Genomic DNA, 288,358 nt, shown 5'->3' on the forward strand with positions numbered 1-288,358 from the left:
TTGGCAATAGTACCATCTTTGTTCATCTCTGCAGAGCACACACTGCAGGCTTCATGTCCACCACTTACATACTGTGAGATTCTGTCTGCAGCTGCTCAACATTCAGTTTTCATCAACCCGGGTGTCAAACACTAATGAGGTCATTGCAATATAGCATCTGTAGGAACAAGTGCCCTCTATTTGTCATTCACTCCCATTCATATCAGATGAATGAGCAGCTTCAGGCAGCGCAGCGTACGAGTGCAGGAAACTCCGAACTAAAAGAATGAGCCCCAAAGAAAATCTGATCTGCACACGCTTGAAATATAAGCTTGTTATGCTCCTTATGGCTGATGAGTTGTGCCAAAATGTACCCAGGATCCTCGGAGGGTTTTCTGCTCTCTAACCAAAACAATGTCGTGCAGTTAATGTGTAAAGTGTGAGTGGTTTGTCTCTCGACAGGAAGTGTAAAGAGGTCAATATATCCTCTTTAGGACGCCCGGTGGGACGCACATGAAGGTTCCTAAAAGAGAACAAACTCACATAAACAGAGGCTTTTATTTTGTAGTATTTATTTATTGTTCAATAAAAATAGATTTTAAAAAAGTGACGTGATGTCTCCTTCATGACTCCGCCTGACATGATCTGCCAACAGCTCCTTGTAAACACGGGGCTCTGCTTTACTGGAAAGGGAATTCAAACCCCTTTTTCCCCCCTCCTCAGACTGACCTTTGACCCCTGTAGCCCCACATTCACTTTCTTTCACATTAAGGGCAAATACAGTACATTCATCCCATAGTCTTTTTTTTTTTTCTGTCTATGTACAAGGTCGGTTTCTGGTTGTGTGACTTGTTTTTGCAGTTGGTCCTCGTAAAAACCGCTTTTAACAACGCGAATAAAGAAGACGTCTAAGCGCTAACACAAGAGTTCAAGCCATTAGTGAAACCAACTACAGCTCATAACATCAGGTCGTCTTAAGACAGCTTTGTACACTAGTTACAAGTAAACACATCTTTGAAAGTCTGTAAACACTTTGGGAGACGCCATCTTTCTCTCCCCCTGTGACAGGTTCAACAACGTCCTGTGAACCTGGAATGCTACAAAGACTGAGGCCAGGTCCACCGGCTTCACCCGCCACACGCTCTTATTGTGGACCGTTCTGGTGCTACATTTGGAAATGCTGCAGGATGTTGTAATGGTAGGATGTTGCTGAGCCTTCTCTGAAAGAAGTAGTTATTATAAAAGAGTTGATATAAAAAATAAATAAATAAATGAAAAACCATGAGCTGTCAGTTTCAGCCTGTTTTCATTCCCAGGTTGTCAAATACGGCAGCATGGTCAGTGGCCAAAAGCATCAAAATATGAAGCTGTAGCATCATTTCTGGACACTGTTCTGAGCTTATTGTTTCAATGAGGTGTTGCAGTCAGGGGATGTAATACGAAGATGGCAAAGGCTGCTTGGGGAGCGATGGAGGGGTCAAACACACATGGGTATTACATCCAGGAGACTGGGCTTGGTTTCACCTGTATAACGAATAGTTGAGGAAGTGACATTTTTTCAGCAAGCTTTATTTTGAAAATGTGACCAGATGTTGCAGACCGGGCTGCACGGTGATGCAGTGGTTTGTGCTGTTGCCTCACAGCTATAAGATTCCTAGTTTGAGTCCCAGTGCGGACAAAGGGCGCAGTTCTGTGTGGAGTTTGCATGTTCTCCCCGTGCATGTGTGGGTTCCCTCCGGGTACTCCGGCTTCCTCCCACAGTCCAAAGACATGCTCGTTAGGTTCACTGGCGACTCCAAAATTACCCGTAGGTGTGAGTGTGAGTGTGAAAGGTTGTCTGTCTCTGTGTGTCAGCCCTGTGATCAACTGGCGATCAGTCCAGAGTGCACCCCGCCTCTCGCCCAATGACAGCTGGGATAGGCTCCAGTCTGCGGCCCTGAACAGGGATAAGCGGTATAGATGATGGATGAATGTTGCAGATTAATTATCCGTAACTTAACTCTTTTATTTTGAAAGTCTTATGCATATTCATTATTGCAAACTTGACCACAGGGCCCTGCACGAGCCACACGGACGCTCGAGTTGTACCTAGATGATCATATTCTGATGTTTTGGGTCACAGACAAAGCTGCTGTATACGACCAGTGGGAAGTGAGAACATGTTCGCAGGCTGCTCTGTTTAAAATCCTTTGAGGTTTCACAGACTGCACTGTGAAAAGAGAAACCAAAACTTGGCACTCGGCACAGGCAAAATTGGGTAATAAAGAGGCCCGATTTATTGTCTCATGAGAATAAATGTGGTTCTTCCCAAAAGAAGAATACCTGCTTCAGTGTTGTAGTAACTGAGTACGGGTCTGAAGTGTTAAACTTCTTCCACAACTTAGCAAGAACCGATCAAACCAAACCGGTCTTTTCATTTCTGACTGATTCTGAAGAACTGTTGGAGACAGTCTGGAATAACTGGTATTTTTCTTTGCTAACAAACACCAGGCCTCTTAACAGCTTGAGTCATCCCTTTCACACTCGAACCCCTCTGGGAGACCCTGCTCTAGACTGACGGGCTCCGTTTTCTGATGCATCTGGGAAAACCACTGAAGCAAACACAACAAAACACTGGACTGGTTAGCTTGTAGCACGGCATGAATACAGTACTGCAGATGTACTCAGCACACTCGTGGAAGGGTTGCATGCTTTTCATCTATTTGGAAAAGAAAAAGAAAAAAGTATTGCTTTTTTTTTCTGTTGTGAGAATCCAAATTAGCTGGGTTTTTTTTGATCATATCTCTTAGCTACACTACGACTGAGTCTACATACAGAGGATCTGTTGTTGCGAAAGGGACAGAAAGAGCACCAGAGAGACGGTGCCAGCTCCGAAAGATGCACCCTCACACCTCCTCCTCTCTCTCTCACTCGCTATCAAGCTCTCTCTCCCTTGCTTGGCTGCTTTGCTACCACACAGTGCAGTGGACAGGAGCGTTTGAGTGACACGCTGACGGGCCAAGCCGTCGGGCCGATTGCGTCCCCAAGCGGTGACGCCAGCCCCCCCTTGGTACTTCTCCCTTACTTCCTGCCCTCTGGGCCGGGGTCCAGAGCCCACATCCTGGGAACACGGGGCCGGGCGGCTACAGCGCACAGCTCTTTGGGAACGACACAATAAGAGAGTTCAGAGGAAAAGCTGCGTCCACGTGTGGCTGGGGAGTTGAGGATGCTGCCCATGTCGTTTTGGCAACTTACGAGGAGTAAATAAATCTTGCTCAGCATCACAATACTTTACCCGATGATTTCTGACAGCATGAACTCTTTTCTCTTTGTTCCATTTTGTTATTGTTCATTTGGTGTCCATATGAGGGTCTCTGATGTTCGTAAAAAACGTCCTGTGTGTGGGAGAACGCATTTCATGGAAACAGAAGCCTTTCAGATAACAAGAACACAGCAGAAGATATGTTATAGCTGCAGTCGTGGACGGTGACACCACAGTGAGAAAGAGAACGTTTAGGAGCCTGTTTGTACAAATATAAAAGTTCCTTAATTTAAGAAGAGAATCTGCACATGGCATGAACTCTCTAACGTCTTTGTCTCTCTGCTGGAAGAATCACACTGTGGTGGCCCGGCTGTGTTTGAGCGCTAGTGGCGAGTACTCCTTAATGCGGACGCACAGTTTGCCCCTCAGCCACGGGTTCTGGAGCTCAAGAGGACAGAAATCGTCCTGAAGCCACTTTTCTCTATTGTCCACCACCAGCACCAGGCCGAAGTGCTTCAACTGTTCAGGAGTGTAGTACACACACTGCTCCTCTTCACCTCCACTGCTACCGAGCATGCGCCGCGACACCACGTTCATCTCCTGCACCACCAGCTGAACCATCTCCTGCGCTGACGTTCCCGGAGTCACGCAAAGCTGAAACACAGGAGGAGACATTCAGATGTTTCCAAACACAGCAAGAGTTAAAAGTGGAATTACTTCAACGTGTTAAAGCTATAAGTCTTATACCTTCACACTGGTCTCCTTTGGCAGGCCCGTGCGGTACTGTGGGTACACTCGGAGCGTCGCGTGACAGCCTTTCCTGAGCGCAGCAGGCGATGGTGAGGAAAGTCTTTGCGTGCCGCTGTCCTCTGATAACGTACGCGCTGGTGGAAGTTGGGGTAGGCAGCGCTCAGCGGAGCAACAGCGATCCACCGACGAGGGCCGGTGCCACCTTCGCTGCGGCGACTTGGAGGGCGAGGGGCATGTAGCGTGGTGGCAATAAGGCTGGTGATGGTTGGAGGCGGAGGAGGGGAACTCCAGGCTGCTGGTTCTCACACAGAAGGCCTGTCTCTTCTCCGTGATGTGCAGCAGCTCGATCTGCCGGCTGGGAAGGATGAAGTCGCTGTCAAACAGCTCCGGAGCTCCCCTTCGCCTTTCCCCTCCACACCGGACTCCTCCCCCTCCGCCGCAGCGCTCACTTTCCCTCCCGTGCTGCGGCTCTGAGGCCTGCAGCACATCTGGAGTGGAATCCCTCAGCACTCCCCCTCCGCGTCCACCCCCGCCGAGGCACAAGCCTCCTCCTGAGCTGCTGCCGTCACTACGCAGGAAACCACGGGGCTCGAGCGGCGCGGAGGATGAGAGGGGCGAAGGGGGCAACAGGTCCAGCTCTCTGGGACTCTGGGCGCGGCTCGAGTCGTAGTCACTGTCGGTGGTGAGGAAGACTTCAGAGGAGCCCTCCTCGTCTGAGAGTCCTGCGAAATCTGCAGGATGTGAGACAGAAAGCACTCGTTGATGTGTGTTTGAAGAAGTAAACAGTTTGTAATCAGGGTCTGCAGCAATAAGTGATTCTGACCTGAGTGCTTGCGGCAGGCCTCGGGTGAAGGCATTGGGGAGGGCATGAAGTCTGCCTGAGAGGAGGTGGAGGGAGGCTTATCAGGCAGCACTTCCTTGGAGAAGTCAATTATCCAGCTGATGGAGATGCCTCCCGTTGGCTGCTTGTAGCGTGCGTACTGCAAGGCGTCCATGATCCACCTCGCATCACGCCACACCTCCTCCATTTGCTGTCATCACACAATCAATCTCAGTTACTTGTATATGTTTCCTTAGAGTGATATGAGCCCTTCTCCTGCACGAATATGAGTTAACTGAATGCTAGCTTACCTGTATGTGTTCCTGGACCTGTTGGTGTTTCTTCTTGGCAGCGTTGAGCTCCGCCTCAGAGAAGGCCTCCCTCAGCGCCTGCTGGGACATTAAGGACTCCAGCTCCAGCAGAGCCGACACTCTGCAGTACTGGCCGATGAAACTGGGGCAGTAGGCGTTAAAGTGGACTGTGGGGGGAAAGGGAATCCAACAAGAAGAAAGAAATGTAAAACCCTGCACCAGCAAACACCAGAAACACCATTTGGTGCCACACGCGATGTACTGACCCAGTTCAAAGATCTGCAGGGGCAGGGTGAGGAAGCCGGAGCGAGGGGAGTACGGGTTGTTCTGACCGGGAGCTGTGCAAACTTCATCTGAAGGCGGCAGAAGCAGCAGGAACGACACTTTCTCCCCAAACTCCACCACTTCCTGGCTGTAGAGGCGGAAGTCCTGCACCTAGACACGCAGAGACAGAAGACCTCAGCTGGTCGATCCACAGAAACCGACAGACCTCAAAGCATTTACGGAACGAGGATACCATGACCCTCAAAATATTTTTCTTGCATTTTGATACGCATGCCAATCGAGATCAAACGCCTCCTTTTTCATCTTCTTAAATGTATTTATTAAAGCTTTAATCTGATTGATAGAATTACAAGTCTCTGGTTGCGCTCAAACCACAAACAGTCACAGTTACAGGCTTCAGATCACAGACAGCAGGGCCACCATGAAGTCAGAGTTCACCCGTTGAAGTAAGTAGAAGCAAAGACTCCAGCAGTGGAAGGAGAGGTCTGGTAGAAGACAACTGAATGGTTTCTCTGTAATTAAGGGTTATCCTATATCAATAATACACTGCTGGGTTCTTTTGTGGAGAAGGTCAAGAGTGAAGTATCCAAGCCATAATTGTTTTTTCTAACATCCACCCCCCTCTGGAAACAACAGATTTAAGGGTTCAGGTCGACACACTCAGTAGCAGTCTGTGGAGTTTTGTACAGAACAAGTCGAAACACTGGGTGGTAACTGTTAAAGCCAACGCACAATGGCTGCCATTGTGCTGGAATTCAAACCATGTCCTTTACAAATATCATGTAGAATTAGTGGTCTAACCAGAACTGGCTGACGATCCAATGGAACCATTTTCATTGCTTTGAGCTCTTGCTACTGCCTGCCTCAACAACTTGGCTCCGTATCTGTTGAGGACTTTCTACTGGTTCCAGTTCGCCCGTCAAAATCACCCATACAACACAACGCGGGAGCCAGACTCTGACCTGATTGCCGGGGACGTTGATGTGCGCCATCAGGTCCTTGATGGCGCTGCGCAGGTCCTGAAGGAGGCGGTGTGGAGCGCTCTGTTCTTCGTGATCCATTTCCAAGGACTCGTCGAGGGAGCTGAGAGCCTGCAGCCACTGCCACTCCTCTCTGAGGCGACACACATGTAGGACACACGACCAACATCAATCACAGGTGCACATTCTGGCGTCTGAATGCTTGATGTGTGTTATCCCAACCTGGAAACGTTGCAGTTGTCCCGAATTTTGGTGTGACAGAGGACGTTGGGGAGCTTCTGAGGCACCAGCGCTCTTATTTGCTCAACGGATGTACAAAGCTTCAGGTAGCCCAGATATAAGCCGGGAGACAACATCTTCCTGCTCCGCCTGTGATACGCCAGCTTCTCCTGGGAACAGCAGGTAGACAGAGGTTAAGGTAACAGGGCTGACGCTTCTTTAAATGAATATAATAATGCTTTGTTGTTGTTTTTCCTTCAGAGGCTTCAGCCTGAATTTGTTCCTACATGTTCTAAGTGGAAGTCAGTGCTGAAAACCAGCCCATAAGCACATTTTTCTGTATTTCATCACACAATTTGTTCAAAACTGGCCACAAAACAAATATTTCAGTGAAATGTGGTTTTGCCAAAGGGAGTCTCCACCATTGTTTTGGAACCGCGCGGCCGAGCCAAGTTACACTAGAGACAAAACAGCATCGCAACAATGGGATCAAGTTCACCGGGGCTGTATAGACAAAATCAACTTGTGGTTCGGAGCCAGATTGTGGTCGTTCTGAACAAAACAGCCACAGAGCATTAGTTACAAAACACACAACAACAACAATTAGCAAGATAACCATCATCACGCCCACCATGCTGGAGCTCAAACAAAGCTTTCACATTTCCACAGCCTGAGCGAGCAGCTTTTAGAAGTTAAGTGACGTTAATTAACATTCGTGTTCGGTTGGAATGGCGCCAAGATTTCAGCTAAAATCTGTCTTTTTTAATGAATTTGATGGAAAGTCAATCCAGTATGTGTCCTAAGAGAGGGGCGAATGGAAGAGGAGAGTCATGATGATTAATGCTGCTCTAAAAACAGAGTGTCTGCACGAGCTCATAATTGGAAGCACATTTCAATTTAGAGTCCTTTTGTTTCAGCCACACAGTCTCGTGTTTACTGCTGTTCTGTTAACGAGAGTCAAAGCAGTAAATAAATGTTTTCCAGGGATTTTTGGGGCATTATGTTGTTGACAAAGGTCCTTACTCTACACTCGTTCATCTTGCTACAATGCAAAGAATGAGCCTGATAAAAACAACAACCACTGCTGACAAAGCCTTTCTCATTTTGGAAGCGGCCTGAAGCGAAAAATAACCAACGTCCAATCACCGCCCGACTCACGTGGAGCGTGATGAGGAGCATGTCCAGGGCGGTGGGCTCCTCGGGGGACGAGATGGACTTGCGCTGGAGCTGGAGTTTGCAAAGCTGCGTCCAGCGAACTCCATCCAGGTTGGGGCAGGTGTTCATGTCTTTCAGGAGCACCAGCAGGGCGTTACCGTGCTTGTCTTTGATTGGCTCAAAATACACCTGACCGAGATCCTGCGTCCCCAGCATCCCCTGAGGAAAGACATCACATAATTATTACCCTACTGTTATGTGTATATCCCTCTGTTTAGCACAGAAGGACAAAAACTAGGTTATAAAACCATGGTCCTAAAAGTCTAATCTCTTGAAGTCTACACACCTGTAGCTGGGCGACAGCTTGCAGCATCTTGAGGCGAGTCTGCAGCGTGCAGGAACAGGACGACTGGGAGGGACTGAGACACTGCTGCAGCCAGGGGATCTCCTCCCATAGATACGACACCTGACACATAGATTGGACACACTCATGAAAAACTGTTTTCAATGCATCTGACAGCAAAACATTAGTTTATTGTCTATTGTTCTGTTTTTAATGAAATAATTGTTCTTAATTTTTTCAACTGCATCATTTGTATGTGGATTGTATAATGGGTTTGAGGTGGGTTCTTATCTATCTTTTCCCTCTCGTCTACCTTAGTAAACCAGAGGAAGTCCTGCATGAGGGAGCTGGCGTACGAGTCTTCAACCTCCACGATAGGAATCTGGTCCTCCGGCGTCACCAGCACATTGTCATCTCTGTAGAATATGGACGTCAGATAGAGACCTCTGGAAGGTAACAGAGGAGAAGCACGTGTTACAGGTGAATCACTACAGCCCTGACTCGCTTTATATAACAATGACTCATCGCACAAAACGTCAGGCTTTATGCAGCAAAAGTTTTGATGTCTGACGGCAAGATAGATGGAAATACTTGATGAACGTATGATTATAACCATGTTTGGATTTTGATGGATCTTTATTAAAGCTTACATTGGTTTCCACATCACTATTTGTGTGTTGTAAAATATAAAATATTGAAAATAAAATTTAAATGTATGGTGGAAGACAAGGGTAATCGAGCTGCAACGGCCCAAGCTGTTTCTATGGGAAGAAACAGGTTGCAAATTCAGAAACGGCGCCAATTCAAAAACACACAAACCCGGAAAACACATGCAAAAGAAAAGAGCGTCAAATCCAGTCATCACCCTGTAGGAGTGCTCGATGTAACAGGTTTATTATTGACGGGGGAGAGAGGGGTACGAGACAGTGTTAGCTGTTAGCTACCTGGCATTAGCAGTGCTGCTAGCGGTAGGCAACTTTTAGATGACTCTGCCCCGTGTCGGCCTCTGAGCATAGTGAGGTGTTAACTCCTTTTAACTAGCACAGGGGCTTTGGGAGTTCGGAGGAGTTTGAGGAGTGAACACTAACACACCCCTGTGCTCAGAGCACACTGGGCAGAGCTAGCTGCACACGGCTTAGATCCGTAGCTAATGGAAGCAACACTTATCTCTTGCTATTAGCTGTTACACCGAGCGCCCCCTACAGGCCCGGAGCACTTTAGTTGTGTTGACTGGATTTGCAGCATTTTTCCTTTGCGTGTGTTTTCTGGGTTCGTGTGTTTCTGACTTTGCGCCGTTTCTGTATTTGCAGCGTGTTTGATGTTAATGCATTTGTTTCTGCTTTTTGCAGCACCAAATTTTCATTTGCAGCGCGTTTCCGTCGTTGCATTTGTTTTAGACTTTTGCATGTGTTTTTGAAATTGGCATCATTTCTGAATTTGCAGCCTGTTTCTTATTATGGAAACCGTTCGGGCAGTTGCAGCGCAATTGCCCTCGTCGGCCACCATGGAAATGACTATAACAATAAAAATGGGAGGATAAGACCCAAAAGCTAGTTGCTGCCATACAAACCATGACAGTCAGTTTAATCAATTATGGATATTATGACCAACAAATCATTAAAATTACACTTAAATTAAAAGCCTAAAACATGAAGGTTAAAAAAGTGTTCTCACATTTTATGGAGGAAAGCCGGTGAGAAAAAATTTACCTTTTCAAGCTTTTAACAAATTTGCTGTTTGGTTGGAAGAGGTGTCGCAGGCTTTTGGACACCGAGTGCTTCCTCCCTTGTGTTGGAGCTTTGCACTGTTCTGTGTGGACAAAACAGAGACAAAGACAGACGTGTTAATTCAACATTACACCTTTAATATTCTGATGTTCTTCATGCTTAATATCACAACACTTGTAAGAACCTGCCGCACGACTCTGATTGGTCTGATTTTCCTGCTCACACCAATGAAAACCTCGGTCCTGACACGCTCTCGACACATCTCCTGCACTGACAGGCTGTTACCTAATTGACAACCAACCTGACATGTCCAACAACACGGGCCCAGTGGAATGTTTTTGGACATTTCATGCGTTCCAGTGGCGCGGCACCATTTGACAGTCATGCTGGCTGCCAGCAGCAGACTATGGGCCTTCAGGGAACCACTAGCTCTTATATCCCACAGGGACTCTAACTGTGTGTGTATGTATGTGTGTGTGTGTTTACCTGCATATACTATAACTGCTGGAGCATGGCATGTCTTGAGCTACAGCCATGTGAGTGGAGCCAAGGAGCTGTAGTAATTTGTGTGTATGTGTGTGTGTATGTGTCTTAACCCTTTGCCACTCACTGACAGGGAGGTCAGTTAAGTCTGTGGGGACATGTTTATTTTTAGTGGGCCCGGAGGGGGTTGGAGGCGAGAGAGGGAGGTGTGTGTGTGTGTATGTGTGGGCGCCTGTTGGTGAGATAACGCACCTCCCTGCTCATTAGAAAGTCCCAAAACCCCGCACAGATTCCCTCCCAGGTGATCGTACTCCAGCCCCCAGGCCACTTAAAGTCAATAAATCCCCCCATTCAGAGCCCGAAAAGCTAATTTTCTCTTCAGGTGGACGAGTCGAGGTGGAGTAAGAAGAAAAAACAGCGCCCCTCGACCCCTCTCACCTCCCTAAATTTCTCTTTACTCGCGCGTCTGTTCAGCTCCAGTCGTCCTGGCCTCAGTCCCTGTTTGACACTGAGTAAGACAGACAAGTAGGGCCGACTGCGAGGGTGCCCGTGTTAGTCAAGGCCTCTTTCACAGTTTAATTAATAGTGTTTGGACAAGAGGGAGAATGTGGCGGGGGCTGTAAGCCCGGCTGCATACATGGACATGAGGGAGAGAGTCAGATCTGAAAAGGAGAGCATGAATATTTGTGTCTGTTCGTGTACGTGTGTGCCTGTCTATCTTTGCGTGTGTATATGTAAGGACAGTAGACAGGACGACTGGCGGGCTGCGGGGGGTGTAAAGGCGGGGGGAGGCTGCAGTAGTCAGTGTTAATTTATGCCCTCTCCCGACTCCAGCCCGGGACTCGTCTCTTACAGGAATAACAAACATGACCCCGGGACACGCCACCTCGGCTACCGTTCCTGAACTCTCAAGCTCAATCAGTCGCCGTCTGAAGCACCGGGAGCCACTCAATACTGACTATTATATTGCGTCTCGCCCTATTGCAAATACAGCCCGGCCACAGTGGACAATAGTAAGTGGGCGAGTGTGTTTGGGCTGGTGGGTGTGCGAGAAAAAGAGAGACAACCTGCTCAATGCTAAATGCAGTTAGCTGTCATGTAAAAGAGTCAGCGTGGACAGGTTCTGACACTTATGGGAGCAGCTTACAGCCGCCAGTGTTTGGGGATATAAACAGGCCGAGTGTGAGTGAGCTTGATCTGCATTTTGTCACAGAGAGAGAGAGAGGTATTCAGCAGAGGAAGGGCTGAGTCATGGAAAGACCGTACAGGAGTAGGGGGGCTGTTGAGACAGAGGAGGGGGGGTATTATTTTTGAGGTGGCATGCCGTCTTTGGGTGTACGGCCCCCGAAGTACTTGTCGTGCTTGAGATTGTAAAGTGTCTGTCAAGGTGAGATGAAAAACAGCATTTGGAGAGACGTGTTACACCTGCGAGCCGAAGCGTCCATCGCTCATGTCGGTGTTTGTTTACGGCGGGAATGTTTCTGAAACATGAACTACGAGACGGAGGCTAAAAACTCTGATGTGTTTGTTTAAAATGTGACGGGCGTAGTGAGAGAGACAGACGCTCGGCTTTATGTCAGAAGCTCAGGGTGCATTTCACTTCAACTTTGACACTTGATTTCATCTGATACCTGCACTAAAACTGATCTTTAGGTGAGGGTTCAGCATATTTGTGGTCACATAGTTTCAGGTTGTTACTCTACCTAAGAATTTATTGCATGTAATTCCATAGTTACACCAAATGCCACTCTAACACATCTTGCATGATATAACATATTCTCATACTTTCAATGGGTACATCTAGTTGCTATCACTGCCAGGGTTTAGGGTTTGGGTTTCACCAGAGGTCAACCATACGAACCGTTAAACCTCTTATATTGTTCAGACTTTAGGTAAACAACCCCACCAAGTCGATAAAAAGGTGTTGGTACCGTGGCAGACACAGTGGCGGTGAGCTTCTTTTATCTGTCCCAGTAGCTGGTCCAGCGCCTCCTTCTGTCCTCTCTGACGTGGAGCTCGGCCATCGATATCTCTCCAACCTGCAGGCAGAGGTAAGAAGGACATGACTGAAAATAATGACAATACAGTGTTCTGAAATAAAGTCTGTAAGATAACTAAATATGTTGCTCTTATGACCTTGTTGTTAGACCAATTTCAGACCATGAAGGCAGTGTTGGTCCTTTGGTTGAGCGGTCAGTCTGTACCTAATACAGATGGTAATATTTTAACGACCAGTTACATTGTCATGTAACTTTGTACATTTGTGGCACTCATGTCCTGAAATTTTCTCATGTACAACACTGAGAATGACATTTCAATAAACGTTTTGTGTAGCGCAGTCATGTAAGGCAGTTGAGTTTTTCCAACACTTGGATGCAGAGGTTATGATGTCATGGATAATGTATAGCTGTTTTTTTAGACTAATGTATAGTCTATAGCTGTTTTTTACTCACATTAAAATGAGCTAACAGAGCTGTTATTACTTGCATTAAGATCAGCTAACCGAGCTGTTATTACTCACTTTGAAATGAGCTAACCGAGCTGGTTTTACTCATTAAAATTAGCTAACCGAGCTGTTATTACTCACCGAGCTGCTATTACTCACATTAAAATGAGCTAACCGAGCTGGTTTTACTCACTTTGAAATGAGCTAACCAGACTGGTTGTACTCATTAAAATTAGCTAACCGAGCTGGTTTTACTCATTAAAATTAGCTAACCGAGCTGGTTTTACTCATTAAAATTAGCTAACCGAGCTGTTATTACTCACTTTGAAATGAGCTAACCAGACTGGTTTTACTCATTAAAATTAGCTAACCGAGCTGTTATTACTCACTTTGAAATGAGCTAACCAGACTGGTTTTACTCATTAAAATTAGCTAACCGAGCTGTTATTACTCACCGAGCTGCTATTACTCACATTAAAATGAGCTAACCGAGCTGGTTTTACTCACTTTGAAATGAGCTAACCAGACTGGTTGTACTCATTAAAATTAGCTAACCGAGCTGTTATCACTCACATTAAATGGAAACATTTTCATTGACGTAAGACAAGTTGATCTGGAACGCAGTAATCAGCGCAGCACCTGATTGAGGTTTTCGTCACTGTCAGAGTCTGTTGACATTTTCTTTTGCATCCATCGTCTTTAAACATCGTCGTATCCAGTACTGTGTTGTGTTTAATGTTTACTTCATGTGCCGTCTTCAGTTTTGTAGATCTTGCTGTTGTATCCTTCAGTTTTTAGGTCTTTTAACCTTTATTGCTTTCACTCTGCTGTTTTGTCTCTTTTTTTGTCCCCTCTGTAAACATACAGACGTCAAATTTACCGGACTTCTTTCGGCGGATTGATATGATTACAGTCAGTCCTCGGGATTGTGTGATTAGAGCCGCGTCCCTAGCAACGATCTGTTCTTCATAGCAACGGTCTGTTATTGAGAGATAGCTCGGAATGCCGTAATTAGCCAATCAGAATCAAGTATTTAACACAGCTGTGTAAGATACACTTTAAGAGTAAAATGTTAGCATGCATACTGTATGTAAAAGTAAGATAGTGAACATTGTAGAAATTATACCAGCTAAACAACATAACAGCATGTTAGCATTAACACAAAGCACTAAGTACAGTCTCACAGACCTGCTAGCATGGCTGTAGACTCTTGGTCTTGTCACTTAAACAGTCTGATTTCCACTATATTATCTACAGTAGCCAGGATTTACTCGTCATAACTGCAGACTTAAAGATATTTCAAATTAAAGTTTGACGAGATCACATGAAGCATTGCTCGCTTTATTTTTGGGCCTGATTCAGGTATTGTGATGTAGCCCTCTCAGACAATATTCCCAAAAGCTGTTTAACAATACTGGAAGGCAGAGAGTCGTCCTTCTTTATTTTTTCCATGTTTCAGACCAACAGTCTAAATTTGACCATAAATCAGTCCAGTTGTTTATTCTTTTCTAGGAATAAAGACACACCAGCCAATGCTGACTGCTGACAGTCCTATTCTTGTGCTTTGGAGTGTAAGAGTTTTATAAGGACAGGTTGCTACTGGGGGAAAAACAGATTGTGTTCACAGTGGAAAATTTGAATACATCAACATTAAATGGTTTATTTTGAAGTTGGTGAACCTGGATCAATGGACTAAGGAGCAAAATCTTTGTTTACATGTGAATCAAACTCGAATTGTTTGGACTTTTATGGAAAACTATTTCATTTGAAGCTCCGCAGCAGGCTCCCAGAGACTTTCACAATACAGGTTAATACTGTTCTTTGAACTGTACACTGACTTTAACTGTGGTGAAAATAGCTGTTATTAACATCATACTTGGCTGATATGACTTTCACTATTGTAAGACCAGATGACTATACAGTGCTATTGTTCATCTTATTCTGCTTGGGACCCCACTTTGGCTGGCCCTGTCTCTGAGGCTGCCAGTAGAAGGAGTGTGTGTGTGTGTGTGTGTGTGTGTGTGTGTGTGTGTGTGTGTGTGTGTGTGTGTGTGTGTGTGTGTGTGAGATGGCCTGTTTCTCAAACAGGTCGAGTGTGTGTACTATAGAAAAGAGCACCCACCCCAGTGTGAGAAAGCTGTGGTTGGCTGACAGACAGACCTACTGAGCACCAGGGTTATGGCTGCACAGAGTTACACACATGTGTACAGTCATACAACCATTATGTGTCAACACCAGTGACAGGAAGTCACACACCGAACATCCCACTACACCTCCAAAAGACACACATCATAATCTTTGACTTCGTCTATCACCTTTGTGTCTGTTTGTCTACCTATTTTCCCCACTGTGCTTCCTCCAGTCTTACACACACACACACACACACAAACACACACACACACTCTATTACAGACCCTCCAAAACCTTCTTATAATGCACTATATTAGAAATACACACTCTCTTCCTCCTTTTCGATGACCAGCTCTGCAGAAAACGATCCTTCCGCACCTTCTGCCTGCTATGTTATTAATCTAGCATCCTTACTCGCTCACTGGAGGATGTGTCAGCGATAACTCGCACCCCCCCTTACCAGCATCAACCACCACCCAACCCCCCATCAACCCCACCTCCACCCAAACTCCCTCCCCTGGAGCCCCCCGGAGGGTGCGTGGGGCTGAAACACGGTGAGCTCTATTCCCGGAAAGGTGCCTGTCCCGACAGGACAAGCGGGCCCTTTAATGGGCGTCCACGGCCCGGTATAAGGCCCCCACTGTTGGGCCCGCGCCGCGTGCTACAGCACAGACATGCAAATATTTCCAGTGGTAGGCCCAAATGGAAAACACAAACACGCAACATCGAAATTAGCTCGGAGAGAGGGCGGGAGGGAGGTGGACAGTAGAAAAAAAGAGAGGGAAAGCCCAGTCTAGCAAAGTGAAGACGCACACACACACACACACACACTGAAAAACACGGTGTGTGGACGAGGACAAACATGTTCATGTGTTCCCCAGATGTGCCCGAAGTGTGCCAACATGCACACAGTAACTATGTTCACTCTCATACTGTAGGTGTGTGCCGGCTGTACAGACTACACATCCTGAAAACAAACAGCCATCATGATAGATAGATAGATAGATAGATAGATAGAAAGGGAGTAAGAGGGTCAGAGCTGCTGCGGTGACTCAACACCTCAGCTGTTGTTGCACATGACTTCACGGTTAACTTCTTGGCTGAACCCGGGCACCTTCTTCTGCCAGCCAGCCCCAAACACCATCCTGAGGCTATGGTTACACACACTGACGTCTGCAGAGGGGGTCCCAAAACCCACCCAGCCTGCTGGCCCAGCTGTCACCCACCCTAATGATGTCAAAGCAACGTCAGAATGACGTTGGGGATACGAAAACCGATTGCGCTGATGTAGACGATGAGCTCCTTAATGTGTGGGAAAGCTGTTGTGTCATTCATGCAGCACAAACACGGCACACATCCTGCAGCTCGGTCCTGTGTGAAAACTGTTCTGCAGTGGTGTTAATGTAGCGAGGCCTGCCAAAGAGCTTCAGGGTTGTTCTTTGAGCTGCTGTTAACTGGATGTGTTGGGTTTTGTTTTATCTAAAATGTAGTCACACACATGAACAAACATCTATGCATACCCATCAAGCGCCAACCTACAGGGCTGAGAATAAAGCCAATGTGGAAGTGTCTGAAACGGCAGTTCCTCTAGTGGCCACTTGAGGCTGGTTTCAAAAGTGAGTCAACCCCCATTAGGCCTCATAATTAAAATGTCCAACTTCCCAGCAGAATGAATCATGTTTCCAGCCCGGCATATAAAACGAATTTGCTCACTATTGCGTATTTCTCTATTTATGATAAATGTGCGGGGGAGGACCTTTCAAGTGACAAGTAGATGCTGTTAGCTCTCTGCTAGGTTTCAGCTAAGCTACACTGAACTTAAACTCCTGGCTGTTTTGTGTTGGTGTTTTTTTTCATGCAAATATTTCAAATATTTGCTGTGTGGTTTTTTTCTACTAAAATGCAGTCAAAGAAGCATGTGCTCCGGCTTCTTCTGTGATGTTCTTCTGCAGGTATCAGTGTCTATGCTAACCGTGCCTGGCTTGTTAGCTTGTTTAGTGTTTGTCACACACACATATCTGTTTGTGGTGGCTGGTGCTTCAGTGTTAGGTTTGTTGTTGGGCTTTCTGTACAGAGGAGACGTCAAGCCTTAATGATGACAAACCTGGTTCTTTTAAATAACTTGGTACATTTTGTTAACCCTTTGAGAGCCATCGGCAAGTGCGCTAATGTCCACAAGCTCTCTTAGCTTCTTTAGTCTGTTCAATAAACAATTCCGGTTAGCCATCACCAGAAATAGAATCGCATTCTGTAGGAAACAAGATGGCTACCTAGCTCTTTAAAGATTTAGCTACCAGCACAGACTGTTAAGCTTTGATAACGTGCTGTTTGACAACCCCTCCATCCTCTCGTCCATATATGGTCGCTTCTGGCTGCAGAAAACTAACATAGCAATGGACAAATTGCTTAACTCAAGGCTTTAAAAAGACAGTAGACAAACCAAATGTTGACGTCCTGGTGGCTACGTTCATTATTTATACTGGTTATGGTGCACACGATGAAGACTTACTGGAAGGGGCGGCGCAGGCAGGGGTGGTAACTAGTGGCGGCCCCCAGCCCTTCATGTTGTAGGCCGACACCTGGACGTAGTAATAGGTCCCCTGTAAGGACAATATGCAAGACAGTTAGGACAGAGGTTCAAATTTCATTAAACATATGGCTGAAACCAATCAAACAGTACCTAAACTAACTGTTTTTCATAGGTGTAAGAACATATACATGTTAGTGTGTGGGTCAGGGGCATTTGTTTGTCTCTTGCTAGGTCAAATGTGTGTGCGTGCGTGTGTGTGTGTCTTTGTGGAAAGTGAAGTGTCTATTTGGATGACTTGTCTGTCTCTGTGCCCAGTGTGCAGACAGCAGGCCTCTGTCTCTCCTTTCTCAGCCAGATCAATCAAAGCAGCCGCCGACACTTCCTGACCTCGCCTTGACCCCTGTCATGTGACAGGAGTGAGCTTCGGCTGGCAGCAGGGGTCTCAGAGGGGGTGAGGGGTTTCTCCCACACAATAACAAACAACTAGTGGAGCGTCCATTTGTCTACGCTTAAAAACGCCAAACATAAATCAGGTGGCAGGCTACCAAGCTGCTCTTCTTATCATTAAAGAGGCTGTTTTGCAACTGTTGCAACAACAAATTCACTTTTCTGATTGTGTTTGTTGAGGGGACAAAAGTCGTTTGGGATTGATGGTGACTGAGACTTGTGTGTGGGGTTTGATGTATATAAAAAAGTCACTTGGGAAATGCCTTCAAATGTCGCCTAAGTAAACGCCTTAAGGACGCATGTAAATAATATCAGGGGGCTTCATGTGGGAGAATAGCTTCTAAATGTTTTATCGGTCAGCACCAACAGCTGGAGAAGCTACGGCTTAGTGGTCTTTGTGTTGCTTTGTTACACATAAACTAACACATAATGCACGAGTTTCTCCTTTTATCTGGTGGTTCTTAGACTGCAGAGAAAATAGGACTGCTTTTTATGTGCAGGGGAGAAAATACACATGGATATATATATATATATCTCCAAGAAACCTTCATAAAAGAGTTAAATTTATTATCAGCATCACAATAAAGAGTTTTATTTCTGTAATTTTAGATTCTTGCTGATTCGTAGTGGTTGAAAAATCATCTTGAAAAATTGACTCAACAGTTCAGAGAATAAATAATATGTTCGAGACGAGGGGTGGGACAAAATATCGATACGGCAATATATCGTCGTCGTGACTCACTCGGTACAATTACCGATATCGATATTTTAATTTACAAATATACGGCGCTCGAAACAGATTTCCCTACCATTTTGACTCACCGCATCACTACTTCATTACTCTTCCCAGTGGCGCTAATGACATGAATCAGGGTAACGTGAACGGAAATGAATTGGCAGCAGCAGGATAGAAGTAGAAGACGAAGACAGTGGGGTAACATTGGACAGCAGTGAAAATGAGTCCTAATTTGTTCTATAGTTCTGTATATTCAATTTACAGACTGAAAACACCTTAATTGTTTCATCTCACGCCCTTTTTACACTGCGGTTCCGCCTCAGCGCCATAACGAAGCCCCGCCGTCATGCAGCCTTTGCCATTTTACATTGGACCAAGCAACGCCGGCGTAAAGCCGCCCCAGTGTGTGTTGTTACAAAGCGTTTCAGCATTGCAGAAGCGAAACGTGTCTCGAGGTGTAAACAAACAGCGTGTGCTTCAAATACACACACACGGCGCTGTTCCGCCCTGCCAGCTCTGCTGTTTACACAGACACTTTTTAGCCTCTGTTACTACCTCCGAGGTGGAATGAAGATGAGACGTAACAGAGGCGCAATAATCCCTCCTTGAACTGGCAGTGTAAAGGGGCTTCAGTTTGTGTTAAATTCTGACCCCAAATTGCAGTGAATAAATACATTAATCCTGCACTTTACCTTTTAGGGGCATTTTGTCTTCTCAGTTTATCAGATATCGTGATGTATCATTATATGATTGTCTTAATATCAATTATTGCAGAATCGCTGAATGGTGATATTATGGTTATAGTTATGGACCATGTATAGCGTATCGTATCACGAAAGTGTAATTTTGCATTACACTTGCATTTTATATTTTCACTAATATTTGAGATGTTTTTTGTATTTATTTTATTTGTACAGTATTTTAGGAGCGACCTGGCTATCTGGTTCCTTTGGGATTAATAAATTTCTGTCTTATCTTATCTTATCTTATCTTGTCTCATCTTATGGCTGAACTTACAGAGGTGAGTCCTGTGATGTGTCCCTGCAGCAGATTTGTGTCCTCCACCAAAATCTCACCCTGCAAAGGACTGAGAGAAGGCGCACTGCTCCAGCTCACTGCAAACACACACAAAAAAAACCACGTTTAACTTCATTTTAATAAACACCTTAAAAAAAAGACAATAGAAAAATGTGACCCCGACAGACTTGTTGTTTCACAGCTTCTAATATTGTGATACTGAGCGCTATGTTCTAAATGAAGCCGTGAAATGAGCACGCACGCTGACCTTTGTACTTGGTAACCACAGCAGAGTTGACACATTGAGGTTCCTGGAAGTCCACCCTTAGACTGGTGCTGCTGCTGACCGACAGGCGAACTACACTGGGAGCGTCTGGAGGGTCTGTGCAGGCAGGCAGACGGGCAGAAACATGGCGAGTGGGTAAATAACCAAAGAGACAGACGAGTAAACACAAGCTGACTAATATCCTGCGCTGCACATTATAAACATTATAATACAGTGAGCTGGTTTACAGTTATGACCTCATTTGGGGTTACTGGTTTTTAGAAGTGGGAAAAGTTTGTGAAGTCATGAATGCTTGTAAAATTATAGCAATTTACAGTAAGTGATGGAACTGTAATCTATAATCTTCACGGATTAATGTCAAATCAATCATTTCTGAGAGGTCGTAAGGATGTCATCGATTACTACATAAACAGTTGACATGTGGTGAATAATTTCCAACCATGTTCACACAACTATGCTCCCAACTTTACAGGAGTTTGTGGAGTTACAAAGAAGGGAACAGACGTTGGTGCTTCAAAGTGCAGAACGGTGGAAAGAGGCACTGTGTGTCTGCTAACGGGGGTGGCTGTCTACCCCGCCGCTAAGCGTGTCAAGAAATGCCTATAAAAAATGTAAGCAGGATTACAGGCGTAATGTTTGCACACACACACACATGAGTGTTAAGCTAGGCTTCCCGGTGTGGAAGCGATTAACTCAGCCCAGACAGAAAGCCAGCGGAGAAAAGGGACAACTGAACGTCTACTGCTCAGCACACACAGTCATCAAAGTCATCCTGAAGCCTTACTGGCGTGCTCGAAGCCCGTCTGCATGCGCCTGAAGAGCCGCAGCCTCCACTCCCAGGCCTTCAGCTGCCTCTCCCGGTCCGATCCCTCCCGCTCCGCGGGGCCCTCGCTCCGGACCTGGGCCTGATGCTCGGACACGCGCTGCTCGGCTTCCTGCACCAGGGTGGCTAAATGCACCGCTCGGCCCTCCAGACTCACGACTAAAAACATAACGGAGAGATAGAGGGAGAAAGAGAAAGCATCCAGGTATTAAAAAAGGTTTCATTACACATAAGCACATGTTGAAGGAACTTCCATGACATCCATAAAGAAATGCTTTTATATTCACACATTAAAAAACATGCCGGAAACATAAATTTGAGAGGGCTGATTATTAAAGTTATCTCCCTAATTGACCTCAATTCAACCTCAGTCCTATCATGCTGTTAGGGGAGCTAATGCCATTATGGTAGGAAAAAATGCAGTTTCGCTCTGAGCCTTTGGAGGACGCTATCTGCTTCTCCAAGGCCAGGGGGCTTGCTAAACTACACTTCCTCAATCTAGGACGCCCGTCTCCGATGTCATGTCTCGTTGAAAATCGTCAGGTTTGAAATGTAGACTGCAGAGCTGAAGATTTTTTAGACAATCCACCGGTATGTTCTCATCGTGTTTCGGATTCTGAACCGCTCTGAGCCATTGCCTGCAGCCAAACGGTAGTATTTCACTCCAGCGTCTCTCGGGAGGGGCGCAATGCATGCTGGGTGTTGAAGGAATGTAGAATGGGCGAAACCACAAGCTGTTTGTACAACTTTCTCCACAGCTATGGCGCCAATTTCAAATATTATTCCTTCTACCGATTACAGAGAACACCAGCTTTTTCCAGGGGCGAACTGCTCCTTTAATAGAAAATCTTCCTGCACAAGAGTTATAGTTTGATTGGAATGATTACATCTAGTAGAAGTCTCCCCTTGTGGTTGTTTTAAATAAGAAACAAAGTGTCCACATCAAAACAAATAGTCGTAAATATTGTATTGGTCTTACTTTTTACTCGTGCTGATTTTGCAAGAAACCCCTCTGCCTCCCTTGTAACGTTGCAAATTGCTTCTGCAGGCCTCTCTTTTTAATGCCTTTGTTTGCCAAAATGCTGCGGCAGATTCCTCCATAAACTTCATTTAACTAAGCAATTCCCCTTTTTTTAGGGATGACATCAGCGAGAAAATGACACAGAAAATGTGGCAATGAAAGTGAGAGCGGCGAAAAGAGGGAGGAGTGTTCCTTATATGCGGTTTCCAAAGGGACACAGGACGGTGGGAACATGCATCGGCATCGCTTTAAACGGCCATTGTAAAAGTATTTTTCTGCAAAACTGGTGGAAAAATCTGTATAACGGATCTATTTCTGTCATATACCACAGCCTCACACAGACAGGAGGAATGTTTTTTCAGAAAGGGGGGGTGTGAATAATGATGTTTGCTTTAACTAAACACATCGCTATAGCAGAAGAGATGTAACACCCAATGAAAGTATTCAATTTAGTGGCTTGCAAATTCACCACGTCTCGATCACGCTACAGAAGCTATAGAGCAGGTAATGTAAAGCTGTTAAGGTCACACAGGACAGTAAGCGAGCTGTTCTTCTTCTTTGGTGGCTGCTCATCCTCGGAGCGTTTGGGGCTGCTGTGTGTCTGTGTTTAGTCTGTGTGGTCTGTGTTTGTTCATTGTAGATTCCACTGTTGAGCGTTAGATTCCACTGTTGACAGTAAGTTTAAAGCCGCGTGTCAAAATGTCCATCTGGGTGTTTAATTCTGCGGCTCGCTCCGTGTCTCCTCGGCGGCTGTGGGCTTCTCTTTGAATCCCGGTGTCTCTTCTGGGTGTCAGTTTTGTTGTTCCCTTCGAGCGCTCGTGTGAGGACTTAAAAAGGCTGTTTATCGCTTTCGAAAAAGGTTGAGTTTAAAGCTGAAAGTTAGAGCTTAAGTTATCACTGAGGGTCTTAAACTATTAAACTGATGGAAATAGCAGTTGAGTACACATTTCGGTCTACATTCTCAGTCCACCCAGGCCTAGAAACTCGTCCAGACGCTGTCACCAGTATGTACGTGTGCCTTGATTTGTCCTTATTTCACATCAAGGCTGGCATCCTCTACAGCACACTTAAGTGGCTTCGTCCTATAAGAGCGACTGAGGGATTTATAATGTGTGTGGAGTTGCTCTAGAGGATTTGTTTGATTGCTTTTGTCTGCCCTTGTCTCTCCGGTAACCACACACAATGCAGGCAGGCAATATCAATAAGCAACGGGGATCGATTCCTCTTAAAGCTCAAGCAGCGTCTTTGATGTCAATTCTCCTCATACACAGGCTTTACTTTCTTTATGCGCTGTTGTTCTCTCTCTGTTTTTTTGCACACGCACTCGTACAACTCGCACCCTCTCGTGAATTATCTGAGATCTGAAAACAAATCAAAGAGAAACTTCAGTAAACATCACTTTCCATTCAAGTGTTTTCAATTTAACGATACCTTTATAAGACGTCTGGCTCAGCGCTGGAGAAGTGTGTGCGTGTGTGTGTGTAGTACAAACACAAACAGCCGAGGAGCCGTACTGGCGAGTTCTAATCATTAACAGAGGAAGGGAGCGGAGGCTCAGCAGATCACAGACGGTGAAAAGTGCTTACAAAGATGACTAATATTGCATCATTATTACCACCCCTACTTTGGCTTTAATATGTTTTCACTGCGTGGAGAAGTGTGAGAGTTTGTCAGTGGCGTGTGAATGAATGCGTTAGTGGTGTGCATAATAAATGACTGTGTTATGAGTTATGTATCTGTGACGCTGCTTTGGGAAACACCTGTGGGGTTTTGTTGATGTGAGAGCAGTGTTAATTTTGGCAGCTATTTTAAATTTAGTCTTTAGACGAAAATGCTTTGTAGTTTTAGCCACATTTGACCCTTTATAGTTTTAGTCTAGTTTTAGTCGACGACAACTTAAAACATTTTAGTCCAGTGAAATAAAAAGTCGTCACATTTTAGTCATGACATTTAGTTAAAGCGTTTTCTCTCTTGAGTCTCCTTCAAGTTTTTACCTGTTTGCTTCAGGTAAAATTAACACTTTTATTTCAGCAGATCATCCATACAGTAAAAGAACGATGAGGGCACAGCATCTTAAGATTACTTGTCGCCATCGCTTCTCATTTAAACAGCAGCAAACAGCCGAAGGTTGCTCCTTTTTGTGCGGAAGAAGCGTCAAATGATGGGTTAAAGCTCCTGTGAGGAACTTTCCGTTTGTGTCGATTTTGGCGCCCCCGTGGACAAAGCCGTACCTCTTATCTCTTTGTCCTGTTCATGCTTAAGTGGTGTTTTTTCACAAAAAATCCTATCCTGCTGTCTTTAAGTCATATGTATCACTCACTTAAATTTTTGCCCTGGAAAATGTAAACAAAGGCAGCGTGCAGTTAATCGCTTTGTCTGACATCTACCCCCCGCCAGCAGCTTGAGGCATAAAAAATAACTATATAGAAATATTCAGTCTTGACGCTGATGGTCTGGTTTGATTTTGTTGGTCATATCGAGTGATCAGTCTGTTTCATAACCAGGGAAAAGGTCCTCACAGGAGCTCAGAGGAAGATCCTAACCACCTTTGTGATACCTGTTATCTCATGGATCTCACAGATTTTAAATGTCAGACTGTCCACCACTAACATTTTAATCCCGTCTCGCGTCGTCTACAAAAAACATACGTGTCGTCAGAGTTTTGATCATCAGCAATCTATTTTTAGCTCGTCAATGTCTCTTCTTCGTCATGGAAAAAAAGATTGTTGACGTCATAATTGTCGCTAAAGATATTAACACTGTGTGAGAACAACTTCGGCTTCCACTATGACACTTGTTGATTCTCATAGAGTGCCAAACTGCCTTTGTTTAGCAGCCTGGGTTAAAACCTTTTAAGGATATTAATTTTTGTGCTTAACAAGAGACATAACAAGTGAACTGAGTGCTAATAAAATGATGATCTTCTAACAATAAGACAATGAACTGACAAAACTGCATTAACAGTGTAAAAGAAAACCTCTCTTATTGGAAGAACTAAAGCTGTTTTTTAATCCCATTTTCCTTTTTACATATATCTTTTAATGATTAAAGGGCTGAGGTCATTTAAGGGCCTGATTTGGGCCCCGGGCTGCCTTTTGAATAGGTTTGGGCTTAAGCATCAGAAAAATCAACTTGCTTCCTGTACAAAGCCAAGGCAGCATTTGTTATGGTGTGATTCACCTGTGGGCAAGCCAAAGTTCTCCTAACAAAAGTTAAGAGCTGTCAAACTTTATAAGGAAAAGTATGATAGAATACAATAGACTCATTATAGAAGAGAAACGCTGCTCTTATAAGTACAGAGACATTGTGGTGACCCCAGAAGAGATTTTGGATCATTTCAATGGCAAAAAGGGGAATAGAGATCCTCGACTCACATTTACCTGATGATTATCTCTCTGTAACAAGAGGCTTAATTGGATGAACTCTATTTAAGTTATGTTTTGGGATTCCATTGTGGTAAAAGGTCACTGGGAATGAACTCAATCCAGCAAGTGCAATAAAATGAAGAAACTCACAAAAGGCTCCCAATTTTTTGTGAGCAATATTCTCCGCTTGGTTATAAAATCAAAATACGCAGTAATTGTGCTAAAAGGAGTTTCACCGTTAGCAGGCATTTGATTTGTTACATTCACGTTCAAATGATCCCTTTGATTCCCAAGAACCCACCACATTCACATGGCGGCCATTTTCCTCTGAAATAAGGTTCAGGGTGTGACGCTCAAATGTTCCTGTACAATAATGTTGTACTGCTGTGCTCCAGATTTGCACAACATGAAACTAAAATCCAGAAGGACATCCGGCGATATTCCAAGACAAATGCTAACATTAGCATTTAACCACTTCCTAGCTAACATTACAGATAGATAGGGTTACAGAATACAATTGGAAAGGTGTAAACGCCTGGCTAACAGCAACGTTAACTAGCTAAAAGTAAGATTAGGTAGGAAATAGTTAAATGCTAAAGCTGCTAATGCTAAAGCTAGCTAATGGAACGTCACAACAGCAGTTGAAATGGCGGAGGGTAGCAGCATTTGAGCAGAAGGGGGCGCTATAGCTAAAGAAGCGGCGGTTTGCTTTTGGTGGGCTGTTGTTTACTTCCGCTTTCCAAAACCAGAAACTTGCGCCTGGCGTAGAGACGGAAAATAAATGTATACTTTATCCTATACTACATACCACCGCCTTATCGCAGTATGTAAATAGCAAATCCAACAGTTTCACTGTGACTGGGGAGATACAACAGTTAGTTGTGTTTTTTTACTCACAGTGGGGGCTCTCCTTGGCACCCGCTCTCAGTAGCAGCTTGGCCATGGGCACGTTGTTGGTCATGATGGCGATATCGAGGGGCAGGAGGCCCTCACTGTTCGGGGTGTTGAGGTCCAGCTCCTCCAGACTGTACTGGGACAGAAGCAGCTGAACCAGGTCCAACTCCTGGTGCTCCACGGCCTCAAACAACGCTTCATTACTCTGGAACTTTGATACAAAAAAGCTTTCATGAAGTTAAAAAAGATCAGTGTTGGTATATTTTCTGTCTGCTCAACAATAGTACGACGGGTGGGTGTGTGATGTTACTATCTGAGGTCTTACTATCCCTGTCTATATGCTTTCCCAGACTATTTTTAGATGTTCCTCAGCTTATTATTTTTTCCTTCTCTGACTTACTATGGTGGTTTTGCGCAGCCTCTCCTTGTCTCCCCCCCGTCCTGACACCACGCTGTCCTCCAGGGCAGGGGGGTTGGTGCCCACACGGAACTTTCCAGACAAGTTGCGGTAAAGGCGGCGGGCCGCGCTTGGCGAGGATAAGCTGGCCGCCTTGCGGGCTGGGACAGGCTGGTGGGCCTGGTCCCCCCTCATGGGCTGCGTCATCTTGGAAGAGTCGGCCCTGGAGGAGAGACGGGTGGGTAAAAGACAGAAGGGATAACGTAGGTGAGTGAAAATATGATGTCTCAAATCCATTAGAAGAGATAACCACTGCCCTCACAGACAAAGCTTAAGTGCAACGAGGGCAATGGAAAAGCGTTTTAAAAAGCCTGTTCCAGTTACTGTTGAATGCTAAGCATCCTTATTATATATTTGAACGATTCAAAATTGTGTCACTTAAAAGTCAAGAGGCTTTTTGATGTATAATGGATGAGGGATAAAAGAAACAGAACCTGAAAGGTCTGAAGGCCAGCTGTGGGTCACTGACATCTTTACCAATAACGTGTGATTAAATCCCATTTTTGCCTGGATTTAAATACTGTTGAACGCAGGTTTTGTGGCTCTGAAAAAACTGTGCCAAGCTTAACGTGGCATTACTTGGTTATCAAAGGAATAATACCTTTACATAGTCTGTCCAAAATGATCTTAAACCCCTTGGTAGAGAGCCTGAACATCACGCTGAATCTATGATCTATGGCATGGTGATAAATTACCATGTTGGCGTTATCAACTCTCTTTCATCCTGTACTGGCTGCTGGCCTGTTTGCCAGTGCTGCTCTCTTTAACGTCATCTCTTTCTTCTAAGCTTTAAAAGATTGGCATCCATTGCTTCTGGCGTCTTGGCATCGCTGGTATGACGACTATGCTGCCCCCTCTCCATTCTGCCATGGGAACTACATAGATGACAGGGTCTTTCTAGGGCGAGCCTGGTCCGTGGCGTTCACACACACTCTAAAGTGCTGAAGGAGATGTCAGCAGGACTCTACAGGCGATGCTGACAGACTCCTTAACGGGTCCCATCAAACAGAGGCGGAGAGATAAATGAATTCCTCAAGGACGCCCTTTCAACAGCTCCCTCGCCTTGTGTTCCTCTCTTAACCTCTTTTGAACGTGTCTGTTGAACTTTCTTATCATCTTATCCCCATTCTGTTTTTCTGCTGTGTTCATTTTTCTTACTCTTGGCATTTCTATTTCCCCTTATCACTATAATGCCCCTGATCCCCCCCACCCCCATGTTATCTCCTTTCCCTTCCCTCTCTTCCTAACGCCTTGACTCAACCCTGAGTCCCCTTTTTATTGCAGTTTGGCTAGAATCAAATATTCTTTATGACATATATGAAGTAATTCTACCAGCAAAGCCCAATGGAAGCCTCCATTATCACTTTATTTTGCAAGCAAAAAAGGGAACAAGGAGCCATAAACGTTTCAATTAAAGTCTTTGCAGTAACTAAAGGGTCACAATTTGAATCCCTGTAGGGGTCATCTTGTCTCAAATGGTGTGTCCTTTTTAAGTCCTTGGGAAATACACCCTCACTATCAGTCACTCTGGAAAACATCATCAGTTAAATACCGCAAATGTAAATGTTGTTCTTAAGAAGCAATGCTTTGAACGGGGGCAGGCAGAGGTTGTGTAAAGTAAATAAAGGTTGTGTTACGTTGGGCCATCATGCCATGTGCCAAGAAGTATCACACAGGCCAAGAACAGATTTGTCAAGGTGAGAACATCTGTAGGAAAAATGTTATTTATACTCACGCTCCGCTACGGACGTGTGAGCCCACACGAGCATGCACATACACACACATACCCTCACAAACCCTCCCCGACACATGCAGTTTGTACAACAGCTGACAGCGGCCCACATTGTAGACTTTAAAGCAGCTCCAAGCCCCCGCAACAAGCCCTTTTTCACAGTGCCGATACACCTAAAATACCCCCGATCCCCGTCCCTTCCCGCTCTGTCCCATCCATCTCCACTCCATCCCGTAATAGAGGCCTTATTTTAGACATCCTCGTGTTCCCGGCCGGGCCTAACCTATTCCAGGGTTCCAGATAAAGCGCGGCAGGTATTTGGAATAATTTTTCCATGGGCCTGGCCCGGAAGATAAAACAAGAGATATATTTGTAATGCGTGTGCCGGTATCCCATTTCAAAGAGAAAGCCCATTGGAATCCAGCCCCGGGCTTATTGTTATTTGCCTGAGATGGAACAGACAACTTTTTTCTGTCGGCAGGACGGTGCCCCATCACTCTCTGACGACATTACGGAGTGTGTAGCGTGGTGTGGGGTGTTTGTGTGTGCGTCTTTACTTTCAAAGAGATGCTACACGTGAGACTGGGATGTCATTTCCCAATGACATGCCCCCTATCCTTGTTTGACGAAAGGCAATCTTGGCAGAAAACCCCAGAAAAAAACGTTTTAAAATCATACCAAAAGAAAATGTAACACTGTGTATTAGAACGGTTCTGTTAACACAGCTTTTCAGCAACCTGTTTATCCAAACTGTTAGCGGGTGACTATTACCATAACAGTGCGCTTTTCACACCTCATTCTATCTGTGGCCACAATCTGATTTTGTGCTATTCATGGTGTGAGTAGTTTTCCATACAACAGTAAGACACAGTAGAAGGAGTCAGTTGCTTTGATGAGGAGTTTGAGCTCTGCAGCCCGTCACCTGCAGCTCCTCATCTAACAGCTCGTTCCTGTTCCATTACTCCATGCAATATTTAACCATGATCTGCTGTCAGTAAATTCTGTCAAGGATATCTTGCAGATGCACATTTGTTGAACAATCAGAGCTAGTGCTAACAACTGAGAAAAAATACAAGAGGTTTCCGACGTTTGCTTCACAATAAAAACCACCCGTGTTTCTTGCTAGTTGAATGCGTTCAATGTGAACTAGCATCAGCAGTTAATGTTCAGTTTGCATCAGCAGTAATACAGCTCTGATACAGTAACAAGGACAGTGAACAATAGAAAGTCAGGCTGGTGTCAGGTAGATACAATAACAAATGGCACTATTACGTAGAGAGGGGATAGAAACCGGGGAAGACAGGCAGGGCAGTGCATCTCGAGTTTGGAGGCTGCACTTTCAATAGGAAGTTGAGTGATATCCAGTCTTCGATTTTCTGGAAGTAGTCAAACAGCTGTTGTGAAGACAAAAGGCTGTGGCATTTTACCGTCATTGCAAATCAGTAAAATTAGATTTTGTTTTTTCTAAAAGGGGACTCAGTGGGAGAATGTAAATTAAGAAAAGAAGAGGCTCCAGAATAGTGCCCTGAGGAACCCCACAGATGTAGGGCACCGATGAGAAAAAAAAGCACTCTAACATCAAATCTTCTTTTTTTCAGGTATGACTTCAATCAATCAATTTAGTTCAATTTAGTTCTGTTCCTTAAATCCCAACCCATTGTTCATGCCTGGCAATAAGTGACTTGTGATCAACCATATCGTATGTGGCACTACGGTCTAAAATAGCACAGCACTGTGAGCTGGGATTCCTTTAACTGAAAAACTGGTTATCTGATATTTTCACATCACAGATGACTGAGAATTTCAGTAATGGTCTTGGATATCTCTCCTGTATACAGAGGTAATTATAGAATGCTAATATATTTATTAACCAAAGGTAGCATGAAAAAAGGGTCTGATTTAATGACAATCTTGAGGATTATAATGACAAACATATCCAAACTTTTTGGAAGACACATTAAAACTCTTCATTTCACTATAACAATCAGTCAAACATTTGAACTAAATGAGAAATGACGCAAGAAGTTGGTTTGAGAAGTTTTAGGAATGACACAAACCAGACATGTCTCCCATATCATCAACACCTTAACCATCTTGAAGGCATTGCGTTTGGAACAAGACAACCACTGCAACAATAAATGACCAGAGATCAAAGCACAAAACACATCACACGCACAGTCTATGTCCCACAATTTACTACGCTTTTACCAGGTTTGGGAAACAGGAAGCAATTGTTCAGGGAAACCAAAGTCTCTACCAAAAGCCAGACTCCATGTTTGGCCCCCAATCAATCCCACATCAAATACACTCAGCCTGCTAGAGTAAGACTGCATCAGCCTGACAAACAATCAACACCCCCAAGCTGCAAACACACATTCACATGGCATCCTCTTTATTACTGTAGGTTATATCAGCCTGTTTACATAAACAGTTTATTCCTCCAGACAGTGAGTCACATGTAAACAAGGACTACATATAAAATAGGCAGACAGAGTCTAGACGATAACTTTGTGTTTGAGTAAAAGTCGAAATGGAAAGGTGTGATTTAAGAAAATGTTAAAGGAAATTGTTTGTTACTGCATCACAGAATTTCTGAGATTTTTGTGCAAGCTTAAAGGCAGCCACAAATATGCACATAACAGCTCATAAGAGTACACATAGCAGCTCATAACAGGGGTGTGCTGAGGGAAATCTCAGAAACACTTCAAAGTAAATCAGCAAACTGACAGCAGAGTGGAAAAAGTTGCTAAGTCTGATGACTCCCAGTTGATGTTGCAACATAAAATAACACGGTCAGAGCTGTAAGAAAGGATGAATCCAGCCAATCTACTGTCATCTGTATAAAGAAATCACACACACAGTCATGGAAACACGCATATCTGACTCAACTGTCAATTAAATTAGATTCCAAAATTTCAGTCTGAATATTTTGGTTAGCTTACAATTAAATTATCTACAGTTACTAAACACCGGTACCATTCAGGTGGTTCTATTTTATCTGGATGGGATTCATGTTTTCCTCTTCCTCACCATCTCAAGTTGATTTTCTTTGATTGGGACTCATTTTCTTTAGGATGTCCTGGAACTGGTCAAACAGTTCTTGTAAAGACTAATGGCTGTGGCATTTGTTGCGTGAGATATAGCTGGGTATCATCCGCAAAGCAATGGAATGAGATGCGCTTTTTCCTTAATTAGGAGAACCTAGTGGGAGCATGTACAAAAAAGAAGAGAAGAGGCCCCAGAATGGATCCCTGAGGAACTCCACAGACGTACAATGCAGATTCTATTTTCCAGGTATGACTTGATCCAATTTAGTGTTCTTTGCTGTCACATTGTGTTGTCGCTCATCTGTTTTTCTTTTTCCTCTCTTGTCTCGCTCTCACACACACAACACCGCTGCTTGTCATTTGCAGTTTTATTATTAAGCCCAACTGACCATTGTAGTAGAAGTTGAGACAAATGTGAACCTGCATGTGAGCATAAAAACATCTTGGCTGAAGCGTATTGCTTCTATAAATACAGATAACATTAATCTAAGCTATAAACAATGGAAAATTTCTTTACAACACGCACGCTCGAATAGGTACAACGCTGCATGGTTTGTTGCCTAGTGGGGACCTACAGGCATGTGTTTATGTGTGTGTGCATGTGAGTGTGTAGGTGCCAGCAAAAGATGTGGATGAAGGAAGGATACATTTTACAATAACGCTGCCAAAATCAGTACATTCTTTCTTGACTCCTACGTCCTGATGTTTTCCATCTTTTCCTTTCTTCTCCTTTCCTACCTTTCTGCTTCATCCTAGGCCACCCCATCCCAACGTGTCACAAGAACTGCTGACAGGACCCCCCCTCTTTACAAACTCCTCACCAGGGGCTAGTTTACTACCATGAGAACACATACATCTCTGCTGCACGTTAGCGTGTGTCTAATCGTGTTTATTACACGCAGGCACAGACGACCGTTCGTATTAGCTGACATGTATTGCACTGGTCGTCTGCTCAGGTCAAGTCCCATAAAATAAACAAAGAAGTGGAGGTGGCTAGATGGATAGAGAAAAAGGCAAAGAGCGGCACCAGAAGGACAGTGCTCGCTAAAAACAGGGTGGTGGGGGTCAGAGAGGCAGACAGTGAGAGAGGAGAAAGTTGCACACACACACACACACACACACACACACACACAGACAGAGTACGTTGGCTGCTCTAAATGTGGCTTGTAGAAGGAAATTCTGAAATCTGAGTCTTGGCACCAGACAGGCTGGAAGCAGGCAGGCTGCTGGACGCACAGAGAGAGAGAGAGAGAGAGGGAGAGAGAGAGGGATGGGGGCAGTATTACTAGAATTCATATAGCAGTCCCCTCTGTTTGGCTCTTATCAGCTTATAGGCATAGCAACACAACAAATGCAGAAACACACTCACGCTCACATATTAAAACATACGCCTGCATACTGTGTACAGATTTCGGAAGATTTTATAGCCAAGAGGACACTCTTCAGGGTCTTATTTTAAGGATGAGATTTTATTGGAGGATGTATCAGGTGTGTGCATGAGTGTGTAAACGTTTCAGCGCTTCACATTTGCTAAAAACATCCCCTTTTCACTGTTTCCCTGAGGGGTCCAGACAGAGGGATGCGGATGGATGATCCTACCAGATGTGCGCTGGAAACTTGCCTTGGAAGCAATGTACCTGATCAGCAAGATTGTTGACATGGACTGTGGTGTTCAAATGATGTTCTTTTGATAACGCGCAGCCTCGTAAGTGCTGAGAAAACACTACAGAGTCTGTTGCACCACAGGCAGCAGACAGTACAGCTGATACCAGACGGGATAAAGCCAGATTTACAGCATTTACGAGATGTTTTTCAACTGTTGAGTCACCCAGTTTTGGTAATTTGCTGTCCACTGGAGAATCAGCTTCCTCTTTTTAAGCTGGGTGAGAAAGTGCCCTGCATATTGTCGTAGTCTAAAGTGATATTATTTGTCTTTGTTGGTTTAAAGTGACTCAGGCTTTCCTGACCGTTCTCGTTTTCATATAAAGATCCCACAACACTTCTTGATTGTAATACGTCTGTGCTTAACATCTTTGGTACCCGGGTTCCTTCACATCTGCTGTTAGTCACACTTAGTCAAAAAGTAAGTGAAGTGGAAAACCCTGTAGGCATTCTGCTTTTACTTTTAACTCACACGTGACTCACTTTGAAGTGCGAGCTGTAAGCGTAATTGGGGAGTCAGAACAAACCGCGGACACCAGGTACATCCAATGCCATACTGCATGTTCCCACCGCTCTTTATCTCTCTCCTATTTTCATAGCCTTTTTTCCGTCTCTCCTTTTATCTTGTCCTCTTCTCACTCTCTCTCCATCTCCCTTGGGAGAACGGCAGAGAAAGAGTGGGCGGTCCGCTGTATGTTTAACCTTTGAAGTGTTCCCGCTGGGCCGAGCAAGGCCTGCCACCTGTTGGCTCTGTGTGTGTGCATGTGCTGTGTGTGTGCACGCAGAGGTAAATCTCTCTAATTTTGATGAGCAGAGACAACAGCGGAGTCACCATGGGGATGTGGCGGCGGGCAGCGGCCGACGTTCTCATGAGGGGGGGGTTTAAGGTGGGATCACACTGACACAAACATACACACAACCCCTCCTCTGTCAGAGGCTTGGTGACACCATGTCTCCCACGGCGATCGTGGGCCCAGCCTGGGTGGCTCCAGGCCTTCTGTGTGTCTCTCAGTGTGTATGTGTGTGTGTGTGTGTGTGACACCAAAGGGGTCCCTGCCTGGGCCGCCATATGCCACCCACCCAGCCAGGGAGAGGAGAGGGGCGGGGGCGACCCCTGGCCACTGAAGCCACCAGTTGGCCCATTCTCTCAGTCACACGCCGGCCGGGCGCCATGTTTAAAGTCCCACGGCTGTTTATCGGGGATGGAGATGGAGGGAGGTGGCGGGGTGGGGGGTTGATCTCCTGACTGTGATAAATCCTTTGTAAAAAGGATAACGTGAATGCCCTAACATAAACATGTACTCTCCTGATAGGATGAATAGAGAGTGGACAGGGTGATAGTAGATTATCAATGAACTTAATGTATTTGACATATGAGAAATACAGGAAAAGCAGCAGTTAATGCCCATGTCCTTTGGGTTTGGGCCCCATTGAGTAATTTGTATTTCCTATGGAGGGAGACACACCATAAGGCACATGGGAAAGTTCTCTGACAGAGTTTAGATACTCGATCTAGATGGATGAAACATGGAATGAGATCCCCGACGAGCTCGCTGCACCCAAATCTGGACACTCGCTGATTCACACAGGAAGAGGTCAGGTGGAGGCGGGTATGTCAACCAGATGCTGTGATGAGTGACAGATGACAGCAGCACAGAAAGACGCAGTTTGACGGAACTTTTTATTCGAGTCATGTTAGCCATGATTCCTCATTTAAGAAGGGAGGTCGGTCAGTTTGATGGAGACAGACAAAGATTTCCAGAAGTGGCTCAGTGGTGGAGTCGGTCGTCTCTCAATTGGAAGGTTAGGGGGTTCGATCCCTGACTGCTACAGTCACATGTCGAACTGTCTTTGGGCAAGACACTGAACCCCAAATTGCTCCAGAAGGCGTAGCCGTCGGGTATGAATGTGCATGGATACTGATTGGAGATTTGAAGCCTTTGCCACCAGTGTGTGAATGAGTGGATGAATGTGACATGTAGTGTCAAAGTGCTTTGAGTGGTCGGAGTACTTGAAAAGGGCTATATAAGGACAGCCCATTTACCATATATGGGCAGAGAGAGTGGGGATAACCTGCAGGAAAGGGCCAAAGGTGCGGCTGCGTTGAGGACTGAGCCTTTAGACATGGGGCGCACCCTAACCTAACCTAAGCTAACCCTAACCCTACATTGTGAACGATGTTTTGAGAAGAAAGAAGTTCACATTCTGCTGCGATAGTTGTTTGTTTCGGGGTCCACAGGGACGCCACTCAGGAGTCCTTCTAAGTGAAATATGTTGGTATGATGAGGGTTAACTCTTGTATTGAGGGGGAAGCATTGTTGACTGATCGAGTTTGAAGTGGGAAAAGAAAATCAAAAATAAGAAAAGAGAAAGAATTCCTCCTCACTGGCCCTCACAGCTCCTCTGCTCCTCTGTGCGCCGCCGTGGTTGCGGAGGTCTATTCTACCTGGGCTTCCTATCTCAATCTGCTAACCATTTTCCGAGACTACTTTCAAACCACAAGCCTCCTGGGTCCCCAGCTGATTTTCTTTCTGCCTCTGACCCTGAACGCAACCCTCTCACACACACACACACACACACAAACACTCACACTCATAGAAAGTGGGCAGAGGGGTGCCTTGGTTGTCTTTTATCAGCTTATAAGCAACACATGGAGCCACGCTAACCCTCTGATCCTCTGGCTGTCTCTGCACACGAACACAAGGAAACACACACAGACGCACAACATTCACTGAATTTTTTTCTCCCAAACTCTTTATTTCCTTACTTTTCCCTCTCGTCTCTCTTTCCAACTCCGGAGTCCAGTTTTCAGAGCTCTTCATCACTCACTCTCGCTGTCTCTCTTCATCATATTTTCAATCCGTCTTTTCATCCACTTCAGTCTCAATCATTCTCACTCTCTCCTCCTCCTCCTCCTTCTCCTCCCACCTCCTCTTTTTACCTATTTAAGTCTTCTTTGACATCCCACTTTTTTCCCCCTCCACCTCCTCTACTCCCTCTCCTACTTCTCCCTTTCAGTCTGCCTCCCCCCCGTCTCTCTGTGTCTGTGTGCTGAGTTGAGGTTTGGAGTGGAAACCAGAGTATCAAGTCGGAGACACACAGGACAAGAGGGAGCCAGCCTCATAAATCTCCCTTAGTGCAGCCCGCAGCATCCAGAGTCAGGAACACAGTGTGTGAGTGTGTGCTAATATTTGTGTGTTTGTGTGCATGGTCATTTTGCAAAAACAATACATGTGCATGTGTGCATTTGTGAGCTTAATCAACCTAATTTATGTGATTGCATGTATTTGTGAACGGGCGCGCATGTAGGTGGGTATATTTGTGTCTGTGTTTACATGTGTGTGTATATGTGCGTAAGAAGGAATAACCCAGGGTCTATCCAAATACAGAGAGGTAAGCAGAAACTCTGCTCCCTCATGTGAACTGGAAACTATAGCCGCTCATCAGGCCAGCAACCCTGCCTTAACAAATTAATACTGCAGGCCAAGAAGCAGTCAAAGTGCAAACCTAACAGGACACCCGAAAAAGAGAATACAAAGTTTTCTAATAGTTTCATCAAACATCAAAGACTTTTATTGTTTCAGAGAATCTCACTCAAGGTCCAATAGCTGTTGTGAAGCTTTCAATCATTAAAGTAGACAATTTTTAGACCAAATTCAAGACGTGGATGTAGCGACCAATATGTCATCAATTGGTTTATAAACCCCCAATCAAAGCATCAAATCTGTTGGGTTTTTTTAAAGGAAATGACCATATTTGGACAATAGGGAGGGCCTGTGTCCTCTATCTGCCTTTTTTTTTGCGCTGGCAGCATCCACGGCCTCAATTTCAGAGCGCTTTTCATCGGCACCTACTGTTGCTAGGTTACGAAAGTTGTTTGGGGGCACTTCCGCTTCTCTTAGTAGTGACAGTTAAGTCTGTTTTAAATTGCTCTGCTTGCTTAAATATTTGCTTTTATTTAACGAAATTTTACAAAGAAAATATAAAAACAATGGAAAGGAATGGATGTCGTTAGTCCCGCCCCCTCTTGATATTAATTAGTCGGTGAGGGAGACATGACATTGACGAGCGCGGCAGTGTTCCAAAAGTTGAACTATTTTCAACTGAGAGCGGTGTGAGCGCAGCCACAAAAAACAGGTGATGGCGAGAGCGCTTTTGCGCTTAGGACGCTAAGCGCTGAAAACGCTGGACTGCATTGGTTTTCGATAGGCGCTTCCTGTGCAAAAAACGCTGTCAGTGGACACAGGCCCTGACAAGTTTGCAAGGTAGAAACTTGAAAAATCACATTGTTAAAGTAAACCCTGCTTTAGTATTGATTTAAATTTTGACCATAATTTCCTAAATGAAGTTCGTTCTGTTTTAAAGAACACTTGAACATAGCGCTTGAGACCATAAACCCAGAACCAAAATGTTTACGCGGGTAATAAATCAGCTGAGAAGTAGGGTCACTTTCCAGTCAAACAATTGGACTTTTTTATGGCCACCAGCGCGGTCGCCCCCTTCTGGCCATCAGACAGAATTTAGGTTTAATGCTCTTCCACATTGGCTTCACTTTGGAAAGTCCATTTTTATATGCAGTCTATGATTTAGAGCCCATTTATTTTCTTAAATATAAACTGCAAGTATTGCATATACTTTATAATCTTGAACTATGTCATGTGTTCTTCACTTTGGCTCCTGGCCTTCTGTGTGTCAAAGGCTTTCAGTCTGTAATACATTCTAAGACTGATGTAATTTTAAATCAGCTACAAAGCAAAAGTAAAATGTCAGACATGTCAGTACAAGCAGGAATCAGGCCCATTCCTCTGTGATCTTTCACCGTACGTTCGGATCAGAATTTCTAAAGAGAGAAATTATTGCGATCTATAACCTCCTCGTTTGTCCGTCTCGTTTGAACTGACAGTTCTCAGGCGCAGACGAAAGGAAAACTCTGAGGAGAGGATGAAAAAGAAAAGAGCCGGGAATATTAAATCAAATTAGAACCAAATGAGGCGAGTGGCAAACTGTCCAAAACCACTTTACACCCGGGCCCCTTGAGCATTGCCCTCCTTTTTCCACCCAGACTTTGGTGATTTCTTTATGTTCTTTTTTATGCTCTTTGAGCATGGTTCATACGGATTAGCACTTAGTAACCCCTACTCCCCCCTTACACACCCAACTCAACACAATGCTAACTATTACAATGTGTGTTTGCTCATGAGCATGAATATCAAGGACGAAATCAGAGGTGCAGAGTTTCTACCTTTCCGTTTGTGTATTTGGGTGTGTGTTAGCATATCGATTAGGGAAAGAAATGTCTGGTTTCTTTCCTGACATCTGAGTTAAGACGTCATCCAAAGAGTGCTGTCAAAACCACACGCATTACAATCAAACATTCCTTCAATTTCCAACTGGTTTAAGGTGCCGAATGCTGTATCACACGTTGATGTTATGAAGCAGTTGTGTATAGAGTTTCCTCTCCAGGCGTACTGCGGGGGAACTGTTCTGGGAAATAAAAACTGCTTGGCCGACATGCATGGCTGCCTCTCCATTGCACTCGGGGGTTTTCGGCGAATGACTGGAACCACCTCTCTGTCACCATGAGAGGATATGGAAATAAAGACATATTTACTGGCCCTCAGCTGGAGCAGAATCAGTGTCCCTTTATAGCTCTGGGTATTGACTCTCTGACTCTACTGGATGTCTCCACGTCACGCATAGGAAACAAGGAGGCAAATATTAGCACCGGGGGACACAAGCATACGTTAGGCTGAGAGTATTAGTTTGGATATTGAAGTGATGTTCTCATAATGTGAATAGCTCCCTGTGTGAAGTACAGTATCAGCAGCAGGCAGCGGTAATATCAAATCGGTTCTCAAACGGCTTTTAAGGAAGCAGAAGTCAGAATTGATTATATTCTGAATTTCCTCTGTAGAAATCTCACATTTTTACCCAATGACGTCACATATGTACATTGTAATATTAACACTAATTTCCTGGCCCAAAACGTGTCTTAGCAAGCAACATATTCCCTCTTATTTCCCCTTTAACACTCCCTCCACATCCTTCTCCTTTTTCTCCACTCATACCCCAGAGGCCATTTACTTTGATTACTAATAACAATAACACTGCCATTATCTTTTATTATCGCATTCTCCCCAGGCCCCTGCCAGCTCTCGCAGACTTTGATAAAGCTGCAAAACGCCTCCTGTTTCACGCTTGTATACGGGCTGCCTCGGCTCAGAATTCCCTTAATGGTCCCAGTTTGTTTGGGTATCTGACTGGAATCGACATAAACGGCAGTGGTCCACTAAATAGATAGTAAAGTGTTAAGTCATCTGAGACTGCTTTATTGCCGAGCGCTGCTGGGAGGTTTCCAGCTATATTGGTGAATAACCCTACATTTCCACATTTCACTTTCATTACAGGCGAGTGCATTCCTGTGAGTGCTTTCTTCAACTGCCTTTCAGCCTCTGTGTCAAGGCACAGAAGACTCACTAAGAATCGGATCGAAAACATTGGGAAAAACAAATAGGAAATAACGCATTAGTTATTCTCAATCGGTACTCCGTGTTACATGATTGTTTTTATTATGGCCTTGTTTTAAAAAATTGCAACTTAGCAATGAAAATTTGACCTGAACGTTGGGTTGGGCCTCAGTGAAACTAGGTGGGCCAAACAACGGGACATCTTGCTTAGAGAGACGACAGGAAGTGCTTTAAATGTCCAACAATTCCAAAAATGCAACTGACTCACGGGATGTTTCAATAGATGCTACAAGCACGCGAGTTTTCCTTCGGACCGCCTTGATGACTGTGCATTCCAGAGGAGCTGTGCCGGTCTTGTCGGAAGCCCGACCGACCTTGTTTCACCTCCCAGTAGCATGACTCAGCCCCCCAACCTCCAATCTCTCCTCCTGGGGTCCCTTGTTTATTATGTCACAAAAGGCCAGTCACACTCCTGTAACGGTGGCTCGCCCCGGGAGAAAGTCAGAATCCAGCTGTAGCCGAGCCCCCCCTCCTTCTCCCTCTCGTAAATGAGCATGTCCAATCTACCCACTGTGTTTCATTAAAACCAGACTACATCAACCAGGGCCTGAACTTTAAAGGCCAGGTCCCCCTCTTCAGCAACATGGGAGGAAAACACGGAGCTGTTAAAGTAAAGGACCTCACACTGCACATTGCGCTCCAAACGCTCATACACTTAACACCGCATTTCTTCTGGCGGACCACACAACGCAACATCAGTCCAAGACCACACAGTAGGTCTCGTAAGGCCGACAAAAGACCTTGTAAGACCTCACACTGGGCGTTAGCGTGATTCGATGGGACCTCGGAGAGACCAACACCTGTAGCTCCACAAACCGCAAAGTAAGTCTACTGAACAGCTACTGTAGTCCCGGCGCAGCAATTACAAACCTGGAAACTGTTTAGACCCGTGACTGTTTGGACATTTTTTACTTGACCAAATTAAGTGAGAAGGAAGTGTAAGATCCGCTTTAATCCAGGTCTATTTTCCCACAAGTCAGAGGAGTATAAAGGAAGAGCCAAGACTGCATAGCAGGAAGCTCAAGGGGGGATGCCAGATGGACGGACGGCAGGATGGATGGGTAGATAAACGAGCAGGGGCCAAGCAACAAGAGAGGAGACTGGGAAGGAGTCCCATGGGTGGGGACCGGGAAGCCAGCCCTCGTGATGGAAAGCTTTCAAACTCCTTTCATCAGCTGCCTGAGGACTGGAGCTTTACAAGAGCAAGATGAGCCGGCGCCACTGGAGCTGCTTGGCGCTCTTCAACGAAACCCAGACGCAGAGACAGAGCGGGAGCCTATCACCACTACGCCCACTCTCTGCCCACGCCCCAAACACCAGCCCCCAATCCTCTTCAACCTCAGTCTTGACTGTGTACACTGACACATCATACCAATGCCGGGTTGCAGTTTTTTCCCTCGTGTTAGGCGTTCCTATTTGGACTTCAGTTGCGATAATCAAAATAATCTCTAAATGATGCTTCTGATACAAGTTTATTAGGTCTCTTTGGACCTATAATCTTCACAGTTTGAGAACATTAATGCCTTAAAGATCGGTCTCAGGTTTAAGTATTGCATCTGCTTCCCGCCATTTTTCAAGAGGAAATAGAGAAGGCAAAGTGTACTCTCTATACCTTTGATTTTTCGGGATCATGTGATGTGATTGAGAGGATTATGAGATGTTCTTTTGTCTTACCAGTCCACGCTTAGAGATCGTCTCCTGTAGGATGAGGGTCTGTCTGAGGAGGCCTTCTCTGCCTTGGCCACACGCTCTTTGAGGGATAGACGATGGGTGAATTTGGAGATCCCCGACTCAGACCTTGGGTACGGAACAAGAACAAATGGGTCAGAATACAGCGGGCTGCTTGTCCCTTGTAATACATTATAGATTCTTGAACAGGAGTACAGGAGACTGTCTTGGTGGTCCACTGCATCCAGCGGCTCTTCATTTAGACAATGGCATACACAAAGAGACTGATATTTGTACTTTGTGTTGTTACGATACTGATACCAATACCGATACTGGTATCGATATCAGCGTCTGATACTGCCTTAAATTTGGTATTAGGTATTGGTGAGTGTGCCAGTCTATGTACCGATTGGATATAACTATTTCAACCCCCCCAAAATTCAACTTGTTTCAGGTAAATTATCATGTGACGATAACAAACAAAAGTGCTGTGCAAGCGAAGAAAGTTATGTGAGTCAAAGAGAGCCAAATGTAAGCCATCAGAGTACTTGATACCCTAACCCTAACCCTACTTGATATCAGCCAATACTCAAGTCTAGGTATCGATATTGTGAAGGAAACATGGTATGGGAACATCTCTATTTGTACTGTGGGTAAGTCATTTACATGAAAGTTTAATTTTCTATGCCAAAGACTAAGAATGTTTATCCAAGGTTGAACATTAATATCTCTCTCTTTCACCTCAAACTAAACTGAGTTTTGCAGAAACACTCAGTGGATATGTAAACCAAGAAGTTGATAAACTGTGTAACAATGCTGCTGCTCCCAGAGGAAACATTAAGTTTCAGGGAAAGCCGCATACTTCCTGCCTAATTTACTCCAAATCTTTTTCACAGAAAAAAAAAAGTGAAGTCACACACATTTTTAATCTCCTCTGCCAGGCTGCCAAAGTCCCAGTTCAACTTTTCCTTCAAAATTAAAAACAGGAAATGTAATATTTCTTCCTTCCTAGCCCGGGACACATTTGATGAGACTCAGCAATGCAATATTGCAGTGGTAACAGTGGGGACTAATCAAAATGTAATAATAAGCTCTATCAAAGAGCCAGGCGCACAGAGGAGCAGAGAGGAGTGTGTGATGTAGGGTTTCTCACAACTTATTAAGCAGAGGTTTTGAACGCAGCCAAAGTGAGAGTGTAACTTTCGGGTTAGTCGCAGCATTTAGACGAAAAATACAAAATGCATAATTTAAGTAATTTCCTTTGGTCCTGCATGAGCACTTTTTTTTAAATGACAGAACATTACATAAAATGATGCCCAAGCATTGTGTGGCAGTAATCTCACACACATGCTGTTTCCATTTCATTATGAAATGATAAAACGTTCCTAATAATGACTCATACACTTGCACACATACATAGAACTCCTCTCAACCTGAGCCAAAAAGCGTTTTAGTCTCCATGGTGAGCTCTGTTGGAGACAAACTGCAGGGATGGTTGGATGGAGGGGAGCAGGGACGACTGGGGTGCACCCTGCCACTCAAAAACAAAGCTTGTTTTTGCCATTACTGTCGTCAGTTTATGTGAGAGGCTGAAGAAATAACAGCTCACATAAGGCTTCGATAAAACGGGACTGATGAAATCGTACACAATAGTTCATGCTGTTAACTTTGATTACTGAACAGTGACATGGATGAATGACAGTGTGGTGATGCGTTCAGTTGCACCTAATTCAATTGCCAGAATGTCACATGCTCATATTTTGGCATTGGGATGAATTAGAAATCCATATGTTCTTGACAAAGAGGACAGAAGGTCTGAGAGTGTCCTGTCAAGTCGAATGCCTCCATGACTTGACGGGACACAGATCTGAGACAGTGATTACCCTAAAGAGATGGAATCGGACTTTTATTGCATCATGGACATTTCAGCGTTCCCATAAGTGGGGACGAAAGTATGCCTTGGAAATTGAACTGAAACCCTTTTTGGATGTTACAAATCCATGCCAGCTGAGCTTTCTGCTACCTAACTCAGAACATCCTGTCCTCTTTTTAAACTGATTTCAAAATAAATGTCTCGTAAAAAGATTGCCAACTATTTTTTATTTCATACCAGAATCCAGATTCTTGACAGGCACCATAAATCAACATTCATTCACTCGAAAGCGACAAACGAAGAGTACACTTACATATAACATGAACTACAATCAAAACCTACAGTATAAACAGGCTTTCTAAAGAATATTTCCAAGAAAACACTTTCTATCTGTCTAAAATTGGGCCTCAATTTGTTGTAGTAGAAACAGAACCCTGAAAATATTCTCAGTCTCTCCAGCAGTTCCTCGTCCGACCATCTGTTTCACTAGAAAGACGTCGTCATAAGCCGAGTTCTCATTCAAATGACCTCATGCTAGGGCTTATCTAGTAGAAAAACCCCCAGCCCGACCGCCTCCGTTCCCACTCCTACACCCTCAACTACTGTTTCCTGACCCTCCGCCAGCTTCTCCAAAGAGTCGGTTGACCTCGAGGACAATGAGGCATATTTTCCTGTATGAATCACACAAATGGGGTGTGGGATTTTAGTCAGATGGCAAAGCAACCCCTAATTGATGGTATTAAGTCGGGCTGGGCTTCTTCTTCTTCAAGGGCTTTTAATTGAATTAGTAGCACTGCCTTGTGCATGCCAGCTACTGCCAATGCTGATGTGTCTTTACATAAAACGCAGAGTTCACTGGTTTGATTCATAAATAGACTGCTGGAGCGATTGGTCGGGATCATCATTGGCTGTTGTAATTGCCGTGGTTTAAATAGATTTAATATGTTGGCCAATAGTTACATTAAGAGTTCCCGTAAAACTTCAAACAAACTTCTGGATCAAACGCATGACACGACACGACCGTAGGATAACGACTTCAATGCCATGAAAACACACAGGATCATGACTTCAAAGACACGGGGGCCAGTGGACATAGAAGAGGACTCAGGGAATCCCTTTGAGGGGTTTAGAGGAAAAATGGACATGCGGAGCAGGTGGGTCTCTGTGGAGGGGATCTGCTGGCAACTGGCTGCCTCTTGGCTTCCAGAGAGCCCCAAGCCTGGCTCCGCCCCCTGCAGCTGTCCCCGATAACATCACCACAGCAGGCACACTGCGATGATGCAATCCCCTTAGAGGCCTACTCAGGATATCCCGGTCGATTATCCTCTCATCAGAATTATATTTTGTCTTTCATTTTTCCTGGTGTTGATTACTGTTTAAGAAAATTTGTCAAAGCATTGATTGTTTTTCCTGATCAAACTAAGTCCTGCAGAGGATGTGTCAAATCCCTGAAATATTAACCGATCTTGATGCCATGGGATCCTTTGTATGGACAACAAATGTACATTTTAACTGACTCCATACCGCCACCAGGAGAGCGCACACATACGAGCCAACCAGTGGCATTTAGACGTACTGTAGAGACACCTGTGCATGTCATACTCCTGTCACTTCCCATCTCACACCTCAGCACCTTTTGCTCTCAATGAACACGGACAAAGGCAATTAAATCCTTTCAGACCAGGCAGAATTGATTCAGATCACCTGTTGAGCAATGTTGCACACTATGTGCACACAGCGCTGTCACCTCACAGCTAGAAGGTTCCAAAGAAGGCCTAAGAGAGCTTCCTGTGCATGCTTGGGTTCCCTCCAGGTACTCCGGCTTCCTCCAACTATCCAAAGACGTGCTCGTTCGGTACATTGGTGACTCTAGAATGTGAGTGTGAAAGGTTGTCTGTCTCTGTTAACAGCCCTGTGATTGACTGGTGATCAGTCCGGGGTGTAACCCCGCCTCTTGCCCAATGACAGCTGGGATTGGCTCCAGCCCCACCGCTACCCTGAACAGGATAAGCGGTATAGATAATGGATGGATAGATGGTCGCATTCTTCACAAATAAGACACTGAACTAAGATGGTTTACATAGTAAACATTACCTGAAAACATCAGTATGTTAGCTTGTCATTGTGAGCAAGGTGCTGCTCAGCATGCTAACGCTAGCTTTTAGCTAATAACCCTGTTGTTCCTGTTGAAGTCTCAGAAAGCTGCTATACTGGCTGTGATTTTTTAAACATGACCTACAACTATTTAAATCTTGATGTGAGCAATAGAAACAAAACATTTACAACGTTTATATTGGTAAAAGAAAAAAACTACAAAAACACCTCGCTGCAGTGTGACTTAGATTATGATCTTGCCAACGTTATTAACTTTCCCCAGTCCAGCAGCACAGGAGGGCTTTTGTCGACACTGAATGGCTTGTCTGGTGAGATGGAGAAACTTCTGACCTACGTGCTTCAAGCACACACGTTCGCACTGTCACTGCTAAGGATCGCTTTCCTGCAAACAACTCACCTCATGTCACTTTGCCTCTCTGTTCTGTAGCCATGGCAGCAATTAACTGTTCGGAGGTATTCATGTGCAGAGCAAACTCGGCGAAAGAACTGATTGTTCTCGCTCACAGTACATGAAGCTATCGGCTGTGAACTTTGACCCCGCTCACAGCCTCAGTAACCCACTGCTATTCGAGAGCAGAGTTAAGACTGCGTGGAATTCGAGCAAAACCACTACGGCTCAAAGATGTTGAGATACAGGAAGCGGCTGATATACACAGTATGTTTTGTTCTATAGGTGTTAATACTACATTGTAAATATTCATCAACTAGCCCCATTCTCCAGAATGTTAATTATTTTATTTATGGTTAGGGTTAAGTTCTTTCAAAGTGGTTTCTTTGTAAAAAGAGAAATAATACAACAGGCCTGCTCTGCAAAGGTTTTCAGATCATACAGAGGGTTTAGTGTGAGATGTGTTTATAAAGGGGATACCACTGAAACCATTAGAACGCTATGCACAACACAATCTATGTGGTCTGTCTGAGGCTGGGCTGCCCTTAACCACAGATCATACTCCAGATTACTAAGACAGAGACACTGTAGTGAATCATGAGCAGGACAGACAAATACCTGACCCTGTTTCAGCAATTATGGCTAATGGCTGCCGCCCTAAAACAACTATTTTGGATTGGAGGGAAAACAAAACTGTATGATTTCTTTCATCTCCGTCTCCGTCTCCTGCTACGGCTTCTCGTCCCTGCCAGTGAACTCTAATGCGCCACAAAGAATGTGGGCAGCAAAAACAGATACAAATGAAATGGATGCAGGCGCACATACAAAAACACAGTTTAATTCAGGAACATACCCCTCAATGTGTTTCATTAGGCAAACAAAAAGGCTTTCAGCGGTCCAATCATAAAAGAGCGCAGCCAAGCTATGAACATTGCTAATTAAAATGTGCTCAAAGAAAGCCTTGTTTTCCACTCGCCATCTCCATCCAAACCCATGTCTGCGTGTACGTCTCCCTACATGGCCGAGGCCGCTTTTATTTCACTTGGACTGAGGTCTCACCAATAAAACGTACTGATATTTCTTCAAGCTAACGAGCTTTTCCTTCATTTGTGATGCGATTACATGAACTTGAATTGCCCGAAGTGTCATTTTTAATCGTTTGGGTAAATAAATGAGAAGCAATATCACAGCCGTCTGTTGCATAATACCTGATTTAGTCTGGAACAAATGTAGCTGGATTACTTCAAAAACAAGTCAACACTGAACAAATGTAGTGATAAGAAGGATAACTTTCATAGTACCCATGGGTCCAAAGCAGAGAGGAGCTAGCTCATTGCCTTGAAAAATAAATGCCTCATCTTGAAGTGCTAATGAGCTAACCATAAGGCTTTGCCAAAGAAAGGACTCTGTTATCACCCTACGCACATCTCCTCATATGCTACCCATCCACCCACTACAGTAAACAGAGATATTTCCATCTTGGCTCCATCCCTTCATTTGTTACATTTCTGAGTCACACTCATCGTTTCGTCTTCAAACGTCTCCACTTCTATTCCTCTCTTACTCCTGTTTTCCACAGGATCGGCACATATAGCTCAAAATTCGTCAGGGAGACAAAAATGAAGTAGGAATTCGACGCCTTTTTTTACTTCATTTGGCTCCCTGTCGTGTTGGGTTTGATACCGTTCCCTCTGTGTCCCCCTGTGCGTTTGATGTGTGGCATAAGGCTGACTCAACACAGTGAGATATACCAATGATGGATCTGCAGTCAAATGAATCTTGAACGGAGCTGACAAGCGCATTGAAGCCAGCAAAGTATTAGAGACTGTAGCTGGAGTACCACACCGCTAAGAGGGAGGGGGCAAAGCAAGCCGTACCACAGGCAATTTTCTCTTTCCACTCACTTTCGGTCGGTTGGGATGAGATAATAATGTGATTCAGAGGAAACCGATCTGGGGTAATTTAATAGATATCATATTGGAAAGATGTGGTGACACCCAATTGAACATACAGCAGCAATATATTTCCAGCAGACACCACTCGCCAAGAGTATTGACTATTCACACAGTGGCTATTTTCCTCTCAGGTCACGCACAGGGTGGGAATGCTGTAATAATGTCTAACTGCTGCGTTCAAGGTTGTAAGTCCTATAAGTGTAGGGTATATGACAAATTGTTATTTCACCACTTCTTGATTGATCAGCAACTGGAAAGACATGAGATGGTAAAAATCCAAATGGATAAAACAACATATTTGATAAGCTACAATCAGGCAACAGCTAACGTTAGCATTCAGCTACTAACTAGCTTATACTACCGTGAGCTAGGAGCAGTTTTATAGTGTTATACACAATAGGAAAGGTGTGAGGTCCTAGCTAAGGTTATGTTAGCTAACATAATTTTACCCTGGAAATGGTTGATTGATAAGTCTTACAGCTTATATTGCTGTAAGCTTGAAAGAGGCAGAAAGCTAATGTAACAGTTTTATAGTTTTGCACACGATCGAAAAGGTGTCCAAGCTAACATAATATTAGCTAAAATAATATTAGCTTGGGAATGGTTGAATGATAAAAGTCTTACAGCTTATATCCCTGTAAGCTAGAAAGTGGTTGAAAGCTAATATAACAGATTTATAGTGTTACACACCATAGGAAAGGTTTAAAGTCCTAGCTAAGGTAATGATAGCTAACATAATGTTAGCTTGGAAATGGTTGAATGATAATAGTCTTACAACTTTAATCCTGTTAGCTAGAAAGTGGCTGAAAGCTAATATAACACTTTTCTGGTGTTAAACACAACAGGAAAGGTTAAAAGTCCAAGCTAACATTATGTTAGCTAACAAAATGTTAGCTTGGAAATAGTTAAATGATAAAAGACAAACAGCTTATATTCCTGTGGGCTAGAAAGTGGCTGAAAGCTTATATGACTAATACGCGAAGTCCTAGCTAGAAAATGGTTGAATGCTACTGTTAGCGGAAGCAGTAAAATGACAATGATTGTCAGATACCCAACATTTATCCAACTTACAACCGGAAATAAACAGAACAATATTAAACCACATGTGAACCCAATGAGCTTAATGTCAGAGGAAAATGGCCGCTGTGTGAATACTGTATGTTGAATGACGGCTCATAGACTTTGTCAGTTACCCCCAATCCAAGGTGAGACTGTGTGATTTATTAGTGGGCCACAATCCAGGAAAGACATACAGTAACATAATAATGTTGAAGTGTCTGGGGAGCTTGACTTATCTGATCAAACCTGACAGCCTTATCGCTGCTGCCAAAAATCTTCATAAACCTGGTAACAGTCACCAGTTGCCATACACAACACATAACATCACATGACATTGAAACCCACTAATAATTCCACACAGAATCTCATAATTCTCAGCAGAATCTCCACATAAAACTCCAGCTGGTCTCCGCTAGGACACAGAAAAGCTGATAAAACCTTGTGGAGCCTGGATCTTAACCCCCTGTATTGGTACTCTGAGTATTGCAGCAATGCTGTCAGCCTGTAAGGGTTCACGGCTCAGAGCTGAAGCGCTAACAGTGAATAAAAGAGCGCGCTTCTACTCCAGTCTGTGAACATCTCGTTGTAATTTTCAGAAAACATTCAATCATTTCAGAGAATGAGTCTGAACAGCTTATTGTAGTCCGCGGTTGTGGATCTGTGTGCCAGGCCTCACAGAGGTGGACACCCCTCTGTTATTGTGTTTATGGCCTTGAAGCGGCTTGAAGTGTCGACACACACACAATCACGCGCAGGGCACCCCACTTTCCCCCATCAACCCACAATTGAGCACGGCGTCTAGATTCCAATCAGGGTTGAGCCAGCAGACTGAGGGGATTATTTATGCTGGAAAGCAGAGGGGAACCTTGAGGAGGGAGAGAGAGGCGAGTGTGTGTTTGCTGCGTTTTTATACTTGTGAGGACCAAAAGTCTAAATTGAGGGAAGACGGTTGAGCAGAATCTTCCAAAGTCAACATTTACCAATTACAATTTTGAGCTAATTACAATTAAAGCTTGGGTTTATGGTTTAGGTTACTAGGATTAGGTTTCGGTTTGGGAAAGGGTCATGGCAGTTAGCGGAGAAAGTTAGAGAAGGGCGTACAGTCAGGGAGACGCACCACACACACATTTACATTCACATACACTTAAGCTAAACAAGCTAAACAAGCAGCCACCCTGGCTTTTCAGTTAGTCCTCTCGACCTGAGCTCGACTCTAGTTAAGCTTTGCATTAAGGATAAGAGTCTAACTTCATGTTATAGAAATATATACCACAGATTTGTGAAATACTTGATTCTGATTGGACAGTTACAGTCTGTTTTTTCTAAATATCTCAGCTGCTATAGATGCTACGTACGCAGTTCTAATCAGAGATTCTGGAGGACTACATCCAGTCCTATTAACAGGCATAAAAAGGAGTCTGGTATACTTAACATCAGCCCTGCCCCCGTGGCAAAAAGAAAGGAAAGAGGAAACAAAGAAAGCAGAGCGGGAGAAGGAAGAGAGGTTACAGGACACAGAAAAGTCAGCAGACTCTGATTGTTGTAGTCATCATCCCGTTCACCTTCACCAATTGAAGTCATTACAGTTAAACTTGCTAATTATTAAAAGCCTACAAAGTAAACTGTTGATACGGCCGCAGTTCCAACTAGAGAATCCAACTGCATATTTTCTTAGCCAAAGAAACAGAAGAAAAAAGAATAAAACAATTTCCAAATCAATATTTTGGGTCACATTATGAATCTCCTTAGAAAGTGACCATGTAATAGGCAGGATAAAGTACAGTGAGCAGGTCATTATAGCACCTTTAGTGTAGGACAAGACCCGTACGCTTCAAGTAAGGGCTCACACTATCACAACCAAACTGCTTTAAATCATCCCTTACTAAAACGTTTAAGGGAGTAAAAATGTGTCTTTGTGTCAGCAGCATTGACCTTTGACCTAACTATTTCAAACTTTCTACTCTTCGAAGAAATGATGATATTTTAGTGAGTCCTCTGGTGGCTATGAGGCAGAGGTTTATCCCACCCGCCTCAAGTCTTACAAAATCATAGGCCGTGTCCTACAAAGCAGGAGGCTCTTGTTTTGGGCATATGAACATATTTAAGGCTAAGTGAATGACAATGTTGTGGAATCGTTTTGGGGAGAAAAAACACCAAAATTTAATTGAAAATGTCAAAGAGTGACCTTAAAGTGACCACCGCGGTTGAAATGCTGACTCGGCTTGTTTGCTCCGAACGCTGCTTAGTCCTGAAATCACATTTTTGTACAAATTTTTAAGCCAACAAACTGTGAGCATCCAAAGTGTTGAGATGTTTTTGGGAAAAGTGTTCAAATGTTGATGTGTGGTTTGAGACTGGAGGGAGAGGTTTGGTGGAGGGTTCAAGTTGTTGTGCAACATAACAGCAAGACATTTTCCCCGAGAATTCCCTCAGCTAATGTGGTCGTGAGGACGGAGTGTTTGCATGTTATGATGTTGCATGTTTGTGTGTGTTTGTGTGCATGCTTTTGTGTTTCAACCCAGAATGGAAAATGCTATGCACTGCTGCTTTTCAAGTACTCCAAATTAATCTTTCCTTCTCCTTTTATATATCTTTTACACACACACACACACACACACACACACACACACACACACACACACACAGTTATGGCCAGGATACCAAAACAATGGGTGTCTCTGCCCGCTCAGTTCTTTGGCCTGGCAGCGTGCTCTTGGGAAGTTCTCAAACAACCCAACATCAGTGCAGCCAAGCCACATCAAACAAGCACACACACACACGCGCACACACACACACACACACACACACACGGAGGGCTCAGTGCTACGTTCACAAAACTGCAGTCTCTATATTTGTGATATTAACACAAACGTTTAACATCTAATACACTCCTGCGCGCACACAAACACACAAATAGTCGCACACTCAGCTCGTCGGCCCGCTGAGTTAGCTCCCTCTCCCACCACCATTACCACTATTGTAAATACTCCTCAATATGTATTTACACTGGGATTTCAGAACCCTGGAAAAAAAATGAGGCGAAGAGAAAAAAAAAAGTCTGGAAAAATGAAGGAATGTGTTTCACGTCGGTCAGACAGCGGGAACCCTCAGTCATTATTGTCTTTCTGCTAGAATTTGACTTGGATTGTGTCTCTGGGGGAGGAGAGAGAGTAATGCGGTGGGTCTTCTCTCTTTGTCACTTTCCCCTCTTTTCTTTCCAACTGATGCGAAAAAGAAGGGTCAGAAAAGCATGAGGGAAAGGTAACTCGATAAATTCAATGCAAGACTAGGATAATGCGAAGAATTTAAATTTGATTTCTTCACATAAACCATTTATTCTCCCGTCGCATTAGTTAGCACAGATGTGATGGCCAACAAGGGTGAACACGCTACAACGTCCCAAAAAGGGACCATTACAAGAAAAGGGCTGGAGAAGTGCAAACATCCAAAATGAAAACATGCTGCAAATAAAAAAAAAGTGCTGCAAAAAGCCAAAACAAATGCATTGACAACAAATGCTCATCCCGCCATCAAAAAGGAAGTGCTCCAGGCCTGTAGGGGGAGCACTAAGTTGAGCAACTTCTGTTAACTTAACTTTTGTTGACACTGGATATAAAGCCGCCTAAGGAGATACATCCACCTTCCAACACAGGAGCAGTTAGAGAAGTGTGTTGCTTGGCAACAGTCACCGCTTTGTGAGCGTTCACGATTATAAGACCAAGAGCAGCTACGACCATTGTCAGCGAGGCTTGCACTGTGTGAATCTAAATCAAGAAGTCGGTTGTAGCTAGGTCAGGGGTGTAAGAATAAAGACTTACTTTTTTTACGCCCAAGTGCCCTCAGCTCTTTTTTTGCAGCAGGTTTTTTAATTTGCAGAAAGTTTCCGTATTTGTATCTGCTTTGGACTTTTGGAATTGGCTTTGAATCTGATTTTGCAGCATGTTTCTCCAAATGACGATATTTGGGGCCGCTGAAGCATGTTTGCCCTTGCTGGCCACCGTCCAAAGACCATTGTTTTCATGATGCTTAATGGCCTGTTTATCTCGGTTTGAGGAGAAATGCACCTGATTAGCCTCTGAGTTCAAGATATATGTTATACTGTAGCTTCTACTCCCAGACATTACACTCTATATATATGATCAGCTCGTTTCAGGACTTTGTGTACTGAACACTGAATTAAATATTCATAAAACATGTGATGTCATCAGCATTGTGCCGCGATTTAAATACTGCAGGGCTTTGGCTTGTGTGTCGCCTGTAACCACGGCAACAAGCAGCCACTGCTGGGAAGTCCAACTGTGGGGAGCATGGCAGGGAAACAACAGCTGGGTCTGGGCGCACAGTGTGTTTACGGGGCAAAGGAATTGGGATTCTCTGACGATTATCCCAATAACAAAGCGATCATGAAATATCAGGGTGATCAAGTACTTTGCATTTTATTACCTCAAGTTGTTGGGAAGTTGTTTCTATTTCTGCAGGTCCTCTTAAGGAAACACTTTTATATCACACAGAAGCCAGAAGAGACGATCTCTACAACTCTCTGAACCACAATGGTTTTATTATCAGCACAAAGCTAAATCCGGCACACTGCTCGAGAACAAATATCCCTTCTAACTCACCTTAAGTTATTCCACCTCACACACACGCATATACACACACCTACGTCAGCCCCATATGAGAACAATTACACGGCCTGCTTGCTCCCGTGAATAAACTAGTCTAATCAAGTTCTGTCTTCCCTGACATCCGTACCTAAATCCCTGAGCATGAAGAAGTTAAGCATCCCCCTGCCTCTGAGACAACCCCTGTGCCCCATCCTTCCATTATTCCCTGTTTCCTAAACTGTCTGCACCCAGCATGAGTATCAAGAGGAGGTAAGAAGTTGTCTTACAAACAGTACATGCTTCACAGTTATAAAAGATAAGTGCATAAAGCGTAATATAGTCTTAAGTGTGTATAAAACAAATGCAAACTACAGACATGAAGTCTAACCTGTGATTTTTCTTAACATGTATAACGCATCCATTTAATTCTTGTGTCAAAAAGCATAAAAAATGATTGATCAGTTGTTTTGGACCTATTTTTATGCTCATGCATCCTTTGTCCTGCTCTGTGCAGGAGCCCTCCGTGCATCTGAGTTTTGTGGGCATAAACAATATAAGAAGGTGCAATGTGAGACCTTTTAGAACAACCTGGTAATAAGCCTTGCAGAGGCAGTCTGAAACACTCGCACATGATCCAGTTAAAGCTAAGGCACCTAAAAAGAGAGTTACGGTGGTAACACCCTGTGTGCACTGCCTGTTGGCACCAGCGTCCGATCGCACTTGAAGCTGTTTGTTGGCACTTGCTGACTTTGTTCCCTCTTGTCTTGCTTGTTGCTTGTGTTGTATTAACTCTCAGATGTACGTCGCTTTGGACAAAGCGTCTGCTAAATGAAATTGTAACATTGTAACAAAATAATAAATAAATAAGGCAGGAGCGATCCAATCCATCTGGGGGAAACATTAGTCTGAGTCTAGCAATACTCCAGCTATAGCGAAGAAAAAGAACAACTTAAAGATGCTGTGAGGAGTTTTTTGGGTGTTTGTCAAACAGACAAATTAATGCTGATGCATCTATATGACCTACAAAAGCAAACAAGACCATCAGCGACAAGATTGATTATTTCTTTATAGATATTTTTAATGCCTGAAACTGCTGCCGCAGGGTAGGTGTCAGATGAGGAGGTGGGTGAAACAGCCTTTGTTTACTTTTTCCTTTGCAAAGATTCTCAATGAGTGATATGTTTAAATTTTGTTTTTCAACCAGAAAACACTAGTTACACATGTGCAGGTCTTTGTCCACAGGGGGCGCCAAAATCGACACAAACTGATCGTTCCTTACAGGAGCTTTAAATCACTGCCACACTGATTTAGCACAAGAGAATTAATGCATAAAAAGATACCCATCCTTTAACTTGGGACAGAAATATGTGGATATTGTATCAGCAGTGAGATGCAGAAAATGACTGACCATGCATCTTATTCAAGCAATAATATCAAATCATTTTGTTGACATTTTTAGGTTAAATGTTATCAGCATGGCAGTGATAAAACACAGCAATAAAGCTACTAATGTCCTACAGGAGACAGGAAGTGACACACGCCGCCATTTGCCCCTTAATGATCAGGTTAATGATCATTTAGAGATGACAAACATGTTTATGTGTGAGCATACTGTTTACTATTTAACCTTCTATATATGTTCATTTACGCTTCTTGTTGGCATATATAAAAGCTACTTCGTCTGGGGAAGACTCTTTCAACTTGACATCCATGAAGATGATTCTAGAATACAGCTGCTTGTCTCCTGGCAACAGATGTCTCTACTCTGGCGCGCAGAGTGCTCAACACAGATATAAAGCTGTTTATACCAACACTGTGCCAGCACACCTGACACATTAGGCACATCACACAGAAAATAGTATTCATCACATCTGTTCATTTTTGGGGGGGAGTTAAAGAGCCAAGTGAAATGCAGCTGAGTGTCACACACAGATTTTACACACATACTGTACACACTCTGATATTTTTAGATGGCAAAGACATGTTGCTCTGAGTTCATACAAGCACACATACAAACACGCCATTCTGCTCGTACAATGATAATCAATCAATGACTTCACCAGAACCTGACTGTCCAAGAAAGCTCGAATGAACTCAAAACAAAAGTTCATTGAAATAATTAGCTCGTTGAAAAACACCTACTGAGTAAACTGGCTAATAAGTCCAAATTAAGGCCTCCTGAAATGTCTTTGACTGTAATAAACCGGAAAAAACAACACCTGCATGTTCATTTCAAGTATCCACACAGAGAAACTGTGTGAGCGCTGACCACACTGTCTGCTGTGCTGCAAAGAAGAAACAGACAGGAGAGCGATGTGTAGTGAGGATAAGTATAGGTGACAGTGGCTTATGTTGCTGGGCAACTAAAGAACAGAGGTAATTTAGTTTGATTTAAGTTCCCGCCTCTCTATTAGCACTTTGTTGATTGACAGTTATCTGCATTACGCATCAGATGTTTAGTGAGCTATTATTGTTTTAATGCAGTGATTTCAGATGCAATTCTGTGTTTTCTCAATTTCCAATTTCATTTGTGTCGTGATTTTTCCGAACTGATTTAAAGTTTCTTAATGCGACGCATTCAGGGCCTGTGTCCACTAATGGCGTTTTGGTGCCGACAGAGTCTTTTTTCTATAAAAAACCAGTGCAGTTCAGCGTTTTCAGCGCAAAAACGCCCTCAGAGTCAGCTGTTTTTGGTCGCTGCACTCTCAATTATAAATAGCTCAACTTTTGGAACACTGCTGAGCTCATCAATGTTACTTCTCCCTCATTGACCAATCAAACTCAAGAAGGGGCTGGACTTACACTTTGAACATGGTCAACAACAATGGCAGAGGAGAAACCAACCCTCAACTTCCACAGGACCCGTCTCCGGCGAGTTCCGTGTGCGCCGCGACCTCCGTAGTTGATCGCGCCCATTCAAGTCAATGCTACAGCATGCGCTGCGGGTATCTTTAGTGGAGCAGAGCAGAGAGGAGCTTCTGGGACGCGCCGGAGACAGGTCTATTTTCAGTAGAAGAACGGTTGTTTGTGTTGTGTTTAACATTAATGTTATCGCCTGATTTCGCAATTCTCACGCAATTTTGTGATCTCGTGAATCCAGCTGTCTGACGGACCAGAACCGCGGCGCACACGGAACGTGCCGTTTTTGTGGTTTTTTTTAGATTCTTTTTTTGTTTTTTGCCTTTATTTACAGGACAGCTGAAGATAGATAGGAAATGTTGGGAGTAGAGAATGGGGGATGACATGCACCAAATGATCGGCAGAACGGGAGTCGAACCTGCGATCAGTGCGACGAGGACTAGAGCCTCTGTACATGGGGTGCCCGCTTTTAAGGTGTAGAGCTGCTGCTAATGCCAGGACACGATTCGTTTCTATAGTTTTTACGTATTCTTTGTAAAATGTCCTCGAATAAAAGCAAATATTAAGCGCACAGAGCAATTTAAAACAGACTCAACGATCACTACCTAGGGAAGACAACTTTCGTAACCTAGCAACAGTGAGCGCAGGGGAGACACGCTCTGAAATTGAGGTCATGGGCTTTGCCTGCACAAAAAACGCTGTTAATGGGCCCTTAATGTTATGGAACAGATTATAGGTCAGGCTTTACCCTTACTTTAACACATAATCATACAGGAATTAACAAACATGATGAATCAGATCAGTCTTTCGATCTTAGGCGACCTTAAAAACCTTCTTCTTTAACTCAAATGACACAATAGGCGTAATAAGTTATTATAATGCTGCCGTTATCCAATTAAAGATTTTTGAGGTAACATGTAACCAATATGACAGAAGATTAGTATAAAAAAACATATAATTAGTTGTTAAGACAGCCACCATGAAACATAAATATGGAGGACTTAATGTTACTTAAAGCAGCATGGAGTTATCTTTTACGGTGTTACATAAAGTCCCCTGTTTTTTCAAACATGTCAACGTCTCTTTGTTGGCATGTTTACACTTTTACTGGAAAGAAATTAGAGGCAGAATAAATATGGAAAAAAGAGTCTGATTGGGAGCATGTACAGGTCAGTGAAGGGTGGGACTTACTTCTTGTTCTGATTCTCCTTCCTGTCAGCTGAGCCCAGACTCTGCAAACAAGAGCAGAGAGAAAGAGACGTCACTATCACCATCAGAGGCGGACATATTTGTGCTTTTTCCACCTTTAAGTACTTCGCTCAACGTGCTGCATAACCATGGGGGGAGTCTGAGGGTTTATACGTGTTCAGACAGCATACACAGCAACCTGTGACAAAAGCATACTGCGCTCAATCAAAGCATCGGGAAGTGAATTAACCTAAAAACAATGATACAGCCACAGAGAGGGAGAGATACCCCTCTTTCCCCTTAATTAGGTTTGCTTTATTACAGTCGAGGTGACCTACAATTAATGTTGTATCACCCTCCCACTAATCCAGACTTTTACTTACCTTTAAGGCAACACAATCAAATGATCAATGGCGGCCTGTGAGAGCCAATTACACGGTTGACGGCCTTTTTCTACAGTGGAAATAATTAGCTCCCTGGCTACGATTACAAACACTTACCCTGTGGATCTACTTTACGCAAACCTGCTGTTTTTGCGTAAGCATGTTTCAGGGGGAAAAGAAGAGTGTGAGAGGATGATAAAGTCACCTGAGTTCACAGATCCCCCAAGTACAAAAATAATGCTCCGTGCTGCACAACAGGGGATGTCTGAAAACCTCCCTCAGGCAGAGTCAACTTATTAGACACACACTTCTACACACACACACACACTGCTGTCCACGTCTCAGAGAGATGTAGCCTATAGCTGTCAGTGGTAATGTGTGCTGAGACTGAGAAGCGCACACACTCCGCATATAACTGTCCTTATGCTAGAGACACTTTTGGATTAAAATTCTGCTGTTCTTTTGCATTTGAACGCATCGCAAGGAGGTTGATTCACCACATTTAATCAGCAGCACCGTGGGACACATTAGATCATCTGTACTCCTTAATAATCAGATTTTGGACGTAATCTCCTGGTTACTCAGTGTAGCCTGTTGCTCTAACCGGTACACCAAATTCAGGGTGAGTACTTGTGCAGAGGTGGTGACTGGTTGACTCATTTCCTCGAACAATAAGATTTTAAAAATAGGTGATGTTTAAACTTAAACAGCACTGGTGAATAATAGTTTAGAGGTGTAAAGGGGTTTAAATTTAAAAACACTACACACCACAGGAAGCTGACGTTTTGCGTGTGTGCGTGTGGGCTTTTAAGTGAGCAGTTCAATGACATTTTGACCAGGAAGTGACTCTGCCGTTCTGAGTGTGTGTGTGTGTGTGCTTTTATGTGCGCAGAGCAATGACATTTTGACTTTTGTACGAGGCTGCGCACGAGCTCCATCCTCCTGGTGGGGACAGGAGAGGCCACGCAGAGCGACTGACCTTTCACCTCCAAGCTCCCCCACAGCTGCCTCAGGTAGCGCCACTCTGGCAGGGGGAGGAGTGCAAGGTGGGTGTTGAGGTATTATTATAGAGCCAGCTGAATTAATGACTGCATCAGAGCATGTATAACCAGAATAAAGGCTTAATTCTTCAATAATACAGTATTACAATAGTTGCATTGCAGTTCATCACTTTTAACATTTTTTCCCTTCAATTTTATTTTGAAAATAATTTTTGTTGGTAATTTTCAGTGCCTCCCTTCAATGTCACAAAATAAAACAGCACAAGTTCTGAGAAATAACACCCTATGTCCCGCTTGTATAATATATGCAGCTTCATAATTTATTATTTGTTTTGGTATTTAATGTTTTTCCTTTTCATATTATGTAATTGCAGCATCTCAGCCTCCTGGAAGCTGACGATTTATTTTGAAAAACCTGAAATGGCAATTGAAACAACAACTTTAATAACACACTAATATTATAAATAATACACCCAATTAGACAGTGTGTCACCCACAAGCATAGTATGTAAAGTCACCAAAGGCAGACTATATTCAAATTCTGTTTCCAGGTGAATTTAATCGTCAATAAATCAGCCTGGATCAGCAAATTCATGCCGTTGAAATGATAACATCCGTCTCTCACACACTCGCTTAATAATGCTAATGCAACCGCCGTCTGCATCCTCTCACCTCTGTCCACCTGTAGCATCAGACAGAACCTCTAACCATGATATACGTACATGGTACCCATCAGGACTAAGAGTGTACATGCAGCCGCTCACACAAAACCATCACCTCTCCTTGCATGAGTTCTGTGTCAGCACAGTCCTTAAATGCCCTGAGCCCAAAAAAACACACACACACAGATACAGCGAGCAGGAGACACCACACCTGACAGCTATTTTTAACACCTCAGTCAGTTATCCAGAAGATAATTAGGCACGTTTGGGAGACAATTAGCTGCTTTTACACATCAAATGTATAATTTTAATTTATTAAACAGAATTCAAATAGAATGAAAAAAGAGACTGACTATATGGGAACAACTATATGTAATTTATGATAAATAAGTCCAATATTTCCCCACAGGCTTAAGTTTGCATCTGTGTGAGTGTATGTGCGTATGGAAGCAGGTGTATAAGCGTGTATCTTCACAGCAGGTATAAAAAAAAGCTGTGCATTCCCTCACAGCTGTGAAACAACATTTATATTACACGCTTGTAAAAATGCCACAAAAGCATAATCTGCTTAACATTGGTTTCCTTGAACTCTGAATCACGAGCAAACAGAGACACACGTGGTAATACAAGCAAAAACACCTTCATAACTGCAGAATACCTTCACTTTGCATCCTCTGATTCCATCACACACACACATACCTGTCGAGTCAAACCAAGTGAACTCAGCCGGGGAAACGTTACTCCACTCTCCCTGTCTTCTTGTTCTCTCCTGTTTCAAACCAAAAGTCCTCCCTGTGTTGTTCCAGTGGCGGCTCTGATTGCCGTTCACCTGTCCAACTTCAACTCTTTTGCTCCGCTTCCCTCCCTGCCTCTCTGTATTTTCTTCTGATTCGGTCTAAAGCCGTTGGTCACACGAAAGGTTTGTGAAGCATTCTCCGATGGGGGCTGCAACCGCCACTGACTTGTTGTACTTTAATTGTGGTTGCTAGGCGATAAGCTTCTCCAATTCTGCACACAGTGAGCAGGGGAGGACGGGAGAGGAGGGGGGGGAGAAAGTGAGAGAATAGTTGGAAGAGGAGGGGGGGGTAGGAGGAAATGCTCATTATAGACACAGTAGCCTGAGGAGAATGATCGGCGGGGAGGAAGGGGAAGGTTTACAGGAGGGGAAGAAGTTGTGCAGATGAGAGACGTGGATGGATGAGAAGGAGGAGGAGGGAGCCTCACGAAGCAGGTGCACTCCCTTGTTTTATTCCTGGACCACCTTGTGCAACCTGGAGCACGAAAGCCGGTGTAACGTCACACTTGGAGGATTTAAATGGAAAAGCATTCAGAGTATTTATGTTAATTCATTTACTCAGCCTTGTAGCATTTTCTGCGTGTGCATCAATTACTTCTTTTTGAATATCCTTTGTTTTGTTTTGGCATTCAGCTCATTAACCGCATGAAAACTGAGAGTACAGCTTGTTTGCTAATTATGTTTTGGGGGGACTACACAGATCTAGAGTCAGCTGTAAATAAACAATTAGCTAATTATCTATTTGAGCCCTTTGCTACAACTCGCTGGGGCTAATTGTTGTCTCTGATGTGCACAGGTGTCTACAGCTGATGGACAACTCCAATTAGCATTTTTGGGTGTGCATAAAGTATTTTTTTCTTTTTACCATAACATTTACTTCAATTAAAATCCAACACAAGCAGCAGTGACAACACAAGCAGTGAAGCAGCACAATCTGTGACTCTTTGATTAGGCGAGAATAGCCGCTAGTCATCGATATACAGGAGTTATAGATGAAAATGGACAGTTGAACAACATCCTAATATGTCGTTGTTTGAATATATATTGATGCTTCTCTTCAAAACTTTATACAACACAGTAAATCTGATCACTAAGAAGAGACTCCAAGAGTTCGATCAAACCTGTGATTCTTTGATTAGGCAATAATAGCAGCTAGTCGTCGGCATACAGGAGTTATGGAAAAAATGGACAGTTGAACAACATCGTAAATTGTCATTGCTTGACTATATATTGATGTTTCTCTCAAAAAGTGTATACAACACGATAAATCTGATCACTAAAGAAAGACTGCAAGAGTTCAATCAAACCTGTGATTATTTGATTAAGTTAGAATAGCAGCTAGTCGTCGGCATACAGGAGTTATAGATAGAAATGGACAGTTGAACAACATCCAAAAATGTCATTGTTTTTATATATATTGATGCTTCTCTCAAAAACTATCCTTCACAGTAAACCTGACCACCAAAGAGTGGCTGCAAGAGCTCTATCAAAGGTCAGACATACTGTGATTCTTTGATTTGGCGAGAATAGCAGCTAGTCATCTGCATACAGGAGTTATGGAAGAAACTGGATAGTTGACCATAATTCTTATGTCATTGTTTGATTATACAATAGTTAGTTCCGACCAACTAATCTGATTGGATAAGAGGCATTCCATGAGTGCTGATATAGAGAACAGGGACTTTTCACTCTGTGTATCACTCCGCCTCAGCCAGGTGTTCTTAATACTTTTAATTAACCTTACGGCAGACAATGTATATCTAGATTGATCAAGCTGGTACCTCAGAATCACACAGCAGACTCTTATTTCACTGGTTGATGATAAATTAAAACAAATAGATAAATGTACATGATAAAAAACAGCTGCTCTGTGGTAACACAGAGTGCAGGAGAATGTTTGGGTTGCTTGGCAACAAAAGTCCAGTTTCAATTAAGTTGTGGAACTAGTTGAGCTGGTGGAGCAAAAAATAATCTGTTGTTGATTATTACTTTTTACTACTATTTGTATAACTGTTGTATACAAGCTATATCACACTCGAGGTTGTGATGTTGTACTGAATATCATCACGACTGTAATATGGTCCCAGATAATTATATTAATCACTCCCTTTCTTGTGATATGGCTTAAATATATAGTGCTTGATGCGTCTCTCAAAAACTGACCATTAGAAAGTGACTGCAAGAGTTTTAGCAAAAATCTGACTCTTAGATTAGATTCTTTGATAAGGCCAAAACGGCAGCTAGTCATCTGCATACAGGAGCTAATGATAAAAATCGACATTTAAAAAAGATTCTAATATGTCATTGTTTGAATATATCGTGATGCAACAGTAAATCTGACCACTAAAGCTGCTGCAAGAGCTCTTACAAATCAATTATCAGACATTTTTCCTAATTTTCCACGACGAAAAAAGATTGCCCCAATGAGGCATGCTGGGCACCATTTCTGAGTCAACCTACAGACTATGACTACCCCTATTACTCTGCAAATCGGTCAATCCCACACAAAGCTGACTAACTCAGGACTTCAATGTCCTCAAAGACAAGCCCTTTACGTAAGATGTGCCGATGAGACTCTGATATGGCTCTGAATCCCATAAATTATCAGTCATCATCTCATGTTTGATAATTTGAGTTCTGGCTTTTTTCCTTTAACATAAATTAGCTTTCGTCTCTGCTAGGTCATTCCATCTGAAAGAGGGATTTACATTGTAGCCTTTGGTAATACAGTGAAGCACACAAACATTGAACGTAGTTTGAAGCTACAACATTTAGGTTTACAGGTCAGTAGAGGAGTGTCTGGTGTCAGGCTATGACCTTGTGTTGCATTGTCTTTGCAAGCCTCAGGACACACAACAAAGAGGCCTTGAACCAGAGGTTGAGTATCCGTTTAAAGGACTATTAGACCAATGAACATGCTTCCTATTACAGTAGTGGCCCAGCCGCTAAGCCTTTTAGTGCTGGTAAGTCAATACAAATTACTGTAGTAATGAAATCTACATTGTGCTTAGTGGCTGGTGACCTTCAGTGCGACTGTGGGTACCTGCTGTGAAGGACTCTTTGTGTATATCTTCATGTATAAATGACACAGTATGTGTGCATATGGTGTTGGCATGATGTATTGTGACTCACTGTGTGTTTTCAGTCTCTGGCTGTGGGTGCAAATCTCTGCCACCACATTGTCCAGTGAGGACAGCGTGGTATAGGCAACATGACTCATAGCTGCTGGAAATGTCAAACATGCCGCCATTGCTCTGAAAGGATACACAGGAAACACTGTCATACTTTCTGTTTTTAACCTCCCCTGCCTACTTGTGTCCATCGATCCTTCCATCCATCCATCCTCAGCAACAATAAAATCCAGCTGCCAATTTCTGGAGCCGAGACTAGACGAGATGCGAGCGCCCAGCATGCACCACTGTGGGGCCGCAGCAGGTTGTCCCAACACCTGTCAGTCAGGAGAAGCTTTTCTAATTATAGCTCTTACACAATTACGCACACATACCAATTCATCCAACACACACACACCGCTCGTTCTCATACATGCATATAGCCACACACACGCACTTTAAGCAACCACCTTGAAGGGCTCTCAATGGGTACCGGGTGGCCTTTCAGTTTATCCTTCCTCTACAGGCTCCTGGGAAGAGAGTGTGACAGCAGGCTTCAGGAAACATATAACGCACTGCCAAGCCTCCCAATAACAACACTGTTATAGCACTACTGCTAAAAATATTGACAGCAACACATTAAAATGCAATGAGTGTATATATACAATCATGAAACTACTGGTAGACTTTAACTGGGAGTGTTCAGAGTTAATATAATATACCAAATATTGATACGGCAATATATCCTGACTCGTGCGATACAATTATCAATAGACTGGCGCCAATGCCATGAATGAGGGCAATGTAAACGGAAATTAACTGCGTGAAGAAGAAGAAAATCACTGTATCGTGATATTATCGTTGTCGTGGGCAATGTATCGTATATCGCATATCTCGTATTATGTATCGCTTATTGTGCATCGTATCGTAAAGTACCCTGCGATTCCCACCCCTCCTCTGAAATATGCAGAAAATTACTGCAATATACAAACGTTCCATTGAGTTGGTGGACAAATGTATTTGCTGTCCATGGAGGAGATGATCAATAAAAGCAATACAATTGTGCAAATTTGTCTCCAAGTATAAGTAAAGGAATAATCATTATTATGAAAACCCAACTATGGCGCTTAAATGCAAAAAAATAAGAAAAATGTTTCCAACTTGCAATAATTTGACAAAACAGCGAGTTTTCAGACATTAACAGCTCTCTGTTGTCCTTTTTGCAAGTTGATACAGCTTTAGGTCAGTGGATTTTTAATGCTAAGTCCATTGTGTGTTGGATGTTTGGGCTGAGGGCAACATTTCGCACGCACTCGTGTCAAATCACAACCCAATTATAAACAACAGCTCATAGCCAACTGAGGGCATCTGGACATGCAGGGAGAAAAACAAAACAAAAAGGAGTGAAATGGGAGAAAGATGGGAATAATGGTTAAATAAGATCAGATAAATTAACATTATGCTCTTGGTTTCAAAGACTTCTTGGTAAAGTTAAGAAAAGATTTGGAAACTTACAAACTCTGTGTGGTGATTTCTAAAACTTCTGGCCCAACAGTGACCAAGTTAATAAAATAATTTAATAACTTACCATGCATATTTTTTTACGGGATACAAAAAATAATAACTATAGAACAAAAGCAAATGCAAAGGAGACGTGTCATTTCTTCACTCTTTCTGTCTTTCCTTCTTGTGCTAATCCATTTTCCACTGTGGAGTGAGACAGAATTAATAGGGCTCTTAAAAACTGAGACACTTCTGAGGCAAAAACAAAAGAGGGAAAGAAAACAGATGACAAAAGAGAGCTGAAAGACAGATACATGACATCAACGGGAAAACAAATGGACACAAAGACTGGACCACTAATAGGAAGGCAGATAAAAAGGCCGACAGCTGGCTAGACAGGTACACGTTCACACACGTGCAGGTGTATGCAAAGAGGGAAAACCACAAGATAGCTATCGCTAGTACTTCCTGCTTTCACTGACCAATCAAAACATGTCAACAGTGCCGGGTGACGAGAGAGTGACAGGGCGGGTCTTCTCTCGCTCCGTCTCCACTTTTTACAATGTCATTATTTGTACACGACTCCCCCTCCCAAGTCTTGTGGTCGGGGGACCAAAGGGACCAAAACATGGCTCATAAATCAACACAGCAGAGCGAGAGGGACTATGGATATTTACCCATAAATCACTGTGGCGGAGCCACCTACAATCAGACTAATAGGGCTGGAAGACGTGCTGTCATCCAAGCCATGATGTCAGCGAGCCTGAGCCTGTGGGTGTTGATGTTGGTGGTGGGTCTCTGGTCCTGTGAGTGTGTGTGTGTGTGTGTGTGTGTGTGTGTGTGTGTGTGTGTAGGGGGTTGTCTGGGTATGCGGTGGTAGGTCTACGGCTCTGCTCTTCTGTGGTGAGCAGTGGTGTGTGCGTCTGTTTATATGGGTTTGTGTGGCCAATGTGTGCGCATATTTGTCCGTCAGTTTATACTTTCATCATGTCTCTGCATTTACCGGTATGTACGTTTGTCTTAACATACTCACACAACACACACACACGCTGAAGTGCAGACACACACACTGGTCTTGTGGTTAGTGCTGGCTTACAATGGGTGTGGGATTCCATAGAGAAAATCTAAACAAGTCGAGCGGTTAGCACGGGTCTGCCACGTTTCCACACAATGGCGCTCATTGACATAAATAACCGGGGACTTTGTGAAATGGGACACCCATTAACTTCTCCTCCACAGATAATTGCCCATTAGATCTTGGAAGAGCGCTGGATCGAGAAATAATTCAACTCTGACACTAAATGCAACTTGTAATAATAAAAGAGTCACATTGTGAAAGGGGGGCCTGGAATCCGTTAAGATGGGTTGGCTTTTGGTGCTATCACACAGCCAAGCACTTGGATTATCAACAAAGAAAACTGTGGCATGTTGAAGGAGCTCTGCAGTCTGGGCCTTTGCTTAAGCTGTGCTTTGAACATGGAAAAGATGATGACAACAGGGGAAAAAGAGGACGACGAAGAAGAGAACTGCGAATTAGAAAATAAGACAAGAAAGACTTAGCGTTCCAGGAGTGGAAAAATATAGTAGTAAAAGAAAAAAACTGGTTAAGTAACATGAAAAACAAAACTTTGTTTCACGATGTCAAACTACAGTTTGAAAAGCACAATTATGACTAATAACCGCCTGCGACGCACAGTGTTGATGTCACTCATGACGTACGCAATCACTTATAGACACAACAACCTTCACCTCTGATGAATCAGAACACATGGCCTTCTTGTCCACCCCTCAGATTGACAGCAAATTGATGCACACGTGTCAGCACTTTGCTTCCACTTCCTGTCACACGCTCACTCCGTGCGCATGTTACTATTTGTGTGTGTGTGTGTCTGAACGGAAGAATTGATCCGGAGTAACATGACTCATTCATGAAGTCCAAGCCCTCCCGCCTACATTCTTCAGAGTGTGCCGCAAACAGAACCATAAACAGTCGGTGACAGCAGCACGCGGTGAGTCAAGTTTGATATGACGCCGGTGGTTATCAGCATATGATTGTACGGAAGAAACCGGGGATAAGAAGGCGATGACACATCAGTGAGGAGGCTGCTTTTACCTGTTTGAGTAAAAATGTACGTCACACACACTGATTATTCACAAGGTTGTGACATTACACGACAGAAAAGGTAAAATTCCAGGTTTGCTGCCGTCTGCTCTCTTCAGCATCCTCCCCCATCCTACCGGTTCCTTGCACACATGTTGTTTGTTGCTTAAAGATAGGCGGACTGACACATACACACACATATATTCACGCCGCCCACACATGCCAGTGGCCACGGCTCTATTTATTTGCCCTCATTAGTTTTAAACGGCCCATCCAGACGTTACCATGGCCTCTGCTTTTAATCATTGGAGCGAGCTCAGCTCAGCGCTCGCTTCGTCCTCTTTGATGTCCCTCAGTCAGACCGCCTGCCAACCAGCGAGCCCATGCCTCTCCTCCCTTTCGCTTTCTGCCGCTGCAAACATCTGCTCGTTCTGCTGCACTTTGCGAAGCTCTCTGCAGATGAGTCACGCATCCATCAAAATACAGTAATAATTATTCTGATGTCTTTTTAATTAGGGGGAGTTAAGTGCACTGATTGAATAAGTAGTGTAGCAGTGCTTTTGATGAAATGCTTCACTAATGGGCAGGTGTAATGATTCAATTTGAATGTTGTCTTTTTTAATTAGGTGTCTGACAGTGCAATAGTAAAAAAGATGTACTGTATGAGTTACAGAGAATTAATAGAAGGCTCAAATCATTTAGCAACTCCAGCCTCTCATCTGAGACGGCAGGGTTATCACTTGTTACATAAGCTGCCTCTTAATAATTGAACTTGACTCTGTATCAGTACTGTCGAAAATTGCACTAGAAATTTCCATTGTTGTTGTCGTATCACCAGGGCTGTGACGGTAATCTCAGGACCGCAATACCGTGGTGATGTGACGGCAACCACGGGATGACAGTCAGACCTGAATGCTGTCCGAGAAAGACGGTCAGAAGGCCAGTGTGCGTAGCGGCGGGAGGAAGAAGGTAAGCGATCAGGACTAATACGTGCGTGTGGAACCGCAGCGTGCGAGCACGGCAGCTCAGAGTCTCCGACCGTCAGTTGATCAGGATGAAGGATAAAGAAATCGGTGGGCGGTGGCGGGCTGGGTTGGCACTTAACCGCCAAACCGCAAGGGGGCAACAGTGTATATTTTAGAGGTCAAAGCCTACAAAAGAAAAGACAACACTATCAAAGATATCATTGTCACAGTCATGGATACAGAGACAAAAAAACCCTAAAAAGTGCAGCAACATTTATTTCCTGTCGAGACATCCAGGGGCTGAGGCATCGGCTAAAACGATGTCGGCTACATCTGATAGGACCTTTGTTTAGCGCTTCTCTTATTGTAGGTATACATGCTAACATCAGTAAGTCAATAAAGCTCCATAGAAGACATTATGGAGAAATACTGTATGCTGCACATTAAAAGTGAAGTCAATGGTTTACTGCAGGATTTTTCTTAGTGCACAGAAGTACCTAACACATGTAGGAGTGATTTGCCTGCAAAAATATGACACTGCTTTGGAATGTGTGTTGCCAGTTTGAGAGTCATTGCAAGCGCATTAGATTAAGGCTGTGACATTTCTGAATTTAGCCCCCAAATATACAATATACTGTAAAACTGTCACTTGAGAGACTTTGAGAAAACACGTTGGTTATCGGCTTTCTTTCAACTTTATTACCACCTATAAAGCCAACACAAGCAGCAAAGTCCTCCCCAACCCTCCTGCCACCTACTGTGGTGTAACTTTGTTTACACTTCATCCTGATCAGCTATCGGTCGGAGCTGCCGTGCTCGCGTGGCTGTAAGTACTGATCATTTACTTTACTACGCATAACAGCCTCTTTACCGTGTTTCTCTGACATATTTTTAGCTTTACTTTCTCTTTCACCCAGTTTTCTCCATGCTGCCATGGCGACCTGTAAATGTGATGTCACTGCTTATATTGGACCTTTAATTTTTTATCAAGTTTTCAAATTTTAATTCAGTTTCAGTTAATTTATTGAACCTAGAATTTAAGTAGGCAAGCCACAGGTCTTTAATATGTAAGCGACGGTAACTGGGTCCACCCTGTGGTTGGCGTCACATTACCGCGGTATTGCGGTCATGTGGTTACCATGACAGCCCTACGTTAGATTTAGATAAGAAAAAACAATTCACACAATTTTTGGCTGACATGGGTCTGTATGTGACTGACTGAGTGACTGAGTGAGTGATGGTACTTTCAGAGCCAAATAAAGTAAAAATAAATAATAACAACGGCCCGGGAAACACTTCAAAATAAAAGCATTGTGTACAAACGAGGGGAGTCAGAATTCCAGATCGGGCTTTTACTTTGAAAAAGCATGACCTGCTTTACGCTCCATGCCCGTGACTTTTACTCCAGGAAGAGATGTTAATGTTGCTGTCAGAGATCAATAGGACTCATCACAATTCATATTCACCTCGTATTTTGACCGAGAATAGTCAATCAGAATAGGCACGCCTCCTACTCTCTACATATTCGGCCCGAGTCGCTTGAGATACGCGCATCACGCCAGCATTGCAGACTCATCTGTTTCCATGCATTTAAAATGAAAATGACCACAGCCGTCACACACACGCCACGCTTCCACTGTTGCCCACAAAAGTGCACATTGACCTGACGCGGTCAGCCACATACTAGGTTTTGACCTAGTCTTGTTTATATTGCAATACAGATAGAACTTGATCCACACAATAAATTTGGGTCTGTACAATGTCCTCATAAGTAAAGCAATGCCACCAGTGTAATGAGTGTGTGTGTGTTCTACATGAGAGCAGGGGGCGGACTAATAAGAAATGTTAAGAAAAACAAGCCTTTGATATGAATGACATCATCACAGGCTGACCTGAATTTCTGACTGGGGGCCTAAACACACACTGTTAGCATGGCTAGCACTTCATTGTGGTGTTTCACTGGACTCGTGCCTCTATTCATTCAGTGGTAATAAAGAGAAACAACTGGTGACTAATGGGAAATTACAGTCAAACGGTCTGAAAATAGGTAACAATTCATTTCAATTTAGCTCTATGTCATCACCACATTGACTTTATTCCCCAGGCTCACAGAGAAAGAGAAAATATTATTCCTAAAGCACTTTAAATATGTTTGACCTGTCGCTTTGAATCAGGTGTTGAGAAATATTAGGTAGGGTTAAATCAGCAGGTACACTTGTATATTCAAAGTGATACTACTGGGTGGCACCACTGAGTGTGTGTTCCCTCCTCATCCCAAATGATTTATTTCATTTTAATACAGCATGTTTGCTTTGGAGCTTGATATGTATTTGGTCATGAGACATTAATAGAGTAGAAAACATGTTGAAAAATGAGCCTGCTGACGTGCGTGTTTGAGTACTGTATGTGATTGACTGTGTGTGTGTGTGTGTGTGTTTGTGTGTGTGTGTGTGCTGCAAGAGTCTGGAGGCCCATGCTGTCACTCAGCCCAGCTCGCAGGGTGGTCCAAACACTGAGCCCTCTTTACTCGCTCACACACACACACACACACACACACACACACACACACACACACACACACAAGCACATGCACACAAACAAACAAACACTCACTGGTGTACATGTAATGACATACGTAACAAAGTATACATAAATATATGGCCGTATATATGACCGTAATGAAGCAATCAAATAACCTCAGCGCTTCCCCTCTTCCTGTCCCAAACCGTACACCTAAATATACCGCCACAGACGCCATCGCACAGCAACAAAACGGAGAGACGAGAGGAGAGGAGCAGCGCTACACAGCAACTCTTTCATGCCTCATACTCGGTGTAGTTTCACTGGAAGGATGCTGAGTTTGACAGCATAGTGGATGAGCCAGTGACAGTGTCAGTTAAGCTAATTAACGGTACTGAGAGGTAGAAAGGGGGAGTTTTCTATTTTTTTAACCACACTACCTACTGCAGCTGCCCTTGAAGTACATAGTCTGGATGCAGCATGGTAGGTATGCTGCATGCCATAACCAATTAACCAATTAACTGGTTTAAGGTATACCATCACATGACCAGAGAGACAGCTCCCTAAAAGTGAAGCCAAAACATCTCTATCGCCCCCTGCTGACTGGCTGCAGTATAGGTCATAAAGCCCGCCTCCTCCATGTTAGCAGATTGTTGTTTTGGTTAGCCTGCCCATTTCTACCGCGCAACTCTGGCTCCAGATGATATCACCATCAGAAGATGGTAGCGCCCATCTTGGGGGGTATTTTGGCTTCAATTTTCGTCCATCTTTACAGTCATTGCCTCTGATCATAACAAACAACAGTGTGGTATTGTATTTGTACTTGGTATCGGCCGACACTCAAGTCGGAAAGGAAAGGAAAGGAAAAAATGGTATCGGAACTACTCTACAATTTATACATATTATTTAGTTATAACTGCGCTTTTCAATTGATTTTCTTGCCAACACATCCTTTGCAATTTGTATAGTAACTGTCTGTGCTCTTTCAATGGCTTAGTCAATGTGATTTATCGTTTGATGTGAAGAGGACTCTGGTTCAGAATAGCCAAAAAGGTATTCTGGCTCTCATACCTCTAAATGCGACCAGATGTAGTAGAGCATGGTATTTCTGACATACATGTATGTGGACAGTCTAAATCTTATTCTTGTACGGGTGTTACAATAAAGCATATGGCTATTTAGAATCTCCACCTCTTGCCTCCTGATAAAGCTACTTAACATTTAGAAAACCGCCAAGTTCCTGTCATTGGAAGAAATCCATCTTGGAACCCAACTTACAAAAAGCCACTTAACACTCCTGCCAAGGCTGTTTTTATTTTTCACTAAATTGGACCAGAGTAACATTGATTTTGGCCTGCTAATGCTAAGCTGGGCAAGCAGCGAAGCTAGTCCCTGCAGCCAGATATTCATCAAATGATTATTCAGCAATTTCACTGTTGCGGAAGACTGAAGAAATTTGAATATCTACAATGACAGCATTTCTTGTGTAAATAGCACTCAGCCATGTCAGCATAAAATCTGAATATTGACCTCAGTTGGCTCAACCAATCCCCACTACAAAGCAGTGTGATTAATAACAGAATCAAAGCACTCAAATTAAAGGAATCTGAAGTGATTGAGTTAGGAAAAGGGTTTGATTAGAGCATGTTAGTATAATTGCAGCAAAGGAACAGGAAATACAAGTTCTAGGGAAGGGAAGTCACACGAAGTTGACCTTTCTGTAAGCTATTGCGACTTAAAAAAACATCTAAGATGTCTCATCAGAGTATATGCTTTGTAGCATCAAAGAAATACTTAAAAAGTTCAAACAAAATAGTTCCTTTCAAGAGTACCACAACATGGCTTAATTTTCTGTTCCTTTAAAAGACAACAAGCCCCAAAGTGATTTATTTGAGCTATTAGCGCTGATGTATCTGGATTAGCTCCACTTTCGTCTTCCAGGTAAGGAGGAAATGAGTCGTTAATATTTGTGCAACGCTACAGTTCTCCTGCAGCATCACTGCTCACACAGCAGGAAGCAGAAGGCTCCCTCCCCTTCCCCGCTATTAGACATTCACTGAACAAATACTGCAAATGAGCCTCGCTTCCCCTACAGAATGGTAATAAGCCATAATTGTCTGTAATCTGAATACATTAGTCCTAAGAGGGTCCTGTTGCTTTTGTGTACTATCATGGCAGAGCAGGAGGACTCAAATATGGGGTGTATGACTCTTTGCAAGTCTTCAAGGCTTTGATTCACACTTGGTTTGTGAATTACATATCATATGTTGCAATACACAAAACAATTAAACCATACAAACAACCTCAATGTATATTTATGATGCTTGATTAGATTCTCATGGGCATAGCCGGGTTCCTGTCACATATGAGATACATGTTTTGACCAAAGTAAAGCCAATACAATTGAGTGCATTTTAAAACCTCAAAATACATGAACATCAAATGAAAGAAACAGGCTGCAAATAAGATAACTGCTTGCTGGAAATGGGATATTCCAACAAAGACAGATTTAATCTCTTCCTTCTATTTAAATGTAATCTGCCACTCTTACACAATCTTGACCTTGTACATTTGTAATATTTCACACTAAATTTCCAGGGCCTTTATTAGTGCAGCCACTGGCATTGAAGTCACCCAAAGTGACAACTGATAGATGATACATAGATATTAACCTGGACAACTTCTTTATTTACTTTGTTGCATGTTTTGCTGAGTTGTTTTCTTGGCCACTATGTAAGTCTGTAAATTGGCATGTCTTCTTTCTGTCACTTTTTTTCTTGTGTTTTATTTTCTCATTGGGCCCATTTCTTTCTCTCTGGCTCTCTAGAGTTGGAGGCGCCATTGTGTGCTTGCGGCTTGTTTACGAGGAACACTGATTCACCCAGTGAGGTTTGGCTTGATTGCACAGGGAGGGGGAGAAATATGAATGAATTCACAACACCCCATCCCTCCACTTCCACCCCCTATTCCCAAAGTCTCCCATCATCTTTCTTCCTCTCTTCATGATCCTCAGCCACCTCCAGTCACACTTTTCCACTGGTGTGTGTGTTAGTAAGAGTATTTTTGTAAAGCCAAAGGGGCGGCCAACACTGGCCAGAGTCTCATTTTTGTGGCCGGGCCAGTGTGTATCCCGACGGCTTGCAGGCGTCTCAGGGGCCGGCTCCTCCTTCCAGCTCCATTTGCTCACCCTAGGGCCCCTCCAGAGAGTCTACGCAACCAGCCACTGCTTAGTCATTTTGAGATCCTCCAGGACAGAAACCAGCGCTTAGTTTCAAGCATTTATTAAAAATGACAGGCTGCGTTTGCAAGACCCATCAGGGAGAGGAGGACAAGGAGGAGGAAGGGGGAAAAAAGGCATGCATCCAAAACTGGAAAGAACATTGAGAGTGGGTTTCATGGCTGGGTTGGCGATGGGAAGTTTTGGACTTACTTGTAACAGTATCTATCCAAAAATGTCAAAGTTAAGAGTGCTTGCCTTCCTGGATGCTGATGGCCATGTTCTGTATCTCTTGTGTGCAAAGCATGTGGTTGCCATAGAGACCTGCAATATTGCTTATTCTGGTAGATTGGTTTATTATTAAAAGAGTAAACTAGCTGGAACTTGTAGACATGTTGAACCAAGGACAGAAATCTATATTTATCCCTATGGGGCACACAGAACTAATATCTATGTATCATCAGGAACGGCAGACAGGAGTTTGATCCTTAAGCATTCCTAATGAGTTCTTGGATTGAATTGAAGAGTCATTTTGAGAGTCGTTTTCAGCTTTTGGCTTACCTCAATAGTTCACGTGGCAAACAAATAAACCAACATATGGTTTTCAGAAAGTTCAGGAGTTCAAAGGAAGGGGGTGGTATTTGATTTCTCGCTGACCCAAGAGGAAAAAGTTCGGGGTTGACGAGCGAGAGCAAGACGGAGAGAGTGACAAGGCATAGAGACAGCAGCATCCTCTGCCTCACACCTGATCTTTCCCACGGTATTTGGTTTGTTTACAAGCAGGAGTCAGTGACAGGTTCATTCCCTGTATCCGGGGCTCCAACCAGCGCCAGGTAGGAGGCTTCCTGAGGTTCAAAATCTGACACAGGCCAGCATGACCAACAAGCTGGGATTTCCATTTCATAACATACCCCTACCCAACACCGAACTGACGCCAAAGCTTCCTCCTTCCTCTTGCTGTCTCATTCTCCAGCCCCCCTCCTTCCTTTCCCCCTTTGCTATGTCTTCATCTCTCCAGGGGGCTACAGTAGCCGTGAAACAGCGTGACACACACAGGAGGTCTCTTGATCTCTCTCTTCCGTCTAAGTGTTTCTCCAGTTTGTGCTGTTTTGGCGTCAGCGTCCGGATGCTGATACCCAAGACGGCAAACCTAACCCCTGCTGACTCCACACTGCCTCGCACTCCCCAGAAACAACCCCCACCTCACAGTTAGCCTCTAATCCCATCAACCCTATCCCTCCCAGTCCTGGAGTCCCCCCACCCCTTCCCCTTCAAGACCCTTTTTTGCAACCTGTAGGCCTCTAATTTACAGTGTTTGTGCGTACTGAGATATCCGTGAAGGGCTGGCTATTCTGGGCATGTGGAACATGGCATCAATGCCGGATTGCATCCATGTGGTTTCCCCTATCTGCACCCCACTAACATACCACACTCGCCAATCCATTGAAGAAGTATTTATGTAGGCTGGATCATGCCTCTTGTCAGGCAGTAGTCACAGAGTCTGGAGAACTTATTGCTTTGTCACAGAAGCTTAAGCAGCACGGATTGCCAAAAAGAATGACCCACGGTTTATGTTTTGGAGAAGGAAGAATGCATACCTCCAAATATGCAAAGATTACAAGCACGTGAGACTGCACAAGTAACTCAGACTGTGTCGATGTCTTCCTAATTTGCAAAAAACAAACAGAGAGATGGACGAGCAACAGTCAGAGAAAGTAAAGATTCTGTGTTCACGATAACATGCCTTTCCATCCCAGGCATTTGAAAGAAGAAATACCACAGTCTCTGCAGCACTACAGCTCTTGTAAATAATCCGAGTCTGGGCGCCACCTCAGAATCCCCAGCCTGGTCCCCGGCCTAGTGGGTGCCTTTTCAGTTCAGGAGGAGGGGTTTGGGGGGAGAGTGAGGCAAGGAAAGGTAGGGGAGAAGAGGGGAGGAGGGGAAGGGGTATCCAAGCCTGCTCTTGCATCATCACTTTTGCACTACTTACCGCATAAAAGGCAGGTCAAAGACAAATAGTACTTCTCTGTGTTTATCTTCTCTTGATATTCCAACTACCTTTATAATGTTGCTGATTTCCCATGCAGCTGTTTTGACTATGGCTGTATTAATTCATGTTTACTGTATGTTATGTTTGACACAGAAACTCCACACTAAAAGAATTGCAAGACACTGACTGTATTGGCTTGGAGATTTTCCCATTCAGTTGGATTTAAGCACTTTCATTTATTCATGTCTGGTCCATGACTTCCAAAACAAGGAATGTAATGGGCGAGACAAGGGTCTAGCAGACTATGACTATGGAAAGAAGTTCTGGTTTAAACAGGCCTAGCGCAATGGAAAGTGAGAGAACAGAGAGATAGATACACACTGAACTGTATAGTACAGAAGGAAATGACTGCTCTTAGACCACGTTTTTCAAGTGTACCAAACACTTGAACTCAGTGACACAGACCTTGTTGTCCTGCGATAAGTGCAGTGGATGTGACACTGACACACAAATCCACACCTACATGTCGCCTTTGAATGCAACTTCAGGAATGAGACGGTATGGCAACTGTGCAGAAGTGCTCTCTGTTCCACAGGGCTTGCAGCAGCAATCAGAAAGGCCAGACAAATGCAGAACATAATACAGGGGGGCTAAACGAGCTTCTGGCTGCAAAGGCCAGGAAGGCTCAACTCGACCTGCCCCTTGGCCCAAACATGAACACCGCTTCCAGGCATCCAGATTTCCACCACATAAACAGAGGGAAACATTTCTATCAATGTGCAATATATCTCCCACAAATTGATCAGAGTGTGCAGGACATACCATGTGCATTCAACAGATTGTACCTTGTCTTTATGGCAACAATGCAAAGATGTCAGCTCTTACAGTTTTGTAAGCTGTTGGCAGGGATGACGGTGCATTTAAACATTACGGGAAAGCAAAAAAGACTTGGACAAAGCCAGAAGCTTATCTATTTCTGTCTTTCATTAACCAGGTTTGGAAGTCAAATATGAAAGAGGTATACAACACATACTACAAGCCTTAAATTGTCTGGTGTCTTGTCCATTATCTCTTGAAGTTCTATTACTTGATAAATTATTCGAGTTTAGCCTATAGTGTTTAGGTTTCTGGTTGGTAGTGACGAAGGAAGACTTGCAGAGATGTTACCTTAGGGACTGACTCTTTGGAAATTGGAATTGGCAAAAATTGTATGCTGAGATGGAGGCAGAGCATGTGTGCATTAAAAGTCTCAAAATGCTGAAATTTTAACACATCACAAAAGATGAATTGTGAGTTTCTCTCCGTTTAAATCCATATAGGCCTGACATATAAGCCACAGGGCAAACCAGAGCAGGTTTCTGCACCTTCTTAGCTGGAAATGAGCATGGCTTAATTGTTCCAGGCAACTGGCCGCAGTACCCCAGGCCTCTAACGTCCAGGTCTCTTGCTTGGCTCGTGGGCAGGGTGGCAGGTGAAAGCCCCAGATGGTTGGCACTGCCACTGTTCCCTGCACACCATCCAGCTTCTCAAATTCCATATTGGGCAAGAGGTAGACACAACAACAATTATCCATTCATACCGGCATGATGCTGGCACTTCTTTGGCAGCGCAGACATGAATGGAAAGAGAAAAGGGAACAGATTCAGTTCCTTCTTCTGGCAGCTACCAAGGACAAGTAGGTTGATTTGATGAATGCAATCACCTAACATCATCCCAACTCACGTATCCAGGAAGTTCTGGTAATTGTAGTGAGCAGAATAGTAAAATGAAGTGAAATAACCATTATTCAACAGCCCAGTTTTAAGATTGTGGAGCTATGCAGTTATGTCTGCAAACTTATCTTGTCCTTCAGACAAATTATTAAATAAGACTCTTGCCTTTCAACAAGATGAGGCAAACTAAAGCAATTTCAGAGATGTCTGACAGTCTATTTGTCTCAGAGTGGAAATAAAATACTTGAAGCCCTCCTTGTTACATCCTGCTTGAAACTGCAAGTTGTTTTGCTTGCATGAGAGTAGAGATTGAATATCGTTCTGTGTGCAATATTCAAGTGTTTGCTTTTAATTAGTGTGGCATTGCAATACAGCCATCAGTAGCTGTGGCAAACTGTGGCAGGTCACAGCAGTTTGTCAGCCTCTAGTGGTTACCTGCAAAACTGGCAACTTCAACAACTTCAACTACAACAGAAACCACTTACAGCATTGGACCATGCATTAACCACAGTAGCATTTCTACAGCTGGAGGTACTGCGCTACTACACAATTGACATATGGTTTAATGTACACAAGGACTGTACCAGAAATGGGTAGTCTATGCAAACAAGGGAACAGAAATGGTAAGAATAGATATTCTGTATCCTTTACACTTTTTATTATCCTAGTTATTTCACCTTAATCTTAACTTATTTTAGTGCATTATACATGTAAATAATTCCTAATGTATGACCAAAAGAGCAACAATAACACTATATTAGCTTGTGACCAGGACAGGGAGCCTTTGAGTTCAGTGACATTCCTTACTGACGGCTTCTTCTGTAAGTGAAAATGTGTTATCGATTAACACAATGCCCACTGAGGTACATGAAATTCGAGTCATGCATCGTGCATGATGAAAGGCTGAAATGTTGAGATGCTGTTGCCTTTCATATTGTTTCATACATCAACTTCCATTCATCAAGCCATTCATCTTTCACACTCATCCCTCCTTCTGTTTCATACTTCTGTGTCACCGTCCCCAGTGGGTCCGTGTCTCGAAGTTCCATCTGTCAGCACCATCCAGAGGGGGTGTGACAGAGCGGATGAGGCCCAGGGGAGAGACATCAAACGTGGGATGCTGGCCTTGGTTCTGCCCCCCCCCCCCCCCCCCTCACCCACCCCATCTCTATTTGAGTTGCTGGCCCCTCCATCTGTCTGTGCATGATTTGGAACTGGCTGTCACAGTAGAGAAAGAAAAGGCCCTCCACCAATGACAAATGACAATCTCAGAATAAACACACATGTGAGGGAGGGGCGGGTGAAGAAAAAGAGCTGAATCACTCTTTCATCATCCATCAGCCTCTGGTGGTCTTCTCATTAACCTCTGGACTCTGCCTTTCACTCTCTTCTGGTGCCTGTCACTTATTCTGTCTCTTAGTACCGGTATCACAGATACAGTTTAAGTGTCAGTATCAGCCTCTGACACAGCCTACAATGAGTGTGGGGTATCAGCGAGTCGATACCGATCTGATACCATAACTTCATAACAGATCAACAGATTTCTCAATCACACTGGTATTGATGAGTTACTTGGTATTGGCCAATAATCACGTCTAGGTATGGACCACGGAAAAATGGTATCTAGCAGTTCTCTAGCAAGATTCAGAACTGCCATATAGACATTGGTGAGGCTAAGGCTTGTTAGCTGCAACTAAAACTATTACATGCATGTATGTTAAAGCTGGAAGCATGTTGGCTATACCACCAGTGGTACAAACTGTGAGTGCATACCAAAAGTACGCCGACTCATTCTCTACTCTAGCTCTCAGCACCGGCTAAAACCTGCAGCCAACATGCCGAGCCCCCCTGATCCCGGTGCCGGCTCAACCAAACACACACATGACAGATGCCTCCTCTGCTGCAGCGCAGGCATTCAGAGCATCTCCTCCGCCACCAAAGGCATATTCCTTTTATAACCAGCAGGGATTAGGGCCCATTGCAGGAAGCTAGCATGTGCGCCGGCCTTAGGCGGCTTGCAGATAAAAAAGCATCTCAAATTGAATCAATAACCACCAGCCGCCAACTAATCCTGGCTAGCCCCCATAAACACAGCTACAGCGGTCGCCACAAGCCCCAGCCAATGCCCTAAAGCTCGACCCCTTCATCTTTTTATAACTGCACCCCAGGGCCATGCAGGGGTGCTCAGGTGAGGGCTTTCAGGCGGGGTAGGGTGAGCTGTGTACTCAAAGCAAAATGGGATGAAGGGGTACACTCGTTCGCCCAGGTAATCCATGAGCAGACAGGCCAGCTTTGGGCCGCACGGCGACTGGCAGCCGGAGAAAAGTGGACAGCTGATGCGGGTCAAGCCCAGCCGCAGCACGCCAGACGGGATAAAGAGATATAAGCCCCCCCTCCACTCACACACTCTCCCTCGTGCTCAGCGCTCCCCCAACCATAGACCCATGTCATCCCAAAGCTCTTTCATCTTCTAACCCAGCGGGTGCTAAAGCAAACTTTCCACTTTGGCTCTCCAGGGGCTGGGCATTGCTCTCTATGCTTGGTGCCTCAAAGAAGGGTGCCACACCCCTTGACTGATTGGTGGATTCAGAGAGCAGTGACAGCTTAGCAGCACCAACAGGAGGCTGGAAGATCCAACCTACATGATGTCTGTATAAAACTCGCTGGGACATAAGATCCATCCAATTCCAAATAGTTTTACGGTAGAGTTTGGATTTTACCATAAATAAACGTACTAAGAGATGGCTGAGCTTTAGAAATACAATAAACACACCACCATTCCCTCCCTGGTGTGTGTTGAAGACAGAACTTGTACAAAAATGTCACAGTTATTAATGTGTTTTGACAGTGATATCAAGTTGCCTACACGTCCTTGACGACTGTGCAAGCTCACACAAATTCCTCCCAGCCCTCTTCTGTCTCTCTTCTAAATTAATTTCATTTTCAATCTCTAAATTTCGGGGTTGGGACTGAAGATGCAAGCTGAGATGAGGATCAAGCAGCGGAGTGGTTGGATTTCCAAGCTGTCAGGAAAACTGAGCAAATCCTATCCCCAGGCCACTGGCTCCACACAGGAATGCGGGGCGTCCACTTTAATTGTACTTCTCTCCCGATCCCCATCTCGCAAAATCAAATTTCCCCTTTTCCCACTTGTGGATTCCCTGAAGACCTTGGTGTAACATCTTTAAATGCAACTCAAGGCCACATATAAAAGTCACTGTGAGTGGAAGAGGGGGCTTCGAGGGTTAGATAACCAAACGCTTCAAAGTCAAAAGGACTATAAGAGACAGCCGGACAGTAAATCAGGGAGACACTTCAAAGCATGTTATGCAGACAGCCGTGCAGATAGACGCATTGCAGAGAAAGACAAGACACTCAAACTCAAAGAAAAGGATCACAGGGCAATTTAAGATGGCAGGCAAAACAAACAAGCATCACCGTGCCAGGACAAAGCAGTCTAACAATAAGCTACATAAACAAACTATCTAAGTAGACAAAATATGACGGATAGTCTCGCAACACACACAGCTGTTGTTAGCAGGCAGCCACGCAGGCTGACAGAAAGGCAGAAAGACAAATAGAGTGAGAGATCCCCGTGTGAAAGACAAAGGAGGGTACAGTAGTGGGTAGCAGCAGCCAAGGGAGACTTCATTAGCGAGGTCAGTGCCCCGGGGTACTTAGTGTAACACTGGAGGCCTATGCAGCCAACCCCCCGACCCTATGCCGAGGTGGATATTGCATCTTTGCGATAACATCTCCCTACATAGGAGGGGGCCCCAGCATCACAGCATAAAGACCCCTGTTTTCGGCAAGTTTGAAATAAGGCTTTGTTCCCCCCAAGGCCTCGGTCCCCTCCCCCCCACCACCTCCTCCTCCGACTCTTTCCTCTTGGGTGGGCCAGAGACTTTCCAAAAAACTGAGCAACGTGTGTCTGGGGAAAGACCCCCTCCTTCTGCGCATATACACGCACGCAAAAACACACTCACACATGCACGTATTCAGGCACGTGCACACTTGCGCACACATATCTTCCACCACCCTCAACCCCTGATCCCGACGGTGGCGTCCCCTGGCTTTCAGCCACGTCTGTGTGCAGCGGTCGGTAAGAGAGGTGGAGATCCAGGGCTGCAGCTCCAGGAGGGGCCTTGGTGGGCTCATCTCACCCCAGGGAGAGTGGGGGGCCACAGAGAGGTGTGTGTGTGTGTGTGTATGTGTGCCTGAGGGGGCCTAGTCCTGGTCAAAGGTGCCTGGCTGCCTGGGCACTCCAGGGAGCTCCAGAGACAGGCAACCTTTACATGGAGCCTCCCTCGGTACAGACGCTCCACAGTCAGTTACATACGGTTTACTGTAAAGCCCTCAGCACTCATCAATAGCCACACTCACACTCCTACTCACAGACAATAATAGTAACATTCATGAATCAGCACATTAATTTCGCCAACAAACATGCTGCATATAAACTCACAAAGCACCAAGGGCTTGGAACATAACCGTCGCGGTGAAAATCAGAAAAAAACTACCTATGCTAATTTTCTTATCCATTCCCGACATGTGAGGGTTTTGTCAAGGTCTTACAGCAGGATGGACAGTATAAATATCCCTGTTGTGATGCTTAGATGGGTTGCCAGGTAGGAAAGACATGCGCATCCCCATTTATACCCACATCAGCTGGTGGATTTATAGGACCCTTAAAACGGATCAATCATTTTCCACTCCCAGGTCTCTACACCTCTCATCCCCTCTCTCCACACTTTCCCTTTTGATTCTACACTCACAATGCAGAGTGGGGTTATGTGTGTGCATCGCGCGTACATTGCCTATGTGTATTTGTGCACCTGTGTTGCACGAGCTCGGCGTATACCTTTAATGTATCTTTTTGCGTGCACATACATGTAACACTGATTGCGTGTACATGCGTGCATACGGCTCCATGCGCTTAGCGACTCAGTCAACTACCAGCGCTGGGTGCTTTTCATGTTCATTATCACTTGTTTTATAGTGGAATATTTAAGTCGGGGGGCCTTGGAACGGCTGCGGCTATAGTTAGAGAACAAAGGAGAGCGCTGGGGGTGTCGGGAGGGTGTGGCATGCCGGAGCGCGGCGCGGAGCTTTTCAGTAAGTGTTGCGCCCCACACTTCATGGAAAGCCGGGGGGGCTGGCCAGGCCAGCCGTGCAGGCAGACGGAGCTAAATTCAACTCATTCCTGTATTAATGGGAGCTTATGTGCCATTCCACCTCACTGAAGAGGGCATTAGCCTGAGCCAGACAGCCAGGATACACCTCAAAATATCTCCTCTCTCTGGTCTTCTCTGTCTCTCTTGCATTATGTATTTTTTTCTTACATGTGGATTTGGCAGTACAAGACTTTGTGTCTGAACGCTGTCTAAAATCATGAACTATATTTACAATTCATGTGCACCATGTTAGCCCTGCTTATCTATCTTGGTCCCTCGGATAAATGGAGGAACACTTTCAGGGCTTCTGTAAGAAAACCATGCAGAATTGACAGACTGCTGCCACTGGGTTGTCATCAGACAGGCTTGACCCCAATGACCTCTGTGTAAGAAATGTTACCGTTACCGTTGCCTTCATATGATCTATCTCGGTTATTGTTTCTGAGAACCTTGTAGATTACTTATTGATACATGTCAGGGTACTGTCCTTAAGATGACACTGGTAATCAGTTAAGGAAAACCTTGCTTGTGTTTCCAGTGAGAGATTTAGAGTTCAAGTGAGATTACGGGTACTTCCAGCAGATGAAGGTAGGAGGGTGCTAGTTGGGGTAACCGTTTAGAGACAACAAGAAGGAAAAAGGGCTGTGAAGATATAAAGTTGAAGAAGCAAAAATGAAAAAAAGGTAAATGGGATCAAAGGAGAATAGTGTTTTTCCTTTGACCACTGTTTGATAGGACCACCCATCCTCATACTGTGAATGCTATTATGCTGCACCATCCACACAAAGAAAAGTAAAGTGATAGCATGTGCGAAGAGACACGTTCCAGTTTTGATCAGTTGATTGATGGAGCGACAATGCTGATTGGACACTCCACAAATGTGCAGTCAATATAAAATACATTCTTTATATTACAACAACAGTAAAGTAATCTATATATAATATTCAACAGTTAGTCAGAAGTATTTTGTTCCGTTTGATGTGGTTTGTTTCGTCTGCTACATTCTTGGGATTTGTGTGTGTCCTAAAGACCCGGCACAGGTCGGTGTGTCTGCATGTGTGTGTGCTAAAGAGTTACAAGCACGCACACGGAAGCGTGTTCATTGTATAACGGGGAATTTTGTGCTCTGTGCGACGGAACGAGCTGAGCATGTTATTAGCTGGCAGGGATAATTGGACTCTATGTAGGTGGCATGACCCAGCTGTCTGCAGCAGGAAGGCCCAGAGCTGAGCGCGACCTCAACCGCTGACCTTACAAATGCAATACAGTGACCTTTGACCCTGCTCACATTAAAGAGACAGTGTTGTCTTTCTGCAGTCAGCAAGCAAATTAGAGCACACAGGGCCAAAGAATCTTCAGCTTTTCTTTTTGTTCAGATTGCTGTTGCATCCTGTGGTATTGTCAATAAATTGCAACAAGAAATATCACCGGGGTGCTTTTGACTTGTGGCAGGGAGCCGTGAGGTGCATTTTGAAATCCTCCTCCCTCTCAAACCTCACATAGACCTTTTCTTATACTGGAATTTGATACAGTTGTTTTTCTGTTTCAGTAATGTACAATGACCATGATAGCCAAAGTGGCCTTTCAAAATAAAATATGAGTGGTGGATGGTGAAAGAGAGTCACACTTCGGTTATTAGGGTAAATAACTACCAGAAAAAAACACAGTACACAGCCTGAGTATTCAACAAGTGACCATGAACAATGCCTAGCCCACAACTGAACTGTAGCTCTAAACAACCATCCACATACATAACAGAAACCAAGATAAACTCTTCAGACTTCTCTGTGGCCTTACTTGGCTTTATCTGTGTGATGTAGCATTACTTCTTACTTTTGAGGAAGCGTATTAAGCCCATCATTATTATTACTAAATGTACTGTTATGAGTGTTTAACGGGTTATGAAACATAAATATAAATACCTTTATATGACCTAAATAAGCTAATTGGATTGTCCAGGAGAATATTCAGTCCCTCCAGGAAGTTGCAAAGTTGGGTTCCCGCAAATTCACGCAAATTCATCCAATTAGCACAACATTTTCTCAACATTGCAATTCTGGCCAATTGCTGCAACATTTTGTCAACATTGCAATTTTGGCCAATTGCTGCAACATTTTGTCAACATTGCAGTTTTGACATTGCCGCAACTTTTCCGCTAATTTGACCAATCTCCCCATTTCACCCCAACAATGAAGTCAGGTACCAAACTCACTCTTTGGTGTTCATGGCTACTGACTTTAGTGTCATTCAGTTTTTACAAATTATATTTTATTATCCTGATACTGAAATCGACAGGAAGTGATGTCAGAAGACAAACAGCTCACTCAGCAAATAGATGGCATTTTTTAAGGACATAGTTTCACGTTGAGTGGTTAATTATACAGTTAAAATGAGGTAGGAGGAGTCGCTTTTCTTTAGATATAACTGGACATGCATGGACAGGACAGGATGAGATAATTCAAAGAATGTCTTTTGATGTTAAAGAGGTGCTCTTTATGTCAGGTGAGTCTGGATTCCTCTACTGTAAAATAAACTGCTGAAACAACTGCTAAAGTGGTTCCATAATCCCCTTAATGTGTACACAATTAATAAAACAGAATAGAAAAACAACATAACACGTATTAATGAAACTTTTTTAACCTGCAGCCACGCATCTTTACAAACATATTATGAGTATGACAGAGTTTTTTGATGGAACCATGAATGCCTGTTAGAGATTATACTAAGTGTGGTGTGAACTTAAGTGTGACTCCACTGCAAGTCATGGACACACAGTCCTTACACACAAAGACAGACGGATACACTTTCAATGATCATGTTTTTTTATGGTACAATCTTTCAGGAGATCCCAACATGTCCCTCTTGTGTCCCTCTTTGTATCCGTCACCAAGGGGGGCAGCTCGGCCTCTCATGGGGGACATTAGAGGAGAGACATCTGTCAAGACGGAGGCAGCGCTCCCTCAGGCTGCTACTGAGCGACAAGCGTGTCCCCTCGCCCGCTCTCCTGTATCACAATACTGGTGCTGAGTGACTGGAAAGCCCTAATGGATGCAGGTATCTGCTGTTAGTCTGATCTTCTACTAAAGCCCTTGGCGGAGCAAAAGATAATAAGAAAACCGAGGGGAGGGAGAGAATGTGTGTGTTTAATGTGTACTGTATGTAGGAACTTCTTTGATGGGGAAGTGTGTCTGATTTAGTAGCTCATGCATCGGTGTGAAGAAAATATAATGAGGACATGTGTGGGTGTGTGTTTAGAGAAATGAGAAAGTGTGCGCACACATAAGTAAATACAGGTGTGTGTGTGTGTGTGTGTGTGTGTGTGTGTGTGTGTGTTATGAAGCCAGTGTCCAGCCTTTACGTATATGTGTGTGTTAGGTCATTAGTGCAGCTTAAAAGGCTCGGCATCTACTCTAGAATCGGCAATAAAGCGGAGGAATTCAACAACGAGCAAAGTCATCATGGGGAAAAGAGTTTTCCATCATCTAGTGTTTCTCAACCTTTGAGCATGCAAACCCCCAAAAACAATCTCGTTTCAGGCAAATACAAGCAGCATACGATGGTTTTTATTTTCCTTTTTCAAGAATAGTTTACTTGATAATTTGTTGAAAAAAAAAACTAAAGAAAAACTTTTAAAAGTTGCATCTCTGAGAATCTTCATGAAAGTCTGTTCCACAGGACTAAAAGGCCGTCCTTGTCCTGTGACTGCCCTAAGTCCTCTCCATCTTTGCCTAAAGCCACTAATACGATATTCTTTGAGACAAAATAAACCTTTAAACATTTGAGCTAAAAATAGCTTTCTTAATAGAGTTGTTTCTCTATCTGAATTAATACACGTATGTATATACTTGACACTGATATCAATACCGATACTGATATTGATACTGTTATCGATATTGATACTGATACCGATAATATTATCGCTATTGATATCAATACAGACGCTGAGATCGATACTGATATTGATAGTTATCAATACTGATACTGATATCGATACTGTTATCGATATTGATACAGGTATCAATACTGTTATTGATACTGATATCCATACCGATACTGATATCAATACTTTTATCGATACTTATATCCATATCGATACTGATATTGATACTGTTATCTATATTGATTCTGATATCAATACTGTTATCGATACTGATATCCAAATCGATACTGATATCAATACTTTTATCGATATTGATACTGTTATCTATATTGATACTGATATCAATACTGTTATCGATACTGATATCCATATCGATACTGATATTGATACTGTTATCGATATTGATACTGATATCGATATTGATACTGATATCGATACTGATATCAATACTGTTATCGATATTGATACTGATATCCATACCGTTACTGATATTGATACTGTTATCGATATAGCCTAACTGCCTATACTCCCTAAAATCAGGTATCAGCGAGTATGCTAGTGCAACAATCAGATACCATAACTATCCCCCCCAAAAAAACCCAATTTCAGATAAATTGTCATGTGACCATAACAAACAGATGAGTGCTAGCAGAGCAATTTTCCACCAAATTAAGTATAATTTTTAAATCACACTCCGGGGGGGTTAAAGGTATCAGCCAATATTGGCCATTATGTCTAGGTATCGGAATTTGGAAGGAGAAAAACAAGAATATCTTTATTTGTTTTTTCATTGGGGGGGTGCGTTGGTTTATCACCAAGTCAATCATCCGGAGATGTAAAGGGCTTAGTTATGAGTGATTTTTAAATTGTCTATTGTCTATTGTGTCGAGAATGTGAGTAGTCTACCAGAGTTACAATGTCGAGACATCCTCACAGAGAACACACTGCCTCCACTTTTAAATAACACTTTTATCTGAAGTTTGACAGCACCTCAAAATTGTTATATTGTGTCTTATTCTCTGGGTTTCACATGGACCACCCTCGCTCATCCCACCCCATCTTTCATTTGAAGCCTCAAATCTGTCTTTCCTCTTCACTTCATCCTCTCCATATCCTCCCTCCTCTCTGTGCTCTTCTCCTCCTCGCCTGGCATTTTCCCCTCCACCTCTCCCTGCTCTCTTCCACTCACCTCCTCCAGAACCTGTTGTCTTTTTCTTGTTTACTCCACTCATCCACATGCCCTCATGACCTGCATGTTGTCTGCAGGCTGAATGAGCTATTGCCTGGCAATCACAAAGAGTATTACGAAAGAAAAACAAAAGGAGGAAGGAAAATACAAGACAGTTGACATGAATGTTTTCTGAAAGTTATTTATAATAAATACACTAAGGGCTACCTTTAAGGCCTGGTGTGGTAGTTACCAGCAGGTTAGCCCTTGGCCTCAGATATTGGACCATGCTTTGTGTATTCTTGCGTGCATTGTCTGTTGCTCTTGACGTAGCATAATCAAAGCTTAAGAAGTGGGCTTTGTACTCCTCTGTCCACCAAAAGACAGACAACACTGTGCTTGTCAGGCCTGGTTTGACCAGATGACCTTCAATAAAAACAGCTGTCTCTGCTCGACTACATCTCCATCCTTCCCTTATCCACAGAGGTTGACTCTAAGACAGGCTGAGTCTAGAGAGAGAGAAAGACATGAAAGAGGAGATGAGATAATAAAACAATAAATAGGAAGTGAAAAAAGACACAAAGGTGGCTGTGAAGTAAAAAAAAAGGTACAAGAAAAGGAGATGACACGGCAGCGAGAGAGAAACTAATGGTGGAAACAGAAAGAAGTCTAGGCACACAGAGAACTGACAGATTGCACACAGAGGCAGAGCTGATGGCTCGGCCCTATTGTTTCAGGATAATTTCATGGGATCAAACCAAAGCACGGCCCCAGACACAGACGAGCTGCAGCAATCTGTTGGGAAATCTCCCGTCTAATTGGCCCCACAGAAAAGGCCACCACCAGCACATTACAACTCGCTTTTGATTGCTCTACCTCCACATATGTTCAAGCAGCGAGACCCGCCAATCAGTCAACGCAATGACAACCTGCTATGGCTTAAAATAAAAAGGGTTAACAGTATGTACGAAAATGTGATGCTGGAACAATGTGTGTCAGTTCTAAACAAAAACAAGCAACATGCAGGGCTTTTGTGTCAATCAGTCAGCCAGACTGAACGACGGAGGCACTCCCAAACACGGGGAAGAGGAGTGACAGGGACTGACTGTGTGTGTGTGTGTGTGTGTGTGTGAGTGGGACAATAAGAGAGAGTGAGGCTTTTATAATGAAAGAGTGCAGCAGCTGGAGGAGACGACACAACTCCATACGATGTGTTTACGAGCATCCATCCTTATTGTCCAACTCCAGTGACTGTCACACATACACGCACGGAATCACGCACACACATTGCTCTGTCAGTGTCCCGTGTGATGAGGTCATGGCTGGAGTATCTCTCCTATGGCGACGGCGAAGAACAATGTGGCTTACCCAATGATTATGGAGATGAGAGGCGGAAAGCAACAGGTCAGGTATCTGTACTGTACATTCAAAAATATGTCTTTTAATAAACTTTGCTTCTGATTTGGCTTCTACAGGTACAAATGTTAAATAAAAGGAGGAAGAAAAGGAGATGAGAAGGAGAGCAGAAGGTCAAGTGTTTAAGGTGAGAGACTGAAAATGTAAATGAGAGACAAACCACACAGCGTGGCTGTAACTTTAGACTGTTGATGTTTACAGTGTTATATTAATGCTATTAGACAATACAACTCTGCCTATAGATAGCTTAAGTTGGCTAGCTTGGAAGCTAATTATCTTATCTGGGCAAGTCCAACTGTCTTCTGCATTATCGATGTGCTCCCTTGACGAGCAAGGCCCGCTTCACAAATCTTGCAGGTGACCCTTGTCCTCGCAAAGTTGAGGGTGAAAAGCACCCAGTCTAAGGTTGCCGCCATTTTTCTGTCTCGTTTAGCTGATGCTTCCAGGTTGCTGTTCTGCATGCGCAACATGCAGCTGAGATAGTAAGGATGTGAGACGGCTTACTCCTCAGCAACTCGGCTCCAGAAAACATTGTTATGTCCGTGCACATCGTGAAAAACACGTGCAATGACGTGATAGTCATCGACAGTAAAATTTGACAGCAACTCATTTTGTGATTGACTTTTGTTGACAATGTCGACCTAACGTTGCACCCCTATTTAACAGACAGAAACCTCAAGTAGAACCAGACTCATTGGTGGACAGCCATCTGCTGCGACCGGATGGGCCATAAATGTAGGATAGAGAGAGACAGACACACACACACTTTCTATCCTAACATTTTAAAAACAGGTTGTTACTTTATTGCATTTGAGGATCATTTTGTGCCGCCTGTCCAACATCAGGACCAATTTCAACCCAGAGCTGACGGGACGATTACACATACAAAAAAAGTGCTTTTTGGAGGATGATATACCTGTATTTGTACACAGGTCTCTTCTGCATACATACATTCTCACAAGTCAAAATCCTGCATTGCCTCATTCTGCCAAGAATCCTTCAGATGTGTTACCGCAGCACCAGAGCCGTGCTGTCCCAACAGGCAGCAGAGAGAGGGAGGGGAAAACAGCAAAACCTCACACAGGAGGGAAAGTCGGTGGCTAAATGACAAGCGCCGACATAATCTTCTTGCACGGAGCGAGCCTGCCCGGGCCCGATAGTGGCGACAGTCCCGTTCGGGGGTGACTCATTGTTTCCGAGGCCTCTCACATGTGTCGCATTAGGAGGAGACGACAGACAAAACAGAGCTCCCCCCCCTCGTCTCCTCCTCCGTAGCCTCCTCTCCTCCCTCTCCTGCTGTCAGTTTGCTCTCTGGGTTTGCATGTGTCTATTATCTCGTCTTTCATCAGCCCTACCTCACTCTCATTGATTTCTCACATCCTTGCTTTCTTATATGCCATCACCAATATGTTCTCTCCATATCTCGCTTCAGTGTGTTGTTTCTATTATGGCAGAAAACTGATATTTGGTTTCTGTTTACACTTGTTTAGAAAATAATGGGTTCAGGTAGCGCTGTTAACAGACCACTGAAATGTTCCCAGTCTGACACACATTTCAATTAGCCTCATTTAAAGTTACGACCTGTACCTAACTCACAATTTTGACAGTCCAGATTTTGACAGTCAGATTTGGCTGTTCAATGTGAAGCTGCTGCTATGCGTTTTTACTGCTAGCTACATTCAGGCTACACTGAGACTACTCAGTGGCTCAACTTGATGTTAAAACACTAAAACCAACTTCTTAGTTAATGTTTCGAGTCACGTCACTGTCTTTTTTTTCTTTGTCTTTTAACAAGTTGATGGGTTTTATCTAAGCCAGTAAGCTAAAGCTAGCGACAGCTCCGCTCGCAGACAAGCTAGCAGCCAAGCTAGCAGCCAAGCTAGCAGCCAAGCTAGCCCCTACAAAGAAAGCCTGAGGGACACTAGTTTCTAACTTAAAACTGCTTTATTCAGCTTTTTTTACTGGTTTTAATTAATTTGGCTCTGGGTAAGAACCTTGTGAACGATGAATAATCCTAAACCATCTGAGGGCCGTCAAGCAAGCTAGCCACTGCGCAGTTTATTGATCTCCGTGTCTCCGACTAAGGAGTGTGGAAGAAACAGTGTTTTTACTAGTTTTAACCACAGGGTTAGTACATTTTGGAGAGGAGGACACCTCTTGGCATAATTCTGCTCCAGGTTAAAAAAAAAAGGGAACAATGAACACCTTAGGGTCATTGTGAGAGCTAGCTTGTTACGTATGTAGCCTGGTAGCTGCTGTTCCTGCATTGCTCTGTGTTGAATGACGCAGCAAAAAAAAAAGATTCCAAAATACAAGCCAACTTGGTTTCCTCTCAACGTATACATCAAATAGTCGACTTTAGGCGGGCGGGCTTATTCTTGTTATCTCTGTTCCATGCCAAGACTAAGTACAGAGTTTACAGCCTTGTCATTTGAATCACTAATATTTGTTCGCGATCAAACCCATTAATTTCCTGGTTCTTCCCTGCTGACATCAATTCTGCAAAATTACACGTTGAAAAATGAAGAAAGGAGAAAAAATGATTTAATCAGATTTTGGTGGGACGGGGAAAAGTCCTGTCTGAGCTCAGACAGCCAATAACAAGAAGCTTTCCAACAAGTCTGCCTCAGTGTGTGTGTGTGTGTGTGTGTGTGTGTGTGTAATGATGCATACACGTGTCCCTAGTGACAGGCACTCTTAGTGACTTACAGTACGTGTATGCATGTGTGTGTGTGTGTGTGTGTGTGTGTTATGAGAGTGCACGGGAGATGCCTGGAGAAGGAGGGGGGTAAGTCCTTCTAAATATGCATCTTAATGGCCGCTCTGTTCCCACCATTCACAGCGAGTGATGGAGAGAGCGAGGGGCGAGCGAGGAGAAGTGGTGCTGCATGTTTTCAAGACAGAGAGACAGCGGGGCTGAAAAGAGCGAATGGTGCGAGCAAACGTCAACAAGAGAAAAGCTATGTAAGGAGCCGCCATACCTGACTCCTTCAACCGTGGCCCCATTCCACAGCGACACACACACACACATTTACACACAGACGCACACACAGGCCTGAGCAGCAGCAGCATTGAGGAGCAGAGTGGAGAGCTAGCCTCCTCAGGCAGTAGCTGTTTGTCGCTAAATGAAGGCCGGCATTCTTTGGTTTCCCAGGGAGCTGGGTGCCTGCCAGTCCCCCGGCCACTGAGTGCCATTTTATTAAGAACAAAATGGAGCCCCTATGAAAGGAGCCCAGCACTGAGCCTGCACAGGTCTCACTGAGCCGAGCCTCGGCATAAACAAACAGCACCTTAAAGAGACAGGCGGGCAGAAAATGAGGGACGGCAGGGCCCCTCATGAGCCCTCTGAGAGACACACACTGCTCGGGGGATGGCAGTGTGTGTTACTGATGAGGCAGAATCACCTGACTGCGGTGCAGCGCTGAGGGCTGCGATGATAAACAAAGTAGTCCCCCTTCACAAGCTTTGACATTGTCCTGAATCAGTGGATCCCCAATAGTTAGATAAACGAGATACTGATACAAACAGGTCAGACCAGACTTTAGTAAATGCAGCAACTGCAAGCTTCCTGTATCTGTGCTCAATAATCAACATAACACTGAAAGAGCCTGCTTATACACCACCCAAAGCCCCCTCCCTCCACTACCGTACCTTTAAATGACAACCACTTTATTTGACTTATAGCAGATTTTAACTCTACTCTCATCTATTAGAGATAGGTGGTAATAAATACACATGTGCCGGGTGCAATTCCCCCTGTAACCAGTAGGGGTCAGTAACACAGAGTATCTGCTGAGCCTCTGTAAGAGTGACAAAGACATTGTATGTGTGTGTGTGTGTGTGTGTGTGTGTGTGTGCGAGAGAGAGAGAGAGAGAGAGAGAGTGTGTTTTTTCGTGTACAAGTAAACAAGACACAGGTTTTACATAGGGATATGTCTGCCAGTATAAGCTATTTAACCAGTATTGTCCTCATGACTAAGGGTCTGCTACGTTTCTGTGTATGTGTAGCTGATGTCCAGATAAAACATTGTGGTCCTCATAACTGGTTTTTGCCATGTTTGTGTGCGTATGGGTAATGTCCCGATAAACCAGTGTGGTCCTCATAACCAAGGGTCATGACATGTTCGTGTGTGTGCGTATGGGTAATGTCCCGATAAACCATAAGTCACAGTGGTGTCAGGAAACGCCTCCTCCCGCCCCGTCCCCATCGTCCTTCAGAATGTCAGGTGTTAATATCTCCCGACTCTTTCACTTGAATTTAATTCTGAGCAGACAGCATTGTTCTCGGCATCATAAGGAACAGTTTTATGTTTCTTATGCCTCTGTTTGAACTGGTATGGGAAAAATGACCTCATTAAGTTCTGCTCATAATGGCATCATGATAACATTTGTGCAAATGATATTAAACACTAAATATAGCCAGAATACATTATAAAATATAGTCTTTATTTAGGATGCCATAATCGTCATAAACGTTTTTAGGCAACAACCTCAACAGAGGTTTATGATAAAATGAACATTAATAACAGGAAAACTTTATAATGGTATGTAGGGGCGCTGGCTTAGCTCAGTTGGTAGAGCAGGCACCCCATGTTCAGAAGCTGCAGTCCTCGACACATTGATCGCAGGTTTGACTCCCAGTCTGCCGATCGATTTGGTGCATGTCATCCCCCACTCTCTACTCCCCACATTTCCTGTCTCTCTTTAGCTGTCCTATCCAATAAAGGCAAAAAATAATCTTTAAAATATATATTATTTCCAACCAACCAAGAAATGTAGAATCTGAAAGAAGGAAAGTTGATTTTAGGGCAAGTGTTCTGGTTTCCGTTTTTAGTACGCTTGTAGTCCGAGTAGTATTGTCCCAATCACGTATCAGCAGGCTGCTGCCTATGTTGGAAAAACAACAATCTGTTCTAGATCTAAAACTCAACTCGAGAGAAATTCCCTTGACTCGGTGACACAAAAGCCATTCAGCGTACAGATTTCCCGACTTTCTTGAATGCATCAGAAATAATCGGTCCGACCTCCGTTCAACAAACGAGCATTTTAAAAGTAGCTTTCTTCTCCTCTTGAGGACAGACCTGTCAAAGCTTCATTTTGATTTTTTACTAATCTGCATTATGATGTTGAAATTTTAGCAAAGTTAAGACCCGTTAATTAAAGTAATTCACAAGAAAAACGTAAACAATGAAACACACCAAAAAGGAAGTCTTGACTGGAAGTCGTTTATCGCTAACCGCTGGCTACACCCGGCATGTTCACCATTGTCCCCAGAGGTTATATCCTCGTCAGACTGTAGCAGATGGGATCCGAGATTGTCTTGCAAAGCATGAGTAACATGTTTGTCTTATTGTTTTCACTGCATGACAAAACATGTGGGTTGAAATAATACATTGAGACTTGCTGTAGTTCAAGGCAATGGACTGATACTTTGTTTACTGTGTGTATGGTTTCTGCCAAAATGGAACAAGCATTACAAATTGTACAATCATCTGTTTATTTATGTGAGAAGCCTGTAATTAAGACGGCTAAATATTTCTCTAATTTATTTCTCATTATTATCTTCTCATTTATTACAGTGCAGCATTTAAAGTGTGTTTTGGAAAATACACACTGTCAGAAAACATTAGTACAAAATGAGCGTTGTGATGACAGAAACGTGCATTTGCCCCACAAATGTTTCAAACAGTTCAAAATTGACTTATTTGTATTTTTCATACATTTTTACTGCTACAAATGACTCACAATTATCTGCACGCATGTTATAATTTCCAAGGAAACATGTGTTCCCAAGGACCCGCATATCAGTGCTCCAAACACCCGCCACAAACACACACACACGCACAAAGTATGATGGGACCCGCGCCAACATCTGTGTTTGATATTATTTAACTAACCGCTTATTGTGGGAGCCCACCAGCACCACGGATGGCGTCTACACTGTGTGTGTGTTAGTCTACAGTGAGAGCGCTCCGGCGTCCATTCAGACACTCTGGCAAGCCGCTGTTGTGTTGTTACATCCTTCAGGGGTTGAGCTGTGTGTGCGTGTGTGTGTGTGTGTGCGTCTGCATTTCTGAGAATGTGACTGCATACCAGCGCGCAATGTGTGTTTCCACAGACATGTGAGAACAGTGTGAGTGTGTGCGGTGGTGATCCCACCCCCCCCTCCGTAGTGAAAGCCGCAGCCTCAAACCACATCAGAGAGCGTGTGGGAGACAGAATGACAAGGCCAGGAACCAGCCAGCGTCTGCAGCCTGCAGCCACACACAGACACAGACGCACGCTCGCACACAGTCAGACTTACACACATTCATCACACTTACCCATCTACTTATTGACACACGCTGTCTCTCTCTCTTTCCCTCACACACACACACACACACGTTTAACACCAACCGTCTTCACACCACAAGTCGTATCCAGCGGTCACCGCTGAGGCCAAGGATGCCGTCGCAGCAGGAGGAGATGTTTGTGTTTGCATATTTTCTCACAGACACACATTGACTCAGAAGGTGAAAAAATATGCTTTTTTCTACGGTGGATTTGTTTTTAGCAATTTGATGTGCGGCAACTGTCACTCACTGCCGTTTAGGGTGAATGAAAATGAAAATATTTGAATTGTTTATTTACGTTCACCTCACTGGGCACAGAAATAAACGGCGTCCAAGCGATAAATAGGCGACAAAAGCCTTACACAATTACACACGTGCAGGCTCACTTTGCACACATTCAGTTTTAATTAATGCCCAGCGAAAATATGCACGGTTCATATTAAATCACACATGAGTAACATGCTTGCCTTCCTGCAGACGGAAGGCCATTCATGCAATTTCTCACGCTGACACACGCACACACGAAAACAAATCCGCAGCGTAAGTGTGGATCATCCGTGGGTCAGTGGAAGCTAGAAGCCGTGTTTTTCCTTGCGGTGGACACACATCAATTTCAAGGAAATTGCTCGCCCCATTATTGGAAAGTGTTACCGGAATGTCAATTAAGGGGGAAGTTTTTAACCTCGCACCACACAAATAAACAGTGCACCCCGCTCCCCCCTTATTAAAGGCGGTGTCAGCGCAGACAGAGAGTCTGGAGGGGGCAGAGAGAGGAGGGATGGAGGGACGGAGGGAGGCCCGGGGAGAGGGAGAAGAGGAGACAGGAGATTTTTGGTGCTCTCAAAGAAAATGCTTTTGGCCCCTTTCTTTTGTGCCCGAGGCCCTAGAAGCCCTGAGAACCACTCACAAGCCGGGGCTCTGGCCGCGACTCAGGCGCACTTAAGGTTAACCTCAACAGGCAGGGATCTGTTTGACAGCTGGCTGGATCCCGTAGGTGCGACTGCAGAGGACCAATTAAGGGGCAGGTCAGCGGAGGGGAGGGAAGGGGAGGAAGAGGGGGGCTGCGGAGCTAGAGGTGGAGGATGGAGAGACGAGGAGAGTAGAGGTGAGATCAATGTGTGTTTGGTGATGGCTCACTTCAAAGGTAAAGCGAATAAGAAGGAAGAAAAAATGGCCGACCTTTAATAGCAATGTCAGTCTCTCAACAGCAAGAGAGGCAGAGATAATACGCGGATACAGAAAGGGCAAGGTAGTGAGAGCCGGAGAAACAGACAGATCTAACAGACGGGGGGATTCGAGTGTGAAGGTTACATGTTGTAACCTTGTTTCTCTGAAAACAGACAAATGAGCGCTTTAGGCTTGACTGATCCCTCTTCACCTCTACCTCACTACCACACCTGACCGTCAGCGACTTCTTCAAAAGCTCAACAGAGTTCATGTGAAATCCAGAAATATTCAGACAGTAACAGAAAATTCAAACTTCGATTATGTTATTTCTGCTGATACCTTACTGAACAGAACCTCCATAAGTGGGTGGAGTTCGCTGAAGTGGCTCCGGGGGTCTAAGTCTGCGAGCTCACAGGCATGTCAAATGCCTTCACATATCCAGTGTGTGAGCCTCTGTTTGGAAAAGGGCTCCATCACCATAACAGACAAACAGCTGCTGAGAGGCTGCGTGATGCATATAGCCCGCTACGGCACACGTACGACACACACTCTGCTGTTTGACTGGTCACTATGGAGGGAAAAGGTATGGAGGACAAGGTGAACATCAGATTGAGGATTAGGGTTTTTTTTTTTTTACTTAAATTGTTTAATTTGTTTATTCTTAGAATCTTGGCTTTAATCATTGAAGGCTGAAGAAAAAAAATACAATTTTTAATAACAAAAATGAAAAAAATTGTAGATAAAAATAAAAAGATTGGAAAAAGAAAAAAGTTTGGAGTAAAAAAAAAAAAGTCAAAATTCTGAGTTTAAAGTCAGAAGTATAGTCAATCACACATGGCCCTAATGCTCTACCATAAGAATCACATGGTGTCTTGGGTTTTAATTAATAACACAATCAAGGCAGTAGAATTTTGGATTCAATTTTTTTGGGAGGGCTCTTTTATGCCAAGGGCCTGTGTCCACAGCTCAGCGTTTCAGCGCTCAGCGTCCTCCTCTACACCAGCTGTTTTTTTCTTGCTGCGCTCACGGCGCCCTCAGTTGAAAATAGCTCAACTTTTGGAACACCGCCTCACTCGTCAATGTCACTTCTCCCTCACCAACCAATCAAAATCAAGAAGGGGCGGGACTTCAGATATCAACTTTGCCAACAACAATGGAGGAGGAGAAGCTAGTCCTTTTGTTTTTTCAAGGGTAAAATTTCCAGGTGTGGAGCTGCTGCTAACTCCAGGAGACGAAAACTTTCCATTGTTTCAGTTTCCTCCCTTGAATAAAAGCAAATATTTAGAGCGATTTAAAACAGACTTAACGGTCACTACAAAGGGAAACGCAAGTGGCACCAGACAACTTTCCTAACCTAGCAACAGTAAGCGCCATTGAGAAGCGCTCTGAAATTGAGGTCGTTGGAGCTGCCAGAGCAAAAAAACGCCCTTAGTGGACACAGGCCCTTATTGACAAAGAAAGGACAGTGGATAGTGTCGGAAACAGGGGAAGAGAGAGCAGGGGGTGACGGCAGAGGGCTGAGGGTCGGGGTTGAACCCGGGGCCGCTGCACCTGTTAGCATTGGGTGCGCGCTTTAACCACTGAGCTAAACTGGCGCCCCACAGCTTATTGACATTTTAAAGGGAAAATATCTTTTATGGTTTTAAATAAGGCTTTAAGGACCAAGGAAAGCTCCGACTGCCACATCTCACTCTGCATGAGGCATTTAGGGAAAGAATGATCAAACACCAGGAAGTGGTGCGGCGTGAGAGATCCCCTCATCCCGTGCATCAAGGCCATCATCAACTGACGACAACTGGGAGTCAGAAAAAGTAGGCCCATGCTGGATGTCCAAGTAGGTTTGTGTAGACTTCAGTGCATTTCTCGGCAGAGGTTAGTGGAGGTAAGAGAGCGAAGGCAGGGTCAACAGAACAGGAGCATTCAAATGTAGTAAGCACAGCGTGTTATTCTTCTGCCCCAAATATGTCCTGTGGTGAAGAAGTCTGATTTGAAGTCGAGACAGTTGTCAAGTAGAGGAAAGGAGAGAGATTATTATGCATCATTAGTGAAATACTGACTCCACAGTAATCCTCTGCAAGAGCTCCCATGTCAACAAAACTCCGGCCTCAAATACAGAAGGAGGCAAGGAGAGGAAGAAGAAAGGGGAAAGGAGAGAGATGGAGGGCAAGAAAGAGAGGCAGAAGAGAGGAGCGTTTCACCGTTTTCCAGCATCAATCAAAGTGGCTGCAGAAAACATTCCCATGCCAGTCTTGGTCTACTTTTTGGGTGAGTGTGTGTGCGTGCATGTGTGTCAAAAAGAGGTCGAGCTGAACACCCAAACAAAAAGTGTTTAGTCACTTTTCACAGGCGGACAAGGTGATCGCAAAGAGAGGCCGAGGATGCCTGAAAGCGGTGATGAATTACGTGCGATGATGTGAGTTGCGCGTACGGTCACTCGAGTGTTGACAAAGGAGCCGACCGTAACCATAAATGTGTCTTTTCCAAGCCATAACCATTAGAGCTGGGCCGAACTGTCTCTCTGAATGCAACTCACTTTCACCGCCGCCTCTGGTGTCCCTAAATTAGCTTTAGCCACCGACGCTGCTAATGAAAAACGAGGTGTTGAAATCAGTTTACATTAAGGGATACTTCATAAAAATCCCATTTCAGTGTGGTTGTCTTTGTTTGTTTATCCACATTAATCATTTTTACAGCCTTTGCATCACTCATCCATCTTATATCTGTGTAACAGGGGGATGGAAGCAGGGAGAAATGGAGGATAAGAGCGCACAACGCTTATGAACACGACTCAAAGTAAAGGAATGCTGAGCAAACAAAAACACCACTGTCGTATGTTCACAAAGTGTGCGTTCCAATAAAAGTCTCCACAGATAATGAGCGCTGCTCAGCCGGTCGGCAGCCAACCTTCGGCTCCGATGGCAGTTATGACTGTCCGCTGTGGTGTCTGTGCGTTAGTCATCGCAGGATGAATGAGTCACCAGAGAGAAACCTCAAGCACCACCCAGGTAACTGTTCACTCACACACATTCGCACACACTGACACAGCACTCAGACGAGCGAGGTGAGGGAGTGTGAAGGGGGGCTTGTATTGTGTGGCGTTATGCTGCCACCATGTGGTCAGCGGGAGAATGCACAGAGGTTGCAAAACAAAAAGCCAACTTTATCAAGGAGTTTGGTGTTAAATAACATAAATAAAATGAGTGACAGGTGTGTGTAGGGAACATAATCAGGACCCAGGTGACAGATCGTGGGCTGGTAAGAAAGCTGCTGTGCACATGATCATTAAAGCACTTACATAACCTACGTACGTCCCCACAGGTGCCCAGACTAATTCTAATTTTGGTTAATTGGACCTCCTTTCAGGACTGGAGGTGTACGCCTTCTGTTTCCTGTGTCTTACACATGAGGACAATGTCTAATTTTAATATAGTTTCCATAAATGTTAAAGATGAGATGTATTTATTATATTCCCTTATTTTTCTCAGGTAATAAGGGTCATTTGCTCACATTGAATTAAAGGTAATCTGTTGGTGGCTCTTGCATGCTTTAACTACATCCAGAAGGCATTTTTAAGTAACTTCATCAGGCTTGTAGTTAAAGTTAAAGCAGCACAGGGTTATAGTCATTTAGCAGCATTGCGCGGGCCTATTTTCTTGACGTCTCTAGCGGCGTAACTACCATTGATGCAGGTAATGCAACTGCGTAAGGGCCCGCGGCAGAGGATGTTACAATGTTACAATTTCATTTAGCAAACGCTTTGTCCAAAGCGACGTACATCTGAGAGTTACTACGACACAAGCAACGATCAAGACAGGAGGGAACGAAGTCAGTAAGTGCCAACAAACAGCTTCAAATGTGACCGGACACTGGTGCCGACAGGCAGTGCACACAGTGTGTTTTTTTGTTTTTTTCATCAGCAGCATCAAAAAGGTCAATATAGTCATCATCATCATCATGAATATCGTAATTAACATCAACTACATCCTCAATGTCATCATCATCAACAGCATCAATATCATTAAGTGTAGAGGTGTTCATGAAAGAGCTGGAGCTTTAGCTTCTTCTTTAAGGTGAAAGGGACTCTGCGGAACGAATGGAGTTTGGTAGCTCGTTCCAACACCGGGGGACTACTGAGGAGAAGAGTCTATAGTGACTTAGGGCCCTGTTGTGATGGGAGTACCAGGTGCCTTTCATTGGCAGAGCATAGTGGGCAGGACGGAGTGTAGACCTGGATGAGATGTTCAGGTAGGCAGGAGCTTTTTGTTGCTGTTTAATAAGCGAGCAACAGGGCCCAGAGGAGGGCCCAGAATCGGATGAACGGGACGTTGTTTTCACGTTATGTTACAAGTAATGGCGATATTGTGAGATTGAGTAAGCTGCCCCTGAGCAGCGCACAGGGCCACTGATGGCTAATCTCTGCATTAATCATGCTTTATTGACGTGTCATTCACTTGTCAAAACAAACTCGAGGACAGCACCGCTGAGCTTTCAGGCGTTGTCCAAGGTGCTGAAGTTGTAAACGTGCAGAAACAGGTAACCGAAACAGTCACTAACATTCATGGTGTATGTTAATTCTTTCAGCTGTATTCAAACTAAATTTTATGTGAGAATGAGGCGGCTTTTGTTACTGAGCAATCTGTACTTAAAGGCGGGGGAGAGGCACAGGGGAGGCACATCGCAAACTGCCAATCAGGCAGAACATTGTGATGCATTGTGACTGACAGGGCCTGTTTTTAGCCTCGCATTAGGGCCCGGAGCTGACACAGTACGCCGACGTCTCTAAACTTCAATCTGAGCTGATGAGGAAAAAACATGTAATGGTTAACAGGGACTTCAAAATGTCTTTAAAGATGTATTGATTTTTTAAACAACAGTTAGTTCAAACCAAGTAATCTGATTGGATAAGAGGCATTCTATTAGTGCTGATAGAGTACATCACAGGGACTTTTCACTCTATGTATCACTCCGCCTCAGCCAGGTGTCCTGAATACTGTTAATTAACATTACAGCAGACCGTGTGTGTCTACATTGGTCAAGCTGGTTTCTCTGAATCACACAGCAGACTCTTATTTCACTGGTTGATGATAAATTGAAACAAACATAAATGTACATGATAGAAACAGCTGATCTGTGGTAACCTGTAGACACATAGTGCAGCAGAATGTTTGGGTTGCTTGGCAACAACAGTCCAGTTTCAGGTAAGTTGTGGAACTAGTTGAGTTGGTGGAGCAAAAAGTAATCTGTTGTTGATTGTTACTTTTTAGTACTATAGGCCGCTTGTGTAACTGTTGTTGTTGTACGACCGAATCACAGCCATGATGATATTCAGTACAACATCACCCTCTCGTGTGATATTGCTTAATACCAGCTAGATGAGACAAACACATGCTATGCTAGACAAAGTGCAACCATAGGTGAAATTAAGAAGAAAGAAGGTGTTCAGATGTAAAAGTTTTGCTACAAGGAGCAGATGTGATGGAGAGAAAGGGCCTACGTTTTCTGTTACTGTATCAGTACAGAGCACATTGTTTTCAATCCTCCATGCTGTCCTTACAGTGTTGATTTTTCATTCTGGCAATTTGGGATTTTAGTTAAGCTTTTTTGTGTTATTTTAATTCTTCATTGCATCATTGCAGTGGATAACAGTAAGCTGAAAGTAAATGAGAAAATCCCCAGTTAAGCAGAGCTCATCTGTTGATCCTGGAGAGCTGAGTGGACTGTAGATTTATGACAAAATCAGCCTTTAAACATCTAGAAATCAGGATGCAGACACTGTTAAATACCAGCAAAATTCCTGTAATACATGGAGCATGTGAGGCTAATTTTGGTTTGTAAAATCGTAGCCTTAAGCATGTTAATATTACATGTTTTTAATCGAGGGACTGTCTTTTAAAGCTGCTATTGGTGTTCATATTAGCACCTTGGCAAGTCAGCAGGGATGGAAACATACCAAAGTATCTTGGCGCAGATCACCAAGCTTATTTGGAGCGATCACTTTTGAATGCCAAAACAGTCGACTTCCTTCTGAATGGGGCAGAAAAATGAGAGCGGAAAAAAAAAAGTGGAAAAGACATAACAATAGACTGTAAGGATGAGATCACAGGAAGGAAAAGTGCTGGCAAAGGCCTTCAGGCGTCCTGTTCTGACTGAGGTCTCTGGACGTGAGGCGAAGTGGAGCTCTCAAAATGCAGCCTGAGCGTCGTTTGACACCCGTCGTCCCCCGGCCTCTAAGTAGGTTTGTCCTGTGTTATTTGTGTATGAGAGACGTACACTGAATCAAAACAGATGGATTTTCATGATAATACTACATCAGACCCCCCCTTCCCTCGCTGATGTTATTATATAACAGGCACTTTATGCTTTAATGACTGTAATCAGAGAATTAAGTGGCTGTGCACACTGAGGCTCTCCACTACACCTCCCTGTTACACAACTGCACCGTGTCACCAACACTAATACGGGCTACTCTCTGTAAGGCCATGTTTACACAAGGCATTAAGATGCGTCTTCCATCATCCAATTACACGTCCGCCGCTCTAAATACATGTAGCAATGCATCCAACATGCATTAAGGGTCTGAACAGTGAGACCACATTCAGAGGTGGTCTGGGCTTTATATGGCAATTTCCTTTTAGCCATGTTAGCAACTTTTCCAAGGACACATTGAAACCAGACATGACGCTGTCCTTCCGGCTTCATTTAATACTCAGATATTCCAGTACCGGTACGTGTATCAGTATCAGAACAGCTGTACTTCTCCGCTGTGGGTGTACTTTATTTCCCCAGACAGGATGTTTTTCGTCGTACGTGAAGAGGGCGAGGCAGTTCCTTGACACAAGTAGTTTATTATAGTTTGTAATAATGCAGCTCAGTGAGGATACAGACGCTTCATATAGGAGTATAAGTGTATACAATGCAGAGACTCCATCTGCACTGTGGTTCACTTCACCGGCAACAAATCTGTCCAAATTCACTCACTTCCTCTCTCTTGCTCATCCACATGAGTGCTCTCTCCCTCTCTCTCTCTCTCCTCTGCTGTGAGTCTGCTTCCCACTTTTTTTTTTGCTTCACACACAATAATGAAAATATGTTTATTTGGGTGTAAAGCGAGGAAGATGGATGAGACGTACTCAGAGCTGCGCACTTTTGATCTGATCAACCAAGACGCATTTTAATGCCAGGTGTAAACAGGGCCTAAGAATTCTTAATGTCGTTAAGTGCTCGTACTTCACAAAAATCTACCACTTAACATTGTCAATACAAAAAAGGCACTTCATCTTTTGTTCAAGCACAAGCAGAGCTCCTGTAGACACTCCTTCATTTAACTGCTCTTATGTTAGTATTGAATCAAACTTCCAGTAATCTGAAAGGTTTGCTACATCAGCCAATCCTGCAGAGTATAAACACCCCAGTCTGCAGGTTTATTCAGCTCCAAGCCAGTTTCAAATCATTGTAATGGTCAGAATGGTCCCACTCCGCCCGGCACTCCCATATAAAACTCCTCACATCCACTCCCCTCTGACAAACCCACAAATGCTGACTGTGAGATATCAGCCCAGAGGTAACCAATATAAATGGGTGGCTGGGGTTGATCGAGGAATATGTTGCACTATGGAGAAGCAATTTTCTCGGTGGTTGGTGGACCAGGCCACATCGAAAAAGTAAACAATGGACTTACATGCTGTGGACGGTGGGAAAATTGGTGTCAATGGACCATCTTCACCTGGTTTCTTACAATCATCTAATCAATATCATCGCTTCCAGATTGATAAGTATGTAAAGACAATACACATTTAAAATACAGAGTGAAATCTGGTGAAGATAAAAAAAAACATAATGGATAACCCATTAGCTAACATTAGCTTCCAGCCACCTACTACATAATATTACTGTTAGCTAGGAAATAGCTCAAAGCTAACATTACTGTTGCTACTTTTACATGATGCATTAGAAAAGGTTTAAATTCCTAGCTAACATAATGTTAGCTTCGAACAAAGAATTGTGCTTACTAGCATATGTACTAGCTTATGTAATTTAAGCTAACATTAGCTGTTGTCTAAAGGCAGCTAGTGGGTTATAAGACGTGTCTTTTTCTTTTAAATATGGGCCCAATTCCCGCCGTAGGTTCAATGTCAATTGTCGGTTTAGTTGCTTATTTATTGAGAAGTGGTGAAATTATAACAATTCTCTGTTGCCCTATATTAGCACAACTTCCTGGAGTACATTAATACAACATTATGAGAGCATTTGAGCTGAGCATGTTTTCAGAGGAAGATGGCTGCTGTGTGAACCTGATGAATGAACTTTCTTGTCCTGCGAGTAAAGACTCTTTAAAGATTACTGCTGCCCTCTGGTGGATAAAAATCAAATAGTGCAGCTTTAACTCTAATTTAAATGCAAATTTACTTCAATCGTATCCCTTTCATTCACTGGGATAAGATTCCAACGTTTAACTTAGCACTGAAACTGGCAATAATAATTAAATGCTTCATGCTTGTCTGGCTAAATTTAACATAAGAAGAAAGAGCAATCTGCTTCATATCCACGAGGTTTACAGGGCATCTGACGATGCATCAGATGGCGACTAAGCCAATGATAATAAATGGAAACCCCTACAAAGCCAAAAACAACAATTTGCATCCAAAGGGGGTTTAGTCTGTCGCACCAAACTGGTTGAAACAGATGGTTAACATCTAAACTGCTGACAAGCACGGAGCCCAATTCAATCTGCAAAGACTCGTCTTTCTCGCTCTCAAATTCCTGACACAACTGAGGAAGATGTTTCTTTCCAAGAACACGACGGATTCTGCTTTCTTGGATTATAGAATCATTGACGATGCTATGAGAGCAGATAGCCAGGCTGGGTAGATACTTTTTTAAAATCATAATTGCCTTCCAGGAGCCTTAGAGCTGCTGATGGAAATTTTTGAATAGCTCCCCGCAGTCGCTACCTCAAGTGAATGCTTCCTGTTGGCGAGGAGAATGTGCTGATTTGCAGACAGATCATGTAGCGAGATAGACTCCAGGACAGACAGTACTGAATCAAATCTAAGCTCTCTGTTAATGCCTACCAATATCTGTATTTACACACGATGTTCTCTGGCCATCTTTCCTGTGTGTGATTTTATGAATGATTATGCATGAGCACACTGTGTGCCTGTTTCCCGACAGCAGATTCCAAACACTTAACCACAGGGAAGAGTCACATATCTCTTTAACCAATCCAGCCTTCTTATCAGAGCGATACGCTGAATATCATCCGCTTCATCGGACAGCCGAGGTACCACAGAGTTCCCCGCGAGCCCCGTATAAAGAGGTCTGCATGTGTGTGAGCACTTCTCTATGTACATGATCAGTTAGAGATTGGTCTTGCGGCGTGTCTTGTGGATTTCTAAGGAATAAGGAAATTGTGACAAACAACTATTAGCATCTCAGCTTTATGGATAAATTGGAGCACAATTGACTCCTCTTGTCATCGGGCAAACAGAGAGAGTAAGTGTGAAGTGCTGCAAATAGGCACGGATAACGCATTATGTAGCTACAGCCGCTCAATCAGCAGCAACGATACGGCCGGTACTTTGATTAGTCAGCCACTCAGCTCGCTGCTGCGACGCTTTGAGTGAATTTGCACAATCTGACATGTTTTAAGAGAATGAAAGTCACACACACACATTTACAGATGTTAACATTTTCACTTAGCGTCCCACAGCGACAGATACATAACAAGTATATCCGATCAACTGCATTATGATGAAAGATTAAATTATGATGAAAACAATGAAGTTTGAATGTTATGAAGCACATTTATATCCTCAACTTAAAAACTAAACTCGATATTGAATGTCTGAAGGTACATCCTAGACTTTATTTCCTAAATGGATACTTCCCTCAGGTATAATTTGTTCTCATAACAAGATGCTTCCAGCAGATTAAGGGCCTGTGTCCACTAACGGTGTTTTTTGCACTGACAGCACCTGTTTTCTAAACAAAACCAATGCAGTTCAGTGTTTTCAGCGCCCAGTGTCCTCAGTGCAAAAACTTTTGGAACACTGCCGCACTCGTCAATGTCACTTCTCACTCATTGACCAATCATAATCAAGAAGGATATTCCGATATCAGCTTTGTCAACAACACTGGTGCAGGTGAAGCTTATCCTTTTGTTTTTTGAGGGTACAATTTCAAGGCGTATAGCTGCTGCTAATGCCAGGAGACGATTCTATGTTTCTATGTTTTCGATTTTGTCAAAGATCTCAGTTTCGTTCTCTTTGGCGGCACCTATGGCAAAAAACGGTAATTGCGGGAGCACACTTCCCAGATATCCAGACAGTGTTACATGTGTGACGTCCTCGGTTGGCTCCAGTTGAAACTCTTGATTTTCCTCGCTCACAGTCGCTTTCCTTTTCAGACTGTTTGCCTTCATCTGAGCGTCAAATTTGTTTCTTTTTCTTTGGATTTTCACTTATTTTTGAAGTTGTATCTGTAGTCATCAATCGTTTCTTTGTTTGTTCAGCCCCAGTAGATTACTGTTTACTCGCAACACTTGCAGAGACTGGAAAAGCAGCCGCTTAGCTCCGCCTACCCTCTCTGGCAGACCAACCACTGCTGGGTGATGGACAACGCGTCAGTAACTGGGCGCACTAACTTGTGATTTTTTCCTCGAATTTCGCACCAGACACCCAGTCTGTAATACTGCAAATGTAAAGGCTTTCATCAGTGGGCCACAGGCTCAATCACCATTGTGTTACCTCATTCGGCGATAGATAGTGACTTAGCAGACATTTATTTAAATGAAAATCTTCAAGATCATAACTTTAAACAAAAGCAGATATTAAGCATACGGAGCAATTTAAAAGAGACTTAACGGTTACTACCGAGGGAAGCAGAAGTGCCACCAGACTACTTTCGTAACCTAGCAACAGTAAGTGCCAGTGAGAAGCGCTCTGAAATTGAGGTCGTGGGTGCTGCCAGCGCAAAAAACTTCACTAGTGGACACAGGCCCTAAAGGTGACCTCAGATGAGCTCCCAGATGTCAAACTAATACCATGGCACAGGAAGTTGGACTCAATTTCAAGCAACCAACTTAATCCATCCATCCATTACCTATACCACTTATCCTTCAGGGTATCCCAGCTGTCATTGGGCGAAAGGAGGGGTACACCTTGGAATGATGACCAGTCAATCACAGGGCTGACACACAGAGACAGACGACCTTTCACGCTCACACTGACACCTACAGGCGATTTTAGAGTCACCAATGAACCTAACGAGCATGTCTTTGGACTGTGGGAGGAAGCCGGAGTACCCGGAGGGAACCCACACACGCACGGGGAGAACATGCAAACTCCACACAGAAAGGTCCCGTACGTCCGATCCAGAGTGAGGCACAAAAACAACCACTATCCAAAGCTACAGAGATTGATATCCATGAAGGGTGAAGAAGAATACATTTCATCAATGTCCAGCCGGATAGAAAAGTTACACTTGCTACAAACTATATAAATGTTTCATAGCAAGGTTATGTTTTAAGCTATGAATGCTTGACGATTCAAGGACGGACAGATGAAGTGCCGTTAGTGTGCAACTGAGTTAAACACTTGAGCCAACATTCTCGAGAGGAGCACTTGAAAGTTAAAGTATAGAGTGTCTGTGTCAGCTCGGTACAGATTAAAACAGCTCTTGAAAAGTCAAACGCTGCTTTTCTTTCAAAGGATACGTGAATGATTGCTATTTAAACCTGAGATATGAGAGAAACAAGTTAATTCTGCTGTATGAGGCCGAATTAAAGAGGTGTGACCTTGAAAACAGAAGATATGCAGCAGAGTATGCAGCAGAGTGTCTGAGAGTGATGGCTGTGCAGGAGATGAAGTGATGCCGTTATGGCAGATAATTTACTTTCACCTTAATGCACAGTTTGGCAGCTTTACAAACACGGAGTTACATTAAACCCCAATATCCTTCCTTTCCCCTTGTACTCTCCAACACATCTCTCTTTCCTTCAGCAAACTTCCACGCACTGAATGATGAAGCATGCAAACTCACAAACTACGACACATGCACACACTCTCTCTAACTCTGCGCTGCTGATATTGAGCTATTGTTGCTCTGCCGTTTGGCTGTCAGCCTCCAGAGTTAAACTCCTGCATGTCTTAACACTGCAGCACAACTGCTCTTTATATGCGCCGCCGGGCTAAGCTGCAGTTGTTGTTGTCGCTGTAATTGAAGCGAGCGGTGCTCCCGAAGAGCGTATAAAGTGACGAGCAACAATGAGCCACTCTAAATGTATTCTCCTCACATCCATAACCAACATGCCAACGCTGCTGTTTTTATACAGAGAGAGGAGGAAGGAAAGAGAGCGGCTGAGTGAGGCAGAAGAGACGCCAAGATTTAGATACTCCTTCTCTTCCTTATAGATGCTTTAAAGAGGAAGAAACTCATATAATAATACCTTATATAACCTCCCTCGCTGATGATCTGTTTATACTGTTTCTATCAGGCGGTCCAAATTGCAGTCCCCGTGGAGCTGCAGAATAAGAGGGATGCTGAATAAAAGCACCCACTGAATGTGTTAAATCGGTTGGATATGGTGCTATATTCCAATATCCAAGTATAAAACTAATGCAATAATAAGTAGAGCTGTTCCCGGAAATGCCTCCATTACAGACTCAAATGATGTATCAGGTATTTGCGGGTACGCCCATCTATGCACCAATCCTAAACCACTATTTATACACCATGAGAAAAGCAACAAAGAACCAATTTAAGGTAAAATATCATTAGACAATAGCAAACAACAACAGTTGATAATGTCAGCGATTTTGGCAACGGCAATGTGTGCAAGGTAGGCTTTAGCATACAGGGCTATAACACAACTTCTGATATCATGTGCAACACTTTTCAATTTCAGGATGTTATGTTCATTATCATTTGCTATATCACCTCCAGTATCAGGGCCATATCTATGTTTATATTTAGAGGGCACAATCAGTACCATTAGTACCATGTGCAAAATTACTTTAAAGGGGGGTATTATGCTAATTTCAAGCTTCATATTTCACTCTGTGATATCTGTGGAGTAGCTTAGCATAGTTTACAGTTAAAAAAACACTGGTGCTATGTGCAGGCCCTCATACAGCCTCTGCTTGAAACGACTCAGTCAGCTCCGTCCCTTTAAGAAACCTAGCCCCCTACAATGATGTCTTCTGATTGGCCTGCTGAGGCTGCACTTTGTGACATCACAAAGTGTAGAAAAAACCGTGGGAAACCTGGCATTCACAGCAGCCTGCAGACTGACTCCAACATACTTTTACCTACAGATTTGAAAGTTCACCCACATTGTAACATTGTGTGTCTTAAAATGTGAAACAGCACAATACCCCCATTTAACTTTTACTATCCTGAGCAATATAACTTTTTCACAATTATGTACAATAACGTTCTATATCATATAAAATTATAATCTTGTGCACTTTTTACTACTTTACAACTGTCAACAGTACTTTCAATTTAACTGCCACCATTACTTTCTGCTTACTTTTGTACCTATTGTAACATTGTTCTTCTATTGGGCAGGTTTCTTTTGCATTAACCCATACACTTAATTGTATGTTTCAGATTTCACTCATATTTAAGTTGTTTTTTTAATTATTCTAATTATGAACTGTATTTAAGGAGCAATCTGGCACTAGAATCTCCTTAAGGAAAAATAAAGTTCTATCTTATCTTATCTTATTACTTAAATCCACGTATCAGAAAGGTATCAGCATTTATGATACTGCCTGTAATCGTGTGTAAAGTTATTACAAAGGTAGACAGCTTGACTTCTCACCCCAAAACAGCCACGGCAGGTCATCATATCCAGTGCTGTCCCCATCGCACCAGCAGATACACCTGACTGTTCAAACCAAGATGCTGAACAGTGAGATGAAAGTTTGTGTAAGCAGCTTCTGTCCCTTCTTTTTAGCTCACTGACAGATCTCCAGGTCTGACTTGTGCTTGGAAAAGTCCTTTCCTGCTCTGACTAAATATTCCATTTCAGATCCAGACAATTCTTTCAGCTCCAGCCACAACATCCAGCAGTACACTAAAGTAAAGTGTCTCCCACCAGAAGGTCCCCCTGACCTCTGCTGGTGTCCTGTTGCACCTGAGACACCGGAGAATCAATTACAAAGCTACGGCTGGTAATGAGCTCTCCAGTTACCTGATCCAGTGACCGGGGGACAATATAGAGGTCGTTAATGTTTAATGCACATTCACCAAGCCTGCTGGCATCACTGCCCCCAAACAATCCAACAGAACAGACACTTAACCTGTTAAAATTAAAGTAAATATACAGAAATTACACAACGTCTTGATGACAGGGCCCAAATGTTTAAGAAGATGGAAAATAGCCACTTGTGCTTGATTGCGGACGCCGACAACTTGATTGACAAGATTTTAATTGCTGAAACTTTATAATTGAAGTGGTAATAATCCGGTGTAATTACACCCTTTGTTTCAGTGATATTTTTGATGCCACTTTGATGCAGCACTAATTTCTTTCTCCCTTTACTTGTCTCTATTCTCTCTCTCACCTGCACATACCGCAGGTACACACACAGCTTTACAAAGGGGCTTCACTAATTAGGAAGAAGAGATTAAGAGCGACAAAGGAGATCTAAAGTGTAACTGGACTATCTTTAGCATACTTAATTAAGGCAAGGACGCACCATTGTTTGTTTCCTAGAGTCTGTTTGGTTTCATTATCTTCCATGTATTATGGTCTTCAAATAAATGTGACCATGTGCAGTGCAAAAGTTAACCTCCAGATCAACCAGAAGGTTTCATTTGTGTGAAAATACAGAATGTAGCCACAGGAAAAACATTAGTTTTTAACCCAGACTGGTACTTACAAACTTTCTCTTCAGCTTCCCCTTATTGGCGCGGCTCGGCTTCCCCTCCGCCACAGTCCCAGGGCTGTAGTCCGAGCCCATGTCCAGGTGGTCATCTGCCGAGACGCTCTTGCGGAGGTAGGCTGCTCGCGCTCTGAAGTGGGAAAAAGGCGACTGGGAGCGGGGACGGGCCTCTGTGCATCCTCCGTTCTCGGGCTCGTCTTCGCCCTCCATGTCATCCTCCAATCGCCAGAGCTCGCCTGGAGGAGAGACGACAAGAGGAACAGAAAGATGAAATGATGAGATCTGGGAAGCGTTAGGAAGGAAATAAGGGAAGAAGAAGGATGAATGGTTGGGCACAGAAGATGACAAATGAGAGAGACAGATTTGACGCATAATAAATATTTGCTCCAACACAATTATTGCAAACTCGCGCCATAAATATTTCCTGAATGTAATCAAGCTGCCTTTAAAGGTGAAATGTTTTACACCCAAACATTACTCTCAGTCTGACTCCTTGACAGCTTGATTATGATTCCATACGCCGATGGAAATCATGTATAATGCAAAGGAAGGAACACATTTGCGGCAGCAAAGTGCTCTGACATGACGGCTGAGCTTTCACAGCAGAGACGGATGTGTGCCGTCAGACGTAGCTCAGCTGCTCTAATCACAGCAGACGTCCATCGCTCTGCATTTGATGTTCCTCAAGACGACAGACGTCCTGTCAGCGTCTTACGGCCGACTGAGAGTGCTTAGAAAACACACACTGGTCTGTCAATTACCCGCAGCCCATGCATGCCGGGTAAGCTACAGCAACTCTGTCTATCAAGATGAAGGACAGAAGTTATTTACATGAAATGAGGTCAAGTTAAAGGCCCAGTAAGTACTTTTTGGAGCATAAATATTGAATCATGCTTACATACATGCTAATTCAAATACATGCAGTCTTTATAGGGCTTGAGTTACTGTTGAAAATGCTAATTTGGTGTATTTCCATGCGCTAGTACATCCAAGTATGACCTGTTTTTGTGGTGTCAAATTAGCTGAGAGAAATTTAAATGCATAAAAAGTGAAGTTAAAAATGTATTCTTTAAAGGAGATCAAAACCATGAACATAAACCCAAAAAGAAATAGAATTACCAAAATCTTCACACATCTGACAAGAGACTGCAGGCTCAGTAGCTTTGTTAGCATTATAACCTGAAGAACAGTAATGTTTTTAGCTAGCTGCTAGCTAGAGCTTTCTAGCTCCATTTAACAAATAAAGCACTGCCCAGTGTGTCTCCACAACATTAATGCTAAGTTAACACAAAATGTATAAAATTAACCTTATGTTAGATGCTAACCATATTACAAAGGATGAGTGTGCTAGTTTCCTGCATATACTTTATCATAGGAGGTTGATAGTGTTAGCATATAGCCTGTTTCTGGTAATGAATGTGCACAAGACAGTATAATTTTATGTTCAGTTCTTTACAGCTGTCAGAAAGGAGCTTACTTAATCTTCACTTCTTTCCTTCTGACAAGGGACCGCAGGCGTGGTAGCATTCTTAGCATGGTAACTCTAATGTTTTTAGCTAGCTGCTGGCTAGAGCTTACTGGCCTTAGTGTTTCTCCACAGCTTCAGTGCTAAGTTAATACTAAATTCATAGAATTAATTTAATGTTAGATGCTAATCATAATACAAGGGATGAGTGTGCTAGCTTCCTGCATAATTTATCGTAGGAGGTTTGCTAACGTTATATAGCCTGTTTCTGGTAACGAATGGACACTAGACTAATCCTGAGTGACTCCATGACAGGTATAACTTCATGGTCAGGGGACTTCACAGTTGTTAGAAAGGAGCTTACTAAATCTTCACACCTTTCATTCTGAGTAAGGACTGCAGGCTCAGTAGCATTAACCTAGAGTACTGTAAAGTAATGTTTCAGCTAGCTCCTAGCTAGAGTTTACTTGCGTTTGCTAACTTAAAGAGCATTGCCAAGTGTTTTTCCACAAACAGCTTCATTGCTTAATTAACACGAAATTCCTAAAATTAACTTTATGTTAGATGCATTCCATAATATATGGGATGAGTGTGCTAGCTTCCTGCGTTATTCTATTGTAGTTGTAGGTTTGCTAGTGTTAGCATCTAGCCTGTTTCTGGTAATGTGCACTAGACTATCCTCAGTGATTTGCCAACATTATAACTTGAAGGTCAAGACATTTAACAGTCTCACTCACCAAGTTTCTGAAGTCACTGTTCAGTGTTTTGTCTGTCCTACTTCAAGCTAAATGTAATTTATGCCTTAGCTAGAATTGCCTTGTTCTGAAATCCTTCATTAAAAGATTTCAGCAGCGTGTCCTTTGGCAGTAACAGCTTTCGTGTTAGCTTATGAATGGTCTACAGAGTGTGAAATATTACAGTTTCAGTTCCACTGTCTGAGCAGTCGCCAAAAACGCATCTGGCTTTCAAATCTGTGCCAGAAAACGCTGCATCAAAACAACAGGGGAGCAGATCCCAAAGTGAGCTCTGACTCGTACCTGTCGGTCTCACGGGATGCTGTTGCTGAAATCTGTGAATGAAGTTTACCTGTAAACAAATTGAATATTCAAAAAAAAAGCTGCTCTGCTTTAATGGAGACGCAAATAGAAGAGAGGAAGAGGGGTACCATCATCATGGTCGATGACAGTGGTTGCTAGGCAACAAGGGGGCCACGTTGGGCTGAAGTCTCTCGCAGCCTGATATTTGCATCAGAGCCTCAGCAGGGGAAGCAGGCGGAGAGACAGACAATCTGAGTCAGAGAGGTGACGTGGGGACAGGAAGTGGAAGCGCTCGGGTTAAATGAACCGGTCGCAGACAATGTCATTAAGTCCCGGACAATTAAAAGTAGAACAGCAAAGATAAATTGGATTAGAGCTTTGAGGCTCTGGTTGGCTCGATGCTCTTTAACAGAGTGGGATGATTGAGGTCGTAACAATCTCAGAGTCCTAACAAGAAGGGTGATGGGACAGGGAAATACATCATTCATTAATAAAACCGAGAACTTTTTCCTTCATAATTTAGTGTCATGTTTCATCACGTTGTGTATTTAAGGTCATCTTTTACTGTTTCATTCACCATTATCGTTCTTATTTTTGTATATTTACTACCCGCCTTTGCTTGATTGTCCTCCCCGCCCTGATTGTTTTCACCTGTGCCTTGATTAGTCCCACCTGTGTCTGATTAACACTCGCCTCCCCAGTGTATTTAGCCTTCCTATGTTTCTGTGCTAGTTCATTTTTTCGGCAAACCGTCAACCCTTGCTCCTTGTGAGGATGTTTCCCTCTGTGGCTCGACCTGTTTCGCTGGACCTTGTAACCTTTAGTTGGATGTTTATTTCTCACCTGCTCCCGATGGACTCCAACCGTAAACCTTTAGTTTTTCCTTTTTGTTACAATAAAATCTTCTGAAGTCTGGGTCCTCTCTCTCTGTGTTGAAAACCTTGATATAGACTTTATTTCTGGTAAAATTGACAGGGTTTTAGGTGTCAGATCTACAGAGAATTAAAATGTAATTGGGACAAAAATCAGGGCAGAAGCGGTTAGAGACAGTGGCAGGGCAGGGGGCCGGAGCTGGGGCTGAGGTTCGAGGAGCCAGCAGGTAAATGTCTACAGAATGCAGTGTGGAGACACAGTGATACCTCTTTCGCACCAAAATTAGCGCGTTGACGCAGGTTTTTTAGACCTGGGAAGACCCGCCTATAAATGCTGGTTGTCTCTTTTCCCATTGCCAGCGAAGTATACTCCTGCCGGTCTCTTTTCTGCTGCATCACCCTCTGACGTCAGAAACGTCTTTTGCCTTTCCCACTAAGCAAAAAAGCCAGGTGTTAGCGGGTGTTAGTGGGTTTTTTGACCAGTGGGAAAGGGGCTTTGGAGTCTGTGAGCCACAGGGATCCACAGGTAAGTAACAGGAAAACTAACACAGTGGTGTCATTGCAGGGGAACGCCAGACAGCCAAGGGCAGAGGCAGACAGAAACCAGGAACGCTGAGCCAGAACTCATGGTCAGGGACGGAAGGCTGAAGCTGGCAGGTCGGAGGCAAACAGAGTGCTGGGGTGTCTTGCATGAGGTGGCAAAGAACAATCGGGCAATGAGCGCGTGAGCAGGAGAGGCTTCTATACTGGCTTGATTACTGATGAAGAGCAGCTGAGCACACAGGTGAGCAGAGTTGGCTGATGAGGCGGCTGGCAGAGTGGAGCAGAGGAGGGGCGAGTGGGAAATTACTCTTTTGTAAGTTTTACATGTGTGTGTATAAATGTGTGCATGTACACGAAAAAGCTAAAAAGATGATGACTCTGGGAGTTATGTAACTAATAATGACTACATTAACATTTTTTACGTTGTAATTTGAGGCCAGCACGAAGAGAAGCTCCTGAGTGATTATGTTGTGTCATTATTCTGTGAAAACTTTGCGCTTCTTTGAGTGTTTTTCCAAGTTTGTACCTCCTGTGTTGCCATCTGTCTCTCTTTATGAATCCAGTGGGACTTTGGTTGACATCAAGCGTCAGACGTCGCCTCATTCTATTAAGTTCCTCTCCTCTCATGTTTGCATGAGTTTCTTCTCTCTCAGACAGAGAGGAAGGAGTGTGGTTTCAGGAAGCGGCGGGCTGACTGTGTTTGTGAAGCCCGTCTTGGATTAAACATCACAAATAAGAGTGATAATGACACAGCATTTTCCCTCATCCCGACCTTTCAAATGTGCCAATTCTCATCAATCCCGGTGCTGGTGGGGAGCTTTGATCGAGTTGAGTCGAGTGACGTCAATCAGCGGTGACGGCCCGCCGCTGACTGTGCTTGCGTCTGTCAGCGCATGTGAATAAGAAGGAACGAGGCACGTCCTGCTCTGACTCTACAGCTGTCGGCTTGCTGGCGTATTTGGAGTCCGTCCATGTCTCGGGTACGGTGTTAAATGGTTGGAGAGGAGATTACTTTACAAATGACCCACTTTGGAAAATTGCGGGAGCTGCTGGAAGCAGTAACGACTGATGTTTAATCATCCGCTGAGAAATTATGAATGTATTAAAACTTACTGAATGTAGGTCACTTCTGAAGCTGCTAAAACCTCAGTTTCACATCCTTAACTTCTCAGATTGTTTTTAGTTTTACCTGGTAACTCTATGTTCATTAATTCATTGTATTTGTTTTGTTCTCTTTTCATAGAAATGCTGCTTCTTCATCAAATAAAACCTGCCTCCTGTAGGGTTTCCTCTCACAAAAGATTTCATCACTTAGAAATGTTTTTATCCTCTAAAAACAGGGCGTTTCATCCATCCATAAGATGAAAGCTATCCCTGTCAGCAGCTTACAGGATCAGGATTCACCGTGACAGTTTCTCCCTCTCAGGTGAAGGAACGCTGTTTGATATATAAACAAAGACAGACGGAAAAAAACAGAGAGCGGAAACAGCGAGCTGCTGTGCGCGCTCCGTCAGGGGAAGCAAATATCCAAGAGACAAAGCATCTGTTGAAGTATGAAAGAGAAAATAAATTGTTTGACACATCCAAGGCTTTTGTGGCATCATTCTTTTTTCATATCTACTCCGACACAGCACTTTGATCAATAGTTCAAGAGGCACACAAATTATGAATAAGGTGTTTTAAACGGATTTAAGCAAGCAATTTGAGTGTGTTGCTAGCTGAGATAGTACCATTAGCCAGAGCTACCCTAAAGCCCCTTTCACACTGTTCAAAAAACCCGCTAACACCCGGCTTTTTTGCTTAGTGGGAAAGGCCCCCTTTCCGGCGAGATGCTATGACGTGCATTGAACTTCTGGCCGCTGTCGCGTAAATACAGAAGAACAACATACAACGGCGAATTTGTCCTTTGTTTCGTGCAAGATGCAGCAACACCTGCAAGACAGCAAGAGAGCCTTTTCTGATCCGAGGGGAAGTTTGTTCTTCGCCCGTTTCCAGGGCGTATGTGACGTCAGACGGTGGCACAGCAGAATAGAGAGTATACTCCACTGACAATGGGAAAAGAGACAATTGGCATCTATACGTGGGTCTTCCCGGGTCTGAAAAACCTGCATCGATGCTCTCATTTTGGTGGGAAAGGGGTATAAATCCGTCTTACGTTCAAAATAAGCGTTTTCCCCATTCAACAGGACACAGAGGTCGACCTACTGCTGATCTTAACTATGATTGTTTCTAGGTAAGGATTCTTAATTAAGTTCTTAACCGGAGCTGAATTGTTCACAAAGGTCTCCATCCCTCTAAAATATCAGACCTGGTACTAAACATTGATAAAAACACTGGGACAGAGACAAGTGTGTCAAAAAGTCTCGAGCTAAAGGGTCCTCCCATTTCATACAAGTCAAACAGAAAAAGTAATTTCAGGATGAAAAGGAATGTTCTGAGCGCCATAATTGTGTACCAACGTGCATTTGAGAGAATTTGCTCAGGCTTTGTCAGAGTTATTATGTGAACAAATGAACAGATAAACAAACAAAGGAGATGGAGAAATAACACAGATGCACTCCATTCTGCAAGGTCGCCTGCTGTTTTTGCAAACACACACAATCCCCAAGCAAACAGAAACCGTTCTGCAGCCGTCAGCTTCCATTTTATCTTTACCTGCAGGCGGCAGGGTGCAGGCCTTCGGGTGGCTGCTGGCAGCCGGCGGGTTCTTTCTGCGAGGAGGACTCCCGCCAATCAGATCAGAGTGATGGACCCTGGAGACTGTGGGGGACTGGGGGATGCTGGGGAGAGTACGGGACTTAGCCAGTAGGGGTCTCTGCAGCTTCCTTTCCAGTGACCTGATTGGATAGAGGAAATCGACAGTTATATTTTATTGTAGCAAAATAAAAGCCTGGTCTGGATCTAGAGCCTGACCGATATATCTGTCGACCGATATTATCGGGCCGATAACAACCTGTCGTGGATATGTGTTTTCAGATATATACTCACATAAAAATGTATCTTACAGAACATAAAATGCATAAAAATACTTGGGTTGGGTTAGAAAATTGTGCAGTCAGTATCCGACCCCATAGTTCCCTATATTCTCAGCTGGAGTTGTTCCAATACCGATATCAGTATCGGCCTCCAATACAGTCTTAAGTGCACAACTGGATATCGGCCAGTTGGCTGTAACGTAATGTAATGTTCGCTAAAGCTAGCAAGCAGTGTTTTTCCACCAATGATATGTGTTTCTTTAATTGTGCTGGTATCGGAGGGGAATTCTGTATTGGCTGATACTCACATCTAGATATTGGAATCGGTATCAGGAATGAAAAATGTTCAAAACGTGTAAAATAATGTTAAATATAGTGAAGTTATTTGTTTAACAGAGCGGCGAACAATCGATTCAGAAAAGGTCATTTTTCATTCCAGGTCAAAAAATCGCTATATCAGTCGCCATATCGGTAATCAGTGAAATATCGGTATTGCTATTGGCCTTAAAATTCCAATATTGGTCCAACCAATTTGCAACAGAACAAAATTCAAAGTTAGCTCAAGAACACTTTTAGAACCTCATCAACGATAGACGATAATGTAAAAAATTTACCTTATATTTGTCTTTGAAATGTGTACTGTTTTCATGCATGCTTGGTTTAAAACACACACACTAAGTAGTTTCTAAAGTAGATTTTAAGAATAAGCCTTTTAATGTTAGTAATAAAACTATTGTTTCTATTGTTTTCAGACGGATTTAAACAACTGTTCTTAAAGATATCACTGTGCTGTACAACACAGCAGCTCAGCAGCAAACACCCACCCATACACACTTAGAGACACACACCGGTATGCCCACACACACATACGCCCAGTGTACCGTTAATGAGCAACAAGAGAGCAGCTGTCTGATCAATAGTGAAATTGCTTCCACCTCAGCATAATCAAGCTGAAGGCCATTTGGAACACAACCAATAGAAATTGCTTCTTTGATAGCCGTTGATACCACGCACTCTCCAGTGGGGACAACAATCAATGGCCGCAATCGCAGGAATCGGCTTAGGAGCAAATTGGTAACAAGCAACAACACAATCAAACAATCTGCAGATATCAATGCTGAGATGTGTGTTGTGGTAAAGAGCTTTTTAAAGTCTGTTTAGAGGCAGCTGTTTTATGATAATATGCTTTCAAAGAAGACAGTTTTGACACCCCTTGAAGAAAGAGATTGCTTGTGTTAAATGATATTACAACAGATGTGACGAATATTATATAAAACAATCCCTAAAATGTGTGCGCCTCATGTATAATAAAACAGGAAAAGACCTCGCTAACACTGAGTCACTGCAGCAAATCCCCCTCCTCCGCCAGCTCTGATCAGCTTGATGTGATCTAATTCGATGAAACGTGGCCAACATTTCTTAAATCAGAGTCGGGCCCAGCAGAGGTGGAATCTGTCTGACCCCGAGACTCTCGCGTGACAAGTTTGGGAACAGAACACGTGAACCCGGGCTAAAGATCAGCGGAGGACATGCAAGCAGAGTTATGGGGATATTTTCAACGAGGCTGAGTTTATTTTAGAAAACAAACGTAGTGGAGTGATACCAAGAGACTTATATAATCACATGTTTAAGTGTGCATTATTTTCTTTTTTATGTATTTTAACTATACGTTTTACTTCTATGGTAAAGAACTAGCTCTGGCTCTGATAAAACATAAAAAACATATGCCTATAGTACCTCAAAGGAAGGATACACTGATCAGCCATAACATTATGACCACTGACAGGTCAAATGAATAACACTGATTATCTCATTACAATGGCCCCTGTCAGTAGGTGGGGTATGTTAGGCTGCGAGTGAACATTTTGTCCTTGAAGTTGGAAAAACATGCAAGAGTGAGGATGTGAGAGACTTCGACAAGGGCCAAATTGTGATGGCTAGACGACTGGGTCAGAGCGTCTCCAAAGCTGCAGCTCTTGTGGGGTGTTCCCTGTCAGGACCCAACAAATGGTCCAATGAAGGAAAACCCGGGTCATGGGTGGCCAAGGCTCATCGATGCGAGTGGGGAGCGAAGGCTGGCCCGTGTGGTCTGATCCAACAGAAGAGCTACTGGACCTCAAATCGCTGAAAAAGTTAATCCTGTGCGGAGGGGAACACATGGTGCCAGGATGTACTATGGAAAGAAGGCAAGCCGGCAGAGGCAGTGTGATGCTTTGGGCAATGTTCTGCTGGGAAACCGTGGGTCCTGTGATTCATGTGTCACTTTGACGTACCACCTACCTTAACATTCTAGCACACCTTGTACACACCTTCAAGGAAACAGTGATGGCAGTGGGCTCTTTCAGCAGGCTAATGTGCCCTGCCACACTGCAAAACGGGTTCAGGAACGGTTTGAGGAACAAGATGAGTTCAAGGTGTTGACTCGGCCTCCAATTTCCTCAGATCCCAATCTAATCGAGCATCTGTGGGATGTGCTGGACAAGCAAGTCTGACCCATGGAGGCCCCACCTCGCAACTTACAGGACTTAAAGGAGGCCAAAGGGGGACCTACACAATATTAGGCAGGTGCTCATAATGTTATAGCTGATCGGTGTATATTTTATGTGTCTATTGCTTTGCAAAAAAACAAAAGATATAAATGACAACTGGTAGTTTTATGAACAATAATGTGCTGGACTTTTTGGCCGGAAGCAGTGACTTCTCTGAGACTCCGTTTCACGCCTGGGTAATGAAAAGACCCCAGGTCGTCTCTGTTTCTAGTTGTTATGCTAAGCTACGATTAGCTTAAATCTTTTCACTGTAAACGTAGACTCAACAGAGATATGATCTCCTTTTTTTACTCTCCAAAGAAAGATTGAGAAAAGTGATACAAAACTATAATTGACATTGTCAATCTCAAAGATCTTAGTTTTGTTCTCTTTGGCGGCACCTATGGCGATAAACGGTAACTGCAGGAGCACACTTCCCAGATATCCAGACAGTGTCGCATGTGTGACGTCCACGGTTGGCTACGACTGTAACTCTTGATTTTCCTCGCTGACGGTCGCTTTCCTTTTCAGACTGTTTGCCTTCATCTGAGCGTCAAATTTGTTTCTTTTTCTTTGGATTTTCACTTATTGTTGAAGTTGTATCTTTAGTCATCCATCTTTTCTTTTTTTGTTCAGCCATAGTAGATTACTGTTTACTCGCAACACTTGCAGAGACCGGAAAAGCAGCCGCTTAGCGCCGCCTACCCTCTCTGGCAGACCAACCACTGCTGGCTGATGGAAAACGCGTCGCTAACTGGGCGCTGCTTGTGATTTTTTTCTGTGAATGTCGCACCAGACACCCAGTCTGTAATACTGCACATGCAAAGGCTTTCATCAGTGGGCCGTAGGCTCAATCACCATTGTGTTGTCTCATTTGGCGATAGATAGTGACAGATCACTTTAATGTAAGCCAACCAATTAAACCACCACTGATGTATGCATGGGATCATATCCAATCCATTAAAATGCTTGACTTTAGGAAGATTACTTGTCATTAATTAATGATTTAATGAGAAAATAAAATGCTGCGGGATCATCCAGATGTATTAGCATTACACATTACAGTAGCAGCCTTATTGGTGCCAGCTTGTTTTTACAAGCTACTCGAAAAAAACTCCAAATGTTGAAATAAAAACCTTCACTTCTCTTTTAACTCTCTTGGATGTCTGGCTCAGGATGTTTCAAGCTCGGGGATATTTATCACCGGGGAGCTATCAGGTGAACCGACAGCCCGCTCTAAGTCAGCACATCCGCAGGCTCCAGGAGTAAAGCACTGACATACAGCACGCCCGCTGTCGGCCAATAAACGACTCCCCTGATGGATGAGGTGGGTGTTGGAGCTGTGAATATTTGACCTGGGATCAGAGGAGCCCTGGAAGAGATTCACAGCAGAGACGAGGTGATGATGGATAATGCTTTTGTATCACTGAGTATCAGAGGAGGAGCTGGTAGTGGCATCGCACACACACACACAGAAACACTTTGATGGTTATAGAAACAGGCAGGTCTCTCACTCCGCAGCGATCCATACTGACTTGCATGAAAACACATTTGCCTGAAGCACACACACACACACACACACACACACACACACACTCCTCACAGTTGGCAGAAGATGAAATATCTCAGGGTCCATCGGCAAACACACGCACAAACACAGTCGGTGGCCTCCCACCAGCACACCACAATGGCCCAACAGCCGGCCCCGGCCACTCTGACAATTTGGACATCCTACAAACCTGTTGCTACGCGACGCTGTCTACAAAAACACGGCGAGAGGGGAGAGAAGAGGAGAGGATTATGTTTTTGATTCCCAGCAGCAATCTGCATTTTCACGAAAACAATGGCTCGTCCTGAGTTGTAAATATTAAGTATGCCACACATTTCCTGTCGCCAAATGTGTTATCTCTGAAGCTGCAGTGAAGGAAGATAACTGCGGAAAGAATATAACAAGTCATTCTTATGTTTTTATGAATAAGAATGACAGACGATGGGTTACTTAAGGGCAGGAGGGGGAGAGATAGCAAAAGAATTAAAGGACGATGGTAGGATTTCGGCTGCGAGGATACTCTCATTGTGAGAATACTGCCCGAAACAGGATTATTTGTGCCAACATGTGAGTGGAAAACAATCTGCTTTTCCATCCTCCATTACTTCCCTCTATCTCTTTCTGCTCCTGACTGACAACAAAAAGACTTTGCAGATGCCTCTCGCTGCAGGCTCAGGTTTTATCAGGTTTTAGTGCAACACGTGTACACGACCAATTTGTATGAGTGACCTCATTTGAAGCTAAAAGTAGCGCGCGTAGCCCCCCCCCGACGCTGTGCAAGTTCGAGTATTTTCCCTGCGCCGATGCTCGACTCGAGCTGGACATCCAGTTCCAGGAACTGAATGAATGCTGCGTGATTGTGAATGGCAGTGTTGTTGAATGGAGCTGTCCGTGGTGCTGAATCACCTTGCAACACTAACAGTAGCACACGCTCGTCCTCGTATGTCCTCCTTTTCCTTTTCACACAGGCGCGCGGTTCTTAATGGTACAAGAGAAGATTTCATTTAAGTGATTTAATAATTTAAAGACTTGAAACAATCTCAGCTAATGACGACAGACTCCTTTTTGATCTTTTTTTTTTTTTCTCCCTCTGGTGCATCAGCACGAATGAAAGTTTCATTTATCAACATAATGTTCTTCCAGAGTCAGACACGCAGCACGTGGTTTCTCATTCATGAGCCAAACTCACTGCCTGTTGCAGAGCCATTCATTAAAAGTCTTATTCAGTTTTAATGCTCTGGCTCTGTTTGAATGGGGGTGTGTGCTTTTGGTGGCGAGGTGTTGCATCATCACGCTTCTGTTTCTTCTTTTTATCTCTCTCTCTCTTTTTACACTTGTTTTGTCTTTCTTCCAAATCATTTCGAGCCGCTCTCTTACTTCCCGTTTTTTTTCCTTCCCTTTTGGGACTTTACCGTCTTCACAAAGACGTTCCTGGACATTCAAAACCTTTTGAAAATGGAGCCCTTCCTGCTCGTGCCTGCAGGAGAATCGTGTCTTTTCTACATGATCCTGTTTAAATCCATACAAAATAAAAAACTATAACAGCGACAGCCTTCGTTCTTTTTGCAGCTAAAAGCTAAAACTTCTGTGTTTCGCGTCATCATGCATGTTTGTTGATGACATTATAATTTACGTAGGTAGCTGTTTGTTTAAATAAATCTACAATAAAACCCATAACAGTTAGAGCTTAACTTTATATTGTAGCATCTAAAAATACTCAGAGAAATTAAATCACAATAAGCAGAAATGTCAACGCATTAGTGCACAATTAATTGTACATTAATCCTGATCATGATTGTTTGTCCTCCTACGATTAAATAAGCATGATTGATGGTGATATTGACATTTTAAATGCGTGCTCCGCCCATAGAAATCTCTGCTGCACATCCTAAACTAACTGCCACTCCCCCAGGGGGACATCAAGAGGTTTTGGCTTCACTTTTTGGAGAGCTGGAAGAGTGGAAGAGTAAACAACAGAGACCTCTCAGGAGAAGCAAAAGTCAAATGTCTGGAACAGAAGGCGAAGGGGCTGGTCCCCCGAAACGGCTCGTCACCGGCCGTTCGGAGGTATTTCAAGTTTAGGGCAAGTGATGTTACGCAAGATAAAAAAATGTGCATGAAACCCGTGTCTGCGCCACAAAGCAACACCACTAACTTGTTAAAGCAGCTAAAATACAAAAGAGGAAGCACGTCGCTACTCCCCATCCTCATCCAGCATCAAGTCAGACATCCATCACAGCATACAGTGCGACGCCCTATCCACCCAACTCCCAAATACAGACCGAAATTACCCATAATGCACCAAATTCAGGTAAAGAAATGAATTTTAAGTCTTGATGCTGAATTTGTACATGAGCCGGAATGCAGCGCAAAATGGAACTGAAAGAGTTGCTCTGTTTATTTAAATGTGACAGAACGTTTCGGGTAATTACATTTTGTATGTTTAATTAGACACAGTTTCACTTTTTAATTAATTATTACGGTTTATGGACTTAACAAACCTTACAGCTCAGGTCGTACAGATTCTAAGGATATGAAGTGTTTGAAGAAACTCCAAGAAATGACATCATCATAAGTGAAAACGCTAGCACAAGCTGGTGCACACATTTCTGTCACAGGGTTTAAAGGGTTAATACCAAACTGACCTATAATAGCAGTACTTATATTAGTGCTGAGTTTGGACGTTGGCAGAAACAGGATTGGCCCTCTGAGGCTAAAGGATGCTGACAGATTAACCTCCGTGTGTCTCTCAGTGACTCACTGATCTCTGGTCCGGAGTCTCAGCGCTGCACAGATTGAATGAAGCAGCTTAAGTGACAGCCGGAGCAGAGGGCAGGAGAGTTACTCCTCGACATCACAGAGTGATTGACGCTAACTTGTTCATTAGCTCACTGATTTATCATCACTCATCGTTCATTATGGACGGAGCGACTTGTCACCATTCATAACGGCTGGATCCCAGAGAGGGTGCGCAGTTAGTTAGTCCCTATACTCTGCAGAAATAATGCTGAAACTACTGATTTTATGCTCTGGATGTTAATTTGCATGTTATCTATAATCATGCTCTCCTACGGCAAAACTGGGAGACCAAAAAGGATCCAATTTAGTGAAGCAAAAATGAAGCAAATATTGGCTGTCGATCTATCTTAACTATAAGAATATGTAGAGATTCCAAGTGGGCATATTTTCTAGCATGTCAGAAGCATTTAAAATGGCACTGTGAGGTTTTATTGCAACAGATATAAATGTGAAGCTTAATATGAGCTCATAATCTAAATGACAAATTACAAATAACACATTTTCTTTGGATTTAATTGGGATTTAAAGCAAATTAGGGCAGAAAAACTTCAAAGTGCGAGCTCTCAGCAAATCTAATTTTAGACGCAAGGTCATTAAGTACTCTCAGAGGCAGTGTGCAGGTGACATTGGTACCTGCAGTACAGTGCTGCAATGTTAACACATAAGTCATTAAGACTTATGTTTACTGCAAAAACTAGAGACTATTCCTCAGTCGTCCTACAAATCTTCAAGCAGACGACTCTGATACCCGCAAACCTTATGATCCCGTCTGGGTGGATATCAAGAGAGCAGTGAAAACAGGCATGAGAGGAAAAGAAGCAACAAAAGAGGGAAAGACAACAATAAAAAAAAAACACTCAAAGATGGGACAAAGATGGAGGGGCGTAGGAAGAGAGGCCGGCTTGTGAGACAAGACACAGTGAGTGGGAGAGACGGAGACAAAGACACTGTGGGGATGAGAGAGACGCTGGGTTTGTACTGGCAGCGAATATGAGAGCTTTTTCGGTCCCACATGTCCACCCACGGTAACACTTGTGCTGCGATGATGAGACGAGATTCGATGGAAATTATTAAGTCTGGAGTAGTGGCCTCAGCGGACGGAGATTTTTTTTTTTACACTTTCTGGTTATATAATTTAAAATCGGCTCCCGGGGAGTTGAGTTCTTGGACTCCTAACTTGCTACATACGTTTTTTTTTCTCCCCTCTTTAACAGCAAGCGTTCAATTCCCTTTCTGAATCAAGGAATCCAACTGCAGTGCTGCGATACAAAGGAGCGCACGCAAATTAGACTGCAAACGCCTTCCATGTGACACAATCTACCCAGGTAAAAAAAAGTGTTGCAGTGTTGTAACATTTCAAAATGATCTAAAAAGGTGCATTTAAGGTCGACACATTTCAACCTCGCGAGGAGATGACCGTTTAGCTGCTTGCAAAGGCCTATTTGGAGGTGACTTTGATTCTGAAAGGTGGGTTAAGGACGGGAAATTGATGTCACACACACTCCAAGGTTGTCTGGGAGCGTAAAAACCTGCAGGAGATTTAACCCTCCTTAAATCCTGCTTCTCTCTGCCCTTTAGCCGTGCACCCTAACATTTCCTCCTGAACCCTGGAAATAATCAGTGGGAATATTTGTGAGACAGGATGTTCCAGGAAGGAGATAACGTACAGGAGGTAATCTTTCTCCCTCCTGCTCCTCTACATGCGGCGCATCGACTTCGCCCTCTCCCTTTCTATCTATAGAAAACCCTCTGACTGGTTTGAACGCCGCATCAGCGGGAAGAATCCATAGTAGCCAGGCGGCACACCATGCCTGACAGCACTCATCCTCTGCGCCTCCACACTTATGTAACTCAACACACGCTTGCACATGCATGCACATAGAACATGCATGCAAACACCTGTGTGCATGACACGTTAAACCACTAATAGACGGACTTATTAAGCTTTTTTCACATGAAATATTTTCAATGGCTAAACTCATTCATTAAACAGTGTGTGATGTGCATGAGGTATGATATCAAAATCTAATAAAGACACAGCAAATTAGGGTCATTATCGCACACAGACGTGACACCCATAGAGACAAAGTGTGCAATGCAGCCTGGAATACCTGTGCACACACACAACACACACAGAGACACATACAGAGATAGGTTACCTGGCCTCTGCCACAGTGCAGCAGTAGCTTCCACTGCGCTGCGAGCTCCTGCCCACCCGCAGCTCCTCCTGAGACTTCCTCCGGTTAAAGTAGTCTGTGAGTTTCCCGAAACTCGCCATCTTTTCCTCTCTATCCTCCTTTTTTTTATCCTCTTTTTCTCCCTTTGATCCTTAAAAAAAAAGAGAAACAAAATCTGGTTCTGCTCCTGACTTCCTTCCTTTTTCCTCTACCTGGATTCGGCTGCTCGTTTCAGCGTCAGCCACAGGTCCGAGTCTCCCCCCGCGCTCCCATCATCCTCCTCTGGTGCACGGTCGGCAATTAATGTGCAGAAGAAGAAGAAGAAGGCTGCCTCTTCCCTGCCTCTCTCCTCTTTTCCAATCGACTGCGAGCGATGAGCGCACGGTGCGTTCACTGACTCCCTTAAAATAGTAACGCTTCTAACTGCCTACCAGTCGACACGGCGGGAGTGCCCCCCCTATCTGGAGGAGAGAGAGAGAGAGAGAGAGAGAGAGAGAGAGGTGGTGGCTGAGCGTCGGTCTGCTTGTGTGCTGCTGGTGGGAGAATATGAGCTGCTATGATGCTCGTTTCTAAGCCCACCCCCCTTTTTCTCCCTCTGTGTTTTTTTTTTTAGCTCACGCATGAATTCTTTCACACGACCACTCGACTCTCACGGAGCGCACTCACACACAGACTGACACAACCCTCGGATCAAAGCCGGAGAGCAGGTGGCAGCGGCTGAGCTTTACACACACACATTCTCACATTTAACCTGAAGTGCACCTTGCTCCCCCCGCGGCAACAACTTCCCCTGTTTGTTTGTGTTTTGTATGAAGTCCCCTTTTTTTTTTAAAACTCTTATTCATCAGTGATGAAACACACAGGAAGAGAAAAGGATGTTGGGAGGACGGGCGCAGCGAGGGAGCGAGAGAAGGAGAGGAGGGAAGTGCGCGAGGAAGGAGGGAAAGGATGTGAAGAGGGAGGGGTTTTTTGAAGAGCTCATTAGTGACTGTGTGTGTGTGTCTCCCTCCCACACATCCAGACACCACACACACACACACACTGACACAGGCATTCCTCTGCCTTGTCTCGCTTAATCCATCTTACTAAAGGTGACCGTGTCTTCTTCTACTCTCTCTATTTCAGCTTTTATTGTGAAAATGTTTCCTCCTTTCACCTCGACATCCCCTCCATTTCTTTGCCTCTCCTTCCTTTTATCCGTCCCCCTCCACATGCCTCCCTTTCCCACGCCTCTCATCCTCCTTTTCCGCCACACTCTCACCATCTTTGCCTCTTTTTTCCCTCCATTCAAATTCTAAATTATCCGACGTGTGCGTCACGCTGACACGAGAAGGGAAAGATCAAAGCCAAGATGTGAAGTGTAAGTGTACTACAGTAATATACTCTATATATGCACTCAAGCAGGTTTTCTAAAGCAGCCTCGCACACTCACTTTAAGACATGATTGGACCCCCCGCTGCAGTTCCCACTCTGCTTATATAAGGATGATGTAATGTAACTATGTAAACATCACAAGGTGCAGATCAAGCAGCAAAGCGAGGCTGCAGATCAAAGGTGCTGAAGTCACTCTGAAAATGAACACCAGGTTTGTAGCACGAGTGGAACGACACACATCTGAGTCTGTGAGTCACACAGGATGACACCTTCCTGCTTAAATGGTAAATTTGTGACACACTTCGGTGCATCACCGCCGAGGCTGCTGCGACTGAAGGATGTTTTCTCAAAACATTTCAGAGTTTAGAACGTGGGAAAACTACAGAAGCCCTTAGCGGACACGCATCCATTCATTTTATCGTTTTCACGAGATAACGACGCTGCACCGCTGTGACGTCAGATGATCATAAGTCGTATCCCCAGAGTTGCGAAGGCACAAAACGAACATAGAAACAGGCTTAACTTCCCTCACTAGTGCGGGCAATGGCGGCATGACATGTGCTGATCTTGACCAACCTGTTGGTTTGTTTTTTTAGATCGCTGAAATTATCATTTTGTTATCCCAAGATAATGGACCAAATTAATCCATTATAACGGGAAAACCAGCGTTTTTTTCCTAAGATAAAAAAACCAACTGAAATTAACTCGTTAACCTGCGAAAACCAGCTTTGTTATCCCGAGATAACAGGAAAAATAAGTCGAGGTCTCCAGAAAACAACTGGAAGTGAGTTGCCATCACTGGAAAACGGAGTAAATAAAATGTATGGATGCATGTCCGCTAAAGGCTTCCATAGAAAACGGTAAAAAAGGTGCACATTTTTTCAGATGTTGTGTTTTACGTTACAAAAAGACCATCAGACTAAATATAATACTACTTAAATGTGAGACAACAAAAGTAATATAAGATCATCTACGATATTTTGCCTCTAACAGTTCAAGAAAGCAACAACTGGTGAGGAGTGTCACGATTGCATGCATCGCTCTATATCGGCTCATCTCATAAAAAATAAAAGTTTGCAGAATTAAAGAGTAACTTCTGACCAGAACTCCACCCACTGCACTATTTTTAGAAATGTTCAATGTGGGCAAAGGGCTGAGAGCGGGCTGAGAGGGGGTGGGTGTGTCCCAGTGTTGCCAACTTAGCGACTTTCTCGCTAGGTTTAGCGACTTTTCAGACCCTCTTGGCGACTTTAATTCTAAAAAGCAACTAGCAACAAACTTGACCAGTGAAATACCTCATATTGTAATTAATTAATGTATGCTGCTCAGAGTAATCGCAGTTCACAGCTCCTCTGCCAACAGCTCTCTATCCTCTTACCCCGCACGGAGCAGCACTGCGCCGGCAGTCAGGGGTGGGCGGGGCTGACCTGGGGCAATAGCGAGGAAGAGGACAGCGGCCAATCGGGCGGCTCGCTCGAGTTTGTGATTGACATTCTTTTTTTTAACATAAATTTCATGATGTCATTTTGTCTCAAGCGGTTGACTCTACGTCCCCATCGGCTGGCGAGGTCCAGGGCTGATTTAAAACAGTAGATGGCGTGTTTGAGACATTTCCAACCCATGAAACCCGTCTTCATGCACTGAAAAAAGAGAATAAGAAGCAATGCATTCTGACATTTCAAAAAATATGTTTCCCTTCACGTGCTGCAAGAAAGACACATTTTTTAAATTCCAAGCCATTAATCAGGATGTAATCTCTCTTCCCAGATGAAACTCCTCCCAGTTCTATTAAAAGTTGCACTTAAATCTGCCTGAACTATAAAGGAATCGATCTTGTACAACGTTGACTATTGACGGATGAAGTGTCGGTTTGTGTGCATCTTCGTGCTGATCCCACGCTGCACTTAACGTTGTGTGAAAGGTGTGGGATGTGTGATCTCGGCGGGCTCCCGTGCTAAAGAGTTCAGCGTATTGATCTCGCTGCCTCTCGCTCTTCCTCTCTGTCATGATTTGCGCTGCCCATCCCCCGACCGGCAATTGATCTGAGCAGCGGCGAGCTCTGACTTTATTGCCCGGGAGGCACGGTAATATTTTGAGTCCGAGTCCTTGATTAGACAGAGCGGAGAGAGAGGGGAGGAAGGCGGATACAGGCGAGTTCGCTGAACAGAGAGAAAAATAATGACTTTTAAAGTTCCTCATGTTTGCTGACGATACCTGATTATTCCTTTGTAAATCTGCAGATTCTTCATTATTATGTATAAACATCCTCTGCTGCTGTATTGTAAAAACCATCTCTATTACCAGAACTAACTTAAGTGCACATTTATTGTACTATTTGGAGAACGTTCCGGAAACTGTCTCAAAAACACCAACATTTTCCCCTTTTTTTTTTACCACATAGAACATAATGAGCTGTAATTTGTGAATATTTTTGTCATAAGATAGAAGATCACTATTATTAATCATGATAATCTATAAGATTAAGGGATGAATTATGTTTTATTGTTCTTTCTTTCAAAGCTTTCAGTTCCATGTACCAATTTTGCATCAAACTAAGACTTAAAATTAGGTTCTTTAACTGAATTTGGTGCATCTTCTAGGGGCAAAATGCAATGTAAATTGCATTGGTAATTTCAGTGCGTCTTTGGGAGTTGTTACGGCTGTATGCGTTTGTCACTTTCCCCCTTTTGTTTTGTCTTTCCAGGGGCCGGTTTCACAAAGATGTTTTAGACTGGTCTGTAGTGTTAGGCCAGTCTTAATTGTGCTCATAGATTAGTCTAATGCAAGTTAGACCGTTTCACAAAATTAAAGACTGACTAATTTTAAGCCAAAAAAAAACACCTTACCCCTGTAAGGAGGTAAGGTGCTAACTCAGCTCTAAGATCCATGTTACCATAGTAACAATCAGTGACACCTGCTGACCAGTAGCACCAAATTTTGAACGTCTTTGATGGTCCTTTCAACGGTCGGATTAACACTGTTTACTGTTTCTGCAAATTGTTCCATTTCAGGCTTTTTTTATGTTACACTCTTGGCTGAATTTAACAAGTAAAATGCACGTATAACCTTCGTTTTTACTTTTTAAAAGGTGTTTTATGTGATTTTGTTTGGTCAACTGTGGATAGTTGTTAGCCCCATAGGGTGGGGCATAACAGAGTAGGGTGGATAGGGTGTCGCGCTGTACAGCGTCACTGTTATGGATGTGTGACTTGGCGCCGGACAGGGAGTAGTGACGTTATTCCTCTTGGCCTTCATACACTCGTCATGCTGCACTTTGTGCTGTTTTTCAGCTGGTTGAACAGCTTAATCGTGTTGCTTTGCGGCGCAGACACAGGTTTCATGCACTCCTTGCAGATTTTTTTTTTTTTCGCCCTAAACCCAAAATACCTCTGATGACGAGCTGTTTTGGGGGACCGGTGTTTCGGTGTATCGAGTGACTTGTTCATGTCCTGTTTTAGTGTAGCAACAAGCAGGGTTCAAAGAGCGACTAAGAGCGTTAGTAGCCTTCATGACACTTCTGCACAAACAGCACTGAGATGTAATAGATAAGAATATTTTGAGATGGGAAGGAAAAACAACAAAGAGGAATTGACGAGGACAGCTGCGTATTCTCGTTTTCAACAGCTGCTGTAACTACAGTAACCACAGACGCAGTCGGCTGAATGTCGCCAGCTAACATGGTCACTCATAGAACCAAATCACTGCCGCTGCAAGGTAGGCGCTCATGATATGTCTTACCAGTTCCCCCAAAACTGAAGCCTAAACCTCTCGATCACCCCCTGAGCGAGTGGCTGTTAGTTGAGATGGTGCTTGATTTGAGGTGCAGCAGAGTTTTCACACATTATAAACGGCAATATCCCCGTCAATCAGTTATTTATTCATAGGGAACCAAAATTGTTATCAGGATGAATATTTGATTATTCGTGCAGCCCTCATGAAACATGCTGTATAAATAAAGTTGTATCAAGTTGAGTTGAGCCTTTATGTGTGCATAATACAGAGTATAAATATTGTGACTCGTATTTTGAAATGCCTTTATGCTGCAATCCTCGCGGAAAAAAAAAGTTAGCTTTGTTTGGGGGGAAAACTTGAGCTGATATATGAGGTTGACAGTTTTAAGTAGAGAGAAACAGAATGAGGAAGACGACGAGTTAGATTCAGGGCGAGAGAGAGAGCGGGTCTTCAGAGGATTGAGGGAGACTCAGTGAAAAAAGAGTAAATCTTGACAAAAAAGGGAGTCGGCAGCAACAGAGCGCACCACGAGGGAGATTTAGCACCACAGCGAGGAAGAGCTGAGCTCAGACTATTGACAGCTCGAGCTGCTTTCTGCCTTTAGTCTGCGTTTGGCTCTGAAATGGGTTTTTTTTTTCCTGATGAATAAATCATATTCCTCTTACTTTCCAGTGCTATTTTCATTCAAACACGGAAATATCCGCACTTTGGCACAACATCCATTTGGGAACACGATTGAAAATGTGAAAGCGGAGATGAGGTCGGCAGTGGACACTTGACAGAACTTTAAATGTAAATGTTGAATAATTCAATCATGATTTAGATTCAAATTAATTCTAATTATTCAGGACTTAATAATTAAATCAGCGGAGGAAGCTCATTTCATTCAGGTTTAAGGCCGCAGCCATTTCATTTTCATTGACGGACAATAAGCTATCAAAACACAGAGGTCATAGGTCACCCTTCTATCAGCCTGAAGGATAAACGACCGTGTTCCTCCGTCTCTACACAAACTGTTACCAAATTGGAGTCTCACTGGTGCAGTCGTTAAAACACACACACACATGCAGTTACACATGCAGCTGTCAAAAACTGAACTGGGTAACTCCACTGGTAGGCAGGTTCAGGTTCAAATTCTGTGCCTCTTTATTTAATGCTGCTGCTTACAGCTGTAACCAATTTAAACATTGTGTTGCATCCTTCAACAGACTATAAAAACATGGATGGTGTGACAGCTCCCTAAAAGTGAGGCCAAACCCTCTCTATCGCCCCCTGCTGACTGGCTGCAGTATAGCTCATAAAGCCCGCCTCCTCCATGTTAACAGATGGGACATGAGTCAAACTATAAAAACAAAATACACGCCAGTAAATTTTTCTCAAACATGGTTTTTGTCATTATAGTTAGTTATTATCATGCTGATTTATGTCCTAGTGTTCATTTTTTAGAGAAGTTCAGTTTTAATTAGTTATTAGATGCTGTAATAAGGGCTCTAACACCATGATTGACAGCTCTGTTGAGAAATAGGGGTTCCTGCTCCGGGTGCAGTTTGGCTTCATTTTCAGTCATTGCATCATGCACAAGAAGAAACACCACAGATATTCTTCTCTATCTACGAGGAAGAATTAGGGCCACATTGAAGAAAAAAAATCAGAGATTATGAGAATAAAGTTGCAATATTACGAAAATAAATTCGTAAGATAAGAAAGTCATAATATTACGAGAATTAAGTTGTTATATTACGAGGATAAAGTCGTAATTTTAGAAGAATAATTTTGTTATTTACAAGGATAAAGTCGTAATTTTACAAGAATAAAGTCATAATTTTAGGCCATTGTTAGCCTATATGTTCTTATAAAGGGGAATATCAGAAGAGCAGCCAGCCGCCTTCACTAAAATCAAGAACATGTGAAGTATAACTTCACAGTGAACATCTTGTGGAGTTATACTTGTAAGTGATTGCAACGGAGGCTTAACTTTAGCTATATTTATAGAACACACTCGGTAGCATGGAAGCATTGCATACATGTACCTCACGAGAACATGTGAGATCTCCTATGCGCAAAGACATTACACAGCTTTATAACTTTAGAAAAGCTTTCACAGATACGAAATACTTTTTTGGCACATCAGCACCACTTTGTCAGAAGCTCCAGGACTCTGAAAAGAGATTTTAATTGAAAATGAGTTGTGATTTGAGTCGGCAGGCAGCTGGATGATGTTCTGCCTAAAATTACCACTTTATTCTCCTAAAATTATAACTTTATTTTTTTTTCTTCAACATGGCCCTAACACTCCATCGTAGTTATCTCAAACATGCACACATATCATTGACATTATCATGTGTGCCAGAAAAAGCAACACCTAGATATATGGTATCTTTGGAGTAATGTAAAACCCCAGGTGATCTCACCCGATTGGGAAGCAGACGTAAACAAAACAGAGACTGACTACAATCCCAATAATGCTTTGCAGCGCAAAAAAAAACTTGACACGTCTGGATGAGAAATGGTCGGGGAGAAGCTGTCAACATGTGTAGTCAACTCTTGAGCGAGAGCTGGAGGTGAGATGTCACCTGTTTGTTTACTGTCAGCAGTAGTGTGCTAGCTTACGTTAGCCTCAGGGGCTAGCATGTTTACAATGTGGAAACTGTTCATCTTGTAGACTTCCCTTTCATTGCCTACTGTGGTCCTGCTTGGAACATACTGATGTTATTGTACATCCTTTGTTTGATATTATATTACTTGGTAAATTGGTTATATATGGACCCTAGAAAAACTGTCAACATGTCACTTACAAGTTTATTTTTGCACCATAAAATTTAATTTACGTTGTACGTTCATGTAAAAAAAAAAAAACAAGATCGATCTAAGTATCTTAAGTTTGAAGTGTTGCTATCTTCATGGAGCATGCATGTAATCGATATCAGCCCGACACACACTGCAGAGACACAATAAATATTCAGCACGCGCCTCCGTCTGCAGACACCTTAATACATCCCTCCGCTCTGCAGCTCATTTGTAGAAAGTGAGCGACAGTTAAAGAAAGCTTCCTCCTGTAATTACCGAGGCAGCGCGCAGCAGCCTTCCCCGCTGAGATTACTCAGACGGCACCATTCACAAGACTCGCAGGATCCCGGTTATACCCGGGAAAATGAACGCCGTCATTTTGGAGCACGCCGGAAGAATTTTTTATATCCTCCTGGAATGATAAGTACCCACTATAGAAGCACACACACATAGAGTCAGACACACTGAAGATGAACGCCGCTGCTGTCTTTCTGAGTCATCTCATCAGTAAAGGGCCCTGCATAGCAGCCGCGGGATCATCTCCGTCTCACACTGTGCAGATGTGTGAGTGTTGCAGGCTTGACATCTCTGCTGAAGAGCAAGTCACCATCTCTTTAAACTTCTTCTCCTTTTTTAAATTCTTATCTTTAGTCATTTGTTCCTTCATGTAGCCTAAACACGTAAGTAACTCAGAGAGGGTAAATTGGTTCAACACAGTAGCTCGTTTCGACTACAATTGTTTCAAAGCTACAAACTGTATTTAACCGAACTGCTTAAATTATGTTATGGTGACAACGTAATCAATCCCTGCTCAATCTCTGAACCCATCGGCTAATGTCTGCCAACGATACAGCCTCAGAGAGTGACTGAGAACTTTTTGGGCATTCCCGTTTAGCCAGCAGCTAGCGATAAGCGACTTCCAGCCAAGAGTTCCTTTTCTGTGCGCTGCATTGTTTACAGTCCGACAAGCAATGGCAACTTGAGAAGCGACAGTGTGCTCAAAAGCTAAATGAAATCTGCTCCTCCAGTTGTGTCGAGAAATAAAAGCAACTTGGTTTATTAGATCCCTCTGATCCCGTTCATCTGTTTCTGGTGAGTGTCAGTTTTACTGCAAATAGTAAGTTATAGAGAGGCTTCACAGAGGCATTCCAGGAAGTCAGGGAAATCTAAATGCCAACACAGCGTAACTTAATGCCTGGCCCACACTCAAAGTTCTTTCAAATCTTAACAAATGTTGAAAATGTGAGAGACCCTACACATGACGATATATAATCATAGATTTAACAGTTTTGCTCCTGTAGTATGTGGAGAGCAACGATTACGCCAAAACAGCACACCACAGATTCCATTCACGAACAACCAGAGTCCGACTGTCAAAGCTGGAAATCTCGCGGTCAAACGAGACTTTAGAGTAAACAAACGTTGCGGATGACGGGCAGGAAGAATTGGCGATGACAGTTTTCTGACTTTTTACTGAAACTGTGTACACAATGTGAACAAGGGCTGAACATGTTACTTTATGCTTCCCGTTTGCTTTTGTTGTCATGGCCGCAGTTGCTGTGCTTCCTTCTTCAGTCAGCTTGCTTTCCAATTGGCTATTGTTTCATCCCACGTGACAGTCCACAGACTGCGTGTTCGCTGTCATCGGGGTTCCCCCCACACAACAGGATAACGGATCTTAAATACTGAACATGTTTGATATTTATGATTTGAAATCGGTGCAGGCAAGGTCATCTGGCAAGGTCATCTTTAGAACCATCAAAAAATCGGGACTTTGCTTATGATTGTCGTACGGGGGGTATCAGGGCCCAAAATCAGCCCGATTATCTTGTAGTGTGTACCCCGCTTAAGTTGAAAGTTTTGATCTGGAGCGGATTGTTAGCTGAACCTTTGCTCTCCTTCATGCACCAACGCCTGCTGATACGTGATTGGTCAACACTACTCGGACTACGAATGTATTACAAACGGAAAGCAGCATTTCCCGTACTAAAATCTAGTCCCATGTCTACAGATTCTACATTTTGATGCATATAGATTTTATGTTTATGTGGATTCACCTGTAAGTACTTTCTGGTTCATTTGAATGATACTAGCTTTATGTATGCTGCTGGAACTACCAGGATGCAGGTTGGGGTAGATGTCGTACAAAATGTTGCCACACCAGTGTCGAGAGTTTGCATGCACATTTCTCACATTGGTTAAGTTTAGGCATCAAAGCACTTAACTTAAAGTCAGGGTAGGATCGTGATTACGTTCAGGTATAAAGCCTTTAAGGTTTGGAAGGACTGTGGTTTCAGTTAGAATTCAAAAATATATCAATGTCTACAGCCTCCGCTGACCCGAGCTGCACAGGAACATTACTTCCAGGAGCTGTTCGAAGCAGTCTTGTTAACAGCTGGAAAAAAATTGGTTTGTGTTCTTTTGTGTAGCGCCAGACAGAAATGTAATGTTAGTGTTCAAGGGTTACACGGTATCTTTCTATGAATAACATCGTGTTGTGAAGAACACTTCCTGTAAGCTTCTTGGCGGTGGATCATCCAACCCAATCCTACACATATACGGTCGCCTGGCATTCAAGCATTGTTCAGGTTCACAGAGAACTTTGAAGAATGATCGATACGTGTCCATGTGTGTGTGTGTGTGTGTGTGCATCTGGTACATTCAGTATCCAGCTCATTGGGCGATCAGCAAGGAACAAACAACAGCTGGGTTCCACATGATTCATATCCCCCACTGACCGATTGTGTTTGAAAGGAGGGAATTGCTCCACTCTGCTCCACTCACCTCCTCACATTTACATAAACTTCTATTTGTGTACTGACATACCAGCTGAATGGTAAATGCTTATATAGCTGCTTTTACACTACATGTCACATTCACCCATTCACACACACATTCACACACTGATGGCAGAGGCTGCTACCTAAAGTGCCCAACTGTCGATCAGTTATCACATTCATCTTGCCCAAAGACACTTCGACATGTAGCCTGAGGGAGCTGGGGATCGAACCTCCGGTCGATCTCGAAAGACGACGGACTCTACCACTGAGCCACAGCCGCCCCTCATCACGCTTACTGTTGAGTTTCATTCAGTGAATCTTAATGATAAATAAAGGTCGTAAAAGCAATTTGGTGTGCCATCAACTCTTACAATTTCCCCCTTACATGAACTTCTTCTGTCTTTCTAATTTGTTGTCTTGGGCGACACTTGTGGCAGTAAGTGGTAATTGCAGGTCACAGTTTTCCCTTACTCATGGTAGATGGTCATGCAAAGTTCAAATTACCTTCTTTTTCCTTGGATATGGATTTTTTTCATTGTCTGTAGTCATTAATTTAGGCTTGAAATAACAGTCCATCTGTTATAACAGCGCTCGAACATCGTTCCAAATTTGTCGGCGCTGAGCTTGATAAACAGACTGAGTGAGTAACCACCGTAACATCTTCACTGTTTACTAACCCTGTTCCAGCCATTATCTGTCCCGCTTATCCTGTTCGGGGGGGGGGGGGGGGGGGGGCTGGAGCCAATCCCAGCTGTCACTGGGCGAGAGGCGGGGTACACGCTAGACTGATTGCCAGTCATACAGCCGTATTGGAAATGCCAGAGCCGGCTAATCCAGAGGCAGGCAAAGAGGCGGAGCGGGACAGAGCTGAAGACTGTGGCTGAGGACTGTGGGCGGGCCGCATGAATCAGTCAGCTACGGCTAAGAGGCTAGGCTAAATCCTTCTCAGTGTAGCTAGCGGTTATTAGTCATAGACTGTTTTAATAATGAATGAGCTAGTTTAACTTTATGTTTCCCACAGAGGAGATTCTGTTTGTGAAGGTGACTGACAGCTGGTGTTTATTAACTGCTGCTCGCTCGCCCGGTGACATAGCGGCAAGTCGACACGTAACGGGAAACTTAAAATAACCGCTCTTCTCATCATTACGGTCAACAACAACTTCTGACTCCTATTTACTGGCAGTCAATGTATTTTATGGTGAAGAATTATTCTAGTCAAATGATCTTCTGAATGAGCAAACATTTGAAGGGAGGAGTTATAAGAGCAGATTTCAAGGGAAGCTCTGTTCCAGTTTCTTTTTTTAAGAGTGAAAAATTTGCTAACTTTCAACCATCACAGTGGAGTGATGGTTGGTCCGTTTAGCAGCCCAACCACTTTCATTCAGCTTGTGAACTTCAGCTGCGCCTGAAGTCTCTGAATATTGTTGGAGGAGATTCGCAGCTCTTTAAAGGAAGTAGCCTCAGGGAGGAGACGGCTTTGTGTTAAATGGTGGAGGTTTTAGAGGAAGGACAATCCCAGAGGCTATTCGACTCTAAAGCAGCATCCTTTGGTACTTTTATTTCTTCAGCTTGACTTCTTCTTATTTTTTGTGCATTGTATGTAGTCTGTTCTGAATCAATAGGTTCTGTTGCAGCTCTTTGGGAAAGTTTTTAACCTAAAAAAACTACAAAGTTTTCTGTTCAACATTTGCTTTAACCTTGTATTTTGAATAAAGCATTGCTCTTTAAAAGGACTTAATGAGCCCTGTTCTATATATACATTTGCACACACACACAGGTGAGCATACACACACACACACAGAACATCACAGAGGAATGCAATATTTCTCTAAATTAATCATCTTCAGAGAGAAAATGGAAATGCTCTGCCTGGAGGCCTTGAAAACACATAACTATTTATTCCTCCTTCTTCCTCCCTCCATTACCCCCTCTTTTCCTACCTGTCCTTCCTCCCCTCTATAACACGACCCCCACCCCCTCCCAGTCTGTATAATGCCGGTCAGACTTACTGCAATGCAATGAGAGCTGCAGGTCCTGAGGGCTGGACTGAATAAAAGATGAGCGGATGTAAGTACCGGCTGCTGACTTTGAACTTCTCTTTGACTTCCTTTACCTCTGACGACCTTTTGACCTTTAAAAATATGACACAAATCATCACTTCCAGGTTCAAATAAAAGAATGAAGACGGTTTATGTTCCCAGGGATTCCGTTTGGTTCCCACACCTCCTCTTAAAGGTTCCTGCCCTCCGTAGTAGTTTTCCAGCTTAATCCCCGGTGATTAGCGAGCTAATCGATACGGTGTAGCTTACACAGGGAGCCCTCTGCTGAGTTCAAGCCACCGTGTCAGTGAGCATCCGGTGTGTGTGTGTCCTCGAGCTACACACTCTCACATCTCTTTGAACCTCCGCCGGATTTCAGAGCGAGAACTGTACGTCAGCCTTTTGATGTTTCAACCATTTACTATAAATTTCATACTTACAGACGAAGCTTTTATACGACGCCGGCTGTCGTCTCTCTCGATCATTGTGTTTTTCTACCTTCCAGGCAGCTGCAGGATTTCATTCATTTCAACTGTGCAGGGAAATAAACTTGCAATGATGATGAAAATCATGTCACTCGCCAACTGTGTGTGTGGTAAAAACTTCAACACTGAGCAGAGCTGGATACAACGTTCAATTCTGTTTTATTCTGTTTTTCTTAAAAGCTGTACAGAAAAAAAGACTTTCTCAAGTCAGGCAAGCAAAGCCACTCGAGGGTTAAAGTGCAATGTAGGAAAATTTACACTAAAGTCTTAAAATTGAGGTCTTAGCCCCCTGGTGGCCCATGGATGTACTGCAGGTGCACCGCGAGATGTAATTTACAAAATCAAAGTAAAAGATTTTTATTGTTAAAATTAATATCTGCACTGTTTGCGGCGTCTATAGAGATGTATTATTTTTTGCACTATTGCACTAAGCTTACTAACTACATTTTGTTCTGTTTATGAATTAACAAGACTAGGTCAAAACGTAGTATGTTGCTGACCGCTCCAGGTCAATGTACGCTTTTGTGGGCAACACTGGAAGCGTGGCGTGTGCGTGACGGCTGCGGGACGTGTGCATTTTCATTTTAAATGCATGAAAACAGATGAGTCTTCACAATGCTGGCGTGACACGCTTTACTTTATTGTATTATTATTATTTGTCCCTCTCTCTAAGGTTGTTTTCGCTGTGTGTTAATTAAGGTCCCGTTTCTAATGTAAATTAGAAACCAACAGAAACCTTTAAAACAAAGACCAGAAAGTACCCCTGGATATGTGCGCAGCGGAGGTCAACGGACAAGCAGCGGACGAGCAGCCCCGCCTACTCTGCCTACTCCCCGCCTACTCTCTATGGCTCTGAAAGTACCGTCACTCACTCACTCACTCAGTCACATACAGACCCATGTGTAGGGCTGACTCCGGCAGTCGGGCAAAAATATAGCGGGAAATACTTCCATCTTAGGCTCGAGTGTTAGTCAGAATTGTGTGAGAAGATGTTTTGTGGGACCCAGGATATTTTTAGATTTCAAAGTGGGATCATACACTGTATAAAAAACATGGACGACATGACAGCTCCCTAAAAGTGAAGCCAAAACATCTCTACACATCCCTCGTGTCCTGAAACTCATGACAGCATAACTAAAACAATCACAATAGTCATTGAAGTTTCCATCTCCATTAATATCTACTTCAGTCCAACACTGTTGGACTGAGGCTGTTCTGCTGTCAAATGTGCTGACATGAGGGATCTTTGAGGTTAAGTTAAATGTGTGTTTTGGTTAGCAGACATCAACCAGCCGATCTCTACTGTCCAGACTCCGGCTACAAATGGGCAAGATAGCAGCGCTTTCTTCAGGAGGTATTATGGCTTCACTTTTGTATAATGGAAGGAGGTGGAGACGCATAGCCCGTCTTTATATACAGTCCTTGAGTTGGACACAGCACTCTTAAAGGGGGGGTTTCACATTTTAAGACATATATACAGTGTTACAATGTTGGATGTCCAGACTAAATGTGGGTGAAGTTTAAAATCTGTAGGTAAAAGTATGTTGGAGTAATCCCCTGCTAAAAAAGTCTCAGTCTGCAGGCTGCTGTGAATGCCAGGTTTCAGACAGACTCACTTTGTGATGTCACAAAGTGGAGGAACTCTATATTTGGGCATCTGCCCAAGACATAGCAGGCACAATTTCCTGCCCCTGGCACAGTTCAAGGACGTGCCCACCCAGCAGCTCAGTCTGCCTCCCAAATGTTTTTCACTCCACCACTCTGCTCAACGGATGAATTATGAATTTAAGAATGTAGCGATTTATTTGGATGCATTTTTAGCATCTGGCCAGGCTGACGTTGCTCATTTACAGTTTTTTATGTTGATTAGATATAATCTCAATAAATCTGAGGGTCTGATGAAAGTCAAATCCATATAATTTTTATAAAACTCCTTCTGGAATACATTTAAGTGACACAGTACCACAACAGGGCAAATATTCCTCCCAAAAATACACTTTCTATCTTCTTATTTCTGTCTCTCTACTGACACTCATACAGCCACTAAATATGCTTACTGCTGTCATACCTTACTCCAGTGTTTTACACACACACACACACACACACACACACACACACACACACACACACACACACACTCAGCAACATTTGATTGATGCCGACCACTGTTCCTGTTTTCGCTCATGTCTGATGTCCAGCCGCCGCCTCCCATGATTCATTATGCGACAGCTCGGTTAGATTTGAACCTCCGCTGTGCTCTGTTCCTCATTGTCATCAGCATCTGAAGGGTGATTAGACTGCTGCTGCTGCTGTATGTGTATGTGTGTGTGTGTGGAGGCGTGAGATGAGAGCTCCTCCAGTGGTGATTGCGACACCACAGCATAAGCAGAATCTCTGCGGGGATGAGTGAATCATGTTTTATAGCAAAGATCTGCTTCTTCTGACGCTAGCTACGCACACGAGCAGATAAGAGGGAAACACAACAACGATAAAAAGATGAAACTCGTCAGCAGGCGCGTTGAGAGCGTCTGAAGGAGATTTTGACAGTGTGCTGAGATCATGTCGCTCTGCAGACACACACATGAGACCTTCCTGCTATGCTGTTCACACAGGCCTGAAGAATCAGACGCTGTCACACACACACACACACACAAACACACCAACCGCTCCCTGTGAGGCAGCAATAATCTGTCATCTCAGCCCACATGCATGCAGCAGCCCACCGCTCATGCATGAATGCACAGTGATGAGTGCAACGTAAACAGGCTCCTCGAGGACTGAGCGGGGACATACATCAAATTAATTAACAGGAGAGCGAGAGTGAGCGTAGCCACTGTCATCGGGACAAATACTTCCTGGACCTGAGGCACGACAAGAAGGCAGGCAGAGTCTACTTTATGAATGACTAAAGCAGGGCTGTGGAATAATGTAGTGTGCAAGAGTTGTTATAAATGTACGTCATCTGTGTTATTGTAACTAAAATTGGGATTTGGGTAATAAAAGTTTCAGTGTGTGAGTCTTTAAAGTAGAATTATCGCCTTGCAGTTGTTTCCCTCCATCCATCATTATTTTACACAGAATGACGGTGTAACTGTGAAAGACGGGGCAGGGAAGAAATATAAGAGTTTTCCAACAAACAAAACAAAAAGCGTAATTATGCCTACATTAGGCCACAAAACAAACTGTCGCAGTAAGGAAAGAATCTTTCCCCCTCTCTCTCTCTCTGTCTCTCCTTAAAGCATGTGAGTGTCAGCAGTTAATGGACTTTATTAACTATTAAACATACATATGGATGGATAGATATTTTTGTGCACATGCATGTTCCAAGCAGCAATACCGTGCAGAAATTGTCAGCAAAGGAGAGAGGAAATACTTTCCGTGTTAATAACAAACAAATTAATTTAAAGAATCTAGATAAATCCTACGAGTGTCCAGTTGGTGACGGTAACGCGGCGCATTTGGTTCCAATACGCCACCAAAATACAACAGAAGAAAATGACCAGCCAAATCAATGGCTAATGTTGCTAGCTTGGGCGTGCTAGTTGCCAGCCTCCGACGCTAATGACCAGCCTAGTCAGTAGCCAATCCATTGGGTTGTTAGCTTGGGCGTGCTCGTCGCTAGCCTCGGAAGCTAATGACCAGCCTAGTCAGTAGCCGATCCATTGGGTTGTTAGCTTGGGCGTGCTAGTCGCTAGCCTGGGAAGCTAATGACCAGCCTAGTCAGTAGCCGATCCATTGGGTTGTTAGCTTCGGCGTGTTAGCCGCTAGCCTCAGAAGCTAATGACCAGCCTAGTCAGTAGCCGATCCATTGGGTTGTTAGCTTCGGCGTGTTAGCCGCTAGCCTCGGAAGCTAATGACCAGCATAGTCAGTAGCCGATCAATTGGGTTGTTAGCTTCGGCGTGCTCGTCGCTAGCCTCGGAAGCTAATGACCAGCCTAGTCAGTAGCCGATCCATCGGGTTGTTAGCTTCGGCGTGCTAGTCGCAAACCTCAGAAGCTAATGACCAGCCTAGTCAGTAGCCGATCCATTGGGTTGTTAGCTTGGGCGTGCTAGTCGCTAGCCTCGGAAGCTAAGGCCCTTCCTAGTCAGTAGCCGATCCATTGGGTTGTTAGCTTCAGCGTGTTAGCCGCTAGCCTCGGAAGCTAATGACTAGCCTAGTCAGTCGCTGATCCATTGGGTTGTTAGCTTTGGCGTGCTTGTCGCTAGCCTTAGAAGCTAATGATCAGCCTAGTCAGTAGCCGATCCAGTGGGTTGTTAGCTTGGGCGTGCTCGTCGCTAGCCTTAGAAGCTAATGACCAGCCTAGTCAGTAGCCGATCCAGTGGGTTGCTATGTCAGAGATATGACTTGCCGCCCTGGTCGAATGAATAGACGGCTTCTCATTCACCACCGCTGGCCTCTCAGTTACCTGCCCTGGCTTATCATTGGCCAGATCAGTAGCTGGCTTCGACAAGGAAATAGCCTCCTTCAGCCTCTCAATTCTCTTTATTTTGTCCTTTTCCCTGTGTCTTTTTTCAGACAACAACAGAACAGAAAGGTGTCCAAGGGGAGATTCTCCATCTTCCAGGAGTGTAGTTGTCTCAGACAGATCTAATAAAATTTCCCTCCAGGTGTTTCTGAGATATAAGGTCAGAGTGAACTTGACCTTTGCCCACCGTAATAAGACCACTTTATCCACATTAACGAGAATGTAACACAAATAATGGACATACAAGTGTTCTTCCAGGACATTATGATGTCACAGTGAAGGCGACCTTTGACCTTATGGATTAAAGTCATCATCACATCATGATTTTATCACAGAAGATCTTTGTGAGAAATAGTGATATAAAAAAAGTGAATGAATTCCTGAGTTATGGCCGAAAATGTTTCTGCGTTCTCAAATACAGATAGATGGACAACTGGAATACATTGTGTGTTCGTATGGGCGAGAAGGCATAACTGCTGCAGTGTAAAGGCTACACGTAAATGTCGACTTGTCTGTGTAGCCCTGCATCCTCTCAGTGTGACAGCTCAGCCCCGAATGACCAATTAGAATCCTTCTGAAGCAGAAACCGGCTCACTGCGACAGGTACTATTTACACAGCTCATCAGAGTAAAGATTCACAAACAAACATCTTAACTTTACAATCCTTATGTTAAGGGGTGCAACATAAGTAGAACATCCAAACACTACAAAAAGCATGCAACAGTCCAATGATGTTTGTGAGAAAGCATTAGCACATCCTGCAGACATGCACACTCCTCAAACCAGCAGCCTCAGTGAGCTTTCCTTTATCTTTTTATATACGTACGTTACTTTGTTAGCATCTTAATTTGTTTCTAGTTTTAGTATGTTACACTTCCAATTTTGACTCTCGTATCCCTGAAACTCTGATAAAGCAGCTAAATATAGACTGTGGTGAACCCATTACCTTTTCAAATAGCTTAGACCTCAGTTCACCTGCACTGATATTTTACAGGCTGTGTGACTGAATGGAAGGTTTGAACCCCTGATCTCATTGCTGCCAGCTTAACTTCAGTATGCTTCAGTAAGAAATTCAATCCCCAGAAAAAAAGGGGGGCTGTTAAATTTGTTCTGGCCAGCTGTTCCAGATAAAAGATCCTGATGCGAGTGGAAACGATGAGGGAAATTAAAAGCTTCCAAACACAGCTGCACAATGGCCATCTTCTTTATTTGTTTCCTAAATCCTACTCACCTCAGATTAAGCTCCAAAACAGATTTCATGACATTTTATAGACAGTACAGAAGAGTCTTGAAGTTAATGTTTCGACTGATTGTCGAATCCAGCACAGCTTCTGTCTGACAGCACAACCATGGTGACACTTTTATCATCCCCGAGAGAGCATGAATCTGGTGAAGGCTCTCCGTTTACACGTTACAGAATCTAGCTATAAAACACAACAGCTTAAAAAAAATACACAACTACAGAAAACCTAAAAAAGAGTTTTTTCAAGTGTGACCAAAAAATTGGTAAAAAAAGTTTTATTGGGCTTCGACGGGTATCAAAAATCTGACTCAAAACCGCCATAGACAGAATGACTGTCTGCAAATGTTACAGTTAAGTTTATCTTCATACGAAAAACTAATTGTGAATAGTTTTGGTGGTGGACTTATGTATCTATAAGTAATTAATCGTGCAAAAAGCTTTGAATTAATTTGGGGGGGGGGGTTGTTTGATGAATCTCTGGTTCTGCACTGTCTTATCAAATTGTAGGTAGGTAGGACGGTTGGTAGGAAGGTGGATAAGTAGGACGGTAGGTGGGTAGGATAAATAGTAAAGTAGGTATGTAGAAAGGCAGGTAGATGGGTGTGTGGGTGGCATTGGTGGTTAGGAACATAAATAGCTATGTAGGTAGGAAGGTAGGTGGGTAAGTAGGAGATTAAGTAGGTATGTAGGTAGGAAGGTAGGAAACTAAGTAGCTATGTAGGTAGAAGGGAAGGTGGGTTGGTAGGAAAATAACTTGGTATATAGGTAGGAAAGTAGGTAGGAGAACATGTAGGTAGGATGGTCGGTGGGTAGGTAGAAAAATAAGTTGGTATTTAGGTAGGAAGGTTGGTAGGTAGGAAAATAAGTAGGTCTCTAGGTAGGAAGGTAGGTGGATAGGAAAAGAAGTAGGTATGTAGGTAGGAAAGTAGGTGGGTGGGTAGGAAGGTCAATAAGTAGATATGTAGGTAGGAAGGTAGGTGGGTAGGTAGAGAAATAAATTGGTAGGTAAGTAGGAAGGTAGGTGGGTGGATAGGAAGGTCAATAAGTAGATATGTAGGTAGGAAGGTAGGTGGGTAGGTAGGTAGAGAAATAAGTAGGTAGGTAAGTAGGAAGGTAGGTAGGTGGGTGGATTGGAAGGTCAGTAAGTAGGTATGAAGTTGGAAGCATCAAATTGGAATCACAACTTGTGAGAAAACCACAAATGATTTAGAAATTAAAAACATTATCTTAGATGACTTATTTGAAAGTCATTTAGTCAATTTATTAAACATTTTCAAAACCAGTCAGTGTGACTCTTTTTGATATTTGCAAAAACAAAATATATCTCTCAATTCTTTGACATTCATCCCATTTTTTGCACACAGGGAGATTGTGTACGCTAATGCACCATATATTACTGTTTAATTTAATGATATTCTGTATCTGAATAACTGAGTGCTGGGAATGTAGCCTCTGTATATGGGACACATGAGCTAAACCAGCACTCCTGTATATTTGAATTTCTGATGACACTGTGACATTCGCAATAAAAGTGAAATTGTGATGTAGAGGTGGAAGAATTATGAGCTTCACTGCTACAAATCTGTCAAGCCATGACAGGTTATGTTATTGGAAATTAAATACAACATAATAATGAGCTATTCTTCTTTCAGGAACAACTGGCTCATTTCATTTATGCATGTTTATTTTTTGTATGTATTTGATATTTTAAGAAACCATCAACATTATGAAATGAGCCTCTTAGGAGTTTAAAACTAATTGAGCAGAGAGGACAATGTAGGAGGAGGAAATGTTAATGTGAATGATGCGTTCAAATGACGTGGGATTGTCACCCGTTCTACCAAACAAAGACATTTAAAACATGGAATACTGTTGTGAAACTGTTATGATAGTCAACATCAAATTAACATGAATATAACACAGTAATGTCGCTCTGCCTCTCTAGTTAGAAACTAATGGCTGTGTCTCCCTCTAGTGGCTGAACACAAACAACTTTGAACCCAATTTACCACAAATATCAGAGCCCTCCTCATCATTATGTGTGGCCTTATCTTAACAAGACAGCGTCAACAGAGCAGTAATTAGAATCCACCAAGTGTCAAACAATTATTAGTTCAGCTTTTGGCTCTCTATCTGGAAAAGACAAACTCTATTGCCACGCAATTATGTTGATTATTATAAATAATGGTGTGTGTGTTTGGAGGAACAGAGATATGACGTGTTGGTGTACGCAGGGATTACAAACGCACAAACGCCACTTTCTTAACTTCACACACACACCTGAATGAACATGTGTGTGTATGGGGGGGTGAACGTAAAGCCCCTTTCCCTGTTGGATGACTCACCAGTGAGTCACAGGGCAGAGAGCTGAGTTGTGTTGTGCAACTCAGGAGCTCCTGTCTGTCACGCCGTGGTGGGCTTGGTGCAGCGGCAGGTCGGTGTGGCGTAACCTCATCATTAAGAGAAAGCCGGTGATGCTGGCATAAAAGTCAGGGGGTGTTGGATAACGAGGGGGGTGATTCAACAATCACATATATGCTGTAAATGAATGGTTTCACTTGACAGGTTGAGGTGTAGCGAGGAGGAGGAGAAAGCATGTAGGCACGCATCCCTTCCCAGGCACAGTCACAGCCATGAATTATACATTTTACATCTACTCGCACTGCTGAGAGATTGGTCTAATGAAGTGACAAGTGACGAGGCTGTGATTCACTCACACATACTTGAATGCACAGTCACACATGCGCGCACACACAGATAGAAACCCAGAACTTAAACTAATCCAGTCCTGTTTCTGTGTCTATCTGCAGAATGTGTGGAGGAGAGGAGAGGAAAGTTGCAGGAGAGCAGAGAAGATACAACTCAGTGTCTTATCAGACTGAGCTCAGCCGCAGCAGCTCTGAGAGAGAGAGAGAAGGGACACGTCTACAGAGAAAGCTACTGTGAGGGAGAGAAGGAAAGCAGGAAAACAACACACTATGAGAGCCAGGTACGAGACAGGTAGGTAGGAAGGTAGGTGTGTAAAGTAGGTAGGTAGATAAATTACTAGGTAGGTCGGAATTTAAGTAGACCTTGGTAGGAAAATAAGTAGGAAAGTAGATAGGAAGGTAGGGAGTAGGTAGGTAAATAATTAGGTAGGTAAGTAGGTAGGAAAATAAGTAGGTATGTAAGTAGGAAAGTAGGTGGATGGGAGGGTAAATAAGTATGTATGTGTGTTGGTTGGTAGGTAGGTAGGTAGGTAGGTAGGTAGGTAGGTAGGTAGGTAGGTAGGTAGGTAGGTAGGAGGCTAGGTAGGTAGATAGGAAGGTGAATAAGTACGTAGGTAGGTAAGAAAATAAGTAGGTATGTAGAAAGAAATGTAGGAAAATAAGTAGGTAGGTAGGTTGTTAGGTAGGTTGTTAGGAAAATAAGTAGGTATGTAAGTAGGAAAGTAGGTGGATAGGAGGGTAAATAAGTATGTATGTGTGTTGGTTGGTAGGTAGGTAGGTAGGTAGGCAGGCAGGGAAATAAGTAGGTAGGTAGGTAGATAGGAAGGTGAATAAGTACGTAGGTAGGTAAGAAAATAAGTAGGTATGTAGAAAGAAATGTAGGAAAATAAATAGGTAGGTAGGTTGTTAGGAAAATAAGTAGGTATGTAGGAAGGTAGGTGGGTAGAGGGGTAAATAAATAGGTAGATAGGTAGGAAGGTAGGTGGGTAGGTAGATGAATAAGTAAGTAGATAGGTGGGTAAGTAGGTAGTGGGTAGGAAAATAAGTTGATATGTAGGAAGGTAGGGGTAGGAGGTAAAATAAGTAGGTAGATAGGTTGAAAGGTAGATAAATAAGTATTAAACAAAAACATCTCATCTTCGTGGATTGTTGACTTATTTTGCACTGATATGACTATGCAAATGCATCAAACAAATAACTTATATGCATATGCTGAACAAACTAAGTAATCCATTTCTATATCACCCCAAGCTTTGTTTTCTGCTTATGTTTTGTAAAAAAAAATCACATCCACACATATCAGAAGAAAAACATATGCCTATATGCTGATATTCATCTGTGATAGATTCCCAATGCTTATCTCTATTAAATGAAATGTGCATTAAAGCTGCTTTCTGCAAAACACCACACTCAACATATTATATCTATGATAGGCTCATATCAGCCGATAATGTTGGCAAGATCTGTCAGGCTCTAACAGATAGATAGATAATAGAAACTGTGTACTGAATGTAACTATAAAGTCCTGCAGTGTTGATCAGAGAAGGTCCCTCACAAAGGAAGACTGGAGGTATGTGGGCTTAGATAAATCAGCTCCCCATCCCCCACCAACACGAGCTCGCCTTCATACAAACAGTTTGGTTATCGCTCCCCTGTGGCATCAGTCCCAGGCTTTTTTTGGTCTGTTTGAATACTCACTACTTAAAAGGGAGACATGATGTACAAATGTTTGTGTTTGTGTTGTACAAACATTGCTTACGTAATTTTATGCCTCTCTGAAATTGCGAGTGCAACTGCTACCAAAGTGTATTCATGTCAACACGTGACTTTAATGTATTCCCTGCTCTGACTGCTTTAACTTCACTCATCACGTCCTCAAACTGCAGCCTTCTACAGACTCGAAGATGATAAGTCCTGTTTTGCTAAAAATAGAAAATAACAGGCTTTCAAAATGCCCAGACATGTTGGGCTGTAAACCTCCGAGCACCTCATCAACCTGTCCTACAAAAATACTGAGAGAGAATTGGGAGAAGCAGGGAGCATCTGTTTAGATGTCACCAGCTGCCAAAAGAACTGTCCGTAAAGAACTGGGCCGTTTTCAATTTCTGTCAAGATGCTGCATTTTAAACAGAAAGAGAGTCAGTGTGATCTTCATGCTCCGTCTCAAACATCCTCACCTCAGACTACACAAACACTTAAATACAAACCTGTATGTCAGGAGTGTTAAATCGAGTCTTTTGAAAGGTTATGCTTGTAAAATGGCTCGTATAACAAATGGCTTTGGATTGAAGTGTTTAAAGTTGAACTACTGCCGTGTTTCTGCAAGTCATTTTTTACAGTAACCAAAAGACCCAGCGGGCCCAAGTAATCTGCAATCTGCTTGTATTTATGGCTGAAATGCTGCTCCATTGGGCAACAACAGTTCCAGGAAACCCAAAAATAGAGACAGGAAGTGCATTTGGTAAACACAATAAAACATGTTAACAAACTGTGTGAAACCATCTGTCAAATAACACAAACAAAGACATAATCTCTCTTACTCTATGAGCTGCTCCATTCCAGCACCCCGGGGCTCCTGTGGCTCCCCAGGTTTGGGTTTCTTGTCCTCCTCTTACAGTGTGACTCCTGGGTTTCACCTGGGAACATACACACATAGACATATTAGCTTAGCACTGGTTAGCATGACGTAGAGCTATGTGAAAGAGAGACACATGATGAATAAGCAGATTGCCTGTGCTTTCTTTCACTCATTCATCGCACATTTTCCCAACCAGAGGTTTCATTGATGCTTCAGGAAGCACATCTTTGTCCGTCCTCTGTTTCTGTCACCCTCTCTCTGTCTCTTTAAGGGCCTCAGTGGGCCTCTCAGATTTGAAGGTGTTGAGTTTCAAAGTTGTCTTCATACTGTGTGATTTATGATGAAAACAGAGCGAGCGCTGGTTTGTCTGCTGTCTTGGACTTTCCTGTATATATTCACAGTGACTTAGCAGGATTTTGTCCCTCTAGGAGACATCTAAAGAATCTGAAGAAGTTGTGAAGCATATAAATGTGGTCCAATCATCCAGACAAAGAATCCTATTCAACTACCAGGTGTTATGTCAGATTTTTACATTTTTATGTACTTGAACAGCTGTGGCATAATAGCATAGAAATACATTTCAACAGTTAGTGCCAACCAAGTAATTTGATTGGACAAGAGGCATTCCATGAGTGCTGATATAGAGTATAACAGCACTTGAACTTTTACTACATGTATCAAACCACTTCAGGATTTCTAAATACTGTTAATTATTATTTCAACAAATGGTCTTTTTTGTTAAAACTGTTACCTCAAAATCACACGTAGCACCAGAGCAACTGTCAACAGACTCCCATTTCAATCGTTGGGTGATAAATAGAAACATACAGATAAATGTGCATTATACAAAGTGGCTGTTCTGAAATAACATGTAAATACACAAAGCAAACAAAAATAATCTGTTGTTGCTTCTTGATGTTTAATAATATATACTGCGTGTAGAACTGTTGTTTAAAAGTAATATCACAGGAGAGGCTGTGCTGTTATACTGAATATCAGCATGGCTGCATTATCTAAAATGACCAAATCAGAGCCGTGCTGATATTCAGTATAACAGCACTCCCTCTAGTGTGATATTGCCTTATTGTCCTTCCTCTTCACACAACTTAACTCTGTTCAATAGTATGTGCATTATAGCTATTTTTAGCACTAGAACACAATTAACACATAAGAAAGAAGCACCACGCACAAACCTTTATGTACACTAATAATACTGCCCTATTTCTTGCTCAAGGAAACACACCACAAATCCAATTAATATTATTCATGTTAATGTGAGTCAATTATGCAGCGCTGCGGCACCTGGGTAAGTTGTGTACGGGTGGCGACACCTCTCTCGCCCCGAGCCTGCATGCTAATTAAGCAGAACATCTGGTGAGAGCGGAAACGTGTACTGGAGAGAAAATCAACGGGACGATGCTCCCTTGATCCAAAGTGATGAATGTTTTGGAAGGTGAACTTCAGTCAAATTAAGGATGCACGCAGCTCTTTGTGCCAAAATTGCAGCATTGACAAGCAGCCAATCCCTGCTTTCAGTTGATAGAAAATCCTGGCAGAGCTATAGGGAAAGGGGATATTGACAGTGTGTGCTGCATTGAGCTGCAAGGTCGTGATATGCTAATTAACTTACCTTTACATGCTCCTACATTTCTATTGATGTGTTCTGTGCTGTACAACAACACTGACTGATAAGAGGGGGGCATTTATGTTATGCTCATAAAGCTAAGCTGATATTAGTTTAGTTCTGGTTTATGTTAATATATGAACTGTGACTGTTTTTACAACTAAATAGTGAGATTTAAAAGACATTACAGATAAAATATTCCATTCATTTTATATAAAGGATCAAACATGTTTCCCATAAAGGAACATTTTGAGGGTTTTCTTTCTAATTTGACTGAATTAGAAGCCAGCGTCTCTAATGTGGGAGTGAGAATTTAGCTAAACTAAATGATCTTTAAGCCTACAAAATACACCTATAAATAATTGGTTACAGTCATTGAGCAACTTGCTTAAGGTCCTTGGACTGGGTTTAATCCTTTCCAGGGAAACAGGCTGATACAGTTCAGGCAACAGACTGACAACCAGACAAAGAGGTTTACTAGCTGCTCACGGCTAAAAGGGCCACGATACATCAAACAGCAGGGACAAAAGACAACAGTACAGCGGAGGAAAGAGTTATTAACTCAATAATGTCTCAGCTTTTTCATATGCTGCAGTTCTACACAGATACTTATCCACATAGTCTATTTTTTGGTCATTATGCCTGCTTTTTATTCTTCTATTAAGCCTAAATTTCATCTGTCATTTAAAAGTGTCAAAACAAAGCTGATAAGAGGTGAATATTCCCCACATTCCTCATGTTTCATTTCTCTTCATGTATCCGTACTGTATCCACCCTCTATCCTTCACTTCCACCCAGTCATGCATACTAATCTGTGCTGTAACTCGGAGCGGTGGCCAGCCGCTGCCTGCCTGTCCCATCAAACATGCATATGAAACAGATGTATCTTTGATGTAGGCTTGTTCATGCTGCCCCATGTGCATTACTGTGTGAATGAGTGTGTGTGTGTGTGTGTGTGTGTGTGTGTGTGTGTGTCTGCATTCATGTGTGTTTGTCAGAGTGTTGTGAGGCCCTGCGGGTGGAAGCCAGACTGGGAAGAAGAAGAAGTGGAGTAGGAGGGCTGATATAGACAAATAATCAATGCAGTAATATGTTGCGATATATTATCTTTAAATATGTAGGCCTAATTCATATGAAGTCACTGTGATTTATAGCTTTTGTTTTTTAACATAATGTTGTGGATTTTGGACGTCATTTACATACAGTTTCCATTATTAATTACCACGATTTCATGTGCTTATTTTTAACAACTGTACAAAATTAATTTCCCACAGTTTCAAGGTCTAAAGGATCTTCGGTAACATACAAAAATAATAAATAAATAATAATACATAATAATAAGTGAATCACACAACTGCTTCTACCTCTAAAAGCTACAAAATGAAACATCTTAAAGGTGAACTAATGAGTCAGATAATCAAATTTATAATCAAATGAGAATAAATAGACAACAATTTGGATAATTAACTCATCCTTACAGTAGTTTTTCAAGAAAAGACCCCCATTTTTCCTCCCTTCCAGCTTAAAAATTATACATATTTTCTGCTTTTCATATTTTAATCTGTAGTTAATTGAATATATTTGGATTTTGGACTGTTAGCTGGACAGGGAATTCAAAATTAATAACATTTAGATACTTAAAGTACATGGATTTGAATAATTATAAACAGCGGCTGCTTCCTGTCTTTGGTGATGCTTAGTCTTCCTTGTTTTTCCATGTTTCGGCCACCCATTGTTTTATGTACGAGCAGCAGGAGTGCATGCTGATGTCAGGATATTTTGCTGGCGTTGCATTTAATGACAGTATGGCTCTGCTCCATAATGCTGTCATCTTTTAGCATCTGCAGTTGTGAAAACTTCCCTTGCACAAGGATGTAGACAGGTATAAATCTGAGTCATCAGAAGGAAGAGCTTATCCTTCTTGACATTTATTCATGCTAGCCGCTGCCTGATTTGCTCTGTTTGGGTGTGTGGTAACATCTGCAGTAGTGACATAAATAAACCCCCAGTTTCCACTACCCTTGTGCCCCCTCATGTCCTCACACCATGACCATGCAAAGTGACCCTGACCCGACCTTCCTGTCATCTACACATATGCTCACACAAAAACACAATGACACACATTTTTTGTCCCTCTTGCTCACTCACCCACCTACACACACATCTTTTTCCTTTTCCCCTAAGACAATTGTGTTATTCACTCTCTATTGTGGAAGCCGGTCATTTCCACATGTGTGTCTGCCATAAAACAGCAAAGAGCCGACTAAAAGCATCCCTTTCCTGACTAGCAGGGTCACAATTTGCCTCATATAAACACAGGACACACCTTAGCCCAACAGTTTTCACATATCCTTCTGACCCCCTTGTAGTGCTCTTCTTTCCACTCACACTGACTGTAAAGCTGCCTGACTTACTTTGATATCTTTATGCAGAGGAGTAAAAGGGAATTTTAAAAAAACACTACTTCTGGAGTTGTTTTAGACTTTGGGTGAACTCCGAGGGGACTTTTTTTGTTGAGAAAGTCTTAAAGCAAGCTGAACACTGAAGCTGGTGTCTTTTGTCTCCCAACGTGCCTCGCGCTGGGTTTCCCTAGCATTGTCATGACAACAGTGTGTACGCACCGACACTGGCCGCTGAAAACAATACAAGTGTTGAGTGAAGTGTGCTAGCTAGCAACTTAAAGTTCTGAAAAGTTAAAAAACACGCTGAATAAAAGAAAAGACTGAAATTGTCTTATTTCCCTCTTGCTAATAGCAAGTGCACAAGTGTCTAAAGGAGACAAAAAGAAGTGTAGAAACATTCATTCACTCTCATACCTTCTTGACGAAGAAATCTTTCTTTCCTGTCCGTCTCGTGCCGTGTCGCGGTTAGCTAACGCCAACTAGCTCCTTAACTTTTTATCGTTCTCCTCAACAGAAAACGTTTGTTACGTCGGCACTAACCTTTTTTTTCTTGTGTATATCCTTTAGACAAAGTGAACACAAGCACCACACGACATGTGAGGAACCGTCCAGCGGTGACTTTCTCCGCCCAGGCTCATTCTCAACTCTTCTGCCTGCTACAATGAAAGGATGCTTTGCTCCGCCTCACTCACTCAGCCCTGAAGATAAATCACTATAATCCACCTGATTTATAGTTTTGGTCTCTTAAAAGATGACAAACTGTTTCCCAAGATTTTACAAAGATATCATAAGATTTATACTTATCACCATATACGAAAACCACTGGCTTTGAAGTGTTTAATTCTCTCATTGTCTTCTAAATGCATTGTGTTTTCTTCAATGGTGCAAACGCAGTCGAGGTGTATTCTGGTGATTGATTGCACACAGGACAATTATCTTAATAAGTCATTAATGGGTTTTTAGATTTCGTCCAGCTATCTCATTATCCAACTGTACCAAGCCTGTTGATATCCAAGCCTAATCCTTTGAACTTCCCCGGTTCAAACAATCCGGGTGACACCGGCATTAACGATAATCCAGACTAACTGCAAGTTTCACATGCTGTTCTTTGTCCTGATTAAATTTTAATTACACTCATGGTTTTAAAGGAATAGGGGACCATTAGATATGTAGCCAAAAACAAAACAATATGTTAACATAAAATTCTCAATCAGTGTTATAACAGCTTTATTGTAAGCATACATCAGCATACAGCATACATTGAAAAATCAGCTAATTTGAAGTGAAATTATGAATCAAATAAGAATTATGGTTTGCTCAAAAGCTGGGCCAAAATGGCCGAATAATTTAAGTTGACTGTAAATTATAAATGTCCCTTTAGTGAACAATGCTTTAGAGACATAGGCAACTGCATAAACCAATGGATAATCCTGTTTTGTTAATAAAAAAAATAAAAAAGTCCCTAAGAACATTAAAGACATATTCTAACTCATATTATGCCAAGGCAATAAGCATTCATTAAAGAAGCCTTTGATATTACTTACATCCATATAAAGGTGTGGAAGGGGAATAAATGGCCTGCAATAGAGCCCTGTGCAAATACAGAACTTCATTTTACCCTCATGTCATTCTGTGAGAGCTTCAAAGGGGACAGCCAGACAGGCAGACAATGAGTAATTCATCATGGGATTGTTTTGCCTACTGAAGGCATATGTTTGGTGTTGGCAAACTACAAAAGCCTATGTCAAACAATTTTTTTCATAGGGCCAAAAGGCTACATTTTAGTCTGTATTTCAAGAGCTTCAAAGCCCATAAGTCATTAGATCAAAGAAAAACGAACCCTGTTAGTACTCAGACACACTTGTACTTGTAGTGACGGTTGCATCAGTAGCAGCAACAACAATTCTTGGAGAGATTGCACTGATAGTAGAATAATGTACCTGTATAAGATATGCTTTATCTGTATTTTCAAATTCAACATCTGATTCTGTGATGTACAAAGCAGTGAAATATAGCAAAGATGTTACAGCTGCTCAGTTTGAACAAAAAATAGATAGAATCATGGTCAAAATGTAAATAGAAAACAAAATTGCACCTAAGTAGTACTACTCTCACTCTGCCTTCATCCAATGATATCTTCATCGTTGGATGCATTAAATAAAAACAAAACTATCACTTAAGAAATAAAGTTAATTAAATCTACAGAGGAGACGAACGCATCTATAATGCATGCAACCACGTTTTAAATCTGCAACAAATAAAATTAAGCACCACTAGGTGACACTAGAGTGCCACTATCTGAAGCTAGCTTGTAGGTTGCTAAAGGGTAATATACAAGGATTGATATTCACGGTTTAAATCTAACAATCACAATGGTTTTAAAAATTAAGGCTATTTATATTTAAATAAAATATGTACTGGGGGTTAAAATAGCTTTTTATTTGGTTATTTGTATTTCTCAGTGATGACGACTTTCGTACCCGGATATCCTTGGTTGAAAATATCCGTGTTGAACATGGGAAATTGAGTTTTCTACCCTCCCATTCTTTAAGGGGTTTTACGTAAGTTTACTTGCGCTTACAGACAGCAGGCTACAAACTGCTACGCATTTGACGTACGTATGCTTTCTATTTGCTCCTTGGAGATTCCCCTTCCTTCCTGGGCTGTTTGAGGTAAACGTATGCGGTCGCATCAGTCTCATTTATACCCCACGGAGTGGAAATAAATTGTACACGTCCGTGTTTGTCACAAATGTAGGAAACATGCGGCGGCAGCGGAGAGCGCGAGGCTAACGCCTGAAGAGGTTACGGAGGCTAAAGTACAACCCAGGTGGAACTTATCGTCTCGATGGCTGCGAAAAGTTAACGCAAAGGCGACAGAAAAACAGGAATAATTCCCCTTGAACCGACTTGAGGTAAGAATTACCGACGTGTGAGTGGACTTTAGGAAGTACACAAGCGTTTGGTAGCGTCGATAACGTCGACCAAATGACTGAATAAGAGTGTCTTTGTTTACAAGGTCCCCGGCGTCCTCGTCTCGCGCTGTCTCAATGGGATTGTTGAGAGTTTTCATTTGGCTGCACAGAATAGCTAATGTCAGTGTTGGTGACAGGGCTCACAGGCTTACAGTTTGGCCACAAATAGATTGATTATGTGACCGTGTCTTGTACTTAACCCCGGTTTCACACAGCAGCCTTTTGGTTTGTTTTATTCCTAAAGCCTCGCTGCACGAGACAGGATTCAAACAGAGGGACATCATTTTCTTCTTTCTGTTTGTTTAGGGGAGTCAGACAGGTCAAAGGGCAAGGTCAGATAGATACACTTGTATCCACACACGTACTTGCTCACTCTTTATCATTGTTGATGATATGTGACCTGGGGCCTGAACTTAGCATCTGCAGGTGCAGGCTGTAAACTCAGCATCAAAATTATGCTATATAATATAGACTAATGTGTGCACACTCTTTTCTTGAGAATGAAGTTGCAGAGTAGTCTAATCATTTGTGTTCTGCGTTCAGCCTGTCCACTGGAGAGGAAAAAATGGTGTTTGCAAGAGTCTGGACATTTTTGGGTGGTGTAGAAATGACAACTAACAATGTAGCGTGAAATCAGCTCACTTCCTCCCTTTCCCTTCTTCCTCCTCTGTGTCCCTGGAGAATAGACATGAAATTCAATCTCTCTGTCTCTCTTCCTTGAACGCTCTCTGGCCCTGACTGCTTCAGCTGCTGTATCTCTGGGTGCAGACTTGCAGAGGGACAGGTGGCACTAGGACAGGTGCACCCTTAACAAAGGGCTGCAGTCCTCTGACTTCTGCTGTGGTTCATTTATATTTTATTCTTTTCTTATTGTAGCTTTAATGCCCTGGTTTTATTACTTATTGTGTCTGTTTTTGATAAATTGGACCATTTCTAGAAACGCACTGACTGCGTGGAGCAATGAGCCTGAATGCTGGGATAAATTATCTAAAATTATGTATCTAAATATAATAGTAATCTTATATTTGAGGAGAATGACAGTTATAGCTTTTAGGTTACCAATTTTGCAGAACTGACAAACAATCCTTGGCCTGTGGCCTACTTTTTAACATAAGAATAAAAATAAGGACAGAAAATAACAACGACAAATCTTTATATAAAGCTTGGAAACTGACTTATAATTGAATTGAGTTTTGAAACACGAGTACTGTAAGCTGTTTGTGTTTATGGCTTTCTGTATGACGCAGGCATTCTTGTCAGCTCCAGCCATGCACTCTGGCAGAGGGAGTTTGTCTTAAGTACATCTGCAACTGTTTTGCATATTTCAGGCTGCAACGTCAAGTTTACCAGACAAACCTGTTTGAGTTTCAACCGTGAACTATACAGTCTGAACATGTTTAACAAAAGAACAGCATCAGGAGTCATGCTGGGAGCTGTGCATGAAGAACACACCCTTGCAGCTACCTTGAACCTTGTTTGTAATAGTTCAAGAAATGCTAATGCTACAAAGCTAACTGCTTTTTCTTTATCAAACTGCACAAAGAAAGCGTAGGAAAATATCTGTGTTTTCATGTTATGGCCAAGCTTGTGCTTTATATGCACTGCTTTGCTGGTGAGCACTGAATTCAGAGTGAAGGAGGATGAGAGATCAGAAAAGAGGTCAGCAAAGTGATGTGAAGTGGAAGAGAGAGGAGAGGGGAAAGTTTGAAGGCTTATCTCAGTAATGTGGAGGGACAGTTGAGCAATGATGAGTGTTGCAGTCACTACTGTCTTCTACTTAACCCTCCGCTCCCTCTTCTGGATTTGCCCATTAAATCTGCCTGAGTTACGCCTTTCTCTCTCTCTAAATGAACCAGTAAAAAAAGAGATTAAGGTTATTAGTTGTATAATTGTGACATAAACAGTTTCTTTTGCCAAGTATTTTTTCCCAGAATGATCAGGCCTCACCCTGCTTAAACCGGCTCTGACATCCATCTGTAGTCATTACTCTGGGCTCCTATTCACATTAATGAGCGAGATCTCTATTGAGGTTAAAATTTAAATCTCTTGAACGCAGCCTTCCAGTTTTCTCCCTCTGCTCGCCGGGCCCAGTGCGCATGCGCTCTGCTGACACTCCAGTAATCCGCTGTTAGGAGGAGATTGCATCCCCGTGCACTGCGCTCACGCTACCAGTGAGGGAGAATTAAAGCCCGTGGAAAAACATACAAGGATAGAATGGGAGAATAACAGCACATAATGGGACCCAAATGGAGCATTTAAATACCGGTTTTATGGGATGGACCGGTTTGCTTCATGAGCACGCGACAGCGGGACCTGCGCGAGGATGTGTCTTAACATGAGAACAACAAGGCTCAGCATTTACAGCCGAGGAAACATGAGATGAACGCAGGCTGGGGTGGACCGAGCCGGAAGATGGTGAAATTAGCGATTTAAGTGCTGCTTCTTCCTGGATATTTTGACGTTTCCCAGAAGCTCGCGCGCCGCTACCTGCACGAGACTCTCCCTGGCCTCTGTACCGCTATGAGGAAACGGACACACACCACATTTTAATTCAAGTAATGCTTTGCCGTGCTCTTAAAAGGCTCAATTTAAAGAAAACATGAGCGGTGGTATTATTAGTGATTAATGATCATGTAACGTTCACTGGAAACTGTACATTTGAGCTCCACTTGATCTCTGCGTTGTTTCTATGATCTGTCTAATGTATATGATAACAAACCACAGGATAGTTCACTCCTTTGAGTCTTGCCTCAGGGGTTTACAAGCTGTCGATACTCGTCAACATGCATGTAAGCGTGGTTTCAAATCCTCCTGTTTCCATCAGCTGCCTCGCCAGTAGAGACTTGCTATGACAGGCCGGCAAGTCCACATAAATCCCAGCGCAAGTTGATGAACTAGACTGACCGGCCTCGGCGGTGGGATCAGACAGAAATTAAGCTGCCTCTCACAGACAGCGGGATCTAGGACCATCTCCAGCACTGCAGCCTGAAACGGAGCATTCCTCTGGGGTTGTTTTGTTGGATATTACGCAGAACAAGCAGCTGTGGCAACTTAAGTTTAAAGAGCAGCTCCTTTAAAACTCCCACCTCATTTCATCTGGGGCTCCTTCAAGTTATGTTATGAATCATTTCAGTTGTTCTTTTTTTCCTAACATTGTGCAGAGTTGCTCTAGTCTGTGACAAATCCCTCCACATAGCGTTTTAAACATGACTTTTCGTCCAGTGGGAGAAGTGCAGCTGGGGTGTTTCACTGGTAAACTTCCACAGCAGCTGTTAGTCAGACTGAAAGATGAGACTTTCGATATTAGCGTGCTTGTAGTTTTGCCAACACCCCTCCCAGGAAATGCAATGCATTGATTCCCTCCAGTTGCCGCATTGTAAATAACTCTGTGGATATATTTTTTATGACTTTTATTCCAGTGAGATCTATGCCCACGTTGATGAGGATCAGCTGTCTCTATGGATCATGATTTTATCACAGTGTCCTGGATGTTTTTTGTGCTGTTTCACTCCACCTCTTGATACCCACATTCACTGGAGGTGTACTTTGAGCAAAGGAGAGAGGAACCAGGCATGAGACTGCACGGACTGGGGAGATGTGTCACTAGGAATGTGGGAGGAATTATGAGTGGCACTATGCAAGACGTGGAGGAGAGCGCTACAAGTTTAAAGTCTACGAGAGAGAGAATTAGGAACTTTTGCTGTGAGAAAATGATATTCTCTCCTCTCTGAGACCCACTGTTGAATTAGAATCAGCACCCCATGTGTCCAATTACTATCTGAATTCAGAACTTCTTCCCCAGTGCACTGTGGGATATCCAACCTGATCTGCATACTTTGCCACCTGCAGGTTCTTTTTCAAGTACCCTTATCTTTGATTTCCTGTTGCTTGTTTTTGACTCTGGTGCCCTTTTGCAGAGGACAGTTGTCAACAGGAAGCTACACATGATAAAGGTTGTTGTCGCGCTCCAAACAAACCCTTTATTCAGTCTCAACTGTGGATCCCTTGTCAACCTCTGTGCTCTAGGGAAAACCAAAACAAACAGACCCCCCAATCCGAGAGACTAATTCCCTATTGCCTTTGTGATGGGGAGCTCAGCCTCGTCTCTCACTGCAGAGACAGAGTCCGACCATGGCTTCCGCAGCACCCCGTACCCGTCGTCACCCCCTGTGGGCTGGCTCAGGAACAGCCACAGCAGCCCCGTGTGGGGCACCACCTTCATCACGCGTCAGCAGCAGCACCCACTGCCTCATCGGGAGCGCAGGTAAGAGCCAGCACTGTCTCCCTAAGCCGGGTGCCAACACATTTCTCAGGTGGCTGCACTCGGGCTGGCCCGGCTTGGCCCGTTGTTTGGGAAGTCATTGAAGGAATGAGGGGTTGTATTACATGGCAGTGCTTTCATTCAAAGCTGCGTGTGAGCGCACAAACCGGCATTAATTTAAGCCTCTTGTGCGTGATGCGCACTTTGTCCTAAAGTGTTCATCAGCATTGTTCATTTGAGAATTTACTGCTTTCTCTTTCACAGGCGTTTCGAAACGCTCACTAAAGATTCAATAACCTCACAGCGATGGATCAAATCCCCTGTTTCATCAAAGCTTATCTAATCAAAGCCTGCATTTTGATGTTTTTCTATCATGCACCCAAAATCTGGCTAAGCCGGATTTGTAAACCAAAAAATCCCACCCTATTGGTTCTCTCCTTGCAGAGCAGTACAGTATGTGCTGCCATTTATGCAGTGCTGAGTGTATTGCCTGGACAGACAGAGTGCCCTGACCTCTGTGAGCCCAATAAAACAACAGCCTGAGGGTAATTAGAAGATGGGTTTTGCTGCCATGCTTTCAGCTTAAAAAAAGGCTTTGATTGTTTTATTTTGAAAATCATTAAAACCAGAGTGGTTAAACTCTTATACCCCTTATCCACCGACATTAGCGCGTTGATGCTGGTTTTTCAAACTCGGGAAGACCCGCTAATAAATCTCTTTTCCCATTGCCAGTGAAGTATACTCCTTTTGGTCTATTTTCTGCTGCGTCACCATGTGACATCACAAACGCGCCAGAGACCGGGTTAGTAAACAGTGAAGCTGTTGCGGTGGTTAGGTCTTTATTGTGTCTGTTACTCATTCCTTCTGCTTGTCAAAGTCTGCACCGACAAATTTGGAACGATGTTCGAGCGCTGCTCGGACGAAGACAGGCGGAATTTATAGCTGAGATGACGAGGAGTCGCAGAAGTTACAGACGGAGCAAAGCATCGCACCGGAAAGGGGGTTGAGATTAGCGTGTCAACATGGGTACTACTGTGTTCCCATCTATGCCGGTCGGAGCCGAGGCGATGATTTCCCAGATCTGAATGCTGATTTTTGCTTTTCCCACTAAGCACAAAAGCCGGGTGTTAGTGGGTGTTAGTTTGCTCTTTTTCAGTGGGAAAGCAGCTTTACAGTGCATGTTTGTAAGTTTGCTACACTGTGGTATTATCACATTTATGCCCCCCCCTCAGAGAAAAACAGAACTGTCAATAGAAGCTCTTTAGTTTGAATGACTAAAAAGGGTTTTCAGAGTAAAACACCTTTTTAAGAGTTTCTCTAAGAACACACTTCCTATTGAGCTAGCAGCAGCTGTGTAATTGAATGAGGATTACTTCTAGCAGAGCAAACTATTTGTAGAGCAGAGATGCTATTCATACACACTGTTTTGTCAGCATTGACTGCATGCACAAAATATATTCAGTTACTGTATCTACAAGAAAGCATGCTCCGCAATAATCCATTGTTCCAGTCATTGCTTTCTGAATCACTGTCAACACGGTGAAAGGCCTGTCAGCGGCGCGTAAGAAGCTCAGTCTGAATGTTCGCGGCTCATCCAGCAGTTCTCGCCGACTTTCTTCCAAAAGATGTTCTCCTCAACCGCCCGCACAGGAACTTGTTCAGAAGCGTTTCCAGTTTTCCTTCAGCTTTTTTGGGTCATGTCTCCCGGAACGAGAACAAGGCGGTTGATATCGACCGCATGTAGTGTATTGAAGTAGTTGCTGAGTCACTCAGGGCATCATGGTCCGGTTGTTAGTTATTGATTTTCAGAGAGCGCGATCACATTTCCCCACAATGGATGTCATTATTTATTCAGCAACGGTCTCCAGTCGGGCTTTCATCTTTCTTGATTCCTGTCAATGCTTCCCTTGCAGTTGCTCCACATTTAACGGTTACGGCTGTCATGGCTGCCGGTGATAACTCCTCTAAGACTTCCAAAATATACACATGGCTGGTTTTAACTCATGCTCAACCACAGCTGAACGCATGAATACAACTCCAGCGTAGGTCACACTGTCAGGGTAGTTTAGCATCATACAATCGACTTGTTTTAGATTCAACTCTTCTGTTACATCCGTGCATCCCTGTAGCAACAAGCGTCGTCCTCCATCGCCAATCAGACTTCACCTACACGGCACATACACACAGAGATATACAATACACACCATTCCAGTCTACACACACACATTTATTCTGACAATCGACTGCAGTAGCACTTGCCCTCTTATCTACCCCCTTTCCGCTCTCTCTCTCGCGCTCTCGCTCTGTCTTCTGCACATAGACGCACTGCTGTGTGAGCCTAACAATGTTAGGCAAGCTTTGCTGAGCTGTGACAGAGCATGAAATATAGAAACAACAGAATACTACGAGCCGAGCTTAACTCGTACACTTTATTCTCTAATAAATTGTCCTATGAAACATTTTCTTCCCCTTGTTTTTCTTTGCCCGCGGCCTGCATGAACCGTCTTGTCCTTGGGTGATTTCAATTTGTTTTCATGCGGCTGCGACCCATTGACTTTGGGAAGTGTTTGTGAGCACCAAATCTGTACCTTGACTGTAAAGGTTTGCTCTAGACACACAGCAGAGGTGTAATCTTTTCTCAATTTCTATAACAGCACAATGCAGTTGTATCCCAGTGCTACTGCTGTTTAAGCTAACATTTAATCCAGCTATATAGCTGCACGTGGCATTCGCAGCCCTGAGCCCTTTAAAGTGACTGTTTCCTCCCTCCTGAGTCGATCCCAGCGTCTCTACTCCCCCAGCATGATGGATGGCGGTGTTTATCGCCGCTCCGTTCCACCAGCCCTCCTCCCTTTAATTGGATTAAAACGGGTCCACTTGGATTCGACCAGCACGGTCACCGGCCGTGTTTATGTCTGAATCATCTCAGCACGTCCTCCCTCGCTGCGGCCCGCGTCTGGAGAAGTCTGAGCCGCCGCCGCGCCAGGACAGTCCCCGAGACAAGGGAGAAGAATTGGCACGCAGGCTTTTGTCTCACAGCGAGGCTTTCTTTAGGAAACAGATCACTGATGCTGCAAGAAAAGAAAAAAAAATAGCCTATTGGCACTGCGACTGACATGATACCAGATTCCCCCACTCTTGTTGCCATGGAAATCTGTAGCATATGTTCAGTAACCTAATTCACTGGGCCTGAGATAAGACCACACATGCTCACACAGAGAGAGAAGCCAGTGGAGTCCCGTCTAACCTGCTGGTAATTCCTGTCCATCTTTAGCGGTGCCATTAAACTAGACAACCCGCATTGTGGTTAAATAGTGTCGTGCTAACAGGAAGTAGAACTTTTATTTTGTGCTTTCTGTCTGAGAAGTTCCCCTCCGGCTGAAAGCAGCGCTGTGTCAGCGTTGCCGCTCCCCTCCAGCTTTGCGTGCCCACAGGAACTTCCTCTAAAGCACAGCGACAGCAGCACCCTTGCCCCGGACCGTCTCTTCCTCCTCTTCCTCCCTCTTTCCGGAGCTTTCCTGGCAGCTTCCTGCTCGCTCTCTCTTTTCGCTCCACGCAGCTGATGTCCACCGAAACCCAGTCAGACAGTTTCCTCTGTTTAAAGATTCAAATGTCTGAAGCTGTCTCCGCCGTTGACAGAATCACTCGTCAAAAATGAGCGCTGGTCGTGAAATATTTACAGAGGGCGCAGCTAGAGGTCAGAAGCTACAGTTATTCTCTTCTGACCGGTACTTGCTTTTGTAGCATCTTCAGTGTCTTAGAAAGATATGGGTTATGAGGCCTTCCTTCTAGGTGTGCGATCATTTGGGTCATGTTTGAATAATTCCAACAACGGCGTTAATCTCTCCTGAACTTTGCGCCCTATAAACGGGGCAAGTTCTCAAGAAGCGTGGAAATACCCTGACTCATTAGTTACACAACATCACCCTTGTTTCTACTGTATCACACCCTTCTTGTTATGTTCTACTTTCAAAATAGGGGGATTATTTGTTCAGTTGTTAAAATTGCTCTAAGTGTTTGACCTCAGTAACACTTGTTGAAGGAATGTTTGGGCCTAAGGGGGTGTTTTCAAAAGACCTTTTGTGCAATCCCTGCCGGAGCCAACACCATAACCTATTCTGTCTACATATTCAGTTTTAAAAAGTCTCCTTTCTCTCCTGCGCAAAACTTCCCCCAATTATCTTGTTGTTGTGTCCCATGTGACTCAGGCTTCCCTGTCACTTATCCCTCGTCTCACGTCATCAAGTCTCAATGTGTCGCAGCAGAAACTCTTTATCTGCCGTTAAACTCTTGGCTCCTGATACTCACCTCTGATAAGACGCCGTCACTTGGCTCTACTCCACGATGTTTGTTGGGGCGAATTAAGTCCGCAAGAGCCGTCAGCCGTTGAATAATGAGTCATGATCGTGCCACAACATATCACCTGGCAGCCAGGTTAGAAAGGAGGCTCTCTGACCCTGAGTCATCACCTCCTTGGAAAGGCGGGGAGGAATGCTAGCTAGCGGGGGAAATGCTTTTAGGTGAAATTGTTGCTCTGATGTGCACGCATGTAAAATCCTAACAATGATGTGATTAAACCCCTCTGCTGCACACGCTGCATTCATTACTAAAAGGGTGAAATAACTCTCAGTTGAGTTTCTGAGAGTGTGTGACGGCGCTGATCTAATCCCTGTCACTGAAGTTTTCTGGGTGTGTTCGGATGCAGCTGAACGTTTCAACTCTCATTCTTCTTTTTATTACAGCGTCTCCGATCCAAGGGCGTATAGGCCCCTGATGATTCGCTTTTTTTAATAACACGTTCTGCTCTGTTTAACAAGACTCACCTCTCAGCTGGCATCGTCGCTCCGTCTGCCAGAGATGTTTGTGTGGAGGAGTAAAACAAACTTACAGCTGATAGTTATGAACTCACTTCCTGCGTCCCATTCACTTCCCAGGTCGCTGCTATTAAACAGGTTCATCATCAAGTGCCAAATAACCGAGACATTTGTCTAACATAAACATTTTATAAGCTACAATATCTATGCTCCGGTTCTCTCCCTGTGTTCACACAAAACTCTGCTTGTAAATATTTATCACAGGAGTGACTCACTTTATTTGAGTGTGTGTGTGTGTGTGTGGGGGTGGGGAGGCTACAGATGGAGCCTGTCTCGCAGAGGGAGTTCCACACTGTCATGGTACCGAGAGCTTTCCTGCCTAACACGGTATATTAGTAATCGCTGGTAACTGATGATGCAAAACTGGTTATCAAGACAGTCAAAAAACCCGGGGGGATTCTTTCTTAAAAGAGGTGGGACTGTTCCCTTTGTAGCTGGTAGAATGTAATAATATTAACAGTATTACACTAGATTTAAATCTTAAGAGGGACAATAGAATAAGGAGCAACTTAATTGAAAATGAAAACTTGCTAACTTTTCAGTCCAAGGAACCCCAAATATTCAACAGCTAATGATCTAATGAATCTCAAAGTGCGCATTAACAGCTTGCGCAGTGCAATGTGAGTATGTATGTTTACGTGCTTCCTGTAAATACACAAAGCTAGTGACAGATTAGTTGCAGATGTTAATGAGGGCATTTTCTGTAGTCTCTGTTAGCTAGCTTGTGAGTTCTGTGCATTATGTGGGAGGGACTTAAAGGGGGGGGGGGGGGGTATTATGCTAATTTTCAAGCTTCATATTTCACACTGTGATACCTGTGTAGCTTAGCATAATTTACAGTTACAAAAACTCCTAATTTTTCTCACACTAGTGCTTTAAGCAGGCCTCCATACAGCCTCTGCCTGAAACGACTCAGTCAGCTCTGTCCCTTTAAGAAACCCCGCCCCTACAAGCCCACTTTCTTCTGATTGGCCAGCTCTCCGACATCTGCTGATGCTGATCTTTGTGATGTCACAAAGTGCAGCGTGTAAAAAAAACTGTGCGAAACCTGGCGTTCACAGCAGCCTGCAGACTGAGCTGAGAAGCCTGGGGATTACTCCAACATACTTTTACCTACAGATTTGAAACTTCACCCACGTTTAGTCTGGACATCCAACATTGTAACATTATATATATGTCTTAAAGTGCTAATCTCGAAGATCTCAGTTTCGTTCTCTTTGGCGGCACTTATGTTTGCCTTCATCTGAGCGTCGAATTTGCTTCTTTTTCTTTGGATTTTCACTTATTGTTGAAGTTGTATCTGTAGTCATCGATCTTTTCTTTGTTTGTTCAGCCAAAGTAGATTACTGTTTACTCGCAACACTTGCAGGAAGAGGAAAAGCAGCCGCTTAGCTCCGCCTACCCTCTCTGGCAGACCAACCGCTGCTGGCTGATGGAAAACGTGTCACTAACTGGGCGCTGCTTGTCGCACCAGGCACCCAGTCTGTAATACTGCAAATGCAAAGGCTTTCATCAGTGGGCCATAGGCTCAATCACCATTGTGTTACCTCATTTGGTGATAAATAGTGACTTAACAGACATTTATTTACATGAAAGTCTTCGATATTTATCTTTAAAATGTGAAACAGCATAATGCCCCCTCTTCAAGTGCAGACGTGTTCCTGAAAGAGCTGGGTCTTTAGCTTGGAAAGGCACTCTGCGGACAAAATGAAGTTTGGTAGCTCGTTCCACCATCGGTCGACTACAGAGGAGAAGAGTCTAGTTAGTGACTTAGGGCTCTGTTGTGATGGGAGTACCAGGCGCCTTTCATTGGCAGAGCGTAGTGGGGGCGGGTAGGAGGGGAGACCTGGATGAGGGCGTTCAGGTTGGCGGGAGCTGTTTTTGTTGCCGTTTTGTAAGCGAGCAACAGGGCTTTGAATTTGATGCGAGCGGCGACTGGGAGCCAGTGGAGGGATATGAACAGTGGAGTGACATGTACCGTTTTGGGTTGATTGAAGACTTCGAATTAAAAGTCATTTGTTAATGAAAGAATGATTATTTTATTGATTTTGTTATATTTAGAAAGTCTTGTAATTTAAGCATAACACAGTAATGACTTGGGATCTAAAATCGTTTAATTGTCCAGTCTTGTCATAGCATCTGTTCTGCTGTTGAACATGGTTGTCAAATCTATCAGAAATCATATCTTCTTGCAGTATTAGTCTGCTGTCAGAGGCTGTTACATAAGTCTAAGCAGTAGCCGCAATTCCCTGTCAGAGAGACTGTAATCTCTCCTGACAGACTTGACCCAACACTGTATTGATTGGCAACATTATTAAGTAGGAGCTCCACTGTAGCGGCAACAACACCCAACTGATGAGCTAGCTTGCTAATAGCTACGGTACGGAATTTCCACTGTCAGACAAGTTTTAGAAATCAAGTTACAAATAGTCTGTTTTTTGTCTGCCACATGTGTCATAGCAGGAAGTACACTTGGTGTGTTGCTTTGAGATATACGTAGCATGTTCACACTTGATAAGAAGTGTGGAAGTGAAGGTTAGTTGTTATTAGTTATCAGCCCGGGCAAATGAGGTGCAGAGTAAACGGTATGTTCGGATCGAGACTTTCCATCTGGTTACAAGTGTTGACAGTGCAGGTTTTTAGGAACCTTGTGTTTTTGCAAAAATGCTAAAAAAAAAACAAGTCAAAAACTGAACTGTCATGGAAACCCTGTGTGACACTTGCTGTGCGCTGGGTGACAGACTGTGTGTTACGTAACATCTGTGAAGTGCTGACTGGTTTAGAGCTTCAGCCTCGACTCATGTCGGGATTAATGCATCAGACTGCCGGTTACATGTGTGTATGTTGGTGTGTGATCGTTCTTTATTCATATTAACTAATATTTAAAGGCATGTCTGTAACATAAGAAATATAAAACTGGAAAGAACTGATTTAAAATACACATATTAACAGCCAGCCTTCGTGCTCTTAATTTAGATTTAAACTCTGCCTCCAGTGGCCACACAGGGTTCAACACTTTCCCCTCAGGCCCTGGGCCCGGGGCCAACCTTGGAAAGGCCGTGCTAATGACCATCGCACAAAGGCAAAAAGTCTCACAGCGAGGCCGGGAGACGCTGGCCAGACTTAGCTCACTCCGTCTCCATTGAGTTCAGTATGTGGAAGGAACCCAAGAAGCCAAACATAGATGGCTGACCATGATCAGGAAGGCTTTTCTAGACTTTCTCTTGTCTTGCAGCGATTGAGTGCGTCCTGTATTTCTCTCTACTCTGTCTGATCCTCGCCTGTGCCTTCTTCTCTCTAATATTCTGAAGACTTCTCAGCTGTGGCTGTTAATGTTACAGACCATCAGCATGATGATAACAGTTTACTTGTTTTTACTTAGTGTTGTAGAGCTCTCACTCCCTGTAATAGTCTGCTAAAGTGCCCTTTGATTGTCTTACAGCCAGCGAAGCATTGAAAAAATTGGTCAGGGGTCATTGACAATCTCACTCGAGTGAATTTAGACTAGAAGCAGGTACTTTATGAGCACTAGGCTGCGTTGAGGATCTCATTGCAAAAGGATGGGTTTTATAGAGGTGAGGATTCTCTCGCTCTCTCCCCCTTTTCCTCTCTCTCTCTCTCTCCGCTGTAAGCTATTGGCCGGCCGCCCAGGTCTGCGACACTGAGGAGCTGAGGAGCTGAAGTGGGCACTTTTAGAGCAGCTCCACTGAACACAGGGGCCAAGGACAAAAGGTGTGTGCGTGCGTGCGCCTGCTGTGTGTATAAGTGTGTTTGTACACACTCCTGTGAGCGAGTGGAGCGTGTACATGGAAAGCATCCCTTTAAGTAGGGTCCAGGGATCACAGGCTGTAATGGTTCATCATCTGCTGCAGGCATGTACTGTACAAACAGGTGTATGGACTCCGTATGCTGTGTGCTCACAAAGCTTCCTTTTCATAGAGAGAGAAGTGTGGCTGTTACATTATTTGTGATGCTAACAACAGAAAACATTAAGATAATTTAGAACCTTCCTAAAGAGGTTGATCCTTGTGATGAAAAGCTCCTACGCCGGCCGCTGCGGACAGAAACATAATGAAATTGCAATAAATTTGGAGTCCCTGTTCTCAGTCAAGTACCAAATCCATTTACCGACGATGTCTCCGCGTGGCTGACATTTTGACTTTGTCTCCCGCTGGAGATGAAAGAGGTCTGACAGTTAAGGAAACGGCCACAGGGAAGAACCTGTCATCAAATTTGGAGTGTTGACACTTGTTGTGGTTGCCGTTTGCGGCCCTCAGATAGGCTGAGGATGCCCAAGCACAGTGGGAACACGTGCTATCAAGGTTAGCATGGGGCTAACACTTAATTCAGCCACTTTTGACTTAAAGGGCCAGTTCGCCAATTTTCAACCTCAATCCTATCATGCTATTATGGGGAGCTAATGCCGTTATAGTAGGGAAAAAAAGGCAATTTTCGCTCTGTGCCTTTGGAGGACGCTATCCGCTTCTGCAATGGGCCCTGGAAACCCAGGGAGCTCGCTAAACTACACTTCCTCAATCTAGGACGCCGCCTCCGATGTCATGTTTCGTTCAAAATCGTCAGGTTTGAAATGCAGACTGCAGACCTGAAGATTTTTTAGACGATCCACCGGTATATTCTTGTCATATTTCAGATTCTGTACCCCTCTGAGCCATTGCCTGAAGCGATCAATGTCCTTCACTAGAAAACGGTAGTATTTCACTCCAGCGTCTCTCGCTGGGCCGTTCCTTTCAGAGGGAGGGGTGCAATGCACGCTGGGTGTTGTAGGAATTTAGAATGGGCGAAACCACAAGCTGTTTGTAGAACTTTCTCCTCAGCTATGGCACCAATTTCAAATATTATTGCTTCTATTGATTATAGAGAACACCAGCTTTGACTGACAGTGGCTTTTTCCAGGGGCGGACTGCCCCTTTAACGGCTAGTTGGGGGTGCGTTGTAGTCTGAGGACTTAGCGAGACTAAAGATATTTTGGAAACAAGGTTGATGTTGCTGTCAGACACTCTTAATATTACATAGCTAGCAGGAAGACATGACAGCGAGCAGTGTGAGTTGAAAGAACAAACAAAACAAAGAGCTTACAAGTGATTTCTCAGTTTTTGTGTCTTCACAAAAAATATATTCTCCTAGTTTTGCTCATCTTTATCACAGGAAGGCTGAGTTTCCTCCATTTTCACGGTTTATGTTGGGTAGCTAACTTTAGCCCAGCAGACTGCATGCAGCGCTAATGGCTCCTGACATAAAGCACTGGAATGTCTTCCTCCATACTTCCACTCCCCTGAGGGCTGAGGACACACAAACAAAGCCACAAATGTATTTGGACAACAAAACAAGCAACTATGGTATATCGACAAATATAAATAGCTACATGCCTGCACACACCCGACGGCAAGGACCTGCGCACACAAAGACACCCACAGAGACACATTAGCGTCCCCTCCCTGCTGTCGTTCTCCTCCTCACCTCGGGGAGGAGAGGGGACAGTGTGCTGGGAGCGAGAGGTTGTCCGTGAGAGGATACGTCTGGTTTGAAAGAGTTTAATGGAGTTGAAGTAAGGGAAATTAGCAGGCCAGAACACATGCTGCAGAGGAGAGAAGCAGGAGCAAGGCCAGCCGAGCAGCAGTACAAGACTCTTCTGTGCTTCATCAGAGGCATAAAGATGTCACATGGACTTCGTGCTCTCTGATATGAAACAACAAAGGATTACTAGAATTTGTTTTGCTTGGAAAAATCCACAGGGAGTGAAGTCATTTTTACAAATACCCACAAACCAATTCTTCCCTGGGAAAGCCACAGCAGCCTCAATCCAACAGAGGGATAAATGTGAGCAGATCAACAAGCTCTGCAGCTACATCTTCAGTATCCCAGCTCTTTGCACCTTACCCACCACCATCCTGCAATTCCCCCATTACCCCCTCTGTGTTTGTGTTCACACATGAGCAGCTTGAGTGACAGTGACATTTATTGGCTTGTCCAGACAGCAGCCGCATCTTTCCCTTCCTAAACCCCTCCCTTGATCTCTGGAGGTATCCAGCTGTGCTGCTTCCCCCCCCAAAGCCCCTAATATACCCGCTATCAATATGTCCCATTGATTCAACTGCAGGCGCACAAAATGGATTAGACAAGTCAATCCACAGCAACGGACTGCTTTTAGGTTATTATTATGTGGAGGAAATCAACAGAGTAGCCTAACAGGATAGATCAGGTGCTCCCTGTGCTCCTTCCTTCTGCGCTGTTGATGGTTTTAAGTCACTTTAAATCCAGGAGTATGATTTGTTTGCAACTAAAATATGCTGAAGTCATAAGCGCTGCCAGAATGAACACACTCATGTATTTGAAATTCATTTGGGCGTGGGATTAGCGTGACCTCAAGTTGCCCCATCCGCCCTGCATTAGCATTCACCGAGTGCTAAAATGAAGTCGAAGAGATCCCGTGTGTGTGTTTTTTACATTCTAATAAGTGTCAGTCAGGAAGACTCAAGGAACACTTTCCTTGATATTCTGAGGCAATGGCATCCTCGCCTTCTCCTCCCTGGCTCCTCCTCCTCCGCGTGCTGTCTTCCAGGCTCTAATCATGTGGCCATTGTGTATGGATTTACTGCCCTGAGAGCCCCCGAGAGGGAGATTTGATTTTTCCTCTGCACTGGCTAATCTTTCCCTCTCGCCCTCTACTTTTCTTTTCTAATTCCGTCTGTCTCTGCTCCGCCTGCAATCGGCTATGTTTCCTTCCTTTAGGTAGTCACCAGTATTTTTCTTTAATTTTCTGGCTTTTTCATAATTAATTTTTCACCCTCTTGCGTGTCTTCTCCTTCTGCTTTGCTCAGAATATAAGTGAGTGAAATAGCTTAAATGATTGAACACTGCCATACTTAATATGCATGCATCATTGCGAGGAAATTGCAGTTATGTGGCAGAGTGTGTTACCGATTCGTTCCCTTGTTGAGTTTGTTTTGACTGATTGTTTTCTGTGTTGCAGCCACTCTCACTCTCCTGGCTCCATGGCAGCGGCGGTGCGAGGCAGCGAGTGGTCATGTGGACGCTGCACCTTCTTGAACCCCGGCGCAGCACCTCGCTGCTCCATCTGCGAGGCGCCGCGCCAGAAACCCGATCTCAACCAGATCCTGCGGCTGAGCAGCACCGAGGAGCACCGCTGGGCGTGTCCGCGCTGCACGCTCAACAACCCGCAGGGATCGGGAGCCTGCTCCGTCTGCGGCTTCGGACCGTCCCCCGCCACTCACACGCCGCCTACAACCACCATCGCTGCCACTGCCAACGGCCTCCCGCCTGCTCCGATCGAACCCCCAACACCTACCGTCACTCCTATAGTTCTACTAGAGCCGCATGGTCCGCATCCGGCTAAGGAGGAGGTGCTGCGGCGGTCTGAGAGCAATGGAGAGGTGTGCATCTTGGAGGGGCACCACTCTGGGTGGGCTTGCCCTCGCTGCACGCTTCATAACACCCCCGTGGCACTATCATGCTCCGCCTGCGGTGGACCAAGGAAACTGTCTTTGCCTAAAATCCCCCCTGAGGCACTCGTGGTACCTGAGGTGCGCACACCTGTGCTGGGGTTTCCTGTCCACACAGCAGGGGCCGCCCCACTACTCATAGACCTCACAGACGATTCTCCCCCAGCACCTCCTTGTGATCCTCAAGAGCCTCCTCATGTCCCCTCACAAGTCCTCTCCTCCCCTTTTACCTCTTTCTCTTCCTCCCTCCAAAACAACCCAGTGCCCCGCAGCAGGAGAGAGGTGCCCCCTCCTGGGCGCCCGCCAAACCCGGGCACCAACACCCCCAGTCCCACCTCCCCCTCATCGGCCAGCGTGCCCCCTCAGCCCGGCCCTCAGCGGCCAGCCAAGCCCAAACACGCCCAACCCCAGGAACCTTCTTACCCCAGCAAACGCCTCAGTATCTTAGAGGAAGAAGACTCTCAGCACCATCCTCTAACCCCCCACCTCCCTGTCACTTCCTCAGCCACCCCCACCTGGAAGTGCCCTAGCTGCTCGTTGCCCAACCCCGGCGGCTCATCTAAGTGCGAGGCCTGCCGAACATCGCGGGCTGGTGCTGACCTCATTGACCTTGTTGGCTGTGAGACGGTACGATTCACCCCGGCCAGCCCCTCCAGCCCGGACTTTAGCACCTGGGCCTGCTCCAAGTGCACGCTGCGCAACCCTACCGGTGCACCCAAGTGCTCTGCCTGCGGTTCCTCCAAACTGCACGGCTTTCAGGAGCAGCAGACGCCCCTGCCCCGCTGCTGTACACACTGTGGCCTCCCTGTGGGGCCTGGCACTGCGTCATGCTCCTGTACACCCTCCTCCTCATCCTCCTCGGGTCATAAAGCACGGAAACAGGCCCGAGGCTACCCTTCCTCCTCTTCTGCTATTGCTTCTTCTAGCTCCTCCTCCTCCGCCTCATCCAGCCTTCAGGAGAAGGTCGCACAGTGGAGCTGCCCAGCATGCACGCTGCTCAACGACATCAAGGCCAAGAACTGTGCGGCATGCCACACGCCGCAGCAGTACCTCACCCTCCGCAAGGTGGTGAAGCCTCTGAAGAGGAGGGAGAGCATGCATGTGGAGGCCCGTCGGCGAAACGACGAGGGCGAGGCCAAGGAGCTTTGGGAGAACATCGTCAGCTTCTGCAGAGAGGTAAGGGAGAGGTCGTAGCATGACACATGCCTCACATAAAAAGGCGCAGTCACTTTGTTACTCAGTAGTAAATTATAAGAACTTGCAGCTATTACTAGTGCAATTATCCATTGTCTGCCGTGTTGAGTGTGTGCGGCGACCTCTAGAGTTGATCGCGCCCACTTTAGTCACTGCTTGTGTTTCCACGGCACGCGCCATGTTCCGTCGGCAACACGTCACAGAAGCGTCCCTCCACCCTGCCCTGCTAAAAATCGAGCCGAGTCTATTTTTGAGGACGCTTTGAGCACGCGTAAAGCTGAACAGAGCAGATCTTTCCAAACAGGAAGTCAGACACGAAAACGGCATAGAGCATCCGGTCATTTCAAAATAAAACGCCATGTACAGACTCTCCTCTTTATATCCTTTTACCATGTATCCTGTCACAAAAATCACAGAATGATATCCAAATGAGCAGATAATCAACCTCGAGGTGCAAACTCAACTGTTGTTTGTGTGTTGCCCTGTTTTAACATTGATTTCGCAATTCCCGCGCAATTATGTAGTTCTCCCGGGATCTTGTGATCTTACTAATCTAGCTGCTTGGGCCAGAGCTCCGCTGCTCTGCGGACCAGAAACGTGTCCTGTGGGCTAGGGCGCGTGCCGGCTGACGGACCAGAACTGCGGCGCCGCGGCGCGCAGCGGATCCAGTGGAATCCACATGCACCTGACATTGGTCATTCGCTGTCCGGCAACAATTAGTTAAAAACAAGTGGCCATTTGTTTTTTATCTGCAGAAGTAGAAAATCAGCTTATTTTGTTGCGTCACAGGATGCACATTGCTTCTCCGAGCAAATTCTAGTTCCTTTTATTGTTAATGCCCTGGCTTTGTTCCCACTCCCTCAATCTCTCTAATTTCACTGAAATGCTAATAGGCTTTGTCATTGCCCCTGTTTGCACTGCGTTTGCAGACTTTAAAACCACCAGCGGGTGGATGTTTGCCCCCTGAATGAGCTGCAGATACTTTAGTTCCACCTGCCCTCCGTCGCTTCACCAAAGTCTATTTTACCGAGAGGCTCTAATGAGTCCAGTCTTAATGTTTGCTCTGATAAGGCTGCTGGGATGTTGTGTTTTTTCCCCTGCTTAATTCAGACTCTCTATTTCCTGTCCTCTTTTGACACCAACCACAACTCAGAGATCTTATTTGGGAATATATTAGACGACTTAATGCATTTCACTGTATCACGGCAGACCTGTCTGTCAGAGATTAAAAAGAAGTTTTATCTCTCTGAATGTAATTTCCCTTTAAAGTGAACTTCACTGTATCAAAGTTATTAAAGGATAAAAGGAAGCAAACGGTTCTTTTAACATTGAAACACATTAAAGGAGAAATTTTTCATTAATCTGCACAAATGTTAATCAAAAAAAAAGTTCTTCTAATTATGTCTTTGTAATTACAGACTTTCTTTAGTCATAAAAACAAAATGAATGATGCATTTTAGCAGATTCAGCACCTCTTCTTTTAGTATTCATAGATCAAGAAGGCTTTGAGTGTCATTCATGAGCTCTGATTGCTCTGATTGTTCAAAAGGCATCGCAGCCCCTCCCACTTCCACTAATTCACAGCTGTTTGGAGACACACAGAGACGTCGTTCCTAGCAACTATACTCCACATATGACGACCTTTATGTTGCTCATTTGTCTCGCATTGCTAAGCCTGCATTATGTCGCCATGGAAATGCTTCTCAGGGCTGTCAGAAAGGTTCATTTGAGACCATTTAAGACTTCATGCTAATGAGGCTAACCTGCTTACGCTAATTAAACCTCGGAAAACGAGGGATTCGCACCAGAAGTGTTTTAGATTGAGGTTATTTTTGAGGGCAGGTTTATATCCTCTGAGTTTATTAAGTTGTCTGATGCGTGCCTGCTTACTACATCTGCACGGCGCCTACCATGCCAGGTTTACAATGGCTTGAAGTGAGCTTTGGGATGCATTATTAATGACTTCTTTGAAAGTCGCAGGGCTCGCTGCTGCGAGCGTGGGAGGCCAGTCGGCTCAGTAGGAAGGAAGGATATCAGACAGTCCTCATCCCCACCTTCTTCCTCCTCCTCCTTTTCCCGATTTAAGCTCGACATTTAACTACTCCTTCTTTTATCATCTTTCCTTTTCTCCTGCAAATATTTAAGACCTCCCTCTCTCTCTCGCTCGGCCCCTCGGCGCTCTTCAACGCTCTATCTGCCTCCCTCCATCACATCTATCCTGTTTTTTCTTCCTCCTCTGCTAATATCTCAAAATATGCTTTCCCCTTGCACCCTCCACCCCCATCCCACCCCCTCCTCTCCACACGACTGCACTCAATTCTCCAGCGTAGCAGTCAATGTGTGTGTGCCTGTGTGTGTGTGTGTGTGCGTGCTAAGGTGAACACGGGGCTGGCCTATTTATAGCAGCAGAGCCGGAGAGAAGAGGAGCAGAAATGATCCGCTTCCCTATAGTGAATGTAATCACTAACAGCATCAAGTGCTGCAGCCCAGTTTTAGGGGTCAGAGGGAGGAACGGGGGGGTAGAATTGGTTAGCAAGAGGTGCTAGTCTTTCTAATCCATCTTTGTCACGGCGTTAAGACTTGGCGAGCGCTGAAACACCAGTGGTGAAAGTTTAATAATGTTAAAAGCATTGTGTTCAACCTGTGACGAGGCGTGTGTGCAGTCTTACAGAAATACACTGAAAGTTTTCGATTGCATGCTTTTATTTTGGTAGTTCAAATCCGTAAGCGCTGTGAGAAATCCTCCTCTCCTCACCTGAGATGACTGTTCCTCGTCCCGCCTCCCCGCCTCTCTACTCCCCTTGATTGGTTCGGAGAGCGATAGGTGTGTGTGCGTGTGCGCGCGCCTGATGGCAGCACCCCAGAGCGTGTCCGCTTACTCACTGTGCCAAACGAGTAAATGCTACTAACAGCCATCAGCGCCGCTTGTGAACTGTTAAAGCAGGCATGGCTGCACATGGCTCCTCTGTTCCCTGTCCAGTTCAGCCTCCGGGGGGAGCAAACCAAAAGACGCTACAAGGCAGCGGATTGACTTTTAGTTGTTTTATTTTCATCTCCACACTCTTTAAAGCACTTGTTAGTTGGATGTCTGCCACATCTTTTGGGGGTTGGTGTTGCATGTTGGATTGTAAATTGTGACTGCTGGCAGTGACAGGTCTCCTCTGCCTGTGACAGTGCTGTAAGTACCAGGCTGTTCTGTGACGCCTTTTGTTCTGGTTTAATAAGAGTGGCACTTTGAAATCCAGCTCTATAGCCTCTTGTTGCCCCTCTTATGGATATCAGTAGGTTGTCTGTCTCCAAGCTTAATATCTTCACAAAAAAAAGGGCCTCTTTACGCCTGCATTTATGTAAAGTCCTGGAGATGGCAGGACTGCAGCATGTTTTCTTAGCATAGCGCTTAGCTTGTTACGGTCTAGTTTGCATGCTGCCGTTTGCACAGCGATAGAATCAGAGACAGCAGCAGCTTCACTCGATGAGGACAGTAAGTCAGATTTATGCTGGCATGTGATTTAAAGTTTCCATTTCATGTTGAAAATGTGTCTATGTCTGCCTGTGTGGCGATCTTTTTGCTTATGTTGCTCATAGATTCTGATAATATGACTATGATGGACTTGTAAGGCTCTCTCTGAATTTCATTTGACTACATGGTGTCAAAGGAAAATCCCTGGATACCTAAAGACGTGAATACTCTGACAGCCTCTTCCTGATGTAAAGAATGCTTCAGCTGATGTCTGTAAAATGACTCAAGACCATCCACTCAAAGATGTTTATGCTGTGAGAGGTTAGTGCAACAGGATGCTCTCAGCAGCAGCAGCAGCAGCGCCGTCTGGACATCAAATGATGGATTGAAATATGTCGAAGCACATGGCAGGGTTTCCGAGCATATGTTGGCATGTGCTATAAGCTAGCATCATCAAGCCCGCTTAGTTTATTTATCAAGTGAAGCTGCCTTTGACCTGCTGATGACAGAGTGTGAAAACAAGCCTGAACAGTAATATTCAAAATAATTAATTCTGATAGCACAGAATGAAAGGCTACAGTAGAGTTGCATGAATAGTTTGTGTGAAAGGCTACATTTGCAGTGCAGGGTCAATTTAAGTCATTCATTAAAAACAGGAAGCCTCAATAGGATCTTTTTCTCAAAAGAGGCCTGTGCACAAAGAAACACTTTTTAAATTCATTCATAAATTGATTGACCCAGTGTAGCCAATAAAATAATGGTAAGAGAATTGGAGGCTAGCATCTTGGCATAGTACCTTGTAACTGAAGCTAACACATTACAATCAATTAGACCAGTAATACCCAAACTGTGGTATGTGTATCTAGGTTGCTATGCTAAAGCCTTGCTAACAATCGCAATCCAAGTGGCCCAAATCTTTAACCCTATTATGTAATTTAATCACATTTTATATGGACCAAAAGTTTTAACATGCTGTTGTTATTATGACATAACACTTGTGTAAAAAAGATAGCAGTTAATGCTTTTTATACAACAGTTAGTTCCGACCCTGTAATCTGATTGGACAAGAGGCATTCCATGAGTGCTGATATAGAGAACAACATCTCTGGGACTTCTCACTCTGTGTATCACTCCGCCTCAGCCAGGTGTTCTGAATACTCTTAATTAACATTACAGCTGACCATGTATGTCTACTTTTTACAACTGTTTGCTGCTTGTATAACTGTTGTACAAAAGCGCTATCACACTCGAGGCTGTGATGTTATATTGAATATCAGCACAGCTGTGATTATCTGCGGCCTACGACCAAATCACAGCCGTGATGATATTACGTACATCTTGACCTCAAGTGTGATATTGCTTAAATATATTTGTGACCTGACAGACAATAAAAAAGGCTCATTTGTCCCCCTGAAGTGTTATTATTATTATTGTTATTATTATTTTAGGCGAGGTGGCTCTTTGATTGTAACAGTGTTGGTATCTGCTGTGTGAAATGCCTCCTGGGAAATGTGGTTTGGCAAAGGTTAAGGATGCTCTGCTTCAGAGCTATCAGCCTTTAATGTTTCTTCTTAGCTTCCACAGTGAGGATGTTTGTGTTATATTTTATATCAGTTTTGTCAGAATAAGTTCGTCTGTGCTTCTGTGCAGATTCAGGCTGATTTCACTGTCTGTTGAACTCTGTGTGCCTTGTGTCTACTTGCCTCATTAGAGAAGTTTACCGTTTGTGGAGGTGCAATCTGCACTAAATGAAGCTGCCTCTTTAACCCACGGTCACTGCTCACAGTACACTCAAGTTTTTAATGCACAGACTGTGTCCTGAGAGTTGCATTAGTTTAAAGTGCTGTCTGTGTTTGAGTCCGTGGCCACGGCTCCCCCCTCGGCCTCTGTGATAAATCCAGCCTGACCCCCGAGCCCACACAATAAAAGCCCGCACAGGGGTCACACATAAGCCAGTGAAGTACAGTGTCTGTAAGCTACATGGCGACCTCAGATGGTCGGGGCGGCGAGACGGCGCAGAAGTGATTCTGTCTGCCGGCTAATGCTGCATCCGGGCTGCAGAATTGGATTGTAAGGGATGTCCGCTAATCAATTCGCCTCACTGTGGAGCCGCCAGTGGGGCGTCCCCATTACATCCCCTGGCCGAGCCCACGTCTGACACCGAGCAGAGGAAACCGGATAGGGTTGGCGCCTGCGCGCGCGTCAGTCGGCCCTCTCGGGTTAGTACGGGAGAGTTTTAGACGGGCAGATAGTGTGACGGATTGGGTGTCTGTTGATCTGTTAATGTATCATGTAGTCGCGCTCGTGTGTACAGTAGAGAGGCAGCTACATTACAGGGCGCTTAAATGCAGGGTGTCGTTTTAAATGCTCGGCGCTCTGCAGGAAATATGTAGGGAAGGGAAGCGTGAAGTGATTTGCATAGGTGTCCTGTGTAAAGACTTCCTGCTGTGCACATATGTGTATGTATATATATGCTACTAGCTTCATTAGCATTGTTTTAGATCATCTCCTCATTGCATGTCTCTACCTCTGTCCCATGTTTATGAATGCAGCGATAAAGGGCTAAAAAAATCTACCAAAAAAAAGCAGAAGTTCCTCCTTCCACATGACTGACTATGTAAGGCAGCAGATTGTTCCCCCCAGAGCCCAGGGCCCATGTGGTGGCCTGAAGTGTCCTGTTTTTAATCATAGTTCACCTGCAAAACAGGTCATATCAGGAATTTGGAGCAGAGATTAACAGCTACTCGTCAAAAGCTCAAAGTGTCCTTCAGGCGTGCATTAACAGTTTGGAAAGCTTTGTTTTAAAGTGCTCTTCTTTAGTCCTTAAGGCATGATTAAAGACTGGGTTTTAGATGTTGTCTCCTCATTATCATAAGTGTCTCTCTGTCTCTCCTCAGAACGCTGTGAACTTCGTGGACGACAGTTTCCCCCCGGGTCCTCGCTCCGTTGGCTTCCCGGAGGGCGACAGCGTCCAGCAGCGGATCAAAAAGTGGCTCCGTCCCCACGAGATCAACTGCAGCAACTTCAAAGACAGAGGCGTCAAGTGGTCCGTCTTCCGCACGCCGCGGCCCTCCGACATCCTGCAGGGCCTGCTCGGGAACTGCTGGTGAGCTGCAAAGACACACAGGACACCCATCAGACTAGAGACGGACAAATCAGACGCAAAAAACCAGGCAGGGGAAAAACATGGATAGCGACATTCTTTCAAAGTAAAAGCACATTTTCTTTTCAATCTGTTAAGTCCTCCTGAAAGGTCAGAGCGATATAAAACAGACAACAGATAGCATTTCACGCCTGTGTGGTTTTTGTCTGAGTCTGCCTGAGATGCAGAGACAGAGATGGAGACGGTGACAGAAAGCGGGTGAAACAGTGAGTAAAGAAAGAGGAGGCGTGAAACTGAAAAATTGGGAGGCAGGAAGGCAGAGCGTTAAATGAAAGAGGGGAGCGGGGTGTAGTCGGACAGATGCACAGATACACCTGACAGGGAGATTATTCACAGGGCTGTGAGTCTGGACACGCTTTATCTCTCTGCCCTTGTTCTGTGTGTCCTTTTGGGGTGTGTGTTGTCATCCACCAACAAAGAAGAGTCACTCACAAAGTTGTCCCAATACAAGTTTTCGATTCATCGCCAGCGCACACAGCTTATCAAAAATAACCCTCCCCTGAGCTGAATCCTCTCACTCGCGACAGGATGTAACCCTAATTCATCGCTCTCCCTCCGATACACACACACACACACACACACACACACACACACACACACACACTTGTCCTACTAAACCAGCCAACAAACCCAGCTCGCTCCAGCCAGCCAGTGGCAGCGGAAAAAAGTTGTCCCGCTCGCCCTCGTCCTTGAGTACAGCTCCAACACAAGAGCCATATAATGACACAGCTAATTGGATTTTTATTTGATTTTATTGGAGCCGATTGGTTATTTCATCAGAGTCTGAATGGACTGATCAGCCACGCTTGGTTGTCACTTGAACAGATGGAGTGTAGCTTTAATGATACACATTTCCAGCCGCACACAAAAGAGTGTCGGCCTTTAAACGGCTGCGATGCTAATACACAATGACGTTAGGACTGAAAGGGATTATAACTGTCATCTGTGGGTATAGTGGCTGTATTGCTAGTGGCAGAAGTAGCTCCTTGGTTTGTTAAATGTAAGTTATGTCATTAAAGGGGGCGTATTATGCAAATTATCAAGCTTCATATTTCACCCTGTGATACCTGTGGAGTAGCTTAGCATAATTTACAGTTAAAAAAAACTCTTCTCACACTGGTGCTCTGTGCAGGCCCTTATAAAGCCTCTGCCTGAAACGACTCAGTCAGCTCTGTCCCTTTAAGAAACCCCGCCCCCTACAAGCCCACTTTCTTCTGATTGGCCAGCTCTCTGAAGCCTGCTCAAGCTGCAATTTGTGACGTCACAAAGTGCAGCTTGAGCAGGCTTCAGAAATGGCAATTTTTACAGTCGAAATAAACATGTTTACAGCCTGGTAGCAAATTTTATTTTTCAAGATAACTGTACAGGGGTGAATTTAAAACACACCTGTTTTAATTATATTAAGCCTTAAATTATAGGGGCCAGCTCATTTGATTGACAGGTGGATGCTGCTGGCTGTGTGCTAGACGTCAACACAGACACAGACACTGAGCTTAACTTCACCTGTTTGTGTTGTTGGAGCCTTTCGGGGATTCTTTCATTCAAAGTTTGGACAAATAATCTCTCTGTGGGATTTATGGAACTTTATGGCTATGCAAGAAGTCTGAGCTCCAGCTTTTCGGTGAGTTAAATGTTACTGTATTGAAATATTTTTAGCACTAAGTAGCAGGCATACTGTGCTACCTTTAGCTGCTTGTTAGCCTGTGCAGTGTTTATCAAACATTTATTTAATCGTCAGACAGTAATTAAGAGTCAGACAGCGGACCGTAGTGATGAGAAGACCAGTTATTTTAAGTTTCCCATTATGTGTCGACTCGCCGCTGTCTCACCGGGCAGCGAACGGCGAGTCCGCTACTTCTTTAGTCTGATAAACAAACACCTGCTGTCAGTGACCGTCACAAACAGAATCTCTTCCTGGGAAAGTTAAACTAGCTCATTCACGAGCTAATGGATCAGCCATAGACACAGACTGTTTAGCTTTGATAACTCTTGCTCTTCTGCAGCGCCACCCTCTCATTCAAATTTGGTCACTTCAGGCTCCAGTGAACAAACATAGCGGCGGCCATATTTCGGCTTCATTTACGCAGTCGAGAAACCAATGGGTGATGCCACAGCGGCTACGTCCATTATTTTTTACAGTCTATGGGATGATCTTTGTGATGTCACAAAGTGCAGCGTGTAGAAAAAACAGTGTGAAACCTGGCGTTCACAGCAGCCTGCAGGTTGAGCTGAGAAGCCTGGAGATTACTCCAACATACTTTTACCTACAGATTTGAAACTTCACCCATGTTTAGTCTGGACATCCAACATTTTTAAATAATATATATAAATGTCTCAAATGGTGAAACAACATAATACCCCCTCTTTAATAAAGGCGTCGGTATCCTGTAAAATCAGCAGTGAGTCATCAGCATACAATTACATAATTTGTCGCCTTTTAATCCGTATTTTATGATCTCTTTCTACATTTTCAGATGAACTAATCTTCATTTTTAAATATATTCCTTTTAAGTTGGATCCTGTTGTCCCCAGATGAGTCTCTCCTGTGTGAAGAATTAGCATTTTCTCATGTTTAAGGAATTTTGATTAACTCATTTCTCTTGCAAGCTAATTATGCGCGGCGAGCCGGTTTGTCTTTGCTGCAGGGTGAATTAACCGTAATGGAGGGGGTAACCAGAAGGCATAGATGCTCATTTCATCAAATGTGATTGATTTTCAAAGCAGGCAAATTGTGTATATAGAAAAGAGTCTTTCGTAAGTGCTCTCGGTACCTTGCAGAAAAGGATGTTTTAATTCCACATCTCCAGTCTCGCCGCAGCTCGGTTTATTTTTGTTAAAACATTCCCTGCTTCATCCTCTGCCTGTCTTTTTGTTTGACTAAAGCAGGCATCCGTTCAACCACCCACCTGTCCGTCACAATCAACCGAACATTTATGTCTTTTCATCTCCATTTGTTTCATGGCTTGATTCGGATTGTCTTTGTTTCAGTCACATCTCTCTCATTCACCCATCTGTCCCGCCTGATCCGACGTCTCGTTTTCCAATTCATTGATTTTTATTATTTTTTATTTATTTATTTTTCTCTCTCTCTCTCTCTCTCTCTCTCTCTCTCTCTCTCTCTCTCTCTCTCTCTCTCTCTCTCTCTCTCTCTCTCTCTCTCAGGTTCCTGAGCGCGCTGGCGGTGCTGGCGGAGCGACCGGAGCTGGTGGAGAGAGTTATGATCACCAGGACCATCTGCACGGAGGGGGCCTACCAGGTCCGGTTGTGTAAAGATGGGACATGGACGACGGTACTTGTGGACGACATGCTGCCCTGCGACGACTACGGCTACCTCCTCTTCTCCCAGGTCAGGACAGGAGGAGTCAGACACACACCGTTAATCTAAAAGGGGTTTTATGGACACTAAAGAAAAAAGGAAGGAGGAACATTTAAATGGAAATGCACTGTATTCTTCTTGTGTAGTGTTTGCCCTCTTACAAGACATGTTTGGGAGGTTTGAGATGATGCAAATACAAACGCAAAAACTGAAGCAACCTGCTGATATGAGCAGACTGTGCAGTGCATTCACCCTCCGACATGCTTTTTATATTCACTATATGTGGGGGGAAAAAAAGTTGTAATAAACTTTTCTGGCTCAAGAGCGAGTTTTGCAAAGTCTAATATACAGTATTGCCTCTAATGAGGTCACTTAAGTCAGCCTACAAGTTTGAAAAGTGAGCTCTCATTCCCGCTTGAGGCTAGAAGCCTGACACTTGGTCCACACTGCAGGCCTGAGCAGCACATATGCGACCCATGTTAACAGGTTAGAGCAGTCGCATGTGCAGCTGCAGTGCCGCACATCTATACAATAGCAGTGTTGCATATTTATTCCATAAGCAAGCTTGCTTCTAAGTAAAAACAGACTGTTAAAAGGATATGTGGATAGTCTCATGGACCAGGAATAACTCATCCTTTAACTACAGTTCCATTTCTATTATCAAAGAATATATCACAAACAAAAACTGTTCTGTTTCGGATGGAACTGCAAGTTCAAGCAGGCAACTCGAGCTGCACTGATTCCACCTTTGACATGCGTCACTCTCCACAATCACTTTACAAACACTTCTTCCCCGGTCTATTTAAGCTGCAAGATTTCCGGTCTCTATCCCTCTGCTCTACCATTGCTGTCGCTGCCCTGCACCAGTACTGCGCTCATACTTTCAGCCCCAGCGCCCACCTGCAGGCTCCGGCTCGGGGGTTTAAGATATTATCTCATCGCGCCTCAGATTTCTGCATGTAAAATAAATCTGTGAGGGGTGATGAGGTCGGAGCCTAGACACCAAACACGAGCTATGTTCTAGTGCTGCAATGTTGGCGGTAGGTGCATTGTGGGTAATGAAGGCACATGCTTCTTTTAAGGAGGAAAAAACGTGGAATTAAAAGAAGAAAAGAATCTGTTTCTTTTGCGTCAGTGTGTTTATAAAGAGTTTTTTTTTGAAGGTAGCATAAAGGAGAAGCAAGGACATGTGATGCACAGTCTGTTGGACATATACTGTATACTCTGATTTATCAGGAAGTCAGGCGTCTGAATGTTGCTCTTGAGTCATTATATTCACCCTGCTGATGACGTTGCAGCCCAACATAAAAGTTATATTAACTTCTTATCATAATTTCAAGCTAATAATTATTCTGCTTTTTATCTCAAGCGTGTGACAAAGGCCCCCATAGAGGATAATTGTACCTGGAGGTCTAATTAATAAACAGACAGTAACGGGACAAATGAAGCATTGCAGTGTGAAACAAATACAACACAAGCAAACAAATCCAGACGCTCACAGGCAGAAGGAGTCACACTTTAAAACTTATTCTTTATTAGCTCTCAGGGAAGACATGGTAGAAATGGAAGAGACGCTGGGTAGGACAGGTAAAGAAAGTCCTTCACCAGCATGATTAAGAATGTTAAGACCTTTTTTATGAGGTTATTGTGAAACCTTTTAAACATTTGAGTCAGCTCCAACAGGTTCAGAGCCAACACCTTAAAACCAACCCAACAGCAGAAACAACTTCCTGTTGAACAAGACGTGACTAATGCTTCCCTCTTCTCGTTCCCATCACTCCAGGCTCAGAGGAAGCAGCTATGGGTGGCGCTGATTGAGAAGGCCCTGGCCAAACTCCACGGCTCTTACTTTGCCCTGCAGGCGGGGCGCGCCATCGAGGGCCTGGCCACGCTGACGGGGGCGCCCTGCGACTCCCTGATGCTGCAGGTCAGCTCCACCAACCCCAGAGAGGAGCCCATCGACACGGACCTCATCTGGGCCAAGATGCTCAGCTCCAAGGAGGCGGGGCAAGTTACACCCTTATTGTGTAACCATCATTCTACCTAGTATAGTGTTGATACATTTTTACAGTACAGGGAGAAAATACATCAACCCTCACACCTACAAACACTGAGCTACAAAGGTGCTCACTTCCAATTAGCAGCAGGTCTCAGTGATAAAAGAGGCTTTGGTTATCATTACTAAATAAGACTTGAATAAGGACAGTATTTTACTTTCTTACTTTGTATCTTATACATTGCACTGTGTTGTTCCTCTCCGTTAGCTTTCTGATGGGAGCATCTTGTGGAGGAGGCAACATGAAGGTCGACGACGTCGTCTACGAGTCTCTGGGTCTGCGGCCTCGACACGCCTATTCCGTCCTGGACGTGCGAGACGTTCAGGGTTACAGGTATGAAAAGAGAGAAGAAAGAATGTAAACATGAGTGATTACCTGCATGTCTTTTTATCTTTCCATCATCCTGATCTCTTCTTTGTACTTCTGTTTATCTGCTTTACCTCCCTCCTCCCATCTTTAATCCACAGTACAGATAGTAGACTTCAACTTAAACTTAAAAGAAACTAATTAAACTACTTAATGTACTTTCTGTCGGTGTCCTGCCGGCTTATGGCCACAAAGTTTACAGTTCATAAACTTAATGAAGAACAACAAGGTGGCCTTTTTAATACAGTCTTTCAAAATAAGGGCAGCTATAAGAGAGCTTCAGAAGTAAAAGTCCTGTTCATTTTCTGCACAGACGATGTGAGATGACTGACAGTTGCACTCCCATTATACTTCCACAGCTTCAATAGGCATAAAATTGTAAGAAAAAGAGGGACACCAGGTGCTCACAGTGACAGTGGGTGGTGCACTCCAGGTGAATGCCAGCTGTTCTTGAAGACTAAAGGGTTAACAATTATAATTCTTCCATCCATCCATCCATTATCTGCCCCTTATCCGTGGGTCGGGTCGCGCTGGCAGCAGCAGGCTAAGCAAGTTAGCCCAGACGTCCCTCTCCCTAGCAACAATTTCCAGCTCCTTCTGGGGAGGCGATCCCAGGCCAGGTGGGATATATAATCCCTTTAGGGCTCTGGGTCTACCCCTGGGTCTCCTCCCAGTTGGACGTGCCTCCACAGGGAGGCACCCAGGAGGCATCGTGATCAGATGCTTGAACCACCTCAACTCTACTCCGAGCTTCCTCCTGATGTCCGAGCTCTTTACCCGCTTGTATCAGCGATCTTATTCTGCGGTCGCTACCCAAAGCTCATGAGCATAGGCGAGGGTTGGAGCGTAGATCCTCTGATAAATTGAGAGCTTCGCCTTACTGGTCAGCTCCTTCTTCACCACGACAGTCCAATACAATGCCCGCGACACTGCTGACGCTGCCGTATTTAGGGGCTTATAAATCTGTTGCAGTTTTGGAAACATACAAATGACCTCTCTCTAAGCCCCTCCCTTAAACGGCCACTGTCCTATCCTCTGTTAGCAACCGTAACTAGGCGCGGGAGGCCGTCAAGCTTTCAGAACAAGGAGGTATGCCGGAACAAAAGTCCGACAGCAGATATCGTCAAAGTTTTGAGGATATTGAGCATATTTTTCACTTTTATGAAGCGCAAAACTCAAGAGGAGAGATGTCGGATATGGATAAAAAAATATGGAAGACCACCCACTCCCACCACCAGGTAGTTATAATGGCGTTTGCAGAGGCATGCAGAATTTGCCCTATTACAGCGTTAGAGGTCAAAGGTGAAATTCTCTTGTCCTCAGCGTCATGAAAATGTGACTGGTAGATAGAATATGATCTAAGCTTTACAATGATGTATGACTTGATGATATTCTGTGTAGGTTACCCTCTTGTATATTGGCTCTGTGTGGAAAATGGCGAACACAAAAGGCGAAGGGATGAAAAAAGGAGTGATAGCACATAGAAAGCTACCATTGCTGCAATGCTGTCGTACATTTTCCAACACTGGGGACATAGACCTTTATAAAACTCACTATGAGACATGGTCCCTCCAAATTGGCTCGACCGACCCCCCTGGCTAATGCACTATTTGGATTAATTCATGTTTTATTCTCAGCTGGATTTTGATTGCAGTCTCGCTCAGAGTCAGGTTCCTCTGCTTTTTCTCTCCTGCAGCAGCTTGTGTGATGTCGTATTTAGAGGCTCGCCGTTGCAGAAATAATCAAACTTGAACTGATAAAGTTTGTTTTTTTGTCTTTAAAAGGGACGTAACCATCTGCTCCACATGCAAAGCCAATATGTTACTCATGTCACCCTTGAAACTTTCCCTTTAATCTTCTTTTCCTTCAGCTACATCCCTCATTCATGACTGTTGCACAAAACAATGATTTAAACAGAAGACGGGGCTCGAAAAGAGACTTCAGCTTCAAGATTCTGTTAAAAAAATAAAGACGCAAACAAACTGGCCCCAGATTTCAATAAACATTTTATATATTACGGATTTATTGATGGAAATGCGGCGTGAATGTAGAGTCTATTGAACAGATGCCCACTCAGGGAAAGGGTTTCTTGAATGATTCATGGCTAACGGGGGTTTAAAGGCTGCCAGTAGAGAACAGGTGCACGGCGGCTCCGTTTGATCGCTTTGATCATGATAGCATTGTGAGTCAACACAATGGAGGCTTCTTCTGTCCTACCTGTGAGGGGAAGTCGAGAGGAGCCGTAAATCCCAGACGCAATTTGCTCAAGAGCCACACACAGCCACTTTAATTTACTGCCATGAAGCAGTCGGAGTGGAAGATTGGGCCTCAGCGCTTGATCTAAAATGAGTTGGAGTCCTCCTGCTCGCAGCCCGGAGGAGATGAAAAGCAGCTTGGAAACAGTGATTCACCTGCTCCTTTTTTTTTTGGAGAGTGGGGGACTCCAGTGTGGGTTTCCATTATAAGTTCTTCACTGCTGGGAGGAGGCAGTAAAATGAAATGGGTTGTTAAAAAGTAGGCAATCATCCATAAGAGGAGCAATATGAGTCTGCAGAGAACGGGATACAGTGATGACTAGAAGCTGTTTTCACTTTAACCAGATCCTCTTTCTGGCTCCACTTCCTGTTAACAACTTCCTCCCCCCTACCTGTCACTCTTCAGGCTGCTGCGGCTGCGTAACCCGTGGGGCCGCTTTTCGTGGAACGGCAGCTGGTCGGACGAGTGGACGGACTGGCCGCAGCATCTGCGTCACGAGCTGATGGCTCACGGCAGCAGCGAGGGCGTCTTCTGGATGGAGTACACCGACTTTATAAAGTAAGAGTCATGTTTGCATGGAGACGACTTTTTTATGTAATTATGATCTGTCATAAACAGTAAAAACATCATTATTATCACAACAACCTTTAAGTGATTAGTAACCTTTCTTCCCCCTAGTGGCCGTCAGGAAGTATTGCAGCTTCCTCAACCGTTATGATCCGTTATATATGCTGTGATTTTCTTTGATTGCACTTTTCAGATTGCTAATTAATTTAAGCCCTGGTGGCTGTGACTGCTAATGCTACGCTAAGATACTACTTGTGTTTATTCCAAACATGTCGCATTCAGAAATATAAAATGCTTGACCTGCTGTGACGGTTCATTCAAAGTGCTTCTATGCAACACCAGCTGTTTAGAGGAGCTTTTGTTTAGTGTTTACAGGTGAAACTAGCCTGGCCCTCAGAGAGTGCAGACCTACACCAAGGCCAATAGTCTTTTATGGTATGCAAATCTGCTTAGCGTATGAGAATTATTTCTTAAAGGGCCAGTTTGCCGATATCCAACCTCAGTCCTATCATGCTATTATGGGGAGCTAATGCCATTAAGGTAGGAAAAAAATGCAATTTGGCTCTGTGCCTTTGGAGGACTATCTGCTTCTCCAATGGGCCCTGGAAAACCTCCTACACACTACGTAAATCGCGTCATCTTGCAGAGGCCAGGGAGCTTGCTAAACTACACTTCCTCTATCTAGGACGCTCGCCTCTGATGTCATGTCTCGTTCAAAATCGTCAAGTTTGAAATGTAGACTGCAGACCTGAAGATTTTTTAGATGATCCACCGGTATATTCTCGTCATATTTCGGATTCTGTCCCGCTCTGAGCCATCGCCTGAAGCGAAAACGGTAGTATTTGACTCCAGCGTCTCTCGCTGGGCCGTTCCTTACAGAGAGAGGGGCGCAATGCATGCTGGGTGTTGTAGGAATGTAGACGTTAGCAGCAGATCCTTTAAGTCCTGTAAGTTGTGAGGTAGATCCTCCATGGATCGGAGTCAACACATTGAACTGTTCCTCAAACCATTCCTGAACCATTGCTGCAGTGATGCAGGGCGCACGATCCTGCTGAAAGAGGCCACTGCCATTAGGGAATACTGTTTCCATGAAGGGTTGTACTTGGTCTGCAGCACCGTGTAGGTAGATGGTACGTGTCAGAGGAACATCTACATGAACAGCAGGACCCATGGTGTCCCAGCAGCACATTGCCAAAAGCATCACACCGCCTCTGCCGTATTTCCATTATCCTGCTGACAAAACAGACAAACAAGCGTCACCACAAACGTGCCTTCCTTGGCGTAGTAAATAACTTTCCAAATGTCCTGTAATTGCATCATGATGGACCGTCGTTACGTGCCAGAAGTGATGAATGGCTCCGTAATCTGTGCCTGTGTGGATTTATCTGACCATCTGGTATTGACACCAAACAGAGCGGCTGCGTTTTTGTTGATTTCAGTACATTGTGTTTGTTGACGAGTGCTTTATACTACCATGGTGTTATCATGCAATTGTGTTTTTTCTGTCTTTGCTTCGGTAGCCGGAGGATTTGGCAGGCTGAGTCTGAGACTTGTCATCGCTCTCAGTCTGTCTTGTCATATTAGATTAATCCTGTCACTCAGTCGCTCGCTGCATCCAGTACTGACTGGTGGGTTTCTAGCCGCGCTGCACATCCCTCTCTTCCATGAGACTTACTTGGCCAGCGACCTTGTTTGGGTCAGTAAAGGAAAAAATTGACCTCCTACGTCCTCTTCTCGTCCACTTCTCCTTGACCTCGAGGGAAAACATCATGAGGGCACGGAAAGATGGGAAGACGACTGCTGTGCTTAGAGAGAATCCGGCTGCACTCACGCTAAGAGGACGTTATTGACGTAGTTTAGATGTTCAAAGATGGACGACTCAAAGTGCATCAGTTAGTTTAAAAACAGTGCAGGAGGGGGCATTAAGCCTGTTTCTTTTTTTCATCATGTTTTTTTATTTGTTCCATGAATTAATTCTGTTTATCTTTTATCCATAACCATTTATATGATTGAAAGTATTTTTCTGTCTTATGTCTGCTTGTCAGTCACCGGTGAAGCGAACAGAACGCTGCACTTACAGATAAATGGTCTTATTTAACGCCTCTCTGCTAGAACATGCTGTCAGCATAATAAAAAAGCAGACGCAAGTGAGCTTTGAGCTTTGAACTGCACTTACCTGTATGACAGGTATGATACAAATAAAGACGGAATGATTGATTGAATGTTGGTAGTATAGCTTACCAACACTGACATAGTATGATTGTACAATAAGGCCTCTTTGACACCTAAAGTCAATTTGTTTGATCCGAATCAAAGACCAAATTGTTACAATGTTGCACACGGCAGCTTTTACCAGACGACCAAAGGTTTTGATGCACGAGGAAACTGCTTTCTGATTGGTCAGAATTTCCACGTGAGAGGGAGAGAGCACACTCCTCAATCACACTTAAACACGATCACAGGCTTTAATGTTGTCTGACTTTCTTTTTACTTTTAACTGACATCGTTCCACAGATCGATCACTTCCACTCTCCTCCGTGTTTTTGTGCGTTCGACAAGCATTTGTGAAATTGTTTGGTCAGCCAATATTCCTATGTCTTCGTTGCACGCCCCCGTCTGTCCTCTCCTCATCTTGCTGACTGGCTTCGTGGCGTCTCTGCAAGCGTCAGCACCCGTTTCTTGGTTTGCTTCCTATATCAGGTCCTACTTTCAGTCTGATTATGTTCTCACCTGAATCGAACCGGACCGTGGTTCATTTGGAAACGAGTCCCGTCTTACATGGCGGATCATTGTCCGGTAGTTTCGTCCGCACCAGAGTTCGAATGCGTGTTCTCACCTGTCCAAACGAACCGCTCAGAGTTAAGTCCAAAAGTCCGGACCAAAGCTGTCAGGTGTGAAAGGACCCTTAATGTTTAATTCATTCACTGTAGGCATGTTGATTGTTTGTTTTCCTGAACGACCGGCTGGTGCTGCGCTTTAAATGTTGTTGCAGCGAGGCATTATGGGCTGCTTTTATCTCCTTTCCTTGTGTGAAGAATGATCCAATGTTTACTTGGGTAAAAGGAGACCAGAAAGGAAGCATTGAAGATCCTTTCCTTAGCATTTAGAGGGGTTCGAACAGGTCTTATTACTGCTGCCACTTTACTTCTCCCGGGTCATTTGACTCAGTCAGAGATCCTCGAGAGCAGAAAAGGACTTTTCAGCCGCAGCCATGTTTGATTAGAAGAGAAACTGAAAGTGATCTGAAGCATGCAGGGGGAGCTGTGGCCTGGGAGGGTTTAAAGTATGACAGACCAAACTATAATGTGAGACAGCTAATCAAAACAATGTCAGGACCACACCTGCATTGAAAAGGTTTGTTCTTATTGCCAGCAATACATCTGATCAATGATCACAAAGTCCTCCAGGTAACTACAGTCGCCTGAAATGAATCAAGTGTGTCTGCGTCTAATTTATGTCCTCGTGTCTAACAAAATCAGAGTTGCATTAAGTCGACGAGGATCAATAATGTGGCCGTTCTCCTGCACGACTCAAACCTGAAAAATGTATTTGTTCCTGCTGAGGATCCCATCTGTCTTCTGACTGTTTATCGCTTCCTCTGACAGAAAATAATCTCCTCTTTCTGCTTTATGACAAACCTGCAGCCTGCGTGAGCGAGAGAACGCGGCCGGCCTCATCAAGGCACTTACACTGACTCATGCACAAAGCAGACAAACAGGACTGATGTCGATTATTAGAAACATTTCAGAACAAAATGACAAGACAGCAGCAGGATGATTTACCGCTAGGGATCACAGTGTACTGTAAAACTTCAGCGGTCCTTCCGCTCTCTTCCTCCTGATTGTCGAGAAGACCAAAGCACGATGTGAGACAGATGTCAGAGCGAGGTTAGGAAGTGATGAAACAGCCTGAGAGCGAGGAGGAGAACGCCTCTCCAGGGCTTTGAAGAAAGAGGTCTGATATGTTAGGAAGGTAAATGGTGTTTGTACAGCAGCAGCCTCCGAGGCTAAGCTAATGTTAAAGAGCTGCTTGTGATGCAGACAGAAAGGCTTCTCTCATGACAGCGTGGGGAACAGCGGGTCAAATTGTTTCTTCCTTGAAGCCAAATATGAGCTAAAGAAGAATCTTCTCTCCTCTCCTCTCACAGGTACTTCGACTCTGTGGACATCTGTAAGATCCACTCCGACTGGCAGGAAGTGCGTCTGCAGGGCTGCTTCCCCAGCAAGGCGAGCGGGCCGGTCACCGTCACAGCCCTCACCGTGCTGGAGCGGACGGCGCTGGAGTTTGCGCTCTTCCAGGAGGGAAGCAGGTAAACACGACCGGATCGCCGTCTTCGTTCTAACCTCCCCATGCGTTTTTACTGCTACCCACACTAACCCGTTCATCTTCCCTCCAGGCGTTCGGACACGGCCGACAGCCACCTCCTCGACCTCTGCATCATGGTGTTCCGCGCCTCCTTCGGCAGCGGCAACAAGCTGACTCTGGGCCGCTTGTTGGCGCACAGCAAGCGGGCGGTGAAGAAGTTTGTGGGCTGTGATGTGATGCTGGAGCCGGGCGAGTACGCTGTGGTCTGCTGCGCCTTCAACCACTGGCAGATGAACGTCAGCGGGACGGGAGGACCACCCACGCCCAGTAAGTGTTCAGATATGATGATGACAAGCAGGGCTTTTTGTCTCCCCCCAGGTGACTCTTAAAGAATCCATAATCCACATTAACCTTATAACTATGTACGTAAGAGTCTTGTGCTGCTGCTGATATTTGGTTTGAGCTCTGCGTAGTTAAGCTTTCATTCTGAAAATTCTGCATTAATTCCACCAGTCAAGGACAAGAATAGTAGCAATGCAGGCAGGGGCATCCTGGTTGTTTATGTCTTGGCTGCAAAAGTTTGATGCGTGCAGGTGATCTATTTTTGGCAGCAGGTGTTGAGTGGTGACAGATTGAGTTTAATTCCTGCTAATGCAGCACTAGCTAACGCTACAGAGCCGTCATATAGCACTTTGGGGAAGATGGTAGCTCAGTCTGTCGGGACTTGGAACGGGAGGGTGGCCGGTCCCACTACGGACCGAGCATTGAAATTGGGACTAGTAGCTGGAGAGGTGCCAGTTCCTTTTTCCTGGGCACTGTGGAGGTGTCCTTGAGCAAGGCACCGAATCCCCCAACTGCTCGGGGCGCATGTCCATGTGCAGCCCTCTCACACACCTCCATTAATGCATGTCCAGAGGCTCGTATTTGTGCAGGTGTGTATTTCAGGCCTATGTGTGTAGCATGTTTGTATTTTTTTTCTCCTTCTTCTTCTTGTTCTTCTTCTCCTTCTTGTTATTCTCTTTCTCCTCCTTCTTTTTCTCCCTCTCCTCCTTCTCCTTTTCTTTTTCTCCTCCTCCTTTTTCTTCTCCTTCTCCTTATTCTTCTCCTTCTCCTTATACTTGTTCTTCTCCTCCTCCTCCTTCTCCTCCTTCTCCTCCTTCTCCTTCTTCTCCTTCTCCTTCTTACTCTTCTCCTTCTTCTTCTCCTTCTTACTGTTCTCCTTCTTCTTCTCCTCCATTTCTTCTTGTTCTTCTCCTTCTCCTCCTCTTTCTCCTTCTTGCTCTTCTCCTCCTTCTCCCTCTCCTTCTCATTCTTCTCCTCCTTCTCCGTCTCCTTCTCATTCCTCCCCCCTTCTTCTCCGTCTCCTTCTCCTTCTTCTCCTCCTTCTCCGTCTCCTTCTCTTTCTCCTCATATTCTTCATTGAGAACAAATAGGGGCTTCTGGGTAAACGTTGCCTGTCTATGCTAACTGGTACATTGTTAGTTTCAGGTGTCAGGGTTCTTCCTCCTCCTCTCAGTGTGACTCAGAAGACTTGTACATACTGTCTACGACTGCGCTACCAAAGTGTCACGTGCCCTAATGTTTTGTGCAGATCCAGAGAGCTGTCAATCAAAATGTGGTTGGCAAAATAAGAGATGATAAACGATCCAAACAGCTGTTTTTATCTAGGTCTGCTGATCATTATGAATGTTTAGTTTCGCTCACTTTGATATCATGAATGTACTTTTACTAACTCAAGCCGAGTTTCCAGAAGCTTTCAGTTGTTAGTTTTTATTCTGAAATATCTCATGTCTTCTTTCCAGTCTCAAGCCCGACAAGCGGAGCGGCACGACGGCCCAGCCAGGACTTCCCCGGCTACATCCTGGCCATCTACAGCTCCAGACAGGTGATGGTGGAGCAGGTGGAGGCGACCGCCACCACGCTGGCCGACGCCATCATCCTCCTGACAGAAAACAAAGGCGAAAGACACGAGGTGAGCCACTTAACTCTGAGAGGAGGAGAGCAATAAACCAACCCAACCTCGTGTTATATATCTGTTATTGCTTCCTCACTCTACACTTTCACTGCTGCGTCTGCCCTCACATCACCCTGTCTCTCTCTCACACACACACACACACACACACACACTCAGTTTGTTCATCTCTGAATATATTATATCTGCTTGTGAAGCCGGAGGACGCTTGCAGCTCTGTAAGCCACTTTGAGATAACACTTAAGATTTCCTCAGCAGAGTCCCGAATCCCATTCTGCTTTTACACATGAGAGTACGTGCAGGGTACATTATCTCTCCTACACACACACACACACACACACACACTCACACCCACAAGGAAGCAAATTATTCTGGCTCTCCTGAACAGCGCTCCATGGAAGTGGCTGGTATTTTAGAGGATGATGGAGCTTTTTAAACACTTGAGATCATCTTTGTTAAAGTCTTTCAGCTCTCCAGGAACACGCGGCTCCGAGTAGGTGGTCCGAGCGCTCGGGAGTGAGCGGCTGACACAACATGAAGAGCACAGTTTGAACGCTGTGGTTAAGAAGACGTATTAATAAATAACCTGAGCGGTCCTAAGTGATGAAACAAGAGCTCATGCATGTTTTTATCTGCGGTACATTAAAAGAGCAAGGCTTCCGTTTTTTCAGTCTCTGTGCAGATAGTAGCCTCAACGGACCAGAATGCAATGCAGCCACAAGATATTATCAGCCAAACACGTCTTTAGACAGAAGTTTCCCTCTCTACAAACACTTTGCAAATATGAGGTTGGCTTAAAGCACACAAATAGAAGGTTGAGTGATAAATTTAGCACTAATTTCATCCTCATACACAACCTCTACCTCTACACGACACTTTACAGTAACCTCACTCATTGAAAAGGTCTTTTTCAGGGCCAGTGTCGGCAGTAGTTTGCACACCTTTGTCGTGTTACACGTAACAGTTGAGCACTGAAATATATTGTTGCTTTTAAACCTTGTGTTCGGCCTTATGCAACTACCATATGTGCGGGATGTAAACAACAGACATGGCGACACTTGAGGACGTTGCTATGATGTTCACTCTGAGATCACGGCAGAAAAAGCAGCAGCTTATGTGTGTTGGGTGGACAGGACACACCGTCTGCACCGCCCCCACTCCGTTTCTCCAACAATTTACTCCGTGCACGGACGGCAGCGAGCTATTTTGACAGGCATGTTTGTCGCTGTAGCATCGACATCAGCCTGTCTTCAGAACTTTCTGCCCTTGTTGTCCCTGCTGCTGTGTTGACCCTGTCACATCCCCTCTACACTGCCCCTACAGTTCATGTGCAAACATCTCGCGTACACGTAGAGGTAATTTTTGAGGATGTGCAGCCGACGCTCCAAACAGACGCAGGAAACGCGTGGCAGCCATCATGCGCACGCACTTTATGGCTCTTATTCAATCCTCAAGCCTATTGGTTGGAAAGAAGGAATTGAAACATCAATAGACGGGAAGAGGAGGGAAGGAGGGAGAGAGGATTGACGGTCATTGATTTCATTATTAAAATAGTCCTGAAGTATCAAAGATCCAAAGACCACACCGCCAAACTAAAATGCATTTTACAATAGCAATAAAACTCTGTAATGAGCGTCCTGACTCGCCACCTCTTAACTGTGTTTGTCTGTGTGTGTCCTCTCAGGGCCGCGAGGGCATGACCTGCTACTACCTGACCCACGGCTGGGCGGGGCTCATCGTGGTGGTGGAGAACCGCCACCCCAAATACTACCTCCACGTCTCCTGCGACTGCACTGACAGCTTCAACGTGGTGTCCACACGGGGAAGCCTGAAGACCATCGACAGCGTGCCGCCTTTGCACAGGTACACACACACATGCGCACCTTATTCTCGCTCTCCTCCAAACACACACACACGCATCTCTAGCTTTATGTAACGCTAGAAGCAATAACCTAAATAGATAACAAGTGATGGATTAAATGCTCTGGGGACATTTGGTACAGGTGCATTTAGGAGATTATATCTGCACACATAAACACACTTAGAGAATATAAACAGAGTTATCCCGGAGGATTAGCGCTCCATATTTCTTAATAATCTACCGTACGCTAGTCTCAGCTCAATTATAGCTGCCTTTGTCTCTGTTAGGCCCCAATTTTCTCTGCCCATTAAAGCAAACGCTTTTAAGACCTAAAAATACTGCCGGTTCTTCCACACCTGCAGCACAGAGGAGCCGTTACCTCAGCATTAGTTTTTCTCTATTCTGCTTCGTTGGATATCTTCTGTATGAGCGCTTCCCAGACGTATAACATACAGCACGTTTTTACCACCCAATCACCTTTAAGTTATGTCCCACATTAAGTGTCACCATGCACGAGCAATTTATAATGTTATTTTCCCTCATGGTTCACGACCATTATGTCAGTTCACTTTGTAAAAACAACAGCCTTGTTTGTTAGTGTTCTTGCTCGCTGTTATACAATCAGCTCACTGGGGGAAGGACTTCGCAACGAGGTAATCAGATGCTTAAGACGACAGAAGTGTGATTTTTTCTCATTTCCTCATTTGCTGTCACAATTTTGCCTAATCTGGTTCTAAAATAGACTGAGTCAGAAAACATGCTGCTCTAAAGTGCTGATTAATCACCTTTTGTTCCGCAAATCTGAGCTTTTATTTTGCTGACAAAGTAAGAAACAGGTCCAAGATCTGTGCAACACTTAGGGACTGTACACAAATGATTAGGGAGGGAGGAGGAGCGGGGGAAGTTATTTTATTATTTATAAAATATAGTTATAGTTACTTTATTTCAGTAGTCTAAAAGGGAGTAGCCTACAACAGACACAGTGGCCTGTTTCTGGTTCTCTCTATAGATAACTGTTTATTTAGTAGCTCTGTATTCCAAAGTTTAGAGCGATGTTTTCATAATTTTTCTTTTCAAAATTAGCCAAAAATGACATTTAATAATTCCTTCTAAAAAACACAAAGGTTCGAACTATTCGAATATTTATTATTGCGCAATATGTCCACAAGAGGGCGTATCAATACAACGAGAAAAACGTACTTGCAAAGATTTATGTATTTAAACATAAACATGCTTTTTGGGCGCCGGTTTAGCTCAGCAGTTAAATCGCCGACCATATGCAGAGGCTCGAGTCCTCCGCTAGTCATCCCCACTCTCTCTTCCCCCATTTTCGCCACTATCCACTGTCCTCTCTCTCTCTAAAATAAAGGCATTAAAAAAAAAACCCCAAAAACATGCCTTTTAAGAGCACCTACACCTTGCAAAACAAACACATAAAATAATAAGGTTACGATCGAATGGACGTTCAGCGCTTCGAGCGAGCTGTGCTCTGACAGGTATATTTATTTAACCATAAACATGCCTTTTTTTTTAATCAGCACCTGCTTGGAGTGAGAATCTCTCCGTCTCTCTCCGACCGGGCTGGGATTTGAATTCTCCGCCATCATTAGCACACGCCTCACGGCTGTCGTATTAGCTTGTTTCAGCTAAGCTAATTATTAATGTATAAAATGACATTGTGATGCATTCAAAGACGCTCCGTAACCAAGAGAATGTGTGCGAGTGCCAGTGCTGATTTTATTCATATCGAATTTTAATATCCGAATGTCTGTTTTTTATTATAATTCGTTTATATATTCGAATTTAGAATATTGGCTGACAGCCCTACTCGACTCCCAGTCCGCCGATCATTTGGTGCATGTAATCCTCCATTCTTTACTCCCCATATTTCCTGTCTCTCTTAAGCTGTCATATCTAATAAAGTCAAAAGTTAAAAAAAAAAAAGAATAAAAAGGGCTGTATTTCAACTTTCATAGATGAGAAGAGAATCCAAAAAATGCTGGGGAGGGCCACAATACATGGCTCTGAATGTGAGCTGATCTGCCTTCAATGCAGCTAGAAAGGCCTAACACTTTATAATAGTAAACTATATAAGCATTGTTTTGCTCTCTGCCCCCCCCTGCAGGCAGGTGCTGGTGGTGCTCTCCCAGCTGGAAGGAAACGCCGGCTTCTCCATCACCCACCGCCTGGCTCACCGTAAAGCAGCCCAGGCCTCGCTGGGAGACTGGACCCCCACCAAGGCCACCCACAGCCCCCAGCTCACCCCGGACATTGACGGCCTGCACAGACCCAGGCCGCTATGACCACCGCCCACTTTTTCACACACGCAGACTTTAGTCCAATGAAGTGTCAGACCACTGGAAAAACCAGGCGAGGGAGGGCGACAGGTGTGCAGCCCTGGAAATACACAGAGAGATGGATGAACACACACCTGAATGTAAAGCATTGTGGGAAGTATTTCTCCTGATGCTCCATAAAGTTTTCATCCAGCCCTGCGAGGTCTCTCCCTTGCCAAGTGGATGTGCCATGTCCGGATGAAATAAGGGAAGCGGGGCTGCGAGCAGGCAGAACAGACTACTTAAACATTTTTGGTACTAGCGCTGTACGTGGAACAGATTGTCAGAGAGTCAGGGTGGAGTGCCGTAACTACTGAGCCATTTTCCGGCCCACAACCTTTGAGCCAATCACCTGCAACGATCAGACACTTAAACCCGTCATTGTCCACACGTACAGCTTACAAAGCAGGAGACTTCAGGGGGAGTTTATCTCGGTACTCAATGAGCCAACGTCTAGTTTTTCCTCAAATGTTTTTTTAAATTCAGAACATACACATCGGTCTTACTCGTTTTATACTCGACTCTTTTTGCCGTCTTGTCCATATTTGTGTTTTTGAGGTCATAGAAAAAGCCATCATTCATATTGTACTGTTTCTCCATCATCAGCACAGTGCTGTAGCGCCCTCTCTCTAGCTCAGGACCAAACCCAGGACATGTAAAGCACGCTGGAGTCAAGCTAGACATGAAGGCTGGAGTAGCGTATTTCTGCTTCACTGTTGTTCGTAAACATTTACTAGCCACGGGGCGAAGTAGAGCGCAGTGCTCTCTTTGAGAAATACTGGCACATAATAGAGAATTCCCACCCGTGCGCTTCGATAGACCAACATTCAATTGCGGATTTTCCTTCCCTGCAGAGAAACATTCGCTCCACCTGCTTTTGCAGTCTCTCACTTGCTTTAATTCATTCTCACTCAGCCTCAGTTTGGGGTCTAACCGCTGGAGGCGAGTCATTACTCGACCAGGTTTGTGGTTTCCCCCTCAGGCGCGGCACGCTGCCTTTACTCACACAGCTCACTTTATATCCTCATAAATTCACACTTTGGTAGCCACGTCGCCCCTCTAGACGTTATAAAGAGTGTATTAACGCCGCATCTTGCACTCTTGTTTGTGGTACTTGAAGGTCAGTGAGTGTTTGTGTGTTCCTCACACGTCAACCGTCGCTGGTTTAGCGTACTAGAGGAGCCGGTGGCTGTTTGAACAGTCACTCTGCCATAGGGGAGCTCTTAAGAGGAGCTGCAGACTTTACTTTGAGAGGTCAGGGACTGTTTGTTGTTTGCTTGGGTGCGGCGCGAGCATCTGGGCCGTCCTCCCTCAAGAATACGCAGACAGCACATTAGCGACAGCACGGTATCCTCGTGTAATAACAAATTAGCGTTTAGTCAGACTGCGTGCACAGCGAACAAGAGAAAGAAGGGACCCCTGAGACGTGCTGTGACACAGAAAGTGGTTTAGCTGCCTCGCAGTTGTTTCAAAGGATGGATGCCTCCAGCTGTTTTCACGCAGGTCCTCTTTTGGGCCCCATTAGCTTCTTGTTTTTTTAAACTCTCCTGTGTCAAAAGCCATTACTCCTGATTTACTTAGGATCTGTTTGTACTAGTGCTGATTTTTTCATGTCAAGATCTGAGTCCAAACACTGAGATGATTCAGTGCAGGACTAAAAGCTCAGCGTCCTTGAGTTAAACATGCATCATCTCACACGCGTTGTCCCTTCTGTTCTCACAGTCTTACTCACTCTGTACATATGTTCTCCAAAGAAACATAAACGTGTAACGACCACTTTCAGACGTCTGCGTGAGCGCATGCGTCTAATTTATTTGTGTAAGTGATTTGCAGGCCTGTTGTCTGATGATTGTTGTCGAATGTGAGACGGAAGAAGCGAACCTGCACTGAAACACCTGCAATGACGAGGCACCTCAAAGTTCAGCCACTGCTGGATCACTTTACATTTACATGAGATTTTTTATACCTTGTTTATTTTTTTTGTCACAACATTTTGGCTCTTTTCTGGCGTCCTGTGAACCTTCTCCTCTTCTGTGAAGCTGTGGTGGTGACTCTTCTGTGCGTCACCGGCGCCCCCTGCTGTTTGAAGAAGCTGCAGCCAGAGAAAGAAGCCGGTCATTCACACGCAGCGCCTTCTTCTCTCTCTCCTTCTCCTTTGTCTGGTTCCTTCCTTCCTTACTTGTAAATTGTACAGACGGCGAACTTAAGCCTCACAAAAGACTAAGAATAAAAAAATTAACCCTTTTAAAAATTGTAAAAAGAAATGAAAGTATGATAGCAGAAAAAAATGAAACCTTATGCTGAAAAAAAGGAACTCTGATGAATGTGATATATATTTTATTGATCTTTTCTGGGGGGGATATGAGTATATGTGTACAAAAATATGTATGTTTAATTTTCAATCTCAGGTTCCGATGGACCAAATAAATTTTTTTAAATTAAGAGGAAGTTTCTGTCATTATTACGAGGACAATCTCGGATCCCATCGCTATAGTCTGACGATGACATAGCCTCTGGGGACAACGGTGAACATGCCTGGACATGTAGCCAGCGGTTAGCGATAAATTTTTCTTATGATTTACTTTAATTAACGGCTCTTAAGTTTGCCGAAATGTCAACATCATGATGCAAATTTGTAAAAAAGTAAAATTTAAGCTTTGCTAGGTCTGTCCTCAAAGGGGAGAAGATGCATTCAAAGAAGTCGGGAAATCCGAACGCTGAACGGCTTTCGTCCCACAGCGTCAGGGGAATTCATCTCAAGTTGAATTTTTGGTCTAGAACAGATTGTTAGCTGTTAGCATGCAGATGTCTGTTTATAGAGATTAATAAGAAGCTAAATCATCAGCTGATGGGAGCCAGGGTGTCATTACGGCGCATTACGTTCCGCTTGCTTTTGCTCTCCACATGGTTTTTCCTGCATACGCTGCAGCCTGCTGATACGTGATTGGTCAATACTACTTGGACCACAAGCGTAGTTCCAACTGAAACCAGAACACTTGCCATCCCGGAAATCCATGTCCATGTAAATAGAGATTATTGCAAACATAACTTCTGCATGCATTATCTACATAGGACTGTTCATTTATTAGGAACAAAAGTCTTCTTAGTTTGTGACTCATGGAAACGACCTCTCCTGTTGTACTTTAAGAATGCAAAAGCTTTCAAGCTGCAAATGTTTCAATGTAAAAACAAACTCTCATGGAAGAACAATATATTTACATATCAGAAGTGTTTTTCACTTGTTTACTGCACCATCGTGAAGATCCACTTCCTGATGTTGTAATCAGTCAGTCCTCTTTGCGCCTCATTTCCCAGCCTGTGAAGTGCCTCCTCACATCTCTTCACAGCCCTCCTCCAAGCAGACAAAATACTGTATATTCCTCTGATATCATATAGTCATGTTTATGTGTCTACTTCCTGTTTCTCCCCTCACTCCAGCCCACCCTTCATTTTCTAAAAATGTACGTCCATCCTGTCTTCCTCCTCCCAGGCAAACCCCCCTCCCTGACCCATCCAGCTCCACCCAGCAGTCCCCCGTAACCTTAAACTATCCCACCTCCCCCTGGGCCTTTCTCCCTACCACTCTGGCTCTGACTCCAGCAGAGACACGGTGGAGGACTCCTGCATCAGGAGCTGTCAATCACCTTCTTCTTATCCTGCCCTGAGAAGCAAGAGAATCATCTAGAAGGCACTCTGCTCTGCTCGCCTGGAACCAAAGGTACGGCTGTTAAAATATCCCTCCATGTCTTGGTGTTGCGACACCCAGCTCTTCTAAGTGCATGACAGGCTGGGTGAAAATGTGATAATGCTAGTGGAAGGACTTAGCATGCTAGAAACTTAACAGTGTCAAAAACCTGCCCTCTCCTGGGAAATCTGTTCACTTCCAACCCCGTTCCTTCTCTGCTGCTCTGTAGATATGAGGGAACTAATTAGATATAGGCCTTTCACTTTTAGTCTGCAGACATGATAAGGCTAAATCATTTCCCAGCAACACTTGGTGTAAAATTGAAAAGATTCAGAGTCGCTAAAAGTGGAGGGAAAGATGTTTTCACATAAGAGTGGAAAGGGGTGGCTCAGTGTGATAAAGTAAGGCTTTTATTTTGAAGGTTTGAGGCTGTGAGGAGTGATTAAGGCCAGGTTAAATACAGCTGCACTTTAGAGACAGTAATATATGTTAAAAAGGTAAAAAATAAATGATTTGTGCATGATTAAAAATGACAAATTATTGGTTGTTAGCTTCCAGTAAAATCTAAAGAAAGATTATAGGAGTCATTTTAGCTACAGAGCAAGTGGTGTGTGTGTGTGTGTGTGTGTGTGTGTGTGCGCGCGCGCTCGTGACGATCACATTTCACTCCCCTCTCATTTTTCCCCAAGTAAATATATCATGTGACATGTAAGTGTCGCAAAAGGGGTTGTGAGGAGTGGGATGATTTCTGTCATACGTAGGGGCATGATGATGCAATTTAAAGCTTGTGTGACATTTCGGTGATCCTCGGTCATCAGGGCCAAAGAGCGTGTGCAGGAGAGGGTTTTAGAAATCCCGGGTTTAATGCTGTAATGTGTTGACATGTAGTGAAAGTATGCCATCTATCCTGCTAAGGCTTCACTATTGTTAGGTATAAATCTTCTATCATTGAAAAAGTCAAACTAGAAATGGTTTTGTGTATTCGTGTATAACTTTAAGGTGTTATCATTGGTTCTGAAATAGCTTTTGTGCCTCCTGGCAGCCGTGATGCATTATCAAGGGTTGCATTTCAAGCCCCGTCTGGAGTCTCCTCATAGCAGGTTAAATCTTTGTTGTGTGTGTGTGTGTGTCAGAGCGGCCGTGCTTTTCTTGGTCGTCGGGGCGCATAGTACAGATAGCTCAGAGAGGCTTAGGACTGTGTGTCCTTCATCCACATTTCCAGCCCTGCTTCTCCTCATTTGTCAGTCTGACCTGGTTTGGAGGAATGAGAGGGGGGTTACTGTCTCTAACATACCCCTGACTCTGCTTTGTATCAGTCAGTAACAACACAACACACACAGACTTGAAAACCAGGATTTTATGTTTTAAAACGTCAAAATTAGAAAAGGTGAAAGGATGAAATAAGATCAAGGTCCGTTTGAGTGATAGGTACCTACAGCAAATGCTTTATAGCATTTTATAAAACTGTATAACACGAATTTACAAATCTTAAAATGTTATCAAAAAGGCAATTATTAAATAATTTCATGTTATGATCAGTAGGTAAACTTTAAACACATGCCCCCTACCTTACAAAGGTCTTAATCTTCGAGGGATGTGTCGGAAATGCCTCCAATACTTTTCTTTATGCAGTATCAAGTTCGCTTATAAGAAACAAACACCGACTTGTTTCTTCTACTTCTAAACAGTAGCTATAATTACATATTAAAATATAGTATGTCTGCCAAAGGCAACTGTTGTGTTTGAGAGGCAAAGAAGAACTAATTTCAGATATATTATCATGTCATGCTAGCCAAAAAACATGCTATTAGCAGAAAGAGTGTAACGTTAGTCTAAGCTAGCAAAGTTTAAGCTAGCAGTGTTTTCCAATCACACGTTTTATGGATTTATTATTTTTATTTTAAGTTAGGATAATTCAAGACTAGAACTGAAAAAAAATCACGGTTTCTTCAGCGCTCTTCGACACATGACATCAGTAGGAGCTGCGCGTGAAATTGTTTGCCTAGCTTGTTTCTAGTTGCTCTAGCTTGTTTTTAGGTTTGGATTCCTGCAGTGTGCTAAGCTAGGACACACAACAATGATAGCAATCATATTACATCCATAAAGGGCTTGAGCTGTTCTTAGTAATGAATATATAGGGTATAGGTGTTGAATCGGTATAGTCTTATATAACATTAAGTGGTTTTTTATGCTTGGTATCTCTCCACAGGCCACAAAATGGCGTCCCAGATCCCAGCGCTCCCACAGTCCTACGCTCCAGGAAATGACAGCGTCTTTTCTGACCGCTCTGGCTTCTTCTCGATGGACTCCAACGTGCCTGGGCTCTCCAAGGTGATTCTCGACAAGCTGAACATGAAGGACTACGGAGAATACAGGTAAACACTACAAACTGTTAATCAGCTAGTTTTAACAGTCGTGTTATTGGGCATGTGTTGTATAAAGAACTGCTTATATTATTTCAAGTAGATGCAACTCAGCCCTTCATTGGTCTGATTCTTTTAGGGCTGCTCTCGAAGGACAGGCTAAAGGAATCTCGTTCCGTAACTACAAAGAGTTGTTCCAGAAGATGGAGGAGACCTTTAAGTTCTGCACCAGCTGCAACAAACTCCCCGAGCATCTCACCGAGGGACAGACGCTGAAGCGCTGTGTCAAGTGAGTGCAAAGCCTCAAGTGACTGACTTCAGAAACAACCAATGAGCTCGGTTATGTGGGTGATAGATGATGAATGATTGGCAATATTCTCGCATTAACTCAGATTAACATTAATCATTGATGACAATGAGAAGATTTTAGGCGACAGAAACCTAAACCGCTCTCTGGTTAGCTCCATTATCACCCGGACGCTGCTGCGACATTGCTGCCCAATAGCTGTCATGTGTGAAGCATTACCAGTTGCTGTTGTATCAGTGGCAGAATTCTAGGACACCAAGAGGTGGACATTAGCCAGTGGCAAATATAGCAAAGGCCCCTGACTGTGATTCATCTCTCTGAAACTCTGCAGCTTAATCAGAAAAGTTTAATACAGTTTTATAATGTCACAGAATAGAGTGTGTTTCAAAGAGTGTACTGAGAATAAGGAGTTGAGTGGAGTTTGCAGCCGATGCACAAGTGCGCCTAATTTTTTCCCCTCTGGCTCTTCCTTACACTCTGATTCTCTCACACACACACGAACACACACACACACGCTTTCTTGCATGTGCATTCCCATAAAAATTCCCAGCTGCCAGTGCTTCTCTAAGAAAAGTTACCAGTAGCAGCAGAGACAAAGCAGAACTGCTGACAAGTGAAACTCTTATAACCTTTGACATCTGAGAATGGCCACAAACAGTCCAGCAGCGTGTTGGGGTTGGTTGTCACATTCCATCACCTTTTTCATTCTCATTGTAATTCAGTACATCTTTTTTTTTTCTTTTAAAGCTAACGTAGTCTTTTATACTTCCTATATCAAAGGCAGCTATGTTTTTTTTTACCTTCTCTGTCTTTTCTGGAGGATTAGAACGCCCAAAGTGTGCTACAGCAGAAAATTATGAATGATAAATGATTTTTATTTAAATGTGGGCGCCTCTAATAATGTCTCCCATGGCACTAACTGTCAGACCTGTAATCCTACACACTACCTCACCGCCTAAACGGTTTGACAACAGAAGCCCACGTCCGCACACTGAGGTTGGATAATCAGTCAGACATTCTAGCTTTATTGCCAGCTTTCATCTACAACAGGACAATATTCATCCTCAGTGTCATGAATATGCAACAGAATAATAATTCTGTATAAATTTAAGATGCTATTTATGTCCAGTCAGACAAGTCTAGCTAATCCTCTCATAATACAGAGATTATGTTATACAGCACAACTAAAGCAAGTTGAAGAATTTTCTTTTAGTCCGCAGCTGGTTGGGGAATTCATAGCAGTGATGCATACTTCATTGATAGTATTTCACTCATGTTCAGTGTTTAGCTACAGGCAGCTCTTCCAGATTAAATCTATTAGTTAGAAATGTTCCCCCGAACTTTATTCCATTTAGAATAAAATGTCTCCATGTGCTTTGGGCTAATGTTAGCATGCCAATACGCTCACAACGATTTGGGCTAATGCTGACATTAGCATGCTAATATACTGACAACAATTTGGGCTAATGCTAACGTTAGCATGCCAATACGCTCACAACGATTTGGGCTAATGCTGACATTAGCATGCTAATATACTGACAACAATTTGGGCTAATGCTAACGTTAGCATGCCAATACGCTCACAACGATTTGGGCTAATGCTGACATTAGCATGCTAATATACTGACTACAATTTTGGCTAATGCTAACGTTAGGTTGCCAATATGCTCACAACGATTTGGGCTAATGCTGACATTAGCATGCTAATATACTGACAACAATTTGGGCTAATGCTAAGGTTAGCATGCCAATACGATCACAACGATTTGGGCTAATGCTGACATTAGCATGCTAACATACTGACAACAGTTTGGGCTAATGCTAATGTTAGGTTGCCAATATGCTCACAATGATTTGGGGCTAATGCTAACGTTAGGTTGCCAATATGCTCACAACGATTCGGGGCTAATGCTGACGTTAGCATGCCAATATGCTCACAATGACAGTGCTAGCTTGTTGATGTTTGACAGGCGTTTATTATGTTGAATATCTTTTTTTTTATGTGTTAGCGTGCTAATATTTGCTAACTCTCCCAGAAACAGTGTTGTAAGGAAGTGTGTTTGGCAAAAATAAATTTTGACTTAATGATGGCGCTAGGTGATATGTCAGAGGATCACCAGAACTTATTCAAGTCATTAGAATTTCCTCTTGAGGAACTGTGCAATCCCTTGTAATAGCTGATTTCAGGTGAAGAAGCATCGGAGACTTTTGAATTAAAAACAGTGTGGCTTAGTGATTCAAAGTGGAGACTATAGAACTTTATCAAATACAGTGCCTGTGTGCTTTGCCTTACTTTTCCATCTTTCTCCCACAGATGCTTGAATGTGTACTACTGCACCAAGGACTGTCAGAAAAAGGACTGGCCTCAGCATAAAAAGGTCTGCAAAATGCTGCGTCTGGTGGCCATTGACAGACTGGTGGAGTGGCTGATGTTCACTGGTGAGAAACTTAACAGCGATGCAGCTTTAATTAAAATACCTGAATGTTTGAGTTCACAGAATGGTCATGATCACATTAATGAGATGGCGTATTTGAAAGCATACTACTGATATAAAAAGCCTCAGCCCAAAACGGATATCTTTTTGATATTTTGATTGAAGTTCCTCAGCCTTTGAATCTCTCTGATTGCTTTGCAAACACCATGTAACACTGTCAGGCAGAATCAACACTATTTTGTGTGGTCTTATTAATCAATCAGTGTTCTCCCACCCACGTAGGAGACCTCCCATTGCCAACACAAAACTGGTCAAAGTCCCCTGCTGAGGTGAAGAACTGGGACGACTGGCTTCCCATGCAGGGGGACCTCACGCCACATCTGGATGCCATCCTTTTAGGTGCCAACATGGCTAACCTTTGGAAGAACGCCAGCAGGCCAAGGCCGGATGACTCTGATCTTAAAGAATCGTTATGGCGGATTCAGAGCGAGTTCCTGTCTCGAGTTCTCACAGTTGGGATGGCCATGCAGCACTTTGGCCTTGACCCGCACGCTAAACCGATCACTGTTCACATAGCAGGAGCGTCTCACAATGAGACGATGGGAGCCAGACTGACCGACTATGATGAACTGAACAACATGTTCCCCGGACATCAGGGTATCGAGATAGTCATGGTGGGACCAGAGGTGGTGGACGGCCCCATCATGAGGCCTCCTCTCACTGCTTTCGGCCCCAAGCAGAGGGTCTACATCAGCGCCTACAAGGGCCTCTACCACCAGTTCTGGGAGGACGTGCTGGACAAAGAGGAAGCAGCCAAGCCGGACCTGGTGGTTGGATTTCACCCTGGTATGTACTTACAACACCATGACAAACACGAATAGAATAAAAAGTAGGAGATGTGATTCTTTGTGTGAAGGTTTAGTTGAAAGGTACGGAGGCACACAAAGGCCATTCTTCATTTTTTAAAATCCTTTTATCGAGTCATAAGTAAAGTATTTCATTATGGGAAAAGATCCTTATCACCAATTATTACTTATATTTTTCTCATAGATCAAGAGTGACACACCAGTATGCATAGATGTCATCTTGGCAACTGTAGCAACTTATTTATGCTGTAAATGTCAGATCGAGTTGTACCCAATATGGATCAACCCATCAAACTGTACTTTTATCACTGATGAATCATCCTCACCTAAAGTCTTGATAAAAAATTTTAAGTCTGAAATCAGGTGTTCAAATGAGCCAGACATCTTGTTTTGAGTTTGCCATCATCATATCCTGAATTTGATGAAACTTAATTTATGTTCTTGTGATAAATCTGAGAAATCTGCCTTTGTTTGCTCGAGAAAGCAAGATTAAAGCTCAGGTATCATGCTTATTTCAAGCTTCATATTTCCCTTTGTGATACCTGTGGAGTAGCTTAGCATAATTTACAGTAAAAAAAAACTCTGTTTTTCTCACACTGGTGCTCTGTGCAGGCCCTCATACAGCATCTGCCTGAAACAACTCAGTCAGCTCTTTCCCTTTAAGAAACCCCGCACACTACAAGCCCACTCGGCAGGAAGTTCTGCTGTGTCTCGGGCAGATGCCCAAAAATAGAGTTCCTCCACTTTGTGACATCACAAAGTGAAGCGTCTGGCGAAGTCTGTCTGAAAGCAAGCGTGCCGCCTGCAGACTGAGAGACTTCTCTAGCAGGGGATTACTCCAACATACTTTTACCTACAGATTTGAAACTTCACCCACCTTTAGTCTGGACATCCAACATTGTAACATTATATATATGTCTTAAAATGTGAGACAGCATAATACCCCCTCTTTTATACAGCCACTATTTAAGAGAAATTGATCGGTGTTATCTCAAGGTCAAGAAGTAGTTAACTCATCATATTGAGATAACGACAATAAAAAACATGATTGCAAGCACAGCTCTTCTCGTCTTCTGTAGAAAGGCAACTTTCCCCTCAAAACGCTCTTAAATCAACCAGTGAAGAACATAATGATTGTTGCAGCTATAAATAGAAACCGCTCAGCTTAAGTGGTCAGCTGTCTTGGAGGACCGGTGACTTGTCTCCCTTTATGCTCATTTGACAATTAGCTCTTTGAGAGAGCAGAGCAGGTTGGAGACGTATAACTCTGAGATCTGGCCTATTCATTAGCGCCAGGCTTTTGGGGGGGATTGGGGTGATTAATGGGGGCAGCTGGAAGAGAGTTTGGCTTCTGATCGCTGGACTCAGCATAATGTCAGCAAGCTGGTCTTCTGGAAGGGGGTCTCAGTTTCTCCAGCTTCACTCTAACAAACATTAGCTACAAGCATTCACAATCACAGACTTAAAACAATCTCACAGTTTAGTGGATTTAATTCTCTCTGAATTATTAATAAAACTTCCGCAAACTAATCACTGTTTGAAATATTTCTCCACTTGATGACAAATAACATGTTGACAGCTTCTGTCTTTCCTTCGTCCACTCTCACTGACAACCACCTCATTAAAGCTGCTCTATAACCCTACACCCTCCCAAGCTCTCGCACTGAATCACTTCTTTGACCCTTTAACCTGCAAAGCAGCAGTAAAGCCCCCAGCCCACCCGGACCAATAACCCCGGGCTCGGTTATCGCTGCAGGCTCCATTGGAGCTAAATATACAGGAATCAGTCATCCTGAGGGTAAACTGCCTGAGTGCCTGGCTGCGTTTCATGCCGCAAAGCTGGCAGAGCGCTGCATTATGACACTGTTTAAGTGATTGGGGAGCAGGAAGCATGACGAAAGGAATATTATAGGAAGGTGTTTGAAAGTCACAAAGAGGAAGAGAATGAGGGAGGACAGGCAGTAAAAATAAGCATAAAAAAAGACATTTCACGAGACGGCCGTTTTCCTCTGACCTCACGTGCAGGATGGGAAGCTCAGATGCTGTTATAATGTTGTCATACCGTGGTCCAGGTTGTAAGTTGTATAAATGTTGGGAAAGACATGGATAGTGGAAATCTGGAAGAACCTTTGGCCATATTTCACAGTAAAACAACATATTTGAAAAACCTCTTAGCTACAGTTAGACAGCAGCTAATGTTAGCATTGAACCACCTCCTAGCTAAGTCATTAAACGGTAACGATAGCTATCTAATATAAATAAACAGCTGCGTGCCTGGCTGCTTTGAATACCGCAAAGGGCGCTGCATTATGACACTGTTTAAGCAGCAGGGGAGTAGGAAGCATGATGTAAGGAATAATAAAGGAAAGCCACAGAGAGAGAGAGAGAGAATTAGGGAGGAAAACGGTTCTAGAAAGCAGTTAAAAAAGACTTGGATGGCTCTGGAGGAACCTTGGGCCATGTTACAAATCAAACAATATTTTGATAACTCTTTAGCTACAGTAAGAGAACAGCTAACATTAGCATCTAACCACTGTAGCTAATTTATTAAACGGTAAGGAGCTAGCTAAACATATAGACACTCAAGCTAAAAACAGTTGTAGTATTACGTGGATAAAGTTGTAAAATATGAGAATAAAGTCGTAATATTACGAGAATAAGAAGCTATATATCACTACATTAGTATAAGTTTTACAAATACGAAATACTTAATCTTTCGGGACATCAGCACCACTTTGTCATAACTATGATAAAAAAGTGATTTTACTTGAAAATGACTCGTGATCTTAGTCTTACCCTTCAAAATAAGATACAGGCTAACCATAGCCTAAAATTCTGACTTTATTCTCCTAATATTACAACTTTTTTTCTCGTAAAATTACAACTTTATTCTTGTAATATTATTACTTTATTCTTGAAATCTTAGAGATTTCCCCCCCCCCTCAATGTGGCTCTAATACTCCATCGTATTATGACACAGTTTAATGGTTAGTGGAGCAGGAAACATGGCAAAAGGAATAATAAACGAAAGTCACAGAGAGAGAGTAAATTCCCGCATTTTTCTCTGACGTTTTCACGCAGGGTGGGAAGTCAGATGCTGTTAAAATGTGATCAAGGTTGTTAGTTGTTTAAATGAAGGGAATAGTAAAAATTCTTAATATTTTATATTATCTGAAAAGACATTTCAAGGTAAACAACATATTCGATCAACCATTAGCTACAGTTCGACTACAGCTTACGTTAGCATTTAGCCACTTCCTAGCTAATTCATTAAACGGTAAGGTTAGTTGGCTAATACAAAGCTAGCTAGCTAAAGTAAGGAAAGAATAATAAAGGAAATTCACAGAAAGAGAACGAGAGAGGCAAAGGGTGCTGGAGAGCAGTAAAAAAAGACATTTACCATATTCACACGGTCACCATTTACCTCTGACCTCGCGCACAGCGTGGGAGGCTCAGATGTTGTTATAATTTCATACTTCTGTGTTCAGGTGTTAGCTGTATAAAAAATGTGAGACTGACAAGTCGTTATAATTTTATGTAATCTTAATAAAGACACAGAGAGTTAAAATCTGGATATTTATAATTCAAGTCAAACAACAAAAGACAACAATGTTAGCATTTAACCACTTCCAAGCTGAACGGTAACATAAAGTTAAGATAAGATAAGATAATCCTTTATTGATCCCCAGGGGGGAAATTCGGGAGCTAGCAGTTAAGCTAAAGTCAGCTCATCAAAGGGTAATGATAGCTAGGAAGTGGTTGACTGCTAAGGTTAGCTTTTGTCAGATCAAATGTAACATCAAATGTTTTTCCTTAAATAAAACCAGCTGTCCCTTCAGATTTCTTTGTTCATTGTGTTTACAGTTGCTGATGAATTGGGAAGCACTGTAAAGTTTCCTTCTTGTCAGATTCTCTATGACTTTGAATCTGACATGAAGCAGTATGACAATATAACAGCAGTTGAGCTTTGCACCCTGAGTGGTATGTCAAAGGAAAAAGGCTGCAGTTTGAATATGGACCTCAGAGAATAAGAGAGGGAGTGCTAAGTCAACTGTCAGCTGTCACGAAGGAAATGGATACGGGCCAAGCAATGTCATCCATACGAAGATAGAGTTTGTTGTTGTGTGGCACCAGGAAATAATCATTTCTAAAACATATTTATTCACACCAGGAAACAAAGTAAGTCCATCAACATTGCTGCCATCTTGATCCACCATATGGCCAAAATTTTGCACTGGAGCCAGGCAATTATCACAGTCATTACCACACAGACTATAATGTCTCTCTGTCACCTTATCCCCTAAAGGTCTCTCCTAAACGCTGTTAAATGTTTTATCATGATGAGAAGTGTAACCTCGGGGATGGTGGTAGTATCACGGCATGCATTATTTAAGTCAAAATCCCCTTCTTTCTGCAGCAGGAGTTCTCTGGGAAGATGTGGCAGGCGACAGATAACATGATACCATCTGTGTGCCAGTACCACAGGCCCTCACAGCTTTCTGCCTCTGTGGCACACAACGAACCCCACAAACAAACTCGCAACATGTATACAAACCACCAGAACAACTGAGGCTAAAATTTAATCTCTTGGATGGACTATTAATGTGACACTTTGTTGATTAGCGCAGGGAAAAGCTCTGTCTGCTGCTCTCCTGCTTTTGTCTCACTGAAGGACACTAAAGCTTGGTGGATTTACTGTATTTGCTGCTATGGTAGCTTGAACCTCAGTCATCTGGTTGAAGGTCGAGTTGTCGCCACACTACCCTGCTGCTCAGAAAACATGCGACTGATATAAACCACTGTCAGGAATCAGAGAAAGTAACATCTGTCAGTTAATATGCCGCAGGATTATGTACCCAACCTAGCATAGATCTAGCCAAACTGGTGCACCGGTTTCTCTTTATCTTTGTTTGAGATCGTCCGAACATTCAGCTGCTCTGGTGCGAGTTAAGTTGTCTTCAGTCTAGCTTAAGTTCTGTAATGGGGTCAGGTTGATAATGTCAGATACAGGGCCAGAAGGAAAGCTAGCTCCTAAAGAGAGCGACGTGAGCAGCTGGAGACTGATCAAGCGTAAGCTGTTCGATCCTCCCGTCACTGTGGAAAAAGGCCCGTCTAATTCCTCTGTCACTCACTGCAAACACCTGAATGGTGAGAAACAGAGAGCTCAGTGAGGGCTTTTTACTGCCAGTGTCATTTATCTGACTTGTCCAGTTATGAATGCATGTTGGAAGAAGGCTCATTCTTAATTAAAGGTTTTATTTCAGTTAAATTCTTACTGTGATTAATGGCATATGTTAGCCTTAGCATTCATTGCAGCCATTCATGCTCTTCCTGGAATTAACTGGATTACTTTCCTGATCTCAAACATTTTATTTAGCACTGTCAACAGGTCAGAATTTCAATTTGTCCAAGGCTTTATTTTATGATTAAATATCTGCAAACATTTAGTCTGCATTGGGCTTTGTGTTTAGTGAAATGTAAGCATGCTAACATGTTGTACATTGTAAACAGACCTTGTGAGCATGTTATCATGGTAATCATTTCATTTCATTACACGCTTCTAATTTACCCTCGGGGATTATTGAAGTACTCCATCATTCCATCATTCATCCATCCATCCATCTAGCCATCCGTCCGTCCATCCATCCAGCCAGCCAGCCAGCCAGCCAGCCAGCTATCCATCCATGCAGCCATCCATTCATTTATCCATCCATCCGCCCAGCCATCCGTCCGTCCATCCATCAATCCATCCATCCATCCATCCATCCATCCATCCTTCCATCTGGTCAGCCAGCCAGCTATCATCCATTCATCCATCCAGCCAGCCAGCCAGCCAGTCAGCCATCCATCCATCCATCCATCCATCCATCCATCCATCCATCCATCTACCATCCATCCAGCCATCCATCCATCCAGCCAGCTAGCCAGCCGTCTATCATCCATCCATCCATCCATCTACCATCCATCCAGCCATCCATCCATCCATCCATCCAGCCAGCTAGCCAGCCGTCTATCATCCATCCATCCATCCATCCATCCATCCATCCATCTACCATCCATCCAGCCATCCATCCATCCATCTACCATCCATCCATCCATCCAGCCATCCATCCATCCATCCATCCAGCCAGCTAGCCAGCCGTCTATCATCCATCCATCCATCCATCCATCCATCTACCATCCATCCAGCCATCCATCCATCCATCTACCATCCATCCAGCCATCCATCCATCCATCCAGCCAGCCAGCCAGCCAGCCAGCCAGCCAGCCAGCCGTCTATCATCCATGCCGCCATCCTAACATCCATCCATCCAACCAGCCATCTATCCAGCCAAAGTTAGCAATAAGCCCTAAAGCGCTGCTAGCATGTCACTAGCATGTTGTTAGCAGGGCTTGGCTCTTGAGTCTTGTATAACCTTGTATGTTTAGTCAGGAAGATGTATTAGAATGTTGCAGAGAAGTATTTAAGCCTTGAAGCCTATGGGTGGGTACGAGATCCTAAACAAAACTTCAAGTTAATGTTCACTTTATGATTTAATTAACATGCTGTTTTTATGTGTTTTTATCACAGGGTTTCATGCTAACCAGGGTCTGATAGAAGGTTGGCTGCCCACCCTCCTGCTTCTCAGAGATTATAACGTCCCTTCCTTCTTCACTATGTTCAGGTGAGTCACAATACAGTAAACCTAAAATATTCTCAGTCGGATAATAAGATTCATTACCCTTTAAGATATATTTTAGTTCTTTGAGCCAGAGGGACTCATTAATTCAACTTATACCATCTCCTATCCAGAAGTCCTTGAAAAAGATCTGTAATAACATGATGTTATATAGTATATTAAACCCTGCCCCATTCTGTGGAACAATTGTGGACACGTATCAGGTTTGGTCTTCCTACTCCTCACCTCCCTGACCCCATCACCTCAGTCCACAGTCTCAATGCAGTTATTGCTGCCCACAACCCAGATCGCACCTCTTCTTTCACTCTCCACACTCCTTCCCTCTGGTGGCAAATATCACTTTACTGTTTGTACAAAGGCCAAGTTGAAGAAGAAAATTATTTCTTCTGCTGCAGGCGCTAACAGAAAACTCCCCCTGTGGGCTGTAACTCGATGATATAGCAGTGTCCAAACTGTTTTCTTGTGGGTGGATGTTAAAAATACGTCTCTGAGCATGTGTTTCATCTCGCCTCAGTCTGAGGACAAAAAGTGAATTTGTTAATTAATGCTTAAACTCTCTTTGTCTCCGCAGCGAGATGGAGCTCAAGTGCTCACTCAAGATCCTGCAGGAGTTGGAGATGCACATCAAGGACAGCGGACCCCATCCATTCACCTCACAGAAACCAGAGCAGGTCCAGTCCAGCCCCAACACCACCCCCGTCTACTGCAACTCTCACTACGTCTACTTCCAAGGACTGTTGCCTCTAGGAGACTCAGAGGAGCCCGGTCCTTTAATTTGAAGAAGTGGTTTTCAAAATAAAAAATGTAGGACTTCCTGGTGTTCTTGGGGGACTTCCTGTAGGCTTACAAGATGGACACACGACTCCCTGATATGGATGCAGTAGCTAACACTCTCTAGTGTGTATTTTCACACTAGTAAAACACCTTCACTCCTTGCAAAATGCCATCTTTTCATTCCTGAAACTGTCAATTAATGAGCCAGGATACAGAAATCACTCAAAGCTTGTTATTTAGCATGATGGCACCTGAGGGCAAGTCGGGAACAAAGCTTTGCACTCTGTAGGTGCCCCGAGGTGTCATGGTTGCTGGATATGAAGGGTCATGGGTGTACATGTGTAATGAGACCATAATTAGTTCTTTCATCATTTGACGGTTCACGGTAATTGGTCTGCAGCGACACTATTTCCAACTCTCACATTAAATGCATGATGAGATTGTATGCATACTAATGTAACTACCATGCTACTGCCACAGAGCCGACATTTGATTAAAATACAGCTTATTTTTACTTTTTGTGCAGTGCCTCTGCTAATTCCTTTACTACAAATTTTAGCATTTTTGCTGAACCTATTACACTCCTTTTATAAACATTTCAAATAATGGATAATATGCCTTCTTTCCTTGTTGATACGTTCATACATTTCAGCCCTCGGGTCAAAACATTTATAGCCTTATTTTAAGAGACATGGCGCATTACAAACTAACCCATTTTTTTCAAAGAGACAATCTAATTATTTTAAACAAAACTGCTATGAAATAAATTATAAATACTTCGAATGTGTGAAAATAATAAATTAATTTACCATATGTGATGATACCAATGTGTTGAACATGTCATTACATTTCCGTCTGTTTTTGTTTCTTATTTTAGCTTCATGAAAAGAGTAACAACAGCCTGTACAGTGTGACACTGCCCTCTAGTGGATGAAAGTGGTAATTGCATCCAGAAATTCCGTTTTAATAGAGGGGGGTCAGGGCTTTTTTAATTGGCATAGGCATCTTTTGGAGTTCATGGGCAATTATTGAAATTAATGAATTTTGCTCATATTATTTATTAACACTGGTTCAGAGTTTAACCTTAAATACAGTAAAAATGGGTTTGTTGTGTTGCCTTAAAACTGTTATATTACTTGTACAGTCGTATGCCCCCCTACATCTGTTGTTCTTGGGAAGTCGGGATTCGTCCAGAGTTGTCAGAGCTTTCTAGAAGGATTAGCACAGGTGCTATATCAGGCACCAGCAGCCCCCAAACAGGCCGCTCAGATGACAAACCGCACGAGCAGCCGGGCAGAACACTGAACCAGCGCGTGAGACTCATTTAAAAATGACGGAAACAGACAGGTAAGACGGGTTTTTTTGCCAAATTATCGACCGTTCTTTTACCTCAAACTTTCATTTTGGAGGACATGTCTAAATTTACCTCCTTACGACAACGTAACTACCATGGTGTGTCCACGTGAAGCCGAGGACAGAGGCGCCTCGTGCTCGTTAGTAATGACAGCTCTACATTTGAATGGCATTTCGAGATGCTAGCATGCCAACAGAGCGTGTCTCTTACTTTTGCTCCCTGCTGTTTTATCAGCTCTCATGTCATGGGTTGTCACTAAGCTTTAGACACGTTTTCTGCAACATTTTAAACTCATTATTCCTTCCACACAACCCCCCACCCCCCTCCCCTCATAGTCTAAGAATAGAAAAGTATAGGTCTCAGTTGTCTTTTTGTGAGCAGTAGACTAGCTTTGTTTTAATAATGAACATGTTTTCTACAATTAAGTTACTGTTGTTCAAATTGCTGCTTAATAAATTAGTTTTACACTGTCTTTTCTAAGAATATTAAGTAATTTATTTGTCCCTGCAGAGCTGGTGAGGAGACTAAAGGTAAACCCATGGCCTTCCGGTCTCAAAAAGAGATGTTTGAGAAGATGGAGGAATCTTATAAAATATGTGCATGCTGTCAGAAGGGGCCAAAACAGCTTTCAAACCCACAGAACCTGAAGCGTTGTGCCAGGTAATAAAATAATCCACAGGCCTGTGCAGCCAAGATCCATCACATATCCCTTACTATTGTCCCGCCTTTGCACAGATGTCTACATGTTTATTACTGCCGTAAAGAGTGTCAAAAAGATGACTGGCCCACACACAAGAAGTTCTGCTCACAGCTGCGTCTGGCTGCCATTGACAGAGTGGTGGAGTGGCTTTTAATCAAAGGTAAATCAGTATGAAAGCCTTCTTCTTCCAAGACATGAATGAAGCAATGTGAAAGAAGGGATATTTAAAAAATTAAGTACTTTTCCTCTTTTTTTCACCTTTAAAACGTATTACATGTTTTGTTTTTCATTATTAGGAGAGCTTCCCTTCCCCACAGAGAAATGGTCAAAGCCCCAGTCGGAGGTCAAAGGTTGGGATGACTGGCTCGCGATGCAGGGAGATCTCACACCTCGCCTCAGTCCCGCTTTAAATGGATCGAACATGAAAGACTTGTGGACCCAGGCTGGCAGGCCTCAGCCCGACGACGAGGAGCTGAAACAGTCTCTGTGGAGGGTTTGCAGCGAGTTCTTCTCCAGGCCGCTCACCATAGCCTGGGGGATGAGGATGTTTGGCCTGAAACCTTTGTCCAAACCTCTCACCATACACCTGGTGGGAGTAGGTCAGAGTGAGACTCTGGCAGCCAGACTCACCGACTACGATGAACTGAATAAAATGTATCCTGAACATCAGGGTATCGAGATCATCATGGTGGGACCAGAGGTGGTGAACGGCCCAATCGTGAGGCCTCCTCTCAGGGCCTTTGGGCCCAAGCAGAGGGTCTACATCAGCGCCTACAGGGGGCTCTATCATGAGTTCTGGGAGGAGCTGGTGGAGAAAGAAGAAGCTGCCAAGCCAGACCTGGTGGTTGGATTTAATCCTGGTGAGAATATGTTTCTAATAACACAACAACAAACTCACTTTCACACACTCAAGTCTGAATTTCTGCTTTCTTTTACGTCTGTTTGGTGAAGGGTTTGATGCCAGTCAGGGCCTGGACCAGGGCTGGCTCCCAACTCTTCTGCTGCTCAGGGATTATGAGATTCCCTCCATGTTTACTGCTCTCAGGTCAGTGTTAGCCAAACACAGGCCTAAAAAAGGAATTTGGGTATTAAAATGAACTGATTACATTTACTTCATCCAGTCCCACGCTTCACCTTCTATTACATGTATCATGTGTAAGTAGCTGCTGATGCTTCTCGTCCTCTTCCACAGCGAGACCGAGATGACCTACTCCCTGCAGATCCTGTTGGAGTTGGAGATGGACATGAAGGGAAGCGGCGCCAACCCCTTCGCCTCGCTGAAACCCGAAGTGGTGGGCTCGAGTCTCAACAAGCCTCCCGTCTTCTGCAACTCTCACTACTTCTGCTTCCAGGGTCTGCTGGAGACGGTGGAGTTCGAGGAGGAGCCGGAGGAGGCCTGAAGAGCCGAGTGTTGAACTCTGATGTCTGGGACTAAGAACCATTATTAGGTCCCTGTATCCTATAATTATAATATAAATAACTGAGTAGTGTGTAAATACATGTGTTTAAATGGTTGAATGTTAGTGTCATTTGACTTAGAGTGCTGGCTGTGACATTTGCCTTCACTATCTCTGCTGCATGCTGTCTAACTGCCACACGGTGAGATTTGAATATACTGTTCCTAATGTTAGTACAGAGGCTGTAAAACCTTGTAGAAATAGTCAAATATTTACTGATATTAAGTCTGCTGTAAAAACTTTCAATTAAGTACGGGGAGAAAACATGGCTACTCTGATTTTACACATAAAGACATTCACTTAAAATCCATTTACAAATCCTGTCTCTTTAAATTAACATAAGTTAAGTTGAATACAAGTCAAGTAATGACTTTCATCATAATTTAAATAACTTTTGAGCATTAAGTGAGCAAACATTATGACAAAACCAAAAAATGACTTTTTAAATATCATATTTAATGTGTTTTTTTCCCTCTGGGGAAATTACACGATATAACACGAGAAAATCAGTGTTTAATCCAAATCTCAGAGTACATTTCTAGCGAGATTTATAGGATAAAACCAGGTCTACAATGTAAAACACAAGATTGATAATGGCTCCGATGGTTACAGTATTCACGTCAGCAAAGGAGCACTTTTTGCAGATGTACGGGTTGTACCTGTAGCGTCTGTAACCGAACGTGGCCCACAGAATGACGGCGAGCACATACAGCAGCACTGCCAGGATGTTGAACACAAACTCCATCATGTTGAGCCTGAATGGGATCAAGCACTGCAGCAGCTTGAGAAGATGCAGAAGTATGATGACCACAGTGACCAGGAGGCAAACAGCGAACACAATCATGCTGCAAATCATCCCAAAAGGCCGATAAGACAATTCAGCTGTTACAAAGTGATCGGTGGCAGCAGTGAGGATGATGCATGCTATAAACGCCTCTGTTGTGCGGAGTCCTCCTCTCAGGCTGGAGAAGTAGCCGGATGGAAACCCCTTTATTTGCAATACAGCGTCAATCAGGAAGATGACTGTCGCTACAAGCGAGATGATGAAGCACAAGATGCTCACGATGCAGGAGAGGCACGTGAAAACGGCCGCGAAGATCACTGTTGCCGAGGCGATCATCACGGCGCACAGGGAGGTCAGCCCGCAGGTCAGGTCGGCCCAGTTTGGGAGGAAGGCGGCGAGGAGGAGGTGCCACATTCTGTCCTCCATCACGGTCAGGACCAGGGGCACGATGACGCAGAACACCCAGACGAACTCGCACCACACGCCCCACGGACTCACCATCCTGCCTCGGAAGATAACGATGAAGAGGGCCAGAGCGCTGAAGATGATTTCCAGGAGGCGTAAAATGCCCTGGATGCCCTTGAAGGGGCCACACATGATGCTCGAATAAGGAGTAAACAGTCTCTACTTTTCTGCCAGTGCTCTGCCAGGTGAGCCGTCCTTGAACTGTTAAACCCTTTGTTATACATAGATAAAGCCACGACTACACACATCCTCCTATTCAAATGTTCTGATTCATGAACTGCCTTTAGTTAATGAGAATGTCTGAAGTGGAAGGAGACACGCACACTCGACTCTGTATGCTGTGTTACAACCTTTACTACTACATGTTCGTGTATATATATTATTTATTGTTAATTCAGAGATCTTTTTAGCAGGCAAACATTCATCAGAATCCTAAATAAGTTACTTACATTTACTCCCTTATGCTATAACAAGAAAATTATGTTATTCGTTGTGATTTTACATTAAAGTTTAATTGCAAACCGACTATTGAACATCAAACATTTCTTCATGACTTGCTTCTATATGAACAGAAACACACATATCGCTCTGAACGGAAAAGGCTGCGAGGAGCGTGGCTGGGATGTTCACGTGCCTTCAGTGGAGGTGGCTTGCAGAGGCTTTAGTTGCCAGTTCCACCACAAGGTTCCTGAGGGAAGTCGGGGTCAGAGGTCGGGCCCACAGGAAGGCAGGTAAAGCCCCTGCTAATGCAGCAGAAAGGAGAGAAAGAAGAGGTCCCACCTGGGCTCGCCAACAGTAACACACTCTCAGGCGATTGAGGGTGTCTTGTGATAATAGGTTGAAATGTCGGGGTTCACAACTGATGATGTGTCTTTTATTTCTTTGCCTTTATTTTGGTAGGACAGCTGATACAGACAGGAAGTGTGGGGAGTAGAGAGTGGGGGATGACATGCACCAAATGAGTCAAAGGGAGTCAAACCTACTGTAGCCTCTGTATATGGGGCGTCTGCTCCACCAACTGAGCTAAACCAGCGCCCCTGAAGATTTGTGTTAATGGTAGCTTCTAGTGCGCATCTCCAAGAACAACCCCACTCTGCTTATTGTAGTTGCAGAGATGTGGACTTGAGACTTGGTGACTTGGACTCGAGTCGACTCGAGTCACTGTTTTGATGACTTGCGACTTGACAAAAAATAAATGACTTGAGACTCGACTTGGACTTGCAAGTTAATGACTTAAGACTTGACTTGAGGCATGATGACTCGGATGATTTGAGTGTTCATAAGTTTGAATGTTAGCTGTTAAATATAAAATGATAAAATTCAATGTTTCTGTCATCAAGTACGTATGCAGCACGAACTGGGAGTCATGATTGGACGACTCAAAAAGCTCCCCGTATGTGATTGTCATGATTGGATGACTGGCTGTCAGTCAAATTCCTCGCTATGGCAACACGCAACATCAAAGCCCCCAAAGAGAAGCCTCATCAGTCGTACTCGTTACTACTCAATACGGTCTCAGAGCAGACCATCATCATGGCTGCATCTGTGCCAAGATAATACAGATACAATTCACTGTCATACTTTATGAACAGGTTATATAAATTGGGCAATAACATCATTATTAGACGGGCTACTAACACCTTGTCCTTTCTAAATGTGAAATAATTAGGTTACAAATGTTATCAGAGCATCACTTTATTCCCAATACACACCAAAAAATTACTTTTGCATTAATGGCCTTCATCAGGCTGTAGCTAACAGGAAACACCTCCATTCATGTTTGACAGATACAATAAAACACATTTTGATTCATTAACATTTCTTGTACCGTTAATCTTTTGTATCGCGGCTGAACAACAGGAAATTTATAGAAGGACAGTTTTTTTTAACACAGATTCATCACAGATTAAACTCTTGCTTTGAAAAATAATAAAATGACACTCCTTCTTAATACAAAAATGATACACAGAATATACAAAGAAATGTAAGCCAAACCCTCTAGTATCACTATGGCTGCATTGTGACCATTTCTGATTTTGTGTCAGTTCTGCTCTTATGTGTTGGTCATGTTTTTCCAATTACATGTGAGGTCTGTGGATTATTTTTAAGTTTGGTATTCTGAGTGTGATTAGAAGTAAAATGATAACAGCATCGAGCTCTTTCTCAGATGTAGTAATGTAATCTTGTGACTTAAGGGCAGATACGGCAGTGTTACCAACTTTAAATCAGGTTTAATAGCATCATTTAAAGTGATCATCTCGAAGATTTATTTTAAATAAATGTCACTATCTATTAACGAATGAGGTCACACAATGGTGATTGAGCCTGTGGCCCACTGATGAAAGCCTTTGCATTTGGTGCGACTTTCAAGGAAAAAATCACAAGCGGTGCCCAGTTAGTGACGCGTTTTCCATCAGCCAGCAGTGGTTGGTCTGCCAGAGAAAGTAGGCGGAGCTAAGCGGCTGCTTTTCCGCTCTCTGCAAGCATTGCGAATAAACAGTAATCTACTACGGCTGAACAAACAAAGAAAAGATCGATGACTACTGTTGGAGCCAAAATGTGTTTTTTATTTTGTCTTTTATTTCTCCTGCCATGAGACATTTTGTTACTTAGACTCTTTTGTATTTCATTGTAATTTGGTAACTGAACACTCGGTGGAGCCTCGGTTAATTGTGCATAAAGCGAAGACTCCAGGTAATTGCTGGCAAGTGTGTGTGGAAGCAAACAGTTTTTGACCGTGCCGTGTCGTGTGACCGTTTTACCGAGTCCGCTTGTGTGCATTTATTGTTTATATTAGAATATTGGACCGATTACTGAACATGGTGACTGATAAATAACGTGTTAAATAAATGGATGTAATATCTGAGACGTAAGAGGCATCTGGACACCACCACAACTCACACCTCAGCGTTAGTGTCTGTTTGTTTAAATTAGGCAATGCAACTACAGATACGACTTCAAAATAAGTGAAAATCCAAAGAAAAAGAAACAAATTCGACGCTCAGATGAAGGCAAACAGTCTGAAAAGGAAAGCGACCGTCAGCGAGGAAAATCAAGAGTTACAACCGGAGCCAACCGTGCATGTCACACGCAATTACAGTTTACCGCCACAGGTGCCACCAAAGAGAACAAAACTAAGATCTTCGAAATTACCACTTTAAGCTAAAACTTCCCTCACATACACAATTGGTCTCAAATTGACCTGAAGTACAAGCAGATTAAATTTCAAAGGTTTTGAAAACATTTTAAGAACGTGAGCACAATATTTATGAGCGTTTAAAGCCACAGATACCAAGCAGGGTGAAAACAAGGTCCAGTATGAAGAGAATGAGATTCACATATGTGAAAAAAGCGACCATGAACTGAATGGCCCAGATACAGAAGCTGGGTGGACAGTCGTGGGGATGAGGGTTGTTTTTGAACATAAAAATGGGATACATAATCGCAGCAAATATATAAAGTATGACAGAAATCACCAGAAATATGAAGACAAATCTGTCCAGGTTAAAGGGCAAACACTGCTTCAGTTTCTTGAGGATGTTGGTGGCGATGATTAAAGGCAGGATGGGGAAAGGAATCGCATACGCTATCACACATAAGATCAGAACGACCCTGTCTCTGTATCCAGAGAGGGAGATGAAAATCATGCAGCTCACAAAGGCCTCCAGGACCTTCACGAATCCAGGCAGAGCAGCCAGGTAACTCCCCGTCTTCCCGTCCAGGAATTTGTCCTTCACCACCTCGAGCACGTACAAAAGACCGCACAAGAGTGCAAACACGCTTACTATTATGCCGTACAGGCATTTCAGGCAGGCGTAGAAGTTGGCGTAGAAAATAGCGACAGACACGGTCATGAGAGAGGAGGACATGGCCATCCCTGTGGTGAAGTCAGGCCAGTCCATGCATAACTTAAGGAGGATATCCAGCTTGAACATCTCGACGATGGTGATGATGAGGGTCATGATGGGGCAGAAGGCCCAGGTGAACATGGCGTAGTTCCAGTAGGTGTGGCTGCTCCCTCCTCTGAACAAACCCAGGACGAAGGTGACCAGACACAGGACGATCTGAGCCATGTGCAGCCCTCCTCGTCCCGACAGCAGAGTGGAAGGAGTAAACACCGCCTTCGACAAAGTGTCCTTCACGCCATCTATTATTCCCATTGCTTTAAATGAACCGAAGACAGAGCAGCTGAAAGATGTTTGTCAGTGTGTCCTCCGAGAGAGCTTCTAGAAACCTGTCGATGTGTGTTTGATGTGGGTTTCCCGAAGCTCGACTGCCTTCCAACTCCACTTTTCATAAAGTCTTTTATTGCGTTTCTGGTTTGCATAATATTCATGACACGGACTGTGTGTAGTCATAAATGTCTGCTGCAGCTGATATGAACTAAAGTGCTGTACTTGAACTGCATGACTGTGTAAAACATTAATTCAATACTACAACAAAATGCAACCATTACATATAGATCTCTTTTTAAAACTCCAATAAAAACTTGTCATCACCAGACTTAAAAGCCCACACGAGATGCACAGCACCTGATACAGGGTGGTTTCTGCATGATAAGCAGTTGAAACAAAATGGAAGATCCCTCTCTGCAATAAACGCTCCTCTTATCCTGGTCTATGCTTTCTTTTAGATGCCTGAGTTGCATCAGCAGTATCACCTACAACTGAAACGACATCCCTGGTAGTTCCTTGGATGCGGACATTTCTTTTAGGCAAATAAGCTTCTGAGGACGTGATGCAGAAAAACAGACCTCCTTTTGCTCCCTGACCAGTTGAGTGACAATTTCACAAATACATAAACATACACCAGCGTGTTGGTTAACAATATTGAAGAGTACTTCCTGTTGATGCTGAGCAGCATTATTACCAGTTCATACTTAATTGTATGGTTCTTCCTATCCAATGGGAACCCAGACACCCTCCACAAAATGCCCCTTAAATAATCTACAATGTACATTATTGCTATACAGTTTGTTTAGTTGCTGTTTATTGATGCCCAAACGTCTATATGAGAAATAAATCGTCTTCAGGCACATTAAGAATGACTCACCTATGCAATTTTTTTTATTGTGCTGCATTAGTATAATAATAATAATAACTTTATTTATATCGCACCTTCATAAACAGATGATTAGAAAGTGCTTTGAGGCAGTGGGGCCAAACAGAAGTAGTCTATAAGACAATTCCACAAAGGGCAAGTACCCAATGCAAATGCAAAAGGTCAACAAGAATAAATGCAAATAAAAGAAATAAAAGTGATTATACAGGCAGATATTGAAAGGAAGCAATAAAGCAAAGCAATACAAATAAAGAGATAAATAAAAGAATAAGATCATTAAAAGATGACATCACATCAGAGGAAATAAAAACAGATAAAAAGATATGAAACAGTAACAAAAGTGAAAGATAAATAAATAAGTAAATAAATAAAAGCAGTAAAGGACAGTAAGAATAGAAAATCAGAAGAGGCTAAAAAGAAGTCACTGATTGTGCACGCCTCAGTAAACAGATAATACTCATAATACAGATAAGTTATTGTGCAACTCCATTTTAAGGCCCACTTGCTGTGTTTTTAGACTGTTCTGTGTTGGTGCTTGCCTCAAGAGGGAAGCAGAGTGCATACATTCTTGCTTCAGACCTACATTTACAGTATATTAATGATGTGACGCTAACATTTATATTTAAAAGTAACATTATTCATTGAAAAATCGATGGTTAGCTCATATGTTTTTGGCATAACAATGCCTGAAAGGAAGGTTGCCTGAGGTTCACGGAAAAGAAGTCCTAACATCCCACGTTTCGGCACGGATATATTTATTTGTGACACAGCTTCAAGTTAACGGCTTCACTTCCTCCCCTTTCTGTTTTCCCTGGATAAAAATGATATACATTTATCAAAAACAAACAAATTATCCCATTAATATTTACGAAATATATTTAATTTTTTCGACAATTTTATTTCAGCAGGTCAATTTGTTCCGCTGACGCTTGTTTCTGGGGAAGGTAAATAGAAAACACCAAGAGGAAGTTGTTGTCAAGTGTCAGTAGTACTGTCAGCATCAAACATTTGGAAATATGCCTCTACTTTTCTCCTTTAAAGCCGTAAACCTTTAAAATTAACTCTGGAGGAAGCCGTCGCCTTGTTGGAACTATATTTAGTTGTCATGATAATTTCATTTTCTTGGGCAATTTATTTTATATTCGTGTCGAAGCCGCTGTTTGGGAAAAACTAGCTAGCGTTAGCAATGGCTCGATGACACTGACTGCACTGCAGCAGAAGAGTTTGACTGAACACCCGGCTTGCTTGCGCTAATAAAGGAGTAAAGAGGAAAAATGGATTTCTCTAAGTTCCTGGACGATGATTTCGATGTGAAGGACTGGGTGAACGGAGCCTTCAAGGTGGTGCAGAAGGACGCACCGGGGAAGGCGGACACACACGCAGCTACACTGGTCATGAAGCTGCAGTTGTTCATCCAGGAAGTCAACAATGCCATTGAGGGTGAGACCTTAAAGTAAACTAATGTATTAAAACCATGTTAACAGTTTGCACTACTAGTACTGCTACTTTAAGCTGCATAAAATCCCTGTGTGTTTTCTCTGGCTGTCACCAGAGTCCATGATGTACTCCTCTCTAAATCTTATGAAGGCTCAAACCACGGCTCTGCAATAATTCCTACCTATTGAACGCATTGTGTTTGTTGCAGTGTAATTTATTTATACAGTATTGTCCATCATATCAGTAAAGGTAGACTTAAATAATATTAAAGGTAGACTTTAATAATAAATAATAATACAACAGGCTCCATAATGAGCAGAAAGTTGCATCATCACATATGTATTTTATTATAACCTTCTTGCTAGTAAGGTAAATAAGCTCATAAACTGGCAACCAAATGCATGAAACATTTATAATATATACCCTACTTTGTTTGTTTCGACTTTGCCTTTCGTAATCCTCCTAATAGGACTAAATATGTCTGAAAGTAATCTAAAATCAGAGACTTTACTATGAAATATCTCTGAGTTTTTCTCCTTCCTTCACGTGGATTTTATATGAAGCCCATGAAGTCGTCTTAAGTAGTAGTTGCAATATGTTATTCCATCCATTATCTATACCACTTATCCTGTTCAGGGTCATCTCACCCAATGACAGCCAATCCCAGCTGTCATTGGGTGAGAGGCGGGGTACACCCTGGACTGATCACCAGTCCAATCACAGGGCTGACACATAGAGAGACAGACTTACACTCACACCTACGGGCAATTTAGAGTGACCAGAGAACACAGAAAGACCCTACGTCCGATCAATTCAAACCAGGAACCTTCTAGCTGTGAGGCGACAGCGCTAACCACTGCACCACCGTGCAGCTGCTGCATTGTACCATCTGAATTTAATATTATTACAATACAAGATATATTATCAGAAAACCTTCAACTGTAAATGAACAAGGTCAAAGGAAGGCATTTAAGAAAGGATTGTTTAATAGCAAGATTATGTCTGTGAATCCTGTTCGTACACTCCATTACCAGTTTATTAAGAAAGCCTAACATAAACTAATGCAGCCTAAACAGTGCTGCAAAAACTGACCTTCATGAAGGGTATCATGTTCAGTTTTTGTTCAAATTGTTTCAGGGAGGTGTTGATTCAACTTAAAGGTCATTTTGGAGGATGTAGTTTGTGGTTGAGCATTACACAGATAGTTCTTCCTGTAACTTAGACGACAACCACTCATTCAAATGAATAATAATAATCCAAATACAAGAGTAGAACTCCCACGTCTTAGGTAAGAAACATGACACCACCAGAGAAGAAATCAGTTTGCATAAGGTGCAGCATTATGTTGGTTGGACTCATACCAATGAGAATTGCATGTAATGACTGCTGGCTATTTCTTCTCAGAGTGGCTCCACATATAATATGATGTTCTTGTTCTATCCTTCACTACTGAGCTGTGTTTGTGTGTGTAGAGACGAGTATCCAGGCCCTCCAGAACATGCCCAGAGTGCTGCGAGATGTGGAGGCTCTGAAGCAGGAGGCGTCCTTCCTCAAGGACCAAATGGTTCTGGTGAAAGAGGACATCAAGAAGTTTGAGCAAGACACTGTGCAGTCCATGCAGGTGTGCATAAATCACTATTGCATCAATAGAATATACCTGCTTGGAAGTATATTCAGGATTCACAAGTTGAATGTTATATGTTGTATGTTAGCACTGAAATATGTATTGTGAAAGGCGATCTAAGGATGTTTCACTTTCATATTGTGAATCCTGTTCCCAGGTCCTGGTGGAGATAGATCAGGTGAAGGGCCGGATGCAGCTGGCAGCTGAAGCCCTGCAGGAGGCGGACAAATGGAGCACACTGAGTGCAGACATTGAGGAGACCTTCAAAACACAGGTTTTATATTGCTACAGCATCTCACTCATGCAGCTGACAGGAGCTGGTTCTATTTAGTTTAGGCATCAAAATATTGAATTTCTAAGGAGTCTCTTTCTTTTCCAGGACCTCGCGGTGATTTCCTCCAAGCTGACCAGCATGCAGAACAGCCTGGCCATGTTGGTAGACACGCCGGACTACTCTGAGAAGTGTGTCCACCTGGAGGCTCTGAAAAACAGACTGGAGGCTCTGGCCAGCCCACAGATAGTGGCCACCTTCAACTCCATGTCTATCGGTTAGAAATTGTTTGTTTCTCGATGTTATTCCAGCTTCAGTGTCTCTGTTTACTGTAGTTCCCTCCCAGAGTACACAAGTGATTGTCTGTTTACATATCTTTCCTCTGCAGACCAAGCCAAGCTGTTTGTTAAAGTGTTCACAGAGATAGATAGGATGCCACAGCTCCTCGCATACTACTACAAGTGTCATAAGGTAGGTGCTTATTTACTCTTAATAAATAAGCCGTCACATGAGGAATATGCACGTGCTAGTTTTGAATGAATGTCTGTTCTGGCATCCTCAGGGTCAGCTGGTGAGCATGTGGCAGGATCTCTCTCAGAGCGAGCTCAGTCTGAACCAGCAGCTTGCCGAATTCTACGACACCCTCCTCTCCACGTGGCACTCCCAGCTACAGTGGAGCAGCCAGGTGAGACACATTACAGTAATAAGGCAAGACAGGTAAACAGCTGCACTGCTGTGTTTACACGCTGGATAGCGATTAGGCAGAAAAGTAGTCCCCTTATTTAATTGTTTGCACTCTGACTCCTAACAGGTGTTCAAGAACCCGTATGAGGTTGTGACGGTGTTGCTGATCCAAACTCTGGGCGCCATGGTGCCCTCCATCCCTGTATGCCTGAGCGCGGCGGTGGAGCGTTCGGCACAAGAGCAGCGTCTGGACACACTGCTCGAGCTCCATAACACCACGTCCACCTTCGGACACAGCCTGGAGGCCGCCATGCTGCCACACCTGGGTCTGTACACAGACCAAACATGACTGTAGATGCCGTGAGAGGAGTCAGGTCCTTATGCTCTGTCTTTATGCTTCCTCTTCAGGTGAGCATAATCTCCTGAAGGTGAATGAGCTGGTGTGTACGCTGTATGACCCCTACAAACCTTATCAGCTGCAGTATGGAGACCTGGAGGAGGCTCACCTGCTCATCCAGATCAGTGCTGTACCTTTGGTTAGACACCACACACATTTACACACGTGCAATAATAATACTCTCTGTTCGTGCCACCTCTTGTTCTGACTCATTCATGTTCTCTCCTCTCTGTAGGAACACGGGGAGGTCATTGACTGTGTGGAGGAGTTGAGTCACTCTGTCGGGAAGTTGTTCGGCCTGGCCAGCGCTGCCGTGGACCGCTGTGTGAAGCTGACTGACGGGCTGGCCGTGTGCGGCCTCCTCAAAGCCCTCAAAGCCCTCTTCACCAAGTGAGGATCCTTCATTGTCATGAGCCTGTCGAGCGTATTGACCCCCTTGCAGACCTTATATTATTAGATTTTTAAAACTGTGCTTGTTCCAGGTATGTGTCAGACTTCTCCACAACACTGCAGTCGATCAGGAAGAAGTGTAAACTGGAGGATACTCCAAGTTCATCTCTTTTCCAGGAGGACTGGACGGCTTTCCAGAACTCTGTCAGGTTAATAATAATCATCTTTTACATTTCATTTTGTCGCTGGAATTTCTGCACTTTTCTTATGTAATTGTGTCATTGTACGCAAAGCAGCAGCATTGCAGGCTCTTAACTTTACAATCACCACTGAGGTCTCCAAATCACTCCAAATCAAACAGACATGGTGATTAAAACTAGTAAAAAGCGTTCTCATATATAAAATCATCGCCCCCCCGTGTCCCTCTCTGATGTCCTGCCACTAACTCAGATCAACTAGCAGGGAAAAACCCTTCATCCAGTGAATGATGTAGTTACAAATACTAGTAACATGACTGGAAACACTTAGAATGTAGTCATCGTTTAGGGGAAATTCTCTAAGAATGAATTGCGGCCGCTGATAGCTCCATAAATTGCGCATCATTTGCCCCACTATCTGCTCCGTCTCAAGGTCTGATTCACAAAGCACATTGCACAGATGATATTCAAGCACAAACACGCCCATTAAGTTTCACTATTTTGTGCAGTTTGCTCTTGTTTTGTGTCTGATTGTGAAGAGAAGCTGTCTGCACCTTCTGTCTCTGCCGCGCTCTCAGGCATTAAGTGGGCGCCACACTGACGGATCTCAACTCTATGCACAGGCAGAAAAGGGGGCAGCTGTTTTAACAGTTTATTGTGAAGCCCAGACTGGACAGGTGTTTTACTAATTTCACCGTCTGTAATGCAGCTTTATTTTTATAACAAGTTCGTAACAGCAGCTCGTCCAAATATAATAATCCCCGTCATGTGTAACGGCTTCAGACCGTCTCCACACTAAGTGTGCCGTGTGCCGGGGTCTCCCGGTTATAATAATAATAACAATATATTATTAACAGACTGTATTTACCGACAAATACATTTTTTGGATCACACAAAAGGTGGAATTGTCGTCATGATCAGTGTAAACTCAGAGCGTGACAGCCCTTATAACACTGTGCTTAACTCTCTGCAGATGGTAACATTTTCACTCTAACTGCGCGGTGCTGTTAGCGCTGGTGTTTGCAAATAAGGCGCTTTTGCCACGAGGCTCATTTGCATAGAAAGGGGCCACATTTTCCCCGAATGTCTGCATAATGACAGCACCTGAGCACAGGTGCATTTAACCCCCTGCATGTGCTTTGTGAATGAGGCTCTTCTCTAGCTGGTGCAAAAGCTGCGCACTCCTTTAGTGAATTCGGTGAATTAGTCTGGTACAGCCCTGTGCTTAACAGTTTCATGATCTGTTTTGCAGGATTATTGCAACTTGTGGAGAATTACTGAGACAGTGTGGAGCCTTTGAGCAGCAGCTGTCGAACAGGTAAAGGAAATGTTCCTACTGTTTACTCTCCCTTTTCACCTGAGCCATTCAACACACGGTCAACAAGAAACAACATTGTAATTGTTAATGTGCACTCTGAATACAAACAATCCTTCCCGCAGGATTCTGGGTACAGCAGGTAAGTACCTGTCGGAGTCGTACAGCCCACGCAGCCTCACAGGCATCCAGGAGGCCAGCTCCACAGAGAGGAAGAGCGCCACCAAGAACCCCTGGCAGGAGTACAACTACCTCCAGAGGGGAAATATGGCAGAATACAACAGCCTGATGGAGGTGCTTTACTCCCTGAAGGTAAGGAGTGGAGCATTCTGTGAATAGAACAGAGTCTTATTATACTTTTGTGTGTTATTAAGTGTTTTTTAAAGGAACCTCTGCAGCTGTTTTATGCATCTCTTTCTCCCCTAACAGGAGAAGGGCACAGGCAACTCCAGCCTGTTAGCTGAGCCCAGAGCAGCTCTCATCAGACTCAACCAGCAGGCCAACCAGCTGGCCTTCGACTCCGTCTTCCTGCAGATCAAACACCAGCTCATCCTCGTCTCCAAGATGGAGGTGATTAAGTGTCAAGTTTCCTCGTGATTGGATTTGAGTTCTGTTTGACGCCGTTTGAGTGCACGGCAGAGAGCTTCTGCATCGTCTGTGTGTCGGACGCACTGTGTCTATTTTAATCCCGCCTCATGCTGTCTGATTCAAGTGTCCTGTTTCTGTTCAGAGACAAGAGGAACCTGGCCTAGGAGCGAGCTACACGGAGGACCTACCTACTTTCAGCCTGTCGCCACAGGAGTACATCACAAATGTTCGTGACATTCTGTTAAAGTACTTCCTAAAGTATGACTGATGTGATTTAAATGTGCAGTGCAGATAAATACAATAAACAACAGGACTTGCCTCATAAGGCGGAGTCAGAATAGTGGTCTTTTTGTACATATTCACAGTATACATACCATATTGAGCTAATGTTTCAAACCATGTGTGTGTGTGTGTGTTTCAGATAGGACAGTACCTCATGTCTCTGCCTCTCCACTTGGAGCCCTTTGTGACTCAGGAGGACCCGGCGCTAGAGATGGCCCTGCATGCTGGGAAGCTGCCTTTCCCTCCAGAGCAAGGTTTCTGGACATCAACCCTGATTCTCCTCTCAATCTAACACTCCACATGATACATACATATTTCTGTCTGTTCACTGTTTGTACCGATGAAACCTGCATATTTGTTAAGTGAGAAAGATTCTCTTTATACATCACATTTATTGACATATTTTAAAAAGATGTATTGATTACATAAGCACACTTTTATACAGTCAATTTCACCGGCAGTTTTTCATAAATTACCCATAATCCTCCAGTTGTAAATATTTATGTTATGGCACAAAAGATGAGACAATAGATCCACCTTTTTACTGCTCATCTTCAAATGTTTTTCAAATTAAAAGCACTTCCAACTTGATTTAAACTTGAAATTAGAAGCTGAATTCTGTCCTCTCTTAATGCAACTTTATACGCCATCAGCTATACAGCTATATATAGATCAGCTTCCTTGGCAGATGTGGGTCAGTCCAACATATGTGGTCGTATTAACACTTCTCATAATGTCACTCCCGTCACTGTACCCTCCTCACACCACTAACTTTTGTGTGAACTGACTCACTTTTCCGTCACAGGCGATGACCTTCCCGAGTTGGACAACACGGCAGACTACTGGCTGGGCTCCATCGCTCGGGCAACCATGCAGACGTACTGTGACGCCATCCTGCTCATTCCCCAACTCGGCACGCATTCCACCAAACAGCTGGCCACAGATATCGGTAACGTTACTGTGTAATTACCTTGTTAGTAAGTGTAACAGGGACTTAGTGTATATGCATTGAATGATTACGGGTAATGAATCTTCTCTTGCTCCACAGACTATCTTAGTAATGTGATGGACGCTCTGGGCCTGCAGCCCTCCCGCGCCCTGCAGCACATCGTCACCCTGCTGAGAGCCAAACCAGAGGACTACAGACAGACAGCCAAACTGTTGCCGCGACGCCTGGCCTCCACCATCGCTGCCCTCCGACTCATTGACTACTAACGCAAAGGAGGGGAAGATGGATACTTTAGGTATAGCAGCACTCAGGTCCGAGGATGAGCAGGCACGTTCGGCGGAGAAGAATGTGATATCAGTAGTGGTGGGGGTTTACATGTTACAGACCCTTCAGTCTTACATGAGGGGCTGCAGCCTTTTAGGACTACATGGGATGCAGATGAAATCAGGGTGGTTCAGACTTTTTTATACTGATTAATGTTGAACTAAATGTGGCTTTAAATGATGTCTCACCAGTGATGATGCCTTTAAGTCAAGCCAAAAGGTCAAACATGTTCAAGTCATCCATTTTTAAGTTGAAGCATTTAAGGAGGTAACATCAGGGGATGTGTGCGAGCATTTGAAATCTATGAGACCAATATATTTGTTGTTAATTATTTCTCATACTAATATAATTCATCTTAAATAACATGAAGGTTATATTTCTGATCAGCTTCAAAAGTAAAGGTGAAGGTGATCTCTGTTTGTCTCTCTCGTTGTGGAGGCTGGACATGATATGCATTCAGTTTCATTCATATTTTTCCATGCAGTATTGTGAAAATCTGTGCATAAAAACATCAACACTAAATTAGAGCCTGTCGTGTTTTCAGTTTTCATAAATGTATTCCCGTTTTCTGCAACATCCATCTTCCGTGATCTGACATTGATTACACTGTCTGTGTGTCCGATGCCTTTAAAGTGCCATGTTTCAGCCTTTTTGTTCTCAACTGGTGTTAAATGCATTTGCACCCTCAAGTGATGAAAATTGACGCGTCTGTCACGTTCAACTGTCGGGGGGAATACATGCAGAAAATGGACCTTTCACACAGGTAAGAGTCAAGACGATGAAGAAGGTAAAAATATTTATTTAAAAATGATCAAAAAAGAAATGCACATTTTACACGTTTAGTCAGGAAATTTGGGATGTAATATTTTGCTAACAGTTATTAGCATTTTTCTGACAAACTCTTAATTAACCAATCAATAAAACAATCAGCAGATTATTTGATACTGATGATAGTTGTAGGTTGTAGCTGTAAGTCAATTAAATGTTTAAATATACCAACTAATTTAAAGGTTATACTCATTCAATTCACTGTTGTAGCTTTAATTAAAATTAATCACATTCCCGGGGTCATCAAATGTACAAAAAATAAACGTAAGCCCTCTGAATAAGCCTAAAGGCACTAATATTACTTTGAATCAGGGTATCCTTTGTTTCTCAGGGGTTTTTGGACTCCACTTGTGGTATGATATTTCAAGAATGACTATTTTTAGTGTTAAAGATGTGATGATATGCTGCCTCTGTTATCCGACTGGCGCCAATCAGTGTCCATGCTGTCCAGAGACGGAGCTGGAGCATCATCCAGCATCACATGCCGCTGTACCTGCTCTCCTCCAACATGGGCCAGTGTTTGGCCCTGACGTCAGCCGTCACCGCCCTGCTGCCTGCCTGCCCGCCTGCCCGCCTGCCTGCCTGCAGTATCTCAGCCTACAGATGATGATGGAGACGGCAGAAGAAGCGGCCTCCGCGTGAATCCCATCCGGTAAAGGAGGAAGAGGAGGAATTAAGACGCACGAAAAGTGAGATAAGTATTGGAATATAAAAAAAACTTTCGGATGGGGACACCTTTCACATCTGGCACCGGAAGCGATGCTCCAGAGCAGCAGCAGCAGCCGAGCGCGAGGGAGCGGCGGGCTGTGTCGCTCCGGTCGGGGTGTTCCTCCTCAGTTTGGCAGAGCTCCTGCGCGCGCGCCCACTGTGGAGGCGATTTAGGGAAGACATCCACTGGGTAAATATCACCGACACGCCAACACCTCCGTGGATGTGACTAATAAAGGGGAAATAATACCTTTAATAGGGTGGAGCTGCGGTTTCTTTAATAAATGATGAGCTCGTCACTCTCAGACTAATTGTGAACGTTGATATTTATGTCCGGCAGACATTGTTTCCGCTGATACCCAGCCTCAGCGCCTTGTTTTTTTGTGTCTAAACAATGACACAGGTGATGTTATGTCACCGGACGGACCGTTAGAGATGATGGCTGCGGGCTGGTGCGGGACTACCCCGAGCGTCAAAATCAAACGCCCAGAGAGCGGCTCTCCATGGAGGCTGTTTATGCAATCCGACGCAGTGTTGCAAGTGGGCTGATTTGATGCTCCTCTCTGACTGCTTTCATATGATATGATCCCCAGAACTGCCAGGCCTTTATGTTTCTGTGAAATAAGCGCAGGCCTTTGTAAAAGTGGAGGAGCTGTTTGTGCACGAGGATGCTCTGAAAAGGGGGGCCCTTATTTTTGGATTTAAGGCATAAAAAAGCGGGAAAGCCATCAAAGCCACCATGTCGAAAGTTGTCAGTAACAAGGAGAAGAAATCCTTCAGCAAAAAGCTCTTCCGGAGGAGCTCGGTCCGCTCCGTGGGGAGCTTCATGAACAGAGTTCTCCGGACTCTGTCAACCCTGTCTCATTTCGGCACCGACGAGCAGGCCGCCGAGGACGACAAGGACGACGCGAGTTCGATCCCCAACACAACCGCGGGGTCGGTGCCGTCAGACGACAGCGACTGTGGTTTCCCGTTCGGGGATAAGGTCCCAGGTGTCGCCGGACTGAAAAACCACGGTAACACCTGCTTCATGAACGCTATCCTGCAGTGCCTGAGCAACACGGAGCTGTTTGCAGAGTACCTGGCTCTGGAGCAGTTCAAAGGGGCAGAGACCACTACCACCACCAGCAGCAGCAGCGAGAAGGCCAAGTCCAACGGGGTGCTGGTGCAGAAGAAGGGGAGCCAGCAGCAGCAGCAGCAGCAGCAGGAGTCCGGGGAGGTGACCGAGCAGCTGTCCGGGCTGGTCCGGGCTCTGTGGACCTTCGAGTACACACCTCAGCACAGCAGAGACTTCAAGGTAATAAAGGGGGCCTAAATGTGAGTGTTAGGAGTCTTATTAAATATAATTGGTTCGGCTAACAAAACAACAATAAAAAGACACACAATCTGTTTTAACTGATATAGAAAGAGACCCAAATTAGATCTATTTACCCGACTACAATAAAGTTACCTTCTGTGGCCCTGAGCTATTTTAAAACCCTCACTGGAGCCTGTTACAAACAAAAAATGTCAGGTGAGGATATGATCCTTTCAAGTGAGTAGCTTTGTTGATTTTTGTTTGCCACCAGGAGCAGCAGCTTAAATCGTATTATTTTTCAGTCAGTCCATGTGAGCGTCTTAAGTCTAATTTTGAAAAGACACACAGGGATTATGATTGTTACAGACGGCGGGTGTCACCTTAGCCTTAGCTTGGGCTTTCTATTCACTGCAATTAAGGATGATGCATGAAAAGTGGGTCAATTTGCACGTAAATTAACTACATTGCACAAACTTTAAATCTATGAACCCACTGGTCGGTCTAGAAATATGAATATAAGTCTATTTTATATCATGAAATTCCTATTCGATGGAGTAATCGCATTCATCACTCACTTTTTATTTATGCAGCACAAGTTTTCTCATGACACTTCATATATAGAGCAGGTCTACTAGGTGCTAAGTCTATACTCTTTATAATATTGTATAGAGATCCAACATTAATCCACCAATGACAAATCACTTAGCAACAGTAAAAAAAAAACTTAAAACAGGCCGAAACATTGAGCGCAACCAGACTCATTAGTGGACAACCGGGACCTGCTGGGCCGAGACAGTTGGATGGATACAGACAGACAGGCAGGCAGACAGACATCGGCCTTCAAAGTCTGGTTCGCTTGTCAAAAAGCCTCCAGAACAGTGTCACTCATATTTCACGAGTTTGCTCTACAAAAATTATTATTTTATTTCATATTTTATACATGAAAAAAACAACTTGTCTCTGGTCAAGATCAGACTCCATACCAGACCGAGCGCATTCACAGCTATGATCCCAGGTTATGTAATATCTGTGCTTTCAATACAATCAGCCTTTCAATAGGAGGGCAGGCAAAGTCAGAGTTCCCAGACTGACACACTTTTTCTTTAACAGCTGAGCTGTAATGAAACTCATCTGTTGTTTTGAATCACTTCCTTGTCCGCCCCGCACGTATGACCTTTTGCTCACGCCTCATCTGCTTTTCCCTCATTTCACCTCACAAACCTGTGTCCCAGCACCAAGAAGTTTGCCCGTCACAATCGCACCCACAAAGGTTTGTTCTTTTCTGCCACATAACCCATTTTCTTCTTTGAAAAGCTCAAAATACTCAATAGAGAGGGACTAAATTGAACAGGCCGCTTATTCTTAACAGTGTTACTATTTCTGTCCTTTTTTTTCTACCTTGGTTGCCAGCCAGAGTACAAACTGTCTGATTGGATATAGATTATTCTGTTCAGAGGGAGAGGCCTTGAACATGTGTAACTCAGTAGGGAAATGACACTCAGACTATCAGACTCTTTGATGAAGAATATTCGTTAAATTTTCTGCGTCTTTGTCGTGAGAAACTAGAAATCATGTGAGTTTATCCAAAAGCAAACAGTGACTCATCGCTCTTTGTTTGCTTAGTTTGGCTGCTCGCGTCCCCAACTGTTGTTTTTAATAGCCTCATTCTTTATATGTTAATGCGAGTATACAACACAAAAGAAATAACAACTCAAAATTCAAAGTGCTCCATTCTTTAACTTTGCTCTCTAACTTATATCGAACCTCAAAAGCTGCCAATCAAACGTTAGCAAAACATGCTACTTCTGTGGCGGCCCCACGTCACCACTTAGCATGCACATACGACGGCTCTGTTCCTCTTTCCTCAGACCACAATCTGAGCCCAAACGGAGAGCACTTAAACATCATTAGGAAGACGTCGGTAATAATAACACAGGGGAATTATTCACTCTGTCCCAGACTCCATTTCGTCTCAGAAGCTGCTGGTTTGAGGAATATTGTTGTTCACACAGTTCGAACTGCGTCAGAGCACGGGCCACCCAACATTTCATAGATGAAGCGAGACAGCAATTCTTAATTTTGACAATGTGATGGTAAAAACAAATCCATCAAACAGTGAGAGTCTTTTAACTCGACGATGTAAACCATGGTTGATAAATAATGTAGGTCCTCTTTATTGTGCGAATATTATATGAGAAACTTAAAGGAAACAGTTTATTATTATTTAGTGTGCAGCTTAATATCATCCCTGCTCTGCGGTACCATCCATCATCAACACCGCTTATCCTGTTCAGGGGTCACTGGGCGAGAGGCGGGGTACACCCTGGACAGGTCACAAGTCAATCACGCTCACATCCACACTTATGGGCAACTTCAGATTCACCAATATACCTAACGAGCAGGACTGTGTGAGGAAGCCGGAGCACCCGGAGGGAACCCACGCATGCATGCGGAGAACATGCAAACTCCACACAGAAACCAGGAACCTTCTAGCTGTGAGGCGACGGCGCTAACCACTGCACCACTGTGCAACCCTGTGTTTTTACACTGTAATTGATACATTCATTGGTAAAAGAAAGGTTCCCTTTGATTGGTCTTTTCTGCCTTTACTGAGAGAGAGAGAGAGAGGACAGTGGATAGAGTCAGAGACAGGGGAAGACACGCTGCGGAGGGCCGAGGGCGGGAGTCGAACCCGGGGTCGCTGCGTCGAGGACTGTAGCCTCTGTACATTGGACTCTCGATTTAACTGCTAAGCTAAACCAGCACCCAAAGGTCCTCCTGATTGGACAGATATTATGTGAAAAACTTAAAGTAACCAGTTTCTTATTATTTACATTGTAGCGCAGTAACATCCCTGTTTTGCGGTACCATTCATAAAATAAATACTGTGATCAAAGATTTTGAAAACTAACATTTACATGGATTGATCATTTTTACACCGGACTAAGGCTGAACAATTAATTGAAACAGCAATATGGCTTACTGTTGCAATCGCAGGAGGCACAATGCTTGTTAAAGGTAAAATGTGTGTTAAAATAACATTTTAATACAAATATTGGGCTGCAGAGACGTTCTGGCCTACACATCACACTCAGACGTAAGTATCAATCAGATCCCCGCACAAATCACGTTTTTCAATGACAATCTGAATAATGATGTAAACATGATCATTCCCTTTAATGTCACAAATCATATCGAAATTGTAATTAGATATTTTTTCTCAGAGGATGCTTTACATCAATGTGTGACCTTTCACCCCTGGACTCTGTGAATTTAAAGATCTCTACCATGGCTAAACAGTATTTGCCGAAACATCACTGTTTAACATTTTATACAGTAAAGTATATGTTTCAGTTGTCATAGATACTTAAACATCTTAAAGAGGGATAGGAAAGAACACAGACTTCAGGGTGTAGATACTGTGATCTACTTACTGTAAGTCACCTGGCAGTCAATCTCCAGGGACAAATAATCCCAGAGAAACATTTTGTCTTATCAACTCAGAACATAACAGGCTGAACTAGAATGATTTCTTTGGCCTTTATGCTTTTATTAAGAGAGATTCTTTTGGATTTGGAAAATCTTTATTGTCCCCAAGGGGCAATTTGGTTTGCAACAGTAGCACACACAAGCAAGACACATCATAACAGACATAAATACATATAATACACAACTCCTGTGGATGTCATGATAGATACAAAGCCAACAGTCCTTGGTATATGTGCCATGGCAACAGTGCCTTCAGCTTGTTTAAGAACCCAGCTGCTGATGGAACAAATGGCCTTTAAAAATGCCTCACACTCAGAGGAGTCTACTTAAACTAGCCTGAGATGAAGCGTTACCTAGACACAACCTCTGTTGCCCAACCACAGAAGCAATGGTCGCTCCCTGTGCGTTTGAAATGCTGAGGCTGCATCGGTAAAGCCTTGAAAATGAGGCACAAAGTCCCGCGGGGCAGGCGGTGAAGGCACAGACTGCACGCTCCCTTCATATCTTTGACCTTGCGTGACATTTGATATCCGGTGGAGGTGACTTTATAGCCGCCCGCCTGCTGGCTCTGTAGAGTACACGCTGTTGCCCTCTCCGATAGCTGACCGTCAGAGAGGTGAAGCTGTCGATGATTTCCAGCCCGTGTCCTGGTTTTAAAAAGCTCCTCCACCCTCGCCCACCTCTGCTGACCTTTAGGATTGTGCTGATCATCACGCCGGTCAAACGCACTGAATATTTTATGAAGCAGTGATGTCACAAACAGAGAAGGTCTTCTTAAGCAGTAACATGTGTGTCCTGCTGTTGTCTGTTGCAGAATGTGGTGTCTAAGAGCGCCCTGCAGTTCAAGGGGAACTCCCAGCACGACGCCCAGGAGTTCCTGCTCTGGTTGCTGGATAGAGTTCATGAAGACCTCAACCACATCGTCCACCCGGAAATCAGACCCCCCAGGAAGGTAAGCAGCAGAAATATAAAGTACTCTATGTTCAATATCAATATCTGAATAATGCCCAGCTGATCAGTATTGTACTGAATGTTGTAATATCATTGATTTTCCAGCCTCCAGTAGAAGAAGAAAACCCACCTGAAGGATCTCCACTACCAGCACCTGGCTCTTTTGTTCAGGAGTTGTTTCAGGCACAATACAGGTGATGTTTCAATCTCTGGGAATTGCTGGATTTTAATCTTCTTATACCAAATGGTAAAAACTACCAGCTCATATTGATATTGTCTGAAAATCAAACAGGAACATTTATAAGTTATTAAACAAAGTCCGTAACAATCTGCATCCCTCGACATTAAATACAACTGTCGGGGAAATTCAAACAAAAAATGTCAAACGTTTAGCAAAACACCACACACAACACTGGTGGACGGAGCTAGAAATATAAGCCTCTGTAGGTCATTAGTAAGCTAATAGATGTTGACCTGATAGCAACGAGGGTCGTTAGTACCCTTTTGGTGTTAATGTTGTGAAATATTTTTAACTCAAGGCTCAGTGACCAGGTTGTTCCAGAGCTGCATATCACCATATTCTTTAGAGAACACTGCGTACTCGGGTCACGAGTTGTTATTACAGTAATTTAACACTTATTAAATTGCCCTTTTTGTTCTGTCCTGTAGAGAGTTAGATGTAAAGTGAAACTGCGGCAATTAGCCAGTTAGCTTAGCTTAGCACCAAGCATGGAAACAGAACGTAGGCTGTCTATTGTGTAATCTTGAATGTTTTGTCTTGTTTTCTTTTGTATGGAGCCCAGGAAGAATAGTTGTTACTACGGTAGTAACTAATGGGGATCCTAAATTAATTACTTAATTAATAAAGAAGGAAATAACGCGCCTTCCAGCATCTCTGGAAATTATAAAGATTATATATTGTAAGTGTAAATCAGAGTGGTTTTAAAGGCTTTTTGATGGACTCCCTGGAGTCTTGTCTTTCAGTTTGCTAATCAGGAAGTATTTTGATTTTACACAAATGAGGTATGAGATGTTAATTACTTAGCTTTAAAGTTGCAGCAAGAGGGATTAGGTTGCATTTAGAAAGAGCCAGGCCAAGTGTTTCTCTCTGTTGCTAGGCTTTATAACAGTCAAGTCAAGTTTATTTATAGAGCACATTTAAAAACAACTCATGTTGACCAAAGTGCTGTACAACCAAGAGCATCCACATACACAATAATACACAAATACTACAATAAATAAAATAGAAGAATTAATAATAATAGCTTAGCTTAGCTTAGCTTAGCATTAAGGCTAACAGCTTAGCGGCTCATATAAACTGTAGTAGCCATACATGTGAATGGTATCAATCTTCTCATCTAACTCTCAGCAAGTCAGTCAAATACATGTAATCCACCAAACATCGAACTGTTCCTTTAAAATGTCACACTGACTGTTCTGTAGCTGCTCTTCTTTACTCCCCTCATGTGTCTCTGCAGGTCCTCTCTGACCTGCCCTCACTGCCAGAAACAGAGCAACACCTTTGATCCTTTCCTCTGCATCTCACTGCCAATCCCGGTACCTCACACACGGTAAGCTGACTCTGCATCCAGTTTATAAGTAAGACAATATCTACCAGACAAAAAAAAAAGTCCTTGTATCCAAAAATGAGCCGGGATCCAGTCTGAAGCGAGCATTAAAGAGCGCGTCAAACCCAGCCCAGACAAACACCAGCAAACATCTGACAGGAGGAGGCTAAAATTAGAAGGTTCTGTCTGTCTTTGAAACGTCTGTCCGGCCGCTGTTACGAAACAGCCAATTAATTTCAGTGTTTTTGTGTTGCAGGCCGCTGTATGTGACAGTGGTGTACCAAGGGAAGTGCTCCCACTGTATGAGAGTCGGGGTGGCGGTGCCTCTTTCCGGCACCGTGTCACGGCTGAGACAAGCTGTGGCCACAGAGACCAAAATCCCTGCCCAACAGGTGCTGAAACTTCCTTTTTAATGGCATTAATGTATTGAAATTAAGAGGATTAAAAACACTGTGTGCTGCTTTGGTGTGTTTTGTTTCTATTTTCACCAAATGAATCACTTTAATGCAAACTGCTTTCCTGTGCTCAGATCGTCCTCACTGAAATGTACTTCGACGGCTTTCATCGCTCGTTCTGTGACGACGACGACGACCTTGAGATCATTCAGGAGAGCGACTCCATCTTTGCCTTTGAGACACCTGAGCTATTCAGACCGGAGCAGATCCGCTCCAAGCGAGGCGGTACGGCATCCTGTTTATTCCCTTTAGAAACGAGTTCAGCTCTTTGTCGTCACATGCCTGTAGGAGTTGGGATTAGATTAGAAAGGGACGAAGAAGGAAGCTGCGACACAAACTGACCAGCATGTTGGATGATTTTTGATGCAGCTTACAGATAAATTGTGAAACATTCCCATTGAAATATGGTGTTATACTTGAACTGATGACTTTAAGATTTGTTGAAGCCCAAAACCAACGTAAGAGCTGGTTATAAATGACAAAAATAGCCAATTAGCTGGAATTATTTTAGCTTTTAACACAAACCAGATCTTAATAATACATTATACCTGCAGAAACTGACCTTGTGTCTCTTTGTGGGAGCTATGACATGAAACATTTCACCCCATGACCTTCATTTTACTGTATCTCCTCACTCACGTTCCTCTTGTGATTAGCAGGAACTACTTTTATCACAAGAGTCCTTTCAAAATGAAAGCCCCTTTTATCAAAAACAAGAAATTAGACGACAAAGTCCTATGCCAGTAAAAAAAGACAAAACCAAAATTGGATTATAAAGTATTTTTTTTCTTTTAAATGACACATTTTTAACATTACATTTTGTGTTTGTATCACAGGTAGCCCACATGCCAATCTTAACCAGAACAACCTGAAGTACGGCACAGATAACAACAGGATATCCACTCAATTACAAGAGCCGACAACTCCGCCTCAGAGCCCCAACAAGAACAGCGGGCAGGCGGAGAAGATCGTCCTGTTGGTGTGTAACCGAGCCTGCGCTGGACAGCAAGGACGCAGGTATTCGACGTTTGTAATGTTGTGAAATCATGATTTAAAAACAAATCCAAAGCTGGTGAAGTAAAGTTTTGTGTCCGTTCCTCCTGCAGGTTTGGAAACCCGTTTATTCTGTACTTGGAGCGGACGGTGACCTGGGATGTTCTTCAGAAAGAGATCTTGGAGAAGATGCGACATCTACTGCGCCCTGGAGTCTTTGTGCAGGTACTCATTACATCCACTCAGACTCTTTAATTTCAATAATCCTTTGGTTGAATTTACACATTATATAATCTCTACTCTTCCACAGGTGGGGCCTTTCACTCTGCGTGTGGTAGGAGTGGTCGGGATCACGTACCTCTTGCCTCAGGAGGAGCAGCCGCTCTGCCATCCCTCTGTGGAGAGGTAACTCCTCTCACCACCACCAGGGGGCAGTGTTGTCCGTTCACTTGTGTAGTCATTACATAAACCCTGCAGTGTGCTCAATCCACTTGAAGTTGATTGAGGAGCTACAGTATGTAGGCCGACTCTTCGGTGGTATTGACGTAAAAAATATCTCCTGAGATGTTGAATGGCTCGTCTGGGTTTATGGATTTTCTTCTAAGGAGGCGGTGACCTCTGTGGTTGGTGCATGGATTTCTTTAAATGAGGGGAATGAGAAAAAATGATACTCGCTGTCGTGCTGCTGCATGTAATCATCAGCTAAAAAACCCACAAATTTAACATTGAGTTCTCTTTTTATGTCTAATTATCCCACAGAGCATTCAAGTCCTGCGGTCCTGGCGGTCCACCTCACGTCAAAATCGTTGTCGAATGGGACAAGGAGACAAAAGACTAGTAAGCGTGATCTGGCGTTCGCAGCACCAATGACACATTGTTTTATTAGGCTCAGGGCAGATGTGTTTGTAGTGTGACCTTGTGAGCTGTACCTCAGACATGTTGGGCCATGTTCTGTCCGCAGTCTGTTCAAAAGAACCGAAGATGAATACATCCCGGACGCTGAGAGTGTGCGGCAGGCAAAGGAGCAGCACCTGCAGCCTCAGACCTGCTCGCTCGCCCAGTGCTTTCAGCTCTACACCAAAGAGGAACAGGTAGGCCGGGTCGAATGAGTAAGGGTTTGTATTTTAGAGATGTGTAGTTGGATTACTTACTTGTGCTTTAATTTCAGCTGGCTCCTGATGATGCGTGGCGATGTCCACACTGTAAGCAGCTCCAGCAGGGCAGCATCAAGCTCAGTCTGTGGACACTGCCAGACATCCTCATACTCCACCTGAAGCGCTTCAGACAGGTAGAAAGTCTCGTTAACAAATGCTCAGACTTCTAAACGTTAAAGAAAGAGAGAAAATGTCTTTTAATACAGTGTAGGAACTGTTTGTGGAGGAACCCCCTGTCATACATGTGTTGCCACTTCAGGATGCCGATCGTCGAATGAAGATGCAGAACATGGTGAAGTTCCCGCTCACAGGCATGGACATGGCCCCTCACATGGTGAAGAGGAGCCAGAGCAGCTGGAGTCTCCCCTCCCACTGGTCACCATGGAGACGGCCTTATGGGATGGGCCGCGACCCCGAGGACTACCTTTACGACCTGTACGCAGTGTGTAACCATCACGGGACCATGCAGGGCGGACATTACACAGGTGCGCTGTCCTTTGATTTTCCTTTCGTTTGAGCTTAGGAAGATATTTCTAACACTTTTTCTTGTGTCCTGTAGCTCACTGTAAGAACTCCATCGATGGACAGTGGTATTGCTTTGATGACAGCGACGTTCAGCCCATATCTGAAGATGAGGTCTGTAAGCAGACCGGTTACATCCTGTTTTATCAAAGACGAGCCACAATCCCGTCCTGGTCTGCCAACAGCTCTGTGGGAGGTCAGTTATTGATATTAAACTTGAATGTTCTGTCAGAAATATACGTTCTGTTAATCCTCTCTGCTTGGGATCTCTTAGGATCAACTAGTTCCTCTTTGTGTGAGCACTGGATCAGTCGCCTGATGGGAAGCCGGCCACCGAGCCAAGCCTCGTCCGGTTCCTCCAGACGCACCTCGTTGGCGTCCCTCTCGGAGTCGGCTGAGTTTGCTGGTGAACGGAGCGAAGACGATGGTGAGTGTCTCATCCAAAAAACACAAAATGACAAAGAATCTTATTGAATCTTGTACTGATGTGATGTGTGTACTTGTGCCCCGTAGGCTTGTCGAGTCGGCAGGCAGTAAGAGGCATGCAAAGACAAACGTTCTCCTCTAGATCTTCCATCGCGAGTCCTCTGGTGCTCAGTGAAAATGGCACCAAACCATCCTGGCCTCACTCCGCTAAGCTCCAACTGCGCTCCAACTCTCCCTCACGCTTCTCCTTGGAGTCTCACTCCTCCTCGCCAACACTGGAGATGATCGGAGAGGTGGTTGATAACTTCCCTGGGTCGCCTAAGCCGGACAAACTGTCTGGGGGCCGGTCAGGCCTCGCAGCTTTGGATGCTAATCTGGGCAGTAAGAGGCTGATAGAGCAGGTTCACTCCAAGGCTGTGGCCCAGGCCGAGCAGAGGAGCTCCTTACAGGCCGGGGAGAACAACAACGTAGTCACGGCTGCTGAACAGGTCAGTCCTCGACACGGGGCGGCTGCGAAGGACACGAAACAAAGAAATGGTTCGGCAGATAGCGCCGGTGGTAAAAGGACCTCAGTGAAGACTGGGGTAGAGAGCGAAAGGAGTCCTAAGAAGCGTCCTGCCACCTCCTCAACCTCATCCAGCTCTCTGTCTCCTGCCTCCCCAGCTGTTGACAAGCTACTGTCTCGAGCGCAGACCAAGAGTGCGGCATCAGCGTCCAGCCCCAAGGACAAAAACGAAGGACCGGCTAAAGCTAGCAAGGCTGGTTCCTCTAGAACAGCAACCCCCTCTAAGAAAGGGTCATCCCAAACCCCGGAGGTACTACGTCCGGACTCTGCCCAGCAGAGGAAGAGCGGCTCTCCAGGAACACAAAGCTCGCACCCTCCGAGGAGGACGTCACCCAGAGCGGGAGGCGAGAAAAGCTCAGCCTCAGGAAGGACTAAAGCAGCAGACAGGAGCACTAGCCGGGATTCCTCGCGGACCAACGCGGTCCCAGAGAAGAAAGCTAGCACTGGAGGTCCTCCCTCCAGGTCGAGCGGTGCGAGCAGAGCGGAGGGCAGGCCGGGCCGCGCTGTGGAGAACAGACCACCGGGCCGGAGCTCGAGCAGCAGCTCCTCTATAACAAGTCTCCGATCCTCCAGTGTGGGAGTTTCCTCTGCGAGTGCAGCCCCGCCGTCAAGGGCGCCTCGAAGGAACAGTAAGACCGAGGAGAAAGGTTTATCCTTTTTCAAAACAGCCCTGAGGCCCAAAGAGACTCGCAAGTCAGCTGACGGCGGGAAAGCAGGGGCGGGAGAGGCTAAAGGAAGCCCAGAGGATGGAGGAGGGGATGCAGCGAGAGAAGGAGCCCCACACGGAGCGGGAAAGAAAGCCCAGAACGCGGCCTCAGAGACTACCACAGCCAAAGACAAGGAATCCTCGAAGGCGTCCGCTGCAGCAAAGCATTCCCTGCTGCCCTCCACAAAGTCCAAGCTTTCTGGAGCAGAAACAACCACCCAATCCTCTGCCAACGCTAAAGAGCCTTCGAAGAAAGAGCCTGCGAAAAAGACAATGCAGTCCAGGAAGATCCCCATCAACTCTACACAATCTAGCCAGAGGGCCAAGTGACATTTAAAGGCCTACAACAATCTCTCTCGTGCAGCTCTGAGGTGTTTTAACCATCAAACCCGACATCTTTAAAGCACCTGTAGCTTTCAGTGGTCACTGAAAACCAGCTGCCATACTGGACGCCTACTGTCCACATTGTTACATAGTTATTTAGGAATGGGTTTTAACTAAGCACTTTGTATGGATTGCATTGATTTTGAGGAATATTATACTGTATTGTAAATACGCATGGACTGCACACGTATTGAGATTATTGCCTTGTTCTGTCTGTAGCATAGATGAGAGACGTACATCTCAGCAGGAGGTGAAAATAAAAGTGACTTTGCACAAAGATGGAAAGATACGTCAAACATGGACTACTCAGTCACCAAAGGAAGTTTACCGGCGATTTTTAAACATGCTGATGCAGTGAAATTATTTCCAAAAATCTTTATGTACAGCTCTCCTTCACTACCGAGAGCCATATGTCGACTACAAACATCAGTGCCTCAGATAATCCAAGTATTTAATCTAAATTGTATAACTGCAGGTGTTGGTAAATTTATAACTGGATTTTAATATTTATTAAGCACTGAAAAATGTCGTTTCAAGTAAACCACAATTAAGCCTATTTAACCTGAACTGCTGTTTACATATGCTCCTTGATGTAGTAGGTGTGCGACAGCCTTTAAGAAGTATTTTTGTGCAGAGAAAAACCGAGATTGTCATCGAGAGGTTGGGGAGAAGTGCAGGAATGACGCATGTGTCGTTGGTGTTAAATGTCTGGAGACCTCTGTTTGTAACGGTCCTTTAAATGTTTGTGTTTTTATTTAACCTGTGACCCCTCAGACGACCCCGGTCCCACCTGTCACCACCTCTGCCCTCCAGCGGCTGATCTTCCTCATGGGATCAGCTTCTTCTTCAGACTGCCAGACATCTCCAAACATTCCTCTCAGATGAACACAGGGTTAATGTACAAAAAAAAAAAAAAAAACAACAACAAAAAAAAAAGCCACTCCGCACACAGACGACACATTCAAAGACAGCTGGGATGCCTTCGCTGAACACCGTACATGTACATAGAGCATTATGGTATGTGTGAGTCCGCCCATCATCACATCTTGTGCACATCTTCAGCTTCAGAGTAGACCGACACTGATCGCACCGACTTAGACCGAGATCACCGTTTCACAACGTATACGACAGATGTTGCATGAAAACTTGCTTATGCATGCACTTAACTATGCAAGCAGACTCTTGCTAATGCCCACACTGAGTATGTAGACGTGCTACTCTTGGATGTGTATATATTTCTAACTGTATATTTTTCCAAATGCCAGCATCAGAGAGCATGTTAAGGCATCCTTTATTAAAGCTTTGTTTGCACATTTCTTCAAAGTAATATATACATTTTGTATGAATGATAAGTATTGCTCATTCACCCTCTCAAAGTAAATCAACTCACTTGCAATTTAATGTTTGCTGTATTCATTTGTCTCACGTTTTTCTCACAGTTTCAAACCTTTAATAACTTTCAAGGAGAGTTTTTTTTTTACGGCTTTAGCAACAACACATCGCTGCAGTTTACACTTTGTGGCGTAACTTCCATTTTTCATCTGTAACACTTTGATATTTATAGTGGCCATGTTAAAAGTTTTAACAGAGTTAAAGTGGTAATCTCGAAGATCTCAGTTTTGTTCTCTTTGGCGGCACCTATGGCGATAAACGGTAATTGCGGGAGCACACTTCCCAGATATTGCAGTGTTGCATGTGTGACGTCCACGGTTGGCTCCGGTTGTAACTCTTGATTCCCTCGCTGACTCGTTTGCCTTCATCTGAGCGTCGAATTTGTTTCTTTTTCTTTTGATTTTTTTTGAAGTTGTATTTGTCTTTGATCTTTTCTTTGTTTGTTCAGCCATAGTAGATTACTGTTTACTCGCAACACTTGCAGAGACCGGAAAAGCAGCCGCTTAGCTCCGCCTACCCTCTCTGGCAGACCAACCACTGCTGGGTGATAGAAAACGCGTCACAAACTTGGCGCCGCTCGTGATTTTTTCCACAAACGTTGTACAAAATGCAAAGGCTTTCATCAGTGGGCCATCTGTTCAATCACCATTGTGTTACCTCATTCAGCGGTAGATAGCAACTCTTCGAGATTATCACTTCAAGAAACTTAAATGACTCTGGTACAAAAACAGAAGTGTTTTATACAAGAACTAAAGACAGGCCTGTTGTCTGCTTCTAAACTTACACACATTTTGACAGGCGAGGCCCTTTCAAAATAAGATGCCGAACTCTTTATAACCATGCTGTCTTCTGCTTTTGTCTGACGATCAAAAGCAGCATTAATGTGCAATTTGATATGTGTTTTGTATCTATTATTGTTTGATAAAATCTGTCAAACAGTACAAACAACTTGACAGATTTCACTGTGAAAGACCGCACTGGAAGGCATCATTATCTTATTTTGTAGGAGGCCCCCTAGTCGCAAATGTGTTATGACAGATGTAATAATAATACACATCAGAAGTATAGATCTACTGAATGTCAGTCGAGGAGGAGTGTTCATCAGTAACAGCCGGACCTCAAGCTACTTCATTTATTTTTCTGTCACATGGTGCAGAATAAAATTATCATTAGTGCCTGGTGGCGACAGTGTGTCCATACTGTGCTGTTATACGTCCACCCCATGCAGTATATAGACTGACATATGTATGTCACAGTGTTGGTGAAATGAAAGGGATGTATAAAGACGATGTGGGGGATGATTTATTTTCACAAATGCATGAGGATGATTTTTATTTTTCCATTTTTATTCTGTGATAAAATGTCTTTTTTTTTGCAGTGTACTGTGTTCATGCTGGGGGAGGTAGCAGTGCGTGTTGGCATTGCTTTGACAATGCAACACAAATAATGTAACAAAATAAAATTATGCCATTAACTTACATTTTGTCGATGTATGTTGTTTTACATTCACAGAATTTTAGCTCCTTTTTTTGTGCTACATTACTCATTGTGTCCACTTGGTGGCGCTCTATGTTTGCCTACATATCTCCTCCTTCACACAGATTGAGTAAGGGAAATAAAGCAGCACTTAGAGCATGAATTTGTCCTGCAGAAATGCCCTTTAGTTTGAACTTGTGGGATTATTAAGATATATAGTACCATCAGATCCACTGCTGCCAGCGAGGGAGATGATGTGTTATTAAACTACAGCACCATCATTTATTTAGAGCTGATTCAATTGCGGTTTTATTAGTTTGGCCCGAGGCGGGGCGTGTTAAGAGTTAATGCTCCCTCTTTGTCTTTCTATTCTTGTTATTTTGTATAACAGTCATCAGTTTGGGGAATTACGTTTTCACCCTCTCACCGCTCAGCTCATGTTGTGTCCTGGCGGTGCGAGAGGTGATGAAATGTTATAAATGGCCCGTGGTGGGATGTGCTTCTCTTCTCCTCCGAGTTCACCAGAAACAAGCATTTTATCTTGTTGCTCTTTAGGAAAAACGTGAGGTTGTTCAATTATTATGCATGTGTGAATGTAATTAAAAAACCCACAGACTGCAACCAGGCTCAAGATCACGCTGTAGAGCTGCCAGCCTCCTCTTGTGCTGAAATCAATAATCATTTGCCAATTGTATCAGTTCCAAGAGAACATCATTAGTGAGACCTCGGTGGAGAATTCAGCAACTTTTATCTGGATTTAACACACAAAACCGTGACATTACCCTTCTTAAATCCTGAACATAACCAATCTAACATGCCGAATTTGATTACATTTTGCTTTTGTTGCATTAATGTGCTTCTTGATGCATCGAAGAAAAGCAATCTAATCCTACTGATCAATCCAAACCCGGTATCTCCTGTGGCCAAATTCAATCCTTGGTGCGGCTGCAAAGTCTCCATTTTCGAGACACTCTGTCCCTGGATAGAAGGAGATGATGAGCACAATCTCCATCCTTAGCTTTCACTTTTCCACCGCTTGTTGTTTGGATGGTTTGATGCTGTGACTAATGGTGTGAATGAGGCATGCAGAGGGTGGCCACAATATCATAAACACCACTATAATATAACACTTGTACAATATCCATCTATGTTCATGAAGCTGCAACATCATGAACCTTAAAATCATGTGTATGTAACTCTGTGGTTCAATTTCTGAGGCCCATTTTTGTGATGATGTTGTATGGCATTGTTTTATGTTTAAATACATAACTAAATGTACAGTGTAATTCCTAATAATGCCTCATAAAATCTTATTGCAAATGTAATTGCATACTTTAAAATAATCAACAACCTACAGCCAAAAGAGACCGTGTAGTTGAATTACAACCTCGTTCGTATGCTGCAGAGCTCTTTTACAGATGTTAACAATATTGTTTTTCATGCTGATGTTTTACTGTTTGCCATCAATGAACGCCGAAAACAGAAAACACAAAGCAGTCTGGCACGTTTTTAAAAACCTGACATAAAACATGTGTGAGGCCAGTAGACGTGTGGCAGCGTTTGAAAAGCCCTGAAGTCAGATATGTTGGTATTTATAGATCAGAGAGCATCCTGAAGTGCGAGTAACAGCAGGAAAAAAAACCTTAAAGTCATTAAATTCTTAGCTTTCCTGAGAAGAAAAGATGATGCATTAACCCAGTTTCATTCCCAATTTCCTTAAATTGACTGATTTTTAGATGACAATATTAAAGCGATAACATTCAAGTGAAGAAAAAGCACATTTTTTTCTCTAACAGTTCTAATTCTAATTATTAAAACACACCTTTGTTGTTTCAGTACACTTAACAGTTTTGCTGCTACAGCCTTCTACTAGCTAATGTGTAACCAAACTTAGCTGTGTCCCAAGGGGCTGCAGCCTTCGGAGGACGTATTTGAAGGCCAATTGCGTCACAGCGGCGTGTCGAAGGCTGTCCCAATTCTAAGGCTCCTTCAGACGCGGCCAACAAATGTGTCCTCCTTTTCCCGGGCCGTGACGGATCCATCAGGTGCATCCTTCGAGGCCCAACGTATCCTGAGATTCATTGCGCACCAATTCAATTGAGATGGTGGACTCTAAAGCGGCCGAGGAATACACTTATACATTTTTTTTGTTTCAACTTAATCAAATAGCGAGTTTTATTCATGTTTAAAAAAACAAAAGGGCCCTTAATAAGTAATAGGTTAAGTTACGTGATGTTAGTTATGCTAGCTAGTTAGCCCGCTAGCTACCACTTGATGACACAAACAGAAAAGCCTCAGTAAACCAGACCGTCTCATTTCAGCTCAGCTTTAGCGGTCCACACAGGCTACGAATAGTTAATCCTCCGTAGACCGCCACCTTCAAAGACTGCAGCCCCTGGATTTGGACACAGCTTTTATCTCTGTACAATAGACATTATCAGGCATGCGTGTAGACTTTGTAACCTTAAGACTCGTACCTATCACCCTTCTCTCCTCTTCTTGGGCTATTGCTATGCTACATTTCAATATTTAACTTTATCCACACAGCTACATGTAGGCCGACGTTGCGGCTAACTTGGTGCTATCTTTAAATTACTGCCAGCTGAAGAAAATTCAGGAGACAACATCCATCTGCAGTAGAAACAGGGATATTCCTGTTTTATCCTCCATGAATTGTAAACAGCTTCTGATTTAGAATTCATTTAAAGGCAACTTGAGTTCAATGTTGCAGAAAGCAGGCAGTCATTTTAGCATCCTTTATTCATTGTGTTTTCTTTTCTGTTCCTCAGAAGTTCTGCTTCAGTCAAACGCTGCTAAGCTGCTATTTCTAGTATCCTTTGAGTGTTTGAGCCTTCCTGTCCACTTACATTTCATAAATACTTTCAGAAAGCACCTTCCTGCATTAGAGACACTAAAATAAAACAGCAAAATAAGATCTGTCATGACCAGCTTTTTGATTTCTTTCATGATTTTTTCAGTTCCTTCTTCTTATTCGCTGTCAGAGTTGTTTAAAAACACTGTAAACCTCATTTTAAGTTCCTTGTAATATTCTTTATCTCATTCTTATTCAATTCATCATTTAAAGAGAATTTTCAAGCATTTCAAGCCAAGCAACAACATACCCATAACTGAATGCATTCACAGTGTGAGCCTTTTTTTCTCTCCCCCGAATGAAAAACAAATTCAATTATTCACTTGTTTCAGGAGCGAGCATGTCAATTATTTCTCTTCTCTTGAGTCCAGTGATGCAGTACTTTAGTTTCCTTTTAATTGGAGATGAAGAATCTAGCGAGCCTTGAGTGCAGTCGGAGAGAGAGAGCAGCTTTTTAGCCAATGCAATATACATGACGTGTCATGTGGGACTTCCACGGTTGAATTACGTAACCCCCAAGCAGCGACTGGTGCCCTGAAAAACAACTTCAACACCAAAGGAAGCTGTGCTGTTGTTTTTCGCACCAGAGAAAAGTCCCCTAAACTGTCAGATTAGTCTTCATTGTCGGCTTGAGGAGTCATTTTTGATCACAAAAGCCTTTTTTGTGCCATAGTAATTTTGCTGCGTCTCATTGATCAGCAACTAAAAAGACAACAGCGGAGGGACATCGAGCCCTATTTAAAGGTCAAACAACATTTGATAACCCATTAGCTGTTTTAGACGACAGCCAACGTTAGCATTCAACCACTTCCTGGCTAACATTACAGTTTCAGAGTGATACACGATATAAAAGGAAATTCATAAATCCCTAGCTAACATTACCATTAGCTACTGCAGGGTTAGCGCATTAGCTTGCTAACTAGGTAGGATATTTTAACAATTTAGCTTGCCAAAAAGTTAGCGAATAGGAAAAGTGTAACTTTCTAGCTAACATTAGAGGAATGGCCTGAATTTTCTTGCTAATGGTAATGTTAGCTAGGAAGTCATGCTTTTCCTCTTGTATCATGTAACACTAACCGTAATGTTAGCAAGGAAGTGGGTGAATTCTAGCGTTAGCTGTTGTCTAATGGTAGCTTATAATGTGTTAAATATGTTTTAACTTTAATATGGCTGGATATCCCTCCAGATTTTTACCATCCATTCTCTTTTTATTTGCTGAACAATCAAAAAGCAGTAAAACGATAATGAGTTATTAAATTCACTATGTTTATGTGCAAACCTGAAATGCAGCAGTAAGACAGTTTAACAGCATTTGAGCTTCTCACCTTGAGTGTGACATCAGAGGAAAAGGCTGATGTGTTAGCATGGTAGATTGCAGCCATTATGTACGGTGGTCGACAGTGGCAAACCCGCTGCAATGGCCCAAAAAAACATGTTTAATAATCATACACACTTACAATGATGAAAATGTACATGAACGACATACAGTCAAAAACACACAAATGCAGAAAATAAACGCAACAAAAAAAATGTTGCATATCCAGTCAACACAATAACAAGTGTTACGGGCCTGTAGGACCCTTGTTGGCCACCGTATGTTATGTTCTATGTAACAGTGGTACCAGCTAAAAAGTCTGAAGAAGAGCACGTTCTCTTGATATATTTTTTTGATATACTTGATTGTTTTTGGATCTAGCACCCACTAAAGGATGTGCGTGTCTGTATTTGATTTTTTTCTATACCAGTGGTTCCCAACCTTTTTTCCTTGGACCCCCCTGCTTGTGTCTAAGAAAGGTCTAGCCCCCCTTGCCTGCACACGAGCACACCAAAACAATGAAGTGTTTTATTCCGAATCTTTATTGGCAAAAATAAACACCAATCAGCTTATAGTTCGCAGAGGTGCGGCCTACAAAGCAGCTACTATATTTGAATGAGGACAAAAAAACCCCTATTTTTTAATAGTTGAACAGACTTTTGATTATCAAGTAAGTGCTTTTTTAATTATTTTATTTAACTAATCTTGATAGTCTCAGTGCAGACAAAGCCTTGCGTACCCAAAGTGGGGGCCCGGACCCCAGGTTGGGAACCACTGCTCTATACCAACAGAGAATGCTCAAAACCTTGGATAAGGTGTTTACATGCAGCCATATCCTGGTTTCAATTCAAGTACACCAGCATATCCCGAATTCCCAAAACCAGGATAAAGGCTTATCCCAGGTTCTGGAAAAAAAGGATGAAAAAGTTATATTTACAACACATGACTGGGATACTTCAACAACCAAATCATCATTTTGTTTTTTATTTTGTCTTCTTGTTTCTTTTTTTTTCTTGTATTGCATCCTTACCTTTCATCATCCTTCTGTCTATTTACATCTGTTGTCCTTTATACAGTCTTGTTGTTTCTGGTCTTGTATTTTAGGTTCTGTTGTTGTTGCCTTTAGAGTATCCTGCCTTTTGTAAACTCTTGTTTTAAAGGTGCTATATAAATAAAGTTATTATTATTATCATGATATTTATAACCAGGATACTGGTGCGCTTGTAAATGCTCTGTTTGTAAGATGGCTTCAATTTTAGTAATTTCTTCTAAACTGTTTTGATTAATTCACTCAGTGACATTTAAGGAAGCTGTTTCTGCTTAAGATGGCAGAGGATACCTAAAACTTTAACCTATAAAAAGTCTGAGATTATTCCTCCCACACACTGCACATTCACTTCTCCTCCATAATGCACAGTTTTCATAGCGTGGAGCTGGAATCCCAAGGCCTTGCCAACACAGAGGACTCATCAGGATGCCAGAGAGCAAGGTGTGAAGTGTCAAAGTTGGACGTACAGCCAGCGCATGTCTGTCTGCCTGCCTCGCTTCCTCTGACACTCATCCTACACCATTGGCTGCGCGCGGAGTGATTGACTGAGAGGTTGATTATGCTTCTTCCAGCCAGGTGGTTGGCAGCCGCAGAGACGCATATCACCAGATTGCTGCATCAGCCAAAGTGTGAGGCCACAGTTTCTGGCATCGGTGTGTCTGGACAAACATCACAGGAATAATAAAAAGATGCAGGGATGTCAATCATCACCTAAAATGTTTCTCTTTTTTTTCCCTCTCTATTTTGTTGGCAGCGTTCTCTCCATCTTGTATTTGTATCATTAGAGGCTTTTGAGCAACGCTGAGACGCAAGACAGGCAAAAAACTCGAGGATTCTCGGGTTCTTGTGGGAGAAAGGGAGAGTCTTTGATGTTGTGGAGCTTCATGGAGGCAAATAACACACTTTGATATTTCATAAGACATCTCTGCTTAAAAAAAAAAAAATGTCGGCACAAACATCTGCACACACCCTGTCAAAGATGAGGTTGAATTACCACCAAGCTGAAAGATTTGCAGCGTTTGTTGGCTGCAGATATTTGTCGTAGACACGGTGCAGCTCTACTGAAAGTTCCAATATTTTCCAGAGGACTGCTGAGTGAACGTCTGTCCTCTTTGATTTCCTGAGGAAGAGAAATCAGTGTTTGGATGCACATAAAAGGTAATGTATTCATAAAAAGCTGTGATGAGTGCAGCTGTCTCCAGCATCTGACATCCAATCTGAGACAAGCCGCCCGGGGAGGTTGGACCATCCTCCACCGTGTGACTGTGAGTGTGAGTGTGTGCGTGTGCACTGATGTTTATTGGCACAACAAAGAATTTATCGTCTGATTGAAAAAGATTTGAATCCAAGCGTCGGAAAACACTCAAGTTGATCTTTTAATGACATGATAATTTAACTCAGATTAAGTCTAATTGACATCAATAGTCAATGAAAATCTGTTTTTTGAATGGACAGGGTTTTTTTTCTTAAATGGTGAATCAATCAAGATATCAGTAGATCAATAAATGAACATAAAATGTTACTTGGACGTTTGTACATTATTTATTATATTGGTTTGCAGGCATATTAAAGTATCGCATAAGATCAGCTAAATGTAAAATAGAAATCAGATCAAAGGCAAAATCATTGAAAGTCAAGTGTTTAACCTTGTAAACATCTCCATGTGGTGTTCATGTGCTACAAGACATATCAGGGACAACATAAGCAGTCATCTCCATGGCTGGGCCCGTCTGCTTTTAAACTGCAGTGTACCAAGGACAGGCTGAACAACACATTTTCAGATTGGCAGGTTTGAGACGTCACAAACCTAAGGAGCCAATCCCGTTAATGGACGGGGTGACGCTATGCATATCATTATATGTTACCTATGGCAACCACTTGGGCAATGCTCGAGCCAGCTGTAACAGTCATCGTAATTTCTTGCAAACTCACTACTGACTACTAACGTTACTACTGCTAATTACTACATTTCAAGCTAGCTAAGTTTCAACAAGTTGTCACTAAACGACGGCAGAGACGTGTTTTGTTTTCACGACAGAGGGGGCGGTTGTAAATTTGCATAGTGGGCGTGGCCTATGCAGATACAGGAATTTTTAATGAGGTAAAAGGAGGAGATGCCTCGGGAGCAATTCATATTGAAGAAAAAACACATCAGACACAATTCATTATTTCAAGCAGAGCTTTTTATACGTCTTAAAAAATGACTGGAGCTGCTCTTCAAAAGTTTTTATTCACCATTTAACAATTTATCATTTGCACTCTATTTGTTGCTTTGAAAATGTTACGTTCTGTGTTAATTAATAAAGACGTGTCAGGAAAAATTGTTTGATTTCAAATTGGGCCGCTGCAGTCTCAGGTTTGGGAACGGCTGCTTTGAGGAATTTGCATATCAAACCAAGAGTGATGTGAACTTTCAAATAGCATCACATATTGGAGCGGATTTGTGCTGGATTATCTTTCTTCTAACATCATCCAGGTTCAGTTTGTCGCTTCTTTAAGACTGCCCAAAAAACACCAACACTGTCCTTAAAGGTGCGTTTGAAAAATGGCCGTCCTTCTGATATAATTTCCATGAAGCCAATTATTGTGTTGTGTTCACGAACAGGAGGATTATGTTGCCGTTACAAACAACTCTACCTCTTCCCTCATTGTTGCTCCAGCTTTGCGAGGCTTCCTGCTAAGCGAGCGCTGCCTCATGATGTAAACCCCCATCAAAGTATCCTAACGCACCGCATGTGGGCTCAGGTGCGGTCTTGGAGTCCAGGGGTGGCTGGTACATCTGATGTGTTTCGGTTTGCCGCGGTTTGCTTGCGGTTCATGTGGAGGCAGCCTTGGGATGAGGCTTGTTATTCTCCTCAGTGAGACACGAGGCACGCACTCTAATTAGAACACATCTCCTGGTGAGAGAGATGCTGAGGTCTGACTACTACTCCTACAATCTAATCAGCTTTCTACCTCACTTTAGCTCCTGCACTGAAAAAAACAGACTCTTTTACGTCTCACAAACAGATACAACAGTGAGGAGATGGCACCAAACGACCGTTTCTAATTTGGAGGACTTTTGCAGGATTTCACAGATCTAAATCTTGAAAGGGCACGTGCCCAACAGACTCTCACGCCTTTGCCAGCTTCCTCTCACTCTTTGATGGATTAGAAAGGCAACATAGCTGTTGATTTGTAACATCAATGCAAAGATCTAACTAATTTGTGCCCACCTCAATCAACATTTTTAATCATGTTCTTTAAAGCTTTAGGGCCTGTGCAACAGCCTCATGGTGTTCTTATCTTGTTTTAATTATCAGTGTTATGTGTTATGTGGAACATGTGTGATGTATGCCAGCTGTGGTTGTCATTGGTGTGTGCTACTCTTTCTACGTGTTAAATGTTGTTTATTTTTTATTTATTTGTACTACTGTAGAGACAGCTAAATGTGTGCAGCATTCGAGTCCAAGATAAATTTCCCTAAGGGGACATGGTATCATATCTTATCTTATGATACCATATCGTATCGTCTTGTATCAGATCGTATTATATTGTTTCTTATCATTGTATTATTTTGTATCATATGGTATATTGTATCCTAAAGTATTTTATCATATCATATCATTTCATATCATATTATATCATATCTTACCTTATCGTATTGTGTTGTATCTTATTGTATTGTATGGTATAATTTTTATTGTATCATATGATATATATGGTATCGTATTGTTTCGTATCATGTCGTCTCTTATTGGATCGTATCATATTGTTTCGTATCGTATCGTATCACAATATATCGTATCATATCGTATCATATCGTTTTGTAACGTATTATATTGTATCGTAACATTTTATCATATCGTATAATTTCGTATCATATCATATAGTATCTTATTTTATCTTATCGTATTGTTTTGTATCGTATGGTGTATTGTATCGTAACATAATGTACTGTATCATATGGTATCATATTATATAGTATCTTACTGTATCGTTTTGTGTTTTATGGTATGATATGGTATTGTTTGTATCGCATTGTATCTTATAATATGGTATCATTATACATATTGTGTGTTATGGTATTGTATCGTAACGTATTGTTATTGCATGCTGTGGTATCATATTGTATGGTATGGTATCAAATATCATACGGTATTGTATCATATGTTGTTGCGTCCTCCGGTATCGCTTCATATCCTGTGGTTTTGTACCATATGGTATCGTATTGTATCATACTATAACCTATTGTTTGGTATCGTGTTGTACCATATCGTATTATATTGTATCACATCATCTGATATTGTCTAGTATGATATGGTATCGTATCTTATCCTATTGTTTTGTATTTTTACAATGTCTTGCTGCTTTTAAACTGTTCCACCAGTGACACAATGGCTTCATTTCTATCATAATTTTAAATCGTGCAATGGCCAACACATTAAATCATGCCACCTACTTCACTTCCCTGGTTTCCCCCATAAGCTTAATGGAGCACATCACATGCACATGCTTATTAAGTGTCATCCCCACAGACTGCAGTTCCAACACTGGTCCACAAATAGTAGTGGAACGCGTATCATTACGTACCGGAGACTGTGCCACAGTTGTCAGCATTTCATTTTAATTTGGCTCCTAAGCCACTGGTGATTCCGACCGCTGGGACATCCTGTCGGCCGCAGAAGTTAAACTATTCTGAAGCGTTCGGACTGAACGAGGTACACGGCTGAGTCTCTGCCTCTGCAGTGTCAGCTGCTGTCTCACTCGGATTCCGGGGGAACCTCATTCTATCTCATGTGAACATCCCGATTAAATGCTTTGTGATGTTTTAATTCAGCGCTGCTTAAATGGAGCATACATGTAAAATGCATTCTCCTGTAGGCGTGCATTAGGAATTGTAACAGCTTTATTAACAATGGAACGATATAAAAAAATATTGCAATATTAAGGTTTCAGAGAGGATTCCTTTTACAGTCATCGTTCTCCACTGCTTCCTTCTTACTTCATTAAAAATCCAGAAGAGTGAATGTTTGAAGCTACATTAACCAACAGGGAGTCTGTATTTTGTTCCTCATGCACATCACTGTGACGTTTAAACTCAAGTCTGCCTTTAGCGATTAAGCTTGATTTAAGGTTATTTTCTGTGCTGCAGAGAAAAGTAGACCCTTTCTGTTGTGTTTGCAACACTTTGCTAAAACGCAGCTTTAAATATTAATCGATGTTAGATCATGACGTTCCCAAATTGTTCAAAACGAAGCGTCTTTGTAAAACTCTCAAAGGAATGCGAGAGATAAAATAAAATGTGTCTTGTCCTTGAAGACTTATTTTTAGTCTCAACTAGTACTCATAAATAGTGCATTAAAGTGTTAATCCTTCAGGTATTTTGAGCATTAAATAATTACCAGGCGGCTCCTTCGGGATGAAACAGGAAATAGGAAAAATTTTAGGATTAAAAATGTAATCCAAACACACAACACATTAAACACAACCTCGTATGGGGGATTTGTTTGCAATGGTTCATTTAGTGATAATGTTTCATAACAACATAAGTTTCGGTATCAGTTCTAACAAATACTCATTAAGCCTAACAAGCACCTCATTAGCTGCAGTGCAAATAGGTCACATCATAGCGCTCCTGAATGCAAAGGATTTCATGATTTGCATGGGCTGCTTCCTGGGGGGATTCATATTTGAAAAGAAAGCTGAGTGTGTGAGAAAAGGAGAGAGAGAGTTTTGACCTGCAAGCAATCTCTGGAGAGCCATGCACTCGCAGACTCTAATCAGACTCCGCGAGCTGATGCTTGTTCTTGGGGATTCGCTCCTCTTCCAGCCCTCAGGCCTAATTGGGACCCATGTGGACCATACAGAGAGTTGCCGCTCGCAGCGACGGCCGCACAGACGCTCACCTGCGTGTCAGAGAGTCCACAGAAATGAGCTGCCGGGCGAGCATGATGACAAGAAGGGCATCGGAGGCGGCGCGGCCGCACAGCCTCACGCCCCCCACCTGGAGGTCGAGAGAGTTTAATGAATGTTGGGACACGGAGTAAAAAAGGAAAGAGAAGCTGCGAGGAGAAAAAAATACAGACGTCTAGGATGAGAAAAAGTCACAGAGAGTTGAGCACCTTTTATGATTCTTCTCTTAACAATGCACTATGACCACGGCAAAAGAGGCAGAGAATGAGGAGAGTGAAGCCTGAACGTATAGCGAGGTAAAAATAAGACCAGGTTTTTAGGCGTCTTCTGCTCGTCTTTCTGTATTTTTATATCAAACAGCGAGAAATCTTCAAAGGATTCTCTGTTACATGCAAATTTCAACAGGGCTTCAGATGGAGTAGTATTCAGACAGATAAAAGTAGCAGACTTCTGAGGTATGTAGATAACAGTGAGGACCAACATGTCCTACATTTCACTGGGAGTGAATCTTCTTAATGATTAGTATTAGTTAAGGAAACTGTATCTCTGAGTTCAACGCTCCAGCGTCTATTAGGATGCTGAGTAAGTCTCTGCTGTCCTGTACGTCCGTCCTTCAGTGAACCCTCACAGTCTGTATGCACCGTCCATGTCTCTGCTGCTTACTCGCAGGACCGTCCTTTTATAATATTGATATAATTATAGTACTTATTGCGATAAGTACAAGAGAAGAGGTCCAGAAGGAGGTAATGCATTTGCATTCAAAGCACCAAATCACCTCCTCTATCCTTGCTTGTGTTTTACAAGCTGGTTATTTCCCCTGTTTTTACAGTGTGGTGTCAGTCTGGCTCGAGCTCAGACAGTCCGGCTTTAGTATTCATACCAGGTAGCAGAATCCAAACTTTTCACTGCAATCATGTGACACGCAGTCCCAGAATCTATTTGATAACCTGCCACGACTAGGTGTTGCCTGCTTTGTCTTTGAAAAGTGATTGAAATTCTTTACACCTACACCCCCTCATCCACCTACCGCCACGAGGCACACAACAAACCATACAGAATGGAACAAACCACCTGAAAGCACATGTTTTCACTGGCAGGTGTCGGATTCAAAAACAGCAAGTGTTCTTCTCTTAAAATGGGAGGAGAGTGTGATTAAATGTGCTTCAGATGAGAGGATTAATAACTGTGTTTGTGCTTCAGTTTGATTTAATGGAGTTCATGGACAAGCGTCGTGGATAAGGCAGTGATTAAATACATTTGTAACAAAAATACAAACATGAATTCAGCAAATAAAGCAGAGAGAACAAAGTGAAGTGTGCATTTTACAGCGACTTTTCCATTCACACAGATTCAAGCTGGAAAGAACGTGAAAGAAACCCTGTATAGAAACCAATGCACCGGCAGTAAGTGATATACGGTGCTTCATACTTGCATTATGGCTTCACATTTAAGCTCTACCACCACAGTGCTGCAGCTTAATTCTGCTCTCCCTGAAGACTTCACTGACATTTTCCAAGGTCTTGCTTTCAAGCCCTGCCTTGATTAGTGAAGCAGGTTTTAAGAGGAACTAATCCCGTTCCCTGGAATCTCCTCCTTTTACCAACCAGTCAGCAAATAGAGGATGTAGTCAGCAGTAAAACAAAGTTACAGGAGCAGAAATAACGTGATCCTGGAGCTGAAATGATGGCTATATCTGGTGTCAAACAGGATGCGGATGATCACAAGTGCAAAAGCAATGTCATATCAGATGTTTCAAGGAATAATACTGCTTTGCTGGAGAGTGTTAGCTGTTTAGCGTTGACAGATTACTACAGTGGCTGACGAGGGCAAAGTCTGCAAGGGCCCAAAAGATTTCCATTTGGAGAAACAGGGCAGGAAATTCATAAACGATGCTAATTCAAACTGAGCAAACCTATCAGATGGACGGATAGCTTTGTTATAGTAGCTGCTGCTGCTAAGTGCAGCTGCTCCGAAGCTACTGTGCTACAAAGAAGTGTAAAAGCCAACACTATCCCAATTCTCAGTAGTCCCATAGCTAGCAAGCTAGTACCCTTGGCTGCATGGCTAACTGAGCTTACTAGAGCCGCTTTCCCGCTGGTCAGAAAACCTGCTAATACCCGCTAACACCTGGCTTTTTAGTGGGAAAGGTTACAATCGGCATTCAGACTTGGGTCAAATGACGCTGCAGTAGACCCGGGTAATTATCGCCTCGGCTCAGATCAGTATTGATTGGAACACAAAACCCGGGTCAACACGCTAATCTCCGCCCCCTCTCCGGCGCGATGCTATGCTCCGTCGGTAACTTCTGCGACTCCTTGTCATCTCAGCTACAAATTCCTCCCGTCTCCATCCGAGCAGCACTCCAACATCGTTCCCAATTTGTCGGCGCCGAGTTTAATAGATACAATAAAGAGCTTACACCGTAACATCTTCACTTTACTAACCCTGTCTCAGGCGGATTTGTGACATCAGCCAGTGACGCAGCAGAAAAGAGACCGACAGGAGTATACTCCACTGGCAATGGGAAAAAAGACAATCAGCATCTATAAGCGTGTCTTCCCGGGTCTGAAAAACCTGCGCCAACGCGCTAATTTCGGTGGGAACGGGGGAACCGCTAACAGCAGCTACACCTAGCAGCAACAGTTACTGAAGCCAAGTCATCTGTCCATCAAAAAACATTTCTCCAAAAAATATGATCTTTCTTCATGAAAATAAGACACTGAAGTTATTTGGGTTATTTTGTGTAATGTATGTAGTTTTGTTTTTGCACAGCAGTTTTGTTTGCGAAAAAACCCCCACTGCTGCTAAGTGTAACTGCTGCTAGCTAAGTTAGCCATGCAGCTAGCAGTACTATTAGCTGACTAGACCAGCTATGAAAGCACTGAGAATAGGGAAAGTGTTGGTGTTAACACCTCTAACTTGCACAGTAGCTTCATGGGAGCTACACTTAGCAACAGTTAGTTTAACAAAGCTATCAGTCCAACAAAAAACATCTCTCCATAAAACATGACCCTCGTTTCTCCTGCGTCACATTTTTTCTTTTGTAGCATGCTTCCGTTGTTTGTGAACTTGCAGAGTTTGAGTTTGCAGCCTGTTTCTGCTCATGTAAATATGTAAATGCTCTTGGTGGCCACCGTATATTACTGAAAGTAAATCCATATTTGTTGAACATTTCTGGAAATCTTACTTGTACACTATAGATGTCTCAAACCTCTACTCCCACTTGAAATCATGTCCCACCATTTCATAAAACTTGACATTGTAAGGTCTATAGAAGTCTCTCAGTTGCTCAATAGCGTCTCTGTCTATCTGCACATGAGTTCTGCCCTTTGACTTGCCCAGGCAGCGCGGCGAGCCGCTGCTCTCCGGCTTCTTAAGGCAAGGGAAGCCCTTGGTGCGGTTGAAATAGAAGTGTTTGTCTGTGACAATTCGCTTTAACCCAAGGAAGTCTTGCACCCGTGCCAACTCCCCTGCTGGGTCTGTGATAAGACGCTCCCCGCTTACAAAGTGGATCTGAGCCAAAGGGAAGTAGCGGAGCCAGTTCTCCAGATGCAGAACGTACAGGCCGATGCGGATGGCGTTCCAAGACATGTCCACGATGCCAAGACTCTGGTTTCTGAAGGCCAGATCCTGGAAGCTGGGCAGGTCAGGAGTTTTGGTTAAAGTTTGAGTGTAGTCTGATATTGCACGAGTGACGGGGTCCCGCACCACCACGATGAGCTTTGTATCTCGAGACATTGCTGATATCCGATGAGGCGTCTCTTTTGTCACAAAGTAGCTTGGCGTCTTCTCCATCGTTATTTGGCTTTCAAGAGTCCTTGGCATTAAACCTCTGAATGAAAGATGAAAACACAAAGTAAAAGTTCCAGCAGGATAAGGGTTTCTCATTTTCATTCACATTACTTAAAGTGTTTTATAACATTCTCTTGCTGTTTCGAATCGCCTAAATACCACAAAGGCTAACAGATTCAGACACAGAGGACATAGCGTCCTTGCGTTCACTCCGTCAAAAGGAAAAAGTGTGTATCAGATCTCTATTTAGGGCAGGATAACTCAAGTGAGTTTCAAAGGCACAAAACCAACTGAGAAGCTCCAGTTTGGCCACGAACCCAGTTTCTTCATGTAAATGATAATAAGAGCACTGACGCACAGTCATAGTAGTCTGTTGTCACAGGAGACCTGTCTCGCAGACAGCTCTCCTGTGCATCAGCACGCCTGGTTCAAGAGTAATAAATCACCATAAATGCAAACTGAACACATATAGCAGAGTGAGGTTACTTCTGGGTCCTCAAACTAGGCCATTGTAGTCTTCAAAGGGATGATTGGAACAGGTATGTCCTCACTGAGCAAAGTTTGGAGTTTGATTGGAACCCAAGAACGAGGACACAGTTTACTTAAAGCCTGTAAGAAGGCATTACAACTATTTTCATAAACAAAGTCTACGTCTTGTTTGATTGATTAATTTGGTCTGATAACGTCAGAAAAGTACTCATTGCTTTTTTTTTGGCCCAAATCTGATTCATTTTGAGTGTCGTTTTAACACTTTGACTTCACTTGTGAATTTGGATGAGACATTCGATGGCTACTTGACTAACAAATACAAGCAAGAGCAGATCTTGTCGAAACCATAGACTATATTTAAGAAGTGGAAGTAGCCATTGTAACATGGCGGCCATTTTTCTCTGAAGTCTCGCTCAGGGTGGGAAGCTAAAATGCTTTTGTATGTTGTGCTGCGGTGTCCAAGATCTGCAAATCGTTTAAACAGAAGTCATTTGAACATTACTGATAACTTGCTAGCTACTTACTTAGCTACCTAGCTACAGCTAAGTCACAACAGCTAACATTAGCATTCAACCAATATCTAGCTGACCTTAACTTCCGCAAGCTAGCTGACAACACCGTTAGCTTTGGTTTAACACCTACCTTTGGTATTTTGTAACACTATTCACAGGTAATGTTAGGAAATGGCAGAAGTTATCAATAATGTTGTTTTATCTTGAAATATGGCCAAATGTCTCTCTGAATTTTCACTATCCACCGTCTTTACAGTTGGTTATAAATCAGGAAATGTTGAAGTAACAGCTATTTGTAAGAAATGTACCTTTGTCATCTACATCTCTATGCTGGTTGACAGTTTACCATCGTAGCTACTTCAATCAATCACAGGTAGTCATGCTCTAAGGATTTTCCTGCTTAATATTCATATTTATTCATGATATTATACCATTATTTACTAAATGAACATCATGCTGTATTGAAGAAGATGGAAACGAGCGATAAAGATCTTAAACTCAATAGAAGAATGTTGACTGAAGGAATAAGTGGGGCCAGTTTCTCATCTGGTTCCATAGAATACGACTTCAAGTGGAGTCGCCCCCTGCTGGCCACTTCTGCAATAGCTTCATTTTGGACACCTAGATGCTACAACCGCTTCCTTTATACAGTCTATGATTGGATGGACTGCTGATTGACTAACATGGGGCGGCTGTGGCTCAGTGGTAGAGTCGGTCATCTCGCAATCGGAAGGTTGGTGGTTCGATCCCTGACTGCTACAGTCACATATCGAAGTGTGCTTGGGCAAGACACTGAACCGAAAAGTGCTCCTGAAGGCACAGGCATCGGGTATGAATGGGGCACGGAGATGGAGATTGGCACTTAGGCCATTTATATACAAGTGTCACATCACGTGTGAAGTAGCGGATGATTAAGCTGCCAATTTAGCGTAATGACACAGTACTGAGGTATAACGTTGAAAGAAACAGGATCAACATTTGACACAACCAATTAGAGAAGTCGCAGATGAATTTTTTGTGCTTATATTCTGGAAACAACCTGTCACATACCTTTCAGTTGTTTTCCACTGTCTGCTTAGGGCCCACCCACCTGGCTTTGCACTGTAGCATTTAGCACCATTTGTCATTTGATTCTTCTCTAATGTCTGTGGCCGTCAGGTGGCCTTCTGATTCATCACTGCTCGGCAAGTTAACTTTTTCACTCCGCCTTTGTCTTTATCATTTAGTTTCACTATTAATATAATGAACCAAATGCATGCATCAAGCACAGTCCGCTGCGTATTGACACTCTCCGTCTGGCCTTTATAGATGAGTGTTTACAATAGACTTTCAGAATTTCACTCTGTTTTGAGAGAGCGATCCTCAAAAGTCAGCGCTGGCCTTGACCTTTTCTCTGCGGCTTTGACAGGTGACAGTCAAACGGCGGTAATAGGCGAGGGTTCACATCCGGCGCACATTCCTCAGACACATCTCGGAGATAAAAGGGTTCCGGCCGAGCTTCAGCTCCGACGAGTGCCAATTAGTGGAGATACAGTGAGTCTTTAATTATTTCATAATACTGCTGATACACAGGCCTCCTGCGGGCCGCGTGACAGCCGATCATTAACATGGGATGTATTCGGAGGTTGTGTTTATTTCAAGCCTAAATCGGAACATATTTCTGCTCTGTATGTGTTATTCTGGGGTTAAATCAATGATGTGAATGCCATACAACGAAACTCTCACAGTCGCACTAAAGCTGCGTCATGTACCATTTAGCAATCAATGAATCAGCCACTCTGCATCGATTTTGAGGTATTATGTCCACATACAAACAAGTAAACAGCTCAGAGGCCTGGTGGATGGAGTCCCACACTCTGCGGTTTACACTGTTCGCCTCCAGAGGTTGGAGTTTTTGAGAAATCGGACGATTCGCTCGAGAAAGAGGACCACTGATGTGCCGATGTAGACACAGCTCAGGCCTGCTTCTTTTTCTTGCGAGAGCGAAACCAGCGGAGAGACGCAGGTAACGTTTCGTGTTGTGTCTACCTCATGTAGACAGAGCGGCACCGTGGAGAGGAGGACATTGCATTTTTGACAGTGAGAAGCAGGCGAAGAGGGGATTTAATTTTCAGGAGATGGAGACTTTCCACACTACAGGGTTAAAATAAGTGTTTAATCAGGGAACAACCCGGAGAAATAAGTGATACTACAGCTTCATGTGCAAAAAACCAGCCTTAACTCCCTTTATCTTCAAATTTAGGATACTTTGAAATAAATGCGAATTCTGTATTGGCCAAGTAACGTCAGCATATTTTAGATTAAAAGGCACATTTTTTACATTATGTGCTGCATAGCAAAATATAGATGATGTTATGCCATCCGTATGCAGTTATGCTGAAAGGAAAGGGCAAGATATCAATTTAAAGGTGTTACAAGCAGAGACTCCCATGAGGCTTTGAGAGGCCCCAGCCAAATAGAAAGGCCCCTCTGTTATGAATTAGTTGCTTATTAGTCATCTGATTACACAACTGTAAATGGATACTGGTGTGATTAAGTTTCAACTGCTTCTAAGGTGAATAAAACTTTTACAATTGATACAACAACCTGATAAAACACTGTCACTGTCTTGTTCTCACTAGATCACGTGACCACTGGGACAGCTACGCGTGCACCTGTGCAGGTGCTGCTCTCACCTGTACCACTCCAGCCCCCTGTCGTAGTTCCTGTCAAAGAAGTGCGTCTCGGTGCCAGCCGCGCGCACGTCCGGATGAATCCGTATGAACTCCAGAACCGCTCTCGTGCCTCCTTTTTTCACTCCGACGATGATCGCGTTCGGTAACTTTTTATTCCCAAACTTTAGATTGCTCATGGGCGGGCTGGGCGTGTCGTTCCTGACGATGTGCAGGCTGGAAGAAGGAGGTCTCTGCTCGCTTTGGACGCTGCTCGGCTGCAGGGCGCAGGACGGAGACTTCTGGATGCGTCTTTTGGATCCGTGAACCAGGACGCGCTGGCAGCTGGGCGTCGGATCACCTGACGTTTGCATGATGCTGTCTGCTGGGAACAGCGCGCAGTAGCACAAATATGACAGAAAAAGCGATAATAAGCAAATTGATGTCCTTGTGAGGCGATGCGAGAAGGGAAGAAGTCGCGTGAAGAGGAGCACGCATGCCATCTCTCCATGGAAATGAACAGTGCATGATTTTCTAATTGATTTCCGTCCTTTCTGATTGTTTTAGTCGCTCAAGTAGCAAAACAGTCCTTTATCTCCAAAGCAGAATGAATAAGACAAGAAAGAGCACCTAAAAACAATCCATAATCTGCGTCCCGTCCTCTCAGCTCCAATTTTCAAACGACACCCTCCTGTAAAACTCCTGGACGCCTCCATGGTCACCGCGCGCGAGAGAGGAGCGGAGGAAGCGCGCGATCTGACAGCAGCTCCAAGCCGGCTGAGGGACGGGGAAGATATTTCAACACGGTGACGTCACAGCATCTTTGCATTAAAAAAAAAAGAAAAGTATAGAGGCTCTCTCGTCTCACTCATGTGACTTTACTCTTTTTGGCACTCGGCGTATGCTGCGTAGTAAACATGTAGAGGGACTATTTCTTTAGCGAGTTGCATCCTCATATGTGAATATTCTAACAGCTCCAGTGGAGAATCTGAATGGGTTAGCATGTGCAGAAGTGGGTGGTAATGATTAAGCAACACCTTTGGTAGAAAAAAAAAAAGAGTGAAATCCAGCAACAGCTGATCTACAGGAGAAAACACGTCCATGAATATTCAGAATGTATCCCAGCCTGCATCCAGAGAAGGAAGAAGGACAGCTAAGTGATTAATCCTACATTTGTATCCTTTAGCTGTCAGCTTAGTGTGACTTGTGTCAGTATTACTCAGTGCGTACAATCAGTCTTATAATATCTCAAACTTTAAGGACCTTAGGGGGAGAGATGCTGTTTCCAAATTTAAAACTAACCTTTGAACCTCGCTGAAGTCCTGGAGTTGTCTAATGTTGAGTCATCAGGGCTGAAAATGTTCGTGTGTTAGGGGGAAGTGAAACAAATATTGTTTTTATCAAGAGAGGAAGAAATTCTCTTCTCAAATGCGAATATATGACGTTTTTGTCGGCCTCTTTGACTAAAATAAATGAAACATCTTTGGGGTTTTTGACAAATAGTTTCATAAAAGAAGAAAGTTTTCACTATTTTCTGCCATTTGTTTAATCAAACATATTGAGTTCATCCAGGAAATAATGATCAGATTAATCTGTGATCCAAATTCTTGTTAGCTGCAGCCCAACAACTCCTCCTCTGTATTGTACATTTGGTCTGTCGTGCAGCTTTAAAGCGCAGTATCAGCTGGAATAACAAAGGTCCTAATATAGATTTTGACACCAGGACAAAGTCAGGTGAATAACCAGAAACAAGAGGACTGTCAGGGTGGAGTTGTTAGTGCCCCAGCTCCAAAACCAGTTGCCCACTTCAAACCACTAATCCTCTCCCTGGCCTTTTAAATCCCTCCCCTCCGAGCAGAGGAAGTGTCGGCCTGTCTGTGTGAGCAGGGTGCCATCCCGAGGCGGCTCATCCCTCTCACTTCCCTGATGACTGATACAAATGCAGACAAGCCCGAGGAGGCAACAAGAGGAGGATAAAAAAACTCCCGGGCCCTGCAGAGACGCACGGGGAGGAGTGGAGGTGTCACAGAGTGCCGGTGCTCCCGCGGGTGTCTGCGCCCAATCTCAGAGGCCTCTGATTAAAGAATGATTTATAGGCTGCTGGTCGGAGAGGCCCGCTCAGCAATCCGTCTGCAGAATGAGATTTTTTTTGCTCAGGAAGAGGGCGGGTAAATCAAACCTCGGGGCAAGAGGCCTGCACAGCCGGGCGATGGGGTATCACAGATTAAATGTTATAATCACCTCTGCTGAGTGTGCGCCTTGTTTTTATCAGGGATGCTGAGGCCTGGAATCAGTTTAGCCTTGGTTTAATTTACAGAACATATGTCTTGCTTTGGGTCATTATTAAATAAAGTGTCAGCTTCCTTTGACTGATGTGGAACTATTTATTTAGGTGCCATGTTACACAGAGAAAACACCATACAGGAGAAGATAGAAGAAGACATTTTTTAAACTGTAAGAAGCACAAAGATTTACTGAGATGAACTTAAACTATGTTAAAATTAGGAAAAACAAGGTTTTAACTTTGCACAGAAGGATTTAGCTGAGTTTTATGGAAATCTGAGTGTGTTTTTCTTAATATTGCATTTTGGAAAACACTGAATAAAGGCCTCAGTTTGCCCGCTGACCTCTCCATCAGCAGCGCCACTCATTTGTCAGAGGATGGAGAAGCCTGGGGGGGGGGCGTCAGATCAGACGCTGAGCGCAGATACAGATGATTTCCAGACAACGTTACATTACAGATGGATGAGGAATCACTCCCACGGATACAGTTTACACCCCCTTGTCAAACTGAGCGCGCTCACAACTGTTTTGTTTAGTGAGAAAATGCAGTCGCAGTGATGTTTGCCTGTCAGAATGTCAATTAACACAGTGTTATGATAGGAAAAAAGAGACCAGTCAAATACATGATTTATTTCTGACTCCAGGCGGTCCAGTAGATTAGAGTACAGATGCTGACAGTAGGAAGAGATACGCATAAATCAGTACATTATCTGTATAGGCTACATACAGAATACAGAATCAGTCAGAAAGATTATCTGTTGTAGCTTAAAAACATAGTTTGTGTCTTCAGATATTCTTTTTACAGTACAAAAATACTGATAAAAAATACGTTATATTTAAATGAAAAGGACACAGAAAAAAGCTAACGTATCATATAAGCAACAAGATGTGGTTTTGAAAAGCTAATTTTAAGTGTCACTTGATTGTATGTTAAATATAAAGAGGTCATATTTAGACCTAGTGCCATCATTTACCTCCCTCACAGTCCTATGCATGCCCAATAATGTTACAATGCTGACACCTGCTGGTCAGACTGAGGTAATGCACCCACAGCGCATCATAGCAAAACTTTGCTAATGTGAAAGCGAAAGCTTTGGGTGGTCTGAATATTTGTCATCCTGTAATCCTCAGGGCCTTTTGCTAAACGGGACATTAACTCGACAAAAACACGGTAAGTTTGCACGTAAAACACGCTGAGCATTAAAACGCTGCTAGAGGTCGTCTTGGGCAAATGATTTCACGCTATGTCTGTCAAAGTCTGACGATTTTTACCGACTATGTGGTGTTTATAAGGGTGGGAGACGTTTGACAAGTGACAGTACTGTACCAACAAGTACTGTATTCTCACACTTAAAATAGATAAATAAAAACTACTAAAAGGGTTCTATGCGAAATATATTTGAAGTATCAAAAGTTAAAGTACTAGCTCTTCTCCTGTAACTGGTTTATTATTCATGGGACTGTGAACGCGTCAGTAGCTTAATACCGTTGTAGCTGCTTTGACGTGGAGCTAGTTTGAACTACATTAATGGACCCCTGGTTTCATCTTTAAAAATGCATGATAAAATCTAATTTTAAAAATAATGAGGTGGTAACCCTTCCCTTTGCAACAAACCTAGCTTGCACATTTGCAGTTGACATAAAAGAGAACACTGTTAAGAGCACTGCTAATACCTACATTAAAGGTGCTGTGACGAACTTTTTTGATGGTTATGAAACAGACTGAAATTCATTCTGATTACTCTATATGAGCTCCAAAAGCAAAACAGATCATCAGTGACAAGATTGATTATTTCTATAAAGTTATTTTTAATGCCTAAAAACAGCTGGCGGGGGGTAGGTGCCAGCCGAAGCGGTTAACTGCACGCTGCCTTCGTTTACATTTTCCAGCTCAAAGATTTAAAGTGAGTGATCTTAAAGAAAGCAGGATGAGATTTGTTGTTTAAAACCAACACTTAAGCCTGTACAGGACAAAATCAGCAAAGAGATAAGAGGTACAACTTTGTCCACAGTGGGCGCCAAAATCAACGTAACGAAAGTTCCTCACAGGAGCTTCAAAGAAAGTAATAAATATATTTTTAAACTTGTACTTTTTAATGTTATAAACAATTATATAATATGTTATAAACAATGTTTGACAAAGTACTTGTTCCTTTGGTTTGCCATAAACTCATCAGACAGACATAAAACTACAGTTACAGAAAGTTAAATTCATGCTTTTTTGAGTTTTAAGCACCCAAACACAACATTATGACTCCATGCTTTTTCTTTTCAGGAAAAAATGACAAAAATTTACCCATTTGTGGCCGGAAAGACTTTTGAGTCACATAAGACATTCCTTAAAAAACTAAAAAAAAAGGGTGCAAAGCTGGTCGAGGAAAAAGAGGAGTATGATGTCGTTCTGGTCTTCTGTCCCATCGTGAGTCGTTTTGAGACCGACGTCACGACAGCGCTATCCAGCGCCAAAGGTAGACACGCAGAAATACAACAAAAGTTTTGTCATATTTTGTCTTTTATCTTTAAAGTCTGATCCGTGTTTTCTGTTTTTGTGGAAGAAAAAGGATACGACCAAGTGATTCTGGTGGCCATGCATCACACCTTTGATGAGAAATACACGATACCAAACCAGAGAGGGTTCCATCCTCCCGGCATCCGGCTCCTCGTCGACTGTCTGTTTTTTGAGACTATGGGACTTCTGAAGTGCCCTCGCAATAAAGACGCAGTCAAGGCGGTCTGTAATGAGGTGAGAGGTCATAGCAGAATTACTGTATGTTGGTATTTGGTTTGGTATAGCAACCCATCCGTCTATCCTGGATATAACATTGACAAACCAACGTTTGTATGATGTTTTCAGACAGTTTAGTTGAGGGAAAAGGGGTTTATTTGTTACAGTACTCATGATATTGTAAAATCTAACAGGCATGAAATAGAAATGCTGGAAGTATCATTTGATTGTGCTGACAAAGTGCAAACGTGCTACAACGGCGCAAACGGAAAACAGGACGCAAATTCAAAAACACTTGCAAAAGTCTTAAACAAGTGCAACACCTGAGACGCACTGCAAATGAAAAAACTTGCTGCAAAAAGCCAAAACAAACACAATAACAGCAAACATGTTGCAAATCCAGAAACTATGCAGACAAAAACACACAAACCCTGAAAACACACGCAAAGAAAACGCACCAGGCCAGTAGGGGGCGCTCAGTAAAACAGCTTTGTCATATGTTCCCCATCTGCCTCTTTTCATTAGTTTATAGATCTATCTTTTCTTTTTTTGCAGCTGGGACTTTCAAAAAGTCACCCGCTATCCTTCTGTAAGAGTTTTCCTGGCTGAGAGAGACTTTCACCATCTTTCCGCACTTGTCATTGCGTGTGCATACTGTGGACACCTATCTGCTGGCTCCTCGGAACTTCTGCCTGGCCCCTATTAACCTTCAAATGTTGGCTTATACCGAGTGCTAACCTGGTTCTGGACCCGCTGCTCCCTCGACCACGTCTCCTGCCTGCTCCTCCACAGTATTGTTGCCTTGCATGAACTTTTGTGTCAGTGTGTTTGACTTCTCCTTACCACACTCACCTTTCTCCCGGTTCAACTTACCCAGCCCGAGCCTCCAGCTCAGCACAGAGACTCTGATGACTGTAGCCTTTTACTGGACTGTTTTATTACCTGCCTGTTTTTCCTGTTGCTTCCAACGATCCCTGCTCTCTAGTGTGCTGCATTTGGGTCTAAACTCTGCTCTAATATTGATATATATAGGTATGCATGGTATTAAATTATTCCTAATTTCAGCATAATATATAAACTTAATAGAATGAAGGATGGCTCTACATGTATGCAAGTAATGTCACAATAAACTAAAGCATACACACTCAGTTTTCTTCGTTCTTGGCTCATTTGTTCTCTTTACGACGACACCATCTCTCTGAAGTTATCATCAAGACATTATGTAGTCCTAACTTTTGCACATTAGTCCTCAGAAAAACAGGAACAATTAGGTGAAGCAGGGGGAGGGAGCCTTTTACAACTCCTCTGCTGGTCAGTGTAAAACATTGTTTTCCTGGAGCTGTGTGTAGATTACTTGTGCTAAGCAAAGTCCTGCAAATGTAACGTCCGAGCTAGCAGGGAACGTTCCCATAACATCAGCTAACATTACCTACAAGTTCTAATTATGTTTGAAAGAAAGAAACGTTTTAATCTAATATTCAAAGAATGTTTTAAGGACGTTCTTGTGAAGTTAAAACTTAAACTAAGACAAAACGTTTTAACTGCAACATTCTGAGGATCTTTTCAGGATGTTAGTCAACCTGAACTGTCAGAACGTGATATATAAAACGTTCCTGAAATGTGATTTGAACATTTGTTTTTCAGAGAACGTTCTCCTACTATTAAAAGGAACATTCTGGGAACCAAATAAAAACGCCCCGCTCAAAACATTACCAGAACATCGCACCTAACATTCTCAGGACGTTCTTAGAACAAAACATTTCTAGCTGGGATCCTGTTTGTGATCTCTATTTACAGATTCTACATAGAAATCGAAAATCTGTAGGCAAGGGCGTTGATTTTAGGGATGGCAAGTGTTCTGGTTTCTGTTTGTACTACGCTTGTACCAATCAGCGGGCTGTGGTGTATGCAGGACAAACAGTCCATGTTAAGAGCAAAAGCAGGCAGAACATAATCCGCCGTAATGACATCCCGGCTCCCATCAGCATCTATCTGACGATCATTTAGCTTCTTATTAATCTCTTTAAACAGACATCTGCAGCAAGTTCAGCTGACAATCTGTTCAAGATCAAAAATTCAACTTGAGATGAATTCCCTTGACTCGGTGTCACGAAAGCCGGGTCAGCGTCCAGATTTTCCAACTTCCTCGAATGCATCAGATCGATCCGACGTCCGTTCAACAAAGTAGTTTTCTTCTCCTCTTGATGACAGACCTGACAAAGCTTCATTTTTACTTTTTACAAATCTGCATCATGATGTTGAAATTTCGGCAAAGGTAGGACCCGTTAATGAAAAAGGGTTTCTCTTTCTGTAAACAATGCAGCACGCGGAAAAGGAAGTCTTGACCGGAAGCCGTTCATTGCTAACCGCTGGCTACACGCCCTGGCATGTTCACCCATGTCCCCAGAGGCTATATCGTCGTCAGACTATAGCAGATGGGATCCGAGGTTGTAATATAAATCTGGTGTCAATTCATATACACTACCAGTCAAAAGTTTGGACACATTTTCTCATACAAGTTAATGGGAAAGTCTGTCCAAACTTTAGACTGGTAGTGTATATATTTGAAAGATTAAAGCCCCTTTCTCGCGCACTGCACTCCTGAAAATTTCCCACCGTTGTCCGGGTGTGCCGCATGTGTGAAGGCAAACGGACGTAATTGTCACCCCTGACTTTTTGCAGACATTCAATACGATTTGGTGGTGTGATGACAACCATGCGACCTGTGTGAAACCAGAAGAGCGACACATAACAGGATAATCAAAAACACCCGAGGTTTAACAAAGGATCATTTACAAGATGACAATAGCAAATTGAAGAGATGTAGAGATTTGGGAGCTTCTAGCGGTGAGGGCTGACGCCGAAATTATTCGCCAGTTGCGGGGGACCACAGCGTTCTTCTTACGTCATGTCCTGCCACGGGGGAAAATCTCTTGCTGTGAGGGACGTGTGTGAAAGGGCACATGTGGAAATTGGCACGAGTGCATGTGTGAAAAGGGCTTAAAACACCCCGTTTACACCTGGTATTAAAATACGAGCAGTATCCAGATTTATTATCTGGATAACAAACAATATGATCTTGTCTGCGTGTTTACGGCTTGTATCTTTAATGCATTTTCGATCTCCTTACTTAGATCTGTACCTGGTACAGACCGGTTAACTACGGATCAGGATACAACATTAGCAAGACTATCTCAAGTTGCGGTCACGGATATCTGATCTGCGCACATTAACTTGCTTCAATGTGCGTTTTTCCTTATCTAGATAGCGTCCAGATCACGTGATAATACCAGGTGTTAATGAGATCAGACAGTCCCAGTGATGCTTTGGCCTAAATGCTAACGTCAGCATGCTAACATGTCCACACAGACCCTCTTACTATAATCGTCTTGATGGTTTTACAGAAGTATTTTCTGCCTTCACTCCCCCTGTCCCGCTTAAATGATGGACTTGTGTGCTCGTATAAAAATGCTTTGTTGAAGTGTGCAGATTCTGCTGAAGCATCACCCTGGCACCATCTCGGACACTGATTCCTCTGGGACCTCTTGTTGTAAATCGTATGCTGATCTGTGTGACGGTCTGACTCTTTGTGTTGCTGACTTTGTTGATTCACATGAGCCTGGAATAGAAATCAGCTAGAACAGGGTGAAAGCTCTGTAGTTTTTCATGTACTGACCCAGATTTTTAGCTGGGTCTGTCAAAACCTTTATTAGTATCTGTGCATCGTAAGCATTTTACAATTATGATGCTAAGTTATCCTGACGTACATCATGACATTTAGCCGGGTCACCTCCTGGCTTTTGAAAGTAGTTCATTGCTTTAAATTCACTGCAATCTGTGATTTCCTGTTGAACACGTGGCTCTTAAATCTGGTTTAATTTTCCTTTGACTTCAGGTTTGAGGTTACGGAGTCTTTTCTGTAAACACAAGATTAGACACACTTGATGGTGTAATCAATCTCTCCGTGGTTTTTGGTAGTTCCTCCTCAATGCATCTGCAAAACAAAATCTTGAAATAGATTTGGAGCCAGCTCTGTTTGTATGTAGAAAGAGTTTCTGAACGATGGTGTGATTTTGTTTCAGGATATTTCAAGTCCCCTGTTTTTAAGGAAGAGTTTGACAGTAAAGGAAATATGCCTGCGACTTTATTGCAGAGTAAGACAAAGTTTGACACCTGTTATGTATCTGGTGCTAAGCTGGTGAGCTTAGCTAACTCCATTAGCTAGAAATCAGAGGAAACTGGCAGCCTGGCTCTCTTCAAAGATAACAAAACCTGCCTTAACTTACTAATAAACATATTATGGCTTATACTTTAACCATAAAAACAAGGCAACCTCGTGGGGACCAAAGACAAGCTGTTCCCCCTTGTTGCTATCTTTGTGCCAAGTTTAAGCTAGCTAGCTTGTCATATGGCAGTGGTATTAGTTGTCTCCTGAGCCTCTTGGCAAAACAGAGCTGTTTTTTAGTTAACTCTAACCACTTTAAACCAAAAATCTGGCTTTATTAAAGAAAATATACTTTAGGTGAGTTCGGGATACATCTCAGATTTAAACTCCCGTGTCATCTAAGTTCACAGGAAATTGTGTCATAAGTTGCCCTACTTTTTGTCTGCCAGGCAGTTATGAGCTTAATGGTAATTTCAGGACTTCCCTGTACCCTAGAGTGCTCGATACATTTGTGGAGAAGAAGCAACCTCCGTCTTAAAAGAACTGTAGTGACTAAAGTAGCAAAACAAGTTCAAACCTCTTAGAGCTTGAGTGACTGAGGGTTGTACTTCCCTGGTAACGACATGGGAAAAAAAGGATAGTTTATGCTGAATCTTTCTTATGTTTATTAATACAATATGAAGAAATATCTGATGATTATTCAAGGTGATAATGTGTTGCTTTTAAATAATATAACCTTTACCGCGGAGGTGACTGTATTTCTGTCTGCACTTCCCTCCTTTGCCCACTAGGTGGCAGTTGAAGATGACACTTTGTCTGCACTGAAGCGCAGAGGCTGTTGTGTGGGCCTACATTAACAGCAGACTAACTAGATACTCTGTTACTGACACTTGATGGTGCAAATCAGAACCGTAGCAGTAAAAGTACAAATACAATAATACAAATATTCCACTTCATGTACTTAACTTTCAGCTGTATTAAATGGCTTCCAAAAATAACCATTTAGGACTAAAAATACTGTTAATGTTGGTGTCAGTACGACGATGTCACAGCTATATTTAAATGTCTATTATCTAAAATAATACCAAGAACAAACAACAATAATCTCTCTAAGCTGAATCCACGTCTTATTGCATAAAATGACTTATTCTGACCCAAAATAAAGTGACATTCTTGAACGCACCCCGACTGAAGCACTACAATTCATCCTGTTTGCATGGGTGCACACACTGCAGGCTCACATCTGCATATGAACGTGGACACACGCCAACACACACTCACACACACATGCCCTCACACGCACAAACACACTGTGTACAAACCAAAAGTGAGTTCTCACAGACAGGAAATGATGTCAGCTCTTGTCTCCAAGGAGATGGAGGCAGTTGCTAAGATACTGTGACACTAGGATTTTTCTCTCTATTTTCTCTCCCTCTCTGTTTCTCTTACACACACACACACACACTGACACACACACACACGCAGGGATGTCACCACGAATAACTCGAAACTCTCCCTTGTATCTCTCTTATTCTTTTGCACAGATGGCGACGAGCACCAATCCAACTTTTTTTGTTACATTTTTCTAAAAATAACCAAAAAAAAAAACCCTCTTTGTTCACGATCCCCGTTGGACGCTTGGGGCCGTTAAACGGATCACTAATGCTCCTCCAAATCTGAAATCAAAAATTCTACGTTCTTAATCTTTGCTTTGAACTGTGTGAAATTACCCCGCCACCCACTTCACGGCCTGCAGCTAGCGCCCCGAAACGATGGGAGTGATGGATGCGTATCAGCACCCCTCCAAAGCTCCTTCACAGTGTGAGCTGCACCTCTCTGGTGCTATCAGCATGCCACATATGTCTTGGCACTAGCATGTTGCTGCCAAATCCTCCTCGCCCTCCCCCTCCTCCTCCCCCTGTGGCTCTGAACGCAGCATTAAGAGTTTATGGGGGTTTGTATTGGAAAACGCACTCGTCCTCAGCTCTCTGCGCTGTATTTTCTACTCCAAGAGCCTTCCTGTACTGATGACACAAGCAATACAGCGATGAGTGTTTGTTCATTTACTGTGCACAAATGCATGTCCCTCTCCCTCCCCTCCCACACACACACACACACGCTCAAGGGTGCCAGCACACACACACACAAGCGTAGCATACATGCATAAGGGGGATATCAGATTCAATGTGCAATGACACAGTGAGGACATAGAGTGGAAAAGGGGGGGGGGGAGGAAGAAAGGAAGGAAGGAAGGAAGGAAGGAGAGGGTGGTGGGTTTGGCATAGACGGCGGGGAATCATTTGAAATGGCGCGGGGGTTGGAAGGCAAAAAAAGATGCACAGGGAGAGGAGAAAAAGCGCTTTAAAAAAAAAAAAGGCAGCCGGGGTCGGGGCGAGAGGCTGGATGTGGGCTAAGATTTCAGCATGAGTGATAGGGAACGAGGGAGAACGAGGGGAAAGGAGGAATATCCTCTGCACCACTGTGTGACTGGAAATTTAATAGAGGGGGAGCGAGAGAGAGAGAGGGAGAGGGAGAAAGAGAGAGGTAGATGGGAGGGGGGAGGGGAGAGGAAGAGAGAGGCAAAAAGGCACAGAGACCTCATTGCTGTGCAGCTTTCAGCAAAAGCTAGTGGTCGTGAACAATGCTCACTACGGCATTCACAGGGAGGGAGGAGGGGAAGGAGGCGAGGGAGGGAGGATGGGAGAGAGACGGAGACGAGGAGGAGGAGGAGAGAGAGAGTATATACCTCTGGGGTCTTTCTGAAGCATAACTGGCCTTCTCTGTCCTTTGACCTTTAGTGTGAGCTGAGACACAGCAAAAGATGTACAGAGATTTATTTTTACCTACAACTAGTCTTTGGCTGAGGATGCGAGGCTGCAAAGGGCGCTCCTCCTCTCCTTCTCCTGCACACATTTCCGAACTGAAATAAACGGCGCACAACCGCGCGAAGGGGATAATGATGATGCAGGAAGCGAAGCTCTCGACACATGTGGACACACGCATGACAGAGATCGATACGGGGAGGCCACTTAGAGAGGAAGACTGGCATCTCTTTACTGACTTAAGCTAGCTTTATTGGCTAATAACTTGACTTTCTTTGCAATTTACTAATGAAAAGCTGCCTGCTAAACTCTGGAACCTGCGTGCAAACGCTTCCTTAGCTTTAAGAAATATGAGTTTTATAATGTGCAAACCACACAAGGCTGCAGAATGTTTCCTTTGAAAGTCTGACAGCAAAAAATGATAGCGCCCTTAAATGCACCTTTAAGAACTGCTTTAGGGTAAAAAATGCTCATGTGCAAAGACTGCAGAAAACAGGCCTCATTAATGTGCTGGATTTAATCTTAGCTAGCCATTACTAAAATGCACGTGCTGGCGCTGTGCATTCATAATGAATATGGACATTAGCAGGCCCTCAAACTCGTTTAAGGCTCGCTGGAGTGGAAATGTTTCTTACTGCAGATGTTTTGGCTTGTTGGTTAAACAGGAAGCAGGTGTTTATAGCATGGTGAAAGAAAGTGACCAAAAATGGTTAAAAAGCCCGCACAGAATAAAACAGGGTGACTCAAACCATCCTGCTGAGTCATATTAATAATATGACTTCATATTTATTACAAGCATGGAGCTTGTGAGGATCCAACATTTAAAAGAAACCTTTCAGAATAAAACAAACCGAAAGATACTCAGTGCAGCACCTAGCTCTGTTTTTTAAACGTTTCAATCACCTAAAATACGCAGGTACATCCATAATTAGTTGCTCCTTCATATCTTCCTCTCCTGTCTTAGTGGGATTCACACTAAAACATACGGAATGTGCGTAAAGAGCCGCTTATGCTGGACGCAAAATGCTCTGCCCACCGGGCGCCGTCGCGTTTGCAGCCTGCGTTCCTCTCCAAGGATGATAAGGCGCACGGATGCACTCGTCCCAGACCTCGCTCCTAAATGTGATAATACTAACATCATTTTCTCCAACGACCCCTTAATCTGATCTCTGCTTGGGTTTTTTTTTTTACCCTCTCAGTCCGTGTGTGTGTGTGTGTATGTGTGTGGATTGTGTTCATCTTCAACCTGCCATCACTGTAGCCCCCCGTGTTGCGTTGGCGCTGCGGAATAGCCTACAAGAAGAAGAAGAACAAGAGCCAGCTCACAGCCGGGGAAACAAGCGGATCAAATTAGGGGGAAGACGGGGGAAGAAAAAGGACAGAGGCTGGAAAACTGACGATCGGGAGAAAAGGACGAAGGTGGAAGAAAGCGTCGACCTCACGCTGCAGCCGCTGAAACATTAAGGTACGTGTGTGTGTTGGATGTACAGGTACTGAAATGGCCGGCGTAATTATTGCATTTGTTACCTAATCTGCATGGATGCTCAATTCGCTCCCAAGATTACACAGATTGACTCTGAAATGTTGCACGGATGCTTGACAATTCAAGTAAATAATTGAAATGAGCGATAGATCCCGTCAGCGTCGATGTCTGACGAATAAGGCTGCGATAGTCCTTGCGAATACATCTAAAAAACATGCCTCCTTACGTAAGTCTATGTGCTTCACATGTCAGTACACACTCTTTTTATGAAAAATACCGAGCGTTTGTGGATTCTTTTTTGGGTGCAGTCATGTTGTCATTACCCCGAAGAGAGAGAGAATGGATGCAAGCCATTTTGTAATGCAGCATGTGCAGAATTAGGCCTATTCAGAATTTCAATTGCGTTCCCGAGAAGGTGCGCCGTAGTGAGCCGCAGCTGCATAGATGAATAAGGCCATTCTGTTGAATTGTAGGAGATATTATGCTGGAGGGTATATGATGAGGAGAGATTGCAGATTAGAGGCTGAGACTGCAGGAGAGACAGACACATTGTTCCATTTTTGGGGCTTTTGTATTTTTTATTTTTATGTGTTGATGAGATAAATGTGAAAATATCCTCCTCATGAGCTGAAAGTGGGGGAAATATTTGGGATGATCCTGCAATTTCCCCTGAAATCACAGGTTGTTACAAAACCAAGTGAATTGCGTCCCATCCATCCCTGATTCCCACGTCCTGAACCAATCTAGTGTTGTCATAGTTACAGCAGATGATGTTGGCCCTGCTGCACCTGTGTCGCTTTGTGTTCATCTGTAAATACATGAGGTCTAATTGGGCCTGATCTACGAGGAAGCGTCTCCCATCCTCGCGCGGGCCTGAAAAACAAACAGCACCATGATTTTCAGCTCTTCATAAACCTTAATGACTGTGTTGTGGAGAGGAGGCATTGATACAATCAGGCGCTGACGATGATGTGATTGGTTTGTAGCAATTGGTCAGCAGCTTGCAGCTAATTTGTCTTTTCACGACTGAGCGCTTTCTCAGGCCTGATCGAATAATCAATATCTACATGGTTGCAATCTGCTCTCGACATGGAAAAACGGCGAAGATCAAGAAAGAGAAATACCTGAGTGAAATTGGATTGGAGGAAAAAAAAACAATATGGTGGATGTTTGAAGCTTGTCATAAAGGGAGAAGAGGATGGAGGCCACTGGAGAAGGATCTGGCCCTCAGATGAGTCAAGGTGTAATATTGTAGGGGGGAAAAAACAGAGCGTCATCGGCGTATAATGTTGTTCTTGTGCTCTCATGTGGGGAAGAACTTGAAGATGGGAGGTCAAGGCAACAGGCGTCCTGCTGGAAAATTCAAGGTCTCTCCTTTAATATAATTTCACCCTGTGTGGTGTTTTACATAGATTGTCTCTCCCCGGTGACATTTACCGAGTAATGCAAAGTAAATGCAGATACAATCCTTCCGTGTAGGTCTGCCATGTTATTTTGAGAGCATATTATGAAGAGGGTTGCATTTTTCCTGTGAAAAAACAGTAGAAGAAGAACATTTTAAAAATGTAATCGCTGTTTCGCGAACCTATCAAAATCTCCATTTTCTTTTGCAGAATAAATAACGAGCGTCTGCGTATTTGTACTACATTTGTACGTTTCAAAAACAGTGTCAGAAGCAGGAACATTTCAAACAAAAAGAAGAAGAAAAACACCACCCTAATAGTGTTTCTAATGAAGTTCCAGCGTATGAAACGCTGCATAAATAACAGCCTCTGCTTTCCAGTGCACTGTTATGATCAATTCTTTGACCAGCTGAATATTAATGATGTTGTGTTTTGATGCTTCAGTGAATCATTTCATCGTAACTATCAAACCATCGCCGTGGATCAGATACTATTCTGATGTCTGGGAGAGACACTCTTTTTTTTTTTTCTCCAGCTCATTATTGAAATGTATAATTACCTGCTGGATGGGGCTGAGGAGGAGACTCTTCAGGGAAGGACAGCAGAACACAATGATTAGGAGTGCTGCAAAGGGGCTGCAGACTGTAACGTTTAGGTCTCGTATTTGCGCGGTCGCTTATTGTATGTGGGTATAATGTGTTTTCTCTGTTGCGGTCGCAGTTAGGGCAGTTTTGGGTATGGATGTGTGGATATTTGTGTGTGTGTGTGTTACCAAGAGAGAGAGAGAGATTCTGTGGGATGTGCAGAGCATCTAAAACGTCTATTTTTAGCATTCACTCCCTTATGAGCTTTCTTAATAGCTCCTATAAGAGCTCTGAAAGCTT

General features: G+C 43.6%; 10 protein-coding genes across 10 annotated transcripts in view; 6 read left to right on the forward strand and 4 right to left on the reverse strand.

Moving 5' to 3' along the window:
* Positions 1-3,571: 3,571 nt before the first annotated feature.
* ankfn1b (ankyrin repeat and fibronectin type III domain containing 1b) lies at positions 3,572-127,334 on the reverse strand. The gene is made up of 23 exons (XM_069664960.1): positions 127,038-127,334; positions 117,683-117,864; positions 111,108-111,346; positions 57,126-57,166; positions 41,088-41,210; positions 26,389-26,608; positions 25,992-26,199; positions 20,670-20,867; positions 19,868-19,981; positions 19,600-19,697; positions 17,379-17,469; positions 12,225-12,332; positions 9,793-9,892; positions 8,397-8,529; positions 8,087-8,206; positions 7,744-7,959; positions 6,589-6,755; positions 6,349-6,499; positions 5,368-5,536; positions 5,102-5,268; positions 4,794-5,001; positions 3,968-4,701; positions 3,572-3,874 (listed from the first exon to the last, which is right to left on the reverse strand). Exons 1-23 carry the CDS (start codon positions 127,154-127,156, stop codon positions 3,572-3,574), a joined length of 4,209 nt encoding a protein of 1,402 aa, XP_069521061.1. The 5' UTR covers positions 127,157-127,334.
* A 30,630-nt stretch (positions 127,335-157,964) lies between these two features.
* capn15 (calpain 15) lies at positions 157,965-204,158 on the forward strand. The gene is made up of 12 exons (XM_069664996.1): positions 157,965-158,187; positions 174,374-176,039; positions 182,415-182,623; positions 185,843-186,026; positions 187,780-188,003; positions 188,261-188,386; positions 191,081-191,233; positions 195,390-195,551; positions 195,639-195,874; positions 197,350-197,519; positions 199,204-199,382; positions 201,506-204,158. Exons 2-12 carry the CDS (start codon positions 174,396-174,398, stop codon positions 201,681-201,683), a joined length of 3,465 nt encoding a protein of 1,154 aa, XP_069521097.1. The 5' UTR covers positions 157,965-158,187; positions 174,374-174,395; the 3' UTR covers positions 201,684-204,158.
* Positions 204,159-207,618: 3,460 nt separating this feature from the next.
* LOC138593843 (putative protein MSS51 homolog, mitochondrial) lies at positions 207,619-219,574 on the forward strand. The gene is made up of 6 exons (XM_069664926.1): positions 207,619-207,776; positions 207,904-208,053; positions 210,386-210,510; positions 210,789-211,352; positions 217,944-218,037; positions 218,624-219,574. Exons 1-6 carry the CDS (start codon positions 207,619-207,621, stop codon positions 218,829-218,831), a joined length of 1,299 nt encoding a protein of 432 aa, XP_069521027.1. The 3' UTR covers positions 218,832-219,574.
* A 558-nt stretch (positions 219,575-220,132) lies between these two features.
* On the forward strand, positions 220,133-222,410 carry mss51 (MSS51 mitochondrial translational activator). Its single transcript, XM_069665031.1, has 6 exons — positions 220,133-220,173; positions 220,691-220,840; positions 220,916-221,040; positions 221,177-221,740; positions 221,832-221,925; positions 222,073-222,410. Exons 1-6 carry the CDS (start codon positions 220,157-220,159, stop codon positions 222,278-222,280), a joined length of 1,158 nt encoding a protein of 385 aa, XP_069521132.1. The 5' UTR covers positions 220,133-220,156; the 3' UTR covers positions 222,281-222,410.
* A 437-nt stretch (positions 222,411-222,847) lies between these two features.
* Positions 222,848-223,718, reverse strand: LOC138594022 (myeloid-associated differentiation marker-like protein 2). Its single transcript, XM_069665111.1, has one exon. The coding sequence runs from the start codon at positions 223,716-223,718 to the stop codon at positions 222,876-222,878; it is 843 nt and encodes a 280-aa protein (XP_069521212.1). The 3' UTR covers positions 222,848-222,875.
* Positions 223,719-226,852: 3,134 nt separating this feature from the next.
* LOC138593098 (myeloid-associated differentiation marker-like protein 2) lies at positions 226,853-227,746 on the reverse strand. Its single transcript, XM_069663936.1, has one exon. The coding sequence runs from the start codon at positions 227,744-227,746 to the stop codon at positions 226,853-226,855; it is 894 nt and encodes a 297-aa protein (XP_069520037.1).
* Positions 227,747-229,617: 1,871 nt separating this feature from the next.
* Positions 229,618-237,617, forward strand: cog7 (component of oligomeric golgi complex 7). The gene is made up of 17 exons (XM_069664027.1): positions 229,618-230,087; positions 231,557-231,705; positions 231,866-231,982; positions 232,088-232,256; positions 232,368-232,450; positions 232,542-232,664; positions 232,791-232,989; positions 233,072-233,199; positions 233,296-233,450; positions 233,543-233,659; positions 234,900-234,965; positions 235,088-235,274; positions 235,392-235,532; positions 235,693-235,776; positions 235,972-236,086; positions 236,638-236,781; positions 236,881-237,617. Exons 1-17 carry the CDS (start codon positions 229,922-229,924, stop codon positions 237,045-237,047), a joined length of 2,310 nt encoding a protein of 769 aa, XP_069520128.1. The 5' UTR covers positions 229,618-229,921; the 3' UTR covers positions 237,048-237,617.
* A 928-nt stretch (positions 237,618-238,545) lies between these two features.
* Positions 238,546-254,021, forward strand: LOC138593153 (ubiquitin carboxyl-terminal hydrolase 31-like). The gene is made up of 16 exons (XM_069664026.1): positions 238,546-239,938; positions 244,242-244,379; positions 244,484-244,572; positions 245,857-245,949; positions 246,203-246,338; positions 246,476-246,626; positions 247,238-247,418; positions 247,508-247,619; positions 247,705-247,799; positions 248,154-248,231; positions 248,356-248,485; positions 248,563-248,682; positions 248,808-249,033; positions 249,108-249,266; positions 249,345-249,497; positions 249,584-254,021. The coding sequence occupies exons 1-16, from the start codon at positions 239,381-239,383 to the stop codon at positions 251,095-251,097; spliced, it is 3,933 nt and encodes a 1,310-aa protein (XP_069520127.1). The 5' UTR covers positions 238,546-239,380; the 3' UTR covers positions 251,098-254,021.
* A 14,341-nt stretch (positions 254,022-268,362) lies between these two features.
* Positions 268,363-273,096, reverse strand: LOC138593635 (heparan sulfate glucosamine 3-O-sulfotransferase 2-like). Its single transcript, XM_069664709.1, has 2 exons — positions 272,618-273,096; positions 268,363-268,981 (listed from the first exon to the last, which is right to left on the reverse strand). Exons 1-2 carry the CDS (start codon positions 273,094-273,096, stop codon positions 268,363-268,365), a joined length of 1,098 nt encoding a protein of 365 aa, XP_069520810.1.
* Positions 273,097-285,665: 12,569 nt separating this feature from the next.
* Positions 285,666-288,358, forward strand: part of lrrc4bb (leucine rich repeat containing 4Bb) — a 10,025-nt gene continuing 7,332 nt past the window's right edge. The window contains exon 1 of the mRNA XM_069664384.1: positions 285,666-286,053. The gene's annotated coding sequence lies outside the window, so the exon portion shown is untranslated. The remainder of the gene's footprint in view (positions 286,054-288,358) is intronic.

Source organism: Semicossyphus pulcher, unplaced genomic scaffold (genome assembly GCF_022749685.1).
Source record: "Semicossyphus pulcher isolate SPU_LCO1_2020_fin unplaced genomic scaffold, fSemPul1.0.p SCAF_16, whole genome shotgun sequence".
In the NCBI taxonomy this organism is placed as follows: domain Eukaryota; kingdom Metazoa; phylum Chordata; class Actinopteri; order Labriformes; family Labridae; genus Semicossyphus; species Semicossyphus pulcher.

Coding starts and splice junctions, on each gene's coding strand:
- cog7 (XM_069664027.1), top strand. CDS start 229,922: ATGGATTTCTCTAAGTTCCTGGACGATGATTTCGATGTGAAGGACTGG. Junction 232,257..232,367: donor CTTCAACTCCATGTCTATCG/GTTAGAAATTGT, acceptor TTTCCTCTGCAG/ACCAAGCCAAGCTGTTTGTT. Junction 234,966..235,087: donor GAGCAGCAGCTGTCGAACAG/GTAAAGGAAATG, acceptor TCCTTCCCGCAG/GATTCTGGGTACAGCAGGTA.
- LOC138594022 (XM_069665111.1), bottom strand. CDS start 223,718: ATGTGTGGCCCCTTCAAGGGCATCCAGGGCATTTTACGCCTCCTGGAA.
- ankfn1b (XM_069664960.1), bottom strand. CDS start 127,156: ATGGCGAGTTTCGGGAAACTCACAGACTACTTTAACCGGAGGAAGTCT. Junction 111,347..117,682: donor CTGCACCCTGCCGCCTGCAG/GTAAAGATAAAA, acceptor TCTCTCCTCCAG/GCGAGCTCTGGCGATTGGAG. Junction 5,269..5,367: donor CCTGCAGATCTTTGAACTGG/GTCAGTACATCG, acceptor TTCCCCCCACAG/TCCACTTTAACGCCTACTGC.
- LOC138593635 (XM_069664709.1), bottom strand. CDS start 273,096: ATGGCATGCGTGCTCCTCTTCACGCGACTTCTTCCCTTCTCGCATCGC. Junction 268,982..272,617: donor AGGGGGCTGGAGTGGTACAG/GTGAGAGCAGCA, acceptor TCTTTCATTCAG/AGGTTTAATGCCAAGGACTC.
- LOC138593153 (XM_069664026.1), top strand. CDS start 239,381: ATGTCGAAAGTTGTCAGTAACAAGGAGAAGAAATCCTTCAGCAAAAAG. Junction 239,939..244,241: donor AGCACAGCAGAGACTTCAAG/GTAATAAAGGGG, acceptor TGTCTGTTGCAG/AATGTGGTGTCTAAGAGCGC. Junction 248,683..248,807: donor ACCTGAAGCGCTTCAGACAG/GTAGAAAGTCTC, acceptor TTGCCACTTCAG/GATGCCGATCGTCGAATGAA.
- mss51 (XM_069665031.1), top strand. Junction 221,741..221,831: donor GGTGGTTGGATTTAATCCTG/GTGAGAATATGT, acceptor TGTTTGGTGAAG/GGTTTGATGCCAGTCAGGGC. Junction 221,926..222,072: donor TCCATGTTTACTGCTCTCAG/GTCAGTGTTAGC, acceptor CCTCTTCCACAG/CGAGACCGAGATGACCTACT.
- capn15 (XM_069664996.1), top strand. CDS start 174,396: ATGGCAGCGGCGGTGCGAGGCAGCGAGTGGTCATGTGGACGCTGCACC. Junction 176,040..182,414: donor TCGTCAGCTTCTGCAGAGAG/GTAAGGGAGAGG, acceptor GTCTCTCCTCAG/AACGCTGTGAACTTCGTGGA. Junction 191,234..195,389: donor GAGTACACCGACTTTATAAA/GTAAGAGTCATG, acceptor CTCCTCTCACAG/GTACTTCGACTCTGTGGACA.
- LOC138593098 (XM_069663936.1), bottom strand. CDS start 227,746: ATGGGAATAATAGATGGCGTGAAGGACACTTTGTCGAAGGCGGTGTTT.
- LOC138593843 (XM_069664926.1), top strand. CDS start 207,619: ATGGCGTCCCAGATCCCAGCGCTCCCACAGTCCTACGCTCCAGGAAAT. Junction 208,054..210,385: donor ACGCTGAAGCGCTGTGTCAA/GTGAGTGCAAAG, acceptor TTTCTCCCACAG/ATGCTTGAATGTGTACTACT. Junction 218,038..218,623: donor TCCTTCTTCACTATGTTCAG/GTGAGTCACAAT, acceptor TTGTCTCCGCAG/CGAGATGGAGCTCAAGTGCT.